This window comes from Amblyraja radiata, chromosome 7, assembly GCF_010909765.2.
Source record: "Amblyraja radiata isolate CabotCenter1 chromosome 7, sAmbRad1.1.pri, whole genome shotgun sequence".
Classification (NCBI taxonomy): Eukaryota; Metazoa; Chordata; class Chondrichthyes; order Rajiformes; family Rajidae; genus Amblyraja; species Amblyraja radiata.
In genome coordinates, this window is record NC_045962.1 from 46,781,139 (window position 1) to 47,057,514 (window position 276,376).

Below are 276,376 nucleotides of genomic sequence, written 5' to 3' on the forward strand. Positions count from 1 at the left end.
AACGCAAGCCCAGATCAATTTCTTCCACATGCGAACCTCCCTACTTCACCCCAACTAGTCTGGAGAGACCCTATCCATCCAGCCATTTCTCAGTCAGGACAGTATTACTCACACTGTACATTCCTGATCACGAACAGGTGCCTTCAGTTTAGCTCCAATTCTGCACTCCTTCCCATCCCACTGCCTTGTTCTGCGCTGATCCCACTTAATTCTTTCCCTAGATGTCCCATTTAAGCTAGTCCCATTTGCCTGTAGTTAGACCATATCCTTCTAAGATTTTCCTATCCATGTACCTGTCCAAATATCTTTTAAATGCAATTATTGTATCTGCCTCTCTGGTAGATTGATCCATATACCCACCACTTTCTGTGTGAAAAGGTTGCCCTCAGATTCCTATTAAATCTTTCCACTCTCACCTTAAACCTATGCCCTTGATTCTACTTACCTTGGAAAAAGATTCCTTACGTTCACCCTTTCTATTCTACTCATTATTTTATACACCTCTATAAGATCATCCCTCAGCCTGCTGCTCTTCAAGGAATAAAGTCCCAGCTTGCCCAACCTCTCCCAATAGCTCAGGAATCCTCGAGTCCTGCCAACATCCTCATAAATCTTCTCAGCACTCTTTCCATCTTAATGGCATCTTTCCTGAGCTGGGTGACCAAAGCTGAACACAATATTTCAAGTGAGGCCTCACCAGCTGTAACATAACATCCCGACATCTATGCTCAACTCCCTGACTTAACTGTTTAAGAAGGAACTGCAGATGCTGGAAAATCGAAGGTACACAAAAATACTGGAGAAACTCAGCGGGTGCAGCAGCATCTATGGAGCGAAGGAAATAGGCAACGTTTTGGGCCAAAACGTTGCCTAGTTCCTTCGCTCCATAGATGCTGCTGCACCCGTTGAGTTTCTCCAGCATTTTTGTGTACCTCCCTGACATCTTCCTTTCCAGATTGTACTTTGTTGTCCTCACTCGCGCTCACACGCACTCGCACCCCCCCCCCCCCCCCCCCCCCCCCACGCCCCCCCCCCCCCCCCCCACTCCAATTTAGAGCTGAGGTCAATGATTTGATGCAATCAGCCCTCCCTTATACTATGAAGCTGGTTTCAGTTAGTAAACAAAACTCATGGCAAGATGATGATGTTCAATCATGCACTAAGTCAAAACAATCATTTATTCTGACAGCTTTATTAGGAACTTCAATGCACAAAAAAAGTATTTAAAAAAAAGTCTAAGAGCATACAATCTCTAATTAGCTAACGAGGCACTTGTGGTTGAGCCAGGAATCCTACTGACTCATCCAGTATTAAGGTTGGATTGATGTCAGGCTACAGAGGATAATCCACCTCATAGTACAGTACTGATTGTGTCAAACTCCTTGGTGATCTGTGTACTGGGAAGGGACTTCAGGTACTCAAGGTGTCGCCTGGCATCTTCCTGATTCTGGTGCACATAATACACGATGTAGGATATGACCATGGTGAACCAGCCAAACATGGTGATGAACATGGCGATGTCAGTCGTCTTCTGATGAATGTTGCAGAAGTTGATACCTGAATTGAGAATCTGAATGAGTGGCTTTCCTGTGTATTCCTCCTGCACGGAGGACTGGCAGATGAAGTCGTTGACTGTCTCTGGGTCCAGCGTCAACTCTTGGATGACCTGCTGCAGCGTACATTCACAGTGCCATGGGTTGTTGGAGAGTCGGATCTTCGCTTTAATTTTACCAAAGACCTCCTTCGGTACACTCTGGATCTGATTGCTCGACAGATCGAGCATCTTGAGGCCATCTGGGATTCCTTTAAATGCTCCAGTATCTATTGACTCAATGGCATTTTTGGATAAATCCAGCTCCTTGAGTAGGTTTAAGTCCTTGAAGGCATTGTTGGGTATTTTGGTTATCCTGTTGGAGTTTAGGTATAAGGACACAGTATCAGCAGGGAGGTCTTTGGGAATTTCTTTCAGGTTCTTGCCAGTGCAGCGTACAAACTTGCCATTCTTTGCAAAACACAGGCAGCTTCTGGGACATGTGGTGGTGGCCGCTTGAACTGAAGATAACAGCAGCAAGAGACCACCCAAGGCCACAGATGATGCAGTCTTGAGCTGGAGCCATGGCATGCCTATCTGCAACATGGTGAGGATATCTCTGCGCCGTCCATCAACGTACCTCACCCATTCTGACAAGAGTCGGTGCACTCAAAGGCCAGCTTCAACCTCCAGAAGAAAACCTGCAGACTAAAGGAAAGTAATAGCATGTTGAAAACCAAGGGCACACTGGCAACCATTCCTTCTTTCCTTTGAATGGTACCAGAGATTATTCCAAAAATATGTTTATTTTGGTGCTTATCCACCACACAAGTGATGCCCCTGTTTCCCCATGCAACATGCCTTCGCTTCTTTCCTTTCTCAAACGTTCTTTTACCGTTCATTATCTTTCTTCATAGGGTACTTCAACCACTCCATGTAGCAGCACCAAGTTTCTGCTAAATTTCATATATTGGGTATTAATAATTATCTTGTAGTTACATTTTAAATGTTTACTCCATCCACTTCCTATCCAAGCATTTTCATCATCTCAAAGAGCACCATCAAATACATTTTAACACAGCCACATAAATAGAGATTAAACCTGGTAGGTGGCTTGTAAAGAATGTCTTATAGGAGAAGGCGTAGAGAGGTGGAAAGATGGAAAGTGTGAACTCCAGAGCTTGTAAATTCATGCAATCATCATTGCTCATCTTATTTGCATCTGTCCAGCATCAACTTGCTCTTGTGGGAGCTGGATCATGGAGGGACAAACAGGAGAGATCAACCTCAGACTAATAGTCTGGTACCTAGACTGTGAACCCTGTTACTGCCTGAGAACTTACACAGTGCCCGTACTAATGGCACTCAACCTACTTCAAATTCTCAGAGCAGAATCATAGTTAAAATAAGCGTGACCTGCAATGTCCTGCTAATTTTCAGGATGGGTCAGCTAGGTGTTACTATTGGCATTGCAATCTTGAGAGCATGAAAGACCATGATAAACCAGGCTGGGCAGTTCCATTTATCACAGCAATTCTTTGTACAGATCCTCCCAAGGTTACAAACACCCGACTTATATATACTCTGTTCATGCGATGGAGCATTCTGGAGACTGGCAGGATGGATTTGCCAGTTGCTGCAGGGCTGCTGGTATCCTCTGTCATGTGAGAACTCGATTCTCGGCAATATCTGTGGTTAAACACTTTGATTTAATCACACATGGCCTATGTTTCTATTTCAATATATTGCCAGATGGCCACATATCCGACATAACTGGGTTATGAACAGTTCTCAGGAATGGAAACTTGTTGTAACCTGGGGAGACAGGTAGTTAAACTGATGTGTCCCTCTAAAGGACACAAAGTACTGGTGTAACTCCACAGGCCAGGCAGTATCTCTGGAGAACATGGATGGTGACGTTTCGGGTATGATCGTGGGGAAGGAGAGAGAAGAAAGCTGGAAAAGGGGAAAGGCAGTTCTGCCATGGCAGGTAATACATTGACACATGCAAGGGAGTGGGGTTTTGATAGGCATCTGGTTGGAATAAAGGCCAAAGCTAAGAAAGAAAGGAAGGTGTGAGACAGTTTAAAGAGTTGCAGATTGTAAAGCCAGAGGGAGGAAATTGGCAGGAATGGGGGGAGGGTGGGTGAGTGGAGGGAAATGGGTGAGAGTGCAGGTGGGGCACAGGGAAGGGAAGGGAAGGGTGGGGGGAGAGGGTAACAGAGGGGAGCGATTTGGGGGAAAATGGTGGGGGGGAAGGTCCCAGATACTACCGATTTCACAATTCCTCTAAAATCCACAATCTCCACCACCTGGAAGAACAAGGACAACAGGCACATGGAAACACCACCACTTTGGAGTTCCTCTACAGGTTACATACCCATACCAACATGGATGCACAAGTACAAATACTTAATTATCATGAGATCGAGGCTCTGGACCATCATCTGCTCCTCTCCCCCCTGGGGATGGGAATGCGGGGAGGATAAAATTGGTTACAATAGTTTTAGTGAAAAAACATGTGTGGTTGTCAGTACGGACATAGTGGGTGAAGGGCCTATTTCTGTACTGTATCTCTCAATGACTGCGACTGTTATCTTTATGACTATATCAGGGACAGGCCATGAAAGCTAGCTGTGCTGGTGACGTACAGATTTTTTTTTTAAATTCACATTTATATTAGAGATAAAACATGGAAACAGGCCCAATGACCCTCCGCGTCTATGTCAACCCATTCACAGTATTTCTATGTTATCCCACTATGTCTCATCTACTCCCTACACACAAGGGGCAATTTTACAGAGGTCATATCACCTACAAATCCCCACATCTTTGGGATGTGGGAGCAAACTGGAGCACCCAGAGGAAAGTGGGAGGAGCTGGCAAGGTAGACTGGCAAAGGATCCGAGCAGGAATTATGGTGGAACAGCAATGGCAGGGATTTCAGGGCATAATCCAGAAGACGCAGGATCATTTCATTCCAAAAAGGAAGAAAGATTCTAAGGGGAGTGGGATTTATTAGCATGGATTTATGAAAGGAAAATCATGCTTGACTAATCTTCTGGAATTTTTTGAGGATGTGACAAGTAAAATGGATGAAGGGGAGCCAGTGGATTTAGTGTATCTAGACTTTCAGAGAGCCTTTGATAAGGTCCTGCACGGGAGACTGGTGGCTAAAGTTAGAGCCCATGGTATTGGGGGTAGGGTGTTGACATGGATCGAAAATTGGTTGGCAGACAGGAAGCAAAGAGTAGGAGTGAACAGGTCCTTTTCAGAATGGCCTGCAGTGACAAGTGGAGTGCCGCAAGGCTCGGTGTTGGGGCCGCAACTGTTTACCATATATATTATTGATTTGGAAGAGGGAATTAGGAGCAACACTAGCAAGTTTGCGGATGACACAAAGCTGGGTGGCAGTGTGAACTGTGAAGAGGATGTTAGGAGGTTGCAGGGTGACCTGGACAGGTTGGGTGAGTGGGCAGATGCGTGGCAGACGCAGTATAATATAGATAAAAGTGAGGTTATAGACTTTGGTGGCAAAAACAAGGGGGCAGATTATTATCTCAATGGGGTTAAGTTAGGTAAGCGGGAGGTACAATGAGACCTGGGTGTCCTTGTACACCGGTCACTGAAAGTTGGCGTGCAGGTACAGCAGGCAGTGAAGAAAGCTAATGGAATCTTGGCCTTCATAACAAGATGATTTCAGTATCGGAGTAGAGAGGTTGTTCTGCAGTTGTATAGGGCTCTGATAAGACCACATCTGGAGTATTGTGTACAGTTTTGGTCTCCTAATTTGAGGAAGGAAATCCTTGTGATTGAGGCAGTGCAGCGTAGGTTCACGAGATTGATCCCTCGGATGGCAGGACTGTCATATGAGGAAAGATTGAAAAGACTAGGCTTGTATTCACTGGAGTTTAGAAGGATGAGGGGGTATCTTATAGAAACATATACAATTATAAAAGGACTGGCCAAGCAAGGTGCAGGAAAAATGTTCCCAATGTTGGGCGAGTCCAGAACCAGGGGCCACAGTCTTAGAATAAAGGGGAGGCCATTTCAAAGTCAAAGTCAAAGTCAAAGTATCCTTTATTGTCTGAGATGAGAAAAAAGTTTTCACCCAGAGAGTTGTGAATTTGTGGAATTCCCTGCCACAGAGGGCAGTGGAGGCCAAACCACTGGATGGATTTAAGAGAGAGTTAGATAGAGCTCTAGGGGCTAGTGGAATCAAGGGATATGGGGAGAAGGCAGGCAAGGGTTATTGATTGGGGACGATCAGCCATGATCACAATGAATGGCGGTGCTGGCTCGAAGGGCCAAATGGCCTCCTCCTGCGCCTATTTTCTATTTTTCTATGTTTCTATGAAACCCACGTGGTCAGAGGAGGAATGTGCATGCACCACACAGACAGGAGCAGAGGTCGGGATCAAACCCAGGTCTGTAGCAGCGAGGTAGCAGTTCCATCAGCGGTGCCACTGTGCCACCCTAATCAAATTGCAAAATGTTTTATTTGTCAAAAACATTACTAATGTCCATGTAGACAACATCCACTGCCATATCAATCATCTTCATCACTGTGTTTGCATGCAGCATGGCCATGTACACCCCTGCCACACATTGGCCAGAGACTAACCATCTCCAACAAGGGATTATACAGTGGGATATAGATCAGCTAGAGAAATGGCAAATGGAGTTTAATCCGAGCAAGTGTGAGGTGTTGCACTTTGGGAGAACAAATGTAAGGGGAAAAACATACAATTAACGCATGTCCCTTAACTGTATTGATGAACAGAGGGATCTTGGGGTCCAAGTTCATAACTCCCTGAAAATGACAACACAAGTAGATAGAATAGTAAAGAGGGCATATTGTACTTTGTTTTCATTGGTCATGGCAATTAATATAAGAGTTAGGAAGTCATCATGCAGCTTTATAGGACTTTGTTTTGGCCATATTTGGAGTATTGTGTGCAGTCTGGTTGCCGATTTACGGTTATGATGTGGAGGCTTTGAAAAGGGTGCAGAGGAGGTTTACCAGAATGATGCCAGGATTAGGGGGTATTAGCTGCAGGAAGTGGTGGGACAGACAGATTGTTTTCGCTGGAATGATGGAGGTTATGGGGAGACCTGATTAAACAAAATTAAATGAGAGGCAAAGATAGAAAAAATAGTCATAACCTTTTTCCCAGAATGGACAAATCAAATATTAGAGGCTTTGCTTTAAGATAAAAGGGGCAAAGTGTAAAGGAGATGTGTGGGACAAGCTTTTTACACAGAGGATGGGGAGTGTCTGGAAGGCGCTGCCAGAGATGGGGGTTGAGGCGATGCCAATGGTGGCATTTGAGACCTTTGGATGGGCATATAGATATTCAGGGAATGGAGGGAAATTGAGTATATGTAGGCAGAGTTGGTCTTGGCATCATGTTTTGCACAGATATTGTGGGCCAAAGGCCCTATTTTTTGCTGTACCATTCTAAGTTCTAAGACAGAGTCAAAGCTTTTTCATTCAATGGCTTTACCATCGCCAAGAGTAGTGGATGTGGAGAGGATTTTTCCACAAGTGATTGAATCTAAAATTAGAAGGCACAGCTTTACTTTAGAAAGGAGATGAGGAGGAATTCTTGTTAGTCAGGGGGTGGTGAATCTGTGGAATTCATTGTCCAGATAGTTGGTTGGTATTTTTAAGGCGGAGATTGATGGATGGTTGATTAGTAAGGGCCTCAAGTGTTATGGTTACAATATACAGTATATATAACTTTTTTTCCTTTATTATATTGTTGACAGAGTATTATGTTTAGATATTATGTTGTGCTGATGCAAGTAAGAATTTAATTGCTCTGTTGGGACATCTGTACATAACTAAAGCTCTGATCTTGTGCTCATTTGGTTTGCGCGGTTTTTCTATTTGCGCAAAAACTGTACGCGATGGAGCTATAATTTTCGCCAGCTCACTCACCATTCTCCTGAGCTGCGAGTGCAACAAGTTGCTTTCCGATCGGTGGTATATTGTAAAAGTTAGCGAGGTTTAAAAATCTTCAAAACTGCGCGATCTCCTCTCCTGCCAGTTAGCACCACGCAGATTGGTCCAAAGGCTGATGCTCCTCCGGGGCACACAAGAAGGGAGAGGAGCGGCAACCTCGAGATCCTGGAGAGGGGGGGAGGGGAGGGCATAGAGGGAGGAGGGTAGTATGGAGGGGAGAGGAGTTATGGAAGGAGGGAATGAGTGACTGAGGGTAGGGGAAATGAGAGGAGAGGGATTGGGGGAGGGTAGGCGGAGAGGGAAAAGAAGAGGGAAGAGGTGAGGAGGGAGAGTGTGGGAGGAGGGGGAATAGAGGGAGAGGAGGGGGGAGTAGAGGAGGGGGGAATGGGGGAGGTAGGGATTTGGGGAATAGTGGGAAAGGGGGCAGTGGGGGAGGTGAGGAGGGATAGTGGGGGGATAGGGGAGGTGAGGAGTGGGGGAGGTGGGGGATAGAGGGATAGGAGGAGGGTAGGGAGGGGAGAGGAGTTACGGAGGGAGGGAGGGAGTGACTGAGGGTAAGGAGAGGTAGAGAGCGGTGAGGGAGGGATGGGGAGGGGAGGAGGAGAGGGGAAAGAAGAGGGAGGGTGAAAAGGAGGGGGAGAGAGTGCTGGGGATGAGGGGAAATGAGCTGCGCCTGTGCAGTTGGGGGCTATGGGTGAGTGGTGGAGTATTGCATTGGGCGACCAAGCCTCCTGTGTGACAGGGAACCAACGGGTCCCACTTAGTCTAGTTTGACAATAAAACACTCTTGACTCTTATAGCTTTATGACCTTGGGATATCTCAAACAATTTACAGGCATGGCAGAGTCTAATGTGAACTGTTGCCACTACAGAAATAGAGGAGTTGCCACAATTAACCTGTCCATGTCTGTTCTGCCAACTTGGGTATTGGTTTATTATTATTATTACAGAATATAATGTTAAGACATTATAATGTCTATATGTTATATGTTATATGTTAGAGAAAAAGTGCAGAAAAAAAGTAGAATATCTGCAATGAGGTAGGATGGAAGATTTTTTAGGACTACGTTTATGGGAGAACTGTTCAGTAGTTTGATAATAGCAGGGAAGCAGCTGTTTGTGAACATCCCACCACATTACTAGCAAGAACCCAAAATTATTAAGGCATAGATCAGTGCTGATGTTGCATAAATGTAAAGAATGAAGGCTTCCCAACTTCAATTAACAATGATGCTTGCAGTCCACAAAATACCATAAGTGAATGGCGGAGTAGACTTGATGGGCCAAATGGCCTAATTCTGCTCCTACAACTTATGAAAATAAAGCACTTTTTTGTTGTCAGTCTGAGAGGATAGTTACAGTAAATCTAACAATGATATTTTAGAGCTCAATTTACATTCTTTGCAATTAGCTAGAACTTATAGCAGAGAAATTTAAGCTCCACACAAGCCGCCTCCCAATCCTCTTTATCTGATTAGCAGAACCTTTTATTAATGTCTCTTTCATATTTTTAATTAGCATTTGGTTAGCAGAATTTGTGTTAATTGTCTATGTGGTAGCGGGTTCTATCTTTTAACTATTTTCACAGCACAGGAGGCTATTCAACCCATTCAACCCATTATGTCTGTGCTGGCTCTCTACTCTAGCTGCAGCTGCTGACTCTTTCTAGATAACTAAAATATTATTGACCATTTCAATGCTGCTTCAATCTTTATGTTTTATTTATTTGCTTCTGGGATGCAGATTCATTGGCAATGTCAACATTTATTGCCCATTCCTAATTTCCACTGAACTGAGAGGCAATTAAGTATCAACCATATTGGAGGTCTTGGCGTACATGTAGGTCAAATTCAGTAAGAATGCCAAACTTCCTTCTCTGATGACATGATTTAAACAGATGTGATTAACTTTATTTTCAATAATTTAAATTTCTTAGCTGTCATGGGTGATTTGAGTTGCTTAAAATTCACTGGTCTTTAACTATTAGTCAAATAACTGGACCACCGCACATCCATACATTGGCTCCCCAGTCATCACTCCAAATGACTTGAGCAAACTACTCTACAGCACACTCCATGTTGACACTCCCAGTATGGATCCGAGTGGCAACTGAACGGTTGGTGACATGGCCTTTAGGTGAGACCTGCAGTTCATGTGACTGCCATTGGAGCTCTTACAACAATGTGGATCAGTGCCTTCAAAAAAATAGGAAGGATTCTTTTTAATCTATGGATTCTAACAGATTTTATGTCTCTTCTTTAGGCTTAAATTTTGGTCACTTTATATTATGGAAGCAAAACCTCCAGCACTTAAAGCAGAAGATAATTCAAAGGTAATTCAAAGATAATTCAAATGGCAATCTTTTTGGCATATATTAGCAGGAGAGAAGTGGGTATGATAAGGGCAGATTCCAAACCACTTTTCTTCAGATGAACTGAATGAATGCCAATGTTTACACTGAGGCACAGTCAGTTGCTTAGCAATCTTATAACAACCAGGCACTAAAATTAGCAAAAACAGAGGTTATTTAATATGCTAATGTTAATGTAATACAGGAATAAAAGTCACAGTTCGTCATGCAGACTGCATTGGAAATATATGTTGGAAAGTAACACGCAACAGGACACCAGGAGTAATTTGTATTTTCCACATGGAACTACAAAGGACATTGCTGATTTTAACTTGTTAAGTACTCTGGACTGACTGCAGTAAATTTTATGGCAAAGTTTAATATTCTCAGAACAGAATACTAAATCCGATTTAAAAACAGAACAAAAAATATAATTGCTTAGCATCTGTTGAAAGAGAAAATAATTTATTCTCTTAGGTTAGTGGCCTCTGTCATTTTTGATGAAAGGTCATTGATCTGTATATCTCCCTACCGCTGAGCATTTCTAATATTTTACATCCTGATTTATTTGAAATGCACTGCACCACATTCCTTTTTTGCAATCTTTGTTTCTTGGTTCCCTTACTTGCAGCACAAGCTTTTTGAGAGATCAGAGTCAGCGGGAACACTGTGAATGCTCACTGCACCACGGATAGAGAATGACTGGGCGATATCAGCATCATCAATATGATGACGAGCACAGAGAATGGAAACAAATGTGATTCTGCACTCCAGTTATTCTTATAACGTGGAAACACATCTGATAATCTGACGCAGCAGCCTCCTGCAATTAGCAATATCACACGGCAAAAGCAAAATATTGGGATGTAGAAAATCTTAATTAAAAACCAAAGACAGAGAGGAGGTACCACTTCAGCATGTCATGTAGTGCCTGTGGTGAGAAAATCTCTTAATGTTGCTGGTGGATTAATTTTCATCAGTTCTAACAAAACTTTCTTCTTTCAGTACAACACCTCTGTAAGGGAATGCTGTCAACTGACACATTCTAGGCTGCAGGAGTACATACTGAGGGATGCACTATAGCATGGTGCAACCAATGACAAGATTATATGTTCATAAATGATAGGAGCATCAAGTTATTTAGCCCATCAAGTCTACTCTGCCATTCATTCATGACTGATCTATCTTTCCCTCTCAACCCCATTCCCCTGCCTTCTCCCATAATCCCTGACACCCGTGCTAATCAAGAATCTATCAATCTCTGCGTTAAAAATATCTATTGACTTGGCCTCCACAGCCTGATATAGCAATGAATTCCACAGATTCACCACCCTCTGACTAAATAAATTCCTCCTCATCTCCTTCCTAAAGGTACGCCCTTTTATTCTGAGGCTATGGCCTCTGGTCCTAGACTCTCCCACTAGTGGAAACATCCTCTACACATCCACCATATCTAGGCCTTTCACTATTCGGTAAGTTTCAATGAGGACCCCCTCATCCTTCTAAAGTCCAGTGAGTACAGGCCCAGTCTCGTCAAGCGCTCATCTGATGTTAACCCATTAATTCCTGGGATCATTCTCGTAAACCTTCTCTGGACCTTCTCCAGCACCAGCACATCCTTCCTCAAATATGGGGCCCAAAATTATGTGGGGAATGACTGCAATCTGAGGTCCTGCTACCACTGGACACGGAGGGACCGGACTCTGTCTGTGTATTGTCAAGTTCAAGTTCGCATTTATTGTCACTTAGCCAATTAAGGTAGAGTGAAATTTGAGTTACCATACTAAGTGAAAAGAACACAATCCACACATAAAATGTGTGATGATCCAAAAAGGCCATATGTGTGATGATTGGTGCTTTGTACATAGAATGCATTAGCTTGATGGCACTACAAATGTATAAATTGGACAGCACTATACATGCAAAGATAGCAATGCACTGTTTCTGTATCTTTTATATATATTTTTTGAATGAGTTTTTGAATTGATTCTTAATTCTTTTTTAAGTTATTGATGTGAGATGCTATTTCTGTGTTTTTTCTCCGAAAATCTGATTGAACTGTTCAGTAATGTGATAATGGACAGTTAATCGCATTTTTAATGGTGATGATTTTGAGATAAATGTTGGCAGGGCCATTAAAGGCAATTCCTTATCCACTCCACTTAAGAGAGGAACTGACTGAGTGCCCATTTACAGAGAGGCACAGCCAATTGCTTAACAATCTAATAATAGTCCATTCTTTGGCATTTGATTTAACAAATTTATTTGAAATTCTTCCTCTTCTACTTTAACCTAGGTTTATGCCAGCTTGTTGCAAGATGAAAAGAAACTGAGAATTTCTGGGAACCTATTTAACGTCCAAACACTAGCTATGGAATCTTATGCACTGTGGCAAATAACTGAATATACTGTAACTCGTCTTTTACCTTATGGCTTATTTTAGCCACCCCAATGAACAATCTGCTGGAGGGATTTAATGGGTCAAGCAGCATCTGAGGAGGGAAAGGAATTGTCAATGTTTCTGGTCTAGACCATGCATCTGGGTCTGAGATCTGAGAGTGTAGAGGGAATAGGAGGTGGTGAGACATGGGCCAATAGATGATGGATGTATCCAGGATAGCTGATGGATGATGGACAATAACTTTGAAGTTATGTCCTTAAGACCCCACTTCCTTGATCTTGCTCCAGATGTGGTATGAGCTGGGGTAAATCCAATATTCGACTCTTCTCTCATCACACACACTTCCCACCACCCTTCAAACTCAAATCCATTTAAATCAACACCATCTTGCATACCAGCAATGTCTTCTTCTAGTGTTCATGAACTCTTGCCTTCTGTCACCTAATTCCTGATATGGTGTGAGCTCAATATTGATGAGCTAGGGTAAATCCAATATCTAACTTTTCTCTCACCACCCACTCTTCCCACTACCCTTCAAGCTCAAATCAATTTAAATGGGAAAGAATATTTGTCACTATATTAAACAGGGCGAGTCTGAGTACCACGATCACCCAAATTTTGGGCAGCTGATGAAAGTTGAATGAGCCATCTCCCACTGTAATAGCTATAGAATGAATTCAGAAAATGAAAGAGCTTTCTGTGCTATTTAAAAAAAAATCTATTTAATCCCAACCCCTTGTTATTTCAACAACCATCTCCATTTATATACTGTAAGAACAACTTCCAAGGCACTTCATAAGTGTGTGCAAGCAACCAAAAAATAACATTGAGCCTTCACTGGAGAATTTAAGCCAGATGGTTAAATGCTTGGTCAATGATGTAGGATCTTAAAGGAGAAAACAAAGCAGTACAGAGATTTAGAGAGGGAATTCCAGATCTTAAGGCTTTGGATATGAAGGCAATTGTGGGAAATTATATTTGGGGATGACTGAGATAAAAGAATTAGCGATATTTCTAAGATTGACAATCAAAAAATCTGTGGATGCTGGGAATCCAAAACAAAAATAGAAAATGTTGGAAACACTGAGAAAATCAGGCAACATTTATGGAAAGAGAAACAGAGTTAACATTTCAGGTCAAATAATTAAAAGAATGGTTAAAAGCTAATGTACACCAAGCAAATAAACTGGTTCAGTTTCAGACATTTGCCTGGGATGTGCGCTTGGTCATGGACTGAGAACATGGCTCACCGTGACTGGGAGGAATTTCTCTTTATCCGATCCTGGGCGCCAGATAAGCTGCCCAACTATTTAAATTAATGGAAGGACCTAGAGAGGAGTGTGATGAGGTATTTGGATCCTGTCAGTGGAAATTGGCCAAATGGTCTTGTTTGTTTATTACTGTCGCAAATTATGCTGCATGCTACTGACTTTCCTGCCCCATCATTATTTACTCGACCATGATTTTGAATACCTCCATCAAATCTTTCCTTAACCTTCTCTCTAAGGAGAACAGTGGTAACTTCTCCAGTCATGCCGAGCAACTGAAAACACTCATCCCTTAACAACACATTACACGGATAAAGAAACGTAATCGTCCATTTAATAGCCACATAATTTCATTCTATTACAGGCATTTTAGTTTAGAGATGCAGCACGGAAACAGGCCCTTCGGCCCACCGGGTCCGCACCGACCAGTGATTCCCGCACATTAACACTATCCTACACCCACTGGGGACAATTTTTACATTTACCAAGCCAATTAACCTGCAAACCTGTACGTCTTTGGAGTGTGGGAGGAAACCGAAGATCTCGGAGAAAACCCATGCAGGTCACAGGGAGAACGTACAAATTCCATTCGGACAGCACCCGTAGTCAGGATCGAACCCGGGTATCCGGCGCTGCATTCGCTGTAAGGCAGTAACTCTACGGCTGCACCACTGCTCCTACCCTTCTTGGCCTCCCCACCTTCTCTAGTACGCAGACTAACTTGCTTTCTCTCTTTTTTCAGTTCTGATAGAGTCCCGGATCTGAAAAGTTAAATATTTCATTCTCCATATAGAAGCTGCCCGACTTGTTGAGTGTTTCAACCATTTCCTGGTTAATTTCACTCATCCCTGGCACTACTCTGTAACCTTTTTTCCAGTATCCCCCTCCCTTAGTCTTTTTAAACTGTGCCATTTAGTTCATATTGCCTCCTCTAGTAGGGAAACAATAGGGACATTTTTACGCTGCTTGGAGTCATATCTTGCAGCAAGGAAGGTGATTGTGATTTTTGGAGGTCAATTGTTCAAACTCCAGGGTGTGGAAACAAATTAATGGAGCAGAAATAAAATATGCTGGAAATACTCAGCAGGTCAGGCAACATATGCGGGAGGAGAACAAATGTGACATATCAAGTCGAAGACTGGGAGACTTGTCAGAACTGGGATGGGGAGAAAGGAGACAAAAGAAGACTATTAAACTGCAGGAAGAGTGGGAGAAGGGGAATATGCCAGAGAGGGTAAAACCAGAGTGACCATTGGGATAAACTGTATACCACATAACCTTGTCAGACTTTTTGTCAGATCTGGGAAGGAGACAAGTTTATTTTAACGTCTCCAACCTGAAACATGAATTCTATTTTTTTATGGCCAGACGAGTGAACTGACCTGCTGAATATTTCCAGCATTTTCCACTTTTACTTTAGATATCTAGCATCTGCAGTTGTTTAAAAGAATGGATGCAGAGATCAAGAATTCAGACACACAGAAAATTTGTGAATGTTCTTGTAAGGGGAGAAAAGATTGTAACGTGCTGACAATCACCACAGATTTACAGAAACTGAATAAAGACAAGCTTCTGGAGACAACGGAACTGCAGATGCTAAAAGAACTAAAAGCTTCTGTCTTCAGCAGGGGGAGTCAAAAACCAAGAGTCAATAATTTAAAGCAATGGATAAAAGAGCCAAGGGTGAGATGAGGAAACAAGGAGACAAGACACAACACATGGTGGTGATCTGAAAATAAAACAGAAAATATTCAGCAGGTCATATAGCATCTGTAACGGTGAAACAGAGTTAATGTTTAAGACTGATGACCTTTCAACAGCTCTTACAAGATGACATCCATTTTTCACTCAGGAGCAGCCATAATCTGGAAATCACTGCCTGTGGGAGTGGTGAAAGTAGATTTAACTATAGTTTTCATAAGGGAACTTGACAAAAACTCAAGTAGGAGTGTAATATAAAAATAATTAAAATTATTTAATTGTAACGTCTGTTTTAAAGTAACATAGCTTCCAGTCAGAAGATAAATGCAAAATGCTGGAATAACTCAGCGGGTCAGGCAGCATCTCTGGAGAAAATAAAATGGGTAACATTTCTGGTCGGAACCCTTCTTCAGACTGAATGTTTGAAGTTTAAGTCTGAAGAAGGGTTCCGACCCGAAACGTCACCTATTATTTTTCTCCAGAGATGCTGCCAGACCTGCTGAGTTACTCCAGCATTTTGTGTCTATCTTCAGTATAAACCAGCATCTGCAGTTCCTTCTTACACGTAGCTTTTAGTCACTTGAGAAAACTATAGAATATTGCTTAATCTCTGGGTAAAGTGGTGTGAAATCATCTGCAACAGAGAATGGGACATTGAAACCAGATAAGGACTTTGTGAAGACTGAATAAACAAGGAGAAAAAACATAGTGGGACAACAGATGGGCACTTTGATTGAATTGGTCAAGAGGAGGCATGTATTCCTCGATAAAATATCTTTGTTCTCACTGAATAAAAGGCAGCAGACAATCCAAGTTCAGAGGGTTCCAATAAAGACAAAATCCATGCACTCTTGAAACACCAGTACACATATTTAAACCTCAAAAATGACTGTGAATTATTAAATGAATAAAAACCAGGAAATTGACATGACTCTGTAGTTTGGCGTCTTACGGATTAAGTAATATCGTGATCTACTGCACAAAGAGAAAAGATCTGAGCAATATGATGAACTAGACAGTCAACATGGTTTCTTTTTAATTTAGTTTTATTATTGTCATATATACCGAGGTACAGTGTAAAATAAATTGCTATTACATTCTAATGGTATTCTGTATCTTCCTATTTCACCAATCTATAACCTACTGACTCTTTTTTACTCCCCATTATTTTTTGCTACCATAACCGATGGATTGCAACTAATCACTGAATATATATATATATGAATTATGATTAGAAAAATAATGTAAGGTGGGTGCGTTATTTTTCAGTCATTGTCATTATCCTCAGCTGGATTACTGTGTATGTTGTTTTGTATTTCTACGAGCTATGTCCATGTGTGTGTATTTATTTGAGTCAGTATTTGTTACTGTCATTTATTAACATTTATCAATATTGCTATTTCGTGCAGGTCGCTATGTACATGCGTGTGTATGTACATATGCCTAATGGAGACATAACTCCAGGCAGTAACACCATCTTTGATCCAATTTCTGCCGGGTTTCCATTGTTTCCGAGAAACGTTGGAAGCCTGCATGTAACGGATATCAATAATCTAAAGACCCCTCGTTGCCTGGTTGCAGATTTCAAAGGGAACCTCTGGAGGATTAGTTGCATCCCACAACCCCCCTTCTATGTTCAGTGTTGTAAACAGGACAGCTTAGGAGACAGCTATATTTCCACACTGCATTGTATACGAAGTGTTACTGCGGATAAATCTCTCACAGTGCTTTTGCTGCAGACACCAGTGTACTGACTAAGGAATTAGTAGCTGCTACAATAAATCATTAATAGCCCAGATCTGGAAAGAATTAAATGAAATCATAATTGCACTCATATGCTGCTGTCACTTCTGGGACGACTGCAGAAGTGGGAAGCAAAATTTCGGGATTCACTCAGGGGGCCAAAACGATCGATCATACTAAGGGATATCATATGATCGATTGCATCCAGTTTTATCTGTTTTCAGCAGTGGGATCAGGTGAGGGATTTCATTTGAAACCAAAAATTTGTGAACATTTTAAAGAACTTCAAAAGCACTTCACTGTCAGTAAAATATATTTTCTACGAAGTTCATGTTATGTAGAAAATGCAATATTCAACTCTACATTCAACATCAAAGCAATGGTCTCCACTGATTTAGTTAGAAGACAGCCATACAATTATATATATTTTGGTTGATTCAGCTATATAAATATATATGAATTCTTAAATGTATCTACTCTTAAAAACGCTAAACTAAGAACATCTGAATTGATACATTAATTTGTAGCTTGACATCCATTTTTTTATAATTCTACTCGAAAGCATCTTGGAAGGTTTTCGTGCATTAAATATAAATTGTTGGTTTGTGTTGCGTAATCCTGTTGGTCTCAATCCAGCATATCTAAAAGCAATGTTTTGTTGTCCGTATACACTCATTGAAAGATTTTAATGCTAATATATAAGGGATAAATTATATTTTAAAACCAGGGATGAAAGACCAGTGTGTCAAACTTCCCTGGGGAAGTGAAATTCATCTTGAACATTTGTCCTTTGTACAATATTTCTGAAATTGGCTTCCAATGGGAAATGTGTTTCCGTTGTGACCTTCTAGCTTCACATTTGATTCATTCCAAGCAGAAATGGCTAGATAGGACCAGCTAAATACTGGCTAGAGCATTTAAGATCTGCGCTCCACAACAATTTCTACGCTGCTCCAGTATAGTTTCAATTCCGGCATATACTTGGCAATGTGGAATATTGCTTAGGTATATTCTGCTCACAAAAATAAATCTTATCTGGCCAGTTATTGCCTAATTAGTCTACTCCCAATCAGCAGCTAACTGTTGTTGGAAAGACTGTTACACCCATAGCCAGTTTGTGTTTTGCCAGGACTACTTGGCTCCAGACCTCATTGCAGCCTTGGTCCAAATATGGACTAAAAAACTAAATTGAGGAATGACAAATGAAGTTTAATTCAGATAATTATGAAGTGTTGCATTTTGGGAAGTCAAATCAGGGCAGGAACTGTAGGGCCCAGGGGAATGTTATAGAGCAGATAGATCTAGGATTACAATTAAGTAATTCTCTGAAAGTGGCCTCACAGGTAGATGGGGTGGTGAATGTTCTTTTGGCATATTTGCCTTCATCAGTCAGGGAACTGAGCACAGAATTTGGGATGTTATGTCACAGTTGTACTAGATTGTTGGTGCGGCTGAACTAGGACTATTGTGATCAGTTTTGGTCACCCTCCTATAGGAAAGATGCTCTTAAGCTGGAAAAATGTACAGAAAAATATAAAGGATGGTGCCAGGACTTGATTGCCAGAGCTATAGGGAAATGTTGGCCATAATAGCCTCCTATGTTCCAAGAAATAAAGTGCTAAGTGGTGACCTTATAGAGGTGTATAAAATCATGATGGGAATAGATAGGGTGAATGCACAGATAATTTTTTTCCCAGGGCAGAAAAATAAAAAACTAGAGGGCATTGATTTTAGGTGAGAGGGGAAATATTTTGTAGGTACCTCAGTGGCAACATTTTTACTGTGGTGGGTTCAAGCTGCCAGAGAAAGTATTTGAGGCAGGTAGTATAACAGCATCTAAAATACTTTTGTACAGTTACATGGATAGGAAAGGTTGAGAGCGATACGGGCCAAACGTGGCTAAATGGGACTAGTTTGGTCAGCATGGACGAGTTGGGCCAAAGTGCCTGTTTCTGTGCACAACTCTACTAGCCACACAAATAACAACAGGTGCATGGGCATACATCAGAGGCTCTTTATCCTGTGGCAAATGACTCATCTTGTGCAATTCAATGTGCTCCCATAGTGCTGTTGCAGAGGAAGTTCCGGGATTTAGTCCCAGTGATGATAAGCTACACGTCAGGATGATGTGCGACCTGGAGGGGTTTTTTTTCACAGAGGGTGAGGGACCTGTACAACAAGCTGCCAGAGATAGAGGAAGTGGTAGAGGTGGGGACAATTCCAATGTTTAAAAGGCATTTGGGCTATTCATGGATAGATAAGGGTTAGAGGATATGGGCTAAATGCAGGCAAATGGGACTAGAACCTTAAAGACACATTGGTCAGTGAGAGACTGTTTAAATGTTGTATAAATCTGACTCTATGTCTCCTTGACTAAATCTTGGATGTGAAGGGAAATTCTCCACTTGTCTGGATGAGTGCACCTCCAACAACTTTCAGGAAGCTCAATGCTATCCCACCCTAAACATTGATGCCCTCCACTACCAGCCCACAGCAGTTGTAGTGTACTTCAGATAGCTAATGCATCGTAGTTACGCACCTTGACTACTCTGACAGCATTTCCTAAACACGCATCCCCTACCTTCAAGACAAGGGCATAAGGTTTACCATTGACAGATTCCTTCAAAGTTGCATTTATATTGCAAAGGCTAAGCATCACTTTTTTTAAGGACGATCATAGAAGGGCAATAGGTGCAGGCCTACAAAATGAATAAAACCAATTTGCCATTGTATTTTCAAAGCTACCATACAGAACTCTCAATATCAAAGCAAGAAATAAATAAGAAAGAAATGTGGGGTCAGGCAGATAAGTCATAAGATCATGTGATAGGAACAAAATTAGGCCATTCGGCCCATCGTCTACTCCATCATTTAATCATGGCTGATCTATCTCTCCCCCCCTAATCCCATTCTCCTGCCTTTTCCACATAACCTCGGACACCAGTACTAATCAAGAATCTATCTATCTCTGCCTTAAATATATCCACTGACTAGGCCTCCACAGCCTTCTGTGGCAAAGAATTCCACAGATTCACCGCCTCTGACTAAAGCACTTCTTCCTCGTCTCCTTCCTAAAATAACTAAAGGAAAGGAGATTGTATGAGATTGTGGGTGGAGTTGAAAGAGAAATTCAGCAAATAAGAGAAAACAGGAGAAGGCAAAATGAAAAGAGGAAAAAGGTGAAGATAAAAAGTTAGTGAGAAAAATTAGGGGAAGGAAGAAGAGAATCAGAGAAATATGTAAGAGAAAATTTGATATATTGTGAGGCAGAAGAGATTAAATGGTAACATTGGTAATGCAAGAAAGTAGGTAATAGTGAAATGCTCTTTCTCTAAAATAGTTGGCCTGTTTCGAGTCCAAAACTTGTAACATGTCTAATCAGAATATAACGTGCTTTCCTTAAACTTAGCTAGAGCATCACATTAGATGTGTGGCGTGCTAAGGAGCAAGAAGTCAGATTGGGAGTTGCCAAAAAATTAAATGGGAATTGCCAAAGATTTAACAAATTAAAGTGATGGCAACTGGAAGCGTATCATTATGTTTCCAGATGTAGGCAGCACAGTAGTGCAACTGATAAAGCTGTTATCCCATAGGTCCAGTGCCCCACATTCAGTTCAGACCTAATCTGATGTTTCTGCAGAGTATGTATGGCCTGGGTTAACTGGCCTCTGTACTTCATAGGGAATGGTAGAATCTAGTGGCGGGGTTGGGGAGAGAGTTGATGCAAATACATGGAAAATAAAAATGGGATTGGTGTAGGATTATTGCTTGATGATCAGTGAGGACTGGCTGGGCTGAAGATCCTGTTTCTATGTTGTTTGTCTCTGGCCTCCTTGCCATGGGTGATCAGCAAAGTGCTGGCCAAAGTGGTCCCCTCGGTGTTTATGGGACTGCAGTTGTGAGGAGTGCATACAAATGACTGGATTGAAAGATGTTCAAGTTAATCGTTATTTCAGGGGGAACAATGGTTGGTGGCATTGTTGGTGAAAAGGGATGAAGAGCAAATGTTGCAGCTTCTGTAGATGTACAGAATGGTGATATAGGAAGATCATGTGATTATTTAGACTTTAAAGATACAGCGTGGAAGGCAGCAGCTATACCGCTGCGTCACGGTGCCGCGCCAGAATGAGTATTATTGGACTATAATACATAGACCTGGAATAATGATTTGGAGAATGTGAGTTCAAATCCTACTGAGGAGGTTTAGGAGTGGTATGTATAGAGAACTAGTTGCCAGAGGAAGTGGTTGAGGCAGGTACAATTACAACATTTAAAAGACAATTAGACAAGTACATGAGTAGGAAAGTTTTAGAGAGATATGGGTCAAATATAGGCAAATGGGACTAGGATAGGTGGGCATATTACTCCACATGGAAGAGTTCAGCCAAAAGGCCTGTTTCCATGCTGTATGACTCAATGGCTGTCATTTGAATTTTCTTGTGGAAATCTGGAAATAAGAAATAGTATCAGTGATCACAAAACTGCAGGTTGTTTCAAAAATCAAATGTCTAACAGATATCTTTTTGGGAAGGATCCCTGAAAATCTTAACCATTATAGCTGATACAGTACAGTGTATAATTCCAGTTCCAATCCTACGCCAGCGTGTAGTTTCCTTGGAAATCTTTGCAGCAAATATTGGGGCTGATCAAGAAATACTAACATCTCTGGAGTGCAAAGGGAAATGGAAAATACTTCATCTTGAGACTGCATAAACTGGACTCGAAAAAAGGGCAGATAAGTTGGGAGAGAAAAGAGAAGATAAGAGATGATGTAGTAATTATAGGGAGAGAAAAAATGGAAATATTGCAGAAGAGAATAGGGAAGGTGAGAGGAGAAGAGGGTACATATGAAAGAGTGATGAGAATGGAATGAGGATATCCCCATTTCTGAACTCACAAATTTGTCATAGCATCAAACAGTTCCATTCCATGTCATTACTCTGTGTTCGATACGGCTCCCAAATGACATTGTTCGAGTCCAGCCTACACCCATTCCTTGTATCATAAGTGTGTTAAATCATAATTCAGGGTGCCACATAATAACAAGAAATCACAGAGGTCAGAAAAATAAAGACCCAATCCATATTCCATTAGTTATCTTATTGATGTTAACAAGGCTTGGGTTAATTGATTGGGATTTATTCACCCATGACTCAGCATGCTTAAGGAAAGCCCCATATCAAACCGCTGGGACTCTGTATTCAAACAGGTCAAATGAGTGGACATGCAATTTCACCACAAATATCACTGATACCTGGATAACTGATAAAGCAATTGCTAGGTTCCTAGGCCATGTAACCCCTTACTGTGAGAGTGGGCAGAGCTGTCATATGGTCAATGCAGAAGAACTGCCAGATACCACACAGTGTGTCACCTGTCTATACCGGCAATGGAGTGAATCTCCTGATTGCTATCAGACAATGATAATAGTTACTGTGTGAATGGGGAGCTTCAACCTCCCTGAAAGATAACATGTCCATCAATAATTATTTAATTAGAGATGTCCTAAACTACAAATGGGTTTGATAGATTAAATAAAACGAAACTGTTTCCACTCGGTTGGTAACAAAAGGACTGAATAGTTAAAAAAATAAAGCCAGGGGGGACTTCTTTAACACACTGAAATGTGATCAGGTAGTAATAATTCTAGTGGAAAATTTCAAAAAGGAATTGGAGAAGTCCTTGAAGAGGAAATCTTACAGGTCTATGGGATGGGGCAGGGTGGGACCAATCCGATAACTCTCAAAGAACTGGTACAAGATCGATGGATAGGTGGACTAATTCCCTGCCTTGCCAAATAATGTATGAAAATAGCATAATTTTAGAAATCATTGATGATGAAATTAATAGATGAAAGCTTCTCTATCTATAACATTTCTCTGCCTGTTTCTTTCATGGTGAATTATATTGGTTAATAGTTGCAGCAAAAGGGTGGCTAGAACAACGTTGGCTGCTAATGTCCACTTAAAATAATATCTCTGTTTTAATTGCCATTAAGTGAAATGGATTATTAGTCCTGCTGTTCAGGGAACGTCCCAGACCATGCATTTATTTGGAGGGGGGGGGGGGGCAGAATTTCACCTAATTGTCCTCAATAATCAATCATGAAACTAGCAACCATATCCATCAATATCACAAGGGTGCTATTGGCATTGATCACAGTGATGTCCAAATGATGACACACTTGCCAGAGACCCACTTTTTGCCTCGCTGATTACCGTCCAAGCTCTCCTGTCTCCATGTACCCTTCCCCCTGGAACTGTGTTTGTTAGGAGCCCCATAAACAACACCAGGGGCCCTGTAAACAACACTAAGGACCCAAGGAAACAACACTAGTAGCCCCGTAATTAATACTACGAGCCCCAGAGACAACAGTAGGAGCTCCAGAAACAACACGAGGAGCCCCATGAACAACACTGAGTTTTATGGGATCTGGATAAAGCAGGTGAAGGAACAGGGAACATACAATGGCCAGCGAGGGAATCCTCCCATCAGGGGACTCCCTTCCTTTACACGTATTCCAGAGTGACAGGACCAGATGTAAACATCTGTAATGATGTATGTAGATCAGTCACAAGTGCACAGGGAGCCCCAAAGGGGCCATTTATGCACAATAGGAAGCATGCCTGCTTCTTGCTGGCAATGAATATTTCCGGGATGCAGATATAGCAGCAAGCGCTCCTTTAGAATTCATGCTAACAGCTTTTATTCTCCCTTCCTCCAAGACTACGCTCATTCCATCGTCAGAGATTAAACCAAACCAACAAAAACATTTGATTGTATGTTTTTTTTAAACTGATGCCATTTGACAAATTAATTATTCTCTGTAAACCAGCACTAATAGCACAGAATTCACTTTAAGATATAAATAAATAAGCAAGAGAGCTTACGTCGCAGTGCAGAATATCTTGTTAACAGCAGCTGTTAACTTGTTCACATTATCAGCAAAAAAACAAATTATAGAAGCTGTAATATCCAACATAAAGATTTCCATCCGCAGCATGTTACAGTACCTGTACAAGATTCCAGTTGTTTTCACTGAGATCCAATTCTACTTGTTGCAGCTGTTTATTTTATTTCAAATCCTATTCTCTCTGTTATCCTTTCTTCTCCATTCTCACACTCCCTCAGTCAAAGACCTTCACCTGAATGTCCCTTCTCCACAGCTCTTAGCATTGGACAGCCCCTTCTCTCTTCTGTCCAATGGCAAGATCCCCAGATTTTGACTGGCATATCTTTGTGCCACTGAGAGTTATGAAGTACCGTGCAGTTTGCACTGTATTAATAAGTGTATCTTATTTGCAGCCTGTCGCATTTATCTCTGTCGGATGTTTCTGCTTTACCCCCACCCTTCCTGTACCCTGCATTTCGTGTCTCTTTTGGTGACACTAGAGGTTATCCATTTCACCGGAATCTGCCACGAAAACTGCAGCATACCCAACTTGTTGGCAGGGCATCAAAGATGGTAATTGAAATCATTTATTCCCTTTGCCTAAATCAAACCTCGCTGCTGAATTAGAAAGCTTCAGTTTAAAAATGCAACAAAATGCAAACAAAATGAATCATTATGTAACACAAGGGATGACAGTTTAGTCCATTGTGTATTCAGAAATCCAATTAGTTCTACAATCCCTGCTTTCTCTCTATAACCTCACAAATTTCCACCAACCAGCAGATTTCATTTTTCTTTCTAACGAGGCTCACATTGATGTCAGAGTCCAAAATTAAACTTAGAATTGTCCAACACATCCACTTATTGTCTATTCTGCAAATAAATCAACAACCTGAATGTCACAGATTATTTTCCTCATAAATGGTATTTAAAATAAATCAACAAGCAGAAATTGTATCACAAATAAGAGTAGAAAAAGTTGCATTTATATTGCTTTTCATGACCTTAATACATTTATGGTCAGAGATAGTTTTAAAATGCAGTCACTATTGTGCTATCAGTAAGGCTGTGATAATAAGGCATTCAATTGTCCGGTTATCCTGATGGTTCAACATCACATTTCTCTAGAAAGAGCCGGGGTTGGCATCTGGAACATCAGGAATGTAGGCCAGAGTCACAGAATTATACAGCATGAAAACAGGCCCTTTGGCCCAACTTGCTCATGTTGACGAAGGTGCCTGTCTGAGCTAGTCCAATTCGTCTGCATTAGGCCCATTAACCTCTGCTTTTACTACCAATGTATTTTAAACATAATTGTACTGGCCTCTACCACTTCATCTGACAGCTTGTTCCATCTACCCAGTAGGGGAAAACACTGTCCCTCAGATCTCTGTAAATCTTTCCCCTCTCACCTTAAACCTATGCCCTCCGGTGTTAGAATCACCTATCCTGGGAGAAAGACTTTCCCTCCCCCTTATCTATGCCAGGGTAAGCAATTAGCAGAAGGAAAGAGGAAAAAAACCAATAAAGGATCTTCTGAATGCATCCTAGTATAAGTAATAACGCCACCCGCTCCTGGGAATCCCTGACACATGCTCATTCAGTTTGAAGAGAGTAGTGAGCACCTCCAGCCTCTTAGCTGGGAACACATAGATGCTATGCACAAATGGTGGAACACAATACTTAAAATATAACATAATAAACAAACAAAAAAAGTTCAATAAATAAAAAAAGAATATTAGTGCAAACAAAACAAAAGCCCAAAGTTCCTAGTGCAACCAAGACAGTCCCTGGTTCATAGTTTAATTGGTGTTGATGGTTGATGGGAAGAAGCTGTTCCTCAACCTGGAGATGACAGTTTTAAGACTCCTGTACCTTCTTCCCAATGGCAGGAGTGAAATGAGAATGTGGTCAGGGCGGTGTGGCTCCTGTCTGTCTAGTTTAGAGATACAATATGGAAATAGGCCCTTTAGGCCACCAAGTCCACGCTGACCAATGATCACCCATACACTTGTTCTATCCTACACGCTGGGGAAAATTTACAGAAGCCAATTAACCTACAAAACTGCACATCTTTGGAATGTGGGAGAAAACTGGAGCACCAGGAGAAAACCCATAAGGTCAAAGAGAGAACGTACAAACAGGAGGGGCTGAAGGTCAGCACCATGAACATCTTTGAGGCCAAGATTAAGCTACTAAGACAATCCGAATACTGCCACCATGTCCTCTTCAAAGCCAAGACTGAATGGCTTGGACAAGCCTAAGACTGCTCGACCCTCCTCTTTGTGGACAAGACTGAGTGGTCAGGACTAGCCAGAGATTGGCAGCACCTCCCCTTTGAGGGCAAGACCAAACTGCTGGGACAAGGTCATCAGTTCCTCCTCTTCGAGGTAAGACTGAACCGCCAGAACAGGCCTGAGACTGGCAGTGCCTCCCTACTATCCCACAGACGATGAGGGACTGTGCCCTCACATGGACCTGGACCTTCTCATCTCCATCGTCCTTCACTATAGATAAACCTTTTCACATTAGTTCACCCTACCATGAGTGTGGCAGTCTAGTCATTGTCCACATGGCGTCTTCTCTGCACCACACTGGTGAAGAAGGCACGGGCGAGGAATGACTACATAGGCTACTCACGCAAAGGGGGAAACAATTGTTGGGTGACCAGATAATTTTGTTTTACAAATCCTGGATCGTCGTCCTCGGCCTTCCTCTTCTAAAGTCAATAATCAGCTTTTTGGTCTTGCTGATGTTGCGAACATGGTTGTTCTGGCACCATTCAGATGATCGATCTCCCTCCTATACTCTGACTCATCATTATTAGTAATTAATTCAACAATGGTGATGTTGTCGTCAATTTTAAAGGTATTGGTACTGTACCCACCTAGTTCAAGTTCAAGTTCAAGTGAGTTTATTGTCATGTGTCCCTGTGTAGGACAATGAAATTCTTGCTTTGCTTCAGCACACAGAACATAGTAGGCATTTACTACAAAACAGATAAGTGTGTCCATATACCATAATATAAATATATACACACATGAATAAATAAACTGATAAAGTGCAAATAACAGAAAATGGGTTATTAATAATCAGAGTTTTGTCCGAGCCAGGTTTAATAGCCTGATGGTTGTGGGGAAGTAGCTATTCCTGAACCTGGTCGTTGCAGTCTTCAGGCTCCTGTGCCTTCTACCTGAAGGTAGCAGGGAGATGAGTGTGTGGCCAGGATGGTGTGGGACTTTGATGATACTGCCAGCCTTTTTGAGGCAGCGACTGCGATAAATCCCCTCGATGGAAGGAAGGTCAGAGCCGATGATAGACTGGGCAGTGTTTACTACTTTTTGTAGTCTTTTCCTCTCCAAGGCGCTCATATTGCCAAACCAAGCCACGATGCAACCGGTCAGCATGCTCTCTACTGTGCACCTGTAGAAGTTAGAGAGAGTCTTCATAGCATCATAGGAATAGAGTGAATAGAGCAGGGGACTGAGCACACATCCTTGAGTGCCCATGTGTTGATTGTAGTGGTTCAGGTTCTTGTTTAAGTAGGAGTTGATATTATTATTACTTTGCATGTATTTCATAATCAACCGTTCAAAGCACTTCAATATCTTATCTACAACTGTGACTGTCTTGCATTCCCTCAGCACTGCACTGGAATCCGTAGAGCAGGACATGAATTATAAAGTCTTACGACTCAGTTGCAAGACAGCAAAACCTGACACTAGAACAAGTGATAAAGGAACTTGCTCATTTCTCCAAAAGAATTGTATTTCTGACACTATGGCTAGAAAATTATCTATATAGGACCAAACAAAACAGCCTCTGTTATCAAAAATCATATTAAGACAGTGTTAACCTACTGTATTTCCACAAGATTCTGAGTAAGATAATGCAGGTTGATGATAAAGATTGATGAGCTGCTGTAAGAATTTCGACTACCCCAGAGTTATGTTGCTGGTATCCAGCACTTGTAGTGCAACACCAAAATTCATTCCTGATCAGATTTTCAACTGCATTGGTCTGAATCATGACCACCGCTGTTTCCTCACAGAAAACCAAATGAAGGTTCAAAGCGAGTGTTATTTAACAGGTTAAACGCATCTTGCCTGCAATCATAGGCAAAGCCTTGTATAATTCTCTGCCAAGTAAACTTTCAGCAGGCTGAGCCAAACCATCAGTGCCAAATAAGCACAAATGCCAGCACCGCTCCCACAGAGTAACCCTTGCTCTCATAAAATGTGCCTCAAGATCCTCTTGGGAGGTTTATTCTGAGACGCTCCTCACATGACACTTGGCTGCTTATGACTGCAATGTACGAGTCAAGAAAAGCTCTATTGGACATCCTTCCATTTTTTATATCTATCATAGAGGGGCACTTGGCTATGCTATTAGGCCCCCAAAGTGCACTCTTATGTGCACTCATACCTTTCCAGACACCCTGAATACTTCCTACAATGGATGGACTTTTACATCAGAAGCCTATGCTCTACACTCTCACCCAGCAGGGTCAGGCAGGAACAATGGAAGGAAAAGCAGTTACTCGAGTCACCTGAATGGCCATTGACCTAGAATTTTGGCAATTTAGGTCATTTAGGACTGAGATGAAGAAATACTTTTTCACCCAAAGAGTTGTGAAATTGATCATTTGATCAGGTGGAATGGTCCAATTTATTTTCGGTGATGGAAAATTTTCAACTGGGTGAGAAGTTCTGCACATGGGTTAAGCTTTTATATACTAACCCAACAGCTAGAATATTGACAAACCAAATGTTATCACCTAAATTTAATTTATCTAGAGGTTGTAGACAAGGATGCCCATTATCTCCATTATTATTCACCCTAGCTATTGAACCACTGGCAGAAAATGTTAGAGTCCACCCAGAAATATATGGGTATAATACTAAAGATACAGTCAATAACATTTCTTTATACGCAGATGATGTATTACTATACATTACAAATCCAGGAACCAGCATTCCAAACTTGTTAAATCTTATAACTCAATTTGGCTCATTTTCGGGATTATAGAACCTCCCCCACTGCCCTCCTCTCCCTCTATCCCGCACTCCCTACCTCCTCCACCCTACCCCCTTCTCTTCCTCAATCCTCCCATATTCCCTCCTCACCTCAGGATCTCGATGTAAAGCACCGTTTTCTCCACCACGTTGGTGATGAAGTTGTACTTGAGGCGGGGGCTGTCAGGGGGGACGGACCAAGCGGCGCGGAACCGAGGGAGGGAAAAGCTGAGTATGCGGCCTAGTCCTTGCCCCGGGTCCCGCTCCTCTCCCACCCCGCACTCTCCTTCCATGTGGACCCGGAGCAGCAGCCCCGGGTGCCACTCCACTCCCTCCCCGTGGGCCCGGAGTAGCAGGAAAATGGAAGTTACACATGGAGCCGTTATGTCCCCGTTGTGAGGCAAGGCAAGTACAGGCGAAAGGAAAAAAGGTGGCGGTCTGAAATTGTGCAAAGGCCGAAACTGCCGCTGAGGACCCGTTGGGTGTCCTTTGTGACGCCAGTCAAGTACAGACGGCAAGTGTTTATTTTTTATTTTTTAATGTCAATAACTTGTAAAATATATCATCAATCTGAACGAAACTTGCCACAGCACACCACAGGACAATGATGAGTAAGGTTGCCCAAAAGATTTAGCGCTATTGCGTCCCATTTTGGTGTAGTTTCAAGATTATACGGACACACATAATAACAAACAAGATGAGAGTTTTAGTCATATACTAGACCAACTGGGACCCGTTGGGTCCCTGACACACGGGAGGCCTGGTCGCTCAATGCAACCCGTTCCCCAATGCAATATAGCACCACTAACCCATAGCCCCCACGGGAGGCAAGGTCCCCCAACTCAACCCGTTGCTAAACGTAAGTTTCCAGCACTTTCCTGCCTTCCCAGCACTGGACTTTAAAGAAATTCCAATTAGACTTCCCCAATTGCAATACCAATTCACCCTTCCCCTCCTGTCCTGCCAGGAGCTGGAGTAAGTGTTGTATGATGGCAACATTATCCTATTCAAATGAAAAATTGGTGGAACCACAGAGTGTTCCTGTATTGCAACTTTGTATCAAAGTTTGTTGGAAGCTGGCAGGCAGAATTTTAGCAGTAAAAATCCTGTTAAAGTTGGCTTTTTTAAACGTTGAAATATCAATAACGTGAAGAAACTTGATATTCCAACACTCACCCATAGCCCCTAACTGCGCAGGCGCGGCTCACTTCCCTTCATCCCCCTCCACTTCACCCTCCCTCTTCTCTCCCCTCATCTCCCTCCTTCACCTCTCGCTCCCTTTCCCCTACCCTCAGTCACACTTTACCCTCAGTCACACCCTCCCACCCTCCATAACCCCTCGCTACCACCCTGACCCGTTGGGCCCCGTTTCCCCAATGCAATAATCCACCATTCAACCGTTCCCCCAACGCAACCCATTTCACCCAACCCAATCAATCCTTCCCACGTGGGGGGAGGGGGGGAGGGTGGGTCAGTGGACGCTTCCCGGAGCCAATGAAGTGACTCGTCTTTTGGGTCAGCGTTCCCTTGAGCCGATCAATCCATCCCACTTGGGGGGGGGGGGGGGGTGAACAGTCGGCGCTTCCCGGAGTCAATGAATGGACTCGACTTTTTGGTTGGCGTTGGCGCTCCCTTGAGCCAATCAATCCTTCCCAAGGGGTGAGGGGAGCGGCAGTGGGCACTTCCCTGAGCCAATGAATTAACTCGACGTTTGGGTCGGTGTCAGCGTTCTCTGGAGGCAATGAATCCTTCCCACGTTGGGGGGGCAGTTGGCGCTTCCCGGAGCCAATGAATGGACTCGACATTTGGGTCAGTTTCGCCGCTCCCTTGTGCCAATCAATCCTTCCCACGTGGGGGAGAGGGAGGGTGGCAAAAATCTCACTCTCTCCTTTCTCCCCTTGAAGCTGCTGATCCCATTGTCTCTCTGTTACCTCTCCCTCCCTCTCATTTTCCCTACCATCAGTCACTCCCTCCTTCCCTCCCTCACTTCTCCCCTTTCTCACTCCTCCACTAAAGACAATGTTTAAATAACATTTCTTCTCCTCCCATCCCCCACTCCGTCAACTCTCATAGTTTCTGTATTGGCAGCAGAGATCACATTGTGATGTCATTTTCGGTTTTCAGAATCTTCACAGCAGCTTGTGTAAATGAGATCCCATTGTGATTGAATGACTGTGAGATGCTATTGTGACATTATCATTGGAAGCTGGGGGGTCGGGGGGGGGGGGAGAGACTGGGCGGGCCGGTGCTCCCCCACCCCACTCGGGACATCCGGACCGATGGGACACCGGCCCCCAGACCCAGCGCAGAGAAGCGCCAACGCCAGCGCACCTCCGCCTCTCCCGCCAGGCCAACCGACAGCCCGGACCGACAACACCAGCGGCCCCAGACCCACAGCCAGTGCCAACTCCAGCCCAACCCCGCTCCAACTCCAGACGAACCCGCTCCCCGATGGGCCTCTACGGTGACAAGTGCCAGTTCGCCCACGGCCTCAGCCGCTACCCCAAGTACAAGCCATACCTTGCACACTACCGGCTTCTGCCCCTACGGTACCCGCGGCCACTTCATCCACAACCCCGAGGAGGAGCGAGGGCCCTGGCCTCGCCTGCGCCAGAGTGCCAGCCTGGGCTCAGCCTCCTCCGGGCCGGCGCTTGAGTCTTATATTTGAGTGTATTCTTTGAATACTTCACTCCCACACTGCCTCTCCCAATCACTTCTGCTATTTTTTTGTCCATCATCCATTTCTCATCAAGCACCATCTTCTGCTCAAATTGATAGTCTGTCAAGTAGTTTTCATGAGGTCTAACCACCAAACAGAATTGTTTAATAAAAAATCAAAATCATATATTTCCCCTGCGAATTACCTCCAGGATTACTCAGACGTGTTGATGAGATTGTTCACAGCCTTGAAATCGCGGGATAATGCAATAAGAACAGTAGAAAATAGGAACCGTTGATAGCCTCCATGACCCTCAAGCGTGCCCTGCCATTCAATATGATCATGGCTGATCAATGCTGGCCTGAAGTCCTCTTCTGTGCTGATTCCCCATCAATTTCTCAAATTTTCAAATATTTATCTATTTCCACCTTAAAGATTTCTAATCGTTCACCGCCATCTGGAACAGGGAATTCCAATGTTTCAGTACCCTCTGGGAGAATTAATTTCTATACACCTCAGTTTAGAACGACCATATCCTTGTTTGTGACTCTCCCAGACTGGCAGTGCTAAGAGTGGTCTGGATCTGTTCCCTCTGGTTTCAAGGTTGGAACTGAACTAGCAGCACAACCAATGTCTTTATATTTGGTTTTAAATTAACTCAGAGGGCAGAATGGTGTTCACTATACCATGGTCAACACCAATGCCCTCAATCCATAGTACAAAAGATTGAGAAACAATACTGTTTGAGAAAGTTTCACTCCTTTACAATGGAGTTTAATGTTAATTTACATGTCAACTGCTTGTGCAAAGCAAATGATTCTGTTGTGAAAGTATTCTGAAAGTCCTCAGGCATCTTGAATCAGATTCATCATGATTATTTTCATTGTCACTATTCCCATGGGCAACAGTGGACTTTATCATGTAAACTATTGATTATGTTCCCGTATGAGTAATTTACTTTACTTTTTTACTTTATTACTTTATTGTCATTGTAGTGATGCATACAACGAAATTCAGGTGCACTGCCTGAGTGGAGCTCAAATGTACAAGATAATAAATAACAATAAACAACAGCAAAAAAGTGAAAAATAATTTGTTCATACACTCACGTGCACATACTGTGACACATACACACAGATTCACACACGCATACACATTATGCCTACGTATACACCCTAACCAGAATAATTTGATACAAATACATCGATAGATGCTCCTGAACACATCATCAGTGACGTAACCTGGGGTCATTGGGTGTTTCGGCTCTTTCAACATCAGACACCCTCACCCAGGCGACCCAGCCGTGGTTGATCAGACCACGACTTGTGTTCAGGTGGCATTCGCTCCTCCCCATGGACCTCCTCTCCTGATCCAGAGCCATCTCGAGGCATTCTCCGCTGCCTCTGTGGTGTTCTTGATGGCCTTCCTCCTCGCCACTCCGTTTATGCCCAGTGCACTCAAGGCTTTGTAGAGCGATTGCCCTGCAAAACCTCTGCAGCCAACCTCGATGGGCATACACCTTGCCTTCCAGCCCTGCTTGCGGCAGTCTATGACCAGTTCTTCATACTTGGCCATCTTCCACTCGTGTGCCTCCTCCAGACGGTCCTCCCATGGCACTGTCAGTTCCAACAAGACGATGTTTTTGGTCGCCTCTGAGACCAGGAGGATATCTGGCCCCAGGGTGGTCGTGGCAATGTGCTGTGGGAACTTCAGCTGTTTCACCAGGTCTACGGAAAGCTGCCAGTCCTGCGCAGTTGCCAGGATTCCTGACGGATTCCTGGCTGCTGTGGTTCTTGGCAGCTGCACTCCGGCCTTCACGAAGGTGATCATCTGGGTGGTGGGGCGTTCTCGTCTGCAGCTGCTGATTCCCATGCTGATGGCTTCTGCAATGGGTTTAAGAAACTGGTTGTGACGCCAGGTGTACCGGCCCTGCCCAAGAGCCTTTGGGCAACAGCTCAGGATGTGCTCCAACGTCCCCTTGCCTGAGCATTGTGGGCAATCTGGAGATTCCGCTTTGCCTCAGATGAAGAGGTTCGATGAGCTGGGCAGGACATCATACACTGCCTGGACCAGGAACTTGATGCGCTGTGGTTCAGCCTGCCAGAGCTCAGTCCATGTGACTTTTTGGTCCTTGGCCTGCTCCCACCTTGTCCAGGCTCCCTGCTGCCTCAATCCAACTGCTCTGGTACATCTCTCCTCCTCCACCACTGCCCTCACTTCCACCTGGACCAGCCTGCGCCTCTCCTTCCTCTTGGCCTTGTCAAACTGGGGAGTTGAGAAGATTCCTAGGCCTGCTCTTCCCCGAGTCACTGCTCCCACCAGGACTCTGTGGCGTATCCGAGACTCTGCTTGCAGCACGGCTTCGCCAGCTCTCCACTTCCTCACAGTTTTCACCTCCACCCCTGCTTGGATATATAAGATATTGCACTCAGAAGGTCATTGTCAGAATATAAGATATTGCACAGAATAGTATTATAAAAATAAATATTATGAATGAATATATCAGTATTGCACAAAGGTAGGCATTCTACAATAGACAATAGACAATAGGTGCAGGAGTAGGCCATTCGGCCCTTCGAGCCAGCACCGCCATTCAATGTGATCATGGCTGATCATCCCCACTCAGTACCCCGTTCCTGCCTTCTCCCCATATCCCCTGACTCCGCTATTTTTAAGAGACCTATCTAGCTCTCTCTTGAAAGCATCCAGAGTACCTGCCTCCACCGTCCTCTGAGGCAGAGAATTCCACAGACTCACCACTCTCTGTGAGAAAAAGTGTTTCCTCGTCTCCGTTCTAAATGGCTTACTCCTTATTCTTAAACTGTGGCCCCTGGTTCTGGACTCCCCCAACATCAGGAACATGTTTCCTGTCTCTAGCGTGTCCAAGCCCTTAACAATCTTATATGTTTCAATGAGATCTCCTCTCATCCTTCTAAACTCCAGAGTGTACAAGCCCAGCTGCTCCATTCTCTCAGCATATGACCGTCCCGCCATCCCGGGAATTAACCTTGTAAACCTATGCTGCACTCTCTCAATAGCAAGAATGTCCTTCCTCAAATTAGGGGACCAAAACTGCACACAATACTCCAGGTGTGGTCTCACTAGGGCTCTGTACAATAATAATAATAATAATAATAATAATAATAATAATAATAATAATAATAATAATAATAATAATAATAATAATAATAATATATTTTATTGTCATTGCACATAAGTGCAACGAGATTTGGTATGCAGCTTCCATCCGATGTCATATCTTAAATAACTAATAAAATTTAGATTTAGATACCCCAAGAACATGGTTTGTAAAAAGAACATTACAACAATAAAATAGTCAAAACAGTTCAAACAGATTAAAGTGCAGATGTATCTGTGTGACGTGACCATCCGAGGGAGACAGTCCATGGGGGGTGGAGGGCACACAGCAGGGCCGGTTCAGAGCCGCTATAGCTCTGGGAATGAAGCTGTTCCTGAGTCTGGAGGTTCGGGCGTAGAAGGCCTTGTAACGTCTGCCAGAGGGAAGTAGTTCGAACAGTCCATTACAGGAGGTGTGAGGAGTCTATATGGATGCTGACGGCCTTCCTGAGACGCCGTGTGTGGTAGATGCCCCCCAAGGCCGGTAGCTGTGTCCCAATAATCTTCTGCGCTCTGTGGACAACGCGCTGAAGAGCTCTCCTCTCTGCCTCCGTGCAGCTGAGATACCACACAGATGCCATACGTTAATATGCCCTCTGTGGTGCAGCGGTAGAAGGTTGTCCGCAGCTGTTGGGGCAGACCAGTCTTTTTTAATGTTCTCAGGAAGAACAGTCGTTGCTGTGCCTTCTTGACCAGCGCAGCGGTGTTGGTGGACCATGTGAGGTCCTCTGAAATGTGAGTGCCCAGAAACTTAAAGCTGGACACTCTCTCCACACTGTCCCCGTAGATGGAGATTGGGGCGTATTCTCCATTATGTGACCTCCTGAAGTCAATAATCAGCTCCTTGGTCTTGGAGGTGTTTAGTGACAAGTTGTTACGTGCGCACCAGTCCGCCAAGTCCTGCACCTCCGCTATGTATTTTGTTTCATCACCGTTGGTGATCAGCCCAATCACTGTTGTGTCGTCTGCAAACTTGACGATGGTGTTGGTGTCGAATGCAGGAACACAGTCGTGTGTGAAGAGGGAGTAGAGCATGGGGCTCAGTACACAGCCCTGTGGTGTGCCGGTGCTCAGGGTGATAGTGGTGGACAGGTGCGGGCTCAGTCTCACTGCCTGCGGTCGCTCCGTCAGAAAATTCAGGATCCAATCGCATATCGGCGAGCTGAGGCCTAGCTGGTGGAGTTTGATGGTGAGCTTGGTGTGGATGACCGTATTGAATGCAGAGCTATAGTCTATGAAGAGCATCCTCACGTACGTGCCCTGTCTTTCCAGGTGAGTCAGGACAGTGTGAAGAGTCAGAGAGATGGCATCCTCTGTGGATCTATTTGTCCTGTATGCAAATTGATGAGAGTCCAGTGAGGCAGGGATGCTGGATTTGATGTGGGAGAGGACCAGCCTTTCAAAGCACTTCATGGGTATTGGAGTTAGGGCAACCGGGCGGTAGTCATTCAGGTTGGTGACTTTAGACTTTTTCGGCACCGGCACTATGGTAGCTGTTTTCAGGCACTTGGGGACCGTTGCCAGAGATAGACAGGTTAAAGATTCTCGTGAATACCTCCACCAGCTGTACAGCACAGTCCTTTAGTACCCTTCCCTGGACTCCATCCGGGCCTGCAGCCTTGCGTGGATTGATCCTACGCAGAACGCACTGTACCTCCTGAGTGCTCAGTGATAAGGCCTGTCCCTCCGCCATGGCCGGGGTTATTCCACTCCTGGTGGTGTTGCCAGTTTCGAAGCGGGAAAAGAAGGTGTTTAGCTCATTGGCCAGTGTGATATCACTGTGGGGGCTGCTCTTGTAGCCAGTGATGTCCCTGACACCCTGCCACATGCTTCTGGTGTCCGCGGTATTGAAGTGGTCTTCCACCCTTTGCCTGTGGATGTCTTTGGCCTTTTTTATACCTTTGTTCAGGTTCGACCTGGCAGCACTGTAGGCAGAAGTGTCCCTGGATTTAAAGGCATTGTTGCGTGCCCTTAGCAGACTCTGAACCTCCTTGTTCATCCAGAGTTTCCGGTTTGGGAACATCTTTATTTGCTTGTCCACTGTGACAGTCTCCACACAGCAGTTGATGTAGGAGAGCACAGTGGATGTGTACTCCTCCAAGTCTACCTCTGTACCACTGGTAGCCTGTTGTGCAAACAGATCCTAGTTGGTGCGATCAAAGCAGTCCTGGAGTTGTAGGGTGGCGTCCTCGGGCCATATTTTGACCGTCTTTATTGCAGGTTTGGTCTTGCGGATGAGGGGTTTGTATGCAGGCAGTAGAAACAGTGAGAGGTGATCGGATTGTCCCAGGGATGGGCAGGGGAGAGCTCTGTACGCGTCCTTGATGTTGGTGTACACTTTATCCAGCGTGTTTGAGCCCCTGGTAGGGCACTGCACATGCTGGTGGAATTTGCGGAGTGCAGCTCATAGGTCGACCTGATTAAAGTCCCCTGCAACAACTGCAGAAGGACCTCTTTGCTCCTATATTCGATTCCTCTTGTTATAAAGGCCAACATGCCATTCGCTTTCTTCACTGCCTACTGTAGCTGTATGCTTACTTTCATAGACTGATGTATAAGGACCCCCAGATCCCGTTGTACTTCCCCTTTTCCCAACTTGATGCCATTTAGATAGTAATCTGCCTTCGTGTTTTTGCTACCAAAGTGGATAACCTCACATTTATCCGCATTAAACTTCATCTGCCATGTATCTGCCCACTCCCCCAACCTGTCCAAGTCACCCTGCATTCTCATAGCATCCTCCTCACAGTTCACACTGCCACCCAGCTTTGTGTCATCTGCAAATTTGCTAATGTTACTTTGAATCCCTTCATCCAAATCATTGGTGTATATTGTAAATAGCTGCGCACCCAGCACCGAGCCTTGCGGTACCCCACTAGTCACTGCCTGCCATTCTGAAAGGGACCTGTTAATCCCTACTCTTTGTTTCCTGTCTGCCAATCACTTCTCTATCCATGTCAGCACTCTACCCCCAATAGCATGTGCCCTAATTTTGCCCACTAATCTCCTATGTGGGACCTTATCAATATACGTTCTGAAAGTCCAGGTACACTACATCCACTGGCTCTTGCTTGTCTAGTTACATCTTCAAAAATTCCAGAAGATTAGGCAAGCATGATTTCCCCATCGTAAATCCATGCTAACTCGGACCGATCCTGTTACTGCTATCCAAATGTTCGGCTATCTCATCTTTTATAATTGACTCCAGTCTCATCTTTTATAATTGACTCCAGTCTCATCTTTTATAATTGACAGTATAAATATTAACTATGGGGGGTGTGCTTTCAGTGCAGAGTTCAGTGTGGCGATGGCCTCAGGGTAGAAACTGTTTGAGTGCAGAGGGAATCTATAAATAGTGAGCTCAAATCTCATCAAATTAGATTAAAATTTGAATGCATTAGATGTCACTATTTAAATAAGAGGCACTGATTTCGCAATTGATAAAAGGCATTGACAGCCCAAAATGAAGGGAAGTATTGATGTCACAAATTAAATAGAGGAAAATGTTGATATCACAACTTAAATTGTGATATTGATGTTGCAATTTAGGAGAAGATATTGATGTCATAATTTCAATGAAGGAAGGCAATGATGTCAAATAAATGAGTTTTAATGATCCCCTTTTTAATTAGAAATATGGTCGTAGCTTAAATGCAGGGAGTAAATTTACACAAAGGAAATGCTCGGCCACAGTTTAAATGAATAGAGAAATTAATGTTGCTTTTATGACTGATATTGAAATTATAATGAAGTAAAGTATCAAGGTCCCATTTATTTGAAGGCATTAACATCATAAGGAAAATGGAAGCATTAATGAAACACTTTAAATATTCTGCAGCCTAGATTTTTGTAAATAATGTTAAGTTTTAGTACTGGGTTAACAAATAGGATAATGCTTTTTCCTGTTTGATTAAAATCATTCTTAACATCCTAAGGTGCTTATTTAGACACCTTAATTGCCTTACTCCAAATGTTTTCGCGAGCAGTCCTCCACAGCATAGAAACGTATTAAGTCTCCTAATCTACCACTACTGCAGCTTAATGATCCTGAGCCACTGTTACCTTTCGTGTCTCTTTCATGGACTGTCGGATGCAGCAAATATTACAAAAAAGGGTTGCTGATTGTAAATGTAGCAGATCTTCTTCTTATCGAGTCCACACACAAGATTAGAAGTTGTTCAGCCAGAGCTGAACACACTTCTCGGCATCTGCACAATGGTGTCTGTCTTGCGCTTCTTGTGCGTCTTGTGCGTGGTGGTGGAAAGATTGGTTGAAACAGGGCCGCGACGTGAACGTTCTTTCCTTGACCCCTATGTAGCAGATAAGGGAGATGGGTTTAAGTTAAGGGTCAGCATAATAGGCAGCAACATGACTTGGAAGCATGAAGCATGGCACAGTCTGAAGAAAATGGACCCCCTCCTTGTCCAATGGCCTATTGAACTCAAGCAAAGAACCCCTTTTAAATGAGCCACTGTTTATAAATGATTAATCTGCTAATAGTGCTATGCTAATGATTCCTGTGGTCTGCTCATCTGGAGTGTGCAGTTGGTCGCTATGACAATGGCCTAACCCCATTTATTAGAAACAATGACCCTTGGTATAAATGGAACAAGCTGCCAGCTGAAGTAGATGAGGTAGGTATAATAACAACATTTAAAAGACATTTGGACCGGTACATGAATAGGAAAGGTTCACAGGGATATGGGCAGAACACATATATGGGCATCGTGTTCAGTATGGACAAATTGGGCCAAAAGGCCAGTTTTCATGCTGTATTCGTTTAATACCATGACATTTCTAAATGATTTTTTTTTAACATTACAGAATATTATAACATATGTTTTTGTAAAACAGGTAAGTTAAAGAGATTACATGACCTGTTGAGTGGGTAGGGAACTAGGGAACCGGGACCCAAATGAGTAGGGAGCGCAGCTAACATAAACTGCTGATCCAGATGCTGAACCATTGGGATTTCAAAATCATCATTGGATTATTGGAGAGACAAGGAACTGCAGATGCTGGTTAACAAAAAAAGACAATCCAGCAGGTCAGGCAGCATTCCTGGTGAACATAGATCAGTGACATTTCAAGTCGGGACCCATCTTCAAATTTTTCAAACAAGATTATTGGAGTTTTACTGTATAATCTCCGATTGCCAAGATATATTTATCCATAATTTCTAAGCAGGTAAGTCATTCTGCTGACAGATTTCATCATTATTGTTATGCTACAATGGGATCTTACAAAAAAATAATGATTTTTCTGATACTAATAAAGTGGCTATATTTCAAAAATGCTTCATTGTCTGTAGTTCTTTTGGAATAGAAACATAAATAATAGGTGCAGAAGTAGGCCATTCAGCCCTACGAGCAAGCATTCAATATGATCATGGCTGATCATCCAAAATTAGTTCCCCGTTCCTGCTTTTCCCCCATATCCCTTGATTCCATTAGCCCTAAGAGCTAAATCTAACTCTCTCTTGAAAAACATCCAGTGGTCTCCACTGCCTTATGTGGCAAAGGATTACACCGATTCACAACTCTCTGGGTGAAAAAGATTTTCTTCACCTCAGTCCTAAATGGCCTACCCCTTATTCTTAAACTGTGACCCCTGGTTCTGGACTCCCCCAACATCGGGAACATTTTTCCTGTATCTAGCCTGTCCAATCCCTTAAGAATTTTATACGTTTCTATAAGATCCCCTCTCATTCTTCTAAATTCCAGTGAATACAAGCCCAGTCGACCCATTCTTTCATCATATGTCAGTCCCGACATCCCGGGAATTAACCTGGTGAACCTACACTGCACTCCCTCAATACCAAGAATGTCCTTCCTCAAATTAGGAGACCAAAACCGCATACAGTACTCCAGGTGTGATCTCACCAGGGTCCTGTACTGCTGCATTAGGACTTGCTTCTAAACACAAATCCTCTCGCTAAGAAGGCCAACATGCCATTAGCTTTCTTTAGCTTACCTTAGTATACCTCACGTTGTACAGGAGCTACATAAATGGACATTTTCTGCAGTGATTTCTTGGCTGCTTCGTACAATTACCGGCATGAGTCTCAATATGTCTTTTCCTTATCCCTTGACTACGTATCTCTGTAACCCTTTAAAACCAAATATAAAGATATTGGTTGTGCTGCTAGTTCAGTTCGAACCTTGAAACCAGAGGGAACAGATCCAGACCACTCTTAGCACTGCCAGTCTGGGAGAGTCACAAACAAGGGTCTGGTCATTCTAAACTGAGGTATATAGAAATTAATTCTCCCAGAGGGTACTGAAACATTGGAATTCCCTGTTCCAGATGGCGGTGAATGATTAGAAATCTTTAAGGTGGAAATAGATAAATATTTGAAAATTTGAGAAATTGATGGGGAATCAGCACAGAAGAGGACTTCAGGCCAGCATTGATCAGCCATGGTCATATTGAATGGCAGGGCACGCTTGAGGGGCATGGAGGCTATCAGCGGTTCCTGTTTTCTAGTGTTCTTATTGCATTATCCCGTGATTTCAAGGCTGTGAACAATAAGCTCATCAACACGTCTGAGTAATCCTGGAGGTAATTCACAGGGGAAATATGGAAAATTATGATTTAATTTTTTTTTTTAACAATTCTGTTTGGTGGTTAGACCTCATGAAAACTACTTGACAGACTATCAATTTGAGCAGAAGATGGTGCTTGATGAGAAATTGATGTTGGACAACCAATAACAGAAGTGATTGGGAGAGGCAGTGTGGGAGACAAGTCTTCAAATACACTCAAACATAATAAGCGAGTTTGGTATTCCGACTGCGCATGCCCAGGTCATAGGTCACTAGCTATAAAACAGTCTTGGCAATGGTGGTGCTGGTTTCTTGGTTTCTACACTTGATCTTAGCCAAAAGGCCGAGAAGCTGCATTGTCTGCAGGCTTACGCTTCGTCCATAGTTGCCGTCAGGGTCGGCTCTCTGTCGCAAACAATTCAGTGGCAAACGTAGACAGGTTTTGCATAAATGCATCTACAATAATACTCTGATAATCCTTGCTTACCCTTCCTCACAATGAGCTGGCAGTTAGATTCTAACAAGGCTTGCAGGTTTCCATCACCCAAATCCTGTCTCCCCGTTATGCAACATGTTCATCCTCATGAGATGACACATCATCATATTAGTTCAACTGAGAAACGCTCTACTAAACTGAATTGGCAGAATTTTTACTTTGAAACAGCCATTTTTCCTGAAACGCATTAGGCTTATAACAAATAAATGAAATATATCAAAAAAATAAAAAAAAACATACTGTGCCACTTCTATTTTTGCTGGTTTACAATGTCCAGGATATTCATTTCCTGTCTCTTTATTGGGTAATCCTATAGCACTGGCAACCCCAAATCTGGTCACTGGAAGCAAAAGGACATCTGAATCGCCATAATGTCATGGCAAAAGTATTGGGGAAAGGTGTAGAGGGAAGGGAGAGCGTGTGGGGGAAAAGAGTGATGACAATTAGCAATAAGATATAGGAACAATAATCCTTACTGAAACCTTACTCAACCAATGAGAGTAGAGTGGTCTTAAGTCAGTTGCTTACTCAACCCTCTTCTCCACCTCCAATGCAAGTGAAACCAAGTGTAAAGAAGGTGTTCCAAGGTTTATAATATGGGTAGAATATGATGAAAGATCAGTTTCATTCACTCCACCGAATGCAGTTAAGACCTCCAGCCCACTGGAAGGAAGGGCCCTGCATGGCAACTATACAAAGTGATGCAGTTGAGATGTGAGGGCCGCAAGAAGTGGACCCTGCTCTGCAAATCACCATCTCACTCCCAACCTGTGTTAATCTGCAGAATGACACTCAATCTTTTATATGCCTTCACAGGTGCAGTGTCAGTCCAAATCAGACACCAAGCCACAGAAGGGAATATTGGGACCAGTGCACAGCAGCTTGACAAAACCTTTAAGTTTTAAGGATCGGGGCGTTTTCAGTTTCGAGAGTAAGTGAAATTTAGGGGGGAATTCAAGAGTAAAGTTTACCTAAATGAAAATTTTCCTCAATATCAAAATAGTAAATTGTTGACATTTATAATGTTTCAGTTAGAATATGTTATTCACAACTCAGAGATCCAAACACACTTTGCAGCTAATGAAACACTTTTGGACTGCAGTCAATAGAACAGAGAACAGTACAGCAGAGAAACAGGCCCATCAGCTCACAATCCACTCCAAAAAAGATACTATGTTAAACTAATCTCCTCTGCCTGCACATGCTCCATATCCCTCCATTCCCTGCACATCCATTTGACTATCTTTGTCTCTCTTTGTAAAAAATCGTTATATACATATCTTTTAAAATTGCCCCTCTCACCTTAAAGCTATGTCCTCTAAAGTTTGACATTTTCACTCTGTGAGAAAGGTTCTGACTGTCTCCTCCAGCTATCCCTCTCGAAATTGTATATACAGTAAACCCTCACAATAACGGACCACGGTGGGGGGGGGATCATGTCCGTTATTACCAATTGTCCGCTGTGTGTGGGGTAAATAATGTTTAACCCAAGGCCGGGAGATAATAAATGAGGGGTTACACCGATTAGGGAGGATGTGGGGGAGGATGGTGTTAAATCAGCAGGAATTCACAGGCCGGAGAGTTCCCGACCCCACACATGGTGCGCCGGGCACGGGCCCGGTATTCACACCGCCTTAATGCTGCTTGCTCCCGCATCCGGAAGCATACCATGTGGCGTCAGCTCATTGGGTAACCTGGCAGAAGTGGGGGCTGGTGCAACTGGAGCCTCGTGGCGTTACCACGCAACTGATGCACCCACCACCAGTGTGACGCAGGTGCACTGGTGCGCGCTTCATCTGCAACCAACACCCTGCGACCATGTTTTGTGGCAGTTGCTGCATGCCCGTGCCCAATGCAACGATTGTCAAGGGTGTTTTACAGTTCACTCTCACCTCACCGCTGCCTTTCTGTTGCGCTGCACGCCACCTGCCAACTGCCAACACGAAAGGACGTCTCGTTCCAATCACTGAAATTCGTTATATAGAGGTCCGTAATTGTGAGGGATTACTCTGCTTCTAATAGGTTAACCCTCATCCTCTGATGCTCCGGAGAGAACAGTCCAAGTTCCTCTAACCTCTCTTTAGAGTTAATACCCTCTAATCTCTTCTGCACTCTCTCTAAAGCCTCAACATCCTTGCTGCAATGGGGCAATCAGAAATGCGCACAATATTCAATATGCAGCCTAACCAAAGTCCTATAAAGCTGCATAATGACGTCTTGACACCTATACTCAATGCCCGAACCAATGAAGGCAGCATACCATGTCTTACCAACCTGTAATGTCACCTTCAGGGAGCCATGACTCCCTGTGCCCCAAGATCCCTATGTAAATCAATGTTGTTAAGGGTCTTGCCATTAACTGTTGAAATGTTGGAAATTTGGCAGACAATTTGCACACAGAAAGGTCTCCCATAACAACCAAATGATAATGTCCAGATAATATATTTATAACATTTAACTGAAGATTGACTATTGACCAGGATGCCAGGGAGTATAATCTTCTTTTCTTTCAAATGCTGTTACATGTTTGAGAGATGTCAGGGCTTCAATTTTACATCTCAGCTGCACAGATTTGCACTTTAGCTTTACATTTTATCATTAAGTCCTGAAATGGGATTTAAACTTACAATCTCTGGCTCAGAGATTGGCACCATCACTGAAACATGACTGTACATTCACCCAGATTCAATGTGGGTCTTTAGAACCAGATATGTCAGCATTTTGGAAAGGACAGCATTGCATTTTTACAATTTAATTAATATTCAAAAAATATTTGCACTTGCTGTAACATCATAATCATGGAAATATTGAGGCCATCTCCATGACTCCCTGAACGTGCGGGGTGTTAAAAATAGAGATCAGAATGCATGTTTTGACAATAAAGGATTCCACTTCCTCACTGAAGGTTCCCCAAGGCATTGCACTTCAAAAACAATCAGGAATGAATTGATTCTACCAATGAATTGTGAATGAAGCACAAGGGATTTAATTTGAAATGAAATTATTCCTTTTGCATGTGTTTTTTTTCCAAAATAATTGAGTGTTGTAGACAATACAGAGGGGATTTACAAATATTTCCACGGATCAGGCATTCATTAATATTGAGAAGCCAAAGAGGGTGGCATTGTCCTCCGTACAATAGTAACTTAAAGGAACTTTTAGCAGAAAGGTGCAAAATCGTGATGTTTTCACAGTTATTAAAAATAAAATGCTTCCACTGAGAGGCTCAATACTCAGAGGACTCAGACTAAAGGCCATTGGTAAAAGAACTAGGAGAACGTCAGAAGAATCTTTAATGCATTGGCAGAAAGGTTAATGATAGCATGTTTAGTATTGATTTTCATTTCTGATGACAGCAATGATGCACTTACAAATTTGGTGCCAGAGAGTCACTGTACTGCAATGTCATTGAGGAGAATCATTAAGTTAGTTTGAGTTATTGCTCACTATAGTACTAATGTAGTCGGAGGATGGTGGGTGCGCCCCAATCTAGAGACTGTAGTTTAATTTCTGGTTTCAATGGGTGCTTTAAACTACCTGACCCGTAAGCCCTTCTTTGATGACTGTTCCAATTCAGATTGTTGCTCAGAGGATTGGATGATAGCTGGTTGATGTAAATGCTAGTAAATGGACTCATTTTTAAAGTTGCCATCTGCCGTCCTCCACCAGCCTTTGAAGTTAATCAAGTCCTTGAATCCATGAATGCAATGTATTTGAATTTATTGAAATCCACGAATGTACAGCAAGGCAATTTTAACATAATGGAACTTGAAACTTACAAGAGTTTATGAGAGTCCAAAAACATGTTTTGACCTTTCATATATCTAATGGCTATTTCTAAATCAGGTCTGCAAAAACCTTAGCAGATGGAAATAATCAATTTACAAAAGGAAATGAATCAATTTAATAGGTGACAGCTGCAAACAGACAACAGTGGAGATGTCCCATATATGAACATGAAGGAGGTATAGTAGTGATACCACATGTCACACCACATGCAATTATCTAACTTCAACATCTAAGTGTAAGTTATAGTTGAAGATCTGTTTTTACACCAGAGAGCCATACAAAAGAGAAAGAATACTCCCTTATATCTGTTAGTAATCCAGCCCAAAATTTCATCGGAATATAGCCTTGGGAGGTGGGAGTGGGCAGCGACAGGCGAGGAGCAAGGCCAGTAGGAGAGGAGAGGGAACCGGGGTCTGGCCTACTGCGCCCTCAAGGTCAGGTGCAGGAGGGGACCTGAGGAACGAAGGTGGACGGGCGAGGAGAGAGACGTCTATTTTAAGGTCGACCCGCATGACCCACTGGAGGCCCGCAACAGCCTGCCGCTTGCTTGGCTCATAAGATCTAGAGCGCATGGTGCACTTTGGAAATGGCACCTCTTACATCAGGTCGCACTAGACTATTTCTGTACACTTGCTATTCGGGGATTGAGAGTACGGCTACTGGGCTGTTTGTAAGAAAATAATTTCACTATGTGTTAGCACTTTGCACATGTGATCATAAAAGCACCATTGAACCATTGTTGATCCAAGTACTCAGGCTGTGTATTTTTCGGATGAGATATTAAACCGGTGTTATTTCGGATGAGTTATTAAACCAATTGCCCTCTCAGAATGTAACGGATCCCTTGACACTACTTTAGAGTAGAGCAGAGGAGTTCTCCCAAGTGTCCTAGCTAATTGTTATACCCTACAAATCGTATTTAAATAGTTCATCTGAATGTTGTTGCACACCTATTTATAGGATTTTCCTGTGTGTACAATGGTTGCTGCTTATGACAGTGATGACACTGCTTGAAGTGGTGGGGGCAGGGGGGTGATGGGGTGGGGGGGGGAGGGTTAGGTCACGTGCCAATAGCAACTAAAGAGCAACATTATGTTGCCATGGAAATAGATGTTGGAGCAAGCGGCCAGCGTGCATTCACTAACCATGAATTATTGAGCTAAACCCCATGAGCATTCATTAAGGACTCGCCAGGAATCAAAGTTTAAAGAGCAGATAGGGCACCAGTGTAAAAGCCTTTGAGACCTCTTGATGTGAAATGGCCGGTAGATTATTCATGCAAACCTGCATCATAGTGCCTTGTGGTTATAACCAAGGGACCCAATTAAACACTGACGATGTGCTAGCTTCCCTGAGTGCCTGCCAGAGCCCACCTCTTCACACTGTAGTGCCAAATTGTCATTGCTTAATAAGATTCAGATAATGCAAGTCCCAGGCAAGCAATGAAAGAATGAGTTTATTTTCTCATCTAGCATTCTTTATAAGATAAATTCTGCTAAAATAAATGAAACAGAGTTTAATTTGTTCTATGTGCTGTATATCTTAAACCAAAGTTGGGGAGGGGGAGGGGAGATGGTGAAGATGTACATTTTCCCCAATAAATTAATTATTAAGCACACTGAGAATGTGCGCAAGTGTGCATATAAAACACCCCCTCCAGAAATGGTCAAATTTCCATTCTTATGCACATCCATGCTAATTTATTGTTTCAGTCATTTTTAGATTAGATTAGATTAGATAGCCTTTATTGTCATTCAGACCGAAGTCTGAACAAAATTGCAGCAGTCATACATACAATACAATACAATAAAAAACAACAATAAACACATATTAACATCCACCACAGTGAGTCCACCCAGCATCTCCTCACTGTGATGGAGGCAAAAGTCTTTAGGTCTGCAGTCTCTTCCCTCCTCTTCTCCCTCTGCGCTGAGGCGATCCCCCACCGGGCGATGTTAAAACTGTCCCGCGGCTCAATCACCGCGCCCCGGGGTGGTCGAAGCTGCCGCCCACCAGTCCTGCTGACGCAGCCGCTGGCCCGCGGCCGAACCCCGGACTCAGGCCACCGCCGCCAGAACACCGTCCCAGCCACCCTCACGTGAGTATCGTGCCGTCTTCAGCCTCGGGCTGGGCCGCCCCCGACATGGGCGCCGTACCTCCCTCGGGCTGGGCCGCCCCGACATGGGCGCCGTACCTCCCTCGGGCTGGGCCGCCCCGACATGGGCGCCGTACCTACCTCGGGCTGGGCCGCCCCGACATGGGCGCCGTACCTCCCTCGGGCTGGGCCGCCCCGACTTGGGCGTCGCTTCTTCCTCGGGCCGGGCCGCCCCGACATGGGCGCCGCTCCACCCTCGGGCCGGGCCGCCCCGACATGGGCGCCGCTCCTCCCTCGGGCTGGGCCGCCCCAACATGGGCGCCGCTCCTCCCTCGGGCTGGGCCGCCCCGACATGGGCGCCGCTCCTCCCTCGGGCTGGGAACGCCATACCTCCCCGAGCTCGGCCACTCCGACGGGAGCACCGTTCCTTCCTCGGGCCAGGCCGCCCTCCCGGGAGCGTCACAGCCCCTCACGGAAGCACTGTTCCAGCCCCGAGCCGGGCCGCCCTCACGGGAGCGAGCTCAGGGCGAGTCCTGGCGGGCTCTGCCTCCTGAGCCTCGAGGTCGCCAGCTCCGCCATTAGGCCTCAGCGCAGACGGAGGCAGAGAAGGGGAATACGACAAAAAGTCGCATTCCCCCGCAGGGAGAGACAGCAAGCCCCGTTTCAACCCACCCCCCCCAAACACAAACTAAAAACCAAAACTAGACTAACCAAAAACGAAATAACAACACAAAAAACACAAAACAAACAGGACTGCCGGTGAGCCGCTGCAGCCAGAGCCGCGCCGCCACTCCCATTTCCTACCAATTTATAAATAAACCAGTTATTGTTAACTGAATACTTTTAATATTCCAGGACAATAGACCTCATGTCACATAATTCTGCAACGGGGAATGGTGGCTGACTGAATCGATGTCTTAAAATGCTGGCACACAAATCCAATAGTTCAAAGCTCTGGCAGACTTCCAAAATAAACAAGTTATATTACTGATCTCAAAACGGCATACACAGTCTGTTTAATATCAGTATGAATTTAAGGTACAGGCTGAAAGTAACAAAAAATGATGTAATGTGGATGCACAATTTGCTTTGAACAATTTAGTGCACTTCTCTCTGCAGGAATCATTGGCAGCAATCACATCTAAAGCTCATCAGTATGGAAAATTATGCACTAAATTTAAAATACTTCAGACTTGCTTTGTTGCACGTGATTTAGTTCAGAGCTGAAAACTATTCTCTCATCTGCTATGTTAACCTCTGGTGGGACTTATTTTTGTATTTTCTTTCCATTTTCATCTTTGTAGTTTATTTCGCCATCCATCTACCCTGGAAGAGAAAGTAGATCCTGTTACTTGATCAACATTTACAATTATAGGACAACTTTAACATAGTAAGATTTCAGGCATTTCTTAGCAGGAGTATTGAAAAACAAAACAGGGTGATTAATATGCGAAGGTACATTTCTAACTTGACTCATACCCAAAGGGACCATTCCTTACCACCGTTGGGGCCTTTCTCCAGCCGAAACAGGGCTCAATAAAAAATGATTATCTTTAGTCAGATGTTGCTACTCTTGCCTTTATTGGTTCAAGCCTCAATCTCGTCTGAGGGATAACTGCCTCAGTTATGACTGTTGGGAATAATTTGTCCAGGCATTAAGAGTCTCATGGACTGTTTCTTTCTGTTGCTGGCTCATAAAATGAAATAGTGTATTCATAGAACATAGAGCATAGAAAATAGGTGCAGGCCCTATTGGGGCCTTCGAGCGAGCACCACCATTCATTGTGATCACGGCTGATCGTCCCCAATCAATAACCCATGCCTGCCTTCTCCCCATATCCCCTGATTCCACTAGAGCTCTATCTAGCTCTCTCTTAAATCCATCCAGTGATTTGGCCTCCACTGCCCTCTGTGGCAGGGAATTCCACAAATTCACAACTCTCTGGGTGAAAAACTTTTTTCTCACCTCAGTCTTAAATGGCCTCCCCTTTATTCTAAGACTGTGGCCCCTGGTTCTGGACTCGCCCAACATTGGGAACATTTTTCCTGTGTCTAGCTTGTCCAGTCCTTTTATAATTTTATATGTTTCTATCAGTCCATTGTTTCTGCACCAACTGTAATCAGTTCATCCCACGCTCTTGCTCTTTTCCATGCAAGTATTGATGCAATAATGAAATCCCCTTTTCGAAAGTTCCTCTTCAAAGCTTCTAAAACCTTATCAGGTAGCTCATAACAATCTGCCAAGTAAACAAGATTCTCTTCATGCCCACCATGATACATTTGCCAATTACCTTAAATTTGTGTCCTCAAATTGATGATCCATCTGCCATAACTCTCCTTTTGTACACCAGCTAAACACTGTTTGTTGAGCGAGATTTATAGAGGTTTGCTAAACACTGGCAAAAATCCTATGGAATCTTTAATGTCTACCTTCAAATTAGTATCCGGTGAAAGATAGAAGTCTCAGCTGAAGAAAAGGTTGTGTGATATCATCACTGTATCTTTTCAAATATGTATTGAGAATTGAGAACAGAACCAATTGGTTTTACCAGCAATTGTTATTGGTTTTGAATTTAGTATGAATTTATAACCTACATTTCAGGATTTGGGGTGCGTTGTTACTTAATCTTCATTATCAGAGAAAAGGTATTAGATAAACTAATGGAACCAAAGCCTGACAAGTCCCTTGGACTTAATGGCTGTTGTCCTCTGTTATGCGCTCCCTCTGCTGGTGTTAATTATGTACTAACCTGTTTCTCTGATTTCCATTAGTACCTCCTGCTGCCTGGCTGCTCCTGTACCTGATTGGAGGCTCCTGGCCCAAGCTGCATCACGTGAGCCTGATGACGGAGCCTCAGCTTAAAAAGACCATGTGCACTGGCAGTCCCTCTCTCTGTCTCTCTCTTCCCCCTCAGACTGGTGGCAGCAGTCTGGTGTTGGTTTAGTTTGTTTGATTGCATAGTGTTCTTTATGTAACTCTTCATTCTGTATTACCTTATTTTGCTTGGGAAGGATGGGACTGGCATTATTGTTTTCTGGTTTTGTTTCAGGTTTATTTTCACACTGAGGCAGGTTTAGAGTCTCTGGTCCAACGGCCCATTGAGTGGTCGGCCAGAGCACCCTTTATCTTTTGTTTGCTAGCCCATCCGACCCCCCCCTTTTAGTTTGTTTGATCCAGGTTTAGTTCTTTTTGTTAGTGAAAAATAAATAATTTTTCCATTTGAACCTGGTTTTGTATTATGTTATTGGCCTTTGAGGTATTTGATTTTGGCGGCCGTAACATCCTCTATGAACCCAATAGCAATGCCTGTGACACTTGCCAGACTGAAATTGAACCATTCATTCTTAATTATTCTTCCATCTGTGCCAATATTTTACCCTCAATACCATGAATTCTTATCTAGTGGAGTAAGTTTTTATTATAGCAATTTTCTGATATCTTATGGAAATTAAAATATACCATATTTACAGGTTCTTCATTTACATAGGGCGTATTGTCCCAGCTCTGTTCCAGCTAGCGGTACCTTCTCTTTAGTTATTATCAACTACAAAAAAAGACCCAGCTTCAAATGCATCCTATTTCTGAATCTCAACAACAACATTTTGGAATGTTCCCATTTATTGAAAAGAAAACCATAATAATAATGGCCTAATGGCCTACTCCTGCACCTATTTTCTATGTTTCTAAATGGAAGGAATTAAAACAGCTCATCTCTGTCACTAGTACAGCCCTTAAATGATTTATACACCAAAACAGCCCATTTGTTCTGTGGTGGACAAATATCTCTCTTCCCAGAGGTGAAGAAATCATTGAACTATTAGTGATGCAAGTTAACGTGTTCCAACATGTCCTATGAGCAGCAGACTGACTTCAGATAGAAACTGATACAGAGTTGAAGTTCCAGAGGATGTTTCTTCTCTTCCTCCACATAGTTCTATTATTCTTCCTGCCAAAAATATCTCGCAGCAAAAGTGCTCCACTCATAGTTCATAAGGTAAAATATTTTTTTTAATGTAATATTGATCCATAAATCCATGGAGGGTCGCAAGCTTTCTTAGCTGCTACTCAACCTCTGAAGAATGAGTCTCATCCAAGAGGTCTGAGCACAACCAACTAGATAGATGCTCCAATTCAATAAGGGGCGGGGGGAGGGGGGCACCCTGGGGGATGCCAGATCCCCTTGCTTGCTATTTTAAAAGAGGAGAGGGAAGTGCTATTTTGCAACAATCATCTCTCAATTGCAATTGCCTGGTCTTTATCCCATAGCTGTTTGTGGGAACAGCTGTGTGCAAAGTGCTTAGAATTTCAAAAAAAGTTTTTCATTGGTGTAAATCACTTTGGCCAGGTTTGGACTATGAATGTATTGTAGATTACATCTGCCATTTGATATTTAAGTTTATTTTTTCTTGTTGGACCTCATGCAGGATGATTGGCTGCCTGTACTTTCCATGAATAGTGGGCGTAATGCTTCCCCTGCCTAAGACCAGCATAGTTTTGTTGCAAGGTGCTCTCAGTGCTCTTTCCCATTAACATTCCCATGATGCATATATGATATGGATTAAAATGTAGTGTGCAAAACTCCAATGTCTAAAGATTGGTTGGCATGCATAAAGGCATGGCTGTCAGCCAATTTGCAACAGGCCAACCAACATCTTGTTTGAATGCTTGCCACTGGTAAATTCATTAGCATCTGAGGTCTAAGTTGTCCACCACTGAATGGATCTTAAACAAAGGCCAATCTTTCCTTATCAATTATCCTCTAATATAGAGATAGAACAAAGACATTTCAGGTAAGAATGTTTGATTTCTCTCACCCCTTCCATCCCCCACCTCTCCCTCTACCTCTGTCTCCCCCCTTCCCCATTCGCTCTTCCTCCCACCTACCACTCTGCTCTAACTCTTCTTCTCCCTCCCTCTTTCCCTCCCCATTCTCCATTCTTTCTCCCTCTGCCCTCTCCAGTCCTTCTCTTCCCTTACCCCTCTCTCTCCCTCCCACCATGTGAAAAATGGATACTGATATGCATTGGTAGGAAATATAGAGGGTTTAACAATTAAAAAAAAACTAGCAATGAACAGGGCCAATGCCAAGAAACATGGTATGAAGTCAAAATTAATCTTTATCTGCAATGCACAAAGTATCTTTCACAACATAGATGAATTGATGGTAAAACAGAGGCAAATGAGTAGAATCTATTAGTTGTTATAGAGACAAGGTTGCAGCTGACTGAAGTCAGAAACATAATAGTATGGTGCACTTACATTTTGGAAGGATATTCAAAATGGAATAAGAAAAGGGGAGCTCTTATGATGACGTAAGGTCAGTGGTAGATAATGACTTTGTCTCAGAAAATCAGCAAATTGGATCAGATTAGGTGGAGATGAAATAATTGGTGATAACCTATAGGCTCTCAATAGTGGTTATACTACTGAAGAGAACATCAAATGAAGAATAAAGTGGGTTGTATCAAAGGTCAGGGATTGGGGGGATTTGCTTCTGATCAGTTGAAAGGGATGGTTAGAAGGATGGAATTTGGCTGGCTGATTGGTAGATGTGAGGATGTCAGGCATGTGTTTCAGGTTTGGTGAGTACTGTATGGATTGCTACAAATTTGGCAGCATAAGGGAGGAATCAGGAATTCAAATAAGGCCTACCTGAATGTGGATCACTGCATCAACCGTGACCTGCACAGATAGGTTGCCTTTAATTAAATCACAAGGTCCCAGTCACAGTTGTGGGGTAAGGGGGGTTGTGGGGGTAGGGGAGGGGGTGTATATGGGAGGGGGAGGAGTGTGGGTGGTAAGGGGGAGTGTGGGGCGGGGGGGGGTGTGGTGGAGCGGAGGTGTGGGGGAGGGGGTGTGGGAGAATGGGTATGTGGGGGAGGGGGGGTGCGGGATGGGGGAGGGTGTGTGTGTGGGGGAGGTTGTGTGTGGGAAGGGGTTTGTGGGGGTAGGGGAGGGGGTGTATGTGGGAGGGGGTAGGGATGTGGGTGGTAGGGGGGAGTGTGTGTGTGGGGGAGGGGGTGTGTGGGTGTGGCGGCAGGGGGTGTGGGGGAGGTGGGTGTGGGGGTGTGGGTGTGGGGGGGTTGGAGAGGGTGTGTGGGGGAGGGGTAGTGCTCTGCTGACATCTCCTGGACAGACAACACGACAGCGGTCATCAAGAAGGCTCAGCAGCGGCTGCACTTCCTGAGGGTTCTCAGGAAGCACAACCTGGACTCTAACCTGCTGCTGACCTTCTACCGCTCGTCCATCGAGAGCCTGCTGACATACTGCATTACAGCATGGTACGGCAGCTGCACCATGGCAGACAGGGAGAGGCTTCAGAGGGTAACTAGGACAGCACAGAAGATCATTGCTTGCCCTCTCCCCTCCCTGATGGATATTTACACATCCCGTTGCCTTAGCAGAGCAAAGAATATCATCAAGGACAGCTCCCATCCTGTGTTTGGACTGTTCGACCTGCTGCCCTCTGGAAGGCGCTATAGGTGCATCAAAACTAGGACAAATAGACTCAGGAACAGTTGTTTTCCGAAAGTCATAACTACTCTTAACTCACACATGCACTGACTTCACAGCCCAACACCCGGACTTCCATCTACTCTATCCACGTACTGAAATTTGGAACTGTAATGTGTATTGTAATTGTAATTTTTAATATTTTTTAAAATAATTTTTAATATTTTAATATAACTTTAAAAATCTGCCTAAGAATACTACCTATTCATCCTTCACCATTTTGCCTTTATAGATATGTATATAGCGCCGCAGAATTGTGCACCTATCCCCCCCCCCTTGTTTTGTTTTCTGTTTCTTGTTTTTTGTACTAAATTATATGTATGCACTGAGTACGAGCTGCTTTTAATCTCATTGTACATGTATAGTGACAATAAATGGCATATCTATATCTAGTGTGGGGGAGGGGTGGTGTGGGGGAGGGGTGGTGAGAGGGAGGGGGGTTGTTGGGGAGGAGGGGGGGTTGTAGAGGAGAGGGGGTTGTAGCGGAGGGGGGGTGTAGTAGAGGGCGGTGTGGGAAGGGGGGGTGTAGGGGAAGGGGGGGTGTAGGGGAAGGGGGTGTAGTAGAGAGGGGTGTGGGGGTGTGTGGGTTCACCAGTTCCCGGCCCCTGCTCTGACCGCACTCCTGGATCGAGGACCCGGCTCCGGACTCACTCAGCTGCTCCCGTCCCCAGCGCCTGTCGCACTCACAGCCCCCTGCCCGCGAACATAGTCTGCCCCCGCCCACGGAACACAGCCCACACTCCGCTGCTTCAACTTTATTCTCGGCGGCTTGTGGACGGGCGGCTTCTGGAAGTGCTCACGGACTCAGCCCCACCTCCGGGAGTTTTTTCTCCAGCGGGTGCCGGAAGGGGCGTTACCTTCATGGAGACGGATAGGCGACAAGACGAATCTGCTGATCTCGCGATATTTTAAACCTTCACAACTTTTGAAATCTTCCACCGATTGGAACACAACTTGGTGGCTTGGAGCAGAGGAGAAAGGAAAGGTGATGAAAAAAATTCTAGTGATATAGGATACCGTTTTTGCACAAATTTAAAAACAACACAGACCTATCTAGTGGTCAAGATGAGAGTTTTAGTAATAGTATAGATAGATAGATGAAGCAGGCCCCAACCGCTGCCATTTGCTTGGGTGAAACATGGACAGAATGGGATACATTGCACAAAAGAAAATTACACAAGTGGCATCCAAAAATACTTTTCAGTATCATTTGATGCATGTCCAGACAATTCAATTGCTCTTCTGATGCAGAGTCCCAGAATCCATGTGATAAGTTCCCAATTTCATTGAAATCAAAATGTGTAAACAACCCAATGTTATCCTAACAATGTCTTCATCTCAGATGATCCTTCAGGATTGAGGGTGACTTGCTTATTTTTCGGTTTTGAGATCACCTACTAAGGCCAATGTGAGAACAACGGACTCTACCATGGATGGGTGGGTAGTATGTGAGATGGTCTGCTCCATTCACCATTTATGTTGGGCTTCTGTGTACCTCCACATAGACTCAGCGTTCTCAATACCAGTCTGAATGCTCCTTCAGCACTTTGAACAGTCATTCAGAGATTCCCATGAATTAGTGGAGATGTTCAATGTCTTCAAGTAAACTTTGAGAGCATCCACACAATGAACCCACAGTCTAAATTCTATGTAGTATCTTATTTTCCAATCCCTTTATCAACACTTGCCTTGAATGAAGATGATAATTGATGCTAAGTAATCTTTTCCTCCTAGATTTCTATACAGTAAACCCTAGTTTTAACAGACCTCTTTATAACGGATTTTGGTTATAGCGGACTGACCTACCGACAGCTGCCCGCACCATCCCCAGAGCACTGGCTGCCATCTGGCGAGACCTTCTGTCACCACCGCCAACACACAGTTTCCTTGGCTGCTTCCAGGCCATGTCTGCTGCCACCACCACCATCATCGACCCTCACCTGCACTCCGGCTGCCTGTGGGCCACGTCCATTGATTCTGCCGATTTTTGTCTCTTCCCCGGCCGCCAGCCTGTCAATGCACTTGGATTACAGGACCATTTTCTGACTGAGAGCATGAAGAAAGGTCTCGACCCAAAACATCACCTATCTATGTTCTCCAGAAATGCTGACTGTTTTGCTGTTACTCCAGCACTGTGTCCTTTTGTTTATTAACCATCAACTGCAGTTGTTTATTTCTACTACAGTTACAATGATAATCTCTTACTCGGTTATAGTGGACAATCAGTAATAACGGACACCATTATCCCCTCCTCTCCTCCTCTCCTCCTTTGATCCGTTATAACGAGGGTTTACTATAATTGCGCTCACAATAACACATTTGAACTTCCAGCTTCCTGAACGACGGGATAATGAAACATGCAACAAAGCCTCTTGCCTTTCTATTTCTGTCAAGTGTTTCAGTTATAGCCAGTTATATACCCAGTTCGGCAGAACGTCAGGGCACACTGCCTAGATGTCACTGGTACACATTCCACATGCTTCTTCAACCTGTGACATTAATTGACATGTATACACATTATTTCATGCTGTATTTTATGAGTAAAGCTGTATGTATTTCTTGACCAAAGCATGGGCTTACAGCTCCAACGTCCTGGGTTCAGTCCTGACTCAGTCTGTGTGGAATTTGCATATTCTCTCTCTGGCTGTAGTTTTTCCCAGTCACTCATCTTTCCTTACACATCCCCAAAAAGTGCATATTGATAGGTTAATTGGACACTGTAAATTGTCCCTGGCATGTAGGCGAGTAGTAGAATTTTGGGAGGGTGTTGAATATGGGGAGAATAAAAATAGTTTAGGGTTGCATTAATGTAAACATGAGTGTTTGGTGTTCACACTGACATGGTGCACCCCGGAGGTTGTTTCTGTGCTGCATTTCAAAATACGTAAAATGATAAAATATTTTTTTACATTACACTTTTCATGACTTTAGAATATTCCAATGATTTTCAGTTCTTGGAATAATTTTGTCACATCAGTAATGCAGGAATTGTAAAAGGTTGTGATTATGATGGGATCATCAATTTTAATAATGTCAGGTGAGTAAAAAGTATGGGCCAAAGTATTGAGGAGAACTCTTCTCTTTTGCATTCTTAATTTCACCCATTACTCTTGTACTTGCTGACATGACCTTTCTTCATGCTCTCAGTCAGAAAATGGTCCTGTAATCCAAGTGCATTGACAGGCTGGCGGCCGGGGAAGAGACAAAAATCGGCAGAATCAATGGACGTGGCCCACAGGCAGCCGGAGTGCAGGTGAGGGTCGATGATGGTGGTGGTGGCAGCAGACATGGCCTGGAAGCAGCCAAGGAAACTGTGTGTTGGCGGTGGTGACAGAAGGTCTCGCCAGATGGCAGCCAGTGCTCTGGGGATGGTGCGGGCAGCTGTCGGTAGGTCAGTCCGCTATAACCAAAATCCGGAGGTTGTTTCTGTGCTGCATTTCAAAATACGTAAAATGATAAAATATTTTTTTACATTACACTTTTCATGACTTTAGAATATTCCAATGGTTTTCAGTTCTTGGAATAATTTTGTCACATCAGTAATGCAGGAATTGTAAAAGGTTGTGATTATGATGGGATCATCAATTTTAATAATGTCAGGTGAGTAAAAAGTATGGGCCAAAGTATTGAGGAGAACTCTTCTCTTTTGCATTCTTAATTTCACCCATTACTCTTGTACTTGCTGACTAGGTTTTGAACACTTTGCAAAATAATTAAGCAGACAACAAACTATTTCAAAACAAAATCAGGGAGTTGCATATAAAGTTGGTAGGATGGGAGGAGATCCTTCTCTTCCTTGGCGTCTAGCTTGACTTGCTTTCACTCTAGTTTTGTGAGTTCTGGTATGCCTCATGAAGCCAATATAGCGATTTGCAGATTCAGCCACACGAAGGGCAGAATGTGACTGATGGGACAGATCGGTGGGTAGTTTGGAAGTGGTACTCTCCTATTATTTATGCTGGGTTTCTAAGTGCTTCCAAAGGACAGAACTGAGAATGGTGCAACACAAGAACTGGCCTTTCGGCCCACAATGAGTGAGTCGAACATGATCGTTCAAGTTTCAGTTTTATTTGTCATATGTAGGTTAACACAGGGTCAACGGTACCAATGAAATGTGTTTGTCAAGACAACTGGTCACCTCAGCAATAATACAACAAGGATAAAATAAGATAAAAATGACATTAAGGTAAAAAGACAATAATAAGATAATCAACACAACAACAAAAACACATGTGCTAACAAAAAGCTAGTGAGCGGATATATGATGTCAAGTTAAACAAATGTCCTCTGACTGCACATGATCCATATCCCTCCATTCCTTGCATATCCATATGCATATATAAAAGTCTCAAATACTAGTATTGCATCTGCTTCCAATGAATGGATCCAAAGTTCTCAATACTCCTCCATTTTGAACCTTGTGTGCTAAGGATTCCTAAGAGTCTGAAGGATTCTGTTGTCGGCCATGTTAATGATGAGACCCACCCTACAGTTGACCTGGTGAGAATACTGCCTATGGATTTGGGGAATTTTGTAGAAACAGCATTGGTGGTGTCCCTCCAGAGCTCTTACGTGCTTGCTTAAGGAAAATCTACAAACATTTTATAAATAATAGAGCAATTCCATAACCAGGGAAATAATGGGACCCATTAGAGGGTCAACAGATGTTGATGAGCTCTTAAATGTACAAGGAAAAATACATTTCAGTAGGATGGTGAAATTCTAGTCAAGGTAAAAAAGGAGGAGGTATCAGATGTTCAAGCAGGAATAAAGGTGGATAAATCCTTAGGGACTGATGAGATATATCCCAGGCTGCTATGGGTGGCAATGGAGGAGATTGCTGGAGCCCCCCTGACAGAGACATTTAAATCTTCACTGGCCACAGCTGAGATGGCAGATGACTGGAAGACAGCAAATGTGATACATTTATTCCAGAAAGGCAGCAGGGATATGCCACATAATTATAGGCCAGTGAGTCTAATATTAGTTATTGGGAAACTGAAAAATCCTGAAGGAGAAACAAAGTACTGGAGCAACTCAGTGGGCCAGGCAGCATCTGTGGAAGGAATGGATAGACATTGTTTGAGATCAGGACCCTTCTTCAGATGAAGAGTCCTGACACAAGATGTTGTCTCTCCACAGATGCTGCCTGACTCGCTGAGGTTTTTCAGCACTGTTTCGTGCTCAAAATTCCAGCATCTGTGGTTTGTTATGTCTGCAAAAATCCAGAGGGTTAGGGTTAATCTACACTGGAAAGGCATGGATTGCTCACAGATCATCAGCATTGATTAGTTGGTGAGAGATTTTGTCTAACCATTTTAACTGAGTTTTTTTGAAGTGGTAACTAACTACGTTGAGGAGAGCAGTGCATTTGACATAGTTTACATGAACTTCAATAAGGCCTTTCAGAGGCTGGTCCAAAAGGTTACAACCCATGAATCTAAGGAAAGTTGGCAAATTTGATCGAAAAGTGGCTTGGTACTATGATACGGAAGGTGATAGTGCAGGGTTGTTTTTCTTATTATCAGTGTTGTTAATGGTGAGGAGGATATAGAATGATATTGATCAGCTAGTAAACTGGGCACGCCAATGGTAGATGGAATATAATCCCGATAAGTGAGAGATAATACATTTTGGGATGTCTAATAAGGGTAGGACATATGACATGAATGGTAGGGCAAGAGGGTATTAAGGAACAAAGGGATGTACAAGTTCTGAAATCTCTGAAGGTGATAGGACAGATTGATAGGGTGATAAGTTTGCGGATGACACTAAGCTGGGGGGGCAGTGTTAGCTGTGAGGAGGATGCTAGGAGACTGCAAGGTGACTTGGATAGGCTGGGTGAGTGGGCAAATGTTTGGCAGATGCAGTATAATGTGGATAAATGTAAGGTTATCCATTTTGGTGGCAAAAACAGGAAAGCAGACTATTATGTAAATGGTGGCCGACTAGGAAAAGGGGAGATGCAGCGAGACCTGGGTGTCATGGTACACCAGTCATTGAAAGTAGGCATGCAGGTGCAACAGGCAGTGAAGAAAGCGAATGGTATGTTAGCTTTCATAGCAAAAGGATTTGAGTATAGGAGCAGGGAGGTTCTACTGCAGTTGTACAGGGTCTTGGTGAGACCACACCTGGAGTATTGCGTACAGTTTTGGTCTCCAAATCTGAGGAAGGACATTATTGCCATAGAGGGAGTGCAGAGAAGGTTCACCAGACTGATTCCTGGGATGTCAGGACTGTCTTATGAAGAAAGACTGGATAGACTTGGTTTATGCTCTCTAGAATTTAGGAGATTGAGAGGGGATCTTATAGAAACTTACAAATTCTTAAGGGGTTGGTCAGGCTAGATGCAGGAAGATTGCTCCCGATGTTGGGGAATCCAGGACAAGGGGTCACAGCTTAAGGATAAGGGGGAAATCCTTTAAAACCGAGATGAGAAGAACTTTTTTCACACAGAGAGTGGTGAATCTCTGGAACTCTCTGCCACAGAGGGTAGTCGAGGCCAGTTCATTGGCTATATTTAAGAGGGAGTTAGATGTGGCCCTTGTGGCTAAGGGGATCAGAGGGTATGGAGAGAAGGCAGGTACGGGATACTGAGTTGGATGATCAGCCATGATCATATTGAATGGCGGTGCAGGCTCGAAGGGCCGAATGGCCTACTCCTGCACCTAATTTCTATGTTTCTATGTTTCTATAAAGAAAGCATTTTGGATGCTTGTCTTTATTAGCTGGAGCATAGAAGAGCAGCGAAGTTTTGGCACAACTTTGTAAAACATTGATTTGGCTACGGAGGGAATATTGTGGTGCAATTCTGATTGGCACACTATAAGAAGGATGTGATTGTATTGGAGAGGGTGCAGAGGAGATTCACCAGAATATTGCCTCAGAAGGAATGTTCAATTATGAGGAGAGATTGGACAGGTTGAGTTTGTTTACTTTGAAGCAGAGGAGGCTAAGGGGATAGACACAAAAAGCTGGAGTAACTTATTTGGTCAGACAGCATCGCTGGAGGAAAGGAATAGGTGACAAGACCCTTCTTCAGACCCATTCTAAGGGGATACTTGATAGAGGTAGACACAATTTTGAGAGGCATAGATAGGGTGAATAGTAAGGAACTTTCCCCATGGCAAAGATGTCTAAAACTTGAGGGTACAGGTTTACGATGAAGAGTAAGAAGTTGAGAGGGAATATGGTGAACATTTTTTTTCACGGAGGATGGTTGCAACTGGGAACACACTGCTTGAGAAGGTGGTGCAGGCAGGTACTCTCAAACATTTAAGATGCATATGAATTGCCGAGGCATAGTAACCAATGGACTAAGAGTAAATTAGATCATTATATATAGATACTTGATGATCAGCATGGATATGATGGCTCAAAGTGACAATTTCTGTGCTGTATCATGACCCTCTTGACTCTATGTCATGCTGACATGATTCACATTTTATCCACTGAATGTCTGCTGCAGATTGATCACTGAAGATTATGATGCAGACTGAATAGTTTCCCATTCGTCATGCAGGGAGGCATGGTGGTGCAGTGGTAGAGTTGCTGCCTTACAGCACCAGAGACCCGGTTCAATCTGACTACAGGTGTTGTCTGTACAGATTTTGTACGTTCTCCCCGTGACCTATGTAGGTTTTCTCTAGGTGCTTTGGTTTCCTCCCACACTCCAAAGAGATACAAATTTGTATGTTAATTGGCTTTGGTAAAAAAAATGGTAAATTGTCCCGAGTGTAGGATAGTGTTAGTGTGCGGGGATCGCTGGTTGGCGTAAACTAGGTGAGCCAGAGGGCCTGATTCCGTGCTATATCTCTAAACTCTAATGCATTCCCAAGGCAAGTCCACATATTGCGAGGGTTAATGGTTCCCAGTGTCCCCTGTTCTATCCAGTGCCATCTTATAGCTATATTGTAAAGTTTTCTGTGAATTTTATATTGCTGGTTATGAAAATAATAAAAAGGTATATTGGAAAGGAAGAGAATGAAATACTGGAAGCACGTCATGAGTTACAAAGTGTATGAATAGAATACATAAAATAAATATCTATACAGTACAACTATAATAATTAAAAAGTAACATTTCAACAATAATTTTATCAAATCTTCAAAGGTTAAGGTATATTTAATATCAAATAGTCTCCCCCGCATACAGAATCAATAAATATATTAATGCAATATTCCACAAACATTAATAAATATTCACACTATATCTATTTGTCTGAAAACTTTCACTTTCCAGAAATTTGACGTCATCTAAACACTCCTATGTGTTCCAACTCAAACCATAACCTGTTCACTCATCACTTGCTAACATTTTCCCACTAAAGAGAAAGCTTGATTTTAAAATTCTCACCCTTGTTTTCAAATTAATTCATTTTCTTTCCCTCCCTATCTTTCAAAACTCCTCCAGATCAAATCCCTTCCAAGATTATCTGAGCTTCTCTAATTCTTGTACATCTCTGAATTGAATTATTCTGCCATTCTATCACTGAAGTTTATTGCAACAACAAATACTAACACATAACAAGCAGTGACAAGATCCCACCAATGGATAATAGCGATAAATTTATTATGGTTTCAAAACATAAGACTATCAAATCCCCAAATATGCAGCCATCCACGGAAAAGATAAGAAATGTGAGAAATATATCAGGCTTATTTCAATGTTAGAGAATGCATTTTCAATATAAATCTACAAAAGAACTAAGAAAATAGAAAATGACAAATTGAGCATGCCCAAAGCATAACGCTATTCTTTTCAGCAGATCTTCCATGCCAGATTACATCAAAATATTTTTTCTACTTCTATGATGTAATATTAATATATCAAATGACCGTTAATACATTACTCTAGAACGTGTGCAAATATAATAAATATTCATGGATGGCAAGAAAGAGGTACTTAACATTTCCATTCACCACAATCAACATTTATATATCTTTCAAAAATATACTTTATTCATAAATAATGTATGTAAAATATATACGATAAACTCCAGTCATGTCTTTTTCTACATTTGTTGTATCTTTAATTCGGTACATTCTATTATAATGTGTCAATGCCACATTTTTCCTTCTTGAAAAACACAACTCTGATGTGTTTGAGAGGCTGTTTTACAGGAATACATTCCTCAGTTCCCAGTGCTGGCAGATCCTTCTCCACAGAGCCTTTGCAGTGACTGCACATTTGTTACAGCGTGTCACTCAGCACATCTTCCTCCAGATCCCATCATCTGTTATCTATTTTGTCTGCAGTTGATGTTAATCTTGGTTTGTGTCCCTGGCAACAGCCCGTAAATCAGACCGTCCTCTGTTATGCAGCTTCAATTCTATCATTTAGCACAAATACTAAGAACTTAGAATTACACCTGATGCGATCTAAAAAACATTCCGTAGGTCTAACACAGCTACCATTAAAAGATCTAGGTTTTTCCTCTATATCTGCATGGAATGCCCAGGAACAAAGCAGATTGCTCTCTCTAAGATGGCACCTGCCTGCGGCAACTTTTGTGAAGCACCAGAACATAAAAGGTTTACCTATAACTTCCAACAACTCATCCGCATCAGAGAAACAGCAGAAATCGGTGCCGTTTCGGACAAGCTGCTTGGGCACCCAAAGGCTCTTGCGATTCGCGACCTCCCGTGCCTGCGGGAGCCCCGGACTTTAAACTTTCCCACGCTCACTGTAAAACTCCCGACCTGACGGAGAAACGCAGGTACTGTACCTGGAAACTCCGTGATGACCTCCAGAGCCGACGAGCTGGATCTTCCAGGAACTACAGAGCTGGAGCTGCCGACTTTGAAGGTACCCCCATTCGTTACGGAGCTGGAGCTGCCGTCTGTGAAGGAATCCCCGTTCCAGCGCAGGTTCGCAGAAACAGCGGGTACAGTAAACACGGTCCCTGGAAACAAAGGGGAGGCCTCCATTGTGTCCGGGAATGAGGCCGACGGGCAGGACTTCAGGTCAGACTGAACGCAGGGGACTTTGGCCCCTTCTCCCTACTATCCTACTGGCCAATGTACAGTCCCTTGAAAATAAAGTGGTGTACTTAAGGGCAAGGCTGCTTTATCAAAGGGAGCTGATGGAATGCTCTGTGTTCTGTTTCACAGTGACATGGCTCACCTCCAGCTCCCCAGACTCAGCGGTCCAGCCTGAAGGGTTCTCCATCCACCATATTGACCGTACACTGGCATCTGGGAAAGGGAGAGGAGGGGGCGTCTGCCTCATGGTCAACCCTGCGTGGTGCTCAGACGTGGCAGTCCTGTCCAACTCCTGCTCTCCACACCTCAAACATCTGGCGGTGAAGTGCCGTCCCTTCTACGTCCCAAGGGAATTCACCTCCATCATCCTGACCGCGGTCTACATCACACCCCAGGCAGACGTTCGTCTGGCACAGGAGGAGCTGCACGCTGTGGTCAACAAACACCAGACATCTTACCCCGAGGCATTTACCACCATTGCTGGGGACTTCAATAAGGCAAACCCCAAGAAATCGCTCCCTAACTTCCACAAACATGTCTCCTGCTGCACCAGAGGACCAAACACCCTCGACCACTGCTACACCACCATCAAGAATGCCTACCTCACTATCCCTCGCCCTCACTTCGGTAAATCCGACCATACCGCGGTGCTGCTTCTTCCTGCCTACAGGCAGCAATTAAAGAGCGCACCCCCAGAGGTGAGGACTGTACAGAGCTGGTCGGAGGGGGGGTGGGGGGGAGGGAGGGTCCACTCTTTTCATTACTGGAGTCTTGCCTTAAGTTGGTGTGAGGTGGTGAATGGGAAGGAGAGGGTGCAGGGTCCATTCTTTGCAGACTGGGTTCTGGCTGTGTTTGTTGGGGAGGGGGTACCAGGGTTACGTTTCTGATTTTCAAACCTGCAGTAAAACTCATTCAGGTAGTTCGTCAGCTGACGATTGTCCAAAGAGCGGGGGGCTTTCCTCTTATAGCTGGTGATTTCTTGCATGCCCTTCCAAACTGAAGAAGAGTCACTAGCTGAGAACTTGCTCCTCAACTTCTCAGAGTACCTTTGCTTGGCAGCTCCGATTCCTCTTCTCAGCTCTTTATCGATTAGGCTATCTTTTAACTCTTTAACGATTAGGCTACCGGCTTGATGCAGGTAGCCCCCCCCCCCCCGATCTCGAAATGGAAATGTTACATCTGTATATAATGATCCCATTAAAATGTATATTTATGTCACAAACTATGCAATTCATATTTTTCAGTATTATTATCAAGGAAAAGAAAGCAGTTCCAATTGTTTGATATTATTTGATATTGTTTAAAATTATTCATATGGAGGAGAAAATATAATAGCTCTAAAACCTACCTTAATTTTGCACTCACTAAAGATAATCCCCCTTTCCCTCTTCCCTCCCCATCTCTCTCTCTCCCCACCCTTCCCCTCTCTCTCTCCCCCTCCCACATCCCCCCCTCTTTCTGGCGGGGGGGACGAAGGTGAAGGTGGCATGGGCCCAGCGGGGGTGGCGTGGGCCCAGTGGGGGTCAGCGGGGGTGGCGTGGGCCCAGCGGGGCTCAGTGGGAGTGGCTTGGGCCCAGCGGGGGTGGCTTGGGCCCAGCGGGGGTGGCGTGGGTCCAGCGGGGGTGGCGTGGGTCCAGCGGGGGTGGCTTGGGCCCAGCGGGGGTGGCTTGGGCCCAGCGGGGGTGGCTTGGGCCCAGCGGGGGTGGCTGGGCCCAGCGGGGGTGGCGTGGGTCCAGCGGGGGTGGCGTGGGTCCAGCGGGGGTGGCGTGGGTCCAGCGGGGGTGGCGTGGGTCCAGCGGGGGTGGCGTGGGTCCAGCGGGTGGCGTGGGTCCAGCGGGGGTGGCGTGGGTCCAGCGGGGGTGGCGTGGGTCCAGCGGGGGTGGCGTGGGTCCAGCGGGGGTGGCGTGGGTCCAGCGGGGGTGGCGGGCCCAGCGGGGGTGGCGGGCCCAGCGGGGGTGGCGTGGGCCCAGCGGGGTCAGCGGGGGTGGCGTGGGCCCAGCGGGGGTGGCGTGGGCCCAGCGGGGGTGGCGTGGGCCCAGCGGGGGTAGTGTGGGCCTAGGGGGGAAGATGGCTTGGGCCCTGGTGGCGGGGGGAGGCGAGGGGAACGGGCCCCTCCGCAACGGCGTCTGGTGTTGGGGTTACAGCCGCTGGGTTCAGATTCAGCCACTCCTGCCTGGTGACGGGAGGACAGTCTCATGGTCGCCAGGCAAGCCGTTGGTGATGCTCCGACGCCGCGGATGGAGACGCTGGACCGGGCGGGCAGACACCGCAACCCGCCCCCCGGGACCGGAGAAATGGGCACTCCCTTATCCCATAGGCCAGATTTTTTTCAGATTTTTTTTTCCCCCCCCCGAAATTGTTTTAAATTTTTTTTCCTCGGGATTTTTCTTACTCTGGGGGAAAAAAGGGGGGTGCGGTCGCACCCAACGCACCCCCCCTTCGGACGGCCATGTATCAGGACATATGACAATAAACTCTCTTGAATCTTAATTACAAGAAGTGCAGGACACCACCTAATTCATCACAGGTACTGACAACCCCACCATTGAAGTGATCTACAGAGCCGCTGCTTCAGCATCAAGACCCACACCATCCTGGTTACCCTCTCATTTCCCTCTTGCCATCGGGAAGAAAGTACGGAAGGTTGAAAACCATGACCTACAGGTTCAGGAGGTTTCTTCCCATCAACAATCAGGCTCTTGAACACTACAAATACCAACTAAACAACAAATTACAAACAGTCATGGTTGCCCAGAAAACTTTGGGATTTTTTGCACTAATGCTGTTTATTTTTATTTTTTAATATTTTGAACTTTTGTTGTTTAATATAATATATTATATATGAGTGCTGTGTTTACAGACCTGTTATGCTGCTGTTCTGTTCTTCAGCACGCATGACAAGCACTCTTGACTTGACTCACTATTCACACAAATTGGCGGTAGAACTTTGCTTCTCTTTGGCTGGATTCTTGATGCTGGTGTTCAATGAGTCCTTATGATTTGGTCAGTAGAAACGTTTCTGTTGGTGCTAATACATAGCAAATGTCAGGTTCGGTGCTGCAGAACAGGTGGCGATATGTAGTCAAAGTAGTCAAGCTATCACAGAAAAAGCGATTTCAGTCTGAAATCAAAGGGATCCTCCTGCTCAGCTGGCTGTCGTTGTGATATTGCTATTACTTTACTGCCACTGTACTGTAAGTGCAGTGTGTTTTGCCATTTTTGTTCCCCATTGCCAGTTGACAAGGTGGGCAGCAAATATTATTTTAGTTACCAATGTATGTCTTAATAGATAAATATGATTCCAAGCAAGTGAAGGATAGAATTTGTATTCACTGCTTCGCATGTAATGGAGGCATCAGCCTATTGAGGGTTTTCAGGAGCTATAGTTTGAAAGAAACAATGTTTGCATTTGATTCTGGAAATAGTTCTCAATACATTCAACTTCAAGGATAAAATATGTCACAATCATTTCAGTCATTTGGAACAAGATTAGCTCCTGATTTTTGTATTTCTAGTCACTTTTATCCAAGTAAACATGGGAAACCAACCTAGCACATCCTACATTGATTTCCAGATAATCAATTGCTTATTATTTGTTTTTGTTTTTGTTTTTGTTTCCAATCCCTTTCTCTGCAGTCTCTTCCAAATTTACCATATTCTGCAATATCAATGTTCATCCAGGCCTGGCTTACTTATTGGTGAATTTAATAACTCACCATTAACAGCTATGTCACGTGCTTGGGTCTAGACTGCACACATTGTTTTTTCTCTCTTCTTACTTTTCTTTTCTTCTTTGAAGATATTCCTTGAAACCAGCTTCCTTGATCAGACACTTGGTTAACTATCTCGTCAGGCTCAGTGTCAAGTTGTGTTTAGCTATTATTCTGTGCAACATTTTAGAATAATTTGTTGGATTAAAAGCAGTGCATAAATATAAGTTATTGTTGACATGGTACAGGAGGAACGTTTATATCAATTTTAGACAGGGCCTCCACAATAAATAACTCCAACAAAACTGCATCCATTCTACACACCGCTGGCTTGTCAACATACTCTTCTCAGTCTACCTTTGTAGGATTGACTGAATCCACAGCCTTCTGACTTGCAAAAAGGCATCAGGTACAAAGTGTGCCAATAAATGTCTACTTTTTCCTCAGATGTTTCCTAATCCGTCCAATATATCTGACATTAGTTTTTCTTTCAGATTACCAGCGTCCGCGGCATTTTTACTATTGAATTATGAGCAACTGGTAGAGAGGTTGAGCTGCCAACTGGCGTCGCCTGGTCACTCCAGTTTACCCCAAAGATTATAGAACTCTTTGGTTTACCCTGCTTCACATTTCACCAAAGATCATAGAGCGGTGATCTTTGCATCTCTATAAGATCTTTGCTCACAACCTCTTTGCCCACGGAGCAGAAGCTTGCCGGTAATTGTAGTTCTCCCAGCTCATGCTCGCCAATGAAAAAAGTGCTGATACTACAACGCCCAGCATGCAGCGCTGCTGCGTTTGCGCAGTTACTTGGCATTTAGAGTAATGGCCGTTTATGGATGAGGTGAAGCGCGGTTCCCAGGGAGTTGCTGCCACTCTCTGCCGGTCATTCAATCCCGAAGATTTCCTCACAGTGAATGATGATGATAATAATAATAGCGGCATCTCGGATTGTAGTGAGTACTCATGGGCTGCTGTTGGGCCTTCAAACATCGTTTTTCCTTCTGGAAGCTTCTCCCATCTGTGGATTTAAGTTACAGCTGGCGGAGTTCTCGGTGAAGTTGCTGCACTCTCACCTCCATTTGTTAATAGTAGGAATGGTAAGGCAATTTTACAGGACCAAAAATCCATAAAACGTCAAATTCAAGATTCAAAATACTTGGCAGGTCAGATTTGATGAAAGGTCACTGGCCTTTAAAGTTTGTTTTTTCTTCACCAAAAATATTACTCTGATCTGCTATATATTTCCGTTATTTTCTATTTTTTATTTTAAATTTCCAGAACCTGCCGCTGCCGTATATATTGTATGGTTAAGGCTGAGCTCAAAATTGTGCAGTACCATAGTGCTGTGATTCATTGGGCTTGCTTTGATCAGACTGCTGGGTCAGAGACATTATGGTCTGGAATGATAGTAAAGAGCAAAACTTTGTTTCGATATTCATAATTTCATAAATGTTTTTGCCCATATACTAAATTTTGCCTTATTTTCCTTGCTGAATATTCATTACTGACTTCTCAAAAGTGAAAGTAGACAAAAATGCTGGAGAAACTCAGCGGGTGAGGCAGCATCAATGGAGGGAAGGAATAGGTGACGTTTCGAGTTGAGACCCCTCAGACTGATGTGGAGGTGGGGGGACGGGAAGAAGAAAGGAAGAGGCGGAGGCAGAAGGCTGTGGGAAAGCTCGGAAGGGGAGGGGAAGGAGGGAGAAAGCAAGGACTACCTGAAATTGGAGATCAATGTTCATACTGCTGGTATCCCTACCTCTCAAAAGTGAAACCTTTGGTTTAAACCAGCATCTGCAATTCCTTCCTGCTCAAAAGTTATTGTCATTTTTTGTCACTTTCTTCAAAGCTAGGAATGTTTTTATGGAAAAATTAAGATTAGTGCCTTGGAGTTTGGTGGTGATTGTAGTTGGAAAAATTCTGAGTGTTTATTAATGCATTTTGGCAGTGAGATGTACCATATAAACAAAGGACCGAAGGATGCACAGTATGATCATCTCCTAAAGTGATCTTGCAGACAAAAGGGAGGATACAAAGTGCTGGAGTAACTTAATGGATCAGGTAGCATTTCTGGAGAACATGGATAAGTGAAGTTTTGGGTCGAGTCCCTTGCTCAGACTGATTGTGGGGGAGGGGGATGAAAACTGGAAGAGAGGAGGGGCAGGACAAAGCCTGGCGAGTGCTGGATGGATACAGGTGAGTGTTTTTGACAGGCAGATGGTTTGGATAAAGGCCAGAAATGTAAAGATAAAATGTAAAGACATCTGTGTGAGGTGATGAAAGTGGTGTGAATTGTGCAGTCAGAGGAGAGAAAATAGGTGGAACAGGAGGGGGAAGGGATGAAATGGGTGCATGTCCAGGTGGGGCACAGGGAAGACAGCAGGAAGAAAAAGATTGCCCAAAATTAAACAATTAATTTTCATATCATTAATTTGTAATCTACCCAAGTAGAATATGAGATGCTGTTCCTCCAGTTTGTGTGTGGCCTCACTTTGGCAATAGAGGGGGCCCAGGACAATAAAATCTCTATATGACTATGAAGGGGAGTAAAAATGATTAGCAACCGGGAGTTCCAGCAGGTCTTGTTAGACCAAGTGCAAGTACTTGGCGAAAAGCTCGCTGAGTCTGCGTTTGGTCTCGCCGATGTAAAGGAGATCACATAGGGAAATACCGAATGCTGTAGATGAGGTAAAGGAGGTGTATGTTGACCTCCGGCTCACCTGGAAGGACTGCTGGGGTCCCTGGGAGGATGTGATGGGGGAGTTATAGGGACAAGTGTTATATCTCCTGCAACAATAGGGTAAAGTACCTGGGGAGGAGTGGTTTGGATGGGAAGGAATGAATGAACGGGTTGAATGAATAAGTTTAGCAAGGAGCGGTTTTTTGTGGAAGGTGAAAAGGGGTGGTGATGGGAAGATGTGACTGGTGGTGGGATCATGTTGAAGGTGGCAGAAATGTCAGAGAATGATGCGATGGATGCGGAGCCTTGTGAAAGCTGAGGATCAGAGGGACTTATCTTTGTTCCGTCTGGGGCAGAGTGAGAGCAGGACTCAGAGGAGACGTGAGAGAGGGATCCAGCTATGACAGCAGGGGGGGAAACCATGTTTACTAAAGAAAGAGGACATCTTGGATGTCCTAGAATGCAGATCCTAGATGCAGTGGAGAAATTGTGAATAGGGGATAGTGTCTTTGCAAGAGGCAGCTTGGAGGAGATGTAGTTCAGATAACCCTGTGATTTGTAATAGATGTCAGTTGATAGTATGTTCCCTGATATGGAGACCGATAGATCAAGAAAGGGGAGAGAGGTGTCAAAGTTAGTCCAAGTGAATTTGAAGGCAGGGTGGAAGTTAATGATAAAGTTAATGAAATCAGCGAGATCTGCATGGGTGCTTGATGCAGTCATTGAGATCGCAGGGAAATAGTTGAGGTGTGATGCCTGTATGCTTGGAACACGGACTTTGATGTAACTAACAAAAAGGCAGGCATAGCTAGGGCCCATGTGAGTGCCCACCTTTAACTTGGAGAAAGTGAAAGGAATCAAAAGAAAAGTTGTTGAGTGTGAGGACAGTTTTTGCCAATGGAGCAAAGTTTTAGTAGAATGAAACTAACTGGGACTCTGTTCAAGGATGAACCAGAGAGCTTTAAGACCTTCCTCTTGGAGGATGGAGGTAGGTAGGGACTGGACATCAATGGTAAACATTAGATGATGAGGGTCTAGAAATTGAAATTATTGTAGGGTGTGTGAGGTGTCTCGGATGTAGGCTTTGTCCTGCCCCTCCTTCCTGCCAACTTTCTCCCACCTACCACAGAAGGGTCCTGACCTGAATATGTTCTCCAAAGATGTGAGTTTACCCCCCCCCCCCCCCCAGACGAGGGAGGGGCGAGGTGGTGGGGCAGCTGGTTGGGGAAAGTAATTTGCCCTTGTGGCTAGAGAGATCAGGGGGTATGGAGAGAAGGCATGTACGGGATACTGAGTTGGTTGATCAGCCATGATCATATTGGATGGCGGTGCAGGCTCGAAGGGCCGAATAGCCTACTCCTGCACCTAATTTCTATGTTTCTATGTTGCCTGACCCACTGGGTTATTCCAGCTTTGTCTTTTTTTGTAAACGAACATCCGCTGTTCCTTGTGTCTACTGTTGACATAACTTCATTCTGTAGACATTCATTCATTCATAAGAGAATAATAGTTTCTCTTGATTTGTTTGATAAGGATTGGAATACTATGCATGATGATATGAGTGAAAGATGACAAAAATTGTTGGTCAAATGCAATGTCGAACAAAATCAGGTGGTCATGTCAAAATTAGTATCAAATGTTTAAGCAAGTAAAACATTGCTTTTGACAGTGTTTTACTTGCTTAAACATTTGATACTAATTTTGACATGACCACCTGATTTTGTTCGACATTGCATTTGACCAACAATTTTTGTCATCTTTCACTCATATCATCATGCATAGTATTCAAATCCTTATCAAACAAATCAAGAGAAACTATTATTCTCTTATGAATGAATGAATGTCTACAGAATGAAGTTATGTCAACAGTAGACACAAGGAACAGCGGATGTTTTGGAGGTATGGAGGAATTGCCGATAGAATATATGAGCAAGAAGGATGATGGCGACACACTTGGATGCGAAAGAGAACTCTTCCTTCTCACTATATGGCAACTGTGATTTGATTTTGTGTTCCCTTATGACGAATGGGTGGAACAGTGGCACAACTCGTAATGCGAGAAACCCAGGTTTAATCCTGACCTTGGGTGCTATCTGCAGGAAGTTTGCATAATCTCCTTATTATTGGGAGGGTTTCCTCCCACATCTACAGGGCTCTCACTTAACTTTTTTTTCCTGTTGCCAGCCGGACAACCGTGGCAGCTCTTTAAGTTGCCAAATTACAGTTTAGGTGGTCATTTAAGATGGCTTGCATGACGCGTGTGATAATGTGCTTGGACGAAGTGCATAGTTACCAGTCGGGATTATGCTCAATGAAGCATTCACATATTATTTCTGCTTCAAATAAAGTCGCCAACTAAACATATTCACCAATCAAGACATGATATATACCACAATGACATGCAGCAAAATTACAATACAGTATCTCATCTCTTTTTACACATTGCAATGAATGTAATTTCTATTATCTCTTTCCACTTCCAAACAAAAATCTGATTGGATTATTCAGCGTATGATCAACCTCGGTGAGACAGGCTTGGCGATCGCTTCGCACAACACCTCCACTCAGTTCGCAATAACCAACCTGATCTCCTGGTGGCTCAGCACTTCAACTCCACCTCCCATTCCGAATCCGACCTTTCTGCCCTGGGCCTCCTCCATGGCCAGAGTGAGGCCCACTGCAAATTGGAGGAACAGCACCTCATATTTTGCTTGGGTAGTTTACACCCCAGCGGTATGTACATTGGCTTCTCCAATTTCAGGTAGTCCTTGCTTTCTCCCTCCTTCCCCTCCCATTCCCAGCTCTCCCACAGCCTACTATCTCCGCCTCTTCCTTTCATTTTCCTGCCCCCCCACCCCTCCCGACATCAGTCTGAAGAAGGGTCTCGACCCGAAACGTCGCCTATCTCTTCGCTCCATAGATGCTGCCTCACCCACTGATTTTCTCCAGCTTTGTCTAACAACGGGATCCCACCACTGGCCACATCTTCCCATCTCCTCCCCTGTCGGCTTTCTGCAGAGACTGCTCCCTCCGTAACTCCCTGGTCAATTCGTCCCTTCCCACCCAAACCACCCCCTCTCCTGGCACTTTCCCTTACAACTGCAGGAAATGCTACACTTGTCGCTTTACCTCCCCCACGCAGTCTTTCCAGGTGCGGCAGGGGTTCACCTGCACCTCCTCCAACCTCATCTATTGCATCCGCTGCTCTAGGTGTCAGCTGCCCAACATCGGTGAGACCAAGCGTAGGCTTGGCGATCGCTTCGCCCAACACCTCCGCTCGGTTCGCAATAACCAACCTGATCTCCCGGTGGCTCAGCACTTCAACTTCCCCTCCCATTCCGAATCCAACCTTTCTGTCCTGGGCCTCCTCCATGGCCAGAGTGAGGCCCACCGTAAATTGGAGGAGCAGCACCTCATATTTTGCTTGGGCAGTTTACACCCCAGCAGTATGAACATTGACCTCCAATTTCAGGTAGTCCCTGCTTTCTCCTCCGCTTCCCAGGTCTCCCTCAGCCCACTGCCTCCGCCTCTTCCTTTCTTCTTCCCACCCGCCCCCCCTCGCACCCTCACAACGTCGCCTCTTTCCTTCGCTCCATAGATGCTGCCTCACCTGCTGAGTTTCTCCTGCATTTTTGTCTACCCATTCACACAAGTTCTGTTATCCCACTTTCCTCACCCACTCCCTGCACATTGGGGGCAATTTTACAGAGACAAGTTAACCTACAAAGCCAATCCATCTTTGGGATATGGGAGGAAACCCACATGCTTGCAGGGAGAATGTGCAAATTCAACACAGACAGTGCCAGAGAACAGGATCGAATACAGATCTCTGGCGCGTGAGGCAGAAAGTCTACCAGCTGTGCCACTATATTTTATTTTCCAACACACAAAAAATTATATGTTGATAACTTTGGCTACTAAAAAAAAAAGAAACTATCCATTTTCAGTCTTAAATCTCTAAGTGACGCTATATTCCCCTTTACAGCTACTGTATGTTTTAATTCAGTTCAAGACTACGGGGCAGTACATTGGCCATAAAGTTGCTGCCTAAAAGTGCCAGAGACCCGGAATTGATCCTGAATATGGGTGCTGTCTGAATGGAGTTTTGTTTTCTCGTTTATAACTTTGTTTACAGAGTACTATGTTTACATTTTCTGTTGTGTTGCTGCAAATAAGGATTTCATTGTTCTAACTGGGACGTGAGAGAATAAAACACTCTTGACTCTTGACTTGCGTCGCTGATGTGTGGGATAGAACTAGTGTACGGGTGATCGCTGGTCGGCATGGACTTGGTGAGCCGATGGGCCTGTTTCCACGCTGCATCTTGACTAATTAAACTAAAAACACTATAACCAGAGGAAATCTAAAGAAGGTTTTCTACCCGAAACGTCACCCAATTTCTTCTATCCAGCGATGCTGGCTGCTCCATGGAGTTCCCCCGCACAATTAAAGCATGGAATAGTCTTCACCCTACCATAGGTACCTAACCAGACACAACTAAATTTAAGGTTGCTCTTTTTTCCCAAGAAACATTTTTTGCTTAAGTCCAAGTCAAGAGTCAAGAGAGTTTTAATGTCATATGTCCCAGATAGGGCAATGAAATTCTTGCTTGCTGCAGCACAACAGAATATATAAACATAATACAGAACAGGTGATAAAAGTTCAGTGTGTCTATATACCATAGACCATATATATATATATAAACAGATAATATGCAATAGGCTGTTATTTTTCAGAGTTTGGAGTTTGGTGGTGGTGGGTCCACCAGTTTAAATTCCATTTTGAATATTTTTGAAGGACCAGGAAACCAAGAAGCAAGAGTTACTCCAGGGAGTGACTCCAGCTCCAGGGAGTGATTCTGCGTTGGTTTTCTGCGGTCGCGATGAGGCAGCGACCGGCCAGATCTCCCACAATGCAAAGGGAGGGAGAAAGTGGCCGACGCCGACCAGTTGCCGTGGCAGTGCGCATGTGCAGGGCTGCACATGCGCACAACCACGGCCGATGATGTGCTGGCCGTGCGCATGTGCAGGGGGAGGATGTGCAGACCGTGGCAGTGCGCATGTATAAGGCGGCCGGCCGTGCCGAGCCGAACCGAGAGCCGAGAGCCGGACACGGATGGCGGGCGGAGACGGAGAGTGACAGAGAGAGAGAGAGAGATGGAGAGGGGACCCGCTCAGAATTAAACACTAGGTGTCCAGGGTGCTTGCTAAGCCGGGCAAAATGGCATGGCTTTTAGGTTGCCCTGCGGGACTGTAAGTTGCCATTGGCACCCGGGCAACCACTAATTTCGAGCCCTGCATCTAAAAAAATAGTGACTTGGTAGGTTAATTATGCATTGGATTAATAGAGTCACACAATCCCAGGTGTGTTCGTTGAGTTCAGAAAGTCTTCCTTGGTGGGACCGCGGAGGAGAGAGTCAAATCCCTCTAAACTGTTCATATCCACGTACCCATCTCAATTTATTTTTGAAAACTTTAACATTATATTTGACTCTGCAGCTTCCTCTGGCAGCTTGCTCCACATCTGTGGTGAACATATGTGCCACTCTATGTGAAGAAATTGCCGCTCATGTCCTTTTTAAAATTTTCCCCTCTCACGTTAAGCCTATGCCCTCTAGTTCGAGCCTGGGCATCCTGGGCCTACCTTTGTGACTATTCACCTTATTTAAGTCACTCATGTCTTGGCTCATCCTTCAGCTTCTTTCACTCTACGTATAAATGTCCCAGCCCATTCCAGCCTCTCCTTATAATTCAAGGTAGGTCTGCCTACTTCTGTGGGATCTCCCAGTTAACATTTTAACTGCCCTTTCCATTTCTATACTGACCTTTCTGTCTTGGGCCTTTTTCAATGCCAGAGTGAGGCCACTTGCAAGCTGGAGGAACAGTACCTCATAACCTCACGTTCCGCTTGGGTAGACCCGAAGCATCACCTATTCCTTTTCTCCAGAGATGCCGTCTGACCCGCTGAGTTACTCCAGCTTTTTGTGTCTATCTTTGGTACAAATAATAATTTCTTCAGTTATAGGTAACTAACCTTCAAACCTCCACCCCCCCCCCCCCCCCCCAACCAACTGCCTTCTCTCTTCCATATGCCCCATCTTGATTCACACCCATTTTTCCACTTCCTTCTCTCCCCACCGGAGATGCTACCTGGCATGCTGAGTATCTCCAGGACTGTGTCTATCTTTGGTACAAACCATCATCTGCCGTTCGTTGTTTAAATTTTGTGTAGTGTGGACAGTAAGAAGGCAGAAGGAAAGTATTATTGATTTAGGATGTTGCAAGAGTAGGAATGAAAACTTCAGCAAATGTATTAGTGGAAATGGGTAGTTTTGTAGAAGGGATTTTCTGCAAAATCTCCCCTGATTCTCTCTTTATCTGGTTTGCAACCTGGTTTTGTTGTTATAATGGTGTCCATTATATCTATAAATAGCAACACAGGAAGTGTTTTGGACTTTAGTCAAGAAAAGCATAAACAGCAGTATACCAGGAACAGCAGTTGGTGCTGTTCCTGGTGTCATTTGTGTATTTCTGTCAGCTTCTATTGTTCTTACATTATGTCACGAATGTTGGAGATCGGTGTACAAGCTTATAATCCGAAAAGACTCATTGTAATTATTATTGGCCAGAACGACTTGTTCACCGAGTTCTGACAACTTCAGCTTTATTTCGTGATGACCAACTCATAATTTAGAAGTGAAATACTCATTCGGTATATCTTGGGACGTGCTCTGTATTTTGGAGCATGGAAAATGAATTAAATTCATAGGTATCCCCAATGAACTTCGCTGTACAATAGTGAAGGTTTGAGGTGTGCACCTTCATAATTTATTTGCTGGTTTCACAAATGCTGCCTGATCTGCTCAGTTTTTTCAGGATTTTGGGTTTTGGATTTTTTTAAATTCTGTACTGCTGCCAACCTTCCCATTGGTGCAAATTTTTCAGTAACATCATCAGCTGGAAGGCTGATGTAATATTTCATTCTGAATTAAGTCATCTTAGAGGCCAGCAAACCTCTTGTAAGAGCATGATGCCCCAAAGAATTGTTGGATGCAAGCATTTCAGAAATATAGAACAGATGAAATATGAAAAACCATTATCTCAAAATCTGAAATATTAACTGGAAATTTGTTATTTTTCTGACAAAAGAAAATATATTGGTTAACTCAGTGTGCCAAGAACATAACTATTTTGAGATGTACTACTTTAGTCTAAAGTAACCATCTTATTTCAGTAGCAGGAGGTCTGTAAACAATCAGACACAAATTTAAGGTAATTATTATTTGGCAAAAGATACAGAAGCAACATGAGGAACATTTAGTTATATAACCAGTCGTTGTAATCGGAATTGTCTTAAGGATGGTAAAATGTTTCTTTACTTAAGGGAACTGTCTTCCATTAACTTTCTGTAGAAACAATGTTATGGGATATTCTGTGATTTGGTTAGGGAACTGTGTATGTATTGTATGATCTTTATTTATTATTGGCTTGTCAGGGTTGCTCCCCCCCCCCCCCCCCCCCCCCATTGTATTTCGCGCCAAGGGTCCAATATAGTATAAAAGAGGGGAGAGCACGTGAGAGCGTGTCGATCTTCTGGGGCAGCACTGGGACTGTGCTGACCATCTGGAGGTGTCTATTCGCACGAGGTTGAAGGGCTTGGACGAGTAGAGACAAGGATCGGACCCGCTGTGTTGGTTAGGTATCGTATAGGGAGGTTTCACGGCAGTCGGGTCACGACCCATGACCCGTACTGTTGCTACGCCACACCAAATAGATTACGCGCAATGTACTGCATGTAGGCACTTATCATTGTTTCCAGCGTAGCGGGCCCGTTGAAACCCGCTGAAATTGTCAATTTTTGCGCTGTAAATAATTATGGAAATCGGGATAAGCGTGTGAGACATTTAGCCTACTTCAGAATTCCAAAAGTGAGGAGAAATTACGGTAGATAAAAACGAGAGCTGAAAGGACAACAACAGCCAGAGTGCTTGGCGAACATTGGCCGTTTGCTCACTGCATTTCATCAACAGTAAGGCATTATTTGTGTTTTTTCTTGATTCCTTTGGCATCTAAAAAGTTTCAGAAGTGATAAATCTGGCTGTAATTTTTTTTAATCGCCCATGGTTCTCGTGGGTTTTTACATACAAAAATGAAAACGCATCTGAAGAAAAATTTACAGCCAGATTTATCACTTCTGAGAATTTTTAGATACCAAAGGAATCAAGAAAAAACACAAATAATGCCTTACTTGATGAAATGCAGTGAGCAAACGCGATAATTCGCAATATTTTCAATGTTTACCAAGCACTTTAGCTGCTGTAGTCCCTTCAGTTCTCGCTTCTCTATACCTTCATTTCGCTTCACGTTTGGAATTCTGAAGTTGGGTACATGTCTCTCACACTTACCCCGACTCCCACAAATTTTTTTAGCGCAAAAATTCAACATTTTGGTGGTTTTTAACAGGTAGGAAAGTACGCGTTTCTAGCATTAATAACATATACCGGAACTGACGGATGTCTTCCAGTTGGATTTAGCGGCTCCGTGCGTCGAGCCCTATGACCCAGTGACCTTTCGTGCAACCTCCCTATAGTGTGTTTGTGTTCGGAAAATAAAGTTAGTTGATCCAGTGTTTGACTCGGTGTTTTACTGAACCAGACTAACGGGGGTGAGAATAGGACCGGAATTACAGGGTTATGAGAAAGTCTGAGTGAGTCAATCCAATTGGATAACTCTACAGACTAACTGGTGTTAAAATAATTTTTGTTTCATTTTTAAGAAGTAATTATTTTTCTTTATTTTTCCAGGTGAGAGAGACTGCCTGAAATTCAAACCTACAGTTGCCAATAAAACCGAAATTCTAATGCTGCTGCGAATGAGATAACATTAAATTATTAAGCTGGAAATCCAGTTTTTATTTTTTACCCAAAGCATCCATATGAGAGGTTGAGTGCCTCAAATCTTGCAGAATGTTTGGGGACATGTTTGAGGAAGAGGAAGACTCTAGCTTCATGTGCAATAACAAAGTGGGGAATGGGAGAAAATCAAGGAAAAAAAATACCGAGCCATCAGCGCGTAGAGCAGCCTGTAACCTCAGTGGAATCAAAAACCAGGGAGGCACCTGCTACCTCAACTCATTGCTTCAAACACTGCTTTATACGCCGGAATTCCGAGGTAAATTATTTAATGGTGGAATGCAATTCAAAAAGAAAGGGTTATATTTATTTAGTATGTGAAGTCGAAACAATTTTCTTCCTGTGTCATCATTTATTGTTGCCTTTGTGGTTTGCGAGAAAAATGAACAATGTTTTATTAAAATAAAAGAATATTTGCAATGCAGGTAGTTCTGCTATAATGTCTGCTTCCATACTGCAAATTGCAAATGTACACTCTTTCTATAATGGACCACACGAAAGATAGACGGTGTCCTTTATTGCAGATTGTCTGCTATAAGCGAATAAGGGGGGTTAATATGTACAGTATTATTGGAAAACAGCCAATAAACACACTACAAAATAAACAGTAAAGGACACAAAATACACAATAGCTTGGAATGGCACACTGGCGCTGCAATGGACTTGCCACCTTACAGCGCCAGTGACCCGAGTGCGATCCTTACCTCAGGTATTCCCTGTGGCAGAGCGGGTTTCCTCCCATGTTGCAGAGACGTGTAGGTTTATAGTTTGGTTGTCTTCTGTGGGTTATGCAGGTTCTTTGGGTCGCTGGTGCTGCCGCTGCATCATGGCGCCAATAGGCCTCGGGTGCTCCCTGTGGGTGTGTGCTCAGTTTTCATTGACGTACAATTGCCAATTGTGTAATCAGCTGGTTTAGTTCTATCTTCTAGAACTGGCTCACTGATCTCCAGTTGCCACTCTATTATGAAGTTCATTTCTCTCAAAAAGCTTTATGAGGTCTGTCTATTTATATAATATTAAAAAAAAGATTTAGTCCGAGCATGTGCTGTGAGGCTCCAATGAGCCCTATTCCTGTCAAGTACAAATAAGCCATCTTATTTGCTACTATTGTTTCTTGATCTCTTGGCATCATTCTAAACTGGAAATGCCCTAAATTTACCTAACTTTTGGCTTGTTCTTGACAAATGATTAATGCCTTTGTCCCACTTAGGCGATTGTTTCAGCGACTACAGGCGACTAGGCAGTTTTCACTTGGTTGGGGGGTGCCATCTGTATGGTTGTGAGTAGTCTCCTTAAGTCGCCTAAAGAGTCGTAACGTTTTTCTGGTCGCCGCTGGATTTTGAAATGTTCAAAACCTTTAGGCGACTGTGGGCTTGACGTAGCTTGTCTTCTCCTGTCGTAGGTGCTGTCGTAGATTGTCGCCAGGATGACGCAGGTTGTTGCCAGGTGACGTTGGTTGTCGCCGGGTGCTGACTTTGGTGAATTCCATTGGCGACTACCTACGTCAACCAGCAACAGGTACCGGCGACTGAATTGTCGCCGACAGGGTCGTTGCTTGACGTAGCTTGTTGCGGGTGGACGTAGGTTGACTTCGGTTGTCGCCCATGTGGTCGTAGGTTGCACCATCAGAGCATCCCTGCATTCTGAGGGAAGTTATTTTTCCCAGACCTTGGAGGAGTAGGGTGTGGATGTGGTACAGAAGCTCCGGTCCACCTTCCTTTAAGATCTCAGCTGGGATCCCATCTGGACCGGTGGCCTTGTTGTTCTTAAGGCTCTTTATGGCATCTTGAACCTCTGTCATAGTGGGAGGTTCTTCCGTGTCTTCTCTGATGGGACTCTGGGGATGCGGTGGGTAATGTCCGGTTCAGTTGTGCTGTCACGGTTGAGTTCCTGGAAGTGCTCTTTCCATCGGGCGTTAATGGACTCATTGTCCTTCAGCAGTTCTTGTCTGTCTTTTGAGTGCAGGGGGGGTTAAGCCGCGGTAGCTTGGACCATAGACGGCCTTAATAGCGCTGAAGAAGCCTCTGGTGTCACCAGTGTCTGCCAGTCTCTGGATTTCCAGAGCCTTATCTGTCCACCAAGAGTTCTTAAGCTCCGTCACCCGGCTCTGGATGTCCGCCTTGGCTCTGGAGTGAGCCGCTCTTTTAGCCTTGCAGGTTACATCATTTTGCCAGGCACGAAAGGCTTTCCTTTTCTTGGAGATGAGCTGTTCTATCTCTATGCTGTCCTCGTCAAACCAGTCCTGGTGTTTTTTGGACTTGCACCCAAGGTTGTTTTTACAGGTATCAAGGATGGTGGATTTGAGCCGGCTCCAGTGCCCTTCAATATCTTCAGGAAATTCCTGTTGGAGGCTTTCCCCAAGAGAACCCTGAAATCGCTGCTAGGTGGCAGTTTCCTCCAGGCTTTCAAGGTTCAGCCTTGGCCGGATCTGCTTTGTTTGAATCCTCCTCTTCCTCTTGAGTTTGACGGACATCATGGAGCCGATGAGGCGATGATCTGTCCAGCAGTCATCTGCATCGATCATGGCCCTTGTGATTTCACGTCACGGCAGTCCCAGGCTCGTTTAATGACATAGTCCATGGGATGCCACTGTTTGGAGCATGGGTGTCTCCAAGATGCCTTTAGTTTGTTTTTCTGGTGAAAGAGGTTGTTAGTGATGATGAGGTCGTGCTGAGCACATTTGCTGAGAAGAAGTGCTCCATTGGAGTTGATGTTTCTTTCTTATGGTACCCTTCCAGAGGTGTTGGTCCCGGCCGACCCTGGTGTTAAGTCTCCTAGGAGAATAATCTTATCCTCCCTGGGGATTTTAGATCTAAGAAATAAATTATTTATATCCATACCTTATAGGTCTTCCATAATTGAAATTGTTACTCTTTTGTTTATATCTGTTCATGTCCTTAATCCTTAATTTCTGCAAACTCTTCCAGCCTCTGAAATCATGGAGAGTTCTGAAATTCCCTAACCGTGGCATCTTGTGCATCACCATTCCTTAAATTAATTGATATGCACATTCATGTCCCTGAAATTGCCTTTCTAAATTTCTTCCAGTTCTCTTATTGAACCATCCTTAAAGGGCCTGTCCCACTTGGGCGACCTAATCCGCGAGTTCTGGCGAGTTTGCCCTCGACTCATACTCGCAGCATGGTCGCCACAAGGTCGTTGGAGGTCTTCGTAACTCTCCTTCATGCTCGAGAGTGGTCTCAGCGTACTCAAGGCCTTAGCTAGGTCGAGGCGTTTTTTTCAATATGTTAAAAAATGTTCGCGAGTACAAAAAGGTTGCCATGGAAAAAATCGATACTTTTTATAACTCGTAGGTTTAGTCGTAGTAGGTCGTAGTATGTCGTAGTAGGTCGGCATGTTAGTTGTAGGTAATCGAGGGTATTCAAAGGTAGTTGTAGATAGTCTTCATCATAGTCGAAGGGAGGTTGAAGGAGGTCGTCTTCACTCTCCACTATTCGGTGTCCAAATTTCCCGAAGTTAGTCGTAGCAAGTCGTAGATAGTCGAAGCTGGTCTTCAACATAGTCAAAGGAGGTCTTCTACATAGTCGAAGGAGGTCTTCAACACGTCATTTTATCAAACTCTTCCAAACTCGCCAATTAGGTCGCCCAAGTGGGACAGGCCCTTAAAGCACTCACCTTTTGTCAAGCTTTGGATAGCCCTTCCTAATGCTAGTTTTTACACCCTTTGTGTAAGCTGTTGTGAGATGCCATGGGACACTTCTCAATGTCATTGAGTTTATATAAATGTACTTGCTCCTGAAATTGATGCAATATTTCTTTCTTTGACTTAGAATCACTATTCGCCCTAGGACCCGAGGAACTGGGAGATTTATCAGACAAAGATAAGCCAGAATCTAAGGTCAGAATGTTTTTGTTTCTGATGTTAATGTCTTATCTCAACCTGTATTTGTAAACAGATTTTGAAGAACATCAACTCTGCACAAAGTGCTAATTTTTAATCCTCGAAAGTGGTCCTCTTTAAAGGCTATATGTATGGCATTTGATGCTTTAGAATTTTTTTATTTTTCTTGTTATGTTTTGGAGTAAATTTGAATGGTTGTGCTTAAGCATGTGATGTGATGTACATTGCGTTATTACCTCTGGCGCTGTAAGGCAGCAGCTTGACTGCTGCGCCACTGTGCCGCCCCAAAGATGAGACTTTCTATTCTAGGACATCTGAGATGTCCCCCTTTAGTAAACATTGTTTCCCTCCTTTTGACATAGTGATCCCTCATCAGCGTCTCCTCTGTGTCCCATAGTTATGCTCTTGCTCCCCCTCCCCCTGACGGAACAAGGATGGAATTCCCCTGGTCCTCGCCTTTCACACCACCAGCCAAGGTATTATGCTCCAACATTTCCAGCACCTCCAACGTGATCAAACCACTAGTCACACCTTTCCATCTCCACCCTTTTCTGCTTTCTGCAAAGACCGCTCCCTCTGCAACTCCTTGCTTTGCTTATCCCTTCCCACCGAAACCATCCCTTGTCCAGATACTTTCCCTTGCAACCACAGGAGATATAACACCTATCAATATACCTCATCTCTCACCTCTAATCATGGACCGCAGCAGGTGAGACTGAGGTTCACATGCATCTCCTCTAACTTTATCTACTGCATTCGGTGTTTCTGATGTGGCCTCTTGTACATCGGCGTGACCAGGCGTAATCTCGGTGACTGCTGCGCTGAACACTTGCACTGGGTCCTCCATGGCCCACTGGATCTCCCATGGCTAAACATCTTAACTCCCTGTCCCATTCCAACATTGACATTTCTATCCTGGACCTCCTCCATTGCCAAAGTGAGGGCACTCGCAAACTTGAGGAATAGTAGCAATGTTACAAAATTTTGAGATTTTATAAATCAAGTCTGTAATTTATCCCATCAGATAAAGCATAAAAAGAAGTTTAATTTGACACCTAATTCACTTCATATCTTCAGTATTAAAAAGTTATGGCCATTTTCATACTCAGAAATTAGCATCTTGTTCCCTATTGCTTTTCCATTGACAACACAAAAGCTGTGATCGAGGACAGTCAAATGGCCATAACTTTCTTAAAAATTAAGAGAACTGAAAGAAATGTTCAATTATTATAGATTGAAGCATTCTGAAACAAATATGAAACAATCTTACTTAGATGACTTGAAATTAAAGCATGTAATTAGTTAGTTACCTAATTGTAGCTAATTACTAAATTCAATTACTAGATCTAAACATCTATCAATTTCTTAAGAATAGATTAACATTTTTAAATAGCCTAAGTGTCCAAATAACATTCACACAAGAATTCACAATATAACATAATTTTTTTATTTTAAATCTCATTGTCATGGATTTATAGGCCAAATGGAAGGAATTTAATGTTTAATACCTGTAAATTAATGGCCATTTAAATCATCTTGCGAGTGGATTTTTCTGGAACGCGATCTTTGGAACGTTGCGGTTTGCGGTGATTTAGACCCCCATATCGGCATGAAAAATACTGCCGGTTCGTATGGGGACTAAATCACCGTTTCGCAACTTTAAAAGTGAATTAAAGGCATCTTAAGGACCAATTTTATACATAAAATAAACGGCTTTCGTTTACCTGTCCCCTACCTGAAATCAGTCCTTGTTGTTGGCGTTGACGGCTTTAGAAGCTGATTTTAAAATTACTCCAGCGCTGTACTAGTCGGACGATTTAAAAAAAAAAAAAAAAAAATACACAGAACGGCCGTCGGAACGATTCTTCAGCAAAAGCTTGCACTCCAACCAAATATAATCCAGGACAAGATAAGAAAAAAACGCGTTTTAACCCCGCCCCCCCCCCTCAAAGGCGCCAAAATCGCGCACATGGCCAGTGGCAGAATTGCAGCGCCGCTGAAGGTAAGTATTGTAACATACCTAGGAATAGCAGCTCATATTCTGCTTGGGTATGATCATTGGTTCATAACGGTATGAACGGTAACGGTAATCTAACGGTATGAACATTGAATTCTCCAATTTTAGGTAACCTCTAACAACCCCCTAAGAGAGATGGTACAATAAACAAAGCTGAGAAACATGAAGGTTTACATGTTATAATGAATGGGAAGAGGTAATATAAACTAAAGGACTAATTTAACAATGTGTACAAGAACACAAAAATCTGTTGTTGGAAGTTTGTTGAAAGCGGTAGGGCAGGTTGGTAAAGTGGTTACAATCATATGGAATCCTGGGATTTATAAGTAGGGGCATTGAGTTCAAAAGTAAAAATATTACGACGAACCTTTATTTAGTTTAAGAGATACAGTGCGGAAACAGGCCATTCAGCCCATCTATTCCGCACCGACCAGCAATCCCTGCACATTAACACTATCCTACACCATCTAGGGACAATGTAAATTTATAGCAAGCCAATTAACCTACAAAACCTGCACGTCTTTGGAGGGTGGGAGGAAATCAAAGAACCTGGAGAAAACCCACGCAGGCCACGGGGAGAACGTACAAACTATGTACAGACAAGCACCCGTAGTCAGGATCAAACCCGGGTCTCTGGCACTGTATCGCAGCAACTCTATGGCTGCGCTACCTAGCCGCCCATGGTTCAGCGTTAAAACACTGGTTCAGGAACAGCTAGAGCATTGTATCCTGTTCCAGGCATCATAGTTTAGGAAAGATGTCAAAGCTTCAGTAAGGGTGACAAAATACTTCAGAGGATGAGGGACTTCATTTATATGAAGAATCTGGAGAAGCTGGAATATTCTGGGTGGAAAAGAGGTGGGTTATGTGGGGATGTGGTAAAAATATCCATATAATTAAAAGTCTAAACTTGACTACTTCTTGTTTGCACTGTATATTGATTTTAGAAAAAACACCACCACTTACGGATGTAATTTTTGGCCATCTTACTCAGTCCCCCTCCAGCTGTCAGGGCCAGAGGATTTTTCCCATCGATGAAAAATAAAAGACTTATTAATGTTTAAAAAATGTTGAGATTCTCTCTCCTGTCAATCACGCCATGAAGGCCATGCCCTTGGAAACCCGGAAGTGCGGACGTGCCTCAGTCTCTGCAAGATGGGGGAGGGAGAGGACACAACTCTCAGTCTTAGCTGTGAATAACACCGAACACGTGTCTACTAAACTGAGTGTGGTTTTACTGACCTGTGAGTGCCCTTAATGTGGTTTGAAAATGAAAATGTGGTTTGAAAATGAAGTTTGAAAATGTGGTTGGTTTGAAAATGAAAATGTGGTTGGTTTGAAAATGAAATTGTGGTTGGTTTGAAACTGGTTGGTTTGAAACTGTGGTTGGTTTGAAACTGTGGTTGGTTTGAAACTGTGGTTGGTTTGAAACTGTGGTTGGTTTGAAACTGTGGTTGGTTTGAAACTGGTTGGTTTGAAAATGAAATATAGTTTGAAAATGAAATATGGTTTGAATATGAAATATGGTTTGAAAATGAAATATGGTTTGGAAAAGAAAATGGTTTGAAAATGAAGTTTGAAAATGAAAATGTTCAAGTGAGTTTATTGTCATGTGTCCCTGTATAGGACAATGAAATTCTTGCTTTGCTTCAGCACACAGAACATAGTAGGCATTTACTACAAAACAGATAAGTGTGTCCATATACCATAATATAAATATATACACACATGAATAAATAAACTGATAAAGTGCAAATAACAGAAAATGGGTTATTTGTCCGAGCCAGGTTTAATAGCCTGATGGCTGTGGGGAAGTAGCTATTCCTGAACCTGGTCGTTGCAGTCTTCAGGCTCCTGTACCTTCTACCTGAAGGTAGCAGGGAGATGAGTGTGTGGCCAGGATGGTGTGGGTCTTTGATGATACTGCCAGCCTTTTTGAGGCAGCGACTGCGATAAATCCCCTCGATGGAAGGAAGGTCAGAGCCGATGATGGACTGGGCAGTGTTTACTACTTTTTGTAGTCTTTTCCTCTCCAAGGCGCTCAAATTGCCAAACCAAGCCACGATGCAACCGGTCAGCATGCTCTCTACTGTGCACCTGCAGAAGTTAGAGAGAGTCTTCCCTGACAAACCGATTCTCCGTAATCTTCTCAGGAAGTAGAGGCGCTGATCAGCTTTCTTGATAATTGCATTAGTGTTCTCGGACCAGGAAAGATCTTCAGAGATGTGCACGCCCAGGAATTTGAAGCTCTTGACTCTTTCAACCATCGACCCGTTGATATAAATAGGGCTGTGGGTCCCCCTCCTACTCCTTCCAAAGTCCACAATCAGTTCCTTGGTTTTGCTGGTGTTGAGGGCCAGGTTATTGCGCTGGCACCATATGGACAGTTGCTCGATCTCTCTTCTATACTCTGACTCATCCCCATCAGTGATACGCCCCACAACAGTGGTGTCGTCAGCGAACTTGATGATGGAGTTCGCACTGTGACTGGCTACGCAGTCATGAGTATAGAGTGAGTACAGCAGGGGGCTGAGCACGCAGCCTTGAGGTGCGCCCGTGCTGATTGTTATCGAGGCTGACACATTTCCACCAATACGAACAGACTGTGGTCTGTGAATGAGGAAGTCGAGGATCCAATTGCAGAGGGATGCGCAGAGACCCAGTTCTGCGAGTGTGGTTTAAAAATGAAGTTTGAAAATGAAAATGTGGTTGGTTTGAAAATGTAGTTTGAAAATTTATATAATTAAAAGTCTAATCTTGACCACTTCCTGTTTGCGCTGTATATTGATTAAAAAAAAACGCTACCACGTACGGTTGTGTTTTTTGGCGATCTTACTCAGAGTCCCCCTCCGCTCATCAGGTGCTGAGGATTTTTCCCATCGATGAAAAATAAAGAGTTATTAGTGTTTTTAAAATGTTGAGATTCACTCTCCTGTCAATCACGCCATGAAGGGCACGCCACTTCCGATGGGATGTGGGAGGGACTATAAAACCCAGAAGTGTGGGCGTGGCACAGTCTCTGCAAGATGGGGGAGAGAGAGGTCACGACTCTGTCTTTGGTGGCCTTGCACCCTGCTTGAAATGGTATGAAACTGCATTTGAATTTGGTGGCCTTGCTCCCTGCTTGAAATGATATGAAACTACATTTGAATTTGGTGGCCTTGCACCCTGCTTGAAATGGTATGAAACTGCATTTGAATTTGGTGGCCTTGCACCCTGCTTGAAATGGTATGAAACTGCACTTGAATTTGGTGGCCTTGCACCCTGCTTGAAATGGTATGAAACTGCACTTGAATTTGGTGGCCTTGCACCCTGCTTGAAATGGAATTTCAAGGAACAGCCGTGAGTCAACTGCCAGCCCACCAGCCTAGAGTGAGTGAGCTGCCAGCACACCAGGCTTGAGTGACTGAGCAGCCAGCCGAAGAATCCATACTAGCCCTCTGGAAACCAGTCCCTTCAGCCCACAACACCCATACTAGCGCTCCCGAAAGCCCCCCCCCCCCCCCCCACTGGCCACCAATATTGTAATTGGCGGAGAGGTGGATATTGCGTTGGGGGACCAGCCCTCCCATGTGAGCATGGCACCCAACGGGTCCCACTTAGTCTAGTATAAAATTATGAAAGGTATAAACGGCAAACGTAGAAAGATTATAGTGGGTAAAAATCTAATGGGTATCAAGAAAATGCGATTAGCAAAACAAAAAAACAAGAATGACATGAGGAGAAACTATTACTTTGCTAGTATTTTGGGTCTGGAGTGCCCTGCAGTAGTAGTGGCAATGGATTATTTTGTAACGTTCAAAAGAACAACTGGATATATATTTCAAAGGAGAAGCACTTGCAGCCGTTTGGGAAAAGGTTGGGAGGGTGGGACCACCTGATGTGCTTCTACATAGAACTGATCAGGGCTCTCGCTTAACTTTTTTTCTCTGTTTCCAACCAGGCATCCGAGGCAGCTTTTTAGGTTGCCAAATGACAGTTTGGGTGGTCATTTAAGACTGCTTGCATGACGCGTGCGATAATGTGCTTGGACAAAGTGCGTAGTTACCAGTCGGAATTATGCTCAATGAAGCTTTCACATATTATTTCTGCTTCAAATAAAGTCACAAACTAAACATATTCACCAATCAAGACATGATATATACTACAATGACATGCAGCAAAATTATAATACAGTATATACAGTATCTCAACGCTTTTTACACGTTGCAATGAATGCAATTTCTATTATTTCTTTCCACTTCCAAACAAAAATGTGGTTGGATTATTCAGCGTATGATCAACCTCGGTGAGACCAAACGTAGGCTTAGCAATCGCTTTGCACAACACCTCCACTCAGTACGCAATAACCAACCTGATCTCCCAGTGGCTCAGCACTTCATCTCCCCCTCCCATTCCGAATCCGACCTTTCTGTCCTGGGCCTCCTCCATGCAAATTGGAGGAACAACAGCTCATATTTTGCTTGGGTAGTTTACACCCCAGCGGTGTGAACATTGGCTTCTCCAATTTCAGGTAGTCCTTGCTTTCTCCTTCCTTCCCCTCCCATTCCCAGCTCTCCCACAGCCTACATCTCCGCCTCTTCCTTTTTCCCGCCTCCTCCCCCCCCCTCCCCCTCCCCGACATCAGTCTGAAGAAGGGTCTCGACCCGAAACGTCGCCTATTCCTTTGCTCCATAGATGCTGACTCACCCGCTGATTTTCTCCAGCTTTTTGTCTACCAATGGGATCCCACCACTGGCCACATCTTCCCATCTCCTCCCTTGTCGGCTTTCCGCAGAGACCGCTCCCTACGTAACTCCCTGGTCAATTCGTTCCTTCCCACCTAAACCACCCCTTCTCCTGGCACTTTCCCTTGCAACCGCAGCAAATGCTACACTTGTCACATTACCTCCCCCCTTGACTCCATTCAAGGACACAAGCAGTCTTTCCAGGTATGGCAGAGGTTCACCTGCACCTCCTCCAAACTCATCTATTGCATTCGCTGCTCTAGGTGTCAGCTGCTCTACATCGGTGAGACCAAGCATAGGCTTGGCGATCGCTTCTCTTAACACCTCCGTTTGGTTCGCAATAACCAACATGATCTCCCGGTGGCTCAGCACTTCAACTCCCCCTACTTTCCGAATCTGACCTTTCCATCCTGGGCCCCCTTCATGGCCAGAGTGAGGCCCACCGTAAATTGGAGGAGCAGCAGCTCATATTTCGCTTGGGCAGTTTACACCCCAGCGGTAGGAACATTGACCTCCAATTTCAGGATTCCCTGCTTTCTCCTTCCCAGCTCTCCCTCAGCCCACTGTCTCCACCTCTTCCTTTCTTCTTCCCTTCCCCACCCCTCCCCCCTCCCCAACCACCCTCACATCGATCTGAAGAAGGGTCTTGACCCAAAACATCGCCTATTTCCTTCGTTCCATAGATGCTGCCTCACCCACTGAGTTTCTCCAGCATTTTTGTCTACCCATTCACACAAGTTCTGTTATCCCACTTTCCTCACCCACTCCTTACACATTAGGGGCAATTTTACAGAGACAAGTTAACCTACAAAGCCAATGCGTCTTTGGGATGTGGGAGGAAACCCACATGCTTGCAGGGAGAATGTGCAAATTCAACACAGTCAGTGCCCGAGGACAGGATCGAACACAGATCTCTGGCATGTGAGGCAGCAAGTCTACCAGCTGTGCCACTATATTTTGTTTTCCAACACACAAAAAATTATAAGTTCATAACTTTGGTTACTAAAAAAAAAAGAAACTCCATTTTCAGTCTTAAATCTATGTAACGCTATGTCCTCCTTTACAGCTACTACATGTTTTAATTCAGTTCAAGACTATGGGGCAGTACATTGGCCATAAAGTTGCTGCCTAAAAGTGCCAGAGACCCGGAATTGATCCTGAATATGGGTGCTGTCTGTATGTAGTTTGCTCCTTTTCCCTTTGATCGTGTGGGTTTTCTCCGGGTGCTCTTGTTTCCTTCCACACTCCAAAGGTGTGCAGGAACCTTTTTCAGACCCAACCCAAAATGTAATATTTCCTTTTGTCCAGAGATTCTGTCTGACCTGTTGAGTTACTCCAGCTTTTTGTGTCTATCTTCAGTTTAAACCAGCATCTGCAGTTTCTTCCTACACACATGATACTATACGATAGAACTTTATTAATCCCAGGAGGGAAATTGTGTGTGTGTGTGTGGGTATTTATCTCTCACGCACACGCGCACATACACACACACACTTATATAGTTATACTAGACCAAGTGCAGACCCGTTGGGTCTGCTCCCCCAACGCAGCCGTTCCCTACCCGTAGCCCCCATGGGAGACGTGGTCCTCCAACTGAAGATTCGAGCACTCAGCAGTGCGGCTGTTTTTAAATGGCGTCTTTGAGGAGAGAGGCGGGCGCCAGCAGCCGTTATGGTCGCTGGCCAGCAGGAGGCGACAAAATAAGTGAGTGGGGGGGGGGGGGAGGAGAAGGATTTTATTAAAAATGTGTACATAAACACGACAAAATTTAATCAGGAGTGGATACTTGGAATGAAAAGTGAAATCTCTACCGAAATTGAAAAAATCTGGGCGTTTGTGAGTCTGGTGTTGGCGTAGCAACGAATCAAAGGCTGGCACCCACAGGCTGGCAACCACAAGTCAGGCAGAAACACAGTCAGCCCGCAGCCACAGAGTTTTAATATTATACTAGACCAAGTGCAGACCCGTTGGGTCTGTTTCCCCAACGGCGTTTGCGGGGGGTGGGGGGTTGAGAAGAGGGGAGGGAGGGGAGAGGAGGAGGAGGAGGAAAGGGGATAGATTTGGGAGGGAAAGGAGAGCGGGGTAGGGGGTGAGAGATGGGGAGAGAGATTTCGGGGAGGGGGGATGGGGAAGATGGGGAGGAGGGAGAGGGGTGGGGGAGAGAGGGGAAAGAGTGGGGAGGGAGAGTGGAGGGGAAGGGGGAGAGAAGTGGAAGAGTGGGGAGGGAGGGAGCGGTAGGGAGAGTGATGTACCTGCCTTCTCTCCATAACCCCTGATCCCTTTAGCCAACGCAGCCGTTCCCTACCCGTAGCCCCCACTGGGGGGGGTGGGGGGCGGCATCACACACACTAACCACCCCCACACACAGAGTTGGAAAAGTGTATAAAGACCGTTCCCTACCTGTAGCCCCCAGCGGAGACGTGGTCGTCGAAGTCGGGTTCCGGCCGTATTAAAATAGCGTATCTTGAAGTCGTCGAAGTCGGGTCCGCCTAGGCAACGCGGGGGGGGGGGGGGTGGCGGGGCTGCATCACACACACGAAGCATCCCCACACACAGAGCCTTAAAAGTGTAATGCCCCAACGCAGCCGTAGCCTACCCGCAGCCCCCACGGGAGACGTGGTCCTCGAAGTAGAGCCGTTCCCGAAAGGCCGTATTTAAATGGCGTCGCGTGAGGTTGTGCTGCGGGCGCCAGCAGCCGTTATGGTCGCTGGCCAGCAGGAGGCGACAAAATGAGTGAGAGGGGGGGGGGAGAAGGTTTTAATGAAAAAAATGGACATAAACATAACGAAATGTAATGAGGAGTGGATAGCTGGAAGGGAAAGTGAAATGTCTACCAAAATGGCTGCTTGTATGGGTGAGAAGCCAGTTTTTATTTCAAAAACTGGGGTGGGGTGTGGTGGGGGGGGGGGGGGGGAGGAGGCATTACACTTTTGTGCAATTTTTTTTGCATCTAGCCCGTCCAACCCTTAAGAATTTTAAACGTTTCTATAAGAAACCCCCTCAATCTTCTAAAATCTAGTGAGTACAAGGCGAGTCTATCCAGTCTTTCTTCATATGAAAGTTCTGACATTCCAGGAATCAGTCTGGTGAACCTTCTCTGTACTCCCTCTCTATGGCAACAATGTATTTGAGCATTGGGCATTGTGACATCACACGATGGAACGTTCACCATGGGCTTGGGCTCCTGCATAGGCATATGTAAATGAATCCATTCCGATTGGACATCTGTGAGCATTGGGAATTGTGACATCACACGATGGAACGTTCAGCAGGGGCGTGTACTTAAACACGACGGAATGTAATGAGGAGCGGATACTTAGAAAGAAAAGTGAAATCTCTACCGAAATGGAAAAGATGTCGGCGATTCTGCGTCCGGTTTCGGAGTTGCAGGGAATCAATGGAAGAAATGCGGCCGGAAGCCAGGCCGGAAGCCGTACATGTAAATGGATCCGTTCCGATTGGACGTCTGCGAGCCTCGGGCATCGCGATTGGACGTCTGCGAGCATCGGGCATTGTGACATCGCACGGCGGGAACGAATCGAAAGGCAGGCAGGCAGCCGGACGGATGTCGGGCGGATGGGGCGAGAGTTTTATAGAATAACTAGACCAAGTGCAGACCCGTTGGGTCTGTTTCCTCAACGGCGTTTTGCGGGGGGGGGGGGGGGGGGAGAAGAGGGGAGGGGGGGGGGAGGAGGAGGAGGAAACGGGATAGATTTGGGAGGGAAAGGAGAGCGGGGTAGGGGGTGAGAGATGGGGAGAGAGATGTGGGGGAGGGGGGATGGGGAAGATGGGGAGGAGGGAGGGAGAAGGAGAGGGGTAGGGGAGAGAGGGGAAAGAGTGGGGAAGGAGAGTGGAGAGGGAGTGATGTACCTGCCTTCTCTCCATACCCCCTGATCCCTTTAGCCAACGCAGCTGTTCCCTGCCCGTAGCCCCCACTGGGGGGGGGCGGCATCACACACACTAACCACCCCTACACACAGAGTTGGAAAAGTGTATAAAGACCGTTCCCCGCCTGTAGCCCCCAGGGGAGACGTGGTCGTCGAATGCGGGTCCCGGCCGTCTTAAAATAGCGTATCTTGAAGTCATCGAAGTCGGGTCCGTCTCGGCAACGCGGGGGGTGGGGGGGGTGGCGGGGCGGCATCACACACACGAAGCATCCCCACACACAGAGGCTTAAAAGTGTAATGCCCCAACGCAGCCGTTGCCTACCCGTAGCCCCCACGGGAGACGTGGTCCTCGAAGTAGAGCCGTTCCCGAAAGGCAGTTTTTAAATGGCGTCGCTTGAGGTTGTGCTGCGGGCGCCAGCAGCCGTTATGGTCGCTGGCCAGCAGGAGGCGACAAAATGAGTGAGGGGGGGGGGGGGGGGGTGATGGTTTTAATGAAAAAAATGGACATAAACATAACGAAATGTAATGAGGAGTGGATAGCTGGAAGGGAAAGTGAAATGTCTACCGAAATGGCTGCTTGTATGGGTGAGAAGCCAGTTTATTTTCGAAAAACTGGGGAGTGGGGGGGGGGGGGGGGGAGAAGGATTTAATTAAAAACGTGCACTTAAACATGACGAAATGTAATGAGGAGGGGATACTTTGAAAGAAAAGTGAAATCTCTACCGAAATGGAAAAGGTGTCGGCGATTCTGCTTTCCCCCTTATCCTTAAACTTTGACCCCTTGTTCTGGTCTTCCCCAACATCCGGAACAATTTTTTTTGCATCTAGCCCGTCCAACCCCTTAAGAATTTTATACGTTTCTATAAGATACCCCCTTAAGCTTCTAAAACCTAGCGAGTACAAGGCGAGTCTATCCAGATTTTCTTCATATGAAAGTTCTGACATCCCAGGAATCAGTCTGGTGAATCTTCTCTGTACTCCCTCTCTATGGCAACGATGTATTTGAGCATTGGGCATTGTGACATCACACGATGGAACGTTCACCATTGGCTGGGGCTCCTGCATAGGCATATGTAAATGAATCCATTCCGATTGGACATATGTGAACATTGGGCATTGTGACATCACACGATGGAACGTGGGGCTGGTGCAGCTTCTGTGGGTGAGAAGCCAGTTTAGTTTTGAAATATTGGGGGGGGGGGGGGAAGGATTTGATTAAAAACGTGTACTTAAACACGACGAAATGTATTGAGGTGCGGATACTTAGAAAGAAAAGTGAAATCTCTACCGAAATGGAAAAGACGTCGGCGATTCTGCGTCCGGTTTCGGAGTTGCAGGGAATCAAAGGAAGAAATGCAGCCGGAAGCCGTACATGTAAATGGAGCCGTTCCGATTGGACGTCTGCGAGCGTCGGGCATCGCGATTGGACGTCTGCGAGCATCGGGCATTGTGACATCGCACGGCGGTAACAAATCGAAAGGCAGGAAGGGATCCGGACGCCAGCCGGACGGATGGGGCGAGAGTTTTATATGATTGATAGATAGATAGATAGATAGATAGATAGATAGATAGATAGATAGATAGATAGATAGATAGATAGATAGATAGATAGATAGATAGATAGATAGATAGATAGATAGATAGATAGATAGATAGATAGATAGATAGATAGATAGATAGATAGATAGATAGATAGATAGATAGATAGATAGATAGATAGATAGATAGATAGATAGATAGATAGATAGATAGATAGATAGATAGATAGATAGATAGATAGATACCGTTTTGTTTTCTCATTTATAACATTGTTTACAGAGTACTATGTTTACATATACTGTTGTGCTGCTGCAAGTAATTTCATTGTTCTAACTGGGACGTGAGAGAATAAAACTCTTGACTTGCGTCGCTAATGTGTGGGATAGAACTAGTGTACGGGTGATCGGTGGTCGGCGTGTACTTGGTTTCTCTTCACTTCCTTGATTTACATCGGGCCCATGTTAAAAAATGTTAGATTTTCAAGATTTGACAAAAATATAATGTTTAAAGAAACCAATTGATTCACTTTCTCAGGTGCGGGTCATCCCATTGGAGCTACAAAGACTCTTTGCCCAATTATTGCTTGCAGACCAGTTGGCAGCATCCACATCTGATCTAACTGATAGTTTTGGGTGGACAAGTAATGAGGTAAGTTGTTTGCAACTGATTTTCTCTTTCTTTTACAGAGTTTGGATAAGTAAAGTTAGTTGCAGCTGCTTGAATGGAGAAAAACATGCATGATTTATATTGCATTGCTTCCCTTTTCTTCCCAAAAAAATGATGAGGTTTGGGTCAATTGAAAATTTGAAAACAGAAGACAGAATTTTAAAGTAAGGCTATTTTTGATTGCAGAACCAAAGCAGATTAATTAACAGTATAATGTTAAATGGGTTATTTCTGCATAGTATATATCTCAGAGCAATTTTGAGAGTGGAAATTGATGATTGCCTTTTGTCTGGAATGGATGGATGTAGTTAAAGAGATTAGATTAAAGAAAGACTTAATGTGCTAGTGTAACTCAGAGGGTCAGGCTGCGTTTCTGGAGAACCTGGATGGGTGACGTTGCGGGTTGAGAACCTTCTTCAGACTAATTGAGTAAGTGGGAGAAATCTGGAAGAGGTGGGGACAGGATAAAGCATAGCAAGTGATACAGGTGAGGTTTTTTTTTTATGGCAGATGGTTGGACAAAGGCTAGAGATGAAAAAACAAAAACCGAGATAAAGAGATAAGGATAGAAGATAGACACAATGCTGGAGTAACTCAGCGGGTCAGGCAGCATCTCTGGAGAAAAGGAATAGGTGACGTTTTGAGTAGAGTCTCTTAGAAGCGTGAAATGTGAGGCCAGAGGAAGGAATAAAGGTGGAAGGGGATGGGTGGAAGTGGGAGGGGAAAAGGAAAGGGAGGAATAGCTGTAGGTTGTAGGGAGTGGTTGTTGGTTTGTTATCTAAAATTAGAGACATAATGGTCATAATGTTAGGTTGTAAGGTACCCAAGCGGAATATAAGGTGCTGTCCTTCCAGTTTGCATGTGGCCTCTCTTTGGAACTGGAGGAAATCCAGGACAGAAAGGTCAGTATGGGAATGAGAAGGGGAGTTAGAATGGTTAGAAACTGGAAGATCCAGCAGGCCTTGGTGGACCGAATGCAAGTTTTCGGCGGAACGATCACTCAGTTTACGCTCGGTCGAAGATTGGATAAACTGAGTTCTCCCAATGCAAGAGGTTGAGGATGACCTTGGAATGGAAGTTTATAAAATTGAGGGGCATGGATAGGATAGAATCTTTTTAACAGGACAAGGGAGTCCAGAACTAGAGGGCACAGGTTTAAGCTGAGAGGGAAACATTTTAAAGGAGTTTTGAGTGGTAACCTTTTCATACTGATGATGATGAATATTTTGAATACATTTCCTGAGAAAGTGATGGTGGCAAACACAATTACAACTTTTAAAAGGCATTTTGACGTACTTGAATTAGAAGGAGGAAGAGGATTCACTGATTCACTGATAATCCCACTTTCCAAGCCGCTTGAGGAATTGTTTCACCCGACGCCAGTGTTCCATCTTCACGGCAAGAGGGCCCTGAAAATCATCGGACTGGCTGCAAGGCCACAAATGGGCCCCGACCTCGGGTGTTTCAGAGGAAGAGGACTTAACTTTCTGTTGCCTTTCCCCACAGTGGGCATTTTTGATTCTGTTGTGGGGGGATGTTTGTGTTGAACTCTATAATGTGTTGTGTCCATTTTCTTTCTTTATTTATTTTTAACCTTTTTCTATGGTTTGTATGTAAATTTATTATTTAATTTATGTAAAGCACTTTGGTGTCAATGCAAGTTAACTTAAAATGTGCTATATAAATAAAGCAATAATAATAATAATAATAATAATAATAATAATGCAGGCAAATGGGATGTGTGGATGGGCATCTAGGTTGGCATAGACAAAGTGGTCAAAAGGTTCCTTTTTCGTTGATTCTATCAGTATGAAGTTAGGAGATGACTAAGCATGACCGAAGATGCAGACTTTCCGGTTGCTTCGTTAGTCGGGTGAATTTCACGGAGAGTTCAAGAAAGCGGGGCTGAGCTGGTAGAATGAAACGATGGGAGGATGCGTAGATGATTGGAAACAAAGGATACAGTTTGTAATAAAATAGTGTGGCCACAGAGTGATACTGTACATAAACTTAAACCTCATGAATGGGTAATGAAGTATGTAACATTGATGTGCTGCCATCCTTGAAAGACCTTCAATGATCTGTTTCTGGAGGAGGATTGATTTGAATGTGCAATTAAATGTTTAAATTATTTTACAGGAAACCAGTCAGCATGATGTGCAAGAATTAAATCGAATTCTGTTCAGTGCACTGGAAAGCTCTTTAGTTGGAACCTCTGGTCATAACCTCATTAATAGACTGTACCGTGGAATAGTTGTTAACAAGATATTATGTGAGGAATGTGACAACATTAGTGAAAGACAGGTGAGAAATAGTTATTTATCACAAATGGTAGCATCACACTTGGAGTTGATTTCTATGAAGCGATACCAATCAGCAGTTCAGATAACTAATATATATTAAAATGGAAACCCTGTCAGGAAACCAGATATCTTCTATGATAAAAAACAGGGAAACGAGTTGAGCCCCATATGAATAAAACTAAAATTGGAACAGTTTAGTGGTGTTTTGATTACTAGGAAATGGAAGATGCAGGAAGAAAGACTGCATTACTGTAGCATCATGGAATGAAAGAATAGAGAAGGAAGCTAAATGATCTGTTTATGTCAGCATGATAGATTTGATTTGTTGCTTACCCTGCAATGCTCTTTCCTTATAGGCTTAGTATTTTTCAACTCGAAAAAATGTGTCCTGATTATTCCATTGCCAATGTCAATGGTTTTAATTACTTCTGCTAATGTGTTCATCTGAGAAATATGAGGTCTCTCTAACTGAAAGCATGTCTAACTGAGCCTGTCGAACTAAGCCTGAGAAATATGAGACCTATCTAACTCGAGCTTGCCTAACCTCATCACGCTATAACTTTATTTAGTCTCTTGCATGCTCTTTCACGCATTGATGCCCGGAATTTAACGCAATGGGTGAGGTTTATCCGCCAACTGTTCTCAGTCACTGGCTGTGGTTGGCCCTTCTCCTTCTGTTACAGAAGGCTTGTCTTGCTGTCCTAAATGATGGCAGGGCACCAGCAGTACACTGAAGTCATCCACCCCTGAAACACTTGAGAAGTTTTGACATCCACTGCCTTTGCGGGTTTCAAAGGTATAAGAGTTTTTTTTAATCTCTGAAATTATTTTACATGCAAAGACATAAAAATAATTTAAAACAAATCATTTAAAAAACAATTAGAGGTTATTAAACATTTTTTTAAAAGCTACTCCACTCCTCAGAAAATACTAAACTAAATTGAAGCTACTTTAAAAAAAAAAATTATCTTTGCCTTTTTTTAAAACTAGATGTCCAACAAACCCCAGTGAAATCAGTGAGATTACAAATCCTACACTGAGACTAACTTTTCTCTTCCACTATAAATGCTGGAGAATATCAGAAAGATTGAGATTTGCTGCTGGGATGACCATTGTAGAATTAATTTTTGAGTTGGCCATTACAGTCTGGATCTTCATGTTTGACTCTGTATGTGCAGAACTTTAATGCGTTCATTAACCAGCAAAATCTGGCCCATAATTAAAGATGAGACCTGCCAGTGATTTTACAAACCGTAACTTCCTCACTGTTTTACTCTGTTCTCAAATGCTGAGAATGCATTGGGATTGTTTAATACGAGATTAAGTTCACTTTCATTCTGCACCCTTTAAAATCAAGTTAAGTTCTCCACCTTAAAGCTATTCTTGGCCATGTTATTTTGCTGATAGTGCAACTTTTAAACTTATTAAATCTCCATTAAATGTTATTAAACCTCCATTTAATGTTTAAGCAAATCTGAAAACAGTCATTTATGAGTAACAAGGGGATTAATTTTGTTGTTGACCTGTTTCTGTGAGCACATGTTAATGTGACTGAAAGTCAGCCCTACACTGATTCTTGAGTTGTAAATGTCAGTGTTGTACTGGAAAACAAAATTGCAGGAACTGCCAAACCAGATTTTTTTCTGCCTAAGTCGTAATATGTTTCAGTCTTAAAGAAAGAGCCATTTAATATTTCCTACTATTAGAAGCACAAAAGTTAGCTAGCTTATATCATTACAAAAAGCTCTTGCAATCTTCAGAGATAATTTTTCCAAGAAAGAACGTTTATATACTTGGGGGCGCTCCTCTGTGTGCAGCCATGTCAGCAGTGCGTCAGTTTTTCCAGCTTTTTTTTATTTTTTAGTATGTTTTAAAGTGTGTATTTTGTGTTTCTTCGTGTCTTTTGTGTGGGGGGTGGTGTGGGGGGGTAAGGGGGAAACCGCTTCGGTCGCCTCCTCCATGGAGAGGCGACTTTTTCCAGGTCGCCTCCCCCGCGGCCTAACATCAAGGATCGACGCGGCCTTTCCCGGAGACACGCCCGGGGCTTCAGCGGCGGGCGCAGCGTGGACTCTCGATGTGGAGCGGGCGACCCTCGCTGGAGGGGAGCGCTCCGTTTCGCTGGCCCGGGGCAGCCGGCAGCCTGAAGTCGCAGCCTGAAGCCGCGGTCTGCAGAGCTCCAGCTGGTGCGGCGTCTACAGCCCGGGATCCCTCGTGGGGGACACGGGGGAAGAAGAAGCCATCACTGCCGGCCCGCGGCCAACTTCTACCGCGGGGCCGGCATGGACTTACCATCACCCCTGGAGGGGAGCTTCGACCGCCGGCCCTGCAGTCTACGGTGCTTCTGGCTGCGGCGGGGACTTTAAATCTCGACCGCCGGCCTGCGGCCTACAACAATCTAAAGCCGCGGTCTCCGGTGAGGAAGAGCCGATCCTGGACTGACTGGACTCTGGTCCTGTACACGGGGGGGAAATGGAGGAGGACTGGCCAAATTTTTGTGCCTTCCACCACAGTGATGAATGCTGTGGTGGATGTTTGTGTTACAGTTTTATTGTGTGTTCTTTATTATTGTACTGCTGCTGACAACCCAAATTTCCACCAACCCTGGTTGTGTGGCAATAAATTATATCTATCTATCTATCTATCTATCTATCTTATTAACCTGGCAGGATGTTAGCGCCTTGTTCTAGACAGAGCATTCATAGTCTTACTCTAGCAAGCCCAATCTTGCTCCTATTCTTATTTAAGAGTAGGAACAAGAGTGGGCTTGCTAGAGTAAGAGTTCATGCTTTTGCACCCACAAGGCATGCTGCATTTTTTCCCCCAATGTTTTTTCTTCTTTACCTGTTTTTTTTTTAGTTCTCTCTATGTTTTCTGTTTTTAAATGTTTTTCTTACCTAATGGAATTATTTTTTTCTAATGGAAATTATTGGTAGGAGGACTTTTTGGACCTGACTGCGGCTGTGAAGGATGTCAGTGGACTAGAAGAAGCCCTGTATGCCCTCTATGTTGAAGAAGAACATTTTGATAATGATAATCTCTATCAGTGTGGAAGGTGTGAGAAATTGGTTAAAGCAATTAAGGTAAGCTTGCATGGAATCAAGGTGCCATAGAATTAGCCCATTTGAGCCTCTATACTTTGTCAACGAATCCTCTTAATGACATTCTCCTGCTCTTTCTCCCAGCACTGGGCATATCCTGTGCCGGAGTATGGAAAGTTTTATTTTGAGGAAGGACTGCACACTGCTCCCAAAAGATGTTATAAATACATAAGGGAGAAAAGGGTAACTAGAGAGAGAGTGGGACCTCTCAGGAATCAAAGCAGTCACCTCTGTGTAGCCACAGGAGATGGGCAAGGTCCTCAATGAGTATTTCTCCTCTGTATTTTACCGAGCAGAAAGGCAGTAGGACGGAGGAACTTGGGGCAGTCAATGGAAGTGTCTTGAGAGCAGTCAGTGTTACCTTCGAAGAAGTACTGAAGGTACTATCGTGTATGAAGGTAGACAAATCTCTAGGGCCTGATCCGATATATCCGAGGACATTGCGGGAAACTGGAGAGGAAATTGCGGGAGCCTTGGTTGAAATTTACAAGTCGTCCTTAAATACTGGAGAGGTGCCGGAAGACTGGAGGGTGACAAATGCGCCTGTTTTCAAGAAGGGCTGCAGGGAAAATGCTGGGAACTATAGGCCGGTGAGCTTAACATCTGTAGTTGAAAAGTTACTGGAGAGTATTCTGAGGGATAGGTTATACAGGCATTTGGATGGGCAAGGGCTGATATGGGATAGTCAGCATGGTTTTGTACGTGGGAGGTCGTGTCTCACAAACCTTGAAGACGTGACCAAAAAAGGTTGATGAGGGCAGAGCTGTAGATGTTGTGTACATGAATTTTAGTAAGGCATTTGACAAGGGTCAGCATGGTAGGCTGCTTTGGAAGGTTAGATGGCATGTGATCCAACGGGAGATAGTTGAATGGATAGCAAATTGGCTCCATGTAAGTAAGCAGAGGGTAATGGTGGAAGGTAAGTGGTGTGCTTCAGGGTTTGGTGCTGGGCCCGTTACTGTTTGGCATCTACATCAATGATTTGGATGAGAACATACAAGGCAAGATTAGCAAGTGTGCTGATGATACAAAAATGAGTGATTTTACCGATAGTGAAGATGGTTGTGAAAGATTGCAGCATGATTTGGATCGATTGGCCAGGTGGGCAGAGGAATGGTTGATGGAATTTAATACAAAGAAGTGTGAGGTGTTGCATTTTGGGACGTCGAACAAGGGCAGGACCTACACAGTATATGGTGGGCCTCTGGATAATGTTGTAGAGCAGAGATCTAGGAGTACAGGTGCATGGTTCCTTGAAGGTCAAGTTGCAGGTAAATACAATACAATACAATACAATTTTATTGTCATTTGAGCCTCAGTGGGGCTCAAACGAAATTCTGTTTCCACAGCCATACAAACAAAGACAATTCCTAGACATACACACAATTTAGTTCACACAAACATCCATCACAGTGGACCCACTGCGGGCTTCATGGCCGTGGGAAATGGCCGTGGGACGTGGGACATTTTAGGCCGTGCCGGGCGATTTACGGCCCCGCTCCCCGGTCTAGAAGTCTCGAAGTTGGAGCCCCCGGCGGGCGCTGGAATGTCCCACGGCCATGAAGCAGTGCCGGGTGATGTATGACCCCGCTCCAGGTCGTTCCAACCCCGCGACACGGGCTGGAGAAGTCGCGTTGCGGGAGCTCCGGGAAGCAGTCTCTCTCTCCCCCCCGGACCCGCGAGCTCCCGATGTCCCAGTCCACCGGACCTGCGGCTGCGTTGCTGGAGCCTCCGAGCCCCAGGAGTCGAGTCGCAGCAGCGAGTCACCACCGCTCCCCACACTCCGAGGCCGGCCAGCCCCACGATGGTGAGTAGTCCGCAGCACCGCAGTCTCCCGAGCCCCCGGGTCGTTCAGGCTGGAGGCCTGAAGGATAAGGTTTACTTTGCCCTTCATCAGAGTATTGAGTATAGAAGTTGGGAGGTCATGTTGCAGTTGTATAAGACATTAGTGAGACCTCATTTAGAATATTGTGTTCAGTTCTGGCCACCATGTTATAGGGAAGATATTGTCAAGCTTGAAAGGGTTCAGAAAAGATTTACGAGGATGTTGCCAGGACTAGGGGTGTGAGCTATAGGGAGAGGTTGACTAGGCTGGGCTTCTATTCCATGGAGTGCGGGAGGATGAGGGGGGGATCTTATAGAGATGTACCAAATCATGAGAGGAATAGATCGGGTAGATGCAGAGTAGGGGAATCAAGGACCATAGGTCAAGGTGAAGGGGAAAAGATTTAATAGGAATCCGAGGGGCAACTTTTTCACACAAAGGGTGGTGGGTGTATGGAACAAGCTGCCAGAAGAGGTAGTTGAGGCTGGGACTATCCCATTGTTTAAGAAACAGTTAAACAGGTACATGGAAAGGACTGGTTTGGAGGGATGTGGACCAAGCGCAGGCAAATGGGACTCGTGTAGCTGGGACATTGTTGGCCGGTTGGCAAGTTGGGCCGTAGGGCCTGTTTCCACACTATCATTCTATGACTATGACATAAATAGAAATAATACACTAATGTAAATAGATGTTATACTTGTGAAAAAGAATTCTTGAACACTCATCAATTCTAAATCCATTTCCTAAGTATCTCAAGATGATGATTTTGCCTTTTTTAAATCTCCTAATTATCAAGGAATAACTGATTCTATAGTAGAAAATTAATTTATTTTATTTGTGAATTTCAGGCTTTAAAATATTGTTTGCAAATGGATTCTCAGCTAGTAAAGATGAAGATAAATCATTGAGATTGAAAATTAACTGGTGGATGAGTATTACTCAGTTTTTTGATTGTCAGGCAATTAGGAATTACCATATGAAATTTAGGATTGAAAGTACTGTCATGGTGCAAAATATTATTTCGTGGTTCATTGAATTGAAGTTAGTTATTTGTCATAGTTGCACTTGAATATCAAGGGAAAACACCCATTTCATCCAGTCTTTTTTTGCTTAACTTGACAAGAATGGAAAGGAAGCTCTGCATCTCGTAAATAGCTATCATAAATTGTCGTTAAGGATAACATTGCATTACTGGAGTGAAACTGCATATTAATGCATTTGATTACTGATATTTTTATTTCAACTTGCACACTTGTTATCTATTAAAATGCTATATTTTCATTTAGAGAATAGGGTAACCCATGGTTTGTTAATCATCAAGAATTCCTTGGATCTGACAATAACACCTAGAAAGGGACTGTTCGATAGATATCAATTCATCTTTGTGGATGTTCAAGGGAACATCAAGCCTTATCTATTTGTTGCTGACTGCAAAACATATGTCTTTCATTTGATTAAAATTAATTCTTAGTTGGAATCGGTGCACACAAAAACGGATTGAGGAGTAGGCTATAAACTGGAATTTCTGTGATTGCAAACTTGTGACCAGTAATATACCATAGGGATCCTTCTGCAATTGTACAGAGCCCCAGTGGGACCACACCTGGAGTATTGTGTGCAGTTTTGGTCCACTAATTTGAGGAAGGACATTCTTGCTATTGAGGGAGTGCAGCATAGGTTTACAAGGTTAATTGGATGGCGGGACTGTCATATGCTGAGAGAATGGAGCAGCTGGGCTTGTACACTCTGGAGTTTAGAAGGATGAGAGGGTATCTCATTGAAACATATAAGGTTGTTAAGGGCTTGGACGTGCTAGAAGCAGGAAACATGTTCCCGATGTTGGGCGAGTCCAGAACCAGGGGCCACAGTTTAAGAATAAGGAGTAAGCCATATAGAACGGAGACGAGGAAACAATTTTTCTCACAGAGATGTGGTGAGTCTGTGGAATTCTCTGCCTCAGAGGGCAGTGGAGGCAGGTTCTCTGGATGCTTTCAATAGAGAGCTAGATAGGGCTCTTAAAAATAGCGGTCAGGGGATATGGGGAGAAGGCAGGAACGGGGTACTGATTGGGGATGATCAGCCATGATCACATTGAATGCCGGTGCTGGCTCGAAGGGCCAAATGGCCTACTCCTGAACCTATTGTTTATTGTCTATTGTCTATCTGTGCTGGGACCCTTAGTGCTTGTCATACACATTCATGATTTGGATATGAATGCAGGAAATATGATTACATAGAAACATAGAAAATAGGTGCAGGAGTAGGCCATTCGGCCCTTCGAGCCTGCACCATCATTCAATATGATCATGGCTGATCATCCAACTCAGTATCCTGTACCTGCCTTCTCTCCATACCCTCTGATCCCCTTAGCCACAAGGGCCACATCTAACTCCCTCTTAAATATAGCCAATGAACTGGCCTCAACTACCTTCTGCGGCAGAAAATTCCAGAGATTCACCACTCTCTGTGTGAAAAAAGTTTTCCTCATCTCGGTCCTAAAAGATTTCCCCTTTATCCTTAAACTGTGACCCCTTGTACTGGACTTCCCCAACATCGGGAACAATCTTCCTGCATCTAGCCTGTCCAACCCCTTAAGAATTTTGTACGTTTCTATAAGATCCCCCCTCAATCTTCTAAATTCTAGCGAGTACAAACCGAGTCTATCCAGTCTTTCTTCATATGAAAGTCCTGCCATCCCAGGAATCAGTCTGGTGAACCTTCTCTGTACTCCCTCTATGGCAAGAATGTCTTTCCTCAGATTAGGAGACCAAAACTGTACGCAATACTCCAGGTGTGGTCTCACCAAGACCCTGTACAACTGCAGTAGAACCTCCCTGCTCCTATACTCAAATCCTTTTGCTATGAATGCTAACATACCATTCGCCTTCTTCACTGCCTGCTGGACCTGCATGCCTACTTTTAATGACTGGTGCACCATGACACCCAGGTCTCGTTGCATCTCCCCCTTTCCTAATCGGCCACCATTCAGATAATAATCTACTTTCCTGTTTTTGCCACCAAAGTGGATAACCTCACATTTATCCACATTATACTGCATCTGCCATGCATTTGCCCACTCACCCAGCCTATCCAAGTCACCTTGCAGCCTCCTAGCATCCTCCTCACAGCTAACACTGCCCCCCAGCTTCGTGTCATCAGCAAACTTGGAGATGTTGCATTCAATTCCCTCGTCCAAATCATTAATATATATCGTAAATAGCTGGGGTCCCAGAACTGAGCCTTGTGGTACCCCACTAGTCACTGCCTGCCATTGTGAAAAGGACCCGTTTACTCCTACTCTTTGCTTCCTGTCTGCCAGCCAGTTCTCTATCCACATCAATACTGAACCCCCAATACCGTGTGCTTTAAGTTTGTATACTAATCTCTTATGTGGGACCTTGTCGAAAGCCTTCTGAAAGTCCAGATATAACACATCCACTGGTTCTCCCTTATCCACTCTACTAGTTACATCCTCGAAAAATTCTATAAGATTCGTCAGACATGATTTATCCTTCATAAATCCATGCTGACTTTGTCCAATGATTTCACCACTTTCCAAATGTGCTGCTATCCCATCTTTAATAACTGATTCTAGCAGTTTCCCCACTACCGACGTTAGACTAACTGGTCTGTAATTCCCTGTTTTCTCTCTCCCTCCCTTTTTAAAAAGTGGTGTTACATCAGCTACCCTCCAATCCTCAGGAACTACTCCAGAATCTAAAGAGTTTTGAAAAATTATCACTAATGCATCCACTATTTCTGGGGCTACTTCCTTAAGTACTCTGGGATGCAGCCTATCTGGCCCTGGGGATTTATCGGCCTTTAATCCATTCAATTTACCTAACACCACTTCCCGGCTAACCTGGATTTCACTCAGTTCCTCCATCTCATTTGACCCCCGGACCCCTGCTATTTCCGGCAGATTATTTATGTCTTCCTTAGTGAAGACAGAACCAAAGTAGTTATTCAATTGGTCTGCCATGTCCTTGTTCCCCATGATCAATTCACCCGTTTCTGACTGCAAGGGACCTACATTTGTTTTAACTAATCTTTTTCTCTTCACATATCTATAAAAGCTTTTGCAGTCAGTTTTTATGTTCCCTGCCAGTTTTCTTTCATAATCTATTTTCCCTTTCCTAATTAAGCCCTTTGTCCTCCTCTGCTGGTCTCTGAATTTCTCCCAGTCCTCTGGTAGGCTGCTTTTTCTGGCTAATTTGTACGCTTCATCTTTTGTTTTGATACTATCCCTGATTTCCCTTGTTATCCACGGATGCACTACCTTCCCTGATTTATTTTTTTGCCAAACTGGGATGAACAATTGTTGTAGTTCATCCATGCAGTCTTTAAATGCCTTCCATTGCATATCCACCGTCAACCCATTAAGAATCAATCGCCAGTCTAACTTGGCCAATTCACGTCTCATACCCTCAAAGTTACCTTTCTTTAAGTTCAGGACCCTTGTTTCTGAATTAATTATGTCACTCTCCATCCTAATGAAGAACTCAACCATATTATGGTCACTCTTGCCCAAGGGGCCGCGCATAACAAGACTGCTAACTAACCCTTCCTCATTAGACTGCTAACTAACCCTTCCTCATCAGATGGCACAAGAATTGGTAATGGTGTTGATAGTGAGGAGAATAGTCTTGGGTTACAGCATGATGTTGTTCAGTGCATGGGATGAGCAGATGGAATTTAAGTGAGAAAATGTGAGATGATAAATTTTGTGAGGTTTGATAATATGGATTGATAGCATGGATGGGACAGGTTTGGAGGGATATGGGCTGGCAGGTGGGACTAGTGTAGTTGGCACATGTTGGCCGGTGTGGGCAAGTTGGGCCGAAGGGCCTGTTTCCACGCTGTATCACTCTATGACTCTATGATAAGGGCATGAGATAGAAAAAGAAGAGGGGTCTAAAGAGTATAGAGGAACAGAGGGATCTTAGTAAATAAGATCAAGGATCCCTGAAGGTGACCGTGCAGGTAGGTAATAGAGATTTGTTTAGAGATGTAGTGTGGAAACAGGCCCTTCAGCCTACTGAGTCCAGGCCGGCCATCGATCATTGTTCACACTAGTTCAATGTTATCCCACATTTGCATCCTATGCACTAGGGGCAAATTACAGAAGCCAATTAACTTACAAACCTGCATGTCTTTGGGATGTGGGAGGAAACCAGAGAAAACCCACGCAGTCACAGGGAGAATGTGCAAATTCCACACAGACAGCACCCAACGTCAGGATGGAACCTTGGTCACTGGCACTGTGAGGCAGCAGCTCTACTGCTGTGTCACTGTGCTGCCCTGGTGAAGAAAAGGCACACAATACTTCCTTTCGTTGCCCAGGGTATAAAATATTAGAGCTGGGCGATTATAGTGCAACATCATAACACATTGGTCAGATCACAGCTGAACTACTGTGTACAGTTCTGGTCACCAGTTCTGGAAGGATGTTTGGTTTAGTTTAGCGATACAATGCGGAAACAGGCCCTTCGACCCACCGAGAACGCGCCGATCAACGAACCCCCGCATATTAATACTATCCTACACACACCAAGGACATTTTTTACATTTACCAAGGCAATTTACCTACTTACCTGTACGTCTTTGGAGTGTGGGAGGAAACCGAAGATCTTGGAGAAAACTCACGCAGTCACAGGGAGAACGTACAAACTCCATACAGACAGCACCAGTAGTCAGGATCGAACCCGGGTCTCCGACGCTGCAAGAGCTGCATATAAGGCAACAACTGTACCGCTGCGCCAATGTGCCGCCCACCTGTGATTGCATTGAAGAGGTGCTGAAGAGATTTTCCAGGATGCTGTCTGGGATGGAGAGTTTCAATGATGAGAAACTGGATATGTTGGGTTTGTTTCGCTGGAGTGAGGAGGCTAAATAGGAATCTGACAAAGTTATGAAAGGATTAATGAGATTATCCCACGTAGATAGTAGGAAACATTTCTAATGCTATATAGTATGTGTGAGATGCGGAGACATTTATTTAAAAGTAAATAGGCAAGCACTTCGAAGGCTAAGTGATAAATGGGATTATTATAAATAGGTGCTTGATGGTTTATATGACGCAGTGAGCTGTAGGGGCTGTATCTGGTTAGTATGACGCTAATATTAGTCACCGAAAAGGAGAAATAGTCACACAGTACAGATACAGCCCCTTATCTGTATTGTGTGAATCTGTTTCTTCTATTCAGTGATTAATCATAACATTCAATAAATAACTTTATTCAAAAAACAGATATTTAGTATACTTAAAAGTCTCACTGTTTGGCATATATTGGAGATTGCAACTAATCAATCAGACCAGATATACCATACATAGAAACACATTAGTTCAAACTTAAGTATAATAGATATAAAGCAAAAGAAAAGATACAAAGTACATAATATAGTTCTCAGCATTGTAGTGCATCAGGTTGTTAGGCAAAGTCCAATGTCCTCTATGGGATAAAGGTGAGTCGAGCAGTACAGCTGATCTTTCTATCATTCAAAAGCTTTATAGCAGAGGGGAGGAAGCTGTTCTGGAGTCTGGTAATATGGATGCTTATGTTGGCTGCTTTTCCGAGGCAGTGCGAGTCTTGATGGTGTCAGTGGTGGGAAGTGGTCTGTGTTTTGGATTCGATGCGTCGAAAACTCTGCAGAGCTAATCCCAAACCAAGCTGTGATGAAATCCGACAGTATGCTTTCCACAGATCGACAGACACAAAATGCTGGAGTAACTCAGCGTTCAGGCACTATCTCTGGAGAAAATGAATAGGTGACATTTCGGGTCAGAAGTCTTCTGGGTTAAATAACGTTAAAATAAGCAAATACATGTGAGGCAGAGGAATTCTATGACTTTAATTTGAATTCTCTTCAAGTAACCAAGAATCTATGCAATGAGCAGCTATAAACATCACCTAATCTTTTTCTCTAGAGATGCTGCCTGATCCGCTGAGTTACTCCAGCATTTTGGGTCTATCTTTGGTATAAACCAGCATCTGCAGTTCCATCATATACAGTATGCTCTCTGTGGTGCATCTGTAGAAATCTGTAAAGGTCACTGGAGACATGACAAATTTCCTCTGTTTCCTCATTAAGTAGAGGTGTTGGTGTGCTTGTCTCCACAACAGGTCGTTGGTAATATCAAGGCCAAGGCACTTGACTATTTCTATTTGGGCACCATTAATGCTGACTGGGCATCTGCTCCATCATGTTTCTTGTTGACATTGAGAGAGAGCTAATTGTCCAGCCAAAATGCCACTGTTCTCCATCTCCTTTCTGTACTAACCTTTGTATTTATACTTGGAGAAGCGTTGCTGATATTTCAACTTTTGCTGCAGAATCGTCGGAGCATAAGCATGGGATATAATTTTGTATGAAGGAACTACAGATGCCGGTTTAAACCAAAGATACCCAAAATGCTGGAGTAACTCAGTGGATCAGGCAGTATCTCTGGAGAGGAATGGGTGACGTTTCGGGTCAAGCCTCTTCGGTCTGAAGAAGGGTCTCGACCCAAAACGTCACCCATTCCTTCCCTCCAGGGATGCTGCCTGTCCTGCTGAGTTACTCCAGCATTTTGTGTGCATATTGGATATAATTGATAGTTTTACTCAAGTTTAACTAACCTGGCCCAAACTCTTTTCTTCAGTCAGCAAAAATACGGCACCTTCCCACGTTCCTGACCATTTCATTGCTACGTTTCAACTTTGATTTTGCCAAGTGCGAGCGGTACAAGGAGACGGGAGGGTACTCCTTTCCTGTCAGACTTGATATGCAGCCATTCTGTGAGCATGTAAGTCACAAATTCTTTACTTTCCAATTTCAAGATTTAACTCTTGTGAAATGACTTTTTTCTGCATTGATTATTTTGTTTAGTTTTATCCTATTTTTATAGTTGAATTGGTTTAACAAAAACATACACGTGAGGCAGAGGAATTTTAAGTTTTATCTGAATTCCTTACAGGTAACCTAGAATCAGTGTGCATCTATGGAAATTTGCAAGTTTGATGGTTGTGAGAAATATTAGATTAGATATTAGATATAATTTATTGCCACACAACCAGGGTTGATGGAAATTTGGGTTGTCAGCAGCAGTACAATAATAAAGAACACACAATAAAACTGTAACACAAACATCCACCACAGCATTCATCACTGTGGTGGAAGGCACAAAAATTTGGCCAGTCCTCCTCCATTTCCCCCCCGTGTACAGGACCAGAGTCCAGCAATGTTTAAGAAGGAACTGCAGATGCTGGAAAATCGAAGGTAGACAAAATTGCTGGAGAAACTCAGCAGGTGAGGCAGCATCTGGAGCGAAGGAAATAGGCGACCTTTCGGGTCGAGACCCTTCTTCAGACTGAAGAAGGGTCTCGACCCAAAACGTCGCCTATTTCCTTCGCTCCATAGATGCTGCCTCACCCGCTGTGAGAAATATAATAATCATTACAGTCGTGTCTGGATGAGGCAAGGAGAGGTATTAGAATGTGTCTTTGGAATGTTGATGCTTGGCTGCAATGCTTATATGAATTGTGATACGATTATCAGTATTTAGACAGTAGACAATAGGTGCAGGAGTACGCCATTTGGCCCTTCGAGCCAGCACCGCCATTCAATGTGATCATGACTGATCATCCCCAATCAGTACCCCATTCCTGCCTTCTCCCCATATCCTCTGACTCCGCTATTTTTAACAGCCTTATCCAGCTCTCTATTGAAAGTATCCAGAGAACCGGCCTCCACCGCCCTCTGAGGCGGAGAATTCCCCAGACTCACAACTTTCTGTGTGGAAAAAGTGATTCCTCACCTCCGTTCTAAATGGCTTACCCCTTATTCTTAAACAGTGGCCCTGGTTCTGGACTCGCCCAACATCGCGAACATGTTTCCTGTCTCTAGCGTGTTCAAAACCTTAATAAACTTATACGTTTCAATAAGATCCTCTTTCATCCTTCTAAGCTCCAGAGTATACAAGCCCAGCCGCTCCATTCTCTCAGCATATGACCGTCTCGCCATTCCGGAAATTAACCTTGTAAACCTACGCTGCACTCCCTGGCTCGAAGGGCCGAATGGCCTCCTTCTGCACCTATTTTCTATGTTTAATAACAATAATGTCCTTCCTAAAATTAGGGGACCACAACTGCACACAATACTCCAGGGGTGGTCTCACTAGGGCCCTATACCCTTTGCTCCTATACTGAAGTCCTCTTGTTATGAAGGTCAACGTGCCATTCGCAAGTCTGCTGTACTTGCATGCTTATTTCATTGACTGATGAACAAGGGCCCCCAGATCCCGTTCTACTTCCTCTTTTCCCAACTTGACACCATTTAGATAATAATCTGCCTTCCTGTTTTTGCTACCTAAGTGGATAACCTCACATTTATCCACATTAAACTGCATCTGCCATGCATCTGCCCACTCAGCCAACCTGTCCAAGTCACTCTGCATTCTCATAGCATCCTCCTCACAGTTCACACTGTCACCCAGCTTTGTGTCATCTGCAAATTTGCTAATGTTATTTTGAATCCCTTCATCTAAATCATTGATGTATATTGTAAATAGCCGCGATCCCAGCACAGAGCCTTGCGGTACCCCACTAGTCACTGCCTGCCATTCTGAAAGGGACCCGTTAATCCCTACTCTTTTTTTCCTGTCTGCCAACCAATTTTCTATCCATGTCAGCACTCTACCCCCAATACCGTCCCCTAATTTTGCCCACTAATCTCCTATGTGGGATCTTATCAAATGGTTTCTGAAAGTCTAGGTACACTACATCCACTGGCTCTTCCTTGTCCATTTTCCTAGTTACATCCTCAAAAAATTCCAGATGATTAGTCAAGCATGATTTCTCCTTCGTAAATCCATGCTGTCTGACCGATCCTGTTACTGCTATCCAAATTAACGCTATTTCATCTTTTATGATTGACTCCAGCAGCTTCCCCAGCCACTTCTCCAGCACAGATGTCAGGCTAACATCTATAATTCCCTGTTTTCTCTCTCCTGCCTTTCCTAAAAAGTGGGATAACATTAGCTACCCTCCAATCCACAGGAACTGATCTTGAATCTATAGAACATTGGAAAATTATCACCAATGCGTCCACGATTTCTAGAGCCACTTCCTTAAGTACCCTGGGATGCAGACCATCAGGCCCTGGGGATTTATCAGCCTTCAGTCCCATCAGTCTACCCAACACCATTTCCTGCCTAATGTGGATTTCCTTCAGTTCCTCCGTCACCCCAGATCCTCTGGCCACTAGTACATCAGGAAGATTGTTTGTGTCCTCCTTTAACCTTTATAGTTTCTACTGAAGTTTTAGATGTGTATAAATTTTGATAGAACTGTAAAAATCTTTCATTAATATCTTTAGGGTGTGTAAGCTGCTCACCTTTTTCTGATCTGATTTTTTTGAATGGTATGATCTTTTTCCATTTTTCTCAACTGACGTGCCAGATGTTTGTGTGGTTTGTCACCGAATTCAAAGTTTTTTTGCCTAGTATATTGAAATAACTTGATAACTCTTGCAGGGAGAATCTGATTTAACTTACATTTTAATAATGCTATCTTATTGTGTTTGTCAATAGAAGGATTGGCAGCATTTTCTAAATCAAGCTGTCTAATCTGTTCTTCTAATTCCAATTGTTCCATCCTGTTTTTTTAAATTTTGATACGCTTGATATGAGATAATAGAACCTCTAATAAAGGCCTTAAAAGATTCCCATAATACAGAGGCCAAAATACTTGGTGTGTCATTTTCTTGGTTTCTTCGTCCTCCAAAATATTCCAAATGGAATTTAAACTGGAGGTGGTGAAGGGAGGGCTTAAACCAGAAAGGGTTATTGGGAAGAAAGAGCTACTTTAAATTTAGTTGCATCTGGTTGGGTAACTATAGTTGGGTGGAGATTATTCCATGCTTTAATTTGTCTCATAAAATAATTCCATCTGTTGCTTCAAATATTCACAGCAAGCTGGATCGGTTAATATTTGAGGATTACATCTCCAGAACATTTTTTTATTGTGCATTCTTTCTAATTTTAAGGAGAATGTTAAGGGACAATGATCAGAAATAATATTATTATGATATTTGGAATTTGTTATAAAAGGGATTAGTTTTGTGTCCACCGGAAAGTAATCAATACGTGTATACATTTTGTGCACGGCTGAATAAAAAGAATATTCTCTTCCGGATGGATTCGCAATCCTCCATACATCGGTTATATTTGTATTTTTGATATAAGTGTTTAGGAGTTCGCTAGATTTTGATTTTGTATTATATCTCCTTTGGTGTGAGGATTTATCCAGATATTGGTCCAGAACACAATTGAAGTCTCCTCCAATTATCAGATTTTGTTGGGTGAAGTCTGAGATTGTGTTATTTTATTAAAAAATTGTGGGTTGTCAAAATTGGGGGTGTAGGTATTCACCATAGTAAGTGGGGTTGAATATAACTCCCCAGATACTATAAGATCATGGGAGCCAATAAGATCATGGGAGACCCCTTCCACCCCTGCAACGGACTGTTCCAGCTGCTACAGTCAGGCAAACGCCTCCGTTGCCATGCTGTGAGAACGGAGAGGTTGAGAAGAAGTTTCTTCCCAGAGGCCATTAGCACTGTAAACTATCTCACCAGGGACTAACTTTACTGTACCATTCTACTGTTTTTAAAAAAAATTGCTGTTTTTTGTTGCTGTTTTTTCCTTTTTCCTTCCGCACACAATATTTAATATGTAAAAGAACATGTGATTCTGTTCCATTCTGTTTGTAGTTTGTTTGTTTTTTGCACAAAGTCCGCAAGCATTGCCACTTTTCATTTCACTGCACATCTCGTATGTGTATATGACGAATAAATTTGACTTGACTTGACTTGATAATGTAGCTACCCTCCTTATCGGCTATCGTGGCTTTGTGTTTGAATGGTATGCCTTTACGAATTATGGTTGCAGTACCTCTAGCTTTAGAAAGAAAAGTAGAATGATATAGTTGGCCAATCCAGTTAGTCTTCAGCCTGTTATGAGCTCCATCCTTGAGATGCCCTTGTGGCTAAGGGGATCAGAGGGTATGGAGAGAAGGCAGGTACGGGATACTGAGTTGGATGATCAGCCATGATCATATTGAATGGCGGTGCAGGCTCGAAGGGCCGAATGGCCTACTCCTGCACCTAATTTCTATGTTTCTATGCGTCTCCTGTAAAAAATATTATATCAGCATTAATTGATTTTAGGTGGGCTAAGACCTTACCCCTTTTAATTGGCTCATTAACACCCCTGATGTTCCAAATACAAAAGGTAATTCCTCCAGTTTTCCTAAAAGGATCGTCTTGCATTAAAGCTTACATGGTTTCCCCTGTTTCAGATGGAGTAACACAATATTTAAAATAAAACTTTTGGTTGCTGGGTGGGCGAGCCCAATTCCAAAGCCCTGCAAGTATTTCCCAAGAAAAAGTGCCTTAAAAAGAATAGATAAAGAGTGTGACAGATAGGCTAAAAAAAAATTTTAAACGTAAAAAAATCACAGCATATAGAGATACTGTGCGTGTGACCCACCCACTGTTGGGATAATTCTTGTAAACTTCCGTAGATGTTAGTTTCAATTAGCTCCGCCCCTTGCAGAGTAATACTACAAAAAAGCAACATAGAGTATAGCAAAGAAAAAACAGGAAGATCAGTAAATAATTTCCTCTGGGAGAATTAGATATCTTTTTATACCATACATATTAAGTGAATATTTGATAATTAGATTAATATATAAAACTTATTAACTTGCTTAGTGAAATTGATATGTTAAATACATAGCCGATTTAAAATCGGTAGACTTAAAGGAATGTATTAGTACCTCCAGCAGTTCAGCAGAGAGCGAGATCGCTCTCTTCTCCCTTCTCAAACACCCATCAATCCCCGACCAACTTCCCCAATCATTCTAATATAATCTCTAACCTTCCGCACATCTTGCTACAATACCCAATGCCTGTCTACACTTGCTTGACCCCTCTTTCTCTATTGACCTCTGCCCGCTCCCTGGGCATCCCACTTTCTTGCTTCTCCCTCTCCGTCTCTCCCCCGTGCCCTCCCTCTCCTCCTTCATTTTTCACATACATTCCATTTCTATCTCTAATCTTAGCCTAGGCTTAGCAGCCTGTCGGCCATCTTATACGAAAATTTTTAAACCCATTATAAACTTATAAGCCCTTTGGAAACCCTTACAACTTTTATATCCCCGTTATAAATGCATACAGAAGGAGTGATTTAAACACACAATATAACAAGCAGTAAATAAAACATAGCCCTGCTAGTAATCTGGTAAAGTCAGCTCGATGTATTTTCATGACAAAGCTATGCAAAGTGTTACTTATCCTACTTGTCCTTTGCAAAGTCTTGCGCATACTTAAATGCTTCTTCTGGGTCGGTGAAGAAACGTTCGGACTCTCTGTATGTGACCCTTAGTTTGGCTGGATACATTAGTCCATATCTAAGATCTGGTATGTCTCTGAGGATGCAGTGGTAAATTCTACTATGGAAGAATCACTATAGAGTTGGTATAGTGTATCTTTTGATGGTACTCCAGCATTGAAGGAGTTCTTGACATGATTTAGCTTGCAAATGCTGACCTTTGCATGCAGAACAACCAGGATTTATGTGCATCAGTACAAGAAAGTTTGGGGTTTGTGTCCCTGCATGAGTGAATGTGCAAGTTACAAGTTTCTGACCGCTGTTCGGGTATAGCAACAGAGCATGAAATTATCATGGCCACCCTGTGCAATTTTAATTGTTTTTAATGTTTTTCATTTACTTTAAGTTAATTAACTGTTTTAATTCTTTCAAAAATGTTTTGCTACTAAAATAAGAAATATGACCTATTTTGACAAGGTTTTGGATTTGGTGCTTTCAGAATGTAACTTATTCTGCTTTCTTCTCTGCCTCACCTAGCGTGACCATCCAGTGCTATCAATTAAATGGGAAGTAGAAAACATTCGAACATGTGCTAGAACTCAGAAATATAAACAGAAAATTCTAGAAACACTCAGCAGATCAGGCAGTATTTGTGGAAGGAGGAACAGTTTGGTTTTCAGGTCTCGATCATTCTTCAGAATTGCGATTGAGATAAAACTAGTTAATTTAGGTGGCAGTGAAAGTGGTAGATGGATGGATGGAAGAAGGGGAATATCTCATTCTAGTAGAGACCAGTCCAGTATGTAAACTAGACAGACATTTCAGTGTGTTGCCAAGGAGTGCAACTACATCTGGGATGCAAACGAGATCTCTTTCATTTGAGATATTAGACTGAAGTTTCATCTGCTTGTTCAGAATCTGAAGAGGAACAGGTGATTCCTGTGTCCCACCGACTCACTAATGAATATCACCTTGAATTTCTTTTTTTGTTGTTTCATAGGATAACCTGCCAGGCACTGAATATGAACTTTTTTCTGTAATCATTCACAAAGGAGGTTGCTATGGAGGCCATTACCATGCTTATATCAAAGACATCGACCAATTAGGCAACTGGTTCTCTTCAGTAAGTTCTTTACAATTGAACACATCTCATTACAAATTAGGTACATGATGATTGTTTATTGAATGTCACCACCAAAATGCTGTGCCATTTTATCTGAGGAAATGGGGGCTTTTATTGTAATTAAGTTAAATTATTTATTTTGTGTCTATCTTTAATTATTAATAGAGTACTGTGCTTGCTATTTATCTCATTTTTTTAACTCCGTTCCAGGGTTGTTATTGTGTTGTTGTGCATCTGTTTGACCTATACAGTTTGAAACCCCCATAATATTGCTATTCAGCCATGATATGATTTTTTAATGCTAGTTGTTTTAAACTTTTAAATAAGTTTATTCAGTGCTTGGAATATCCAGCAGAAAAGAATGCTCTGGGAAAAAATCGGCGGCTGAGAGGCAATGTGATAGAAGTATATAAAATTATAAAAGACATAGATAGGGCAGATTTTTTTTCCCAGGATAGAAATGGAAAATACTAGAAGTGAGAGGTGTAAGGCAAAAGAGGAAAGTATAAAGAAGATTAGTGTAGTTTATTATTGTCGCATGTACTAAGTTACATTGAAAACTTTTGTGTGCTATCCAGTCAAAGAAAAGACTATACATGATTGCAATAAGCCATCCACTGAAAAAGAGTACAACATTTAGTGCAAAATAAAGGGTGATTAAAGATAGTTCAAAAGTCTCCAATGATTTAGATGGGAGGTCAGGAGCGCGATTTATGAGCATTATTAGATTTTTTTTTACACAGAGAAATGGTCGGAACCTGGAACATGCTGCCAGATGAGATGGTAGAACCAGATGTGGTAGCTCTGTTTTACGTTTTTTGATCGGCAAATAAACAGGCTATAGAAGGACACAGAACATGTGCAGGCAGATAGTATTAGTTTAATTTTCAGCATGGTCGGCACAGGCACAGTGGGCTGTAGGTCTGTTTCTGTGCTGTACTGTCAAATATCACATTCATCACTCTTATTTGAACTGCATTAACGTTTTTAATTACATTAAAAAACAATGAATGGCGATTCTTACAACTTTTAAATTTGGACTCTTAGATTTGTTTCGACACAAGATTGAGCCATTTGTCATTTAAGAAAATTTCCAATTTCTCTATATTTGAGATCCAAAAAAGATGACCTTACAGTGGGGTTTATTGAAGTTCATTCAACATTATTTGATCCATACACTTTTTGTTTATGTCCTTTGTGATAAAGGGAACAGAAAGTTATAATTTACTATGCATCTAAAGCGCTATTTGTTCATCTGCAATGTTTGCAGTGGTGTATAGCAGAATCAGACAGTGCCCTAGCTTATGCAAGGACCTTTCAGAAGCCTGACACCAGAGAGGAAGAAGCTTTTCCTCAGTCTGGTGGTATGTGCTTTCATGCTTCTGTACCTTCTGCATTTCCACAGTCTCCTAAGGAACTAGAGGTTCTGGCATGCCTTCTTGTCTGTTGCATCAATGTGGCTGGTCCCCAACAGATCGTTGGTAATATTAATGCCAAGGAACTTGAAGCTCTAAAATATTTCACTTTGTTTCCATTGATGCTGATTGGGGCACGTACTGCACCATGCTTCCTGTCGATAACTAACTCCTTCATTTTGCTGATATTGAGGGAGAAGTTAGTGTCCTGTCACCATGTCATTAAGTTCTCTATCTTCTTTCTGTACTCCATCTCTTCATCGTCCATGATCCTTTGTTGCAATTTACACATGATCCATATATTACCAATTTCTCTTTAATCAGTTCATACTTGTCCAAGTGCTGTCATTGGCTTTGATATATTTCATTACATTTATCAGCAACTGTTCTTAAGTTAACAAGTCTGTAGATACTTACTTTCTACTTAATTTTCCATTCCCCACATCAAATCAGGGCTCGAAATTAACGGTTGCCCGGGTGCCACAGACCACTCAAAGTGCCGCTGGGCAACCTAAACAGCGAGTCATTTTGCCCGGCTTGGCAACTTGGTATATACCGAAGATAGACACAAAACCCTGGAGTAACTCCGCGGGTCCGGCCGCTGCTGCCACTCCGCCAACGGCGCTTTCAAAACAGACCCTTGGAGGAGGGAGGTGTAGGTCAGAGGCGGAAGTAGAGTAGGAGGGAGGGGAGGCTGAGGATAGAGCGCGGAGGAGGGAGACGTGCAAAAACACTCTCGGCAGACCTGCACCGCAGCCAGGATCGATCCCGGCTCTCCGGCGCTGCAATCGCTGCCGAACCGCCACTGGACCATCCCCGCCCGCCCCACCCCCACCCACTCGAGAGCCTCCACATGCCCGGGGGTGGCCAGAGGCGTCGGGAGTCAGACGGGCACGATGCCCCCAGGCCCACAGCTAGCGTAAAACCCAGCTCACTCTGCCTGTCCCGCCAGGTTAACCAACAGCCATGTCTGGATTGAGACAGGGCTGTAGGCGAGACGGGCAGTTGAGCTGAAATTACCGTTCACAGAAGCCTCCGAAGCCTCGCGCGTGTGTGTGAGTGTGCGCATGCGCGCGCGGCCGCCAAGATATTCTGTCCGCGGTCCCCTCTATATTTTGGTTGCTATTTGCGTGCCTGACAGGTGTTGTCCAAGGAGCGCTGGCATTCCTTCCCACCTCCTCTTCCCCTTCCTCTCTCTCTCTCGTACGCCCCCTCCGCTCCTCTTATAGAAACATAGAAATTAGGTGCAGGAGTAGGCCATTCGGCCCTTCGAGCCTGCACCGCCATTCAATATGATCATGGCTGATCATCCAACTCAGTATCCTGTACCTGCCTTCTCTCCATACCCTCTGATCCCCTTAGCCACAAGGGCCACATCTAACTCCCTCTTAAATATAGCCAATGAACTGGCCTCGACTACCCTCTGTGGCAGAGAGTTCCAGAGATTCACCATCCTGAGACCCCTCCTCTCCATCCCGCACTGATCCCCATTCCTGCCTCTATTCAGTCCTCACTGACATTCCCTGTGCTCCCCAACCCTCCCCCCCCCCCCCCATCTATTCATCCTGCACTGATCTCCCTATCCACCTCGCATTGATTCTCCTGCCACTCCCCATCAATCCTACACTGGTCCCCCAATTCATCCTGTACTGAACCCCTTTCCCATCCATCCTGCACTGCTCACCCCTTCATCCTGCACTGCTCCCCCCATCCATCCTGCACAGATCCCCCCCCCCCCCCCCCATTCAACCCCACTGACATCCCCCGCGCTCTCCCCTCACAATTTTACCTACTCCAACCAACACGCACTAATTCCCCTGCCTCAATCCATCCAATCCGCACCGATTGCCTTCTCAAGCCCCCCCCCCCCCATCTATCCATCCTGCACTGATTCATACAACCCCCCTCCTGACCCTATTGTGCTGGAAATGTCTTCAGACTATGTTTGATAACGGAATGCAATCAAATATGATTTAATTCCCAATGTTATTATTTGTTTTAATCCATAAAGATGGATTAATTAAATTGTGAACACGTGAAACATTAAAATCGCAGTGTTCGATTGTCACTGACACGTTATTACAGAATTCATTTTAATGGCAAATCAATGCTCTTAATATGGAGTATCAGTACTGTAGTTATTTAATGAGCAACATTCACAACTATCTGAATGACCGGTAATGTGGCGTCTTGACACCTTTAAATATATTACCAAACATTTGCTGCATTTATGTCCTTTGGCCATCTCTTGTTACCTGTCAGATGGGTATAGTCAGTTTTAACACCTATTATCATAAAATTCCTTGCAACCTGTATATTTTGTTGTGGATAAATTATGTGGGAAGCGAGAGTGTTTCTGTACCAATAGTAATAATGACCCATGCTATGGCCATGTCATGATAATTTTCGGTCCTTCACAGAAAACATGCTTGCATCAATCTGTAGTGTGCATGGTTAAGCATATATGTTATCAAGGTCCAGGATTTATTGACACAGGTCGATCATACGCTGAATAATCCAACCACATTTTTGTTTGGAAGTGGAAAGAAATAATAAAAATTGCATTAATTGCAATGTGTAAAAAGAGTTGAGATACCGTATTATAATTTTGCTGCATGTCATTGTGGTATATATCATGTATTGATTGGTAAATATGTTAGTTTGTGACTTTATTTGACGCAAAAATAATATGTGAATGCTTCATTGAGCATAATTCGGACTGGTAACTACGCACTTTGTCCGAGTACGCGTCATGCAAGCCATCTTAAATGACCACCTAAAATGTCATTTGGCAACCTAAAAAGCTGCCAAGGTTGCCCGGCTGGCGACAGGGAAAAAAAGTTAAGCGAGAACCCTGCAAATATAAATTGCCTTTTTTACATCTGAAGACATTCTTCAATTGAAAGGGTTTTCAAAGATCCTGCAGATCACTCACTCATTTCTTCAATACATAACTTTCCTGTAGTTTATTTAAATTATATTCTGTGTATTGCACATCACTAATTTGTGGTCTTTTTAGGATGAAGAGAAAGCAGTGATCAGTTCAACTAAAAATCCAACAAACGATGCTAGCCCGTTGGAACTGGGAGATCCTCTAGAAATTCTGAGAGCTATTCTAGTCCAGGTATTGTATTAGATCTGGAAAACTTTGCATATATTTCAGCCTTTTGCAGCCTGCACATTTCAAATTACTGCATCTATTAACATGATAATTCAAAACAAGCCATGTGAAATTGTGTTTAAAAAAAAAATACATCAAATCTCTTTTGATAGCATTCCTGTGTTTTAGAAATCCTGGCACCACTCTGAAAATGTCTTAAGTAAAACAAGTAGATAACATGCACAATGCAGGTTTCATATAGGAGTGATATAATTTAGTTGAATGTTTGTCATCTTCCTATTTTTTAAATAATTTTACCAGTTAATTTTACTGATCTTGACTTTTGGAAAATGTAAATTTTGCTGCAATTCATTCAAGTAATGCTTCAGATATGCCATCATATTTGAAAATGAATAAACTGGGAAATGAAGCAGTTAGAATGTCATTGCTCTTCTGGCTCTACATTGGAAAATAGTTACGTGAATTTATGGCTGTTTCGTAGTCTCTACCTTAATTGACCACCAAGAACCTGGTCAGCTTGGATAGCTGGGATTACTTTGCTTTAGTCCTGGTAACATACCACAATTATAAATTTTATTCTTAAGATATGTAGTTTCTTCCTACTCCATTTTCCCATCTGTTTACTTAGTTAGGACCCGATGGCATACTGGTTGACCAGCTGGGCCAGAAATTGCTGGAGAAGGTTGGTGTGGCATGGAACAAAAGATATCGCAAGCAGTGTGGGTCCATAAGGAAGGTAGGAAACCGCAATTTGATTACGGAGGAAATGGAAATTGAATATGTGGACTAAATTAATGTCATAATAATTAGTTTTCAGTTGTCCGGCAGTTTTTTTTGTTGTTGTTGGAGGTTCGTAACTAATGATTTTGTTTTGCAAGAGAGTTATGCATTATTTATGATTTATTTCATATATGAGCTGCATTGTCACTTTGCTTAGTGGTCTTCCACAAAACACAGTTTTGTTCTAGTGCTCTTGATCATGGACTCCAAATGCACACAAGTGTGCACCCTTGGACTTTAAAAAATAGTACACTTTGATTATAAGACACCATGTCGGAACACTGGTTCCCACAACAATTTTACAGTGATCTCATTGCCATGTGGCTCTGTGTAGAGCGAGTCACCAAGGCAATGTGCAGATACTGCTTGTGAGCGCTGATGTTGGGAAACCTTCGATGACCAGTGCAACTGTCCACGTTGAAGTATCTCTCCTCATCTCCTTTTGGATATAATGGAAATTATTTCTCTCCCTCTCTCTTTGCTTGGCTGCATAGTTCTCCCAACCTGGAGATTTCACCGTGATACATTCAAATGTGTTCTCTAGCCATTGAGCTGCCTATCATAGAAAGGTTTCTCTCTCTTGGGGAGAGCCATGCATCCAACTAAAGAGAGGGAGAGACAGCATCATCCATCATATTCATCTGGAAGTGACAAAAAAAGCTGTAAATTATTGGTGGTCTGCCAACACACGGATCAGCCACTGCCTGTCTCCAGAAAAGCCGGCATTTACCATGCCACCCAGGATGCAATTCTGAGACTTGTATTTAGTGCTAAGCGATTGAGCCACGTACCCCAGTCTTCCCAATACATCCCATCTCAGCCAGCCATTGCACTTTGCTTCAGTCCCTCGCTCCACACTGACTCATACATCGACAAGGTCATGTTAAAATGGTGCTTTTTGTGGGGCGAAGCCTTCATGCATGGATCAAGCACAGCAGTTTACAGAAGAAAGGTGAAGAAACATGAGTGGGGTGATAGTCAGAAGTTAGCTGCAGTTGTCAGCACTGCAGCTCTGTTAGTAATGTCTTTGTAATGCTATAATGACCCTTTTTGGTGCTGATTGCATTAGTGCACTTATTCCTAGGAACGTATCCTGATCGCTAAGCAAAGTATTTTGTGTACTGAAGGTTGTGTTTTTGATGTTACCATGTTTACTGGTAAGGAGGAAACCTGTGGCTCATAGGCAGATTCAACAGTCTCACAATAATTCTATCTGTAGGAATGTTACAAAATTTTGAGATTTTAAATATCAAGCCTGTAATTTATCCCATCAGATAAAGCATAAAATGAACTTTAATTTGTTACCTAATTCGCTTTCGTATCTTCAGTATTAAAAAAGTTATGGTCATTTTATTACTCGGAAATTAGCATCTTGTTCCCTATTGCTTTTCCATTGACTTAACACAAAAGCTGTGATCGAGGACAGTCAAAAGCCCATGATCTTCTTAAAAATTAAGAGGACTGAATGAAATTTTCAGTTATTATAGATTGAAGCATTCTGAAACAAATATGAAACATCTTATTTGGATGACCTGAAATTAAAGATTTTGTAACAATGCTACTTTCTGAATATGAAAATGACATTGAATCCTTTTGTTTTTTGCTAGTAGGAGGTTGCTGTTGCTCTTTACTGGTTAACAGAAACAATGGTGTAAAACTTGCAGGAGCTTTTCCTGAACGTAATAGCTGCCGTGTCTTGGTTGGACTTAAACCGGGTAAAAATATAAATTGTTGCCCAGCCTACCACCTTTAGGCATTACTGTTAAATTACTAGTGCCGCTGTGTTTAAGAGAAAGCCACATTACAATCTTTTCTCTTCCAGTTTCTCGAGAGTCGTCCTGATGTGTTTCTGTTAAAAGCAAATGGAGCGCGGGTTGCTCTAAAACACTCTGAACATGGTTACTCAGGGCAACAGCTCAATAAAACCAAAGTCAGGAAAACACAGATAGGAAATTCCAAAGCCGACAGTGAACATGGGGATGATGCGGAGAGAACACAGTCTAGCACACCTACTTCTGAAGTTCATTGGTTTGATTTTGATGATTCCCAAGTGCGTCCTATTCAAGAGAAAGACATTGAGAAGCAATTTCAGGGCAAGGAATGTGCCTACATGTTGTTTTACAGAAAATCTCAACTGCAGCAACCAGAGCAGGGTAAAGTATCAGTTATGGTGCTTTTATTTTACAATATCATCCTAATTAGCCAGTAATTCTTAAGATGGCAAGGATTCAGCTGAATCACAGACTGGCTTGATCTATTTTAGGTTTGTTATGTGTCTTATTGTTTTATGTCATTTATCAGCTAACACCAGCACTCACGCAGTGAATGCTTAAATCAAGCTTGTCAGCAATCCCTATGTTAATCATGGTGCTGAATGGTCAGCTTCTCTTTGGGGATAATGTGACATGCTGACATTGCTGGTGTGAACAGTGCAGAACCATATCAGCTCTCTATGGCAGATGTAACTAGATAAATAAGTTCAAAAGGACTGCACAACTGTTAAACTTGGAAATGAAACCTATTTGAATGATTTACCCGTTCTGTTGTTCGAACTTTCAGTTGCTTCTGTTGAATTGAATTGAATCCTTTATTTGTCATTCAGACCTTTCGGTCTGAACGAAATGCTGTTGCCTGCAGCCATACATGTAATAATAACAAAACACAATAAACACAAATTAATATCCACCACAGTGAGTTCACCAAACACCTCCTCACTGTGATGGAGGCAAAAGTCTTAGAGTTACTGTCTCTTCCCTCCTCTTCTCCCTCTGCGCCGAGGCGATACCCCACCGGGCGATGGCATCAGTCCCACGGTTCAAGCTCCGCGGCCCGGGGGGTGGTCGAAGCTGCCCGCAGCTGTTACAACGGGTGCTCCGGAAAACAGGCACCAGCCTGTGACCTGCGAGCTCCCGACATTGTCCTCCATTGGCCCGCGGCCGAGCCCCGGATCCAGGTTGCCGCCGCCAGAACGCCGCCTCAGCCGCCATAGCACCGTCTCCGCTCCGCACCGGGCCGCCCACAAGGCAGCGTCTCAGCCCCGCACCGGGCTGCTCACACGGGAGCGCCTTCCAGCCGGTAGCCGTGCCGGCCGCACAGGAGTGTCTCAGCCCCGCACCGGGCTGCTCACACGGGAGCGCCTTCCAGCCGGTAGCCGTGCCGGCCGCACAGGAGTGTCTCAGCTCCGCACCGTTCGCCCTCACCGGAGCGCCGAGTCGTGCCGCTACCCGGACGTCGCCACAGCTCGAAGACGGCCAGCCTCGCGTTGGTGAGTCCTGGCTGGCTCTACCTCCGGACCCTCGAGGTCGGTCGCAGGTTGGAGGCCGCCAGCTCCGCCATTAGGCCTCAGCGCAGACGGGGGAAGAGAAGGGGGATACGACAAAAAGTCGCATTCCCCCGAAGGGAGAGACAGAAAGCTCTGTTTCACCCTCCCCCCACACACATAACACCACCTAATAACCAAAAAATGTACTAAACTAGACAAAAAAAAAAACCAACATAAAAAGTAAAAACAGACAGACTGCAGGCGAGCCGCAGCTGTATCACAGCGCCGCCACTGTCGGTGTCAAAATGATGTGAACAAGAAGTGTAATCAGTGATCTGTGCTGTTGTACTGCATTTCCATAGCTGTTAAAGGTTCAACATTATGTCTGCACACATCTGGCCATTTTTGAGCTATGCATGCTAACCTATGCCTAGTTTAAGTGAGATACATTTCATCTGTGAACTTGTGTCCAGTATTAACAAACAGAAACTTTACTAATGAAAATATATTCCTTTATAACTTGAATTATAGTCTTGGGTCTCAGAATTTACCAAACTCTCTGGTGTCTTGTTAACTAACAGTATAATTACTAATATGCGTCTGTATTTCATACTTTAAAATGTGTGTGATTTTTATTCGTCAACATATATTTGCTTTGATCACAACCTGCAGCTAATGGAAAATATGGTCTATCACGGTAATCTATAATATAATATTGCATCTATTGACTCAGGATCAGTTCCTGTAGATTGGAGGGTAGCTAATGTTATCCCACTTTTTAAGAAATGCGGGAGAGAAAAAACAGGGAATTATAGACCAGTTAGCCTGACATCGGTGGTGGGGAAGATGCTGGAGTCAATTATAATAGATGAGATAGCCGAACATTTGGTTAGCAGTAACAGGATCGGTCCGAGTCAGCATGGATTTACGAAGGGGAAATCATGCTTGACTAATCTTCTGGAATTTTTTGAAGATGTAACTAGGAAAATGGACAAGGGAGAGCCAGTGGATGTAGTGTACCTGGACTTTCAGAAAGCATTTGATAAGGTCTCACATAGGAGATTAGTAGGCAAAATTAAGGGACGGTATTGGGGGTGGAGTGCTGACATGGATAGAGAATTGGTTGGCAGACAGGAAACAAAGAGTAGGGATTGAGGGGTCCCTTTCAGAATGGCAGGCAGTGACTAGTGTGGTACCTCATGGCTCGGTGCTGGGACCGCAGCTATTTACAATATACATCAATGATTTGGATGAAGGGATTCAAAGTAACATTAGCAACTTTGCAGATGACACAAAGCTGAGTGTGAATTGTGAGGAGGATGCTATGAGAGTGCAGGGTGACTTGGACAGGTTGGGGGAGTGGGCAGATGCATGGCAGATGAAGTTTAATGCGGATAAATGTGAGATTATCCACTTTGGTAGCAAAAGCAGGAAGGCAGATTACTATCTAAATGGCATCAAGTTGGAAAAAGGGGAAGTACAACGAGATCTGGGGTTCCTTGTACATCAGTCTATGAAAGTAAGCATGCAGGTACAGTAGGCAGTGAAGAAAGCGAATGGCATGTTGGCCTTTATAACAAGAGGAATCGAATATAGGAGCAAAGAGGTCCTTTGCAGTTGTACAGGGCCTTAGTGAGACCACACCTGGAGTATTGTGTACAGTTTTGGTCCCCTAATTTGAGGAAGGATATTCTTGCTATTGAGGGATTGCAGCGTAGGTTTACAAGGTTAATTCCCGGGATGGCGGGACTGTCATATGCTGAGAGAATGGCGCAGCTGGGCTTATACACTCTGGAGTTTAGAAGGATGAGAGGGGATCTCATTGAAACATATAAGATTGTTAAGGGTTTGGACACGCTAGAGGCAGGAAACATGTTCCCGATGTTGGGGAAGTCCAGAACCAGGGGCCACAGTTTAAGAATAAGGAGTAAGCCATTTAGAACGGAGACGAGGAAACACTTTTTCTCACAGAGAGTGGTGAGTCTGTGGAATTCTCTGCCTCAGAGGGTAGTGGAGGCAGGTTCTCTGGATGCTTTCAAGAGCGAGTTAGATAGGACTCTTTATATAAAAATTTTAAAAATAAAAAAATAAAAAAATAGCGAAGTCAGGGATATGGGGAGAAGGCAGGAATGGGGTACTGATTGGGGATGATCAGCCATGATCACATTGAATGGTGGTGATGGCTCGAAGGGCCGAATGGCCTACTCCTGCACCTATTGTCTATTGTCTATTTGATAATCTGAAAATAAAAAGATATTCTGTTTTGATCCTCAAAACAGATATGCCAAATTCACCAGTAAGTTTTCAGAGTATAGAAAATGACAGATCGCCTTAAACGTTACTGTCTCAGTAAGACAACACCAAGCATATTACTTTATGTTGATTGTAGTTGAGGCAATGACCATTGGATATTATAAGGGGAGACATCATAAACATGTTTAAGGTACAGGGCTACGATTACATGGAGAATGGAGCAGGGAATCTGTTCTAGCTTAATATAGTGGATCTGGAACAGATGCTAAATGATCTCCATTTGTGTTGTCAACTTGTGCCATAGGCACCACAGTTGTGCAAGTGTTGAATGTACTGTTGTGGATTTTCAATAACCTGTGCTGAAATAATGAAAGTTTACTTCATTTTTATGGTTCCGTAGCCCGAGGAAATTCAAGGTACAAAGTACCAGCCAATTTGCAGGAAGAGATGGCCACCCTAGACGCCAATCTTCAGCAACAAAGGTAATTTCTGTAACATGATTAACAAGATTTGTCGAGGAAAGAATACTGATGTCAGGGGAGGGGGTGCGACAAAGATAGAATGTAGTCGGAGACAGTAAGACTAGTGAGAGAACTGGGAAGAGCGAGGGGATGTAGAACGAAAGGAAGGCTATCTGAAGTTAAGTCAATGTCTGAAGTAGGGTCTCGACTCGAAACGTACAATATGGGAACTATAAACTCCAGCCATTCAGCAGGGCGGTGCAGAAAAGGCAATGTCGGATGAATAACAAGGGAACCATACACAGCCTCATGGTGCTACTACGCGTTGAATTAATTATTCAAAACTAATTTGGAGTGTTGTGTTCAGTTTTAGTCACCCTGCTAGAGGAAGGATGTTGTTAAGCTGGAAAGAGTGCAGAGGTTTACGAGGATGTTGCCAGGACTTGAGGGCCTGAGCTATAGAGCGGGCAGGCTAGGACTTTATTTCTTGGGGGGCAGGAGGAAGTGGGGTGATTTTTGAGAGGTGTATACACTTATGAGGGGAATTGATAGTGTAAATGCACAGTCTTTCACCCAGAGTTGGGGAATGAAGAACCAGGGGACAGAGGTTTAAGCTGAGAGGGTAAGATTTAATAGGAACCTGAGGGGTAACTTTCTCACATAGAGGGTGGTGAGTATATTGAATGAGTCGCCAGCAGAGGTAGTTGAGGTGAGTACAAAAACAACATTTAAAAGACATTGCCAGGTACATGGATAGGAAAGATTTAGATATGGGCCTAACGCAGGCAGGTAGGACTAGTGTAGATGGCGCATCTTGGTTGGCTTGAGCAATTTGGGTTGAAGGGCTTGTCTGTGCTCTACGACGCTCATGGATGCAGACTAATGACCTATTGTGGCTAAGCAGTGATGTTTTGGAATATAGTTAGTCAGCCATTATTTCTAAACAGTAGTTACATGGATAACACATTCTCAAAAAATGCCCCTAAATCATAACAAGTTTATAAATGTTCAAGAGTTCAAGAGAGTTTTATTGTCATGTGTCCCTGATAGGACAATGAAATTCTTGCTTTGCTTTAGCACACCAGAATATAGTAGACACGAATACTGAACAGATCAGTGTGTCCATATACCAATGCATAAATATATACACACATGAAGTGCAAATAAACAGATTATTGGCTATTAATGTTCAGAGTTTCGTCCGAGCCGAGTTGAATAGCCTGATGGCTGTGGGGAAGAAGCTGTTCCTGAACCTGGTCGTTGCAGTCTTCAGGCTCCTGTACCTTCTACCTGAAGGTAGTGGGGAGATGAGTGTATGGCCCGGATGGTGTGGGTTTTTGATGATGCTGCCAGCCTTTTTGAGGCAGCGACTGTGATAGATCTCCTCGATGGATGGGAGGTCAGATCCGATGATAGACTGGGTAGTGTTTACCACTGTTTGTAGTCTTTTCCGCTCCAGGGCTTTCAAGTTTCCGAACCAAGCCACGATGCAACCAGTCAGCATGCTCTCCACTGTGCACCTGTAGAAGTTAGAGAGAGTCCTTCTTGACATACCAACTCTCCGTAATCTTCTCAGGAAGTAGAGGCACTGATGTGCTTTCTTTATGATTGCATCAGTGTTCTTGAACCAGGAGAGATCTTCAGAGATGTGCACGCTCAGGTATTTGAAGCTCTTGACCCTTTCCACCGTCAACCCGTTGATATAAACGGGACTGTGGGTCCCCATCCTCCCCCTTCCAAAGTCCACAATCAGTTCCTTGGTTTTGCTGGTGTTGAGGACCAGGTTATTGTGCTAGCACCATTTGGTCAGTCGGTCGATCTCACTTCTCAGAATCCAAGGTCCTTTATGGGTTAACTAAATTCCTTTTTTTTTTCTGAGGGAAAAAAATATCTTCAACACATGCATTTTCTTTAGTGGAACAAAATTGATGGAAAGAAAAAGTCAAATTTGCCTCTGGTTCCTATTAAATCTTTCCTCTCTCACCTTAAACGTGTCTTCTGGTTCATGATACCCCTACTCTGGGTAAAAGACACCGTGCCTTCACCCTATCTGTCCCCTTGTGTTGTTAATCACATCTAGAATATCAAAATCCTAATTGGGCATGGTAATTATACTCTGGAAGATGAATGCAAATTGTTGAGATAAACATATTTAAAACAGAGTATGGGTATTTCCAAATGAAACAAAATAAGAATGTGCTCTTTCCCTTGCCATTAGGTTGACACATCTAGGTTATTTATAGAAAGAAACACTTGCTGTTTGATTCTGTTTGCAATAAACTGTACTTCAAAACTAAATTTAGTTTACATTAGTTTATTGTCACCTGTACTGAGTTACAGTGAAAGCCTTTGTTTCGTGCTATCCAGTCGGCGGAAAGACAATTCATGATTGCTATGTCATTTTTCTTTATTTTTAATTATACTCATTATTTCTTAATACTTTAGGGAAATCTAATGTGTAAGTCAAAATTGTATCAATGAAATCTGATACTTTACTCTGGCTAAACGATTAACACTATGTTTGTTCAGTACTTCACAAAGCATTTTTTTATTTAACATATAGCTCAATGTCAATATTCAAGTTTTGGAAATTGTTTAATGTTTTAGAGAATATATTTTAAAATTGCCTAATAATTCATTTAACTTTTAAAAATCAGCTACAAGTGCAAAATAATATTTTTTTTTTTAGAGAAATGAAGTTTCCACTTAATTTCCGCAAAGAAAATGAACTTTGCGTTAGAACAGTAGCAGCAGTGGGCCATATACAGTGCCTTCCATAATGTGTGGGACAAAGACCCATCATTTATTTATTTGCCTCTGTACTCCACAATTTGAGATTTGTAATAGAAAAAAATCACATGTGGTTAAAGTGCACATTGTCAAATTTTATTATAGGGTGTTTTTTATACATTTTGGTTTCACCATGTAGAAATTACAGCTGTGTTTATACATAGTCCCCCCCATTTCAGGGCGCCATAATGTTTGGGACACGGCCTCACAGGCATTTGTAATTGTTCAGGTGTGTCTCCTTAATTGCCTCCTTAATGCCTTAATTGGCTCCTTAATGCCTTAATTGCCTCCTTAATGCCTCCTCCTCCTCTCAGCACCTAGTCTTTCCTCCAGTCTTCCCATCACTGTTGGAAACCTTTATTGCTGTTTATCAACAATGTTGTGCCTATGAAACGCATCAAAGCCATTATGAGACTGAGATACAAGAATATAACTGTTAGAGACATCCGTTTGTGGTTTCATGAATAATTTCAAGTTATTTAGTTTCAAACCTGGTTTAATGGTTATCGAGAATGCAACGTTACGATAAAGCCGTAGTCACCGAAAACCCCTGTTAACACTCCCACACCCTGGGCAACCCCCGCATGCGCAGGATAACTTCCCCCAGGTACCGCGTCTGCAATAGCTCAACATAGACTGTAAACACAGTGACTAATCTAACAGACTGTAAACACAGTGACTAATCTACATCCCCTTTCCTTATCTCCTGCTCCATATAATGACAAAATATCTTGTCAAGTAGTAAATGTAGCAGGACTTACAAAATGTCGCAAAATGACCAAAATACAATAGATACATTCAGTTACTATAGCCAAACAAGTATACACACTGTGACTCACAAAATTAAGGTCACAGCATAGTAAACATACTTAACATATTGACTTGAACACCTGATTGTCAGCTTTTAGCCCGCTATAGATTAACCTGAACAATGTGTCTAAATATAGTTAGCTGACAAAGTCTTTGTATTTGGGATTTGGCTTACTGACACGACCTGAGTGTGTTCTGTACAGACTTTTAGTGGTGTTCAAAGGCAGCTTGGCTACAGGTACCTGAACCTGGAGCTGCTCAGTGTCTATTATTTCTTGTCTGTCTCTTGTTAGAGTGTTATAGTCTTTTGACCCTTGTCCAGTATCCTGATGATCGGTGTCACTTGGATTTAGCTGTGTTGGGGCAGGCTCGATTACAGGCAAAATGTGTCTATGATTCCTTCTGTACAGCTTTCCTTCTGAGTGAATAAGGTAAGACCTGGGCTCCTGGCATATTTCCTATACCATGCCTGTCTGGTTGTAGCGTTGTGGGGTCTGTAACCTGACAACCTGTCCTTCCATTAAAGGCTTAAGTGGTCAGCTTGATTTGTCATAGCACACTTTTTGTGACTGCCTTTTATTTACAAGCTGGGCTTTTACCTCCTAAGCCTTACGCATGTGGTTCAAGCAGCTTCCTTGAGACTGGAAGAGTATAGACAATAGGTGCAGGAGTAGGCCATTCGGTCCTTCGAACCAGCACCGCCATTCAATGTGATCATGGCTGATCATCCCCAATCAGTACCCCGTTCCTACCTTCTCCCCATATCCCCTGACTCTGCTATCTTTAAGAGCCCCTATCTAGCTCTCTCTTGAAAATATCCAGAGAACAGGCCTCCACCGACCTCTGAGGCAGAGAATTCCACACTCACAACTCTCTGTGAGGGAAAAGGGGTTTCCTTGTCTCCGTTCTAAATGGTTTACCCCTTATTCTTAAACTGGCCCCTGGTTCTGGACTCCCCCAACATCGGGAACTTGTTTCCTGCCTCTAGCGTGTCAAAACCCTTAACAATCTTACATGTTTCAATAAGATTCCCTCTCATCCTTCTAAACTCCAGAGTGTACAAGCCCGGCCGCTCCATTCTCTCAGCATATGACAGTCCCGCCATCCCGGGAATTAACCTTGTAAACCTACGCTGCATTTCCTCAATAGCAATAATGTCCTTTCTCAAATTAGGGGACCGAAAGTGCACACAATACTCCAGGTGTTGTCTCACTATGGCCCTGTACAACTGCAGAAGGACCTCTTTGCTCCTATACTCGACTACTCTTGTTATAAAGGCCAACATGCCATTAGCTTTCTTCACTGCCTGCTGTACCTGCGTACTTACTTTCATAGACTGATGAACAAGGATCCCCAGATCCCGTTGTACTTCCCCTAGTCCCAACTTGATGCCATTTAGATAGTAATCTGCCTTCCTGCTTTTGATACCAAAGTGGATAACCTCACATTTATCCACATTAAACTTCATCTGCCATGCATCTGCCCAACCTCCCAATCTGTCCAAGTTACCCTGCATTCTCATAGCATCCTCCTCACACCCCACTAGTCACTATCTGCCATTCTGAAAGGGACCCGTTAATCCATACTCTTTGTTACCTGTCTGCCAACCAATTTTTTTATCCATGTCAGCACTCTACTCCCAACACCATGCGCCCTATTTTGCCCACTAATCTCCTATGTGAGACCTTATCAAATGCTTTCCGAAAGTCCAGGTACACTATATCCACTGGCTCTCCCTTGTCCATTTTCCTAGTTATATCCTCAAAAAATTCCAGAAGATTAGTCAAGCATGATTTCCCCTTCGTAAATCCATGCTGACTCGGACCAATACTGTTACTGCTATCCAAATGTGCGGCTATTTCATCTTTTATAATTGACTCCAGTAACTTCCCCACCACCAATGTCAGGCTAACTGGTCTATAATTCCCTGTTTTCTCTCTCCTGCCTTTCTTAAAAAGTGAGATAACATTAGCTACCCTCCAATCCACAGGAACTGATCCTGAGTCTAAAGAATTCAAGCAGGAACTGCAGATGCTGGAAGATCGAAGGTACACAAAAATGCTGGAGAAACTCAGCGGGTGCAGCAGTATCTATGGAGCGAAGGAAATAGGCGACGTTTCGGGCCGAAACCCTTCTTCAGACACTGAGTCTAAAGATCATTGGAAAATTATCACCAATGCATCCACGATTTCTAGAGCCACTTCCTTAAGTACCCTGGGATGCAGACCATCAGGCCCTGGGGATTTATCAGCCTTGAATTCCATCAGTCTACCCAACACCATTTCCTGCCTAATGTGGATTTCCTTCAGTTCCTCCGTCACCCCAGATCCTCTCGCCACTGCTATATCAGAAAGATTGTTTGTGTCCTCCTTAGTGAAGACAGATCAAAAGTACCTGTTCAACTCATCTGCCCCTTGTTCCCCATAATAAATTCACCTTTTTTGGTCTTCAAGGGTCCAACTTTGGTCTTAACTAATTTTTTCCTCTTCACATACCTAAAGAAGCTTTTACTATCCTCCTTTATATTCTTGGATAGCTTACCTTCGTACCTCATCTTTTCTTCCGTATTGTCTTTTTAGTTATCTTCTGTTGCTCTTTAAACATTACCAAATCCTCTTGTACGTGTTTGCCTTGACATTAAGGGCCTGTCCCATGAGCATGCGACTGCATGCGGCAAGCGCGACCAAGCCAGAAGCGGGGGCCGCGCGGAGGTCGAGTGAGTGACATGAAGTTCGAGCGAAGTCTGCGGGAAGTTCGTGCGTGATGTACGGCGCCGAGGCGGTGCGTACGGCATCGAGGCGGCTGCGGGTCATTGTGCTGGCAATCCAAGCTTTGTGGCACGTTTCTGAGATTTAGGATGTTTAGAAAAACATCAGTTCTGTCTCTGTGAGACTTCTCCATGAGTTGTTTAGCGCTGTGGACAGCTCTTTCAGCTAACCCATTAGATTGGGGATACTCTGGGTTGCTAGTAACATGAGTGAAGTCCCAATGTGTGGCAAAGTCTTTAAAGCGCTGGCTTGTGAACTGACTGGCATTGTCTGATATGAGGGTGTGTGGTGCTCCATGAACTGAAAAGTGCCTCTTAAGTTTTGAGATGAATGTTGCTGAAGTAGTGTCACAAGTTGTGTCAATTTCATACCAGCCTGAATATGAGTCCACTAGCATCAAGTACTGCTGACTGTGCCATTCAAAGATGTCTGTTGCCACAGTCGACCAAGGCAGGTCTGGAACTGGATGCAGCAGGAGTGGTTCTTTCCGCTGGTGTGAGTTTGTGCTGTTACACACAGAGCATGACTGTATCTCCTTGTTGATGTCGTCTGTCATTGTAGGCCAGAAAACTATGCCTCTTGCTCTCCGTTTAGTAGCTTCTGCACCAGGATGCCCTCTGTGCATGATGCTGATGTACTCCTTTTGCAGTGACAAAGGAATGACTGCTTTGTGACCCTTCATGATGACCCCGTCTTCAATAGTTATTTTTTCTCTAAAAGGAAAATAAGGGCGAGCAGGTGGAAGATTGCGCTGTTTGCTGGGCCAATCATGTCTGATGATATTGCTGAGTGTCTGCAGGGTTGCGTCATCTGCTGTGTGTCTCTTTAATTCAAAGCGAGAAGAGAATATGTAGTTGACTGTCATGACATCAAAACTGTCCTCCTCAGCATGCCGAACTATGGAACTCCTGGTGCATATGTTTTACACTTTAGACAGATGATGCTGTACTTTTGAAATCTTAGCATCGTCCTTTGAAGTCTTGCCGGTGCTGCATGTATGGGCTTTTTCAGTATGGTGACCAGGGGCTAGTGGTCCGTTTCTATGGCCACGAACTTGCCATAGATGTAATCATTCAATTTGGAACACACAAAACCACCTCCAACAGTTCTTTTACAATTTGAGCATATCTGGTTTTGGTGTCGGTTAGCGTCCGTGAAGCATATGCTACGGGTTTTTCTTCCTGCAAACATGCTGCACCAAGGCCATACTGTGAACATCACAGGTAAGTGTCACGCGCTTGCTTTGGTGCCTCAAAAGCATTTTGCTGCTGTTCATGCCAAGTAAATTCAGTGTCTTTGTGTGTGAGTTGTCGCAGTGGAGCCGTCAGCTGACTAGTTTGGAATGAATTTCCCAAAGTAAGTCCCAGAAATCTTTGCAGAGCTGGGACATCTGCTGGCACTGGCATTTCACTGATTGCTTTTGTTTTGGAAGGGTCGGCTTTGAGGCCTTCACTTGTCAACATGTGTCCAACATAGCTGACCTGGTTCAGCCGGAACCTGCACTGAGCGGATTGAGCCTCAAGTTCACCTTTCTGGCACGGATGAGCACTTTTCTCAAGTTAGCTTCGTGTTCTTCCACGTTTTTACCTCCAATGATTATGTCGTTGACTATGATCGCACAGGGAGTCCGAATGGCATCCTTAAAAACCTGTAGTGACCAAAAGAAGTGCTAAAAGTGGTTAGCATTGAAGATGTGCGGTCAAGTGAAATCTGCCAAAAGGAGTTCTTAGCATCTAAAACAGAAAACACAGTTGCATTTGACATGTGTGCAGCCATTTCTTCCACAGTACGCATAGGGTGATGTGGCCTTTTCAAAGCAGTGTTCATGTCTCTGGGATTAATGCATATTCTGATCTCCTGTTTATCTTTTTTGTTGGTGACAACCAAAGATGACACCCTATCAGTTGGCTCAGACATAGGAGTGATGACACCGAATTCCTGCATCCTCTCTAGCTCAGCTTTGACTCTGTCCTTCATAACCACAGGAATGCGATGTGCAGGCCGAACAACGGGTCTCACATCCGGGTCAAGTGTCATGCGATAGGTTTCAGGCAGCTTCCCAAGCTCATCAGGCAGCTTCCCAAGCTCATCAGCGAAGAGATCGCTGTATCCTGTTGGAATTTGATGTAACAGATCATCTTCAGTGGGGCTCAACTGGTGAACATCTTTACTGAATGAGACCAGCCCCATTTGCCTGCATGCACGTAGCCCTAGCAATGGCAGAACATCCTCTTAGACAATGTAAAATGGCTATGTGTATGGCGATCCCTCTAGGTGGCACTGCAACTTAACCATACCAACAGTTTTGATCTTACTGCCCCCATATGCAACAAGGTTTGTGGCTTTAATGCATGCTCTTATTTGTTCTTCATCCTGCAGTTGTTCAAATGTATCAAAACATTACACTTGGTACCTGTGTACTTTCATTTCAACCGGAATGCCATTAAATTGCAATGTGACCAAAACATTATCATTTTTTTCTATTTTGTTGAATCAAGTCATTTGCAGTATTATTCCACCGACATAGAATGTTTCATCAGCACTGCTGTCGGTTTGGTCAGGTTCTAGCTGGGGAACAGTTCTCTTAGGTCTCTGCCTGTAGTAGGTTTGATGTGTGGACTTGCAGCACTTTTTTAAATGATTCAAATGTTTACAGGCATGGCACTGTTGACCAAAAGCTGCACATTTGTCTCTTTTAGCTGCATGACTACCTCCACAGTTGTTGCAGTTGGCTATACACTGTCCCAGTTTTTTAAAAAACTTTTTTCATTTTCATCTTGGGCTTTTGTTTTCTCATGAACCTAGCCTAGACTGCATCAACATTTGTGACAGAGTGCTGTGGAGAAGCCAGTGTTTTGTTGTGCTCTTCAGTCATCTCATGAATTTGACAGTTGGAGACAGCCTTAACTAATGTCAAATTATTATCATGCAGTAGCATCTTTCTCAAATTGTCATTATTAATACCACAGACCAGTCTGTCTCTAATAAGCTCCTCATAGAGATTTCCAAATTTGCAGCTTTTTGCTTTAATCTTTAAATCACTGACATATTCAATTGTCTCACCAGCCTTTTGATTGCGTGCTGAACTTGTGTTTTTTCCATAGTAACGTTAGAGTGAGGGTTGCATATCTCCCGAAATTTCCTCTTGAGGTATTCAGGATCCTCTTTGGATTCCGTGGGAACGAGAATGTCTCCTCCCTCACTGGGCTCCCTCACTTCCCCCGCGTACCGTTCACGTTCAATGGCCTGCGGTCCCGCTAGATTGAGGAGAATGTACGCATGAGTGTGGGTTGACTTGTCAGAGTGTGCCGCCATGATGAAAACGTCATATTCTTGTTCAAAAATCCGCCAGTGTTTGCCGATGTTACCGCCAAAGACGAGTGGGTCCAGCCTCCGGAATCCATCCTCCATGTTGACTGTTTAGCTGCTAGCTGCATCGTCTAGCATGCTTAATTAGTTGTCCTCGCTTGAAAAAAACGAATCCAGGTCGAAAAAACACAGTCCTTGAAAGTCCGGAGTAAAACTTCTGACACCATGTTTGTGGTTTCATAAATAATGTCAAGTTATTTAGTTTCAAACCTGGTTGAATGACTATCGAGGATGTAACGTTACAGATAAAGCCGCAGTCACCGAAAACCCCTATTAACACTCCCACACCCTGGGTAAGCACCGCATGCGCAGGATAACTTCCACCAGGTACCGCATCTGCAATAGCTCAACATAGACTGTAAACACAGTGACTAATCTACACAGGCTTACCAAAATCAACTGCTTTGAACATCATTAAGAAGCAAGAGAGCACTGGTGAGCTTACTAATCGCTAAGGGACTGGCACGCCAAGGAAGACCTCCACAGCTGATGACAGAAGAATTCACTCTATAATAAAGAAAAATCCCCAAACACTTGTCCGACAGATCAGAAACACTCTTCGGGAGTCAGATGTGGATTTGTCAATGACCACTGTCCGCAGAAGACTTCATGAACAGAAATACAGAGGCTACACAGCAAGATGCAAACCACTTGTTAGCCGCAAAATTAGGATGGCTGGGTTACAGTTTGCCTAGAAGTACTTAAAAGAGGAACCACAGTTCTGGAAAAAAGTTTTATGGACAGATGAGACAAAGATTAACTTATATCAAAGTGATGCCAAGAGCAAAGTATGGAGGAGAGAAGGAACTGCCCGAGATCCAAAGCATACCACCTCACCTGTGAGACACGGTGGTGGGGGTGTTATGGCCTGGGCATTTATGGCTGCTGAAGGTACTGGCTCACTTATCTTCATTGATGATACAACTGCTGATGTTAATAGCATCAGGAATTCTAAAGTGTATAGACACATCCTATCTGCTCATGTTCAAATAAATGCCTCAAAACATTGGCTGGCGGTTCATTCTATAGCAAGACAATGATCCCAAACATACTGTTAAAGCAACATAGGAGTTATTGAAAGCTAAAAAATGGTAGATTCTTGTGGGGCCAAGTCAATCTGAACCCAATTGAGCATGCCATTTATATGCTGAAGAGAAAACTCAAGTGTGCTAGCCCCCAAAACAAGCATAAGCTAAAGATGGCTGCAATACAGGCCTGGTAGAGCATCACCAGAGAAGACACCCAGTAACTGGTGATATCCATGAATCGCAGACTTCAAGCAGTCATTGCATGCAAAGGATATGCAACAAAATACTAAACATGACTGCTTTCATTTACATGACATTGCTGTGACCCGAACATTATGGTCCTCTGAAATGGGGGGGACCATGTATAAACACTGCTGTAATTTCTACATGGTGAAACCAAAATGTATAAAAATGTCCATTATTAAAATCTGGCAACGTGCAATTTAACCACATGTGATTTTTTTTTCTATTACAAATCTCAAATTATGGAGTACAGAGTCTTTGTCCCAAACATTATGGAGGGCACTAACTTAGAACCTGCTCTTCAATTCAATAAAATCATGGCTCGTAGCTCACCCATTTGTGCGCTTTATTACTGTGTGCTCTAATTCCCTTAAGGGCCTGTCCCACTTACGTGTCCTTGGCATGCAAATTACGCGACTTCGTGCTCGCATTGAGCTGCATCGGTCTCGCTAAGGTCGGGCGCGATTACATGTGTACGCACAGCCGTCTGGAGCGCGTGACGTCATTTGAAGATGGAGAACAAAGCTGGAGTAACTCAGAGATGCTGCCGGACCAGCTGAGTTACTCCTGCATTTTGTGTCTATCTTCAATTTTCTTGGCTCCGCTCTGGGAGTAGAAGTGGGGACGGATCCGGACCGCAACGGCCGTGAGCCCCAGGTCGAGTTCGGCGATCGTTTGCCTGTTTCTGCTGCTGTTGAAGGTGAGACGTTGCGTCGCGCCAGTGTCTTGGGCCTGTCCCACTTTGGCCGTCAGTTCCATGACAGGCCGTTGGCGCGCAAAGATTTCGTTCACTACAAAAATTTCGGAGCCCCTCGCGATGTCGCGCACAACTACATACCCCTCTGCGCTTCTAAGTGGGATCGGCTTCGCGTGGCCATACGATGCCCGTGCACCTCAACGCGACCACGAGGTCGCGTAATTTGCGTGCAAAGGACACGTAAGTGGGACAGGCCCTTTAGTGTCCAAAAATCAACATCAGCCTTTAATCTATTCGATGGTTGAGCATCTGTGGCTTGCGAGGTAGAGAATTCCAAAGATTTACACCTCTCAATGTAAAGAGTTTTTTCTTTATTTCACTCTTATTTGGTTGACCCCTTATCTCATATCTGCTCCAAGGTTCTCCATATGGAGGAAACATCCAAATTTGTGAATTGTGCATGCCATCTCTGTCACTTAATTTTTAGTTTTCTGCAATACTTTTGACATAAACTATCTTGGACAATGAGGGATTATTTTTAAAATGCATTCAATCTGGTTTAAAACAAGTTTGAGGGGAAATGGTTTATATAGCAGAACTACTCCTCACTATTTGCATTTCCATTTTTGGAAAAATGATGAAATCTTCATTTATGCTGTTTCAAATCCAGGGCAGAATTTGATTCTGCAGCCAATAACATTGAAATCCACCTCCACTTGGGTCCCATGTATAAGTTTGAAAATGGTGCCTTACAGCCTGTTTCTTCCCAGAAGGACAGTGTGTTGACAATAACCATAGACAGGAGAAAAACGGTTGGTGATCTCATGCAGACTATATTCCAGGTAAGTGCACAACATTTGTTAATGTCAGTGATGTACTATAGTATATGGGTTCTTATTTAGGAAATTTGTGGAGCAGAGATGTTTAGCTCATTGCTTCTGTGCTTAACATTTGGACATGCCCTCTAATTAGTCCATTCTCTATGCTTTACCCAATTTAATCTAATTCTCTTTTGAGAAAGTCAGATTAACAGTTCTTCCACCCAAAATTAACAAACAAATTAGCACCTTTTAACAATATTGCTAAAATGATTCTAAACTTATTTGACCCTCTTATTTCATCAGGTTAACTTTGTTAATTGTGAAACCAGGAGTTTTGTACCTGTATCTGATAATAAAGTTAACTAAATTTACAGCCCTTGGGACACAAAGTTGGAGGACAGCAAATTAAAGGATATTTACAATATACGATCTAGTACACTTAACTAGATTCTTGATTTACACAAATGACTAAAAATATCGGAAAATAACAGTTTTTGTTGAACTCACAATATACACAGCAATGGGAGCTGTAAAACCATAAAGGTAACTGCATCTGTGCTGATCCCGCATGAGGCAGAGTTTAATAGCAACATGGATTTTTTTTTCCCCCCCCAAAGAAACTTGGTGTGCCATTCTTAAAGAGATGTCAGGACTGACATCCCTTTATGGGACTCAATGGCCCAATATGGCACTCAACAAATTAATATCCAAGAATGTGTCTTAGCCCTCCATTTTTTAAAGAACTTATACTTGTTTTTGGCAGAAACCATTTCAGATCACACTTGAAGTAATCTATTGACAACATTAACGGCTCCAATTGGGCGCCTATTTCAGGTGCTATTCTCTGGGAAAAGCTCCTTACCTTTGACATGAATCTATCCTCATCTATATAAGCGATAAATATTTTCCCGTCGCATTTTAACCTATATTTCCTAAGTTATTAATCGTTTTAAAAATGTTTTAAAAAAAATTGAAGTTCTTCAAGCTCACCCATATTGAAGAAAAATATTCGGACTGACATCATAATCTCCTCGCACGCTCCGGGAGCGAGGGTCACTCCAACCCGTTCGGCCCCGCTGGGACCCCTCGCCCTCTCCATCTCTACCCTCCCTCTCCTGACTCTACCTCCCTCTCTCTAACCCCTCCATCTCTGCCCCTCTCCCTCTCTATCCCCCTCCCTCTACCCTCCCTCTCTAAACCCCTCACCTCCCTCTCAACCCCCTCCCCCTCCTTCTCTATCCCCCTACGAGGGGAATTCTAGCACTCCAACCCGCTCGGCTCCGCTGAAACCTGTTCGGCCCCGCACGCTCAGCTCGGACCCGTTAAGCCCAGCTCCATCGACTCCACTCGAAAAGGTGAGGGAGGGATTGGGGGAGTGGAGGGGCAGGGAGAGTTCTTCAAACGTCTACACTCCCTCTCACGCCCCCTGCCTCTCTACCCTCCCTCCCCCTCTTTACCCCTCTCTACCCTCCCTCCCCTTCTACCCCCTCACCTTCTCCCTCCCTACCCCCCTCATCTTCTCCCTCCCTACCCCCTCCCTCTCTGCCCCTCTCCCTCTCCATCGCTACCCTCCTCACCCTCCCTCTCCACTCCCTCTCCCTTTCTAGCTGCGTCTGTGCAGTTGAGGGCTATGAATGAGTGGATAAGGCGGGGGATGGGGGAAAAGGAGAGAATGAAAGCGTTACTTGAAATTAAATAAATCAACGTTCAAACCCTGGGTTGTAAGCTGCCCAAGAGAAATAAAAGGTGCTGTTCCTCCAATTTGTGTTTGGCCTCACACTGACAGTGGAGCAGGCCCGGGACGAAAAGGTCAGTTTTGGAATGGGAAGGGGAGTTAATTCATTGACCTGCTCCATTATAATACATTTGACATCAACACTACATTTGTAAAGGTCCCAGAACCTGACTGCTGTTAGACAAATGTTTAATATATTTAGATGAACAGTCTGCAGACTTCAATTTGGATTTGTGTCATGATTATAAAACAAACAATGGAAAATCAGTTTGATAGAACCATAGACCAGGTTCCAGAATGTGAATGGAAGCAAGCAGATGGGGAACTGATCTCTTATACTACAAACCTTGCAGCACCATCCACCTTTGACGCTGAGGATTCCTAATGCCCCATAGTTACTTTGTGCCAAAGCCACTAATTTACTACAACTTTTATACATTGGATATTTTCTAAATTGGAATTGTCAAATTTACTCCACAGGTCAATGTTCCTGATCAGTAAACTATGTGCTTGATAGTGTAGGGAACCAGAGAGAGGTGTTCAAATCCCTTTAAGGCATCTGTGGGATTTTAATCTAGCTAACTAAATAAATCTGAAGAATTTGGGTCTTGATCCAAAATGTTACTTATCCATGTCTTCCAGAGATGCTGTCTGACCCACTGAGTTGCAACACCTTGTGTCTTTTTTGGTAAACCAGCATCTGCAGTTCCTTCTGTCTCTCTCTTAATTAAATATTATTTAATATTAATTATAATATTAATATAATATCAAGGGGGGGGGTAGTGTGCGTGTGTGTGGTGGTTAGTGCGTGTGTTTGACGCCGCAGGCCCACCTCCCCCCTCCCGTCCCCTCAACCACGCGTTGGGACGGGACCCAACAGGTCCCACTTGGTCTAGTATAATTTAAAATTCTGAATTGTTTCCCTAATCAGAGTGTCCCCAAATCGGTAACTTTTGAAATCCCGACTTGGATGCCTTTACTGAGAATGTTGCTGTGGCCTATGTTTCCAGTATCTGGATATTGCCTACAATAGGAGCATAGTCAGTGAGGTCTTGTACAATGAAGAAATAGTATCACTTGTATCAGTACCCCTATGTTTGTTTCCCAATACTCAATAATTCAACAGCTGCATCTGGTTTCGTTTGAAGATAGACACAAAATGCTGGAGTAACTCAGCGGGTCAGGCAGCATCTGACCATGGACATGGATAGGTGATGTTTCAGGTCATTACCGTTCTTCAGACTCATTGTAGTAGGAGGAGTGAGAAAAAAGCTGGAAGTGAAAAAAGACAGGACAAATCACAGCCAGCCACAGATGACATCAGGCTGTCCCAATAGACAGATTGTTGGACAAAGGCTAGAGATAGAAACGGGTGTAAGCTTGAGGTATCCATAGTTGTGAACTGCAAAGGTAGTTAAATGGAGTTTTAGTTGGGGTTGGGATGGGGGTGGGGAGGGGTTGAAACTGGTGCAAGGTCAGCACCAGTTTGCACCCACTTCAACAGTTTTCCCTCCTAAAATCTGGTGCACGTTGTATATTCTTCCTCTTATGCTAGCTAGCTCTACAATTTCAATTTTATTATCTCCCACACACTTTGTACAAATCTGATAGCAGTAATCAGAAAGGCACGTGAAGGAATCAATATTGCTTGGATTGAGAGCTCATTAGACATACACAACATCAATTTTTAAAAAGAACAAATCAAATAAATTTGGTTGTACTTTCTTCAAGAACATACAGTGATGAGATCAAACACTTGATAGCAGAAGATTTGTCATACGTGAGAGATTTAGTTACAGAATGAGACAGTACTTAAATAAAAATTTGAAACTGGGAGATGGCACAAAAGGTGGCAGAAGGATCACCAAAAAATGCCTGATAGACAGCAGACTGCAAAGATTATTGAGGAGATTGGGTAGGCCGTTAATGGCTTGAAGCAGGATAGAGGGAGAAATTGAAAGTAGTAGGAAAGGAATAACTTGGGTAAAAGCCAAAGAGGGTGCAAAATGAAGACTTTTTTAGACAAACCAACTTGTAGAGTGAAAGATCAGAGGCAGATCTTGGAAAGTGAGATCACTCACTCAAAATACCCAAACTGCCTATCGCTTGTAGTAAAATATTTTAGTTATTGGTTACACAATGATACCTTTTTAGAGATGCCTGTGTCTCACACTATTGTGGCACATTTTCGTTTGCTACTTATGCCTATACTTATACCTAGCTGAATGTTGGCCTTATTTTGCCGAATGTGACATTGACTGCTCATAAATTTCTGCTCACAAATTTTGGTGCAATAATTTATAAGCACACTTGTTTACAATCCAGTAACCACAACCATATACATTTATGCAAGGTATAAGTCATAGGTGCAGTATTTATCCCCTGGTGCCCAATGATGCTGCACTTGGTCAAGACTGACTTGAAGTCAAGAAAAATTGCTCTTACCTAAACTCTGTGCTTTAGTTCTGGTCCACTTTTCAAAAACTGGGTCTGGAGCTAGCACATCATTAATGGAATTGTTTGGTGAGTAAGTGCCATTTGACTGCACTATAAGCAGTATTGAACATCACTCAAGAGCTTGGTAAATAGGTTGGTGGGAGGCCACGTGCAAATAGGAAGAAGATCACTTTGTGTTCCGGATGGATGGCTTACAACCTCTGATTTTAAGTAACCATGATCCCCCATCCCCCGTTTCTTTTTGCCTCTCTCTTTTCAGTGTCCCACCTGGATAGGCTCCCATTTCTCCCTTTCCCTTGCCCTGATCACCTTCCACTTATGTCCCTTCCTCTGGCTTCACATTTCATGCCTTTTATCTCTAGCTCACACCCTTTTTATCTTTTCTACTAGCCTTTATCCAACCTGCCCATCAAATGGCCCACACCTGTATCCACCTATTGTTTGCTAGGCTTTTCCCACCCATACCTTTCTTCCAGCATTCTATCCCCTGCTGCAGGTGGTCTGAGGAGGGGTCCTGATCTGAAACATCATCTATCCATATTCTCCAGAGTTGCTGCCCGACCCTTGAGTTACTCCAGCATTTTGTGTATTTTTTTTGTAAACCAGCATCTGCAGTTTCTTGTGTCTATGTGGTAAATTGGTAATTGGGCTTGATGAAATTGTTACGAGTACAGAAGTTAGTATGTCCATGGGCAATTTTACACATTGTCAGATGGATGCCAATGATGTAGCTGTACTTAAAACAGGTTGACTAGAGCCAAAACTGGTATTGGAGCACGTGTTTGGCACTATCCCCAGAATGACTTTCGGGATGCATGTTCTTTGTAGTTTCTGGTGTGCATGGCTGTGTCTTGATCTCAGATAAAAGGAACCAGATTAGCTGAAGACTGGCACTAAGTGTGCACAATTCCTAGGCGCATTTACAATGTATAATTAAACTAAGCTATTTATATTGGTATAAAATACTCTGGACCTCCTTCGAATGCAAAAGATGTTGCAGGAATGCATGTGTTTCTGTCTGGGCCTGTTTCGCTCAAGCTATCTTTCATTTACTTGCTCTGTCTTTTGCATTCTCTCATGTATTTTCTTTACTGTGCCAACCCCATTCCCTTGGGATAAATCACTATTTTTCTATCCGAGTTGTTCTTGTTCTCTCTTGTTTGTTTTTCTTTTTTTAAGTGTCTCAAAATCATAAATGTTCCAGGGATTGATATTCCCATCAGATTGGCAGTATAGTTGTTACAAAAAGCAGATGATCTGCATATAATTACAACAACAGCATGAAATTTAAGTACCTTTCATTGCAGCAGTTGGATTTCTGGAAGGGCGATATGGTGATCACTCTTGCCAAGCAATTGCCAGCGGGCCTTCACCTTTATGAGACCTTTAAAGGTACGGAAGAAAGATTTAAAAAAGTGCAAAGAGTTGTTTCCAGTATTACTGCATCTTTCCAAAGATTATTATTGCCTTTACTGTTAGCAGCAAGATAACTCGGAAAAGAATAGTGTCTTTTTTTTGCATTCGTGATGAGTGAATAAATCTCCAAAACTAATTCAATGGTTGCCTTTTCAAAACCATTGATTAACTTTGAATAATTCCTGCAAATGCTATCCTCCTACGATCACTTTTAATTGCATTCTAAGATAAGTGCTGGAATTGAGGGTATTAGCTATAAGTAGCACCATCTCTAGCACTAATCTCTACCACTATCACTGACTTCATCAACTCCGGCTCCCAAGCCTCCAACCTCATCGTTCCCCAGCCCGGCACGGCCCGATTTTACCTTCTCCCCAAAATCCACAAACTTGACGGTCCTGGCAGACCCATTGTTTCTGCCTGTTCGAGTCACACCGAACTTATTTCCACATACCTCGACTCCATCCTATCCCCCCCTGGTTAAATCCTTCCCGACCTATGTTCAAGACACCTCACACGCTTTTCGTCAACTCCAGGAATTCCATTTTCTAGGCCCCCATTCCCTCATCTTCACCATGGATGTCCAGTCACTCTACACCTCCATCCCCCACCAGGAGGGTCTCAAAGCCCTCCGTTTCTTCCTCGACCGGAGAACTAACCAATCCCCGTCTACTGATACTCTCCTCCGCCAGCGGAGCTGGTCCTCACCCTTAATAACTTTTCGTTTGACTCCTCCCATTTCCTCCCAATACAAGGCGTAGCTATGGGCACGCGTATGGGCCCTAGCTATGTCTGCCTCTTTGTAGGGTACGTCGAACAATCCTTGTTCGAGACGTACCCTGGCCCTATCCCTGAACTCTACCTCCGCCACATCGACGACTGCATTGGTGCTACCTCCTGCACCCACACACAACTCACTGACTTCATCCATTTCACCACTAACTTCCATCCAACACTCAAATACACCTGGACCATTTCCCTACCATTTCTTGACCTCACTATCTCCATCGCAGGTGATAGGCTCCTGACCGACATCCACTATAAACCCACTGACTCCCATGGCTATCTGGACTACACTTCTTCCCACCCTGCTTCCTGTAAGGACTCCATCCCCTCCTCCCAACTCCTCCGTTTATGCTGCAACTGCACCCAGGATGTGGTGTTCCACACCAGGGCATCGGAAATGTCCTCATTCTTCAGGGAACGTGGGTTCCCCTCTTCTACCATAGATGAGACTCTCACCAGGGTCTCCTCTATACCCTGTGACTCTACTCTCACTCCCCATCCCCCCCCCCACTCTTAACGAGGGCAGAATCCCCCTTGTCCTTACCTTCCACCCTACCAGCCGTCACGTACAACAAATAATCCTTCATCATTTTCGCCACTTCCAACGTGACCCCACCACTTGCCACATCTTCCCATCTCCTCCTGTCTGCTTTCCGCAGAGACCGCTCCCTCCGTAACTCCCTGGTCAATTCATCCCTTCCCACCCGTACCACCTCCTCTCCGGGCACTTTCCCTTGCAACCGCAGGAAATGCTACATGTGTTGCTTTACCTCCCCCCTTGACTCCATTCAAGGACCCAAGCAGTCTTTCCAGGTGCGGCAGAGGTTCACTTGCACCTCCTCCAACCTCATCTATTGCATCCGCTGCTCTAGATGTCAGCTGCTCTACATCGGTAAGACCAAGCTTTGGCTTGGCGATCGCTTCGCCGAACACCTCCGCTCGGTTCGCAATAACCAACCTGATCTCCCGGTGGCTCAGGGCTTCAACTTCCCCTCCCATTCCGAATCCGACCTTTCTGTCCTGGGCCTCCTCCATGGCCAGAGTGAGGACCACCGTAAATTGGAGGAGCAGCACCTCTTATTTCGCTTGGGCAGTTTGCACCCCAGCAGTATGAACATTGACTTCTTGTCCTTACTTTCTCCTCCCTTTCTCAGCTCTCCCTCAGCCCACTGGCTCCACTTCTTCCTTTCTTCTTCCCGCCCTCACATTAGTCTGAAGAAGGGTTTTGGCCCGAAACGTTGCCTATTTCCTTCGCTCCATAGATGCTGCATCACCCGCTGAGTTTCTCCAGCATTTTTGTCTACCAGCTATAAGTAGTTGTTGGACAAACCTGGGGTGTTTTCTCTGAAATGTTGGTAGCTGTCAGGAGACCTAATAGAAGTTTATAAAATTATGGGAGGCTAGATAGGGGAGTCAATCAGAATTGTTTTCCCAGGGTGGAAATGTCAAACACTAGAGGGCATAGTTTTACGGTCAGGGGGGAAAGTTTAATTGAGATGTGCAGGGCAAGTTTTAGCACAGAGATTTGTGGGTGCCTGGAATACTTTGCCTGGGATTGTGGTGGAAACAGATAAAATGGTGGTGTTTCAGAAGACATGGGTCATGAGCTATCAGAGGGGATTCGTTTCATTTGACATCATGATTGGCAAAAACATTATGGGCTGAAGTTCCTGTGTTGTACTATTCTGTGTACTAATTGCAGTTTTCCCTTCTCAACCTAGAGGATCACAGCTCTCTGCACAGTCTGGGCATTACAGATGGAACAATTCTTTTTGTATGGGATGGTAACAAGGTATTGAACAATTAATTAGTTTATGATATAAGTTTCCTATTTTGTATCTTTGTTTTGTATTCATCAAAGTGTGAATGTTGGTGGTGAAAGTGTACATTTTCTAATTTGGGTGCCATGTTTTAGCATCAGGTATTGAATAGTTTGATACTGGTTTAACAACATATTTCAGTAAAGCATATATTGCACAGATGTTTCTCACAATTTATTCACTGACCTCTCTGTGAGGTTGCCAGTGTAATGTTGGAATTGGGAAATGTTGTCTAAAAGTTGTGTTATCCCAACTCATTTCCCAAATCTTTTTTAGATTCATATTATCAATCTGTAGTGGGTATGTAGGTTCTCTTCTTCTTCTTATCGAGTCCACACACAAGATTAGAAGTTGTTCAGCCAGAGCTGAACACACTTCTCGGCATCTGCATTCAATGGTGTCTGTCTTGTCGCTTCTTGTGCTTCTTGTGCGTGGTGGTGGGAAGATTGGTGGAAACAGGGTCGCGATGTGAATGCTCTTTCCTGGACCTCATGTAGTTTCTCTGAAATGGCACCTATGACAGAGTACAATTTCATTAGATTGTGAGCTCCTCAGGAATCCACAACTTTCATATTATGAGATTCCAAAGAGTGTTATTATGCTTAAGACAATGCTGACATCTGGAGGATAGTTGTCGTATCTATTGATATTTTTTTTTTCCTTTATGCAGAATCATTCCTCATCAGAACCACACTTAGGTAGTGATAGTCACCAACCAATCATACATTTATTAAAGGGCTGTTATCATGCTAGTAAATTTCAGCATGCAACATCTGAGTATGATGTTTATTTGTTGTATATTTACACCCAGCAAGCAAATTGTGCTTATGCTACATCATATAACCATATAACAATTACAGCACGGAAACAGGCCATCTCGACCCTTCTAGTCCGTGCCGAACACATAATCTCCCCTAGTCCCATATACCTGCGCTCAGACCATAACCCTCCATTCCTTTCCCATCCATATAACTATCCAATTTATTTTTAAATGATAAAAACGAACCTGCCTCCACCACCTTCACTGGAAGCTCATTCCACACAGCTACCACTCTCTGAGTAAAGAAGTTCCCCCTCATGTTACCCCTAAACTTCAGTCCCTTAATTCTCAAGTCATGTCCCCTTGTTTGAATCTTCCCTACTCTCAGTGGGAAAAGCTTTTCCACGTCAACTCTGTCTATCCCTCTCATCATTTTAAAAACCTCTATCAAGTCCCCCCTTAACCTTCTGTGCTCCAAAGAATAAAGCCCTAACTTGTTCAACCTTTCTCTGTAACTTAGTTGCTGAAACCCAGGCAACATTCTAGTAAATCTCCTCTGTACTCTCTCTATTTTGTTGACATCAGTGTGTGAGTGTTTGTGTTATCAAGAGGGAGGTTTGGCATATTCATGCACAGATCAAATAACCTTGCAACATTTCTTTACTGTAAATATTTATATTTTTAGTTGTACTATTTTGCTTATCCTTTATTTTAACTTAAGTAGTTTTGTTTCACTCTAGTTGCAGTATAAATATAGAAATTACAGATTCAGTTTGCATAGTATCTTATGTTAATTATTCTGTTGGCAGATCTGTGGTGTGGATGTACAAATGGGTGAGGAGTTTGAACCATTACTACTTAACATACTGTATCCTCACCTGAGACGCAAATCAGAAACTGAAATCGTACAGTTCAGCGAGACACAAAAGGTGTTCACCCGGAACACATGTTTTGGTTCCATTCGGGAAGCTTTAGCCTTGTCGACAGGAATTTCCCCAGAGGAACTAACACTTTGTTACAGGAAGTTCAAAAATAAAACATCCTCAAATTGGGTTGCTTGTGACAATGAAGATACACACAAAACTCTTGCACAACTAAGACTTAAAGATGGTGATTCAATGTTAGCAACAGACCAGAAATACAATGGCTTGAGGTAAGACGTTGAGATATTTTATCTATGTAAAAATAGCTAATGCTTGCTATAGAAACTTAATCTATCAGAAAATAACATTAGCAGATATATTTGCTTAAATCCCTGACACACTAAGGGAAGTTAGTCATCAGTTAGTGACCGGATGTTAATCATAGAATCATACAGCACTAAAACAGGCCTTAAGCCCAACTTGACCATGCCAACCAAGATGCCACATCTACACTTGATCCATCTGCCTGTTTTTGGCCCATATTTTTCTAAACCTTTCCTAAATATGTTCCTGTCCAAATGTCTTTTAAACATTGTTTTTGTACCTCCCTCAACTACTTCCTCTGGCAGATCATTCTAAATACCTACCACATTCTTTGTTTAAAACATTGTCCCTCAAGCTTCTATTACATTTCCCCCCTCTCACCTTAAGACTATTTGCTTTGGTTCTTTATTGTGTAAGAAGGAACTGCAGATGCTGGTTTAAACCAAAGTATTATTGTAGTGTATTGTAAAGTCCTGGCAACATCCTCATAAATCTTCTCTGCACTCGTTCCAGCTTAACAACATCCTTCCTATGCAGGTTAACCAAACCCTAACACTAAATGTGACCTCACCAATGCATTGTACAACTGTAGCATAACATCCCAACTTCTATACTCAATAAACTGACTGATGAAAGTCAATGTACCAAACGTTTTCTAAACCACCCTATCTATCTGTGATGCCACTTTCAAGTAACTATGTACCTGCACTTCTGGATCCCTGTGCCCTACAATACTCCCAATAGACCCTGACATTCACTGTGTATGTCCTGCCATGGTTTGACTTCCCAAAATGCAACACCTTGCATTAAAGTCCATTAACCATTCCTCAGCTCACTTGCCCAACTGATCAAGATCATGATGTAATTTTTAATAACCATTTCCGTTACATCCGACACCGCTCTATTTAGTGTCATTTGCAAACTTACTGATCATGCCTTCTACAGTCTCATCCAAATCGTTGAAGTAACAACAAATCGCAACAGGCCCAGCACTGATCCCTAAGACACACCACTAGTCACAGGTATCCAGTCTGAAAAATAACCTTCCACCATCAACCTTTTATTGTCATCCTTGAAGCTATTTCTCTATCCAGCCAGCTAGCTCTCCCTGGATCCCATGCGATCTAACTTTCCAGAGCAGCCTACCATGCAGATAGTCCATTAACCAAAGTTCCAAAGCTTTTGCCTCTCCCTTATAGAGTCATAGCATCATACAGCAAGGAACAGGTCTTTCAGCCCTTCTCAACCATGTACTCCAGGCTGCATGAGCTAGTCCCATTTGGCTGCATTTTTTTCACGTGTCCATCTAAACCTGTCCTATCCATGTATCTCTCTGAATGTCATTTAAACATTGAATTGTACCGGTTTCTACCACTTCTGGTAGCTCATTCCATATATCCACTGCCCTCTGTGTGAAAAGTTGCTCTTTGAGTTCCCTTTAAATTTTACCCTCATCTTAAACATATGTCCTGTAATTTTGGCCTCCCCTATCTTGTGGGAAAGACTGACCATTCATCTCATCTATGCCCCTCATGGTTTTATAGTCTCCTCTCGGTCTCCTACTCTCATGGGGAAACATCCCCAGCTCTCCAGTCTCTCCATATAGTTCAAGCTCTCCCAGTAACATTCTTGTGAATCTTTTCCACGCACTTCCCAGCTTAATTGCATATTTTCTATAGTAAGCTGCACACATACTCCATGTGGTGCCGCTATGCCTTGCGCTGCTAGCTGCAACATGACATCCCAAATCTTGTACTCTGTTCTTTTTTGAAATAGACATTAGACAAATCCATGTTCTTCAGGGACATTTAGAAATTGGCTATAATTATTGCCTCCATTATATCAATGTGCAAGAAAAAATAATCCTTGTTTGGAATTCAAATAAACTACCATATATTTAACGGCACATTTTCTGTTGATTTCACAGTGTCCCCTGTCCCAATGATATCCCTCTAAATGTAGTACCACAAACAGATCGCAGCTGGCTACAGATTAAGAATTACTGTGGTGAGGGATTGCTACAAACTGCAGCGACTGTGGTGACCATTCCCGTTACTATGGAGATGGTAAATGGTATTCTGTGTTTCTTTTGAAGTTGCTTCCATTTAAAACAATGGGTGAAACCAGTTTTTTTTGCTATAGTTTCTCATTAAAACATAATGCATGTCATTATGGACAATTACACCTGTTTACAACTTAAAGAAATTATTTTTAACAGTTACTGCAATGCAAAGATTGTTAAGGGCTTGGACACGCTAGAGGCAGGAAACATGTTCCCGATGTTGGGGGAGTCCAGAACCAGGGGCCACAGTTGAAGAATAAGGAGTAAGCCATTTAGAACGGAGATGAGGAAACACTTTTTCTCACAGAGAGTGGTGAGTTTGTGGAATTCTCTGCCTCAGAGGTCGGTGGAGGCAGGTTATCTGGATGCTTTCAAGAGAGAGCTAGATAGGGCTCTTAAAAATAGCGGAGTCAGGGGATATGGGGAGAAGGCAGGAATGGGGTACTGATTGGGGATGATCAGCCATGATCACATTGAATGGTGGGGCTGGCTCGAAGGGCCGAATGGCCTACTCCTGCACCTATTGTCTATTGATCACAAAAGACGAGTCATTTAAGATCAATCCCAGGATAACTTTTCATTCTCCCAAACCTTCACACCTGCAGAAGAATGCCTGCTGTCTGCGTGGTGAAAGGATTTCCATGTTAAATGCAAGTTCTAGCATTTGGCCCAGTTACAATGACGCAGTAGAGATATAATACCAAATTATGATAATATGTGACTTAGAGGGTAACTGACTTTCTCGGTCATAGAGGCATTGAATTTATTCTAAATATATGAATTATTGTTGGGAATACTACTATATAATAACTGATACAAGAGAGGTGAAAAAAAAACTGGAGGAATGAAAGTTATCAGTCAGTCAAAGTATCCTTTATTGTCATTCGGACCTTTCGGTCTGAACGAAATTTCGTGCCTGCTGTCATACATATAATAAAAATAACAAAAACACACAATAAACACAAATTTAACATCCACCACAGTGAGTTCACCAGGCACCTCCTCACTGTGATGGAAGGCAAAAATCTTAGTCTCTTCCCTCCTTGTTCTCCCTCTGCGCTGAGGCGATCCAGGCCTCCGATGTTGTGACCCCGCCGGGTGATGGTAAGTAAGTCAGTCCCGCGGCTGAATCCAGCTCCACGAACGGCCGGTTCAAACTCCGCGGCCCGGGGTGATCGAAGCTGCCACCCTCCAGTCCAGCGGACGAAGCTGTTGTTGCGGGAGCTCCAGAAAAACAGGTCACTAACCTGTGACCTGCGAGCTCCCGACGATGTCGTCCACTGGGCCCGCGCCGATCCTCCGAAGTTGGGCCGCCGCCGGCGGAACGCCGCAGCAGCCCCGAAGCCGCGCCGCCGCCACAGCTCCAAGTCGGGCCGCCGCTGGAACGCCGCCACAGCTCCGTCGGGCCGCCGTTGGAACGTCGGAACGCCGCCAACAGCCCCGAGGCCGCCAGCTCCGCCATTAGGCCTCAGCGCAGACAGAGACGGAGACGGGGGACACGACAAGAAAAAGTCGCACCCCCCCGAAGGAAGAGACTAAAACCATGTTTCTCCCCCCCCCCCCCACACTTACACAACCTAATAAACGAAACTAAACTAAAACAGACAAGAAAAAACAAAAAAGGAAAAACAGACGGAGTGCAGGCGAGCTGCAGCTGCCAGGCAGCGCCGCCACTTCTGGTACTCCGAATCACCGAATCATATGATACTATGGTGGATATTACAAAATTAGTACAATGGGGGACTCTGGATACTTTTCATCTTTTACACCTGCTCTCCAACATGATGTGGGAGGTATAGTGCAGGTACAGGATACTGAGTTGGATGATCAGCCATGATCATATTGAATGGCGGTGCAGGCTCGAAGGGCCGAATGGCCTACTCCTGCATCTATTTTCTATGTTTCTATGAATCATAGATGTTTTCAATCTTTCGTTTTAAACTTGGCAGTTGGCATAAAGTTAATACAGTGAAAACTTGAAGTGCTATTAACTAGAGTAAGCAGATGCTGGAAACCAGAAACCAAGACAGAAAATGAAAGCAGGTCAAGCAGCAATAAAGGAGACAGAAACTACCTGAAACAGTCAGTAATCTAATGCTGAAACTATATATAAAATTGGAAGATTGTAAATGCCCAGGGCCATTACCATAGCAGTTAAACGTTGGTAGTAGGAAAAATGTTGGATAGCACATGGAGAAGATAAGAAAAACAATTGAAACACAACAATGAATTTGAATGTAATAAAATATAATAGTCAAGTTTGAATGGAGTTAAAGGAAATTAATGGAACACAAACATTTATTTCTCAAATTAATTTAATTCTCGCTCAGATTAAGAATTATTTCAGTTCAATAATCTTGTTCAAATCAAATGGTTGGAAGATTTAATTTATTTTGAAAACCATCTAAAACTTTGTTTTGAAGGTAGACACAAAATGCTGGAGTAACAGCGGGACAGGCAGCATCTCTGGAGAGAAAGAATGGGTGACGTTTCGGGTCGAGAACCTCCTTCAGACTGATGTCGGGAGTGGGCAGGACAGAGATAGAATGTAGTCGGAGATAGTAATTCTGGTGAGAGAACTGGGGAGGGGATGGAGAGAGGGGGAAAGCTTTGACAGAAATAATTGGAAAATAAATGGCATTAGTACAGGAAAGTAGCGCTGAAGTAAAAGATTAACCATGATCCTGTTGAATGGCAGAGGATGCACAAGAGGCCAGATGACCTACATTATCTTATGTTTCTTATGTTAGCCAATTTGCCATAACAATGACCTTCAGGCACTGGTGTGTAAGAGTTAACTTTATAATTAAAATTTTCTGACTGTTAAATACATAGTTTTGGGGTTAAACTGAACTGCTATTAACTAGAGCTAACAGGATTCCGTATGCAGGTCCTTCCCTGACTTATGTACAGCCTGTATATAAGAGTGAATGTTTGGGAAACCAGTGAGGTGGTTTTGACAGCCGCTCTGTGGGCTGCAGTCATTTTACGCAGGAACTCAGTTCACAACCAGGCAGCTGCATTTCCAAATTGCAAACCATTCAGGTTATGAACTGTTCCCCAGAATGGAACCTGTCATAACCTGGGGAGGACCTGTATCATTTCTGTAACTTTAAGTGTGTTTGTATCTCATTTCCCCCTTAAACTGAATTACAATTAGTATTTCTGATGTTTGCATATTACACACCTGTTTTCCAGTTGTGCCACTATATTTCAATTTTCCGTGAAACTGGTGCATCGAGCAAAACCAGATAAATGATTCCTGTTATGTAAAATATAATACACTGTCTCTTTATGAAATGATAATAACAATAAAATCCTCTCAGTTTCATCTTAAATATAATTTTAAACATCCCACTTTGGCAAACATTTTGGTCACTTGTCCTAACATATGACCCAGTATGACGTCAAGTGCCTAATATCTCTCCTCTGAAGCTTATTGTGACATTTTACTATGTTAAGGTTCTGTATGATTATTGTCTTGTGAATTATTCTATTCAAAATAATTTGCATATTTTCCTTCAGTTGGTTTCAGCACTTAAAGATAATGCGATTGAAAAACTGAAGTTGAAAGATGAAAAAGGTAAGGAATATCTTTGTAAGTAAAGGTAGTTTCTTGCCCTAACATCACAATGTATGGATCCTGACCTTCCAGCCTGATTCAATTCTCTGTGGCATCCAACATATGTACACCTTCAATAGGTTGTTTTGGGGCAAACTTGTGTTGGTATTGGTTTACTGTTCCTAGATACAGTGAAGTACCTTTTTTTTGTTTTTGTATACTATCCATGCAGATTGTATTATACTTGAGTTCAATAGGTACTACAAATACAGAACATAAACAGTGCAGAATATAATGTTTCAGCGATAGTGGAAAAAACTGCAGGTCGCACAAAGATCGTTTGGAAAATCAGGTATACATTCTAGGAGAGATGGGAGATCGATTCAAGTGCCTGATAACAACAGGGTAGAAGCTATTCTTTGTTGAACATTGATGTGTCCCGAACATTATGGTGCCCTGAAAAGGGGGGACTATGTATAAACACTACTGTAATTTCTACACGGTGAAACCAAAATGTGTAAAAATGGCCTTTATTAAAATCTGACAATGTGCACTTTAAACACATGTGATTTTTTCTATTACAAATCTCAAATTGTGGATTACAGAGGCAAATAAATAAATGATGGGTCTTTGTCCCAACCATTATGGAGGGCACTGTATACCGTTGCACCACTGTGCCGTACGATGGTGTAGAATTTGTCGTTGAGGTAGAGGAGTTGGTGTGCTTCTTGGTCATATCGTTGATGTAGCTAGACCAGTTGAGGTAGGTTAATAAATAAATTTGGATCTTGGGCAGTAATTTCACCTTTCAACATCTAGGTATTCTACCTGAATTTTGAAATATTCCACTAAATCAGTTTATTTGGTTATAAATAAAATTGTAGTGGCCCAAATGAGGTCAGAAAAAGGCTAGACGCCAGGCAGGTTTAAAATCCTTTGATGAAGGCATGACAAACTCTCCCGAGCAGTGTCCGGAAACCAATGGGCAGTCCCCCGCCCCTGTCCCTCAAGTGCCGAGTGGAATGACCCAAGGAGTGGCATAATATCCAGGGATCGCCACTGGCCGATCAATGTCAACATGCGCCGCCTTCAGCTAAACGGTCTCACGCCGACCCCTCATGTCCAGGACGAAAGTGGACGAACCATGTTACAGGACCTGGAAGGGACCCTCCTAAGGCCGCTGGAGGGTGTCCGATGAGCGTCCCTGCGCAGGAAGACGAACTGGCAGTCCTCCAGAGCAGAGGGAACGTGCGGACGAAAGGACCCATGACGAGACGTGGGCACCGGCGCCAACTTGCCCACCATTGCAGGGCGTCCGAAGGCTGCTCCACCTGGCCCTGTGCCGGTGGGATGAACTCCCCTGGCAACGTCAACGGAGACCCATACAACAACTCGGTAGAAGTGGAGACCAAGTCCTCTTTGGGTCCCCAGCAAAACCCACGGCAGAGCGTCCACCCAGTCCGGATCATTGAGCTGTGCCTTCAGGGCATCCTTGAGTTGGCGGTGAATCTGCTTCACCAGTCTGTTCGCCTGCGGATGATACGCCATCGTGTGGTGTAGGCGAACCCCCAAGAGGCGTGCCATGGCCGACCACAGTTCTGACGTGAACTGAGGCCACCGGTTGGATGTTATGTCCAGCGGAACCCCGAACCGGGCAATCCATTGCGCCGCCAAGGCCCGAGCACAAGTGGCCATCGAGGTGTCAGCCACTCCGTGAAGCGGTCCAACACGGTGAAGAGGTGGGTCATGCCCCGAGACGGCGGCAGCGGCCCCACGATGTCCACGTGGACTGCCGAGGGATGGCGAACCCCGGCAGCGGCGCACGCACATGTCGTTGCACCTTGGCGGTCTGGCACGGGATGCAGGTGCTTGCCCAATGTCCAACCTGCTTGTGCAGCCTGTGCCATATGAAGCAGAAGACTACGTGGGCCGTCCTCGCCCGGATGGAGGGATGGGCAAGCCCGTGGAGCACCTCGAACATCCTGCGCAGCCAGGCGATGGGGACGATGGGTCACGGAAGTCCAGTGGAGACATCGCACAGCAGCGTTGCGCCCCCAGGACTACAGACAACGTTCTCCAACTGCAAGCCCGGTACCGCCGTGCGATAGCCGGCCATTTCCTCGTCTACCAGCTCTGCGGCTGCCAGGGCGGAATAATCAATACCCTATGCCACCTGGAGAACGGCGTGGACCGCGGGTCGCGATAAGGTGTCAGCCACCCTGTTGTACTTGTGCTCCACGAAGCGGATTGAGGTGGTGTACCCCGGCACGTACGCCAACTGCCTCTGTTGCCGCGCAGACCACGGGTCTGAAACCTTGGCAAATACGAATGTTAATGGCATGTGATCAGTGAAGGGCCCCCCTTCCAGGAAATACTGAAAGTGGCGTACAGCGAGGTACAGGGCGAGGAGCTCATGGTCGAAAGCACTGTAACGGCGCTGAGCACTGCTGAGGTGCCTGCTGAAGAAGGCGAGTGGCCGCCAGCACCCGTCAACGAGCTGCTCCAGCACTGCCCCGACCGCCACCTCAAAAGCGTCCACCGTCAGGGCAGTCGGGGCGTCCTCCCATGGGTAGACGAGCATTGTGGCCCCAGCCAGTGCCTCCTTAGCATTCTCGAACGCCGCTATTGCTTCGTCGGACCATTCAACCTCCTTGCGATGACCAGCGATTAGGTGGAAAAGCAGGCTACCGCCGGCAAGAAGCGGTAATAAAATGCGACCATCCCCACGAATTCCTGGAGGCCCTTAACTGTGGTCGGATGGGGGACCGGCGGACAGCGCCACCCTGGCCGGCAGAGGTACCACCCCTTGTGCAGTTACGTGGTGGTCGAGGAGGTTGATGGCCGTCACCCCGAAACGGCACTTGGACGAGATGATAGCCAACCCGTAATCGCTGAGGTGCTGACATAGCTGGCGGAAGTGGATGCAGTGCTCCTGCTCCGAGCGTCTGGCCACAAGTATGCCGTCCAAGTAGACGAATACGAAGTCCAGGCCACGGCACACACAGTCCATAAGCTGCTGGAAGGCCTGCACGGCGTTTTTCAACCCGGACGGCATCCGGAAAAATTCAAACAGCCCAAACAGTGTAATAATTGCTGTTTTAGGAATATCGTCCGGGTGGACCGGAATCTGGTTGTACCCGCGCACGAGGTCCACCTTGGAGAACACCGATGCTCCGGCCAGGTGGGCATTGAAGTCCTGTATGTGCAGGACCGGGTACCTGTCGGCTATGGTCGCATCATTCAAGCAACGATAATCCCCACACAGGCACCAGCCTTGGGGACCATGTGGAGCGGTGACGCCCATGGGCTATCGGAGGGAAGCACAATGCCTATCGACTCCATCAGGCGGAATTCCTCCAGAGCTAGACGGAGCTTGTCCGGCGCGAAACGACGTGCACGGGCGGGCCTGTAGACGGAATGTGGTGCTCCACCCCATGCTTGGGGGCGGAGGAGCAGAAGTGGGGTTCAAGGATGTCCGGGAAATCCGTTAAGATGCACGCGAAAGTCGCATCCATGGACGACGGGGCTATCGGAGCGTGCAACTGGATCACCAACGTGGAAGGAGACCAGCTCCAGCGTGATGGAGTGCACCAGGCGCTGCCGCTTGGCATCCATGAGGAGTGAATGCGCTCGAAGGAAGTCGGTGCCCAGCAGCGGCTGGGAAACATTGGCGATGACAAACTCCCACGAAAAGTAGCTATGGCCGAAGTTGACGAAGATGGTGCGGACTCTGTAAGTACGAATTGGGCTCCCGTTCGCCGCAGTGAGGAGGGGGCCACGTTTGCCCGCACAGATGTCAGCGATGGACGGAGGCAGCACACTCACGTCTGACCTGGTGTCCACGAGGAACAGACCCTCGGTGCGGCGATCCCAGGCGAAGAGGAGATTAATATGGCCGGCCGCCAAAAGAATCACTGACGACCGGCCCCTGCGTTTCCCGGGACATTTCCAGGTGGCATTGCCTGGCTGCAGCTCCTCAGCGGCAGTGATAATAGCACCAGCCCCCTCTGCTGGCGTCTGGTGGTATAGGAGGTGATGCTGGCTGGGCTGACCACCCGCGACCTCTGCTGGCGTCGGATGGAACTGCAGGCGGGCCGTGCTGGAGCGATGTGCCTGCGCTGGAATGCCCGATGGCGGCCGGATTTCACCGCGGAGGTCGTCCAGAAGCGGCCGAGATATGGTCGATAGCGGCCCAGACGTGCTCTGCGCTTCCCGACGCCGCGGGAAGGACGGCCCGCTCTTCCAGGTCCCGCTGACGGGACATCCACAGCTGGTCGGCACGCTCAGCCAGTGTCTGTGTGTCGGTAAAGGGATCGCTGGCGAGCTGCAGGCGGATGTCGGGCAGGAGCTGCTGGATGTAGGCATGTTTAAATAAAAATCAGGTCCGTTTGATTTTCAAAGTTGCACTTTTAAAGTTTCGAACTTTCAAACTTTCAAAATTATGCTATCGACCAATTTGGTAGATGCTGAAATTCAGAAGAAGCACTATGTAGGTGAAAGTTTTATTGGAACTTTAAAACGCTAACTAAGTATCTGGGAACGTTGATCAGTACGAATAAATTTCCATTTCAACAGTAGAGTTACTAATTGAGGTGGAAAGAAAGTTATGGATTGAATCACTGTTCAAATAGATTTGAGTTAAATGTGTGTTATTTGATGACTACTACCCATAGATCTAGTTAATTAGATGGTATATTATTTTGCAGAAAATGAAATCTGTTTGAGACCAATTGACAGAGTTGGAAAGCTCCTCCCCCCAGGTGCGTGCACTACTCACAATTTCTTCATCCTATGCTAGCCTTACTGCTTAATTTGATTCTCTCTTGTGGGTGAAGTTGTACTGATTTTCATTTTCTTTGATCCACTTGTTCCTCCTTGATCTCGCTACACATCTTACCTCTAGTGTATGAAAATTTGACTGTGAAGGACGCTGGGTTTAAAACAGGAAGCACGCTAGCACTTTTTCCTGGCAGAACTCCTACAGAGACACAGGTAAGCAAGGTTACAATACAATACAATACAATACAATCAGTTTTATTCGTCACATTGCACATAAAGTGCAAGTGAAATGAATTCCCTGTTTCCCAGATTTATTGTCAGTAGCTGTTTCTTCCATTTAAAACAAAGTGCTAAACCATTAGCATAGCAGTTTAACTGGTGGTAGGAAAAATGTTGGAAAGCACATGGAGAAGATAAGAAAAATAATTGAAACACAACAATGAATTTGAATGTAATAAAATATAATAATCTAGCCTGAGTTTAAAGGGAAATGAATGTAACACACTTATTTCTCAAATTAATTTAATTCTCGCTCAAATTAAGAATTATTTCAGTTTAATAATCTTGTTCAAAGTAAATGGATGGAAATTTAATTTATTTTGAAAGCCAACTAAAACGTTGTTTTGAAGGTAGACACAAAATGCTGGAGTAACAGCGGGACAGCATCTCTGGAGAGATGGAATGGGTATCGTTTCGGGTCGAGACCCTTCTTCAGACTGATGTTGGAAGTGGGCAGGACAGATAGAATGTAGTCAGAGATAGTAATACTGGTGGGAGAATTGGCAAGGGGATGGAGAGAGAGGGAAAGCGAAGGCTACTTGAAGTTAGAGAAGTCAATGTTCATACAGCTGGGGTGTAAGCTACCCAAGCAAAATATGATGTGCAATTCCTCCAATTTGCACTGGGCCTCACTCTGACAATGGAGAAGGCCCAGGACAGAAAGGTCAGATTGGGAGGGGGAGTTAAAGTGCTGAGCAGCTGGGAGATCAGGTAGGTTAAGGCGGACTGAGCGGAGGTATTCAACGAAATGATCGCCGAGCCTGCGCTTGGTCTCGGCGGTGTACAGAAGTTGACACCTGGAACAGCGGATACGGAAGAAGAGGTTGGAGGAGGTGCAAGTGAACCTCTGCCTCACCTGAAAAGACTGTCGGGGTCATTGGATGGAGTCAAGGGGGGAGGTAAAGGGACAGGTGTTGCATCTCCTGCGGTTGCAGGGGAATGTACCTGGGGAGGGGGAGGTTTGGGTGGGAAGGGATGAGTTGACCAGGGAGTTATGGAGGGAATAGTCTCTGCAGAAAGGGTTGGAAATGGGAAGATGTGGCCAGTAGTGGGATCCCGTTGGAGGTGGCGAAAGTGTTGGAGGATTATATGCTGCATGCGACGGCTGATGGGGTGGAAGGCGAGGACAAGGGGGACTCTGTCCTTGAATCAATTGAGGGGAGGGGGAGCTTGAGCGAAGCTGCGGGATAGCGAGGAGACTAGTGAGAGCCTCATCTATAATGGAAGAGGGGAACCTCCTGTTTCCTAAAGAATGAGGACATCTCTAATGATCTAGTATGGAAAACCTCATCCTGGGCGTAGATGTGGCGTAGACTGAGGAATTGGGAGTAGGGGATCGAGTCTTTAAAGGAAGCCGGGTGGGAAGAATTGTAGTCTAGATAGCTATGGGAGTCAGTAGTAGATTTCGGTCAATAGTTTGTTTTATTTGAGTATTGACAAAGGTCAGCATTTAATGCCTATTCGCAATTGCACTTGAAAAGATACTGGTGATCTGTCGAAGAGGTCTGTGAGTCTAAGTTGCTGTATTCATATTTGTGTATTAGCTGGCTCTAGTTCTTAAAGACAATTTATTAATGCTGTAACCAGGGTTTCTCCAAGAGAATTATGTTGCTATGGTGTTGAGAGCTTTGAGCTTTGTTGAAAGAAACACTGGCATTGAGGTATGAAGAAATAAGCTGAAAAAAATCACTAAAACATCAGTAACAATTTTTGTCAGATAAGATCTAAGTATACTTTGGACGAAAGTAAAATAAAAGTAGTTCTGTTATGCCTAAACTCAGAAACATGTGTATGATGCTTTCCATTTCTGGAGGAGGTTGTTGTTTATCACAGTTACAAGTTTAGTATAATGAATTGAGAATGCCAAACTCAGTTTAGCAGGATTTTGGCAACAAGGAGGAGATTTCCTTTTATCAGATTGGATCACACCCCGATGGAAACATTAACTAGTTTGCTTCGTCACTGCATCGAGTATAGTGTTCACACAAGTTCACAAGTTATAGTAGAAGTAGGCCATTCGGCCCATCGAGTCTACTCCGCCATTCTATCATGCTTGATCTCTGCCTCCTAATCCCATTTTCATGCCTTCTCCCCATAACCCTTGACACCAAATCAAGAATTTGGCGATCTCTGCCATTGACTTGGCCTCCACAGCCCTTTGTGGCACAGATTAACTACCCTTTCACTAAAGAAGTTCCTCCTTACCTCCTTTCTAAAAGAGCCCATCCTTTAATTCTGAGGCTAAGACCTCTGGTTCTAGACTCTCCTACCAGTGGAAACATCCTTTCCACATCCACTCTGTGCCTTTCATTGTGGTGTTTCCAAGCATCTTCCTGAAGGAACCTGCTTGCTACCTGCACTCACTGTCCATGTTCCCATTTCCCCTGAAGTTAGGATCAAGGGCAGTGACATCTCAGGCTTGGATGCCCAACAACTGAGCAGTTTCGCCCCTAACAGCCTCAAGTGATGTAATAGGTGATGCAGTGCCGACGAAGCTCCTCTGGAAACCACTGACAGCAATACCCAACTGCTCTTCTCTTCCCCCTCTAAAAAAATTGCCATCTATTATTCAGAAACAGATTTATTAACAATAATTATTTTAAGAATTTAAAAATATAACTAACCCCAAATAGTAAAAAAATGTCTAAGGCAGCAGAACTGGGCATATAGGTTTGGTGCTCCAGCATTGGCCTTAGAAACGTAGCTGATGTTTATGCTGAGGAATGTTAGCAATTTTAGTCCATTGATTTAGGCTGTCTGATTTTATTTTTTCAATTAGTCTAATTTACATAATTATTGTCCAAATTATCCATAGAATTTCTTCCTACCCAATGCAGCATTACTTGCACCAGTTAGATGGTCTGTGACAAAATGCAAAATTGACTCAAAATACTACATCGTTTTTTGGCAAAATAATTAAGGTATTGCCAATTCCAGGCATTTTGTGGCATTGCATATTAGTTTGTTCTGCTATATTATTCAGATTTTCCAAATCTATTTCAAATTCTGACAATTCCTGCAAGGATTCTTTGAATCATTCATTTTGATTGATTATTTCTCCTTCTTTGCCACCTCCACCCTTGTTTAGCTGTTCTTGTATTTCACTATTGGGGACCGACTTCACTTAAGCCCTGACATGGAGATTGTGGCAGAACAGAGCATCTCAGTGCGAAAGGTAAACAACCAGAGTACACCAGATATTTTTCTGCACCTTTTATTACAGTTTTCTTCAGTGACCTCTGTTGCAATCATACAGTTTTATGAAAGATAAATTCTAACTGAGTAGTAAATCATGTATGTAAACTTGTTTATGTCAAACCTCTATTAAATTACTTTAAATTATCGACATATAAAATCTTTAATGAGTATAGTGTTGTGTCCAAGCATTTTGTGAAAGGTCACGTACAAAGCACATACCAGCAGGTGAAGTAGGTCATTATTCCACGTGAACTTGATCACTTTTCAGTTAGATCAAACCATATCACAAGTGTTTAACAGTGGAAATTGTAGCGGACTTATAGCGGGTTCATAGGAGCAAATCAAAAATGATTTTTAAAATGTGTTGATGTTTTTAATTATTTAGAGTTTAAAACCATTTTTTGATGGTGAGCTTGGATCTGGATACTTTGATAAACTCCCATGTTGTTAACCAACATTGCTTTTCCCTTATAATGTTACGTACTGGTGTTATTTTACAAGTATTTAAATTTTGTAATGGTTTATAAATAGATTATTTTAATTAAAATGCCAATTATCATCAATTGAAAACAAGTCAGGTACAAAGTCTTTTGTCTTGTTTGTGCCCACAATATGCCCATGATGTGAAAATCTGGTTTTCCTATCTTCTTTCAAACGCTAGGCCACAGCCTTCCCATTTTTACACATCCTACTCGCATGTTTCCACTGGTGGCGATAAACATCGTCCTGGCACATTCCCACCAATATTTCCGGTTATTATTCCTTGAAATTTAAAAAACGGCCAAAACTGCCTTCTCACAGACAGCTTCCAGCCTTCTCACAGTGATGATGTCACAATGCCTCTCACAGTGCACCAATCACAATGGGCTCTCAGTTGGCAGCCAGCTTAAGAGCCCATTGTTAGCGTTGGCAACGACACATTGTGATGTCATTTTGGCAGTCGGCAGCCAGCTTGAGAGGCCATTGGGATTGGTGCACTGTGAGTCACATTGTGACATCATCACTGAAATGAGGTTGCTGCCCCTCTACCAATATCTGAAGGGGCTGCTCCTCAAGTACATTTTGGTCCCACACCGCACTCAGCTTCACTTAATATTTCATGCTATATTTCAAAAGTTATTCTTGATTGAACGCCAACGCCGCACCCTCCCCGCGTTGGATGACGGGGCTCAACAGGTCCTACTTTGTCTAGTATAATATAAAGATTATAATATAATCAAAGTATTATCGTGATGGTTTCCATTTCCAGGCTAGATTGCCAATTGTTGCAGTTGCAAGATAGCAACAATGAATAGAGAATACCCATTCACCTCGTGCAGCCACCAAGCAGGACGGGATTTTCATTCCATTGGTCTGGGATGAGTCCCATGACCTGATTTAAGCATTTTGCTTAACCACCCATTTTTCGGCAAAAATAAAACTTCAAATGCATAACAGATCAGGGTTGCATTCAAACAGAAATTGTTTTCTTGAATGTAAAGCAGCCTGTTAGTTTTGTGGAATTCCTTCAGTTAGTGTTTCAGGACCCCCACCCCAAGGGCCTTTCATATGGCCCCATTGCCCTAAAGACTAATTTAAAATCTCACTTGCTTGTTTCAAATGACTTCAGGGTATTCTCATGAACTGCTCTGACTTTAAAACTGCCCACAGTTGCACTGCACATGTGGTCAGTGTAAAAATTCCTTGCCTTTCTACTGTCTTGAAGTGCATCTTGCTTTCCATTTATTCAACCATTCGTGGCTGGCATCTGACCTGCCCATTTCAAGGAATTCTATCCTTATTTTATTTAAATTATTTAATTTAATTTTGTTCCAATCATGTGCTTTCTTGTCACTTATATCTGTGGTCAGTACTTATAACATCTCCTTGGCTATTTTCTTTTTAATTACAGTTCTGTAACATACCTTTGAATAGTTTGAATATGTTTACTATTAACAAATGTGGTTATTGTTTCAAATGACCTTTTATTCCAATAAAGATTATTATCTCTCTTGTTCCAGTGCTTGCAGCTGATGTTAGAGAAAGCTGGATTATCAGGTATTTAAGAGCTCCAATATCCATTCAACACAATTTAATTACCTAATAACTATTTTCATTTTTCATAAAGAACTGAAAATGGAAAGTAAAAATATTTTGTAGGGAAAATGCAGGGGTGAGGGATTAACTTGACCATACAAGTTTTAATGTCACATTCAGTAGATGCCCTTGTTTCACAATTTCACAAACTCATTTCTACATCTTGCATACAGTAATATTTAATTACTCCTTTCCATTGACTTCACTTCACGCTGCCTTGGCAAGACCACCAGCATAATTAAGGACTAGTCTCACCCGGTCACTCCCTCTTCTCCCCTCTCCCATCAGGCAAGAGGTACAGAAGTTTGAAAACGCATACCTCCAGATTCAGGGACAGTTTCTTCCCAGCTGTTATCAGGCAACTGAACGGTTCTCTCATCTATCTTTAATCTGACTTTATCTTGCACTAAATGTCATACCTTTTATCCGAGCACTGTGGATGGCCTGATTGTAATCATGTATAGTCTTTTCTTTGATAGCACACAAACAAAAGCTTTTTACCGTACCTCAGTACACATGACAATAATAAACTAAACTAAACAATTGATATGTATATTAGTATGCTAACAACATAGTACAACAATGATTTGATCATTTTAATCGTACCCAGTTTCTTACAGTGTAGATAGATCAGTGCAAAATGTATCGAGATACAAACAAGTTTGTCTGATATAAGAATGCGTGTATTCCACAGGCAAGAGGCCTGGGCTGTCATTGTTTGTCTATTCCATTCAGTTGATTTGGTTTAATATTCAAACTGAAAAATTATAATTGTAATGTAATTATTGTAAAATTACTTCTTTGACTTGTTTTGGATTAATGGGTACAAATATTGATAAGCATTAAGGAGATGTAAATTTATTTACAAAACAGATTCAGATTCAGATTCAGATTCAGATTCAATTTTAATTGTCATTGTCAGTGTACAGTACAGAGACAACGAAATGCATTTAGCATCTCCCTGGAAGAGCGACATAGCAAATGATTTGAATAAATAATAATAAGTGATAATAAGTGTCCGGGGGGTGGGGGGGTGATTGGCAGTCACCGAGGTACGTTGTTGAGTAGAGTGACAGCCGCCGGGAAGAAGCTGTTCCTGGACCTGCTGGTTCGGCAACGGAGAGACCTGTAGCGCCTCCCGGATGGTAGGAGGGTAAACAGTCCATGGTTGGGGTGAGAGCAGTCCTTGGCGATGCTGAGCGCCCTCCGCAGACAACGCTTGCTTTGGACAGACTCAATGGAGGGGAGCGAGGAACCGGTGATGCGTTGGGCAATTTTCACCACCCTCTGCAATGCCTTCCGGTCGGAGACAGAGCAGTTGCCATACCATACTGTGATGCAGTTGGTAAGGATGCTCTCGATGGTGCAGCGGTAGAAGTTCACCAGGATCTGAGGAGACAGATGGACCTTCTTCAGTCTCCTCAGGAAGAAGAGACGCTGGTGAGCCTTCTTGATCAGAGTTGAGGTATTGTGGGTCCAAGAGAGGTCATCGGAGATGTTGACTCCCAGGAACCTGAAGCTAGAAACACGTTCCACCTCCGTCCCGTTAATGTGGATGGGGGTGTGCGTGCTGCCCCTGGACTTCCTGAAGTCTACAATGAGCTCCTTGGTCTTCTTGGAGTCTTCTTGAAAAACATTTATCAGCTTAATTATAAAACAATCAACAATTTATCTGCTATATTCTTCTTGATAATAGAATTCAATAAATAAATTAGCAAAATTATTGCATTATCACCAGTCAAAAAATGTAATCAGAACTGAAACTAAAAGTTTGTAATGACACCTCAGCAAACATAAGTTAAGAAAATGAATCATGTTTATGACGTTGCTGTCAGAAAATTATTAGAAGTTTACATGGGTGTCCGTATTTTTCTTGTAGGAGAACATTGGCACTTACGGAAAACTGATTGGTGCTGTGATGCTGGAGAAGTTTTGAAAGATGAGGTAAGCTGATGAGTTGAAGTAAGATTGAATTCCACCGCACAGATATAATAGATACTAACTTATTTACCAAAATTATTGTGATAGTAATATATTACTACATTAATACTTAATACATTGATGTATTACAGTAATTTGATAGATTTCAAAGTTATCGATATATCTATTCAGTGCAGAAACAGACCCTGCAGTACAGAACGCCACAAAAGATCCTTCTTTCCCACCCCACCCTCCATTTCCCTCCTGGGATAAATAAAATTCTATCGTATTGTTTCAGCCCACGTGTCCTTGCTGACCATCGAGCACCTCTCAATAACTAATCCTATTTACCAGCACGCAGTCTGTAGCTTTCTATGCCTTGGTGGTTCAAGTGCTCCGTGAGATACTTAAATGTAATGTAAATAACTGCCTCCATCATCTACTCACGCAGTAATGGCCAGAATCTAATCACCTTCTTTGTGGGAAAATATCTCACTCATGACTGAATTCTATTGCCTTCCATCACATTGAGGAATGTGGATTCCACTATGGTGATGTTTATGGTAAATTTTATTTTATGTGGCTGTGTGTATTGTTGATTTACACTTAGTATGGCTGGATGGTAACTCAAATTTCACTGTACCTAGTTGGTTAAGTGACAATAAAAGCGAACTTGAACCTCTTGTCCCGTACGATAAATCTATGCCATCTAATTTTTGATACCACTGCTATGGGAAAACTATGAATTTCACTACTATGTCCCCCGTCCCTCTTGTAATTTTGTATACTTCTATCAGATTCCTCCCTTGGCATCCTCGAGTCCAAGGAAAACAAACTGAGCCAATAAGTCACTCCTCAAAATGAAATACATTTTCTTTGCACCTTCTCCGTTGCAGTCACATCTTTCCTTTAGTGCAATAACCAAACTGTACACAACACTCCAGCTGCAGCCTAACCATTCTTTCATAAACTTGTTTGTTAACTTCCCTGCTCTTATATTCTATTCTCCAGCTAATTAAGGTAAATATCTAATTTGCTGTCTTCATCACCTTATCCACATGCGCCCATCTCTCGTGATCCTTCAACTTGTACACCAAAGTCCCTCTGTTCTTCAATATCTTTAGGGCCCAACGTTTCTTCACTATGTTCAGCTCTTGTTGGACCTCCCAAATTGCCTCACTTCAGCTTTATCTGGATTAAATTCAATCTGTCATTTTTCTGCCCATTTTACCAACTGCTTAATATCATCCCACAGTCAACAACTTACTTCCTCATCATCACTTTTCGTGTCAACTGCAAACTTGCTAATCATATTTCCGACATTCATATCATTAATGTGCATAAACAATACAGGTACCAACATATGTGGTACACCACTGGTCAGAAAGCAACTCTCTGCCATCACCCTCTGTCTCCTATTAGCATTCAAAATTGCCAACTTGATCTCAATTTTTTTTAACTGCAATGGTCTCATTAATGCATTTTCTTACACCATTGAAACATTTAATTAAGTTGGTCAGCTGGGAGTCCCCCCTAACAAAACATGCTGAAAAGCTTTGATTAATCCTTGCCTTTCCACATGTAGATCAATTCTGCGCCTTTTATTTCCAATAACTTCCATATCCCTGCTGTCCTTCTGAATATTGGGGCCACATTTAATGTTCTCCAGTCATTTGGCACCTCACCTGTGCTGAGCGAAGATTTAAAAATCTTTACCATAGGCCCAGAAGTCTCTTCCTAAGCCTTGCATAATAGCCTTGGATACATCTTAGGATCTGGAGATGTAGTTGCCTTTATGCCTACTTCGCAATCTAATATCTTAATCCACTGGTTGGCACCAGCAATGGCTGCCTCGCCGACAGCCAGTCTGTCTCCCTTTTTTCATTGGTTTTTCATGTATGTGTTAAATGTATATTCTTTAGCTTGTTTTATGTGCGGGGGAGGGGGTTGGGGGAAACCTTTTCTAATATCTTGCCTCGACGAAGATGGGGGATTTTCCCGTATCGTATCTCCGTCCGCACTGCAGCCTTTGCTGGAGACTGACTTCGAGAGCTCCACTGCAGGGAGCCTACAGGACTTTACCATCGCAGAGCCCACGATCCTTTTGCCAGGGATCGACCTCTGGACTCCAACTGCGGGTGCCTGTGGACTTTAACATCGTGGAGCTCGCGGTCTCTGGTCAGAGACCGACTTCGGGAACTCCAAGCCGCAGGCGCTTTGACTGCACCGACGCGGGAGCTTATATCGCCCCGACGCAGGGGCTTCGATCACCCTGACGGATGGTTCGACTGCCCCGACTGCGGGAGAAAAATGAGGGAAGAAGATTAGACTTTATTGCTTCCCATCACAGTGAGGAATGTGGGAAATCCGCTGTGGTGGATGTTTATGTGAACTTTTATGTTGTTGTGTATCTTGTTGCTTTTTTAGTATAGCTGTATGGTAATTGGCATATCACTGTACCTTAATTGGTACACGTGACAATAAAAGACCTTTGAAACCTTCTCCTTTCTCATGATAATGTTCCAGAATTTAACTAAGCCCTTCCTTGAATTCTCTATGTATGTGTGTGCATATATGTATGTACATATATATATATATATATGTATATGTGTATATGTATATGTGTATATATATATATAAATATATAAATATATATATCTATATATTTATATATTTATATATATATTATATATTTATATATATATATATAAGATTGTACTGTATTATATCTATATTACTAAAAGTCTGATCTTGACCACTTCCGGTTGTTCTGTATATTGATTTTAGAAAAAACGCTGCCACTTACGGCTGTGATTTTTGGCCATCTTACTCAGAGTCCCCCTCCACTGCGCAGGACAAAAGGATTTTTCCCATCGATGAAAAATAAAAGAGTTATTAGTGTTTAAAAAATGTTGAGATTCTCTCTCCTGAAGGCCACGCCCCTTCCGGAGGGACTATAAAACACGAAAGTGTTGAGTGCCTCAGTCAGTCTCTGCAAGATGGGGGAGCGAGAGGGTCACGTCTCTCAGTCTGAGCTGTTAATAACACTGAACACATGTATACTAAACTGTGAGTGGTTTTACTGACTTGTCAGTGCCCTTAATGTGGTTTGAAAATATAGTTTGGAAATACTAAAGCTGTGTTGCCTTTGGTTTGGAAATGCTAAAGCTGTGTTGCCTTTGGTTTGGAAATGCTAAAGCTGTGTTGCCTTTGGTTTGGAAATGCTAAAGCTGTGTTGACTTTGGTTTGGAAATGCTAAAGCTGAGTTGCCTTTGGTTTGGAAATGCTAAAGCTGTGTTGCCTAATTAAAGTTGCATTGCCTAATTAAAGTTGCCTTGCCTTATTAAAGTTGCCTTGCCTAATTGGTGGAGAGGTGGAATATTGCATTGGGGGACCAGCCCTCCCGTGCGATGCTGGGACCCAACGGGTCCCACTTAGTCTAGTTGTATTATATACATACACACACTGGCCCCATCTGCGTTAGTTCCATCTGCCCACATTCGGCCCATATCCCTCTAAACCTTTCCTATCCATGTAGCTATTGAAATGTCTTTTAAATTTTGTTAATGTACCTGACTCAACTACTTCCTCTGGCAGCTCGTTTCTTACACCCACAGTTCTCTATGTGATAAAGTTACCCCTCAGGTTCCAATTAAATCTTGATCAGAAGTGATAGGAAAGGAGGGAAAAGAGGTTGTAGAATTGATTTAATGATCTGTAGGGAATATCACAGCAGCACTCTGAGAGGACATATCCCGAGGGATCATCCACTGATGTGATATGGATAGAACTCAAAAATAGGAAATATTCCACTCTAATTGAATTGTACTGAGGAACAGATATGTGAACAGATTATGGAAAAGTGCAAAAGCCATAGGGTTGTCATAATGAGTGACTTTATCTTCCCCAGTCTGACTGGGTTTTAATGCAAAAGGCTTAGACAGGGCAGGATTTGTTAGGTGTATTGAAGAGGGTTTCCTAAAACACTATTTGTAAGTAGTCCAACTTGAGAAGGGATCATACTGGACCTGGTATTTGGAAATAAACTTTGTTAGGTGACTGGTGTTTCAGGCAAAGAGCATTTTAAGGATAGTGATCACAACTCCATAAGTTTAAGATTGTTTTGAATAGGGATAAGTCTGAACCTTGAGGAAACGTACTAAATTGTAAGGTATGAAGCAAGAGCTAGAGAGAGTAGATACATAGTTGTTATTGGGCAAGTTCGCATCTGACATGTGGGAGCCGGTTTACATACCAGTCGGCTAAATGGCACCATATAAAACTATGACGTCATCGGGATTTGCTTTTGTAGATCCATCCTTTCCACTTTATTACAGAGAAATGAATTACTATTACAAGATTTTGGTGTGTTCTAGACCCAGATGCAGGTTCTCTACACTTGTCATATTATAGTCAACCTAACTGCTCCCTAATTAAGTGTTAATTAGTTAGCTGAGCAACAAATGAGCAGAGTGCATAAAGCCATTAACTTTCTTCTTCTCAATCAAACTTCCAACTGGTATCGCCTGAAAACTTGTTTGTCCTATCTCCTACATTCAACGAAAAAAAACAAGTCTGATGTTGAGGCCAGCAGAATTCCACTGCATGTTGAAATTTATATCATTCATTAACCTTTGCTTCTGATGCCAATCTAATTATGGATACAATTTGCTAATTTCCTGTTGGTCCCAGGCACTTTTACATGCTTGATTTTACAATTGCTGCTTTTAAAGAGACCGTGTAATGAGTCGAGTCACACACACGTCAAGATACATCACCGGTTCCTCGCTCCCCTCCATTGAGTCTGTCCAAAGCAAGCGTTGTCTGCGAAGGGCGATCAGCATCGCCAAGGACTGCTCTCACCCCAACCATGGACTGTTTACCCTCCTACCATCCGGGAGGCGCTACGGGTCTCTCTGTTGCCGGACCAGCAGGTCCAGGAACAGCTTCTTCCCTGCGGCTGTCACACTACTCAACAATGTACCTCGGTGACTGCCAATCATCCCCCCCCGGACACTCCTCCCACAGGAAAAACTCTATGACTGTATGCATGTAAATAGATTTATTTATCGAAATCATATTCTATGTCGCTCTTCCAGGGAGATGCTAACTGCATTTCGTTGTCTCTGTACTGTACACTGACAATGACAATTAAAGTTGAATCTGAATCTGAATCTGAGATACAACACATTTTTTTTTTTTTTTTTTTAATAATCACAGACTTCCCAAAAATAAATCTTTGAATTTAGTGCAGGCGAAAACCACTGCAAGCAATTCTTTTTCAATCTGGGCGTAACGTTGTTCAGTATCAGTTAGTGTGCGAGGCATATGAACAGGCTTCCAGTCGGCATCAGCAGTGGTCTGCAGGCAAGCAGCACCAAGTCCGTACTGGGACGCATCACATGTGAGCGTTACACGTAACTCCAAAGCGAAATAGGCGAGGGTAGGTGTGCTGGCCAGCTGCAACTTAAGGATATTAAAAGCTCTTTGGTGCTGAGGATACCAGGACCATGCAGTGTCTTTGTGTGTCAGTTCCCACAGGGGGGCAGATATATCACTGAGGTTGGGAATAGATTTCCCCAGGTAGTTGACCATTCCAAGGAACCTTTGTAGAGTCACAATGTCAGTAGGAGCCAGCATTTCGATGATAGCAGCAGTCTTCGATGGGTCTGGTCTGAGACCATCACTTGTGAAAACATGTCCGACGTAGGTAACTTCCGGGACCCGAAACTTGCACTTCAGGGGATTGAGTTTGAGCTGAATGTTTTTGGCACAGTCCAGCACTTTCTTCAGATTAGCGTCATGCTCAGTCAAATCGCGCCCGTAGACGAGAATGTCATCAACAATAATGGCGCATAGATACCCCGCAAACAGTTGTTCCATCATGCGCTGGAAAACCTCGCTGGCAGAGTTGATGCCAAAGGGCAGTCTGAGGAATTTGTAACGGCCGAAAGGGGTGCCGAACGTAGTAAGCTTGGACGAGTCTGGGTCCAGCGGAATCTGGCAAACCGAACCTTTGGCATCCAGAACGGAGGACACTGATGTGTTGCCTATTTGAGCAGCAACTTCCTCTACCGTTTGCATAGGGTAGTGCGGGCGTTTGATAGCTGTGCTGAGATTCCTGGGGTTTATGCAGATACGGATTTCTGCCTTGTTCTTCTTCATTGCAATCACCATGGTGGAAACCCATTCAGATAGGTTAGTAACTTCAGCAATGACACCCAGGGGGACCATCCGCTTGAGCTCATTGTGTACTCTGTCATGCATGGCATGCGGAACATGATGTGGTGCTCGAACCACAGGAGTGACTTTGGGATCAACGGCGATGTTGTACTTGAGGGGCAGCTTGCCAAGCTCATTGTTAAATAGTTCTCTATATTGAGAGAGTATTTGGTGAGTGGAGCCCTCAGCGAGAAAGTGTTGATTGACAGCACAGCCAAAGTAGACTAGGCCCAGATCGTGGCATGCATTGATACCAAGCAGAATTTCAGAATCCCCTTGGTGATATAAAACTTTTGGGTATGAGACTGCAAGTCTATGATGCAGTTTAAATCAGTTTGTCCAAGCGGGTGTAGAACATCACCCCCGTAGGCCCGAAGCATGGCCGAGGCCTTTTCAACATGTTCAGCATCAGGTGTTTTTTTAACACTCGGATAACAAGATGACATTGCATTTCGCGCCGGTATCAATCTTTGCGATCACAGGCTTGTTATTCACAAACATGGTGACCTCAGGATCAAGTTGCTCGTTGGAGGAAGGGAGGAGAGAGTGGATGGCTGAACTGTTATCTTCACTTTCAGAGAGCTGAGCGGAAGATTGCACCTCAAGCTCTCTGCTTTCGTTATCAGCAAACTCATGTTGTAACAGGTGCAAACTCGGCCTTGAGACGGATTGAGTCGTACGGGAATGGCAACATTTTGCAAAATGGTTGAATTTCTTGCAGTAATTGCAAATTTTACCATAAGCAATACAGAACTCCCGACCAGGAACATGAGAATAGTTACAATTAGGACATCAAGCAGCAGACCTTCTCTGCTGCCAGGCTGGGGAAGGCTGTGGATGCCTGTTACGATAGAAGGTGTTTGTAAGGTTGACACTGTACTGGGAGCGCTGGCTAAAGATCACAGACTTAGTGTGAGAAGCCGTTATCTCAGCAATTCGACAGCCGTGTTCGACTCGTTTAAGAGTCAGTTCAGTGTTATGTAGTAATTCATCTCTCACCTTGTCACTGAGCATACCTCCAACGAGTTTGGGCGGATCTGTTCATCGCATAAATCTCGAAAATTACAGAGCGCAGCCATATGTTTCAAGTCGCTGATAAAACACTGGCTCGCCGACGTTGCTTACGAGCAAAAAACTTGTTACGTTCGATAATAAAGTTCGAGGGGAGGTCACACAACTGTCTAAACTTTGCAAGTAGGACAGCAGGCTCATCAATCGTTTCTGCAGGCACTTGGATCTGACCGTTTGTGTCTAAAATAGCAGGCTCAAAAGTAAAACAGTCCGCACGTTTCATTGCCTCAGGACCAGCCAGGTTTAGTAACACAGAAGCACATACATCTGGAGGATCATTGCTATGAATGATGCGAATGTAGTGAATGTAGTCGCGCTCGAAAAGGCGCCAGCATTCAGCAATGTCAGAGTCAAAGATCAGAGGACTAGGACGGCGAGACGAGTTTGCCATGATAGAGATAACAGGCACATAATACGAGCATAAAAAACAAAACCCGATAAACGTGAACGGAGTAGGTAAGACTCACTTCTTGACAGCATTTAATGAGTCGAGTCGTACACACGTCAAGATACAACTCATATTTATTAAAGTCCACTTACAGCATTGGTCTGCAGGACATTACAGTAACTAGCAGCTACTCTGAATTACGTAAGCAAGATCTTGGTAATATAAATCACATATAAGGCGGAGCAACTACTAATAAGCACTACAATTGGTTAGTAGGAAATAACCAATCTACAGATCGTATGCAAAAATGACAGATCGTGAGTAAGATCTGAAGTAGTATGTGTTTTTTCTGGGCCTGTTACACACAGGAATGTCTTCTCAGATGAAATACTGGATGGCAACTGAGATCTGTTAGGTTCTGAAACAAGAATCCGTGCTTTCAAGAGGAGCAAAAATTGTAGAAAATTGACAAGAAAAAATAAGTTTTGTGCAGTAACTTTCTTCGTTTGTAGGAAGCTACATTGGCAGACATGAAGATAACCAATGGAGAGACACTTATTATCATGGAAGGGCGACTTCCACCAAAGGTAAATCTCTTGCCTAAATTTGTGAAGAACACATCACAAATTTTTCTATTTCAGCTTTTATAATAAAAAACTGAGACAACACATTTATTTTATTTTTGTTTGCATATAATAAGCAAAATAGCCTAAATATTTAAATGGTTTTAAATCAGTGCATTGCTACTAATTGCACAAATGCTTTTCACTTTCTATGTTATTGATTTGTATGTTTTGATTTACAATCTTTGCAGTGGAGTGGTAATACATCTCACTCAGCAGGAGGTTCCAACAATAGTAATCCACCTTCTGCATAAATGCAGAACTTTATGCACTCTGCTCATTTGTTGCTTTGCATCAGGTTACACAAAGCAAAAGGATTTAGCCTGTCTCTGCTATAAATCTATGCTATAGATTTCTCAAATAGTCACATTCTCCTGCTCGCTCTCCATAGCGCCATCCTTTGAAAGTTGCTAATCAATTTGGTTTCACTACTTCTTCAGACAATCCATTTCATATCATACTTACTTACATTAAAAATGCCCCACCTCTTTGGTTCCTTTGCAAATTATCCTAAATCTTTAGTGTTGCTGAAACAATATTGTTGTGTACTCCTGCAAAAACAAAGTGCTGGAGGAATTCGGCAGGTTAGACAGTATCTGTGGAGGGAAATAGGCAGATGACTCTTTGGTGTAGGAAGCAACTGCAGATGCTTGGTTAAACCAAAGATAGACACAAATGTTGGAGTGACTCAGTGGGACAGGCAGCATCTCTGGAGAGAAGGAATGGCTAGCTAGAAAAGACACACAAAATGCTGGAGTTACTCAGCGGGTTACTAGCTAGCTAGTCTGAAGAAGGGTTTGGACCCAAAATGTCACACATTCTTTCTCTCCAGAGATGCTGCCTGTCCTGCTAAGTTACACAAGCATTTTGTGTCTATCTTGGATGACTCTTTGGGTCAGGACCCTTCTTCAGACTGAAGTTGCAGCTGTCTGCCTTGTTGAGTTGCTCTAGCACATTGTTTATTGATCAAGATTCTAGCATTTGCAGTCTCTTTTATCTCCTTGTGTATGCTATCCAGATTTTTTATATATTGTAAGTATTTAAATGAGAAATTGAAATAATAGGCTATAGTCTGAGTGCTAGAAATTAGGATCAAATACCTAATGGCTGTCATGGATGATAGGTCAAAGATCCTGTTTCCATGCCGTACATCTCTATAAGTGAATATTTATTAGATATCTATTTGGTCCTCTCTTCTTCAATCGCAATGTCATATCTCAAATTCAAAATAGGGCAATACCATCAGTGAAACAAGTGATTTTATTTTTCATGGTGGCCTCTTTATGTTTAATGATATGGGTCTATTTTAACTGAATATATTACTAAATACAACTAAAAGTTCTTAACTGTGTTTTTCACTTTTTATTACTATATCTCTCAGGGATTCCTGATGTTACCCATCTGGTTCTACCAGCCTGCACTGAACTCGGTAAACACAGAGTACTTTCAAGCGAAGAAAAGCATTGATGAAGGACTTTGTTCTTTAAGTATCTTGCCCACTACAAGAGGTAGGTCAATTAAGCTGAGGAGACTGAGTTTAGTGATGGATTCGAGTTAGAATGTCCTGTGGTTAGGTGCTACCATGATATGACTAATTTCTGGACTCTTTCAGAATAATTCTCGGCATGCCAATATAATAAGCACAATTGGAGTTAGATCGTTCCATTGAGTTGTTATAAAACAAAATTGTGTTTTCTTCCCTATCCTATAACTTCTGTATTGTAGGAAATACTCGGTTTGAAAATGAAAATTTTTTTGATTCATGGAACATTATTAATGCCCTTGCATGTTCAGTTAAAGAAAATCCTTGTTGCAGGTGATTTGGGGTTAAAATGGCCTGTTAATTGATTATTTCCCAAAAATTGTTGTATTATTTTGAGCGGTTAAATTGCATGTTTCTGTTCCTTTCTCACTGTCTGATGCATGATAAAACAGTCCCTTTAACTTTAATGTTAATTTAGTTTATTTTTCTGCGTTTACATACAAGTGCTCTGCCTAGGCAGGGCTGTGGGATTGAGACAATTATAAATCTTCTGCTGTTAAAGATTCATAATCAAACTAATGAACTCTGCAACAAAACACAAAGTGCTGCAGTAACGCAGCAGGTCAGGCATCTATGGAGAAAATTGATAGGTGACTTTTCAGATCAGGATATTTCTTCAGGCTGATTGTAATAGGAGGGAGAAAGTTGAAAAAGAGGTTGGGGTGGGACAAAGTCTGGTAAGTGATGGCTGGATTGAGGTGAGGGCGGTTTAACCCATGGGTGGAATAAGTGACGAAAAGGGACGTCCAAGGGGGCGCCATCCAGTTGGGTACGGCTGCCCAGCCTGCAGCTGTCTGTCTTTTCACTTCTTTCTTTTATTTTTAGTGTGTTAAGTGTTTTGTTTGGAGGTCTATTCTTTTTTATGTGGGGGGTAGGGGGAAACTGCTTTTCCCGGTCCCTACCTGGTCGGAGAGGCGGCTTTTCTCCGGGCAGCATCTTTCGACCCGTCCTCGCGGCCTACCAACGGGTCTGGAGCGGCGTTTCCTGAGGGAACCGGCCAGAACCTCGGCTTCGGCGGCGGCACAGCGCTGGAGCGCTATCGCGGAGCGGAGCGGGCGATGCCTTACCCGGGTCGCCGCGCTGGAGCTCCGGAATGTTGAGAACGCAGGTGAACATCGCGGAGCTGCGGGTCTGTCGAGCGGGCGGCGGCGCTGACTTTAACATCGGGAGCCTGGGATTTCTCGCCGAGATCGCCAGTGGTGGAGCTCCGTCCAGCGCAGCCTGTTGGCTTCGGAAGCCGCGGTCTCCAATACGGAAGCAGCCGTTCCAGGTGTCCCAAGCCGCTGAGAGGGTTCTCCCGACGCCGGAATACCATCACACGGTGAGAATGGCCTGAAACATCGGGCCGCCGTAGCGGCGACTGCGGAGGCCTCAATAGGCCTGACTATAGGTGGACAAGGGGATGGGGACTGGACTTTGAGCCTTCCCTCACAGTGGGAACCATTGTGGGGGATGTTTTTATGTTTATTGTTAAATTCTTTAATGTTGTGTCACATCTTTATTTGTGTGCTGCAATGGCAAGTCAAATTTCACTACACCAATTGGTGTATGTGATAATAAATGTCCTTTGTATTGTTTGTTTGAAAGCTAGAGATAAAAAGGAGACAAAAGGGTGTAAGATAAAGAGAGAAGAGTAGTGAAATGCAATGCTAAAAAAGAGAAATATAGGTGGAATTGGGAGAGGGGCAGGATTGTGCGAGAAATTGGTGAGGGCAGAATGGAGAGGGGTGGGATGTTACTTAAAATTGGAGAAAGTGTTCATATCGTTGGTAGTTGTAAGCTACCCAAGCAGAATATGAAGCACGTCATGAGATCCAGCATGCCTTGGCCAAAATGATCACCTTGTCTACTCTTCGTCTCGCACATGTAAAGCAGGCCACATCGGGAGCACGAAATGTAGCAGATGAGATTAGGGGAGGTGCATTTGAACCTCTATCGCACCTGAAAGGGCTGCTGAGGTTCCCTGATGGAGGTAAGGGAAGAGTTGTAAGGACAGGAATTACATCTCCTGCAGTTGCAGGGGAAAATACCTGGGGAGGGGGTGATTTGGGTGGGAAGGAATGAGTGAACCAAGGAGTTGTGAAGGGAGTAGCCTCTGAAAAACATGAAGGGGTAAGGATGGGATGTGACTGGGGGTGGGATTACGTTGAAGGTGGTGGAATTGTCAGAATGGCGTGTGGGTGCTCTGGCTGGTGGAGTGATAGGTGAGGACCATGAGATTCTATCTTTATTCCATCACGAGGGTGGGGGAGCAAGAGCAGAACTGTGGGCCACAGAGTTGACACGGGTGAGGGATCTATCCACAATAGCAGTGGGACAACCATGTTTACTGAAGAAAATGGACCTCTGATTTGAAGAACCAATGGAACCTTATGGTGAAAGGTGCTGAAACTTCCAAAGTACATTCCTCTTGAATCAAATCATTAGATATTGAAAGGCCCCCACAGTGGAGTGTAACAGGGAACTGTTTCAGGCAGCATTCTTATCAGAGCTGTGTTTGTTTCATATAGTAATTATTTCATTGTTAATCACGTCGCTGCTTAAACAATTGTGAAGAAAATGCAAATAACACTGCATAAGATTTAGCCTATTATTTTCTTTACAAAGCAAAAGGTTTGCTAAGACAGGGCACTCCGGAGGGAATTGATGTGTAAAACTGTACATCACTAAGTCATTGTGCTATTTGCAATGTTTGACATCATTGCTTACATGAATTGCGGACAAGTGTAGAGCACTAGTCTCTCAAGTCAGCTCCACCATTTAATAAGATACGGGCTGACCTGTAACTGTAACCTGTGACCCTAAACTTAATGCCACATTCTCACCTGCTCAGGGCAACTTTTCACCTCATCACAAATCCATCTACCTTTGCCTCAAAGATATTCAAAGACTCTGATCCATCATTGCCTTAGGAAGTTAGTTTCAAAGAGAGTCTGAAGAAGGGTTTCGGCCCGAAACGTTACCTATCTCCTTCGCTCCATAGATACTGCTGCACCCGCTGAGTTTCTCCAGCATTTTTGTGTACCTTTCAAAGAGACATGTCTCTTTTAAATTGGTAACCTCTTAAATTAGACAATGTCCACTAGTTTTGAGTTACTCACAAAAGGAAGCATCCCATCTACATCCACCTTGTTTCAGTCATCCCCTGTCACATTTCTAAATCCCAGCAGATGCAACCCTTTGCTTTCTAATATTTCCTCATAAGGCAATCTGCCTATTCAAGATATTAATCAATAAATATCTGAATTGTTTGTAAGTTATTGAAAGATGCAAGAGAGGAGATTTTGGGAGTTTTGATGAAGATCCTTGCATCTCTAGCCACAGGCCAGGTCCCAGAGAATTGGTGAGTTGCCAATATTGTTCCTTTATTTAAGAAGGAAAATAGAAAGAATCCAGGGAATTATAGACCAGTGAGCCTCAAGTCAGTGGTAGGAAGACTATTGGACAGGATTCTTCGGAATAAGCCTTCCCTATTTCGAAAAAAATTGGTTAATTAGGGACAATTATTTCCCGGCAATGAAGATGCACCTGCGTCGAAGACCCACCCCCATTTTGAGTTGCTAAATTTTGAAAAAAGGCTGACGGGACATAGAATTTCTTACGCTCAAAAAAATAAAAAATAAAAATAAAGTAAGTAACAATTCGATTTGCCAAGGCTTCCAGATCTCTTCCATTTTGAATGACTGAATGGGTGGGTGGGGGGTGGTTACTAGCACTGTCACAAGAGGAAGCTCCACCGCCCGCTGTCCTGTTATCCATTGCCCGCTGACCCACTCCGCTCTATGATCTTTGCTCTTGAGCTGGTCCCCTCCCTGTCCGGTCTCCGAGCCAGGTCAAAAATAGGGATAACGAGAATTTCAAAACTAATACCAACTGCTTTTGTGCGCGTCTGTTGACAAGGCAGCAGCATTCTAATTCTCTCTGTTATTCTCACTTGACCGACAACCATCACACACCTCCAGAGCATGTCCCCATGCAAATTTACATTGAAAGATACGACCGGGCAGTGAATGCCATGCAGTGTCACCCAGTGCAGCAAGTGAGGCCATGTCCTGCTCCCGGCGGCAGTCGGAATTTAAGGATTTGCGGGAAGCGGTTGACATGAGCAAGGCCGGTTAGCGGCAGGAGAGAGGTGTTCAGATGGAGAGCACTGCCAGAGGTGAGCGGGAAACGGAGGCCAGTTGTCCATGATGTCCGGATCCCAATGCTCAGCGCTTTGTGTTTCGGAGTTGGCTAATGTTATTGATTTATAATGAGCCTGATTTGTAATTAGTTGACAAAGCCTTAATTTATTAATTCAGAATATCCAGGGGGATGGGATAAATGTAATATTAAAATGGCATGCAAGGTGTCAGGCTGTCTGTCACAACATACAACCCCTAACCCATTATTTCCTTGTGAGGACCGGGACTAGCTGCAGTTCCCAGGTCGCCTGCCCCGAGACTGGCTGTAGCGCCCAGGTCGCCTGCGAGCCCCGGGATTGACTCTAGCGCCCAGGTCGCCTGCCAGCCCCGGGACTAGCTGCAGTTCCGCTGTCCAGTCTTGGCGGCCCTTCACAGCCACCCGAGCTACGGAGTGAGTTGCTGGCATGATCCCGGACCCCCTCCCTCTCAACGCTCCTGCCCTCCCCGCAACTTTACCCCTGTGGCCCAGCCATGCTGAACCGGGCCAGACTCCCCACGCGCTGTAGAAGGAACTCTTTCCCCCACCCTCCCCAGCGGTGCTGTCCTTTTACAGCCAATATACTGAGGAATAGCCACGTCTATCTTTCTTGGCTAATAATCTAACCTCCGGCCTCCAAGACGCAGGTAAATTTTCAGGCCTTATTTTAGAGTTTAAAAAATGGCGTCTTCATTGCCGGGAAATACGGTAATCAATGAGGGTAGAACGGTGGATGTTGTCTACACAGATTTTAGGAAGGCATTTGATAAAATCCCCATGGTTCACTGATACAGATTAAGATGCATAGGATTAACAGTGACTTGGTTGCATGAATTCAAGGTTTAAAAACTGATTTTAAAAAAAGGGGTGTGGTGGAAGGACAATATTCAGGCGGGAGGTCTATGACCAGTGGAATTCCGCTGGGAACTTTGTTGGCACCTCTGCTGTTTGTGATATATGTAAATGACTTGTAGGTGATAGTAGGCAGGTTGATTACTAAGTTTGCAGATGACACCAAGATTGCTGGGGTCACAGACTGTGAGGAAGGTGTCATAGTCTACAGTGGGATATTGATCAGCCACAGAAATGGCAGGTGTGAGGTGTTGCACTTTGGGAGGTTGAATGCAAGGGGAAAATATGCAATTTATGGTATGACCCTCAATGAAATAGAGAGATTTGGGGGTCCTAGGTCATAACTCTGAAATATTGTATAGGATGCTTGCCTTTATTGGTTGAGGCATTGAGCGTAAAAGTCGGGAACTCATGATAGAACTTTATAGGACCTTGGCTAGACCGCATTAATAGTATTTTGTGTGTGTTCTGTTCCTTCCACTACAGGAAGGATGTGGAGGCATTGGAAAGTGTGCAGGGGTAATTTACCAGAATGATACTTGTGGGTATTAGCAACAGGGAAGATTTGAACAGATTTGGATTGTTTTCTCTGGAATGGCAGAGATTGCAGAGAAACCTGATAGCAGTGTATAGCATAATGAGGGTAGACAGTTGGAACCTTCTTCCCAGGATGGAAAAATCAAATACTAGAGGCTATAGGTTTGTGGTGAGATGGGCAAAGTTTAAAGGCGATGTGCGTGGCAAGTTTTTTTTTTTTCCCCCACACAGAGGGTGAAAAGTGCCTGGAGCGAGCTGCCAGGGACAGTGGTGGTTAAGGTGTGTACAATAGTGCAATTTAAGAGACTTTCGGATAGCCAGGAGGATATGCAGGGAATGGAGGGATATGGATTTTTTGCAGGCAGATAAGAGTTGATCTTGGAATAATGTTTGGCCCAGATATTGTGGGCCTAAGAACCCATACTGTACCCTTCTAGGTTCTGCGTTTCCAATATTTTATCATCCTTAAGTTAAGAGAAAAATACTGTACACTGTCTTCCAGATGTTTGTTCTCCAACACTCCATATAACTGGAGCATAACCTCATTTTTATGTTTAAGTGGAAAGACCTGCAGATGCTGGAAAAATCAAAAGTAGACAAAAAAGCTGGAGAAACTCAGTGGGTGAGGCAGAATCTACGGAGCGAAGGAATAGGCAACGTTTCGGGTCGAGGCCTTGCTTCAGACCCTTCTTCATTTTTATAGTTGGTTCCCTTGGCAATAAACCATAACAGTCCATTAGCTTTCCTAATTTCTTGCTTTTTGATGATTCGTTATTATGATCAGTTGTATCACAAATTGCATCCATGGAAGATAGTTACATCACAATTCCAGTCTTCGCAGTTACCATGGGATCAGAAGACTGGCAAACAAATATTGCAATGGGTTAAAACAGATTTTACTGATCAAGTTACAATTTAGGCTCACTCAGCAAGTATATTTATTTTCCATTTGTATTCAACACCCTAGAAACAAATATGTTCAGTATCAGCACTCTACATGTCGTTTTAAAGACAATAGAAGCTTGGTGGTGATGCTTTGTCAGCTAAATAACTTGCATTCATTCGGACTACCGAGTTGCAGGTGGCATTAACACTCATTCTTGCACAAACAGCATGATTTATGTATTGTAAAATCAGTTTAAACTACTCTATGACGTGTGGACCTAAATTCAGCAGCTCTTTCCAATTATCTATAACTTGTAAAGGATTTGGTATGTTTTCTTTATCCTAATTAATAAGAATTTATAGAGTTTTTAATTTTTTTAATAATGTCAGGCATTCAATATATATTTCCGTTGATCTGTGAATTACCCGCTGTGGCATTGGGAAGATGCTGGAATTGGCTGTGATGACACCAACAATCGCAGTAGGGTGAACTCAAGTGATAGGAAAGTCCAGGACTACATGGGACATTGTACTTCATCGTGAGGGCACAGATGCCATGGCTCTGGCAATCTCTGGTGGTCTCTGGCTTATCCTGGCAGTTCAGTCTTTGCCTGTGTGTGTGGGTGTAGTCCATCATTATTCGTGGGCAGGAAAAGGCACTGGCACCTCAGCATCTGTCTAGGGTTTTTTCCTGGTTTCCCAGTCTTGACCACAAGTGCTGGTGGTCTCAGGTTTGTCCCAGTCTTCCTCTAACCTACAACAGGAACACAACTAGCAGGGAAAAGGCCCCACTTTCCTTCTCCTCCTCTGGCTGGAATGCCTGGGGTTTATAAGGAGTAGGCAGACGAGGTTCAGCTGGGCCAATCTGATGTCAGGTAATTGGACCCTGCAGTTACCAATGATTCTGAGGATTGGCTTCTCCTGGCCTGTCAGTCAGTGATAGGGATCAGAGCGGCATCGGAGGGAGGGGGTGTTGTCACACTGTGCTTTGAGTTTTATACAGACTACTTAAGCACCATAGAAAGAAGAAGAATATTCTTCTTTCTATGGTGCTTATATTTTTGATACTTTTCATTACAACAGAAGCTGGTACAGTGAACAATTTTTGTTGATAAATCATCTTCGTTTGCAGATTTTATGCCACAGCAGTATACGGACACTGAGTTGGATTTCTTGGGCAATATTGAGATATCTGGTGATGCGAATCTTGAGGATTTAAAAGTTCAGGTAAACTATTTCATCACAGTTGACTTACAGTAATGTAATACATTAAAATAACATCGGAAGTGCTGCATTTACTTTATTGTTTAAAATACTTTTTATTGTTTAAAATACTTGTGTTTGTGTGCCCCAATTGAATGACTTTCCTTTTGATATTTGTCTGTAGCATTCATAGATGAGGTTTGATTACTTGTTACTTGTTGTACTATGTAATCATGCATGACAATCAGCACAGATGAGGACTGCACTGTGAGAACTGCTAGGCTGCAGGATGAATCTTCCCCCTCTCCTGCACTTTCACTCAACAAGATGGTCTTATCAGCAAACATGTTATAAGACACGTTTCTCAGAAAGGAATATGCATCCAGATTCTTGGCATTCATTGTCCAATACCTTCAGCATCAACATATTTACCTCTTAACAATTTGCTGCAGAATTTCTACTTGGTTTACTGCTGACATTTCTTTCTTGTCAACGTTCTTGCTATTGTTGATTTCTGTCAAGAAGTTACTCGATGATGTGATCGCTATGATTGATTTCATGGCCTTCCTTACTCTAGCCAGTTCATAAACTTCAAACAGAATCTTACAAAATGATATTGGTGTTTCCTTCAATAAATTCTCTAGATTACTTTTAAATTCCAAACCCAGTTCAATAAAATTAGAAGGTTCAATCATATCAAAACTCTGAGTGAAGTCTTGAGGTATTTTCAAATATAGATTTTCTCTGCAAGCACTAGCTTATTAATGTATTTTTTATTTTCCGGTGCATGTTTGGCCAGCAGTATTTTCTATTCAGGTTGTCGAATTTAGAGCCATTTAGCAGATGTTCTATTATGATAGCACAGATGCTACTTTAAAAAAGAAAAATCACTCTTGGTTAATGACATTGCTGACAATGCCAGCATTCAATGGTGGTGTTATGAAACCTTTGTGAACTGCTTCAGTCCATATGGTCAAGAAGTTTGCACAATGCCACTAGGGAGGAAGTTCCAGGAATTTCTCGACAACAAATAAGGAATACCAGAAAAAGACCAAAGATAGAATATTGCATGATTTTTGAGGGGATTGTGGTCCTCAACACCAAAGGCTGGAATACATTGTGTTCGTGCACCACTTCGCATATTGAAGAAAAGTAATGAGGTGATAGTCACCATGTGTATCCTAAATTATATTGTTTTGCATTGTTAATCAGCTCTGTCCTGTAAAGAAGCATATCACTAATTTGGCTGCCTATATTAAACCTTTACTCTGCCATATTACCATAGTGATTTAACTCCGTATATGATGCACAACAGCAACATGTCAAGGCCTCTATTATAACGTCTCCTAAACTAATAATCTCATACAACATAGAAAGACAAATTGTCTGAAATACATGACAAGGCAATCACCTGCAAACCTCTGTATAAGTCATGGACTATATTAAGTTTGGAATAAATGCTTTCTCGGCTGTGAAGGTAGAAATCTGTGGCAAGATTGATGCCCTTATAGAGGAGGTGAATTCCGACCTGAAAGAGGAAATCCTCAGGCTTGAAACCGACATCAGCTGTAAGTTGGAACCTATTCTTGTTACTTCACAAAAACAAAGCGAGGCTATTCGGGAATTGGAAATTGCTGCGGCTCTAAATGCCGAGACAACATGCAGGCTGACGGTTGAGGTGGAACTTATCTCCGGGTTACTAACTAAAGTAACAGAAAAATGTCTAGATTTGGAAGGGTGCTCTAAACGTCAGAACCTAAGGATTATTGGAGTGAAAGAAGGCAAAGAACATGGTCAAAATCTTCGAGATTTTACGGCTCAACTACTTCAAGATGTTTTTGGATGAAAAATCTAGACTTGATCAGGCTCACAGAGCTCTGAGAACCCGGTCAGATGGCACAGCCCCATCAAGACATCTGATCCTGAGGGTGCACCACTGCCATGTTCTAGAGGATATTCTGCAGAAAGTTGCCAGCAACAGAAACTTAACTTTTCAAGGTGAAAACATACGAATATTCAGAGACTTTCCTGCCGAAGTCGTGAAGAAAAGAGCACTCTTCTCCAAGTCAAGAACTATCCTGAGGGAGATACCAGATCTCCGATTTGGCCTACTATATCCTGCCAAATTGCGAATTACTTATAAAGGGGTTGAATCCTTCTTTACTGATCCTGATAAAGCATTCAAGTTCAGGAGGGGGAGTGGGGTTGAGGGGAGGGGAGGGGGGGGAAGGGGTTGGAGGAGGGGAGAGGGGGGGGGGGGATAGAGGTAGAGGGGGGTTGGAGGAGGGTGAAGGAGGGGAGATGGGTGGGGCGGAGAGAGGGGAAAGGGAGGGAGGGGGAGATGGAGGGAGGGGGAGATGGAGGGGGGGGGGAGAGTGGGGTGGGAGGAAGGAGGAGGAGATGGGGAGGGAGGAGATGGGGAGAGGGGTGAGGAGAGGGAGATGGAGAGAGGGGTGAAGAGAGAGGTGAGAGGGGGAGGAGAAAGGGTGGAGATTGGGGAGGGGAGGAGAGGGGGGAAGGGAGAGAGCGGGGGAGGAGAGCGGGAAGGGGGAAGGGGAAAGAGGGGTAGGGGTTGGGAGAAGTGGGGGAGGGGATGTGAGAGTGATGGGGGAGGGGTGGAGAGAGGGGATGGGGAGGGAGTGGAGGACGGAGAGAGGGAGGAGAGCGGTGAGGAGAGAGGGGTGATGAGACGCTTCCTTGACTATGGTTTAATAACTGTGAAAGAAACATACTTTAATTCTGGAAAAAGATAACAGTCCCCACAGTGAAGATGTGGAATACAGAAATGATCGAGACACTACATCTAGAATAAAATAAGGCTTGTCTTGAATTTCTTCAACAACATAATGGTTGAACACAAACTCAAAAGCGATGCTAGGGTCGGGTGAGCGGGCGTATGGAAGGGCAGTGCGATATATCTCCGCTTCTTACACATCTTCGTTAGTTCTGGGGTTTTTCTTTTTTCTTTTTCGTGTTTTTCTTGTAATTTTTTCTTTTCTTTTTCTTCTTTCTTTCCCTTCTTTCCTTTTTCTTTTCTTCCGATCTAGTTATTAGTTCATAAAATGTTAAAACTGAAGCAGTACGAAAATTGTATAACTGTTATGTCGATCATTTTCTTTTTGTACAATTGCTTCTAATTTAAAAAAAAGTAATAATAAAATAAAATAATTTAAAACATAAAAATAAAAATAAATTCCAGAACTTTTAATGCAATAGTACTGTAGTTTGAGTCACAAGCTCACCATCGTCCTTCCAAAATAATTTGGGTTGGGCAATAAATGATGGTTTTCCCCCCTATGCCGAGACTGAATATTATTTAAAAATCACAATCATAGTTGAAGAAGTGAACCAGAAACATTGTGTGCATTACTTGCTTTGTTATTGTTATCTTGATAATTATGTTTTTTTTTTTAATGAATTGTGATGTTAGGGAATCCTGGTAAACTGGTGTAAATGGGAATTGGGGGGAGCGATATTCTCCACTGGCTGGAGCTATACCTTGACAAAGGAATATGGTTGTATGAAGATTAGTCATGCCAGCCCTAGGACATTGTACATGAGTTCCTCAGGACAGGTTTGTAGGGCTTGCCATTTTCAACTGGTTTGTCAACTTAGAAAATTGAGATGTACAGATAATTTTTTTTGGCTGCGAGTCTTTGGCGAGGAAGCTGAGGGAGGACGCCACACCAAACGCTGGAGAGGGAGAGACGAAAGAAGGAAATGTCAAGCAAGTTGTTTACGTGTGATGCTTGCAGGATGTGGAAGATCAAGGTGCCTCTGGCTGCTACAAATATGAGAAGTGCATCCAGGTACAGCTCCTGAAGGACCGTGTTGGGGAACTGGAGAAGCAAGTGGATGACCTCAGGTTCGTCCGAGAAACTATGAGTCGTTCCTCGACAAGTCCTACAATAAGATTGTTACACCTAAGGTACTGGAAGAGAGAAGGTGGGTGACGGTGAGAAAAGGGAAAGAAACATGGAATGCAAAGGTCCCCGGGTGTTGTACCTCTTGAGAACAGGTTCACCCACTTAGAAGCTGTCGGGACAGAAGACGTTAACACACTGAGCGGCGGACTGGCTTGCGAAGCAAAAAGTGCTGTTGAGCCAAATCCAAAGAGGCCAACGTCAGACAACGCCATGGTAGTTGGAGACTCCATTGTGAGAGGTACAGACAGGGGTTTCTGCGGCAACAGACGGGATTCGAGGATGGTGTGCTGCCTCCCTGGTGCCAGGATCCAGGATGTCACGGACAGAGTGCAGAAAATCCTCAAGGGCGAAGGTGAGCAGCCGGAAGTGGTAGTGCATGTCGGCACAAATGATGTCGGAAAGAAGGGGATGAATATTCTGCAGCGTGACTTTAGAGAGCTCGGAAAAATGCTGAAAAGCAGGACCTCCAAGTGGTTATCATCGGTTTTCTTCCAGTTCCTCATGCTGGCGAGAGTAGGAACAGGGAGATGCAGGACCTGAATGTGTGGCTGAGGAACTGTTGCAGGGGGCAGGGATTTAGATTCTTAGACCACTGGGATCTGTTTTGGAGTAAGAGGGAACTGTACAAAATGGACGGATTGCACCTTGACGGGGGACCAGCATTCTGGCAGGCAGGTTTGCCACTGCTACACAGAGGGGTATCAAATGGGATAGTCAAGGACGGAGTTAAAGGAAAAGAGTAAAGGGATAGTTAATGATAGTTAATTAACGGGAAAGAAAGCTCACAAAGGGATAGGAGAGTATGGCCAAGTGTAACAGTGATTGATGTGAAAGGTGAGATGTCTAAGGAATTAAAAGTATTGTATATGAATGTGCGAAGTATAAGAAGTAAAGTAGACGTGGCTGCAGGAGGATCGGGCCTGGGAACTTAATATTCAAGGTTATACATCCTATAGAAAGGACAGGCAGGTGGGCAGAGGAGGGGGGGTAGCTCAGCTGGTGAGGGATGGAATTCAGTCCCTTGCGAAGGAAGACATAGGGACTGACGAGAGAGTCACTGTGGATTGAGTTGAGGAATTGTAAAGGCAAGAAGATACTAATTGTTATCTACAGACCTCCAAATAGTAACCTGGATGTAGGGTGTAAGTTGCAGCAGGAGTTAAAACTGGCATGTAACAAAGGTAATGCCACTGTGGTGATGGGGGATTTCAATATGCAGGTAGACTGGGAAAATCAGGTTGGTTCAGGACCCCAAGAAAGAGTTTTGTAGAATGCCTCCGAGATGGGTTCTTAGAGCAGCTTGTAATGGAGCCGACCAGAGAAAAGGCAATTCTGGATTTAGTGTTGTCTAATAAACCAGATTTGATAAGAGAACTCGAGGTAAAGGAACCGCTTGGAGGTAGTGATCATAATATGATTAGTTTTAATCTGCAATTTGAGAAGGAGAAGGTGAAATCGGAAATGTCAGTGATGCATTTGAACAAAGGGGACTATGAAGGCATGAGAGAGGAGCTGGCCAAGGTAGACTGGAAAGGGATCCTAGCAGGAATGATGGTGGAACAGCAATGGCAGGAATTTCTGGGCATAATCTGGAAGATGCAGGATCATTTCATTCCAAAAAGGAAGAAAGATTCTAAGGGGAGTAGGAGGCAACCGTGGCTGACAAGAGATGTTAGGGATAGAATAAAACTAAAAGAAAAGATGTGTAACACAGCAAAGAGTAGCCGGAAGCCAGAGGTTTGGGAAACTTTCATAGGACAACAGAAGGAAACAAACGGGCACAACGGGCTGAAAAGATGACGTACGAGGGGAAGCTGGCCAGGAATATAAAGGACAGTAAAAGCTTCTTTAGATATGTAAAGGGAAAAACAGTAGCAAAATCAAATGTAGGTCCCCTGAAGCCAGACAGGGGTGAAATTATTATGGGTAACAAGGAAGTGGCAGAAGAGTTGAACAGGTACTTCGGATCTGTCTTCACTAAGGAAGACACAAACAATCTCCCAGATGTACTGGAGTACAGAGGATCTAAGGGGGCAGAGGAACTGAAATAAATTTTCATTAGGCGATAAATAGTATTGGGTAAGCTAATGGGACTGAAGGATGATATATCCCCTGGGCCGGATGGTCTGCATCCCAGGGTCCTCAGGGAGGTGGCTCTAGAAATAGCGGACGCATTGGTGATCATTTTCCAATGTTCAATAGATTCAGGATCAGTTCCTGTGGATTGGAGGATAGCTAACGTTATCCCACTTTTCAAGAAAGGAGCGAGAGAGAAAACAGGGAATTACAGACCAGTTAGCCTGACTTCGCGGTGGGAAAGATGCTAGACTAAATTATTAAAGAGGTAATAATGGGGCATTTGGATAGCAGTAAAAGGATTAGTCCAAGACAACATGGATTTATGAAAGGGAAATCATGCTTGACTAATCTTCTGGAATTATTTGAGGATGTGACAAGTAAAATGGATGAAGGGGAGCCAGTGGATGTAGTGTATCTAGACTTTCAGAAAGCTTTTGATAAGGTCCCGCATGGGAGACTGGTGACTAAAATTAGAGCACATAGTATTGGGGGTAGGGTGTTGACATGGATAGAAAATTGGTTGGCAGACAGGAAGCAAAGAGTAGGAGTAGGTACACAAAATTGCTGGGGAAACTCAGCGGGTGCAGCAGCATCTATGGAGCGAAGGAAATAGGCGACGTTTCGGGCCGAAACTCTTCTTCAGACTGATGGCGGCAGTTCAGAATGAAGAGTTCCAGAGCCTGGACTTTATGAGGGGGGTTCCACGAGGAGGGAGTGCATTGGAGACGGGAAAAGGGGTCATCATTGGGGGGCGAGGACTCCTTCCCATGGAAGTGCGCTGTGAGGCGGAGACGACGGTAGAAGCGCTCCAAGTCATGGTGGGCGCGGAACTCATTGAGATGGGGTTTTGAAGCGCTCCAAGTCATGGTGGGCGCGGAACTCATTGAGATGGGGTTTGAAGCGCTCCAAGTCATGGTGGGCGCGGAACTCCTTGAGATGGGGCTCCATAGATGCTGCTGCACCCGCTGAGTTTCCCCAGCAATTTTGTGTATTTCCTTCGCTCCATAGATGCTGCTGCACCCGCTGAGTTTCCCCAGCAAATTTGTGTACCTTCGATATTCCAGCATCTGCAGTTCCCTTTTGAACAAAGAGTAGGAGTAAATGGTTCCTTTTCAGAATGGCAGGCAGTGGCGAGTGGAGTGCCGCAAGGCTCGGTGTTGGTGCCGCAACTGTTTACCATATATATTAATTATTTGGAAGAGGGAATTAGGAGCAACACTAGCAAGTTTGCGGATGACACAAAGCTGGGTGGCAGAGTGAACTGTGAAGAGGATGTTAGGAGGTTTCAGGGTGACCTGGACAGGTTGAGTGAGTGGGCAGATGCGTGGCAGATGCAGTATAATATAGATAAATGTGAGTTTATCCACTTTTGCGGCAAAAACAAGGGGGCAGATTATTATCTGAATGGGGTTAGGTTATGTAAGGGGGAGGTGCAGCGAGACCTGGGTGTCCTTGTACACCGGTCACTGAAAGTTGGCATGCATGTACAGCAGGCAGTGAAGAAAGCTAATGGAATGATGGCCTTCATAACAAGAGGATTTCAGTATAGGACTAAAGAGGTTCTTCTGCAGTTGTATAGGGCTCTGGTAAGACCACATCTGCAGTATTGTGTACAATTTTGGTCACCTAATTTGAGGAAGGACATCCTTGTGATTGAGGCAAGATTGTGTAGGTTCACGAGATTGAACCCTGGGATGGCGGGACTGTCATATGAGTAAAGATCGAAAAGACTAGGCTTGTATTCACTGGAGTTTAGAAGGATGAGGCGCGATCTTATAGAAACATATAAAATTATAAAAGGACTGGACAAGCTAGATGCAGGAAAAATGTTCCCAAAGTTGGGCGTTCAGAACCAGTGGCCACAGTCTTAGAATAAAGGGGAGGCCATTTAAGACTGAGGTGAGAAAAAACGTTTTCACCCAGAGAATTGTGAATTTGTGGAATTCCCTGCCACAGAGGGCAGTGGAGGCCAATTCACTGCATGGATTTAAGAGAGAGTTAGATAGAGCTCTAGGGGCTAGTGGAATCAAGGGATATGGGGAGAAGGCAGTCACGGGTTATTGATTGGGGACGGTCAGCCATGATCACAATGAATGGCGGTGCTGGCTCGAAGGGCCTAATGGCCTCCTCCTGCACCTATTTTCTATGTTTCTATGATTGCTATGCTTAAAAACATTCATAAAGTAGTTAGCTCATGTACCAGTCCTGTGAAAGCGCTAAACGAACTGGACAACCTTTAGCTATTCCTGTCTACAAGAGTGGTCAGAATTGATCTAGTGCATTGCTGTTCCACTGGCACTTTCCTCTCAACACCACTTTTCAGAATGGTATAACTAGGCAACCTAAAGTCAGTGTTAATGCACCAGTCCATATTTTGTTAATGCACCAGTCCATATTTGGATCACTTTTTTTTTCTTAAAGTATTTTAACTTGGGGATGCTCCAAGCCCTAATTTCCACAGCCCAGATCTTTACAATAAATGTGAATAATTCAGCCAAAGTCTTCCATTGTTCCAAGTTAAAAAAATATATATAATTGTTCCAGTAATTTTCTGCATTCCTCATCTTTCAAAACGGGGTAAAGAGAGGGCCACCTGAACATTTCCAGTGTCATTTAATCAACAATCCTCCTTGGCCATATCATTGTGCTTTCTGTTGTTCATTACCAATACTCTTCTGAATTATGGTTTATCATGGTTCCAGATGTTACATGTTGAGGTCAAAACTTGTGTTCTTGAACCACATTTTCTGAAGCTAGTCGCTGCAGCTATTTTACATCTGCATTCATCTGGAAAATCTGAGACTAACACTGGAATAAATGAATGCTTTGCACGTAGAAATATGTAGCAATGTCACAAAATTTTGAGATTTAAAAAATCAAGTCTGCAATTTATCCCATCAGATAACGCATAAAAAGAAGTTTAATTTGACACCTAATTCACTTTCATATCTTCAGTAATAAAAAAGTTATGGCCATTTTCATAATCGGAAATTAGCATCTTGTTCCCTATTGCTTTTCCATTAACACAAAAGCTGTGATCGAGGCTAGTCAAACGCTCATAACTTTCTTAAAAATCAAGAGAACTGAATGAAATGTTCAGTTATTATAGATTGAAGCATTCTGAAACAAATATAAAACATCTTACTTGGATGACCTGAAATTAAAGCATATAATTAGTTAATTACCTAATTGTATTTAATTACAAAATTGACCATTGTGACGGAAATAGTAATAAACACCCAGACTGCCTTGAAAATTCAAAAATGTGATATTCTCAAGATCAGAACTTTAATATTATTGTATTATATGCTGTAAGTCCGTAACAGATAGGTAAATAAATTACACTTTCTAGCAATACACCTAGTCTTTATGGAGAAGATCAGTTGTTAGCTGGTACTTTGGCATATCATAAGCAGTAGCATCATCATACTCCTCAGATTGTAACTAATAAGCAACTCTGTACGCCTTGCTTTTCCTGAACTTTTCAATGTTGGCATTGTAAACTACAAGTTTTTGCTCTTCTAACCACGCATCACATGCCTTTCTGCCCACTACTTTCCGTTTAAGAATGTCCTGTAGATTCCATTTCTTAAGAAAAGGACATATTTTTTAAATAGCCTGTATCCAAATAACAAACTAATCCCATTCACACAAGAATTCACAATGTAACATGATTTTAAAATCTCACTGTCGTGAATTTATATGCCAGATGGAAGGAATTTAATGTTTAATTCCCATAAATTAATCTAGAAACATCCACAATATAATTAAAACTTTTTTTTTTTTGCACAATACATGGGACTAAAACTGATATTTAGTATAAAAATATTGACTATGGATAGACAATAGCACAAAATATAGACGATTTAGATGTTCTTTTGACATGATTGTCCAAAAAAAGGAGCATTTAAATCATCTTGTGAGTGGGTTTTTCTGGAACGCGATCAATTGGAACGTTGCATTTGCGGTGAATTTGAACTCCATATCGGCAGGAAAAACACTGCCTGTTCGTATGGGGCCCAAATCACATTTTCGCAACGTAAAATTAGATTAAAGACATCCTAAGAAGCAAGATTACATGTAAAATAGACGACTTACCCTTTGTTTTGTCCCATTCATGCGACCGTCACGTTGTAGGCATTGAGGGCGTTAGAAGTCGCCTTTTATTTTAATCTAATTATTAAATTGTCTCGAGATTTAAAAAAAAAAAAAAAATCGGGAACAGAAGTCGGATCGATTATTCTTCAGCAGCAAGCAGCCCAAGGAAATCCGCCTCGGACAGGCGGTAGAAAACTGGATTTTAATCCCCCCCCCCCCCACCAAGGCGCCAAAGTCGCGCTCACGGCCAGTGGCAGAACTGCAGCGCCGCTGAAGGTAAGTTTCGTAACATCGCTAAAATATGTTTGAGTAGTACTCGATCAATACTTAACCAAAAAAGTAGGCAGCATGCAAACCTGCACATGTGAATGAATGAGTAAATAAATCTGTACAGCATATCATGTTTATAGATAAAGTTGTATGTACATAACATTATGTATCTTTCTAAGCACATTTTTTAACTATGCTGATTTTTTTTTGCAGGTTTTGACTTTGCCTCTGCTGCAAGGTTTCTCTGTTCCTTCAGTGCAGTTCCTCAGGGTTTGGCTGATCGAGAACAAAAGTCCTGTTAAGATCCTGCGCAATCAGCAGCAGCAGCTTGGGTAATTCTACACTTGAATTGTTTAGGCATGCAGGGCTGTGGACTTAAGTGCCGGGTAATGGAGTTAACACAGAAGAGAGCCGATTGGGGATGATTCCACGATCCCTTAAACAAACACCAGCCATGGAGCTTGCATTGACCATTGTTCAAAACATGCAAACTCTTGGGCTTGCATTTTGTGCTTCCTGCCGGCTCTACATTTACCCATCACTTGGATGCAAGGGGAGGCTGCTTAGTGGTAAACTGCATCCACGCAATAATATGTAGGCTGACTGCTGTTTAAAATGAAAGCAAAATACTGTACATGCTGTAAATCTTGAATAAAATTAAAAATACTAGAAATACTTTGGCAGCTCGGAGGGAAAAAGTAACCTTTCATAAAAACTGGGAAAAATTCAGAGGGAAACAGCTTCAAGCTGCAGCAAAGGTTGAGAAGAGGAGAGAATTAGAGGAAAGAAGGCCTATGCCAGCTGGAAAGTAGGCAGGATGATATGACAAAGAGGTAGTATCAGAAGATGAAAGAACATGAAGTTTTGGCAAGTACTTGAACTTGGTGGTGAATCCAAAAAAAAGTTAGCTGACGCAGTCCAGAGGAAAGGTCTCGACTTGAAATGTTGTTAACCCCAGCTACAGTCTGACCTGCAGTTCCTCCAGCAGTTTTTTTTGTTTGCGGTTCCAGCATCTGCAAACTTGTGTCTTGACTTCAAGATCCTGCCTTATTTAGAAAAATGTAGTCTTATTACAGCTTATCAAACATAGTTTCTGTAGATTCAGTCCAAAATCTGTCTGGCCAAAAAACAGAATTGCCCTGGAGCTGAGGCTAGCTGGTAGTTCTTTGGCTTTACTGTTTCATTTACAGTGGTGCGACGGTCAAATTGTACACTCCACATCAGTCTGCTATGAAGGTTCTAAATTACTTTGAATGGGAATAAAAGTTATAGAAAATTAAAAGGATGTACAGGAAGGAACTGCAGATGCTGGTTTACACCGAAGATAAATACAAAATGCTGGAGTAACAGCATCTTCGGAAAAATTGAATAGATGACATTTCAGGTTGAAACATTTCTTTATGTCTGAAGAATAGTCTCTCTCAAATTATGAGGACTTCAAATAGTTTGAAACTTTTCCCCATAGCAGAGGTATCTAAAATAAGGACAGTTACACTCACAAAAATTGAGAAGTGTCCAGATAAGCACTTGCAACACATACCTGTACGAAGCGACAGACCAAGTGTTTATAAATGGGATTTAAACAGATAGGTGCTTGATGTTCAGCACAGACAAGATGGGCCAAAGGGCCTGTTTCTGATTTTATTACTCTAAGGATATTAGGTAAACACATAAAATGCATTTTTGTTTCAAACTTTAATTTTGCATTGTCTCTAGAGTGTGCTTATGATTTTATACGTTAGACCTGTAGTTTCAGGATTACTTAACTCCATCACTGGAGGTCATTTCAATTCCTTGAACACTGCCAGAACTGTTTTGTGTTACTGCTTAAAAGATGTTTATGCTTTTGCTTCAGTCCTCTGATTGCAACGCTCTACTCCCAAATCCTGTACTTGTATGGTATATAAATTAATAAGCTGTGACCAAAAGGGTTAATGAAAGCAGAGCTGCACACATTGTAAATATGGATTTCAGCAAGGTATTTGACAAGGATCCGCATGTTCGGCTGCTCTGGAAGGTTAGATAGCATGGGATCCAAGGAGAAATAGCTGAATGGATAGAAAATTGGCTTCATGGAAGGGTGATGGTAGAAGGCTGTTTTTCGGACTGGAGACCTGTGACTGGTGTGCCTTGGGGTTCAGTGCTGGGTCCATTGCTGTTTATCATCTATATCAATGATTTGAATAAGAATGTACATAGCATGATTAACAAGTTTTCAGATGACACTAAAGTGGGTGGTAATGTAGATAGTGAAGATGGTTGTCAAAAATTGCAGCAACGTCTTGATCGGTTGGCAGGTGGGCTGAAGAATGGTTGATGGATTTTAACACAGAGAAATGTGAGGTGTTGTATTTTGTTAAGTCTAACATGGGCAAGTGAATGGTGAGGCTCTGGGGGGTGTTGTAGAGCAGAGGGATCTAGGAGTGCAGGTACATAGTCCCTTGGAAGAGGTGTCACGACATCACGTTCTTCCAGGATTGGCAGATTCTTGGCATGTAAGTTGTAGATCTTTGACTGTTTTCCTTGCAAATCCTTCATCTTTTTCTTCTCTTCTGTGAGTATCTCAGCAACACGTGGTTTGAGGAGGATTGATGTAGTTAAAAGTGTCGTTCTTGTTCTCCTTCCATGTAGTCTTTGTGCAGGACTACTGGTCACTCCTTGCGCAGGGGGTGTTGCGCAATTCCAGTATTGCCAAGTAGACACCTGTCTTGGAGTGAGTGGTTTTCTTCAGTACTCATTTCGCTGCCTTGACTGCTGATTCCACCTTGCTGTTAGCTTGACTATGTCTTGGAGAAATTGTGTAGTGGTCAAATTCCCATTTCCGGGCAAATTTGGCGAACTCCTCTGATGAGAACTGTGTCCTGCTGTCGCTTACCACAGTGCTGGGAATTCCGTATCTTGCGAAGTGGTTCTTGAGTTTCACAATGATTGTCCTGCTGGTTAGGTCTTACAGTCTGTCTATTTGCCAGAAATTAGATAGTCAACTGTGATTAAATAATGCTTTCCCTCAAGTCCGAACAGATCGGTTCCCACTTTCTCCCATGGACGATCTGGGAGGTCATTGGGCATCAGAGTTTCATTCTGATTCTGTTGTTAGTACGTCCTGCAGGCTTCACAGTTTGAAATGAACTGCTTCACATCGGGTGAGGCAGCATCTATGGAGCGAAGGAAATAGGCGACGTTTCGGGTCGAGACCCTTATTCTGAAGAAGGGTCTCGACCCGAAACATCGCCTATTTCCTTCGCTCCATGGATGCTGCCCCACCCGCTGAGTTTCTCCAGCATTTTTGTCTACCTTCGATTTTCCAGCATCTGCAGTTCCTTCTTAAACAATGCTTCACATCAAGGTTCATTCCGGGCCAGAAAATGCATTCTCTAGCACGTCTGAGGGTTCCTTCTACTCCTAGGTGAGAGGTGTGGAGTGTCTCCTTCATATCTTTGTGTAGAATGATAGGGTTTACAACTCTCTCTCCTCTGAATACTCGGCCGTCTTGCACACTCAACTCGACGTTGAAGTACGGTTGTGCTGCCTCTGGGACATCTGCTTTGGGATCTAGCCATCCATTTTAGATTACTTTCTTAACGGTCTGTAGTGTTTCGTCTTCCCTGGTATGGGCTTCAATGCGTTTGACCTTGTCGTCTCCCATGCTCAAGGACTCAACTATGTTGACATCAATGAATCTGGTCGATTCTGTGGTATCCGGGAGGTATGTTCAGGAGAGCATATCTGCTAGATGCATGTCTTTTCCCATTACCCATTTGATCTCGATGTCATAGTGTAGCATCCTCATCATCATGCCCTGAAGACGTCTTGGTGCTCTATGCAGAGGCTTTTTGACGATGACTTCCAATGGCTTGTGGTCACTCTCAACGATCACTTTCTGTCCGTAGGTGTACTGATGAAAGCGCTTGAGGGCAAACCCTATTCCTAGTGCCTCCTTCTCAATCTGAGCATATCTCTGCTCGGTTGGCGTCAATGCACGACTCACATATGTCAGTGGTTGTCCTTTCTGCATAAGTGTTGCACCTAGATCTGCCTTGCTTGCATCACATTGTATGGTCAGCTGTTCATCTGGTGTGTAGTACGCCAGGATATGTGCTGTTGCCAACAGCTCCTTGATCTTTGACATTGCCGTGTCATGTTCTGATGACCATTCCCACTTGTCAAACTCTTCAAATGCTCGAATGTGTCTGACAACAGTGGCAGGAATCTTGCCAAGTAGTTTACACTGCCTTGTAATCTTTGGATTTCTGTTGGATTGGTTGGGTTGGGCATCTCTAGAATAGCTTAGATCTTCAGAACTTCTTTCAGGCCACGATCTGTAACTACATGTCCTAGAAATGTGATACAAGTAGTTTTCACTACCAACTTCTTCCGGTTCAGCTTTATGCCTTTGTCTCTGCATCGATGACGAAGATCTTGCAGTCTTGCATCGTGGTTCCTTTCTACATCTTCTCTGGTGTCTCCTCCGTATAGGATGATGTCTGCAACACATTCTACTCCCTCTAATCCTTCTAGAGCTTGTTGCAGCTTCTCTGGAAGATCTCTGCACTTACTTTCAGTCCAAATGGCAACCTCTTCCAGCGTTATTTCCCAAAAGGGGTGTTCATGGTTGTTAGGAAACTGCTCTCCTCATCTAGTTTGCAGTGGAGGTATCCTAACTTCAGATCGAATTTGGAGGCAATCTTCACCTTAGACTGCTCAGGGAGTACGTCTCTATGACTGGTAGTCTGTGGATCTCCCCTTTCAGGACTTTGTTGAGGGGTCTAGGATCTATGCAGAACCTCAACTCTGTGCTGTCCTTTTTCTCCGTAATGACCAGCCTGTACACCACTCAGTTGGTTCTTCGACTTGAGTCAAGATGTCCTGCTCAACCAGCTTCATGAGACCATTCTTTACCTTCCCTTTCATGGCTACAGGTACTGGCTTTGCAGAACACTGTGATGGGTTCACACCTTCCGTCTGTGTTACCAACTTGACCTTGCCTGGTAGTCTCCCCGGTCTTTCGAAGTCAAAGACATAATTGTAACTCTTGAGTAATGAGTCGGCCTCGCTAACAGCATTCAGGCTCTTGAAATTCTCGTGGTGAACCATGATGAGTTTCATCTGTTGTGCAGCTTTGCCGCTCAGGAGCGGTGTGAGCCAACCTTCCTCTACCACTATGAAGTGAACATGGCACTTCTTGCTGTTCATCTTGTTCCGGCGAATTACTTTCGTCCTACCTTCGCCAGCAGGTTGGATCCGTTGTCCATCTCTAAGACGATTTTCTCTCGTCTAATGTCGTCTTTGTTGGGTACAAGATCCTTGGAAATCACATTAACACTGGCACCAGAGTCAATCTGAAACTTGATGTTCAAGAAGGAACTGCAGATGCTGGAAAATCGAAGGTAGACAAAAATGTTGGAGAAACTTCATGACTTCTGTATCAAACCATCTCAGCGAATAGGCCTGAAGAAGAATTGTTTCCGGCTGCATTGACCTCAATGCAACTCACAGACTCTGCATCGGAAATGGACGGTGTGCCAGATGTCTCTACGACTTTGTGCAGACCCCGTTTCTGCGTGCTCTCCTTCCTCTGCTTGCAGCAGCAGGCGAAGTGGTTTTGTCGTCCGCATCTGTTGTGGACTTTCCCATATGCTGGGCATTCCTCCTTCCTTCGCTTGTACGTCCTCACACAGAACTTGCACTTGACTAGTCCCTGATTCTTCCTCTTAGAAGGAAAATCAACCATCTTTTCCCTTGGTTTGAATCATTCCACCTTGTGTATTGTCGGCTCTTCGCCGATGACCTGCATTCTTGTCGCTGTTACCTCCGAGGTTCTTCATATGTCTTTTGCAGTGTCAGATTCCTCTTCTGAAGGAGTGTCTTCCTAGTTGGCTGGTCTGCAATACCAATGATGCGATCTCGAATGAGGCTTTCTTTCAGGCAATCGCAGAAGTTGCATGTGTTAGCAAGCTCCTTGAGCTCTGCAACATACGATTCAATACTTTCTCCTGGTTTCTGGTCTCGTTCTTTGAAAATGAATCTTTCATATGTTTAATTTGTCTCTCCTATGATGATGGTAGGCATCTTGTCGATGATGACTTTCGCATCCGTCTCATCTGCTACTGTTTCAAACGTCAGGGAATTAAGATTTGCAGTCCTTCCGGTCCAACAGTATGCAGGAATACTGCTTTTTATACTGTCTCTTCTTATCCAGATCTGTTATCTGCATAATTTTCGTAGATTTGTTTAAACATTTTCCACTCTTCCACCCAGTTCTCTTTGAGCTTTAGATTGGGTGGTGGAGCCACGTGGAAAGATAGACTGGCCTGTGCCATTTTGAAATATCAGCGTATCCCCTCGCACTTAATAGCTTACGTATCGTTTAGCTATAAGCACAACGCGCAACTGCGTGATTTGCGTAATATTCTCTAATATCTTCTACTACGATCAAAAATATTTTCAAAATACTCAAATTTTTTCCTGTTTCCATACAGCGTGTGCTATCTTTAAGCAGTCTCCCACAGCACGTTGTTTCAACCCTCGATCTTCACAGCACGGATTTACGCACTCTGTCTTATCCTTGTGTGGGCACTGACCTGCATACTGTTCCTCTAGTCCGGTCGCAGAGCGTTGAAACACTGATTCCTGAAAGCTTTTCAACGCATTTTTGCTAATCATCATAGCATCCATTTGATCCACAAATCTTCACTTTCACCGTTGCCACCATGTTTTGATATGTGTCCTGTTTAGGTAAAACTGGCACATATTTGGCAGAGAAAGATGGCTCCACACATACTCGTGTAGGGATCAAAAGCAGGAATGATTTATTTCCAAGTTAAAAGTCACTGACTGATTTACTTAATTATATGCGCGAGTCTGAGCATGTGCGAGAATGAATACAGCTCATATGCATAAATTATATGGATATTGTCACACTGGGAGGAAAGGTTTTTCCTCATCTCAGTCCTAAATGACCTACCCCTTATTCTTAAACTGTGATCCCTGATTCTGGACTTCCCCCAACATGGGGAACATTTTTCTTGCATCTAGCCTTTCCCATAAGAATTTTATGTTTCTATAAGATCCCCTCTCATTTTAATAAACTCCAGTGAATACAAGCCCAGTCGACCCATTCTTTCACCATATGTCAGTCCTGCCATCCTGGAATATCTTATAGAGGTGTACAAAATCATGAGAGGAATAGATCAGGTAAATGCGCAGTCTGTTGACCAGAGTAGGGGAAACGAGAACCAGAGGAGATGGTTTTAAGGTGAGGGGGGTAAGATTTAATAGGAATCCGAGGGCAACTTTTTAGTTTAAATCTTTTTATTTGAATTTTGAATTTAACAGCAATTTGCATACATACAATGATAACAGACAGTGATAATCAGGACATAATTGTACAACAGTATGTAAACGACCCTCAAAACCCTTACCCTTACCCTTACCCACCCTCGCCACCCGGGAACAAACAACACTCACATACGTACACATCCACACAAATACGATTTTAAAAAAAAAAAAAATTTAAATAAAAAAAAAAAAAAAAAGGAAAAAAAAAAGAATTAAATACAAAATAAATAAAAATAAAAAATAAATTAAAAAATTGTGGGGAGAGAGGGGGGGGGGAGGGGTTGAGGGGATAGCAGCTGCAATAAGACAGAGCTGTGATAGAGGACACTCAGTCCTCTTCCGAGTCCGGAAACAAGTTAAGAGAGTTAACAAGTTCCAGGAAAGGGTTCCATGTATCTAGGAATGTCTTGGTAGAGCCTTTGAGAGAGAACCTAAGTTTTTCAAGCTTTAAGTTGTAGAGCACCTCCTTGATCCAGCGGGCGTGTGTCGGGGGACAGGTAAGTCTCCGGTTAAGCAAAATCAGTCTCCGGGCTAACAGGGTTGTAAAAGCCAGGACCCGCTTCAACGCAACAGAGAGGTTGGTGTTGGGGGGAATACCAAAAATAGCTGACAGTGGGTTTGGAGGAATAGTCTGGCCATAGGCTCTGCTTAGCACGTCGAAAGCACTCCTCCAAAAGGTTGCTAGCGTAGGGCAAGACCAAAACATATGACTATGGTTCGCAGGGGATTGATTGCATCTGTTGCAGGTGTCTTTAACAGCGGGGTATATTCTAGATAATCTTGCGTTTGTGTAGTGGACTTTGTGAAGGACTTTGCATTGGATTAGGCCATGACGGGCACATATGGAGGAAGAATGGATCAAATCCAAGGCAGAGTCCTATTGCTGGTCTGTTAGTTTCATATTCAGCTCGCCCTCCCACGCAGCTTTTAATGATGTATAAGGTTTCAATATAACCGACCCTAACAAGTTGTACAAAAAAGAGATGCATTTCTTCCGGTTGGGATCTAGAGCTAGGATGGAATCGGTCAGGGTTTCAGGGGGACGATTTGGGAAATGGGGGAATATCTTCTTCACAAAATTCCTAATCTGGAAAAAACGAAAAAGGTGGGAGTTTGGGAGGCTATAGTTGTACGAAAGCTCCGCAAAAGACGAAAAAATACCATCCTTGTATAGGTTTTTGATACTACTGATGCCATTACTATGCCAGGTTTTGAATGCGGAGTCTGTACTTGAAGGTTTAAAGATGTGATTTTTAAGCAGTGGGGTCAAGATGGAAGGGCCTTGTAAACCAAAGTTTTTCCTAAATTGACTCCATATCTTGAGCGAGAGGGACGCAATTGGGCCTGCACCCGCAGATGTTATAGAAAGGGGGAGTTGAGAGCATAGGACAGACCGCAATGGGAGATGTGAACTCGCCTTTTCCATGTGTACCCAGGTCGGTAGGTGGTCGCAATCATCATTCATCCAGTACAGGATTTTTTGCAAGTTAGCAGCCCAGTAGTATCGCCTAAAGTCAGGAAGTGCCAAACCGCCGTCACTCTTAGGAGACTGTAGTAGCGTCTTTCGAATTCTGGCCGGTTTGCTACCCCATAAAAATTTAGATATTCTCCTTTCTAATTTATCAAAAAAAGATTTAGTGATAAATATAGGAACATGCTGGAAAAGGTACAGGAATTTGGGTAGGACGACCATCTTGACCAGATTTATCCGGGCCGCGAGGGATAACGGTAAGACTAACCAGCGGCCAAAGTCTCTTTCAGCTTTCTCAACCAGAGGCAGGAAGTTTGTGCGGAACATATCAAATATAGGTATTGTGATAAAAACGCCGAGGTAGCGAAATCCGTCCTCCGCCCATTTGAATGAGGTTAAAGAGCGAGGAAGCTGCTTAGCCAATGAGTTAATCGGTAATAGTTCACTTTTTTGGTAGTTAAGTTTATAACCAGAGTACACCCCAAACCGTTCTAAAATATTCATAATCACAGGGAGAGAGCTGACTGGATTCGAGATGTACAGGAGCAGGTCATCCGCATACAATGAGACTTTATGAATTGTGTCAAACCGTGTGATACCTTTAAAGCCCTTCTCTGAGCGTAACCAAACCGCCAAGGGTTCTATCGCGACAGCAAACAGAAGTGGTGATAACGGGCAACCCTGCCTGGTGCCTCTCCGAAGGGGGAAGTGGGGCGACAGTGTGTCGTTTGTTTGTACTGAGGCCACCGGGGACGAGTATAATAGACTGACCCAATGAATGAAACTATTGCCGAGGCCAAACCTGTCCATCGCCTCGTATAGGTACTTCCACTCGACCCTGTCGAAAGCTTTTTCAGCGTCGAGGGAGACCACTATCTCCGGGGTCTCACTACTTGGTGAATGGATGATGTTAAGGAGACGCCTAGTATTGTGGGAGGACTGTCGGCCTGGCATAAACCCTGTTTGATCTAATGAGATAATAAAGGGCATCACGTGTTGAAGACTTTAGAGAGGATTTTGAGGTCAACTTTTTTACTCAGAGTTGCTACTATATGGAACGAGCTGGAAGTGTTATTTGAGGCAGGTACAATTACTATGTTTAAGAAACATTTAGGCAGGTACATGGATAGGATAGGTTAAGAGGAATATGGGCGGGCAGGTGGGATTAGATGGGGTATGTTGGTCGGCGTGGGCGACTTGGGGTAAAAGGCCTGTTTCCATGCTGTATGGCTCTGACTCTAATATGGCATTATTTTTATTTTAAAACATAGAATATTGAGCATTGTAATACTGGAATTGACCCAGCAGCCACGATGTCTGCATTGACCATGATGCTAATTTAAAAGGCAGATTGAGAAGAGAATGCAGCTTTCATTTTAGGCATGTTTTTCTTTTTCTCTCTCCCTCTGTACAGCAAATTCAAGTTTGGGAGTTCTGTGGGGATTGGGATTCAGCTGCTTCAGGCGGAAGAACATTTAGGGTAAGTACAGATCGCATTTGTTGCACCGTCCTTCAGTGAATGCCATTGATGCTGTTGGATAGATGTATTACCCCCTGTATTAGATTATTTGAGATTGTATCTACATAATAAGCTTTCACTCTCTGAAGAGTCAGTTTCCATATGTAGGAAACAAAATGAACTCCTACTATTTACTGTTTACTGTTTCTTTTGAGTGAGGTTAATGTATTGTTATCCGTTATGTGAGGCATTTCATGAAATGCCATTGGTAATATAATAAATTACCAGTTTTAAAATAGCAACGATATGTTTGTACCTTTAAAATGTATCATTTCCCATTCTGCAAAATTCATATATTGTGAGTAATGAGAATTAAGATTTTAATTGCCTGGGCTTGTTCTGCCAAAAGGTTGTTGCATGTGTGAGACAGATTGTAGACAATAGACAATAGGTGCAGGAGTAGGCCATTCGGCCCTTCGAGCCAGCACCGCCATTCAATGTGATCATAATAATAATGGATGGGATTTATATAGCGCCTTTCTAATACTCAAGGCGCTTTACATCGCATTATTCATTCACTCCTCAGTCACACTCGGTGGTGGTAAGCTACTTCTGTAACCACAGCTGCCCTGGGGCAGACTGACGGAAGCGTGGCTGCCAATCTGCGCCTACGGCCCCTCCGACCACCACCAATCACTCACACACATTCACAAACAGGCAAAGGTGGGTGAAGTGTCTTGCCCAAGGACACAACGACAGTATGCACTCCAAGCGGGATTCGAACCGGCTACCTTCCGGTTGCCAGCCGAACACTTAGCCCATTGTGCCATCTGTCGTCCCATCATGGCTGATCATCCCCAATCAGTACCCCGTTCCTGCCTTCTCCCCATATCCCCGCTATTTTTAAGAGCCCTATCTAGCTCTCTCTTGAAAGCATCCAGTGAACCTGCCTCCACTGCCCTCTGAGGCAAAGAATTCCACACTCACTACTCTCTGTGAGAAAAAGTGTTTCCTCGTCTCCGTTCTAAATGGCTTACTCCTTATTCTTAAACAGTGGCCTCTGGTTCTGGACTCCCCCAACATCGGGAACATGTTTCCTGCCTCTAGTGTGTCCAAACCCTTAACAATCTTATATGTTTCAGTTTGGAATATTGTAGTTTGGAAAGAGATGCATATAGTATAACTAGACTAAGTGGGACCCGTTGGGTCCAATGTTCATACGGGAGGGCTGGTCCCCCAACGCAATATTACACCTCTCCACCAATTCCAATATTGGTGGCCAGTGGGGGGGGGGGGGGGGGGGGGGCTTTCTGGAGCACTACCCATTAGATTTTAACCCACTATAATCTTTCTACGTTTGCCGTTTATACCTTTCATAATTTTATACTACACTGTGGGACCCATTGGGTGCCTTGTTCACATGGGAAGGCTGGTCCCCCAACGCAATATTCCACCTCTCCACCAATTACAATATTGGTGGCCAGTGGGGGGGGGGGGCTTTTTGGAGCGCGAGTATGGGTGTTGTGGGCTGAAGGGACTGGTTTCCAGAGGGCTAGTATGGACATTATGGGCCAAATTGATTCTTGGGGTGGCAGCTCAGTCACTCAAGCCTGATGTGCTGGCAGCTCACTCACGGCTAGTGGGCTAGCAGTTGACTCACGGCTATTCCTTGAAATTCCATTTCAAGAAGGGTGCAAGGCCACCAAATTCAAATGCAGTTTCATACCACTTCAAGCAGGCTGCAAGGTCACCAAATTCAGGTGCAGCTTCCTACCACTTCAAAGGTAGACAAAATTGCTGGAGAAACTCAGCGGGTGCGGCAGCATCTATGGAGCGAAGGAAATAGGCAACGTTTCGGGCCGAGACCCTTCTTCAGACTGGAAGAAGGGTTTTGGCCTGAAACATTGCCTATTTCCTTCGCTCCATAGATGCTGCCGCACCCGCTGAGTTTCTCCAGCAATTTTGTCTCCCTTCGATTCTCCAGCATCTGCAGTTCCTTCTTGAACATCCTACCATTTCAAGCAAGGTGCAAGGCCACCGAATTGAAGTGCAGTTTCCTACCACTTCAAGCAGGGTGCAGGGCCACCAAACTCAAGTGCAGTTTCCTACCACTTCAAGCAGGGTGCAAGGCCACCAAATTAAAATGCAGTTTCATACCATTTCATGCAGGGTGCAAGGTCACCAAATTCAAATGCAGTTTCATACCATTTCATGCAGGGTGCAAGGCAACCACATTCAATTGCAGTTTCATACCATTTCAAGCAGGGTGAAACCACCATAAAACCACCACATAAACATCACACTCACAATTCAGTAGACATTCAGTGTGTTCAGTTGATTCACAGCTCAGACAGTGTCGTGACCTCTCCCTCCCCCATCTTGCAGAGACTGAGCCACACCCACACTTCTGGGTTTTATAATCCCTCCCCCCTCCCAATGGAAGGGGCGTGGCCTTCATGGCGTGATTGACAGGAGACAGATTCTCAACATTTTTTAAACACAAATAACGCTTTTATTTTTCATTGATGGGAAGAATCCTCTGCACCTGATGAGCGGAGGGGGACTGAGTAAGATGGCAAAAAATCACAGCCGTAAGTGGTAGCGTTTTATCTAAAATCAATATACAGTGCAAACAGGAAGTTGTCAAGTTTAGACTTTTAATCGTGCTTTAGTTCAAACCAACCACCACCAACCATTTGCTGTGCTTTAGTTCAAACCAACCACATTTTCATTTTCAAACCACATTAAGGGCACTCAAGGTCAGTAAAACCACACTCACAGTTTAGTAGACATGTGTTCAGTGTTATTCACAGCTCAGACTGAAAGACGTGACCCTCTCGCTTCCCCCAACTTGCAGAGACTGACTGAGGCTCTCAACACTTCCGGGTGTTATAGTCCCTCCGGTAGGGGCATGGCCTTCAGGAGAGAGAATCTCAACATTTTTTAAACACTAATAACTTTTATTTATCATCGAAGGGACTCTGAGTAAGATGGCCAAAAATCACAGCCGTAAGTGGCAGCGTTTTTTCTAAAATCTATATACAGAAGAACAGGAAATGGTCAAGATCAGACTTTTAGCAATGTAGACTACATATATGGTTTAACGAGTTCCAAAAAATGTAGAGGTGTATCCATACCAGTTGAGAAAAAGCCCAGAATTCATAGCTATACTCCTGGGGAGTGGTACATATCTACTGTATGTTTTACCAATGTTTTCTCCCAGAAAAGCATGTATGGTCCTGGAGATGTGAATCAAGTTCTTTTAGAACTCTTCACTGAATTGTGATTGAATTGAATTCAATTCAATTCAATCCTTTATTTGTCATTCAGACCTTTCGGTCTGAACGAAATGTCGTTGCCTGCAGCCACACAATAAACACAAATTAACATCCACCACAGTGAGTTCACCAAGCACCTCCTCACTGTGATGGAGGCAAAAGTCTTAGGGTTGCTGTCTCTTCCCTCCTCTTCTCCCTCTGCGCTGAGGCGATACCCCACCGGGCGATGATAAGTCAGTCCCGCGGTTCAAGCTCCGCGGCCCGGGGGTGGTCGAAGCTGCCGCCCTCCAGTCCAGCGGACACAGTTGTTGCCACGGGAGCTCCGGAAAACAGGCACAAGCCTGTGACCTGCGAGCTCCCGACGATGTCGTCCACTGGCCCGCGGCCGAGCCCCGGATTCAGGTCGCTGCTGCCAGAACGCCGTCTCAGCCACCGGAGCACCGTCTCAGTCCCGCACCAGGCCAATAAGACATATTTGTCTTGATTAAATTTTGCAATGCCATATTCATTTCTGGATCAAAATCTTAGAATTTAATGTATCAGCCTTTTATCACATGAACTGCAGGAAAAGAAGGTGGCTCACTATTACCACCACATCTTATGGATGTCACCGTGCTATTCCCCAACAGACATTTTTTTAAAGTTTGCCTTTGTTGTATTTGTATTAACAGTGGGAGGTATGAACAATATATTTTTGGAAATAGGCTTGCAATTATGTTTTGTTTAGTTCCACAGAGTTGTTGCTACGCCTGCGGATGGCAGTGCCTGGCGAAAGAACCTATTATCCAGCAATGGAGGTTGTTTGGGATGTGTCCAAGGAATTCACAGCTCGGGCCCTCAGACAGAGAATCTCACAGCACTACTCATTGCTACCAGAACAGATTGAAATTGCCAAACAGTTTACAGATCTGTTTGAATGGATGCCAATAACCACCTGGGTAAGAAGCCACATTTCTGCTATGGCTTGAGGGAAGAATGCATGTCAAAATTCATTTACATATTTTTTATCGAGAAAGTAATGTACCTACATTGTAAATAATTAGTAATGGTCCATTTGTGCCATATTCTATTGAGTACATACAATTTCTACAGTACCCATTCAATCCTCTATACATTCCTACTACCTTGATATGGTCTTTAGCCGCAGGGTTAAGATTGATATGTGCATCATTGTTAATTCTCAAATGTGATTTTTGAACAAAGCTTAGATGTCAAGTTGACCATAACAGTGGATAAGTGCCTCTGTGTTCCTTTTCCTTTGTTCACCTTTTCCATTCCCCCCCCAACACCTCTCATTTACTAGCGATCACCCTTCTCTATCTTTTAAATCTGCCCATCACCCACATACCTATCTATTTATGTTTCTTCTCCACAGTTCCTTTCAATAGACAATAGGTGCAGGAGTAGTCCATTCGCGCCTTCGAGCCAGCACCGCCATTCAATGTGATCATGGCTGATCATCCCCAATCAGTACCCCGTTCCTGCCTTTACCCATATCACCTGACTCCGCTATCTTTAAGAGCCCTATCCAGCTCTCTTGAAAGCATTCAGAAAACCTGCCTCCACCGCCCTCTGAGGCAGAGGGCGGCGGAGGCCTGAGCCCCCTGAGACACTTTCCTGTCCCTGTCCATCATTGTTACGTTATCTGGTTCCACATCACCATGCTAGCTTTCTTCTCTAAATCCCCTTCCCTTTCCAATGACAATTTTTATTATTTTTTTGCCCCCTCCACCTGGCCATCTGCCCATTATTTCTCCCGACGCCTCTTCAGGTTCCACCTATCATCTTCCAGCTTAGCCCCTCCCTCCCACTTCTAAATGTTGGCTTCCTAACCTCCACATTCACAGTCTTGACCTGGAACATTGACTATCCCTTTGCTCCACAGATGTTGCAAACCTCTGAATTCTTCCAACAGTTTCTTTAACTTAAGGAACATTACACTTGGTCTTGCTTGAGTTTCAAAGAAAATTATTCCAATTGTTTGTCTGCTCTGCTTAGACTAAATCAACAGATACCCTGATCAGAAATGAGGCCCAAACCTTATCCCAGCTCATTTAATTAAAAAGAAGGGATCAGGGGAAGATTTCTCTCCGGTTCATTTCTTTGTGTGATGGTTTCTGCTTCTATACCTGTTATCCCCACCCTCACCAACTTCACCTGGCTCTTGTGTTTCTAGTTTACATCCAATGATGTTCCAGGTATAGTTGTATTCTGGATCTCCCAATGACACTCCAGCACATAGGTTAGTTGACAGTGGTAGAATCCAACGATTTTCTTCCTTATTCATGTTTTATACATTGTCCCATCATCAGAAACCGTGAAGCAATATTGTTGAACTTTCATCCTTTTATCTTTATTGTAAGAACGTAAGAAACAGCAGCAGGAAACGGCCAAGCAGCTTGTCAAGCCATTCAGTGCGATCATGACTGATTCAGTCGTGGCCACAACACCATTCTCCCACATTCCTCAATTTGGATGTTGTTCAAATGTTCTTTAATCGCTGAATATATTCAGTGACTCTTTGTCTCCATAGCTCTCCAGGGTAGAGAATTCCCAGGAGACCTGATCTTCTGAGAGAAAAACTCATTGCTATCTGAAACGGGTGATCCTTTAGCCTCATTTTTCTAGATTCTTATCTAGAGGGTACATTCTCTCAGCATCAACCCTATCACCCTCTCAAAGAATCTTATGTATCTCAATAAGATAACTTTTCATTCTTCCAAATTTCAATGAATGCACGATGAACTTTTTATCCTCTATACATCAATACCCTTTCAACCCAGGAATCAACCTAATGAACCTATTCTGAGGTTCTATTCAAGCTTATCTATTCAAAAATTCAAAAAAACTTGCGCAGTACACCAGGCAGTCTCACCTCCCTCAGAATTTTTTGGCCATGCAATAAAGATCAATATCCAATATTTGCTTATGGACCAGACAGAGACCATTTGGTCCATCAATTCTATGCTAACTCAAAGAGCAATCCCATTCTCTCTCATTTTCCCTGGATCCATCTTTCCATTTTCATGTGGCATCGAAACAGGCCCTTTGGCCTATCTTACCAATGCTGACTAAAGTGTTTTCATGACCTCCCATTTACATACATTTGGCCCATTGCTCTGTAAACCTTTCCTATCGATATACCTATTCCATGTCTTTTAAATGTAATTGTACCCCACAAACACTTACAAAACAGTTAGGGTTTTAACATCAGAAACACAGCAGCCAATTTGCATATCATAATGTTGCTTCGTTAATGATCTGATAATGTCCAACTAATCAATTTTCAGGTACTTATTGGGGAACATATGTGTATCGGCAAGGAAGTGTCGGGCAGCACCTCTGTACCTCATGATTTTTAACTGCTATTGAGCCTGGTAATCTAACCAACAGGATTTTCATCTTTCTGTTTTTAGAGCCAACAAGTTTCAAAGAAGAAGAAAAAAAAGAAACTGCAGAGCCTTCAGGGAGCGCCATATTATCTGAAAGATGGAGATGTCATTGGAGTTAAGGTGAGTTTGATATTAACTGAAGTGTATATCATTATTCAAAATGTTTGCTTTACATGAGGATGTGTAGCACAGTGATAGACTTATCACAGTGTTGTTGTTTCCACACTGGAAATAGATCTAAAGTATTCACTCCTGATAAATTCTGTTGTCATCATTGTAAATTATTTTCGCTATGCAAGGATCAGAATTCTGGTATATCCATGTTTCTCTCCAAGTTTCATACAATTTCTCTCTTTTTGAAATCTCTTCCATTAAAGTTTATTCTTGGCTACCTTTTGTGTGGCTCTTCTACTTACCATATTTTGTGCATATACTGAATGATCAAATGATCAAACTCCATACAGAAGTTTACCAGTTTATAGATAATTGTTATAATTTTATTCACATAGAATCTGTTAATTGACAACAATAAAGACTTCAGCACCATGACTGATGACATTGGTAAGGAGAAACTCAAACTTGAAGACAATAGTAAGGACAAAAGGTAACTTATTTGCTCAAAACTATTTATTATCATACTGTAAAAACTATATCAAAATACTGCTGCACGGTTTAGCGAGACATTGTAGTACACAGCACAGGAACAGGCCTTTCACCCCACAATGTGTCAAACATGATGCTAATATAAACTAATCTAATTTACCTAACGGTGATCTTGACTACATGTTCCATGAATACCCCATAAGATCATCTCTTAGCTATTTTTTGCTCAGGAGTGATGTCCTTCCTCATGGTTCAATGCAGTTAGCCATTTACAATGTTTCATACTACCAAAAAATGGATATTTCTGCTAGAATCAATTATGTTTACTGTGCATTCGATCATGTACAGTGCACTCCATAATATTTGGGACAAAGATCCATCATTTATTTATTTGCCTCTGTACCCCACAATTTGAGATTTGTAATAGAAAAAATCACACGTGGTTAAAGTGGACAGTCAGATTTTATTAAAGGGTATTTTTATACATTTTGGTTTCAGTCCCCCCATTTCAGGGCACCATAATATTTGGGACACATGGCTTCACAGGTGTTTGTAATTGCTAAGTTGTGTTTAAATGCCTCCTTAATGCAGGTATAAAAGAGCTCTCCGCACCAGGTATAAAAGAGCTCTCTGCACGCGTCCTTCCTTCAGTCTTTCCATCACCTTTGGAAACCTTTATTGCTGTTTATCAACATGAGATCCAAAGTTGTGCCAAAAACAAAGGAGTTTTTCAAAGCTAAAAAAATTTTTATTCGTGAGTGGCCAAGTCAACCACAGGATCTGAATCAAATTAATGCTGAAGAGAAAACTGAAGGGAACTAGCCCCCAAAACAAGCATAAGCTAAAGATGGCTGTAATACAGGCCTGGCAGAGCATCACCAGAGAAGACACCCAGCAACTGGCGATGTCCATGAATCGCAGACTTCAAGCAATCATTGCATGTAAAGAATATGCAACAAAATACTAAACATGACTAATGTATAAAAATGGCCTTTATTAAAATCTGACAATGTGCACTTTAACCACATGCGATTTTTTTCTATTCCAAATTTCAAATTGTGGAGTACAGAGGCAAATAAATAAATGATGGGTCTTTGTCCCAAACATTATGGTGGGCACTGCACAGATAGATTATAAACTAAGCATTCCATTTTAAAATTAAATTAAATGTGTCACGGAAAACAGAATCAGAAGGCCATGCCAAGCAGCAAGTTATGGAGGCATTAGATTTATTTATAAATTCATAAGTTATAGGAGCAGAAATAGGCAATTTGGCCCATTGAGTTTGCCATTGAATCATGTCTGATCTATCTTTCCCTCTCAACCCCTTTCTCCTGCCTCTCACCATAACCCTTGACACCTTTACTAATGAAGAATCTGTCATTCTCAGCCTTAAAAATACCCAATTACTTGGCCCTCAGCCGTCTGTGTCAATGAATTGCACAGATTCACCACCTTCTGACTAGAGAAATTCCTCCTCGTCTTTCTAAAGGTACATCCTTTCATTCTGAGGCTATGTCCCCTGTTTCTCCCACCAGTGGAAACATCCTCTCCACATGCACTCTATCCAGGCCTCATTATTCAGTAAGTTTCAATGAGATTCCCCACTTATCCTTCTAAATTCCTGCAAGTACAGACCCAGAGCCAACAAATGCTCATCAATTATTAACCCAATCATCCCCGGGATCATTCGTGTAATCCTCCTCTGGACCCTCTCCAACCAGCACATCCGTCCCCAAATCTGAGGAGGATTTCTCTTGTGGGACAAAAGTAGTGAAATGTGGCTTCTAAATAGTCCAATCATAAAGTCACAGTTCCCTTCATTAGTCAGAAATACAACACAGTAGCAGGCTCTTTGATCCACCATTGACCACCCATTTTTACTCATCCTACATGAATTCCTTTTAGTATTTTCTTCACATCCTCACATTGTCTCCATAACTTAAAGGCTTAAACGGAGTAAATTATTCCAATGCCTTTCAGAGGAATGTGAACAAGCATTAAAGATTATTTTATTCTTACATACAAACCTTAAATTTATGAATATACAGAATAATTTAGCTCTTTTTCCTTACAGTCAGCAAAGTACTGCACATCAGAGTGGTGATGCTACAGAAAATAGTGAACGACAGATAGTTCGTGGTCAAACTCGCAGACCTGAAGTGGCCTTATCCATCAGTGTAGCAGACTTCAGATAATAGCCGTGGAAACTGGAAATGGATGGCTGGAATAAATGGCGAGCTTTTGTCATGATTGCAGGAAGTCTACAGCGAGGGCATTGAATTGCTCTCAGAATGACTCATCTCCAATGAAATGCCAAGAAGTAAAGGAGCCAATTGTATCAGCTATAAAGTGAGGGTTCATAATAAGTGGACAAAAGCTGACATTGTTCACTCCAATTTGGTTTGTGTCCGGTGGAGATTCGCTGTCATCGTCTCAAACTGGGAAAAGAGATTCAGAAGGACAGATTGAAGAACCATCTCTAGAAGCCACTTGGGTATTGTTTTTGGTCAATAACTGCCAGAATGAACATTTTAAAGATTTTTATTTGGTGTAAGTGTTCCAATTTTAAAACAAAATGAAAATACCTATGCAATAAATGGGATGCCACTCCCAAGAAATTTAGCGCTTCTAATACCAACAACCGATGTTCATTTATGTTGTGAAGCGCTCGGTATTGCAGTTTGGTAATTGTGTTTGGTAATGTGTTCGTGAAAATCGCTCTTGCACTTGTTCTGATCTGATTGATGCATTGACTTAATATTTGTGGAACCATAAAATCAAGTGCAGAATCACATCATACACAAGACTTGTAATTTTGAAATATGTTTTTGTTTAAACACAGGATGATTGTGTAAAACAAAAACATTTAAGTGGATTTTATGGTCTCATTTTTGGTGAGAACCCGACTTGCTGGCAAGGACTGTGTGCCTCACATTAACACTTGCAACCTCAGGAGTATCCATTTCAGAGAAAAATCTGTTTAATAATAATACACAAGTTTATAATTTTAGGTAGATGCAACGTATATAATGTATGGGATGAAATAAAAATAATTATGTATGGCCTTATGATGCCATTGGAATAACCTCTCAATAGGGCCATTGTTTTCCTATTTAAACTCTTCCTATGACAAGAAACCTAATATTTTTCCCGATTATTCATTTTGCTGCCTGGTTTACATATGCCTTAAAAAGAGACCTAATCTCTTGTATAGGATAGACTGGCCGCAGGACACTAAAAACGTTACCTGCGTGCTAGTAGGGTATGCTATTTCCTTCCAACTATCAAATTAGCTTTCCTCCTATTGGAATCTGCTGCTAATAAGTGCAACCAAGTGCTAAATGGATAGAACAAAATCCTTACTAGGCCCATATTTGGTCCTAAAGCTGAGTAGCGCAGCAGTGCGGAATCTGTTTTGTTAATCTGGTCATACACATTCCACATTCTTAAAGAATTTTTGTCTACTGATCCCACTTAACAGAATTTCACTATTAAATTATGTGTGATGTATGGGAGGGTTGCAATGAAATGTCAAAAATGCACTGAGTTCATTGAAGGATACAATGTTAAAATAAGTTATCTACATTGCCCTTATGAACACTTTCTGCACCTTCAGACATCACACACAAAAAAAGGTGATTTGCTCCTGCCGGGATTACATTTGTGCCATTGTCTTTTACTGCAAATTGCATGCTACAAGAAGACTACAAATTAAGAATAATAGTTTTGATTTTTTTTTTTTAAAGGTATTTGATCTGTAACGTTATCTCTGTTTCAATATGCACGTGTTTCCTTGCTTCTTTGGTATTTCCAAAATTTTTGGTTTTCATTTCTGATTTCCAGAATCTGTTATTTTACTTTCTTGAATTATTGCCCAAAATTAGTATATTCAGTTCTATTTACTTTGTCCCTGTAGAGCATCAGTGAATGTTGTAGAACACATTTCTACTTACAACTGATGCTTTTGGATGTGATTGGTTACAGATTTATCTTCAGTTTGGCATTTGTCTGTAAAGATGTTCGTCCATTATCCTTTCTCTCCAGTTCTTCAGGAGTGATGATGGGTTACATTTATTTGAGTTTCTTCTTCGGCAAGCTCAATGAAACATGACAATAGTTCATTTCAGCTTATATATTGCATGCAGGTTGCATTTTGTCTGTTTAAGTCAATGGTAATATTTAAAACAAAGGCTAGAAAATGTAATTCCTTGCAGGCACTGATTCAACCCGAGGCATTTCTGGCCCATTTCTTGCATCCTTCCAGACAGAGGTAGGTTGGCAAGTGCATGCAGTGTTTTGTTTACAAAACCAAGGCTTTTTTGTCAGATTAAATATGTGAAAATCTGTTAATGGAACAGGAGGCATAAATCTAATAATTACTAGGTTAGATGGCATAAAAATAGACCACTGTACTAAGTGCTTAATTACTTCAGAAAGTGATTATGCTTGTGGATGATTTGATTTGGCCCATTTGTTGGCGTAGCTGTTTTGGTTTCCTGTCTATTTTACACTGCCATAGTGCATGGACAATAGAATTTCCTGTGGGGTGTTGGTTGAGAGTAGGATTGAATTTTCCTGCTACAATGCAATCAATCTCATTGTCCCACACCACAGGTAATTAGGTCAAGGAATGGAGAGAATGGTGGTGATTTTGACAGCATTACAACAGATGAGTAGATCATGCATGGAAAAGAGAACGAAACATTTTGGATTAAGGAATTCAAGTTCATCCGGGTTGTTACCTGAAAACAGGCAAACACTCAAGTCAGCAAAGATGTAAGTCTAGCATTCAGAGATGTTTTGGCATCTATTGAAAGAAAGATCTTATAGAAGTTGATCGAGGATAACCCCTTCTAAACTGATCAATTACAATTATTCTGTATGGAAAAGAAGGAAGATCCTCATTTGCATTTTCCTAAGGAATTGGTTTATTTTTATCAAGGATAGGCACAATGCAATAATTTCGTATGTAAATCTCTATAAATTGATTAAAGAATTTATACAAAAATATTCTTGTGATCGGTTTATTTTTATCCATGTTTTGGATGATTTGACTCGTTCCTGCCAGTACATCACTATTCAAGATCTTAATTAATGCAGCACGGTTAATGCTGGTTTTTCCAGTGAGCCATCAGAAGTTCTTCGGGGAAGAAATTCAGGCTCTGATTTAAACAAATAAAAATACAACCTCTACATTAGACTCCTGCAAAACCTCAGTAATTCATTTTAGTTTAATGAATGTGGTTTGTGGAATTGTCATTTTGTCTCAACCTTGAACAGTAAACACAAAATGTTCCATGGGATTTTCAAACAAGGTTTGTTTTTGAGCCACATGCAATGTTAGGCAAATGTGACTGAAAGCATGGTCAGAGTCAGGTTTTAAAATATCCCATAATGTGATGAATGAGGCAGAGGGAATTGCAGAAATGCAAGTTAAAAAGTTGAGTATCATGTGACTCCTTCAATAACTGTGCTGATACAGAATGTCAACTCCATTTTCTGGCCAACATTCCTGGACAGCCAGCGCTAGAGTGATTGAAAAGTGGATATGGAAGAATGAACTCGATTTGCTAGAACACTTGAAGCACAATTGCTTGATTCCCAAGATGTTATTTGAAGAGCAAGGAGTTCTCTGGATCATATTTATCCCTTCGACATCAGATCCAAAGCGTATTTTTGGTCTTCATCAAATTGTTGTTTGTTGAGCTTGTTGAGTACAAATTGTCTGTAATGTTGCTGATGTTCTACCAAAAAAGTGCCAACATTGCTTATTCAGTACCTTTCACAATTGGTCAAAGTGCTGTATGGTTTTTTTTTAGTACAGGGCCCCACTTTTAAAAAATGTATGGAAGGTATTTTCTTGATTTTTAGATAAAACAGCAGATTATGTAGATGTTAAAATCTGAAAAATGGTGCACTGGGTAATGTTTTGCAAATAAACTAGTTATAACTGATTAGTTTTGATTGAAGTCTAAATTTATTATGTTTACAAAACAATGTTGCCATTCGGCAATTGTACATTTGAACCAAATAAAATGTACCATGGAGTGTCTGCTGATCTTTTACTCAGTCCCTTGGTCCATGATGCACATGGACAAGTTCTAGCCTTGAGGTTTGCTGCCATCTGTTTGAGGAACTGGAGGAGGTTCTGGTTTCAATGTACCTTCTGTGTTACTTGCACTGACTTTGCTTCGATCTTCTAAACTAGACAGGAGCTTTTCTTTCATTTTAAGATGTTTTTGTCTCTCCAGGTCATCCATTCTGGCCTTAAGGACACATAACTCTTCAGCTTTGAGAGCAAATAGTTGCCTGAAGAAATGAAAATAGTGGTTAATTTTGTCTAATACACTAAGTTCTACTGACATTAGTAATGGAAATTTAGCATCCAGCATAAATTAGTAATGCTCTATGACATGCTGTTACAGGTCAATGCCTGTCTTTCAATGGGGCAGATTTTCTGAACTGAGTTAAGGACTCTCCTTTGTTCCCCTGATGAGTTTTGTAATCATTCAATTTAACTTATTATTTTTGTTTCTTGAGTTCTGTACTTTTAAATACTGAGAAGTCTTATTGGGAGGGGAAAATAAAATATCTCACACCGCAATTTGTGTAAGCGTGTACAAAAGAAAGGGACATAATTTTGGGTGACACAACTGGTAGAGCCACTGCCCACAGTAGCCAGAGTTCAATCTTACCCTTCGGTGGCCGACTAGGAAAAGGGGAGATGCAGCGAGACCTGGGTGTCATGGCACACCAGTCATTGAAAGTGGGCATGCAGGTGTAGCAGGCAGTGAAGAAAGCGAATGGTATGTTAGCTTTCATAGCAAAAGGATTTGAGTATAGGAGCAGGGAGGTTCTACTGCAGTTGTACAGGGTCTTGGTGAGACCACACCTGGAGTATTGCGTACAGTTTTGGTCTCCAAATCTGAGGAAGGACATTATTGCCATAGAGGGAGTGCAGAGAAGGTTCACCAGACTGATTCCTGGGATGTCAGGACTGTCTTATGAAGAAAGACTGGATAGACTTGGTTTATACTCTCTAGAATTTAGGAGATTGAGAGGGGATCTTATAGAAACTTACAAAATTCTTAAGGGGTTGGACAGGCTAGATGCAGGAAGATTGCTCCCGATGTTGGGGAAGTCCAGGACAAGGGGTCACAGCTTAAGGATAAGGGGGAAATCCTTTAAAACCGAGATGAGAAGAACTTTTTTCACACAGAGAGTGGTGAATCTCTGGAACTCTCTGCCACAGAGGGTAGTCGAGGCCAGTTCATTGGCTATATTTAAGATGTGGCCCTTGTGGCTAAGGGGATCAGAGGGTATGGAGAGAAGGCAGGTACAGGATACTGAGTTGGATGATCAGCCATGATCATATTGAATGGCGGTGCAGGCTCGAAGGGCCGAATGGCCTACTCCTGCACCTAATTTCTATGTTTCTATGGTGCCCTTCATTTGGATAGCAGTAACAGGATTGGTACAAGTCAGCATGGATTTACGAAGGGGAAATCATGCTTGATGAATTTTTTGAGGATATAACTAGGAAGATGGACAAGGGAGAGCCAGTGGATGTAGTGTACCTGGACTTTCAGAAAGCATTTCATAAGATCCCACATAGGAGATTAGCGGGCAAAATTAGGGCACATGGTATTGGGGGTAGAGCGTTGACATGGATAGAAAATTGGTTGGCAGACATGAAACAAAGAGTAGGGGTTAACGGGTCACTTTCAGAATGGCAGGCAGTGACTAGTGGGGTGGCTCGATGCTGGGACCGCAGCTATTTACAATATACATTAGTGATTTCAATGAAGGGATTCAAAGTAACATTAGCAAATTTGCACATGACACAAAGCTGGGTTGCAGTGTGAACTGTGAGGAGCATGCTATGAGAATGCATGGTGACGGGACAGGTTGGGTGAGTGGGCAGATGCAGTTTAATGTGGATAAATGTGAGGTTATCCACTTTGGTAGCAAAAACAGGAAGGCAGATTACTATCTAAATGGTGTCATGTTGGGAAAAGGGGTAGTACAACGGGATCTGGGGTCTTTGTTCATCAGTCAATAAAAGTAAGCATGCAGGTACAGCAGGCAGTGAAGAAAGCGAATGGCATGTTGGCCTTCATAACAAGAGCAGTTGAGTATTGGAGCAAAGAGGTCCTCCTGCAGTTGTACAGGGCCCTAGTGAGACCACACCTGGAGTATTGATTGCAGTTTTGGTCTCCAAACTTGAGGAAGGACTTTCTTGTTATTGAGGGAGTGCAGCGTAGGCTCACAAGGTTAAATCCCAGGTTGGCGGGACTCATATGCTGAGAGAATGGAGCAGCTGGGCTTGTATACTCTGGAATTTAGAAGGATGAGAGGGAATCTTATTGAAACATATAAGATTATTAAGGGTTTGGACACGCTAGAGGCAGGAAACATGTTCCCGATGTTGGGGGAGTCCAGAACCAGGGGCCACAGTTTAAGAATAAGGGGTAAGTCATTTAAAGTGGAGATGAGGAAACACTTTTTCACACAGAGAGTGTGAGTCTGTGGAATTCTCTGCCTCAGAGGGTGGTGGAGGCCGGTTCACTGGATACTTTCAAGAGAGGGCCAGATAGGGCGCTTAAAGATAGCGGAGTCAGGGGATATGGGGAGAAGGCAGGATCGGGGTACTGATTGTGGATGATCAGCCATGATCACACTGAATGGCAGTGCTGGCTCAAAGTGCTGAATGGCCTACTCCTGCACCTATTGTCTATTGTGCTGTCTGTGGTAATTTACCCTTTGTATTAACGATAAAATCTAGGTGAATGAAATAGATTAGTGCCGAATTAGTGTAAAAATGGGTGCCTGAATGGCACATACTTAGTTTATGTGCAGTACCTTTGACTCTCCCTCTATTCAAATCGTACTGGACTATCAATCAATAATAATTGGAATGGCTTCATCCTCGTTCTAGATTTCTTCATTTTAGTTCTGGAATCCACTTTAATATTCAGATTTTACCATTAACTCAAGGCATTGGGACAGGTGATCATTAGACATCAGAACTGTCATCATCATTGTCCACTGCCCCCTTCTGCTGGACGGTGCATATTAAGAGAGGAGATTTGAATTTAACCCTATCGAGTAAACCATAGCTGTGAGTTAAGAGAGAGAGTCCATGCTATTTTGCCTGAATTGAATGGTAAATTGGGGGAAGATCCAACGTTGGACGTTTTTCTATTGACAAGTTAGAAGAATTAATATATGAAGAAGTTGAATGTTTCCTTTTGTGAAGGACTTCACTCGGATTTTCCTTTATTTGTTGTTAGTGGCCAGAAAATGATTCAATTGGGAAGATGAAAGTAAATTGGTTGGGCAAAATGGCTTATTTCTGTATTGCAAATTCTATGAAATGATTTCAGGAATATAACAGAAAGCAAATCTACAAAGTTGCAACATGTACATATAATTAGGTTTTTCTAGAAAAGTAAACTAGTGTGCTTTTACTCTAATTAAAGTATCTTGGTAGAGAAAGTACTCAGATTGTGTTCTTACTTCAGATCAATGTTTTGACTCTCTAAAGCTTCAATGGAAGCCACATATTTCTTCTGCAAACTGCCTATGCTTGCCTTGTAAAGTCCTTCGAATTCGCTCAGCTTAGCTTCCTGAAATAATAAGTATGATTCTGTAAGTCACAATTATTGATCATCATCTTCAAAATGCAAGAATCAAATTTAAAACAAGTTACAACGGGTGGACACAGTTCCAGATCTGAGCCCCACCTAGTGTGCAAGTAAAGGTTGTCTTCTTCGTGGCCAGAAGGAGAATCAGTGCTGCAATAAAACAGGACACTAACCATATAACAATTACAGCACGGAAACAGGCCATCTCGGCCCTACAAGTCCGTGCCGAACAACGTTTTACCCTTAGTCCCACCTGCCTGCACTCATACCATAACCCTCCATTCCCTTCTCATCCATATGCCTATCCAATTTATTTTTAAATGATACCAACGAACCTGCCTCCACCACTTCCACTGGAAGCTCATTCCACTCCGCTACCACTCTCTGAGTAAAGAAGTTCCCCCTCATGTTACCCCTAAACTTCTGTCCCTTAATTCTGAAGTCATGTCCTCTTGTTTGAATCTTCCCTATTCTTAAAGGGAAAAGCTGGTCCACATCAACTCTGTCTATCCCTCTCATCATTTTAAAGACCTCTATCAAGTCCCCCCTTAACCTTCTGCGCTCCAGAGAATAAAGACCTAACTTATTCAACCTTTCTCTGTAACTTAGTTGTTGAAACCCAGGCAACATTCTAGTAAATCTCCTCTGTACTCTCTCTATTTTGTTGACATCCTTCCTATAATTGGGCGACCAAAATTGTACACCATACTCCAGATTTGGTCTCACCAATGCCTTGTACAATTTTAACATTACATCCCAGCTTCTACACTCTCACCTCTTTCTCACTCCTCCCTCCAACTGGCCCCTCTCCACACAGTTTGGTTCCCAAGACTAGAAACGTTCACATAGAAATGAATAATATGATTACCGTCATGTGTAATTGACTTGTGATGTTATATAGGCTTTCAATCTGATACTGTAGCTCTTTTGTCGTCTTTTCCAGTTCTTCCTGCAGAACCTAAAAATGAATATAGGTTAAATGTCACCACATTAGGCAATATCCTCCATTTTTCAACACTCCACCCTGCCACATGGCAATTCCTGTCTCTGAATTCCCTGACAAACTGCTCTTAAACCTGTCACAGGCAGTTTATGAGTACAGTGAACCCTTGTTATGATTGACCATATGGGAGAAATGGTGTCCATTATTGCCAAGTAATGGAGTACCAATGTGTCTTAAGTAGTAGAAACAAAGAACTGCAGATGCATGTTCATACACAAAAGGACACAAAGTGAGGAGTAACTCAGTAGGTCAGGCAGCATCTGGAAAACATGGATAGGTGATGCTGTGGGTCGAGACCCTTCTTCAGATTTGGGGTGGAACAGGACCTGGAATCCAGGTGAGTTGATGGCTGCGGTGGGTGGGGGAGGGGGTGATGAACGTTGGCGTTGCAGGTTTCAGCCTGGTGATGGTTGGGTGTGTGACATGATCCAGCAGTGGATTTCGACCAAAACCGTCACCTATATTTGCTCTCCAGAGAAGCTGCCTGACCTGCTAAGTTACTCCAATGATTGTCAATTTTAATTAGTTAATTTCAATGACCTCCAGTGTAACCAGCAGCCTGTGTTCTTAAAGAGACAGTGATGTCTGATTATGCAGTGTAAAGGGCCTGTTCCACTTGGGCGTCATTTGGGCGAAAAAGACGTTGTTGCGTCATAACGCGTGGTGAGGCATGGTGACGCATGCAATGATGCGCCGTACTTCCCTGTTGCCCCAGGATTTTGGAATGTTCAAAATCCTGGGGCGACATTTGGGTGTCTCATCATGTCGTGCGCCCTGTCACACACTGACGTATGCTGTCCTTTGGGTGACGCCCGGTTAGGGTTGGGGTTAGGGACCACAAATGGGATGTAAAATATTCTTCCTTCAATGCATGGATTTTAAACATTAATATATTAAAATTAATGCAATAAAATCAATTGTGCAAATGAAAAGATGTCCGAGTCGTTCAGTTTTATTTATAGATGTATTGGTCCACTTCCAGATCCGATCACCGTAGGCGGCGCGACTCTCGTCAGCAGCGGCCTCTGCATTCCGTCTGCGTTTTTATTATTTTATGTCTATGTTTTTATGTAGTTTTTGTTATTTTTTGTTGGGGTATGTGTGTGGGGGGGGGGGGGGGGTGGGGGTGGTGTGGGGGGGAGGGGGTAACTTTTAAATCTCTCCCTGCACGGGAGACCCGACCTTTTCTTTGTCGGGTCTCCGTTGTCGTTGGGGCTGCAACGAGGAGCGGCCTCCAACAGGAAGACCGGGGGCTGTGGTGCCGATGACTCACCTCACCGTCGCGGAGCTGGCCGAGTCCAGAGCGGGTGAAGCGGTGGTGGACGCTGCTGCGGCCCGACCCCCGGAGATTCGGTGGCTGCAACTGCGGGTTTGGCGGACAGTGACACCGGGAGCCCGCGGGTCCCTGGAGGGAGACCGCTTTTCCGGGCTCCCGCAACGGCGACTTCTCCCGCCCGAGTTGCGGGGTTGAAGAGCTCCTGGAGCGGGGCCTTACACCATCGCCCCGCGCGGCTTGGAATGGTCGCGGGACTGCGAGCGCGCGCCGGGGGCTCTAACACCAAGACCCGGTGTGCGACCTTGCATCACCCAGCGTGGCTTTAATGGCCACGGGACAATTCGCCATCGTCCGCCGGGGGCTTTGACTTTGACTCTGACATCAGGAGGGGGGGGGGAGTGCAGTGGAGAGAAAAGCAATGTGATGGATGTTTATGTAAATTATGTTGTGTCTTGGGTCTATTTGTTTGTAATGTATGGCTGCAGAAACGGCATTTCGTTTGGACCTCAAGGGGTCCAAATGACAATAAATTGAATTGAATTGAATTGAATTTTCACAGGGATGGATTCAGTGAGTGTAGACTGAACTCCCCTCTTACCCCCTCCCGCCCCCATCCCTCCATCTCCACTCCACCCCACCCCTCTCCCCCCTTCTTCCCTTCCCCCCTGGTCTTCCCGCTCCACTCTTCTCCCCCTTAACCACTACCCCCCTCCCCTCACATCTCCTTCTCTACCCCCCCCCCCTCCCCCACTTTCCCCGACGCCCCCCCCCCCCACATTTGCGGACCCAGCCTGCGACCAGCGATCCCCCGCACACTGTCCCACACACGCTACGGACAATTTATACAAACCTGCGCGCCTTTGGAGTGCGGTAGGAAACCTAAACCATAACCCTAGCCCTAACTCTGGCTTCTGCCTGCTCCTCATGGGAACTAAACTGTTGGCCACGAGTTGTTAGTGGGATCTAGCTGTCACAGGCTGGGTTCACAAATAGGGGCGTCCCCTTCTCCTCCCTTCTCCCCGCTCCACATTTCTCCCCCTTATCCACTACCCCCTCCCCTCGCATCCCCTTCTCCCTCCCTTCTCCCATTCTCCACCCCCCCCCCTTTCCCCGACGCTCCCCATTTGTGGACCCAGCCTGTGACAGCTAAATCCCGCTAAAGTACTGCACAAAGGCCACATCATCTGTTTTAGTAACATTGACTATGGGATAAATGCAGACTTTGGGAGCACCTCCCCCCGCCCCCTCGCCTTGCTTCAAAATGGGTGGTGGGTATTTAGACAGTGGCCGGAGCAGGTGGGTGGCACTGGTACATTGTGAACATTGCCTGTACCCAGTTGAAAAGCCCGCTGCCTCTGGGGGTTTGGAGAGACCATTGGAGGAGAGATCTGCCTCTGGGACAACTCGTTGCCAAACAGTTTAGTTCCCATGAGGAGCAGGCAGAACATTGGGGGTTCGAGTCCAACCCCTGGGGCCCCTGTGTCACATTTAGTTCAGAGATACAGTGCCCTTCGGCCCAACGAGTCTGCACCGACTAGCGATCCCCCACACATGCTAGGGACAATTTATACTTGTACCAAGCCTATCAACCTATAGGTTGTGTGTGTTTGTGTTTTGTCCAATCTGTCCAAGATATATGTACTGCAGGAACATGTTCCTAAACATCGGGGCAAACCAGGGTAGTAGTACGGGCACGTTTTTGTGCGATTTAGACCAAATACGCCGCTATGGACTACTGCTACCGGCTGCGAAGTCAAACATATCGGCCGCAGATATGAATACGACCGGAGAGAGGAGGCGGGAGAGGAGAGAGAGGAGGAGGAGACGCAAGCGGTGTGAGAGGAGGCAGAAACGGGGTAAAAGAGCAGGCTCTTATACGATGCGGAGACGGGGGAAAAGAGCAGGCATTCGCGCTAGGCTAACAGCTAACCCCACCCGACCTGCAGTGCCCTCGCTTCTCCTCTCTAATGTCCGCTCCCTGGACAACAAACTTGACGAACTGCGTCTTCTCAAAACAACATACAGGGATATAAGAGACTGCTGTGTGTTTGTTTTCACGGAATCATGGTTCCACGGTAACATCCCGGACACGGCAATACAGCTGGAGGGAATGACATCGTTCCGTGCGGACAGAGAGGCAGCTAGCTCTGGTAAGAGCCGAGGTAGAGGCCTGTGCTTGTACATAAACAAGGACTGGTGTGTGAACGCTACGATAGCCGGGAAACACTGCTCTCCGCTGATAGAATTCCTCATCGTGAAATGTCGGCCTTTCTATCTGCCGAGGGAATTCTCCGTTGTTTTTGTTGTGGCTGTATATGTTGCTCCAAGTGCTAATGTAAATTCTAAGGCCAACGAAGCACTGGGAGCTCTGCATGACGCCATCAGTGAGTTCCAGACCAAATATCCTGATAGCTTCATTGTGGTGGCTGGGGATTTTAATCACACCAGCCTTAAGACTGTGCTCCCAAAATTCAAGCAATATGTGGATTTTGAGACCAGGGGAGAGAACATCTTGGACTTGGTTTACACCAACACCCCAGAGGCTTACAAGGCAGCCCCACGCCCTCACCTGGGCCGCTCGGACCACATTTCAGTGTTTTTAACACCAGCCTACAGACCTCTGCAAAAACAAGTCAGAGCGGAGAGAAAACACACCAGGGTCTGGCCAGAGGGAGCAGCCTCAGCACTGCAGGATTGCTTCCTGCACACTGACTGGGATGTGTTCAGGACAGCAGCATCCTATGATGACCTCATCAACATCGAGCAGTACGCAGAGACTGTAACCAGATTCAGATTCAATTTTAATTGTCATTGTCAGTGTACAGTACAGAGACAACGAAATGCATTAGACAACGAAATGCATTGCCAAGTGCATTGCCAAATGCATTGCCAACCAGCTACATTGCCAAGTGCACCGAGGATGTCACTATCATGAAAACCTTCACTGCACGTGGAAACGAAAAGCCATGGATGACAGCAGAGGTGCGCTCGCTGCTGAGGGCTCGTGATGCAGCCTACAGAGCCGGTAACACAGCCGCTCTTCGATCTACCAGGACTGCACTGGAAAAAGGAATCAGGGCAGCGAAACGTGCCTACGCGGGGAAAATCCAGGGACACCTCTGTGACACAGGAGACACCAGGAGGATGTGGAAGGGAATCCAAACACTGATGGGGTACAAGGCAAGGCAGCAGGTAACTGACACGGACACTTCTCTCCCAGATGAACTGAACAACTTCTTTGCACGTTTTGATGCAGCAAACACCACACCCAAGGGAAGAGCCAGCCCCTGCTTACGAACCGATCAGCCAGTCCTGACCATAGACCCGATGGACACACGGAGAATCCTGTCTAAGGTCAAACCGTGGAAAGCAGTCGGACCCGACAACATCCCAGGACGTGTGCTCAAGGAATGTGCTGAGGAGTTAGCAGATGTGCTAACAGACATCTTTAACATCTCCCTTAGTCAAGCCATTGTCCCCACATGCCTCAAAACTTCCACAATAATCCCCATAGCGAAGAAACCAGTTGTTACCTGCCTAAATGACTACCGCCCTGACCCCAATAATAATGAAGTGTTTTGAACGCCTGGTGAAACCCCACATTACTGCCAGCCTCCCCTCATCGTTAGACCCCCTCCAGTTTGCCTATCGCCCCAACCGTTCTACAGAGGATGCCATCTCTACCACGCTGCACACAGTACTCACGCATCTGGAAAACAAAAACACATACGCCAGAATCCTGTACATTGACTTCAGCTCAGCGTTTAACACCATCATCCCACAGAGACTTGTGGAGAAACTAATCCTGCTGGGCCTCAACACCACCCTGTGTCACTGGATCTTGGACTTTCTGACAGAGAAACCGCAGTCAGTCCGTGTTGGCAAGAACACTTCAGGCTCGATCACGCTGAGCACCGGCTCCCCTCAAGGCTGTGTGCTCAGCCCGCTGTTGTTCACACTGCTCACACATGACTGTGCTGCCAGATTCAGGGACAATAAGATCATAAAATTCGCGGATGACACAACAGTGGTGGGACTCATCAGCGGAGATGACGAATCAATGTACAGGGAGGAAGTAAAACAACTAGTGGACTGGTGCGGCAAAAATAATCTAGAATTAAATGTCGACAAAACAAAGGAGATGGTTGTCGACTTCAGGAGGGCGCAGCCAAAGCATACACCCCTCAACATCAGTGGCACTACAGTGGAGAGTGGAGAGCATAAAGTTCCTCGGTGTGCAAATTACAGACAGCCTCACCTGGTCCAGGAACACCACTGGGACCGTCAAACGGGCCCATCAGCGACTGCACTTCCTGAGGAAACTAAAACAGGCCTCACTCCCCAGCAACATCCTCAGGACTTTCTACAGGGGTACGGTGGAGTCTGTACTCACGTACTGCATAAATACGTGGTACTCCACCTGCAACTGCTCGGACAGAAAGGCTCTGCAGAGGGTAGTGAGGGGAGCAGAGAGGATCATTGGTGTCTCCCTACCCTCGGTACAAGAACTGTTCCAGAGCCGCTGTCTGAAAAAAGCTCAGAGAATTGCTAAGGACAAACGGCACCCCCTCCACATACACCTGGATCTCCTGCCATCAGGCAAGAGATATCGAAGCATCAAAGCCCGGACTACAAGACTGCTAAACAGCTTCCTACCACAGGCTGTGAGGCTGCTAAACAGTCACTCTGTACTCACAGTCACTTGATTCTGCGGCTTGGCACGGACACTTTAATAACTGGCACTGGCCACTTTAATAACTGGCACTGACCACTCAAATCAGCTGCCCCGGACATTTTTATGATTGGTTTTACTGTATTTTAACGTTGTTGTTTTACCTGCTTTAACTATTTATACTGTTCCATCAGGGACTGGATTGTTTTTTAGTATCATTATGTGTGAAATGTTTTAAATTTCATGTGCGATGCTCTGGTATTCCCTGGGAAACGTCTTTTCATTTTGCACTGTACAACTGTTGCTTTGAAGATGACAATAAAGGTTGATTGATTGATTGAAAAAAAAACAAAAAACCTAGAGTTAGGATTACGGTTACGGCTAGGGTTAGGGTTTCCTCCCGCACTCCAAAGGCGCACAGGTTTGTATAAATTATCCCCAGCATGTGGGATAGTGTGCGGGGGATCGCTGGTCGCAGGCTGTGTCCACAAATGGGGGGCGTCTGGGAAAGGGGGGTGGAGAATGAGATGTGAGGGGAGGGGGTAGTGGATAAGGGAGGAAGAAGGGGGAGGGGGGAATGGAGAAGGAGGGATGGGGGAGGGAGTGGGGAGTTCAGTCTACACTCCCTGAATCCATCCCTTCTTTTCATTTGCACAATTGATTTTATTGTATTAAAATTAATATATTAATGTTTAAATTCTATGCATTGAAGGAAGAATATTCTGTGTTCTTAGAGATAGTGATATCTGATTATTGTTGCTCCGTTCGCTAGAACCAAAATCCATTATAAAGAGCTCTGAAATAACATAGCAAAAGGATTTGAGTATAGGAGCAGGGAGGTTCTACTGCAGTTGTACAGGGTCTTGGTGAGAACACACATGGAGTATTGCGTACAGTTTTGGTCTCCTAATCTGAGGAAGGACATTCTTGCCATAGAGGGAGTACAGAGAAGGTTCACCAGACTGATTCCTGGGATGTCAGGACTTTCATATGAAGAAAGACTGGATAGACTCGGCTTGTACTCGCTAGAATTTAGAAGATTGAGGGGGGGATCTTATACAAACGTACAAAATTCTTAAGGGGTTGGACAGGCTAGATGCAGGAAGATTGTTTCCGATGTTGGGGAAGTCCAGAACAAGGGGTCACAGTTTAAGGATAAGGGGGAAATCTTTTAGGACCGAGATGAGAAAAACATTTTTTACACAGAGTGGTGAATCTCTGGAATTCTCTGCCACAGAATGTAATTGAGGCCAGTTCACGGGCTAAATTTAAGAGGGAGTTAGATGTGGCCCTTGTGGCTAAAGGGATCAGGGGGTATGGAGAGAAAGCAGGTACAGGATACTGAGTTGGATGATCAGCCATGATCATATTGAATGGCGGTGCAGGCTCGAAGGGCCTACTCCTGCACCTATTTTCTATGTTTCTATGTTTCTAACTAGGGTTTACAGTACAAAGGTTGTTCATGGAATTCAGCCTTTGTACAGTATGTGTGGGAATATATATTTTTTAATTATATCGGGGGTGTCATAAAAGATGTTTTGGTTAACAGTGTCCACAGCAATGATTTGGTAGCTGCAGAGAATTTGAAAAGCTGTAAAATTATTTTTATTTTTTTGCATACTATGCTTAGGTGAGACACGAATCTTGGAGAATAAAATTGTTTTTTTTTACTAACACTGGAACATGGGGTTTTTTTACCCTTAAGCGAGGTTATTTTACAGGCTGTGAGATAAAACCTCTCTTATGTTGAATGAGAAGTTCCAAACAACATTATTTATTCCAAACAACATCCCTTTCAAGGAAATGGCAGAAGAGTTGAACAGGTACTTCGGATCTGTCTTCACTAAGGAAGACACAAACAATCTCCCAGATGTACTGGAGTACAGAGAATCCAAGGCGGTAGTGGAACTGAAAGAAATTTTCATTAGTCGAAAAATAGTATTGTGCAGGCTAATGGGACTGAAGGATGATAAATCCCCTGGGCCTGATGGTCTGCATCCCAGGGTCCTCAGGTGGCTAGAAATAGTGGCGCATTGGTGATCATTTTCCAATGTTCAATAGATTCAGGATCAGTTCTGGTGGATTGGAAGATAGCTAATGTTATCCCGCTTTTCAAGAAAGGAGCGAGAGAGAAAACGGGGAATTACAGACCAGTTAGCCTGACTTCAGTGGTGGGAAAGATGCTGGAGTCAATTATTAAAGAGGTAATAATGGGGCATTTGGATAGCAGTAAAAGGATTAGTCCAAGTCAACATGGATTTATGAAAGGGAAATCATGCTTGACTAATCTTCTGGAATTTATTGAGGATGTGACAAGTAAAATGGATGAACGGGAGCCAGTGGATGTAGTGTATCTAGACTTTCAGAAAGCCTTTGATAAGGTCCCGCACGGGAGACTGGTGACTAAAATCAGAGCACATGGTATTGGATGTAGGGTGTTGACGGATAGAAAATTGGTTGGCAGACAGGAAGCAAAGAGTAGGAGTGAACGGGTCCTTTTCAGAATGGCAGGCAGTGGCGAGTGGAGTGCCGCAAGGCTCGGTGTTGGGGCCGCAACTGTTTACCATATATATTAATGATTTGGAAGAGGGAATTAGGAGCAACACTAGCAAGTTTGCAGATGACACAAAGCTGTATGAACTGTGAAAAAAGGATGTTAGGTTGCAGGGTGTCCTGGACAGGTTGAGTGAGTGAGATGCGTAAAATGCAGTATAATATAGATAAATGTGAGGTTATCCACTTTGGTGGCAAAAACAAAAACCAGTCACTGAAAGTTGGCATGCAGGTACAGCAGGCAGTGAAGAAAGCTAATGGAATGTTGGCCTTCATAACAAGAGGATTTCAGTATAGGAGTAAAGAGGTTCTTCTGCAGTTGTATAGGGCTCTGGTAACACCACATCTGGAGTATTGTGTACAGTTTTGGTCTCCTAATTTGAGGAAGGACATCCTTGTGATTGAGGCAGTGCAGCGTAGGTTCACGAGATTGATCCCTGGGATGGCGGGACTGTCATATGAGGAAAGATTGAAAATTAGGCTTGTATTCACTTGGAGTTTAGAAGGATGAGGGGGGATCGTATAGAAACATATAAAATTATAAAAGGGCTGGACAAGCTAGATGCAGGAAACATGTTCCCAATGTTGGGCGAGTCCAGAACCAGGGGCCCCTGTCTTAGAATTAAGGGGTGGCCATTTAAAACTGAGGTGAGAAAAAACGTTTTCACCCAGAGAGTTGTGAATTTGTGGAATTCTGCCACAGAGGGCAGTGGAGGCCAAATCACTGGATGGATTTAAGAGCGAGTTAGATAGAGCTCTAGGGGCTAGTGGAATCAAGGCATATGGGGAGAAGGCAGGCACGGATTATTGATTGGGGACGATCAGCCATGATCACAATGAACGGCGGTGCTGGCTCGAAGGGCCGAATGGCCTCCTCCTGCACCTATTTTCTATGTTTCTATTAGAAGACCATAGGTGCAAGGTTAACAGTTTGAAAATAACAATTGGTCCACTGCTTGGAAATGACCAGCAAGTGTTTCACTTTTGTTGGCTTTGAAAATAAAAATAAATCTGAATGGGAAATAATTTGGCATATCAAGTCACAGAACAATCTCCCCATTGAAGACTGAATCACTTTCATCCAAAATTTCAAATCCACTATATATCCTCCCAAAAAAGTACATATTCATTGTTGCATGGTCTCAGCAGCCGAGTGACTAACACTTGATGGTTAATATTTATACCCCGAGAACTTTAAAATGTTCCTAAGTCAGATAGACTCTCAGTTTTTATTTTGAGTTCTGCAATTGTACAGAACAGAAATAGGCCCTTCGGCTCACATCATGCCTGTCTTTACTAATCCCACTTGCTCGCATCAACTTCATATACCTCTATGGCCTGTTCGTTCAAATACATGTCCAGATACCTCTTAAATGTTGTTCCTGCCTCCACCACCACCTCAGCCAACTCATTTCAGATACAGACTACTCTGTGTGAAACATTTACCCACTCAGATCCTTTTTAACCTCCTCTCTCTTGATAAGAATTAATTTTATACCCCATAGTATTAGTTAAAATAATTTAGTTTGAGTCAATACAGACTTGCATAATTGGTCAGTTTCCCTGCTTTACCTTGCATACATATTGATGCTATTGTAGCGGCACCTAGTGGTAGCTTGGGGCATCACAAACCCTCGCTATTGGCTGGCGTGATCCCGGGAGTGTTTTTGTGTGTTTTTGTATAGCATTCATTCAAGCTCCACTCTGTTAGAAGGCGCTTCGTATTTCTAGCTGTTCTAAACGCGTTTGAGTAAATCGCTTTCCTATCGTTTAAAATAAAGAATCTCACTTTACTCAATCGACTCGACTCGCCAAAGTGGTGACCCCGTCAGTCGAACTTCGACCATGGAAACCGCCGCTAACCCTGACGCCCAGCTTCCCCTGCAAAATGCCATGGGCCTGAAACTGCCCGTTTTCTGGGTGGAGCAGCCTTGAGTGTGGTTCACCCACATTGAGGCCCAATTCCAACTTAGAAATATTGTCGCGGACGCCACCCGATAGTTCTACGTGGTTGGGGCGCTTAGCCAAGAGACGTCCACCCGGTTGCTGCCCTACCTGCAGAATCCTCCAGCAATCGGCAAGTACGAGAGCCTCAAGGCGCTGCTGCTCCGCGCTTTTGGGCTCAGCTCGCGCCGCCCGCCTGCTCCGTATGGACGGCCTCTGCGATCGCAAACCGTCTGCGCTCAAGAGCTAGATGTTCGCTCTGATGGACGGTCACTGACCCTGCCTTCTGTTCGAGCAGGCGTTCCTGGAGCAGATGCCCGATGCCATTCGCCTGCTCCTCGCTGGGTCGGACTTCGCATACCCCCTGCAGCTCACCGAACGGGCCGACAAACTGTGGCTCGCCAAGCAGCAGGACGGTGGGTCCATCAATCGGGTGTCCGCACCCGTGCACCAGCAGCCTCGCAGAGACGTCCAACCTTCCGCTGCCATCGCCGCGCCGCAGCCACCAGACGGAGACCGAGGTAAGCACCAGTGGTGCTACTACCACCAACGCTGGGGTACCGAGGCCCGACGATGCCGCGCCTCCTGCTCGTTTGCGGGAAATGCCTTGGCCGATCGTCAGTAGAGGCTATCGTGATCGGCCAGAATCACCGCCTCTACGTTCAGGACCGCCGTTCTGGACTTTGTTTCTTCGTGGACTCCGGGGTCGTCGTGAGCATCTTTCCCCCGACTGGACTGGACACCCGTGCCGGTAAGCGAGGCCCCATCCTGACCGCCATAAACAGTAGCACCATCTGCACATACGGTATGTGGACTCTTTCCCTCATCTTTGACTCCCGCCCGTATTCCTGGACTTTTACCGTCGCGGACGTGGCCCAACTGTTGCTGGGCGCCGATTCCCTCCGGGCCTTTAATTTATCCTTAGTTTTGTATTATGTGGGGGGGGGTTGGTGAGGGAAACTTTTTATCTCTTTCCTCGACAGAGATGCAACTTTTTTTGTGTCGTATTCCGTCTGCACTGCGGCCTAACATTGTGGAGGTGACGGCCTCTTGCTTGGACCTCGGAGCTCCAACTGTGGCAGCCTGCGGACTTTAACAATGTGGAGCTCACGGTCCCTGGTTAGAGACCAACTTCGGGAGCTCAAAACCGCGGGAGCTTCGATCGCCCCGTCTGCGGATGGTTCGACTCCCCCGACCACCGGAGAAAAGGAGGTAAGAAGATAAGACTTTATTGCCTTCCATCACAGTGGGGAATGGGGAGGGTCACTGTGGTGGATGTTTATGTCATTGTGCCGTGTTGCTTTTTTGGTATGACTGGCAAACCAAATTCCTCGTATGTTGCAAAAGATACTTGGTTAATAAATTATGATTATGATATTAATGATGGTTTGACAGCAATCATGTATTGTCTTTGACCTGACAGTTTAGCATGCAACAAAAGCTTTTAACTACCTCAGCACATATGACAATAAACTAAACTAGAGAAATGGCACCAGACATGTGAAGATTTCAGTTTGATAGTTTATATGGTGGATGTGAGCCTCCTTTGACCACTGCAGTCTACATGCTAATGGCACACTGTGATAAGAGTGAGAAACCAAATCGTCTCTGCCCAACAGTATATATCTTTCGATTCCCCTAGTATTCAAAAATCCATCAATCCCAATCTTGAATATACTTGACAACTGAGCACCCACAGGCTTCTGGGATAAAGCAACCCAATCCCCTCAAGCTAACTAGTTCTATATCTCCAGTAAGGAAATAGCCTCTCAGTGCCAATGTTGTCAGATAACCTCAGAATCTTATGTCTCATTCCAATTGCTTCTCATTCCTCTAAACTCCATTCATGAAAGGCCAAAAAAAAAAGACACAAAGTGCTAGAATAACTCAGCAGGTCAGTCAACACCTCTGGTTAACATGGATAGGTGACTTTTCAGTTTGGGACCCTTTTTCAGTCCTCACATAAAATGTTTTCACCCAAGAAAGCCATCTAATTAATCCAGTGAGCCATCTCTAAAGCAGCTACATCCTTTGTTATGGTGACCAAAACTACACACAGTTACTCCTGGTAGGATCAAAATAAAACCCTGTACTATTACAGCAAAACAACCTTACTCCCGAGTTAACACACACAGAGATCTAGGCACTGGTAGTCAATAGACTTCAATCGAATGGTTGTTTTACCTTCATAAGCACAATTCCAAATAACACTGAATAGGGGTCATCTATACATGTTTATACCTCGATCTCGTGCTTAGATTTGGACAGCTCCTCAATTGCGCCAGTCATAGCATTATATTTGCTAACAGCCACCTGAGAAAGCAAAAACAAAGAGTAAGTCAATTATTAAGAAAAAGTTAGTTTCTTATTACTGCAGACTCTAGTCCACCGATTTTAAAAGTGCAGTCAACAACATAAAAACATCAAGCTTTTCTATTGTAGAAATCTTTTTTTTTCATTTATACCCAGTTACATTTACAAAGCATCCAAGATTATTGTGAATAATGGCATATTATAAAATGACAATTAAATTATATAGGCCAATAATACATCTAGGTAATCTATTACAATTATCTTTGTTCAATTAATTCCAAAATGGTGCCAGGCTTAATGGGGTGAAAGTGACAATTTAAACACATCTATCCTACATTCACCTCCTTTTGCTTGCATTAATTTGACATAAATATGCAATAAATATATATATTTTTTAATGTGCTCTCTGAATTAGGTTTGTAGATGGCAAATAGTTTCAATGCCTCTTCAATGCCCTGGTTTGGATATGCTTGTGGCAGATGCTGGATTTTATACCAAAAATGAAAAAGATTCTGTCTATGGGGGGCATAGTGGAGCAGCTGCGTCACATAGCCAGAGACCCGGGTTCGATCCTGATTACAGGTGATGTCTGTGTTGAATATGCATGTTCTCCCTGTGATCGCATGCTCGGGTTTCCTTCCACATCCCAAAGACGTGTGGTTTTGTAGGTTGTTCAAAAGGGAACTGCAGATGCTGGAATATCGAAGGTACACAAAATTGCTGGGGAAACTCAGCGGGTGCAGCAGCATCTATGGAGCGAAGGAAATAGGCGACGTTTCGGGCCGAAACCCTTCTTCAGAGACTTTTGTAGGTTAATTGGATGCTGTAAATTGCCCCTTATGTGTAGGGTGTGGATGAGAAAATAGAATCACATAGAACTAATGTGAATGGGTGATTAATGGTCGCCATGGTGAGTCCTAGGGCCTGAAACGATTTTTTCCTTTGAGGGTTACCTAAAAATAGGTTTTCCCCAAAACCCATCCACACTCCTGTAAACTTTCAATTCCACCAATTGAACATCAAGTTGTATTTTGAACGTGTCTAGTAGATATTGGAATATACATCATGAAGGTCTTGAATTATAGGTTTGCTAATTCTAGTCAATTTGCCATGGTTTTAGGATTGGAGATATTAAATACAAGCCTTTAGGGCACATGAAACATACTAAGGTCACCATAGTTGACAAGATCAACTTTTAATGTAGTCTGAATATCTTGGAACATTCGTGGGAACATAAGTTCGTAATTAGGAATTAGGCTTTTTGGCCCATCAAGTCTACTCCACCATTCAATCATGTTTGATCTCTCTTTCTCTCTCAACCCCATTCTCCTTGTAACCTTTGACACACTTACTAAACAAGAACATGTCAATCTCCGCTTTAAATGTATTCCATTTGCCACTTCTTTGCCCACACTCCTAACCTATCCAAGACCTTCTGCAGACTCCCTGCTTCCTCTACACTACCTGCCCCTCCACCTATCTTTGCATCATCTGCAAACATGACCACAAAGCCATCCAAAGCATTAATGTAAAACTTGAAAAGTAATGGATCTATTACTGAGCCCTGCGGAACACGAATAGTCACCAGCAGTCAACCAGAAAAAGCTCCCTTTATTCCCACTCTTTTCCTTCTGCCATTCAGCCAACCTTATATACACACTGGTATCTTCTCTGCCACAGAAGGTAGTTGAGGCCAGTTCATTGGCTATATTTAAGAGGGAGTTAGATGTGGCCCTTGTGGCTAAAGGGATCAGGGGGTATGGAGACAAGGCAGGTATGGGGTACTGTGTTGGATGATCAGCCATGATCATATTGAATGGCGGTGTAGGCTCGAAGGGCCGAATGGCCTACTCCTGCACCTATTTTCTATGTTTCTCTCTTGATTCCATTGGCTCTCATCTTGTTTAGCAGCCTCACATGCAGCACTTTATTAAGGCCTTCTGAAAATCCAAATAAGCAACATCCACTGATTATCCTTTCTCTATCCTGTCATTTACTTCCTCAAGGAATTCCTCAACAGATTTGTCCGGCAAGATCTCCTCTTCACAAACCTTTGCTGACTCGGCCTATTTTATCATGTGCTTCTAGGTACTCTGAAACCTCATCTTTAATAATGAACTCTAAAATCTTACCAACCACTGAAGTCAGGCTAACCAACCTATTGTTTCCCCTCTTTCGCCTTGCTCCCTTCTTGAACAATGAGTAACATTTGCCATTTTCCAGTCCTCTGAGGCCACTACTGACTCTAGTGATTTGTGAAAGATCTTTACTAATGCCTCCACAATCTCTAAAACGACCTTATTCAGAAGTCTGAGGTGTAGTTCATCTGGTACAGGTGACTTAACCACCTGCAGAACTTTCAGCTTCCCAAGCAACTTCTCTTTAGTAACAGTAACTCCACTAACTTCTGCCTTGACTCCCTTGAACGTTAACTAGCATCAAGATGCTTTCCTGTATCACTCCTGCGTATCGTCATAGCCATTGGTTCCCATTTTATCTCGGCTTAATTCTAATGTACAACGTGAAAACAGGCCCAACTTGCCCATCTACACTAGTCCCACCTGCCAGCTTTTGGCCCAACTTCCCACCTCCCAACCTCTATACTCAATACTCTGACTACTGAAGGCCAATGTGCTGAAAACAATAGACAAAAGGTGCAGGATTAGGCCATTCGGTCATTCGATCCAGCACCACCATTCAATGTGATCATGGCTGATCATCCACAATCAGTACCCCATTCCTGTCTTCTCCCCTGACTCCGCCATCTTTAAGAGCCCTATCTATCTCTCTCTTGAAAGTATTCAGAGAACCAGCCTCCAACACCCTCTGAGGCAGAGAATTCCACACTCACAAATCTCTGGGTGAAAAAGTGTTTCCTCATCTCCATTCTAAAGGGCTTACCCCTTATTCTTAAACTTTGGCCCCTGGTTCTGGACTCCCCCAACATCAGGAACACGTTTCCTGCCTCTAGCTTGTCCAAACCCTTAATAATCTTATATGTTTCAATAAGATATCCTCTCATCCTTCTAAATTCCAGCGTATCCAAGCCCAGCCACTCCATTCTCTCAGCATATGACAGTCCCGCTATCCCGGGAATTAACCTTGTGAACCTACGCTGCACTCCCTCCATAGCAAGAATGTCCTTCCTCAAATTTGGAGACCAAAACTGCACACAATACACCAGGTGTGGTCTCACTAGGGCCCTGTACAACTGCAGAAGGACCTCTTTGCTTCTATACACAACTTCTCTTGTTATGAAGGCCAACATGCCATTTGCTTTCTTCACTGCCCGCTATACCTGCATGCTTACTTTCATTGACTGATAAACAAGGACCCCCAGATCCCATTGTACTTCCCCTATTCCCAACTTGACACCATTTAGATAATAATCTGCCTTCCTGTTTTTGCTACCAAAGTGGATAACCTCACATTTATCCACATTAAACTGCATCTGCCAAGCATCTGCCCACTCACCCAACCTGTCCAAGTCATCTTGCATTCTCATAGCATCCTCCTCACAGTTCACACTGCTACCCAGCTTTGTGTCATCTGCAAATTTGCTAATGTTACTTGTAATCCCTTCATCTAAATCACTAATATATATTGTAAATAGCTGCAGTCCCAGCACCGAGCCTTGCGGTACCCCACTAGTCACTGCCTGCCATTCTGAAAGTGACCCGTTAATCCTTACTCTTTGTTTCCTGTCTGCCAACCAATTTTCTATCCATGTCAGCGCTCTACCCCCAATACCATGTGCCCTAATTTTGCCCACTAATCTCCTATGTGGGACCTTATCAAATGCTTTCTGAAAGTCCAGGTACACTACATCCACTGACTCTCCCTTGTCCATTTTCCCAGTTACATCCTCAAAAAATTCCAGAAGATTAGTCAAGCATGATTTCCCCTTCGTAAATCCATGCTGACTCGGACCGATCTGGTTACTGCGATCCAAATGTGCGGCTATTTCATCTTTTATAATTGACTCCAGCATCTTCCCTACCACCGATGTCAGGCTAACTGGTCTATAATTCCGTTTTCTCTCTCCCACCTTCCTTAAAAAGTGGGATAACATTAGCTACACTCCAATCCACAGGAACTATAGAACATTGGAAAATGATCACCAATGCATCCACGATTTCTAGAGCTACTTTCTTAAGTACCCTGGGTTGCAGACCATCAGGCCCTGGGAATTTATCAGCCTTCAGTCCCATCAGTCTACCCAACACCATTTCCTTCAGTTCCTCCGTCACCCCAGATCCTCTGGCCACTAGTAAATCTGGAGGATTATTTGTGTCCTCCTTAGTGAAGACGGATCCAAAGTACGTGTTCAACTCATCTGCCAATTCATTGTCCCCCATAATAAATTCACCCTTGAGACTATCCTGGTTATGTAAGGAATTGTAGTGTAAAATATTTTATTAAGTAAAAGATTAGCTTGACTTTTTGGATTCTGAATAAACTGAAGTTTTGTAATTCTGTACCATATTAGAGGAACTATGGGGATCAGGAAGCCAGAAACCTGCATACCAAGCTTTTCTGATAGTGCATCCTGTTATGCCCAGGGAAAAGACAATTAACAGAAATATTCTGTGGTGTACTGATAATGGGATCCTTACATTATTTAGGAATTGCAAATGTTGTGATTTTGACTAGGTTCCTGTTGTTTAGGGGTTTTGTAACTAAAGTTTGTGATTGATTTAACCACAGTATGACAAGTGTATTGTATTGTGACAAGTATGCTTTGAATGGGTTCAGCCTGATTGAGTTTTGTGTTGAATGTCATTGCTGCAACTCTGTATAAGCATGTGACCACGTTTCCAAAACACTATAAAAGATCCTATATGTCTTCGTTCATTAGAGTGGTGGCTCAGGAGAGTCAAGTGTATGTTGCATACTTGATTCTGTATCCCTGACCCTCTCGCCGGCTGATGATCAGTAAAGCTTGAGTTGGTTTACCTAACCAATTGTGTGTTGTCTGTTTTTAAGAAGTGAACCTTAACACCATTTTCAGTCTTCAATGGTCCAACTTTGGTCTTAACTAATTTTTTTCCTCTTCACATACCTAGAAGCTTTTACTATCCTCCTTTATATTCTTGGCTATTTTACCTTTGTACCTCATCTTTTGTACCTCATCTTTGTACCCGTATTGCCTTTTTAGAAAACCTTCTTGACCACTTTACCTACTTGTGACGCAATTTTCAACAAAACATTTACCTGCACACCTTGATCCCTCTGTGCTTCAACACTCTCCAGAGCCCTGCCTAGTCTTTCCAAAATCCAACACTTATCTGTACTAAACTCCATTAACCATTCCTCAGCAGTTATGGTACTGCATATGCAAAATGATGGCTAGGTGGGGACCTAATAGTTCTCATATTTAAGAAAAAAATATCCTTTGTGAAAAATTGTTTAAATATCTTCAAATATTTCTGTTAATTTCTCACACTTTGTGCCATATTAAAAACATTCTACTCGCCTCCATCTTGGTCCTGTGCTCCTCAAGCATGGCAGCAATCTGTTCTTGAAACTGGTCTTCCATTATTTTTTTCTCTGTGTTACATATATTTGTTAATTCGTTCGCTGGTGAACAAAAGCAACCCTTCATTAAAACACTTACATTGGTTGCTACGCCACAACACAGCTCTGCATGGAGGCAATCCCCTAATCTTTTGCACTTTTGCAATAAGATATACTGCTGACATATGCCCGCCTTCAATGGTAGTGCTACCGTGGGCCTGAATACAATGTAGGCTAATAACATAGAGAAAGAGTTACATTCCAAATAAGATGGAATCTTTGCCTGTTCGATAGAACGTGCAAGATGGATGCCATAACACTGTTTTAAAAAAGATCGGTTTCTTTTCCCCTTGGTTCAACATCCATCCTTAAATAAATCCACTAAAAGCATAACCTGACATTTTCTCTTTGTCACACTGCATGTCTTTCTCTAATACCAATAACTGCATGATTGTGTAGCTCCTCAAGTGGTTTCCAGAGGGTATGAAAGTTGTTCCACATAAACTATTCACAATCAACTTCTCCATAAACATAGCAGTTCTAGAAATTTAACCAGACATTATGGTACAAATGAATTAACAGCAAATGCGATTCACAGCATTTCAGCCATTCGGTATATGTTACCTCTGATAACCCTAACCCTATTTAAAACAGGGAACAAACATTTTTCATCACCCAACCCCATTAGGAGCCAATGGCTACCACTGAAGCATAAAACATGATCATAGTAGTTATATTATCAGCACATTTACAGTCTTCCATTATGATTACACTTTACACACATTGTGGACTCTCAATATTGCTCTTATCATGCACAACATGCCCAGCAAAAAGTTCGCCTCATCCAATTCCCACCATAACTCATGCACAGTGGTTTTTCGATCACAACAATCAATTACCCTGCGCATTCAGATCCTTATTCCTATCCAGATCATTTTTCTTGTTCATTTCAGCTTCTCTCTGTGCCCATTGTTCATTCATTTCTTCAATGATCGATTCCTGGGTTAGAAAACATCCATTTAGAATCAATATTTCTAGGCTTAAATTTCAAAACAACAGTCAATAGCATTTGTTTACTTTCTGTTCTTAATAGGAACATTAATATCATAACTCCATGGAACTCTTGGTAATTACTTGCTTCCATTATAAACTTCATGAAACATAAATTCAGGGGTACAGTGAAATACACATTAATACTGCAAACTTTACCCTGTCTAGGATGTAATAACGTACACCAGAATTGGTGAAAGCAGTGGCACAGCTAATAGAGCTTCTGCCTCATAGTTCCAGTGACCCAGGTGTAATCCTAACTCCATCAGTGCTGTCTGTGCAGAATTTACACACTCTGTGACTGCAGAGTGTTTCCCTCAGGTGTTTTGATTTCCCAACAGCATCAGGATTGATTGACCACATGTATGTGTGAATGGAAGAATCTGGAGGGAGAATAAAATGAGACTAGTGGACGAGTGGTGGTCGACAGTCATCACAATGCCAAAATGTCTGTTCCCTGTTATATGACTCTCGATTTACCCCTGGGAATGAATGAATTCTAAAAGCCTTGACTCTTACACACTTAAATGATTGCACCAACACCAGGTTTCTGGAACACAAGCAGCGTATATTTTAAGAACGAGTTGTAACTCAGACAATGGGCACTCCGTCACTATAGTTTGCAGTCGAAGATCTGCAGCACATCTTGTAAAGGGTCTCTGCTGCAGTGAAGGATGGAATGAACAGCTAAGAGGTAGATAGTTTGTAATACATAGAAAAAAGTGCAGGAGTAGGCCCTTCGAGCCAGCACCACCATTCAATGGGATCATGGCTGATCATCCACAATCAGTACCCCGTTCCTGCCTTTTCCCCATATCCCTTGATTCCGCTAGCCATAAAAGCTTTATCTAACTCTCTTTTGAATGCATCCAGCAAATCGGCCTCCGCTGCCTTCTGAGGCAGAAAGTTCCACAAATTCACAACTCTCTGGGTGAAAAGGTTTTTCCTCATCTCAGTTCTGAATGGCCCACCCCTTATTCTTAAACTGTGGCCATTGGATCTGGGCTCCACCAACATCAGGAATATGTTTCCTGCCTCTAGTGTCTCCAATCCCTTAATAATTTTAAATGTTTTTACAAGATCCCCTCTCATCCTAAATTCCAGTGAATACAAGCCCAGTCGTTCTATTCTTTCATCAAATATCAGTCCCGCCATCCCGGGAATTAACCTTGTGAATCTACGCTGCACTCCCTCAATAGCAAGTATGTCCTTCCTCAAATTAGGAGGCCAAAACTGCACACAATACTCTAGGTATCAGCTCACCGGGGCCCTGAACAACTGCAGAAGAACCTCTTTGCTCCTATACTCAAATCCTCTTGTTATGAAGGCCAACATGCCATTAGCTTTCTTCACTGCCTGCTGTACCTGCATGCTTACTTTGGGCTGCATGCTTAACCAATTGGGCTGCTTTGTCCCAGACCGAGTCGGATTTCTAGAGAGTCGTCAGATCTGCACTTATTTAAGGCAAGTGGAGAACATCACAATCCTTGTAAGTGGTGGAAGAGGGTTAGAGAGTTGGCAAGCATATCACTCCAAACCCATTTACATGGCTGATCCTGCTAAGTTTCTGGTTCACATCAGCAGAAGAAATAAAAGTAGGAATAATCTATTGATCCCTGACTTGAACAGATTTTGCAAATGAAACTGCACAGGTCCCTTGTATGGAGAATTCCAAAGATTCGGCATCATGTGGTTGAAGAAATCTTGAACTTGAATGAAGGTGTTCATACTTTGGGCCTGTGATCGCTGGCTTTGGACTTCCCAGTCGGCCAAACATGAGGTCTGCATCTACCCTGCTGAGTCCCGTAAGAATTCTGCAGGTCACCATTCAATTCTCCAAACTCATGGAGGCGACTGTTGTTGCACATCTTTTCCAAGTATATATTTCCCTGGGTTGGGAGACCAGACGCGCACACAATATCTTGCTGCAGATTCACCAGGATTCTATACAATTGAAGCAAAATATTTCTAGAATCGTACTCAAATCCTCTTGTACCATGACTTCCAAATTGTTTTTGCTGAACCTGTAAATTAACTTTCAGTGGTTCCCTACAGAGACATCGGTTTCCCACTGAACACCACCAATCTGTCACCATTAAAAAATGTCTACTTTTCTACTTTTAATGGTGATCTCCAGGCTACTTATGAAAAGGGATTTGGTGATGTTAAAGTCTACTTTAACAATATAATGGTTGGAGATGTGCAGATTGGAGAAAAGTAACAAAAGCCATTTCCTGGTTCAGGGCCAACGTAGCAAACATGTTTGGAGAATTAGGAGAACCAGTGAGAAAATCCCACATCGACCAGTAAAGATCCTGTAGAGAGGATGTTCTGGGGTGGTTTCAGCTACTACAGTGTTGGTCCACTGCACCCAGCTGATGGACTAATATTGCCGCAATATACATAGAAACATAGAAAATAGGTGCAGTAGGCCATTCGGCCCTTCGAGCCAGCACTGCTATTCAATAAGATCATCCACAATCAGTACCCTGTTCCTGCCTTCTCCCCATATCCCTTGATTCCGCTATCCCTAAGAGCTCTATCTAACTCTCTTTTGAATGCATCCAGCGAATCGGCCTCCACTGCCTTCTGAGGCAGAGAATTCCACAAATTCACAACTCTCTAGGTGAAAAAGTTTTTCCTCATCTCAATTCTAAATGGCCTACCCCTTATTCTTAAACTGTGGCCCCTGGTTCTGGACTCCCCCAACATCGGTAACATGTTTCCTGCATCTAGCGTGTCCAATCCCTTAATAATTTTATATGTTTCTATAAGATTCCCTCTCATCCCTCTAAATTCCAGTAAATGTATTGCCGAGAAGAGTGGTGCTGGAGATGATGAAGACTTTCCCAGATGGATCTGGGATATTCCAGCAAGACCTTGCCCCTGTGCCACACATCATAGATGGTGACCGAATTTTTCCGTAGAATGAGATACATGTCTGGTAACTCACCTGACCTGAATCAGATTGAGAATTTGTTGCCAAATATCAATGAGAGACTGAAAGGAAAGGACTGTACCAGCTATCACACTGCACCAGTGTGACAACACTGTACCAGTGTGACAGCTGGTGGTCTTTTATCATTATCAGCACACCCAAATGAAAGAAAAGTTAAAGTTGATGAGATTTGCATAGGGAAAGGAGAGGATTCAATCTCAGACCTGAACAGCTGGACAAGAGGAAGTATTTCATTATCCAATTTGATGGGATGGTGAGAATTTGGTGTAATTATAGCTGCATCTTTTATGTCCAAGACTGCTCTGGTGACGGTCTCTGATTTTGTAGCATCTCGCTCTGCTCTGATCATACTGGGAGATTGTCTATCATGGTGGAATGGCTGCAGTGTGTGCAAGCTGTGAGCTGAGTGTGTGAGGCTCTGTGAGAAAGCTGAGGATGGTCAGCTCAAGTTCTGATTGATGGACATTATCCAAGGACCGGAAGAATCATTCAGGTTCACTGCTGGCAGCTTCTGAAGTCATAATCCACCTCCCTTGTAAAAGCTGCAGTCTGGTTTAAACACTGTAGTCTCGCTTTAGCTGAAGACACATTATGTTGGACATTAGATAGACACAAAAAGCTGGAGTAACTCAGCGGGACAGGCAGCATCTATGGAGAGAAGGAATGAGTGACTTTTCGGGTCAAGACCCTTCTTCAGACATTGCTGATTAAAACTAAATATTTAGCTTTAACCAAAAAGTCCCATTGAATACTGACGCTCTCACCTTATTTGACCGAGGACCCATCTATTTGCTTGGTAGATATTAAATATAAACATCAAACATGTTTACACAATTTTCCCCATGAGCCTCCCTAACCCCTTCCTTGGTTAAGTAGAGTCTTCATGACCTGAGATAAGGCAAATAGTACTGATAAAGGGACACTTTTCAACAGAGCGTGGTGAACACATAGAATTTCCACAATTGAAGGTGGAGGAGGCTACATTGACAAATATATTTCTAGCCACAAAAGGCATCAAGGGATACTGGATGGGGAAATCGGGATGGGAGACAGTAACAATGCAGTATTGAGATAAAGGGTAACTTTGATTGAACTAACTGGCAGAGCAAAGTTGTCTTTGTTTCCAACTACACTTTCCCTTCCCACTCCGTTCCTCTAGAAACTGATTAAATACTAGCCTCACCCCTCCCAAACTACTAATTAACATCACTGGTGTAGAATACATCAGCATAGTAACTTTGCAGCACTGCAATACTAATTGCTGCCCTAGACAATTGCTCTCAAGTTTCAAGAGTTATTTGTTACTTACCTTATAGGACATAAATGCAGCTTGTGCATCATCAAATTGTCCTTTTAGCTCAGCTGTGGAACAAAAGGAGAGAAGATGTTTTTGTTTACTTTTAAACGGTCATTCGAGGTCAGAGATAAGTAAACAGCATATTAGATCCTACCCATTTCATATTAGACCTACACATACCAATCCAGTTCATATTTCCCAAATTATATATGAAAGATTCATCCAAGTGGTGCCCAGATAGGTCCAGATACCCTTTGAATCTCCAGACCAGGCACACATTGTATCCTATTCTGAACTGGTCCAGCTGTCCCAAGAACTGTGTATCAGACTGACCCAGCTAACAAATACGAAATCAATGTTTTCTAAGTGCATTTCTGATTTTTGGTAGTAAGTTATATCTCCGTGTTGCTATTAGGTTAACTGGTCTACAGGACCACGTATTTTCCCTTTTTGATGCAAACTAGTCCAGTTTTGCTGGTCACTGGATCCTATATCCTTTCCCCTTGAAGCAAAGGTGAGCGTTTCCGGGGACAGACATCCTAGAATTTAAGGAATTCTGTGAAAGCACTTCCAACGTAACTTTATTTGTTGGAGCCTTGTCATTGAAAAGACTAAACCACCAGGCCAGGGGGTTATTTATAGATTTCTTTGGTTCTTAATCTCTGCATTGTTTATTTGTTAACATTTCTTATTCTGCCTCAACAGGTCCCTTCAAATTCTGTAGCTTGTTTCCACTTTTCCTCCAGATTAATGGAATTCACTTTTCAATCAGTCGCCATTGACAACAATGCCATCAGCTGTCAAGATCCTGAGTTCTAGAAGGCCCTGCATTAATTTAATTCTCTTTCTCTCTCACTATCCCCCTTAAAATATAATTCTTAGATAAGGTATTTGATCATCTGCGCTAAGACATCCTTGCATGGCTTAGTATTACAGTTTATTTAATAATGACTCAGAAACATTCTGCCGCATGCAACTTATATCAGGTCAAACTACCAACCATCTGTTGTTCACCAGTAACTATAAACCAGGAGTCCACGTACTCTTTAAACCACTCCACATTCCTCTCTGCTATAAACAGACTAGTTAGACAGTGTCTCATACACATATAATAAATTGATCCTGTATCTGATCATCAAAATTTATAGGTGATGTGGGGAACAAGCTAATAACACAGAGTGCCAGGGTTGGTGGTGGAGGCAAGTACAATAGTGGTGCTTAAGAGGCTTATAGATAGGAACATGGATATGCATGGAATGGATGGATATGGATCATGAGCAGGCAGATGAGATTAGTTTATCTTGACATTATGTTCATCACAGACATTGTGGGCCAAAGGACTTGTTCCTGTGCTGTACTTTATCAGATCAAGCAAGAACCCCATGCCCTGTATATCAGACTGAACTAACACTTCGAGCCCTGTATATCGGAATGGATCAGAACCCCTAACCTAATAAATCAGACCGAGCCAGAACCCTGAGCCCTGTATATCGGAGCAGATCCCCGAGTCCTGTATATCAGAATGGACCACAACCGTGAGCCCTGCATATGAAAATGGACCAGAATCTTGTATATGAAAATGGACCAGAAACCCAGACCCATTAAATGAGAATGGACCAGAAGTCCGAATCCTGTATATGAGAATGGATCAAAACCCCAAATCCTGTATATCAGACTGAACTGGAACCCCAACCATCATTTATGAGAAAATGCTCAGTGTCTACAAGACTGCACCACAACTTGGGCTGGTCTATTTCTTCATTCATCATTTTTCAAACACCCAGTAACTTTCCCTTGCAATTGTTAACCTGGCATCTCATGCATCCTGCATAATAGTAGTGTAGTTCCCTTGCACTTCATCAGACCAAACTAATGTCCCAGGCACCAAACACAGAAGCCATCCAGATACAGGAAGCAGAAACTTGAGGCATTAGCAGCAAGCAGATTCAGTAGATCCAAGCATGAGGCCAACCATGTTGACCTAAAGGCCTTATGGACGGCAACGCTTCACTGCACTGTACAAGGAACATATTTGTGAGGACATTAAACTTCTCACTGCGACATGTACAAACTCTTTCTAATTGTGACATTAATTGGTCAACGTACAGAGGGAAGCAGTTTGACAGAGAGTACCAGGACCATTTGTGAGGAATGCTGGGCAATGTGCATGGGGTCTTCATTTTACATACAGTGGTCTCAAACTTTACCTAAAACTGGCACAAAACCTAATCTGACAATAATTCATTGAGTGAATAAATTACTAGAACCGGAACTACCTTGGGGAGGGTGTGACTGCCATTTTGAGATAATTAATTGACTCTTTTAAACAAAAAAAATGTTTGGAAACCAGAAAAAAAGACAGCAAATCCTCTTCACCAGCCAAGTGGTTTCGGGCAGTGTGAACAGACCCTACCGTATTGCATCTCTGTTTCCATTTTGTACTCCACCATCGCTTCTTCATATTTCTCCTTTATCACCGTGATTTCCAGAGCATGGATGGCCTCGATTTCACTGAAACAGATAAACTCACCTTCACAATTCACCTCATTGCTCAGCATGTTTACCAGAGCACAGCCAGCACTAAACATAGATCTCCACCACGTGTTTTTGAGGAATATCTGTCCTACCTTATGTCTTCTTCATGCTTCTTCTGCAACAACAACTTTGTCTCCCTGTTCTCATTCTGAAACTGGAACCAATAATATCCAATGAGAAGCTATCTTCTTGCGACTTGCCCCACACATCTCCTTTAAACGTTGCCCCCTCCTGGCTCATCTTAAAGCAATGCATTCTACTTTTTGACATTTCCACCCTGGGAATATAGTTCTGAATGTCCCTAGCTAAACCCATCATAATTTTATATACCTCTATCAGGTCTCCCTTCAATCTCTGGCATTCCAAAGTAAACGATCCAAGTTTGTCCAGCCTCTCCTTGTAACATAATACAGGCATCATTCTGGCACAGATTAGGGAGTGGGCATTTAAAACCAAGTAGTGTGGGGACCTGTTGAATCTCTGGAATTCTCTCCCCCAGGGGGACCTGGTGTGGGGGAGTGAGCACTCTAGTTTAGAATCCTCTGCCCAGGGGATAAGTGTGTTTGTTTATTCATTTGTTCCAGTCAAGGCGCTGTGCACTCGGCAGCCAGCCAACAGTCGCTTGTCTTTTCCTTTGTGTTTTCACTTTTAATTTCAAGTTATTGTGTACCTTGCGTATTGTGGCTGTCGGCAGAATAAAGTTTTATCGTATCGTATTGTGGAAGCCAAACCAGATGGGGTGTTTAAAGAGGATGGGGATAACTTTTGTCGAAGGGAATCTTGCAATGAAGACAAGACAAGTTGTGATCATATTGATCGACAGGGCTTGCTTGGAGGGGCAAGTGGCCTCCTCCCTGCTCCTAATTTAGCTGCAGAGCCATACAACAGGTAAAAAGACCCTACAGCCCATGTCAACCATGCCATGTCCACTTACAGCAATCTCATTTTATTCCCCACCTTGAGGAGATTCTACCACTCATTTGCAGCAGCCAATTAACTTACCAGTCTGCATCTCTTTGGGGCGTGTGAGGAAATGGGGGCACTGGGGAAGCTCATGCGGTATTAGGGGTAATGTGCAAGCTCCAAATAGACTGAACCCAAGATCAGGATCAAACCTAGGTCTCTGGAGCTGGGAGACAGCAGCTTTACCCAGCGTGCCATTCATGTTACCCATTATCATCATCTCTTTTTTAGTGTGTGGTCTCCCTGTAAAAGGGGTCACATACTGTTCACCTCAACCTGGGGCAGACAGACTTTGACATCTGGATAAAGATGATTCTTCTGATCTTACACCCTAAAGAAACTGCATCAGATGTCAACCATGATGTGCATGCACCTTCCATGGCAACGGCCAGACAGAAAGGGTAGTTAAACCTATGTGATAACATGAAAGTCCACAACCAATATAACGAGAGGTGGATTGCCCATCTCTGTCAGTTACCGGTGTATCTCATGAAATCAGGACTGAAAGCCAGATCTAGTCTCCATTAGCAGGACCTCCTGGAACTGGGTTGGAACCTTCTTCTCCACAACTCAGCTAGACCTCCAATACAATGTGTAGTTTGCACATTATTCCTGTGGCTGGGTGAGTTTCCTCTGGGTGCTGCAGTCTCTAGCCACATTGGTCCTAGTGTGTAAATGAGTGGGAGAATGTGGGAGGAGCAAGGTAGGGGTGGCGGGTTGATGGGAATATGGGGGATATAAAATGGGATTAACGTAGGATTGGTGCAAATGGTTAGTTGATGATCAACATGGACTGGTGGGTTGATGGGCCTGTTTCATGCTTTATGACTGTGACTCTTCCAATACTCTGTGGGTACAACCAAAACACCTGTCAATGAATGAAGCACAGCAGCGGCTTTAATCAGCAGGAGAAGGCATTTAAAGCAGGTAATCGCATTCCAAATACTACTCTATCCCTTCTGTGATACAAATAAACTAATACAGAAGAGGAATCTCACCCTGATCTTCCCCTACTTCTTTTGGACTCACCTTTTTCTCAAGGGTCATTTGTTTGTGACTCTCTTGTTCCAGTAAATGTACGAGCTGACTGATCTGTTGTTGCAAGTCTCTGATCAGCTGCTCCCTGGAAAGTACAAGATCTCAACTTTACAGGAGTCAAGATGCATTAACAGCATGGATTTCAAGGTGGTTTGTATCCAAAACTTAAGCAAAAATTGCACACAGCACAAGGACGAGGAGGAACAGGTTGGCCAAACTCCTGCTCTACCAACTTTGGCACTAATTTCACCCTAAGATCAGACCTAACCTGTGGTCTCTACCAAGTTGGCTGACATTGCCCTGAGAGCCCTAGGCTTGGGAGGTAAAATGTCATCCAGAACTCCCACTTACCATCTATTAAAAACAATAATTTGCATTTGAGAGTTCCTTTAACATGGCATCCCCTGACACGTCATGGTAGCACTAACAAGCAAAAATATTGAGCTGAGGGAGGAGACGACAGAATGTTGGCAGAGAGGTAGGTTTTATACACAAGATTGCAGATAAAGTTTAGGGAGCATTTCCTTAGCTAGATGTACAAGCAGTGATGCAGAAGATGGGAGTTTTTTGGGCAGAGAGCTGGATACTGAAATGAAGAATAGCCAGGATTTCAATGCAGGGATCTACAATGTAGGTCAGCAAGCAGAGTGGTGATTTAGTGAGCAGGTACCAGATTGTGAGAGACTTCAGCTTACGTTCAGCAGAATCCAGCTCAGAAAGTATTGAAATAATTATCTATGGAAATCATCAGCAACATATGGGCTTGGGTGACGTGGTGGCCAATATGGAACTAGAAAAAGCAGTTTTAGGCAAGGAGAGAAAATGGGGTTTAACTCATGATTTCACCATTTGGAGACTCCTATATTTTGGTGTTTAATGTTGTTCACGAACACTTAGTAAACTATTTTGATGCTGAAGGTGCCTTACTTTAATTGTAGAAAACCAATGAACACTCACGTGTCCTTCTCCGATTCAGCCCTGAAAAATTTGATAAAAATCTAAATTAATATTTGCAAGGAAAGTCATGAACTCCATTATTCTGCTTAAAAAATGTCACAACTTTACTTCACTCCCTTGGATTGGCCAACATGCATGCCATAACTAAAATTATGTACTTTTAAAACGGCACAGTTTGTTTATCATAGATTGTGGCTGCTCACATTTGGAATTGATTTACAATCTATCCCATGTGCAAATATTTACTCCCTTGTGCACTGACTAACTTCATGGCAACAGTGTCATAGGGTAACTATGCAATCGCTGTTGGCAGTCTGAGTTAGTGCCCAGTGTCACTGCCCTACAGGGAAACTGTGCCATCATTGAGGGTGGTCTTTGTGTTAGTGCCCCGTGTTAGTGCCGCAAAGGTGAACTGTGCCAACACTGTGGGCAGTCCGTGTGTTAGTGCCCTACAGCATAAGTGGCACACGGCAAACTTAGAAATTCATGCCACATGGGTATTATACCTGCTCTCAGAGTTCTCCACCCAAGGACCCATTGTTAAATGCTTGAAACAGTAGGGCAAAATTATTTTTTGTAAATATATCATGGCCTGCAAACTAAATGGGGATACATATAGTAACTATCATGCTACTAGGAGACGAGGACTGCAAGACAGACAGAAATAGCAAGTAGCATAGTAATGGAGTGATGCTGAAGCTGAGACACAATACAGTAAGTTGTACTGAATGTGGGCAGCTGTAAATAACATTAAATCAAGGTGACCGGAGTAGATGCAACAAGCTGTACTTATGGAATCTATAACAGAGGATCTTGGCACATACTGCAACAGACAGTGCAATCTGTAATTACTTAGATGGAGTCACAGGTTAAATCAAAGTAAATATTGCAGGAGACATACCTTCAAGGTCGGCAGAGAAGCGGCAGGTGAAGGAGTGAGTGCGGGGATTGGCTGAGAAGGTAATCTCTTGGGGAGTTTTACAGTGTTTTTTCAGGATGATCCGGACTGGGAACTGACAGGCAGGTGGGCAGAGGAGTTGGGATAGCTCTCTTGGTGAGGGATGAAATGCAGTCCCTTGCGAGGGGTGACATGGGGCTGACGAAGTAGAGTCGCTGTGGATAGAACTGAGGAATTGTAAAGGTAAAAAGACACCAATGGGAGTTATCTACAGGCCCCCAAACAGTAGCCTGGATATAGAGTGCAAGCTGCAGCAGGAGTTAAAATTGGCATGTAACAAAAGTAATGCCACTGTTGTTATGGGAGATTTCAACATGCAGGTAAGACTGTAAAATCAGGTTGGTTCTGGACCCCAAGAAAGGAAGTTTGTAGAGTGCCTCCGAGATGGATTCGGAGAGCAGCTTGTACTGGAGCCTACCAGAGTGAAGGCAATTCTCGATTTATTGTCCAATGAACCAGATTTAATAAGGGTACTCAAGGAGGTAGTGACCTTAAATGATAAATTTTAATCTGCAATTTAAGGAGGAACTGCTATGAGGGAGTGACCATAATATGATAAGTTTTAATCTGCAATTTGATAGGGAGAAGGTTAAATCAGAAGCGTCAGTGTTGTAGTTGAACAAAGGGGACTATGAAGGCATGAGAGAGAAGCTGGCCAAGGTAGACTGGAAAAGGATCCTAGCAGGAAGGACGGTGGAACAGCAATGGCAGGAATTTTGGGGCATAATCCAGAAGATGCAGGATCATTTCATTCTAAAGAGGAAGAAAGATTCTAAGGGGAGTAAGAGGCAACCGTGGCTGACAAGGGAAGTTAGGGATGGAATAAAACTAAAAGAAAAGGTGTATAACATAACAAAGAGTAGCGGGAAGCCAGAGGATTGGGAAACTTTCAAAGGACAACAGAAAATAACAAAAAGGGCAATATGGGGTGAAAAGATAAAGTACGAGGGTAAGCTGGCCAAAAATATAAAGAAGGATAGTAAAGATTTCAAGTTCAAGTTCACATTTATTGTCACATGCACCAATTGGTACAGTGACATTTGAGTTACCTTACAGCGATATAAATAAAAGAACACAATACACGATAGAGTTTAACATAAACATCCACCACAGCAGAATCAACGTTTCTCACTGTGATGGAAGGCATTAAGGTTCAGTCATCTTCATCTTTGTTCACCCGTGCTCAGGGTCTTTGATCCCTCCACAGTCGCCACTACGGATGGCCGATGTACAGGCCCTCTCGCCAGGATGATCGAAACTCTGACGTCGGAACGGATGGGAACACACTCGTGATTTGGAGTTTCCGAATCGGCCGCTTCCTACTGGAGACCGTGGCGTCCGAAGTCCACAGGCCGAGCTGGATGGAACTCCAATACTGGCGACCCCCAGCAAGGGATCACCTCGCTCCACGATGTTAAAGTCAGCGGCGCCCACAGCTAGAAGCTCCGCAAATCAAGGTGTTAAAGTCAGCACGCCCAACATTCCGGAGCTCTAACACCGCTCTGCGATGGTAATTCAGCGCTGTGCCGCTGCTGAAGCTCTGGGTATAAATATTATGTATAATAGTATAAAAGGCCGTGCGAATCCAGTTGGTAGGCCGCGAGGGAGGGGGGAGATGCGACACAGAGAAAAGACGCATCTCCGTCCAGATAAGTGACTGAGAAACGGTTTTCCTCTATTCCCCTCACCACCCCCACTACACCAACATAAGACATACTAAGAAACATTTAAAACATACATTTTAGACACACTAAAAATAACAAAAATAAAATTGGTGCATATGGATGGCAGTAAAAAGATTGGTCTGTCAGCATGGATTTATGAATGGGAAATCCTGCTTGCTAATCTTGTAGAATTTTTTGAGGATGTGACAAGTAAAATGGATAAAGGAGAGGCAGTGGATGTAGTGCATCTGGACTTTCAGAAAGTCTTTGATAAGGTTCCACACAGGAGATTAGTGGTCAAAATTAGAGCACATGGTATTGAGGGTAGGGTATTGACATGGATAGAGAATTGGTTGGCAGGCAGGAAACAAAGAGTGGGAATAAACGGGTCCCTGTCAGAATGGCAGGTAGTGGCGAGTGGAGTGCCGCAAGGCCGGTGCTGGGGCCGCAACTATTTACAATATATATTAATGATTTAGATGTTGGAATTGAAAGTAACACTAGCAAATTTGCAGATGACACAAAGCTGGGTGGCAGTGTGAACTGCCAAGAGGATGTTAGGAGGTTGCAGGGTGACTTGGAAAGGTTGAGTGAATGGGCAGATGCATGGCAGATGCAGTATAATGTAGATAAATGTGAGGTTATCCACTTTGGCGGCAAGAGCAAGGAGGCAGATTATTATCTCAATGGTGTTAGGTTAGGAAAAAGGGAAGTGCAACAAGACCTGGGTGTCCTTGTACACCAGTCACTGAAAGTAAACATGCAGGTACAACAGGCAGTGAAGAAAGCTAATGGCCTTCATAAAGAGAGAATTTGAATATAGGAATAAAGAGGTCCTTCTGCAGTTGTACAGAGCCCTGGTGAGATCACATCTGAAGTGTTGTGTGCAGTTTTGGTCTCCTAATTTGAGGACTGACATTCTTGCTATAGAGGCAGTGCAGCGTAGGTTCACGAGGTTAATCCCCAGGATGGCGGGACTGTCGTATGAGGAAAGATTGGAGAGACTGGGCTTGTATTCACTGGTATTAAGAAGGATGAGAGGTTATCTTATAGAAACGTATAAAATTATAAAAGGACTGGACAAGCTAGATGCAGGAACAATGTTCCCAATGTTGGAGTCCAGAACCAGGGGCCACAGTCTAAAAATAAAGGGGAGGCCATTTAAAACTAAGATGAGAAATAACTTTTTCACCCAGAGAGTTGTGAATTTGTGGAATTCTCTGCCACAGAAGGTGTTGATTCCGGATCTAATACTTTCTCCCTTGTCTGGTTCAGTAAATCACTGAGTTGAACACCCTGAGTCGAACACTGAGACCAAACCCTTCTTTATTTGTATACAACACCGCGGGGCCAGCCTTGGATCCACTCACTCAGCCTCGCGTAAATAGAACAGAAGGAAAGACAAACGACACGACCCAACGAAATGATCACCCTTATATACCCCTATACAGTGGCGGGAATACTAACGGCACAAAAGTACAGGGGGCTGGCAAGCCCGACAAACCAATCATGGCATCTATTCAGTACACAGAAACAAAGTAAAGACATATTTGGTGAGGTAACCCCTCTGGACCAATCACAGATACCGGCGGGAAGACACAGAAACAAAGTAGAAACATAAAACTCCCCGAACCAATCACAAACACGGAACAAGCATCAGTGTATTGAAACGGAACAGAAACCTCTTTAGGAACCCAGACTTAGTGGCTACAGGTGGGTCACATGGGCAGAAGCTTCCTGGAGCTCCTTCAGAGGTCCAGACTTATTGGCGACAGCTAGGTCACATGGGTCTCCAGCACCTTGCAATGTATTGTCACTATCAGTGAAGCCCAGTCTTTCACAGACACCTGCGATTTCCCAGTACTCAGGGCCGGATTTAGATGAAGAGAGGCCCTAAGTTGTTCCACTTTTGAGGCCCCTCCCAATCCCCCACCCCCACGACAAGAGGAAGATGGTCCACCGGATTGACACCAATTTGCAGCCGAGCGTGGCCAATGAGATAAGGGGCTGGAAAGCTGCGCATGTTTATTTATTTATTTATTGCCAGTGCTAGTGTCGAGTTATTGGCTTAAAACACTATTATTCTGAAATGGAGGGCAAGGAAAATGACTGAAGGGATGTTTAGAGACTACAGTGTGTTGTGACAGCATATGTAAGAAAGGCCTATGACAGTCAAAAATATTATACACCTTGCAGGGCTCTCACTTAATTTTTTTTCTCTGTTGCCAGCCGGGCAACATTAGCAGCTTTTTAAGTTGCCAAATTACAGTTTAGATTGTCATTTAAGACGGCTTGCATGACGCGTGCGATAATGTGCTCGGCCAAAGTGCGTATTTACCAGTCGGAATTATGCTCAATGAAGCATTCACATATTATTTCTTCTTCAAATAAAGTCATAAACTAAACATATTCACCAATCAAGACATGATATATACCACAATGACATGCAGTAAAATTATAATACAGTATCTCAACTCTTTTTACACATTGCAATGAATGCTATTTCTATTATTTCTTTCCACTTCCAAACAAAAATGTGGTTGGATTATTCAGCGTATGATCAACCTCAGTGAGACCAAGCGCAGGCTTGGCGATCGCTTCGCACAACACCTCCACTCAGTTTGCAATAACCAACCTGATCTCCCGGTGGCTCAGCACTTCAACCCCCCCCTCCCATTCCGAATCCGACCCTTCTGCCCTGGGCCTCCTCCATGGCCAGAGTGAGGCCCACCACATATTGGAGGAGCAGCACCTCATATTTGCTTGGGTAGTTTACACCTCAGTGGTATGAACATTGGCTTCTCTAATTTCAGGTAGTCCTTGCTTTCTCCCTCCTTCCCCTCCCATTCCCAGCTCTCCCACAGCCTACTGTCTCCGCCTCTTCCTTTCATTTTCGTGTCCCCCCCCCCTCCCCCCCGACATCAATCTGAAGAAGGGTCTCGACCCAAAACGTCGCCTATTCCTTCGCTCCATAGATGCTGCCTTACCCGCTGATTTTCTCCAGCTTTTTTGTCCACCAATGGGATCCCACCACTGGCCACATATTCCCATCTCCTCCCCTGTTGGCTTACCGCAGAAACCGCTCCCTCCGTAACTCCCTGGTCAATTTGTTCCTTCCCACCCGAACCACCCCCTCTCCTGGCAGTTTCCCTTACAACTTCAGGAAAAGCTACACTTGTCGCTTTACCTCTCCCCTTGACTCCATTCAAGGACCCAAGCAGTCTTTCCAGGTGCGGCAGAGGCTCACCTGCACTTCCTCCAACCTCATCTATTGCATCCACTGCTCTAGGTGTCAGCTGCTCTAAATCGGTCAGACCTAGCGTAGGCGCTTCGCCCAACATCGCCGCCGGTCCGCAATAACCAACCTCATCTCCCGGTCGCTCAGCACTCCCCCTCGGGGGGGGGGGGTGTGTGTGTGTGTGTGTGTGTGTGTGTGTGTGTGTGTGTGTGTGTGTGTGTGTGTGTGTGTGTGTGTGGTGTGTGGTGTGTGGTGTGTGTGTGTGTGTGTGTGTGTGTGTGTGTGTGTGTGTGTGTGTGTGTGTGTGTGGTCTCTCTCATCTAAGCCAAAGCCAACCATTGGATTACGCAATCCTTTTTCACCATCCTCTTTTAACCCATCAGAGGTCCGCTTGGACTCCCGTTCTTTATCTATATTACTAAATCTCTGTTCTTGACCGCTTTTGGCCTTCTGTGCTGCGATTTCCGAGAGAACGCCGCCACCTACGGCCGTCATTTTTGGCCACCTTGCTCAGAGCCCTCCTCCGCCGCATGTGTGCTGAGGATTTTTCCCGTCGATGAAAAATGACGGAGATATTAATGTTTTTACAAAATTCCCCATTCTCTCTGCTGCCCCTGCTGGAGGGAGGGGGAGGGACTATAAAACCAGGAAGTGGTGTGCCTCAGTCTCTCATCAAGATGGAGCTCTGTCAATTAGTCTCTGTCACTCTGAGCTCTGAATGACACTGAACAAATTTCTTCACACCTGTGAGTAAGTACCCTTAATGCGGTTTGAAAATGAAAATATGGTTAGTTTGAAATAAAAAAGCACTGCCTGCAAATGGTTGTTTGGGGGGTTTGGGTTGAAGTAAAAAGGCACTCTCTTTCTCTCTCCCCTCTTCTCTCTCCCCACCTCTCTCTCTCCCTATCCCTCTCTCTTTCTCCCTCTCTCCCCCCCTGTCTCTCTCCCTTTCTCTCTCTCTCTCTCTCCCTTCCTCTCTCTCCCCATCCCCCCCTCTCTCGTCCCCCTCCTCCCGCCCCCCACCTCCGCCTCTCCGCTCCCCACCCCCTCTCTCTCCTTCCTCTCACTCGCCTCTCCTCTCCCCCGCCTCCTCCTCCTCCTCTCCTCCTCCTCTCCTCTCCCCCCCTCTCATCTCCCCCCCTCTCCTCTCCCCCCTCTCCTCTCCCCCCTCTCTCCCGCATCTCTCTCCCCCACCCCCTCTCCTCCCCTCCTCCTCTCCTCCCCCCTCCTCTCTCTCCCCCTCGTCCCCTCTTCTCCTCTCCCCCCTCTCCTCTCCCCCCTCTCCTCGTCCCCTCTCCTCTCCCCCCTCTCTCTCCCTCCCCGCCCCTCTCCGTCTTCCCCCCCTCCCCTTCTCCCCCCTCCCTCTCTCCTCCTCTCCCCCATCTCTCTCTCACTCTCCTCTTTTTCTCCATCCCGCTCCCCCACCTGTTCGCCTCCCTAACCCCATCCCTCCTCACACCCCCCTACCCCCTTCCCTCCACCCTCCCTCCCCCTCCCTGCTCCCCACCTCTCCCCCTCCCCTCACCTCACCCCCCTCTCAGCACACCCTCTCTCTCCCCCCTCCCCCTCTCTCCTCCTCCTCTCTCCTCCCCCCTCCCTCCTCCCCCTCTCTCCCTCTCTCTCTCTCCCCTCCTCCCCTCCATCCCCTCCCCCACCCTCCCTCCCCTAAACCCTCTCCCCACCACACCCCCTACCCTCTTCCCTCCACCCCCCTCCCTGCTCCCCACCTCTCAGCACCCCCTCTCTCTCCCCCTCACTCTCACCCTCTCTCTCTCCTCCCCTCCTCCCCCACCTTTCCCCCGTCACCCACCTTTCCTCTTCTCCTCCTCTCCACCCGCCTCTCCCTCTTGCCCCTCTCTATGTGTCTCTGTCTCTCTCTCTGTCTCTGCCCCTTCTCTCTCTGCCCTCATTCTCTACCCCCCCCCCCCCCTCTAGATGTGACTTCAAGTTGGGGGCTATGCGTCAGTAGATAGTGTGGTTATGGGGTAAAAGGAGCAAATTAATAACATTAATATAATATCAAGGGGGGTAATTAGCGTGAGTGCGGGGGATAGTTAGTGTGTGTGACGCTGCATGCCGCCTCCCCCCCCCAACCGCACGTTGGGGGAACAGACCCAACGGGTCTGCACTTGGTCTAGTATTCTTTATAAGCGCAAGTACATTCTCTTTTCAGTCCTCTTTCTATACCCATTCCTAACTTCAAAGCAGTTTCCTGCCAATTTGTCAACATCTCGGCTTCCCTCTGTTCCTTCAGCTCTTGATAATGTTGTCTCCAGAGAGCAATAAGCCTCTTAGCATTAACATTTTGACTATACTTCCAAATTATCTTTTCTATGTATTTCACGCCCTCCAAGGTTCCAACCCCTCCCTTGGGCCATAATTCACACCCTCATTTTTCATTCAAGGTTCCAGACAAATGCTTTAATCGTTCCGCCTCATCTGGATGCTTGACACACAATATCTGCAATGGACTATCAGGGTCAGTAGCAGTATCTTGGTGATGCCCATTTCAGCCGACGATCACACAAAAGATCGATCTACACACAACACAATACAGCAAATATTTCACACACAATTATCTCCAATCAAACGGGGCCGCACACAGTTCACACGCAATCCTTCACAAAGCGTCTTAAATCGGTAAATTAAAGCCGTAATCACACAACGTATTAAAGCGATACCACAGTAGCAAAATCACCCGAACTTAATCACACAAACTTAACCAAAAGCATATACAACTATAATACGAGCAAAATCACACTTAAGCAAGAACATATACAACTAACAACTATAATGCAAAAGCAGACTAGAATATCATATATGAGCATACAATTACATTATGAGTAAATTACACAATCATAAGCAAAAGCATTCAATATGAACACTTCAAATTTAGCAGAATTTAGGATCGAAAAATTTGGATCGCAGTCCTAGAATATCACAGATGCATCCTCCCAATTTCAGTACTAATTTTTACAGTAGCTATGTCAATCAACCTTAGTACTGATCCCCAGTACCAACAAGGACTCAAACCCATCACAGGCAGGGACTCGAACCCCAGGGACTCTAACCCTCCTACCTATAAGATACTGATCCTCAGCACTTACTCCGCTTAGCACTAACTCTCAGCCCCGATCTTTAAAGTGAATCTGCCAATCTCACCTAAGTTCTGGCTCTCAGTACTTACCCCGCTTAATACTGGACCTTCCCAGTATCGTATTTCAAGGTACCCTGTCATCAGGGTACCTTGAAATACGTACCCCAATTCGTACCGCAATACCGGGCAGGAACTCTAATCCCGGGACTTTAACCCTTTAAGGTGGGGACTCTAACTCTACGGGAACTCCAACCCTCACCCAAACCAGTGTTCGCCAGACTACTAACCTTAATCAATCTCGTCGGGATTCCACGCACAAGTCAGCAAATAACCAATTTGTCGTCAGATTAACGGAGCGGGGAAAACCAATGCAGTAAAAACTACTCACACCAGAGACCGAATTTCACCTCCCGCAATCCGAGACGACTTAGCTCCTCGGCCACAGACTCGCATTGGCAATTAGTTGAGATCCCGTACGAGCCCCCAAATGTTGATTCAGGGTCTAATACTCTCTCCCTAATCTGGTACAGTAAACCACTGAGTCGAACACTGGAGTCCAAACCCGTCATTATTTGTATACAACACCGCAGGGCCGGCCTCAGATCCACTCACTCGAGCCCTCAGCAGCCTCGCGTAAACAGGACAGAAGGAAAGACAACCGACACGACCCAACAAAACGATCGCCCTTATTTACCCCTATACAGTGGCGGGAATACTAACGGCACGAAAGTACAGGGGGAGGCAACCCCGACAAACCAAACCATTCAGTACACAGAAACAAAGTAAAGACATATTTGGTGAGGTAACCCCTCTGGACCAATCACAGATACCGGCGGGAAGACACAGAAACAAAGTAGAAACATAAAACTCCCCGAACCAATCACAAACACGGTACAAGCATCAGCGTATTGAAACGTATCAGAAACCTCGTTAGGAACCCAGACTTAGTGGAGACAGGTGGGTCACATGGGCAGAAGCTTCCTGGAGCTTCTTCAGAGGTCCAGACTTACTGGCGACAACTAGGTCACATGGGTCTCCAGCACCTTGCAATGCATTGTCACTATCAGTGAAGCCCAGTTTTTCACAGACACCTGCCATTTCCCAAAGTACCCAAATCCCTACATATTCACATTGGCTGTAGAGGCCAATTCACTGGATGAATTGAAAAGGGAATTAGATAGAGCTCTAGGGGCCAGCGGTATCAAGGGATATGGGGAGAAAGCAAGCATGGGTTACTGATTGTGGATGATCAGCCATGATCACAATGAATGGCGGTGCTGGCTCGAAGGGCCAAACAGCCTCCTCCTGCATCTATTTTCTATGTGCTTCTATCTATGCGAGTCCAGGAGTTGAGACAGGTGTACCAATTGTGCAGCCATAGATTCACACAGGTATAGTAAGCAACACACTGCAGGCAGACATGGACAAATAAAGTAAGCACTGGAGATGAGATGGACATCATGAGAATGGTGAGAAGGAGACAGGGACTATACCGGAAAGGAGCTGATATACTTAGCAAGATATAAAGTATGGGGAGACTGAGATTGATATACAGTGGCTGGCAAAAGTATTCATATCCCTTGAACTTTTCCACATTTTGTCACGTTACAACCACAAACGTAAATGTATTTTATTGGGATTTTATGTGGTAGACCAACACAAAGTGGTGCATAATTGTGAAGTGGAAGGAAAATGATACATGGTTTTCAAATTTTTTTACAAATAAAAAAGTGAAAAGTGTGGCGTGCAAAAGTATTCAGCCCCCCTGAGTCAATACTTTGTAGAACCACCTTTCGCTGCAATTACAGCTGCAAGTCTTTTAGGGTATGTCTCTACCAGCTTTGCACATCTAGAGACTGAAATGTTTGCCCATTCTTCTTTGCAAAATAGCTCAAGCTCAGTCAGATTGGATGGAGAGCGTCTGTGAACAGCAATTTTCAAGTCTTGCCAGAGATTCTCAATTGGATTTAGGTCTGGACTTTGACTGGGCCATTCTAACACATGAATATGCTTTGATCTAAACCATTCCATTGTAGCTCTGGCTGTATGTTTAGGGTCGTTGTCCTGCTGGAAGGTGAACCTCCGCCCCAGTCTCAAGTCTTTTGCAGACTAACAGGTTTTCTTCCAAGATTGCCCTGCATTTGGCTCCATCCATCTTCCCATCAACTCTGACCAGCTTCCCTGTCCCTGCTGAAGAAAAGCATCCCCACAGCATGATGCTGCCACCACCATGTTTCACAGTGGGGATGGTGTGTTCAGGGTGATGTGCAGTGTTAGTTTTCCGCCACACATAGCGTTTTGCATTTAGGCCAAAAACTTCAATTTTGGTCTCATCTGACCAGAGCACCTTCCTCCACATGTTTGCTGTGTCCCCCACATGGCTTGTGGCAAACTGCAAACGGGACTTCTTATGGCTTTTTTCAACAATGGCTTTCTTCTTGCCACTCTTCCATAAAGGCCCGATTTGTCGAGTGCACGACTAATAGTTGTCCTGTGGACAGATTCTCCCACCTGAGCTGTGGATCTCTGCAGCTCCTCCAGAGTTACAATGGGCCTCTGGCTGCTTCTCTGATCAATGCTCTCCTTGCCCGGCCTGCCAGTTTAGGTGGACGGCCATGTCTTGGTAGGTTTGCAGTTGTGCCATACTCTTTCCATTTTCGGATGATGGATTGAACAGTGCTCCATGAGATGTTCAAAGCTTGGGATATTTTTTTATAACTTAACCCTGCTTTAAACTTCTCCACAACTTTATCCCTGACCTGTCTGGTGTGTTCCTTGGGCTTCATGATGCTGTTTGTTCACTAATGTTCTCTAACAAACCTCTGAGGCCTTCACAGAACAGCTGTATTTATACTGAGATTAGATTACACACAAGTGGACTCTATTTACTAATTAGGTGACTTCTGAAGGCAATTGGTTGCACTGGATTTTATTTAGGGGTATCAGAGTAAAGGGGGCTGAATACTTTTGCACACCACACTTTTCAGTTTTTTATTTGTAAAAAAATTTGAAAACCATGTATCATTTTCCTTCCACCTCACAATTATGCGCCACTTTGTGTTGGTCTATCACATAAAATCCCAATAAAATACATTTACGTTTGTGGTTGTAACTTGACAAAATGTGGAAAAGTTCAAGTGGTATGAATACTTTTACAAGCCACTGTATAAAGCATAACAAAAGCACAGATTTACCAAGCTGGATGATACAGTTGCTGGGAAGAATTGACAAGCTGTGCAGTGCATTCATATTAGCAGATACCACAATGTAGATAGTGGTGGAAGACTGGAGGATAAATGGATAAGTATAGTCAGTTGGGCAAGGCTCAGGGACACAGAGAAGAGTGATATATTACCGGCTCTCTATCCCACTGCCCCACTGGGCAAATTACACTGTTTATCATAGAGATTACCTTGGAACAATTGTCCTGACAGGCTTAGGTCGATTGAAGAATTCATCACACAGAGAGACACTGATGTTACTCTTGGTCCGAGACAATGTATATCCAGGTGCAATGACCACAGACTCCCTTTGCTGTGTAAATACATGTCATTAGTTATCTGCTGAGGAAAAACAGTAGTCCAATAGATCCCTTGTCAGAACATAACTCAAAGACAGTTGGCTCCGGGAAAAATGATCCATTTACTTTCCAAACATAGTGATATTTATTTTATTGTTCCATATTTACTTATGTCATAGGAGGCCTTTCGGCCTATTGAGCCAATGCTGGTTCTCAGAGCAATACCGTCAATCCCATTCCGCCATATTAAACCTATTCTCACAACAATGCCATTAACGTCTTAATTCTCCTGCCAACCACCCTCATACTCTCTCTCCGCATATTCCTCGCAGTCTTCGACACCTAATCTGCAAAAGTGGGATAAAACACGACTTGTGTGAAAGGGTGGCATATTTTCACCTATCATTCCTAAATCTGTAACCCAAGATTCTGACCCCTCGTTGTGGACAGCCTGTACATCTAATCACTACTGCTTTTTCAATTTCAGCCCCTTCTCATTCTTTCAAACTCAGTGAATACAAACGTAGGCAACCCCAATCTCTCCACATGTAACAGTCCTGCCATCCCAGCAATGAATGGCACTCCCTCCAGGATGAGCAGATCCATCCTTGGGTAAGGAAACTGAAATTGCCCTATCTAGCTCTCTCTTGAAAGTATCCAGAGAACCGGCCTCCACCGCCCTCTGAGGCAGAGAATTCCACAGGCTCACAACTCTCTGCGTGAAAAAGTGTTTCCTCATCTCCGTTCTAAATGGCTTACCCCTTATTCTTAAACTGTGGCTCCTGGTTCTGGACTCCCCCAACATCGGGAACATGTTTCCTGCCTCTAGCATGTCCAAACCCTTAATAATCTTATATGTTTCAATAAGAATCCCTTTCATCCTTCTAAACTCCAGAGTATACAAGCCCAGCCGCTCCATTCTCTCAGCATATGACAGTCCCACCAACCCGGGAATTAATCTTGTAAACCTACGCTGCACTCCCTCAATTGCAAGAATGTCCTTCCTCAAATTAGGGGACCAAAACTGCACACAATACTCCAGGTGTGGTCTCATTAGGGCCCTGTAAAACTGCAGAAGGACCTCTTTGCTCCTATACACAAACTCCTCTTGTTATGAAGGCCAACACGCTATTCGCTTTCTTCACTGCCTGCTGTACCTGCATGCTTACTTTCATTGACCGATGAACAAGGATCCCCAGATCCCACTGTATAGACAATAGACCAGATGTGGTCTGACCAAGGCCCCATACAATTGCAACAAGACATCTTCCTGCAGTACTCAACTCCTGTTGTTCCCAAGGCTAGTGTATAATTTACCCTGCTTTCTGCAGCCACCACATTTGCATTAAGTAACTTGTTCAACATCCCCACTGAGACACCCTGGCCCATGAATGCTCAAAATGAAGGAGGAACATTCGCTTCGGCATGCTCTCTAGTTTTAGATTAACTTACTGTGGAAAAGGAATGTGACTATCTACAGTATTTATGTTCCTCATGATTTTATAAACCTCTATAAAGTCATCCTTCACCTCCTATCCCTATATCCTGTATCTGTAGACTGTGGACTTTGATTGTAATCATGTATAGTCTTTTCACTGACTAGGTAGCATGCAACAAAAAGCTTTTCATTGTACCTCGGTACACGTGACAATAAACCAAACTAAACAGTCCTAGCCTATACTATGTCAGGCCCTCCAGTCCTGGCAACTTCCTAGCTGGGAAAGCAGACATAAATGATACTGGGCAAGGAAAGGTGAAATGCGACTTTGTCTCTGGACTGTGAAAATACCGGGTGTAAACAGGCCCTTCGGCCCACTGAGACCACGCCGACCAGGGTTCACACTATTCTATACACTAGGAACAATTTTCACTTTTTAACCAAAGCCAATTAACCTACAAACCTGTATGTCATTGGAGCATGGGAGGAAACCGGAGCACCCAGAGAAAACCAACATGGTCACGAGGGGAACATACAAACTCCATACAGACAGCACCTATAGTCAGGATCGAACTCTGGTCTCTCGTACTGTAAAGCAGCAGCTCTACCGCTGCGCCACTGCGCACTACTTCTCAAAAAGTTTCTTAAAGTGGACTCAAGAGAGGCAATGTGTACAAGGGGAATTCCAGAGTTAGGTGTCTAAGCGACAGAGGGATTCCCAGCAGTGAAGCATGGGCCAGAGGAGATTTGGGGAGACATCAATCTGATGATGGAATGACAAAGGAATTTAAAACCTAAAGGGCACTAGTGTTCTAATGTGGAAAGGAACAGAAACTGAAGGAGTCAGGGAGACATTCAGAGAATTGAAAAGAAGTGAGCTCTCATGATTTTGTGATCATGCTTGCATTAAAGGAGTTCAGATTGATTGGATTAACTAACATTGTTGCAATGAAAGTACTAAAATGGTTCTACTCACATTGCACCTAGTATGCGCCCATCAAATGATTGCTATGTATATCCTATTTTATTAAATCCAGATTTCAACAATTCATTGCTGGTCAAATGCAAAATGTTGGGTCAAGCAGTGTCAGTGATGAGTGCAGTTCTAGCCACATGTTGCTCATATAAGGTAGCCTTTACCTGGTAATGTTGTGTGGGTGTTGGCTGACTCCCACATGTTCCACACAGCTGCCTGATGGTACATGGTGCGCTAGAGGGAAGACAAAGAGAGAAGCTGTGAAATAATCCTCTATTCTGCTCAGTGGGAAAATGGTTGCAAATTCTGCACACCCCCACAATTCCCTGCCCAACCCACAGGAAGTCTGCAACATATCTCCAGCAGATAGGATTAGTTTAACTGAGCATCATGTTCAGTGTGGACATTGTGGGCTGAAGGAGCCTGTGCTGTAGTGTTCTATCTTCTAACCAGGCAACTGCATCTTCCTACCGTTCCCTGCTGTGTTTGATTACTGAGTGATTGATGAATCATTTCTGAATCTATGAGTGTCTACCTTATAGTTACAGCCCTTTGGTTATGGTGTGTAAACTTCATAACATTATAGAACTGGAGGGGATCATTCCTCAGCCTTTCATCTTTACGGATTGTTCAATTGTTCCTGATAGTTACCACATCCTCATTACACATTGGACACTGCATTGTCCATACTTTTGCAAGTGTGGTCTTAGCCAAGACTGTATGCAGGTATAACATTACCTCTCCAACCAATGAAATCTATTTCTCTGGAAGTGCAGTTTTTGAGGCAGCCTTGTTGAAAGATGAACACCTGTGCTTCTTTCCAAGATAGTGAAGAAAGCGCAAAACCGAATACATCGGTCGGTCAGCTATTTGTAGGAGTGATCTTCCTTGTAGATAAAACTCATAGCATCATTGGCATATAGTTTTATAGGAGCCGGCCACGTCAATGGCCATTGAAGGGCTGCACTGACACTCGAAATAGACGTCATGATCAGGCGGCCAAGTAGATGAGGCATGGGATCAGATATGATTTGGAGGATTAAGCTAGTTCAAGGAGCCATTTAGTTCATTCTCTCTTCTATTTCTGTACTACTTCAGACCGGGTTAAATGGCGAGGTTTGAATGGTCTATGCACTGTTTAAAAGTGATACAGGCTCAGACATTTAATCTTGCACATGTTCATTGGCACTGTGTGATTAAACTGGAAAATAATCAATCACTGAGATTGGAGTTTTACTGAGGAGAGTTCCCCCCCTCCCCCACTGATCGGCCCTCCCCACTCCCTGCCTTGTGGCCAATCACCAGGTTCGTGGGGCAGCAACCTCATTACTGTTGGCAACGTCCCATTGTGATGTCATTGTAGCAGTCGGCAGCCAGCTTGAGAGGCCATTGTGATTGGTGCAGTTTGAGTGGCATTGTGACATCATCACTGGAAGCTCCTGGAAAAAGGGCTCTGTGAGAAGGTGATTTTGGCTTTTTTTTTTTTTAAACTTTAATCATGAATAACTTTTGAAATATAGCATGAAATCTGGTGAACTTGAGTAAGGTGTGGAGGGGAATCCGAAGTTGAGGAGCAGCCTCTTCAGATATTAGTACAGTGGCAGCCACCTAGGGGAGGGAGAGAGAGGGAGAGGGAGAGGGAGAGGGAGAGGGAGAGGGAGAGGGAGAGGGAGAGGGAGAGGGAGAGGGAGAGGGAGAGGGAGAGGGAGAGGGAGAGGGAGAGGGAGAGGGAGAGGGAGAGGGAGAGGGAGAGGGAGAGGGAGAGGGAGGGGGAGGGGGAGGGGGAGGGGGGGGGGGAGGGGGAGGGGGAGGGGGAGGGGGAGGGGGGGGGGGAGAGGGAGGGGGAGGGGGAGAGAGAGAGCTGGGGGATGAGGGAGAATAGGGGTAGGAAGAGGGATGGCGAGGTAATGGAGGAGGGGAGGGAGGGGTGAGGGGAGGAAGCAGAGGAGGGTGGGAGGATAATGGAGGAGGGGAATAGGGGACTGAAGAGGGAGAGTGAGATGTGTTCACATTGATCTTATATTTTATTGCCATTTTAAACTTTAAAAACGTCAGCCGCTCCTGCAAAGTTGGGGGCTACGGGTGAGTGGTGGAATATTGGTTTGGGGGAACGGTGCCCACGGGTCACACTTGTGACAATCTAGTGACAACTAAATTTCTATGACAAAACTACATTTGCAATATAATCCCTTGAGTTTTATTGGAATCCCAAATTATTAACTGTGATATTGTTCTTTAACTGAAAATGGAACAGAAATCTCACATCCAAATGACCATCTCCAGAAAGTCTTTCATAGAGATCCTCTGAAAAATACAACATTATAAACTATGTGCCCCCACCCCAACTTCATTCATACCTTGACTGAGGCGATGAGAGATCACATGTCAAACTTGGATATCTTGGTCCAACTATGCTGAAAAATAATGGTGAAAGAACAATAGAATCTTACTCTTGCAACATTATGAGCTGTTTTACATTCTCCCCTTTGAAGCATTTCTGTGGCCACATGACTTGGAAGTAATGGGCAGGAAGATAATATCTCGTAGAGCTTAAGAGCAAGATTGGAAAAAACCCCATCTCATTCCTTCTATCCAAGCCCTCCACAGGAACGCCTTGAATTACGAGGAGAATATTAAATGGGGGAAATATGAGCAAAACTGTGCATATTCATGACCTTAACCCAATTGAAAAGCTCAGCTGCTTTAGATTTTTTTTCTGCATTGCATTAAGATCTGAAACATTCTCTTCTGACTACTGCCACTCCACCATGTCCAATACAGAAATACAAACGTTTTGGATTAAAGTACGGACTCATCACATTTAGAAACAAAAAAAATGTTTAAAACTAAATTGAGAACATAAAGGGGAGAACAAAACATCAACTGAAGCAGAGATTTGAAGAACTTTCCCAACAATTGTAAAACAATATAAAATGGGTAGAGTGAGATGCCAGCATCTTAAATCTTTTTTCAAGGTTACTTTATTTAGCTTATTACAAGACAGGTACAACTATAGACTGCCTGTGTGATGTTTATATGTTCTCCCTGTGACCATGTGCATTTCCTCTGGGTGCTCCTGTTTCCACCCACATCTTCCAAATAACACATGGGTCAGTAGATTAATTGGACACTGCAAATAGTAGACTTTGGGGGGGAATTAATGGATATATGAAGGGTTAGGTAGGATTAGTGTATCACCCTCAACTGTTCAATTGAGCTCTACAGGATGTATCTCCCTTGTCCTGTTTACTTGCCCCAGGTCCTGTTCACTCGCCCAGCCTACAATGGTTACTGGCAAAGCAATGATGCCATTTGAAAGTTCTCCATCTTCTGCTCAAATCCCTCAAGGCTTTGCCCTCTCCAATGTCCATAAACCTCTCCTGCTCTACCACCCTGAATTATCTGTTCTCTTCTGCCTCTACATTTTTTGCATGTTGCCTAATTTAATGCTCCTCACTGAGGAAAGCAAAAGGTAACTTTTCAGGTTGAAGACTTTTCCTCTGAGGATCATCAATGAAGCATCTTCGACCTGAAATCTCTTCCTACTCATGCTGTCTGACCTGCTGAGTGTTTCCAGCATTTTGATTTCTATTTCAGTATTTCCTCCCCAAGCATGTTCTAAAATTATCAATTGCCTTAATAATAATTGCTATAGGAAGGACGTCATTAAGCTGGAAAGAGTGCAGAGAAGATTTATGAGGATGTTGCCGGGACTCGATAGCCTAAGCTATTGGGAAAGGTTGGGCAGGCTAGGGCTTTATTCCTTGGAGTGCAGGAGGCTGAGGGGTGATCATATAGAGGGGAATAGATAGGGTGAATACAGAGTCTTTTACTCAGGGTAAGGGAATCAAGAACCAGAGCATATAGATTTCAGATGATAGGAACAAGATTTTAATAGGAACCTGAGGGACAACTTTTATTTCAGAGTGTGGTGGGTATATATAACGAGCTGCCAAAGGAGGTGGTTGCGGCATTTACTATAACACAGTTCAAAAGACACTGGAGAGGTACATGGACAGGAAAGGTTGACAGGGATATGGGTTAAACGCAGGCAGATGGGGCATCTTTGGTCATCAAGGACGAGCTGGGCTTCATGACTCTTTTAATCGCTTTCATTAGCCAAGGCCCAACTCTCTGAAAGTCCCTCCCCAATCCCTCTTTTGTCCTTTAGGTGCAAGCTACCCTCTTGTGCAAATGCCCTCTTACATGGAGGACACAAGACATGGAGGACACAATATTTGCAAATCTGGAGCAACAAAATCTACTGAAGGGACTCAGCCGGTCGAGAGAAACGGAGGAATTGGACGATGTGGAGGAAGTGTCGCTATTTCGGATCGTAACCCTGCATCAGCACCATTGGGCCTCGTAAATTAAAAGTGTTACATAAACGCAAGCTAGCGGACCAGAGGGTTCGGTTTTTTCCATAAGCAGCGACGACTTACTAGGTCCCTTTAAGCGGGTGGGGGTCGGTTTCTTGCTGTGCCTTGATCAGATTAGGAGCCCTATCGGGGTATTTCCCACCTTCCCTTCCATTACCCTGATATTAAAATACCTGTTTTTGTGATACATTGGATACATTGGATCCAATGTTTCTTCCTCCACCTGGATCCAGATGTGGACGGGAGTCAGTGGCCCGGGGGGGGGGGGGGGCTTCAGTGGAAAGGTGCGGAGTTTGCGGAGGGGTCAGGCGGAGAGAGGGTGCAAGGGTGGTGGTCTCCTCCTCCAGCGCTGGGGTGGGGGGGTAAAGTTCACCAACACGGCGCGGCGAGGAGGGGGTTGAACCCTAGTGCTGAAGTCGATCCGGTTGCCGGGACAGCCGCTGTCCACGTAACAAAGAGTGGACCTTGCCCGGGCGTTGCATTGTTGCTGGGAGCGCCTCTCCCCGCCTCTGGCTTCCAGCCGGGCAGCCCTGCAGCAAGGAGGGCTCCCACCCCAACGCTATCTGTCCGTTTTCCTTCACAGATGCTGCCGAATTGGCAGAGTTTCTGAGTTCTCCAGTTCGTTTCTTTTGTTCAATATTCCGGTATTTGCAGTCTCTTAAGAACAGAACAGAGAAAGGTCTCGGCCAACAATGTGCTGAAATAAACTAATCACACCTTCAGTCTGAAGAAGGGTCCCGAAACTTTTTTCTCCAGAGACACTGCCTGACCCGCTGATTTTCTATTTGTGTCTATCTTCGGTATATACTAGCATCTGCAGTTCCTTCCTGCTAATAAACGAATCCCACCTGTCTGCACATGATCCATATGCCTCCAGTCCCTTCATATCCATGTGCCCATCTAAAAGCCTCTTAAATGCTACCATCACACCTGCCTTCAGCATCACCCCTGACAGTGCATTCTAGGCACTCACTCTGTGTAAACAAACTTGCACCACACATCCCCTTTAACGTTTCACCCTCTCACCTTAAAGCTGGGGATCATGACAGAAGCCTCCTCGTGGCGATCCCTGGAAGCGACAACGCATCGGGCAACAATTCTGTCAGCGTGTTGGACTTGGTGTTGGACGACGACAGAAGCCAACAGCGAGCTACATCGTCTGACACACAGGCGAACGAACCTTAAAGCTTTGTATGCCCTCTTACCTTTGACACTTCCACCCTGGGAGAAAAAAAGTTCTGAATGTCTACCTTATCTATGCCTCATACTTATATCAGGTCTCCCCTTAACCTTCAGCGTTCCAGAGTAATAATCCAAATATGTCCTTGTACCTAATACTCCCTAATCCAGGCATTATTCTGGTAAACAACTCCTGCACCGTCTCCAAACGCCCCACATCCTTCCTGTAATGGTACATCCAGAACTACATACTTCAAATGCAACCTAATCAAAGTCTTCTCGACCTGCAACATGACTTCCTGCAACTTATACTCTATGCCACAACCAATGAAGGCAAGCACACCATACACTTTCTTCACCAGTCTATCTACTTGTGTTGCTGCTTTCAGGGAGCTATGGACCTGGCTCTCAAGATTCCGTGTGTCTTCTTGCATCAAAAGATTTTCCACCTGTTTCACGGAACACATATACTGTTATTTACAGTCCATCCTTCCTGGCTCCTGGTGTCTTGGGTTGGATTTTGCTGATCATTTACCCTCGAGCCATCCAGATCACCAGGCCTCTGCCGTAGAGCATTTTCCGTTCGACGCTGCCTGGTCCACAGTATGTGAGAGTATTCTCACTTGAATGTGACAATAATTTGTGTTAAAGTGGGGCTGAGAACAGGCTGCCCCATACTTATGAACGAGCTCCCATAATATTAAATGATGATGCTCCCATAATATTAAATAATGATTAGATAGAGCTCTTGGGGCTAGCGGAATCAAGGGAGAAGGCAGGCATGGGTTACTGATTGTGGATGATCAGCCATGATCACAATGAATGGCGGTGCAGGCTCGAAGGGCCACGTGGCCTCCTCCTGCACCTATTTTCTATGTACAATGTACCTACATAGTTGTTACTCTGGAGTTTTCAGTTTCTCCGTCAACTCTTAGCAATTGTTCTTTATCAGCCGTGTTTTCTACATCATTCATTACAATAATGTGGAGGTATGGCTGCAATATTAGGTAATTTATGCGTATTTTACAGCTTACGGACACAATTGAAAAATGGTTACCCAGGGATGTCTTGAAGGCAATGCTAGGGTAAAAAATCAAATCTTCCAATAGGTTTTCCATTGTATATCGCACAACTA

At 43.7% G+C, this 276,376-nt stretch overlaps 2 protein-coding genes and 2 long non-coding RNA genes across 5 annotated transcripts; 1 reads left to right on the plus strand and 3 right to left on the minus strand.

Moving 5' to 3' along the window:
* Nucleotides 1-1,192: 1,192 nt before the first annotated feature.
* LOC116975364 (leucine-rich repeat-containing protein 3-like) lies at nt 1,193-24,115 on the minus strand. The gene is made up of 2 exons (XM_033024376.1): nt 23,976-24,115; nt 1,193-2,239 (listed from the first exon to the last, which is right to left on the minus strand). The coding sequence occupies exon 2, from the start codon at nt 2,135-2,137 to the stop codon at nt 1,352-1,354; it is 786 nt and encodes a 261-aa protein (XP_032880267.1). The 5' UTR covers nt 2,138-2,239; nt 23,976-24,115; the 3' UTR covers nt 1,193-1,351.
* A 24,469-nt stretch (nt 24,116-48,584) lies between these two features.
* Nucleotides 48,585-67,376, minus strand: LOC116975365. Its single transcript, XR_004412608.1, has 2 exons — nt 66,951-67,376; nt 48,585-48,912 (listed from the first exon to the last, which is right to left on the minus strand). It is a non-coding gene; the product is annotated as an uncharacterized LOC116975365 (long non-coding RNA).
* A 1,240-nt stretch (nt 67,377-68,616) lies between these two features.
* On the plus strand, nt 68,617-220,076 carry usp40 (ubiquitin specific peptidase 40). 2 transcript variants are annotated; one of them, XM_033024378.1, is made up of 32 exons: nt 68,617-68,898; nt 79,285-79,651; nt 83,184-83,251; nt 95,959-96,072; nt 98,230-98,394; nt 101,327-101,473; nt 110,959-111,102; nt 117,689-117,811; nt 122,246-122,350; nt 122,976-123,083; nt 124,950-125,280; nt 129,043-129,124; nt 141,479-141,650; nt 147,129-147,213; nt 149,745-149,815; nt 151,413-151,756; nt 153,718-153,856; nt 157,378-157,435; nt 162,121-162,174; nt 162,318-162,406; nt 165,561-165,647; nt 167,671-167,707; nt 169,626-169,690; nt 177,860-177,934; nt 179,352-179,478; nt 187,081-187,175; nt 197,738-197,856; nt 207,748-207,813; nt 211,798-212,008; nt 214,487-214,582; nt 214,972-215,066; nt 217,143-220,076. In XM_033024378.1, exons 2-32 carry the CDS (start codon nt 79,447-79,449, stop codon nt 217,261-217,263), a joined length of 3,798 nt encoding a protein of 1,265 aa, XP_032880269.1. In that variant the 5' UTR covers nt 68,617-68,898; nt 79,285-79,446; the 3' UTR covers nt 217,264-220,076. The 2 variants fall into 2 exon arrangements, with proteins under 2 accessions (XP_032880269.1, XP_032880268.1); XM_033024377.1 differs by having other exon boundaries at nt 68,617-68,754.
* A 19,080-nt stretch (nt 220,077-239,156) lies between these two features.
* LOC116974843 lies at nt 239,157-243,233 on the minus strand. Its single transcript, XR_004412455.1, has 3 exons — nt 243,127-243,233; nt 239,349-239,354; nt 239,157-239,169 (listed from the first exon to the last, which is right to left on the minus strand). It is a non-coding gene; the product is annotated as an uncharacterized LOC116974843 (long non-coding RNA).
* Nucleotides 243,234-276,376: the final 33,143 nt, after the last annotated feature.

What these genes read in the sequence shown, in the direction of transcription:
- LOC116975364 (XM_033024376.1), bottom strand. Translation starts at nt 2,137, where the DNA reads ATGTTGCAGATAGGCATGCCATGGCTCCAGCTCAAGACTGCATCATCT.
- usp40 (XM_033024378.1), top strand. Translation starts at nt 79,447, where the DNA reads ATGTTTGGGGACATGTTTGAGGAAGAGGAAGACTCTAGCTTCATGTGC. An exon ending in AGTGTGGGTCCATAAGGAAG is followed by an intron (nt 123,084 to 124,949) that starts GTAGGAAACCGC and finishes TTTCTCTTCCAG; the next exon opens with TTTCTCGAGAGTCGTCCTGA. An exon ending in GACAATAGTAAGGACAAAAG is followed by an intron (nt 215,067 to 217,142) that starts GTAACTTATTTG and finishes TTTTCCTTACAG; the next exon opens with TCAGCAAAGTACTGCACATC.